At 37.6% G+C, this 204,791-nt stretch overlaps 3 protein-coding genes across 8 annotated transcripts; 2 read left to right on the top strand and 1 right to left on the bottom strand.

The window, feature by feature from the left end:
* The first annotated feature begins 12,047 nt into the window (after nucleotides 1-12,047).
* Nucleotides 12,048-38,212, top strand: SLC16A14 (solute carrier family 16 member 14). Its single transcript, XM_007422862.4, has 5 exons — nucleotides 12,048-13,313; nucleotides 25,914-26,190; nucleotides 30,801-30,944; nucleotides 33,372-34,373; nucleotides 35,679-38,212. Exons 2-5 carry the CDS (start codon nucleotides 25,929-25,931, stop codon nucleotides 35,828-35,830), a joined length of 1,560 nt encoding a protein of 519 aa, XP_007422924.1. The 5' UTR covers nucleotides 12,048-13,313; nucleotides 25,914-25,928; the 3' UTR covers nucleotides 35,831-38,212.
* A 4,266-nt stretch (nucleotides 38,213-42,478) lies between these two features.
* On the bottom strand, nucleotides 42,479-85,224 carry FBXO36 (F-box protein 36). 3 transcript variants are annotated; one of them, XM_088132169.1, is made up of 4 exons: nucleotides 82,305-83,578; nucleotides 56,110-56,218; nucleotides 48,167-48,339; nucleotides 42,479-44,530 (listed from the first exon to the last, which is right to left on the bottom strand). In XM_088132169.1, the coding sequence occupies exons 1-4, from the start codon at nucleotides 82,473-82,475 to the stop codon at nucleotides 44,339-44,341; spliced, it is 645 nt and encodes a 214-aa protein (XP_087988295.1). In that variant the 5' UTR covers nucleotides 82,476-83,578; the 3' UTR covers nucleotides 42,479-44,338. The 3 variants fall into 3 exon arrangements, with proteins under 3 accessions (XP_087988295.1, XP_087988296.1, XP_007422928.2); XM_007422866.3 differs by lacking the exon at nucleotides 82,305-83,578 and adding an exon at nucleotides 84,974-85,224 and having other exon boundaries at nucleotides 42,483-44,530; XM_088132170.1 differs by lacking the exons at nucleotides 56,110-56,218; nucleotides 82,305-83,578 and adding an exon at nucleotides 51,861-52,139 and having other exon boundaries at nucleotides 42,480-44,530.
* Nucleotides 85,225-85,299: 75 nt separating this feature from the next.
* TRIP12 (thyroid hormone receptor interactor 12) lies at nucleotides 85,300-191,702 on the top strand. 4 transcript variants are annotated; one of them, XM_088132165.1, is made up of 42 exons: nucleotides 85,300-85,715; nucleotides 107,826-107,972; nucleotides 117,057-117,182; nucleotides 119,465-120,273; nucleotides 131,954-132,059; nucleotides 134,985-135,121; nucleotides 140,943-141,026; nucleotides 142,044-142,139; nucleotides 143,535-143,683; nucleotides 144,191-144,226; nucleotides 144,506-144,601; nucleotides 145,847-145,939; nucleotides 146,095-146,256; nucleotides 146,580-146,648; nucleotides 146,733-146,898; nucleotides 149,198-149,315; nucleotides 149,442-149,598; nucleotides 150,203-150,356; nucleotides 152,282-152,510; nucleotides 155,741-155,859; nucleotides 157,592-157,799; nucleotides 161,653-161,753; nucleotides 163,543-163,717; nucleotides 164,207-164,348; nucleotides 166,215-166,406; nucleotides 166,958-167,109; nucleotides 170,548-170,720; nucleotides 173,501-173,574; nucleotides 173,679-173,878; nucleotides 175,921-176,048; nucleotides 176,214-176,365; nucleotides 177,122-177,264; nucleotides 177,961-178,117; nucleotides 178,408-178,506; nucleotides 179,300-179,414; nucleotides 181,823-181,977; nucleotides 182,603-182,767; nucleotides 184,104-184,268; nucleotides 184,971-185,084; nucleotides 185,609-185,703; nucleotides 185,842-185,945; nucleotides 186,971-191,702. In XM_088132165.1, the coding sequence occupies exons 2-42, from the start codon at nucleotides 107,875-107,877 to the stop codon at nucleotides 187,165-187,167; spliced, it is 6,210 nt and encodes a 2,069-aa protein (XP_087988291.1). In that variant the 5' UTR covers nucleotides 85,300-85,715; nucleotides 107,826-107,874; the 3' UTR covers nucleotides 187,168-191,702. The 4 variants fall into 4 exon arrangements, with proteins under 4 accessions (XP_087988291.1, XP_087988292.1, XP_087988293.1 ...); XM_088132166.1 differs by having other exon boundaries at nucleotides 170,563-170,720; XM_088132167.1 differs by lacking the exon at nucleotides 117,057-117,182.
* Nucleotides 191,703-204,791: the final 13,089 nt, after the last annotated feature.

Raw genomic sequence — 204,791 nt, forward strand, 5'->3', positions numbered from 1 at the left:
TATTAACAGAGCCTTGCTGTTGATTTTATTGGCTATTGCTTTTTTAATTGATTGTGAATATGGATGTTTTTAGACCTCAGGCATGTGTTGATTGTTTATCTGACTAATGTATTATGTTGTCTTTTGGTTTCTAATCTGTTCACTGCCTCGAGTCACTTTGTGAGATGAACAGTTATATAAATTGTATAAACAAATAAACATCCTATTTCCCAGCAGAATGAATGGGAAGAGTATATAAGGAAAGGAGATGGAGAACTGCTTGGAATAGAGCAAAAAGAATTATATTATCCAGTGCCACAGAAGTATGTGGAGTTATACAAAATGGAAGATATGAAAAAAGACACTTGAGGGAATGACGAGATGAAAGAGGCTGAGGCTGAAGTGTTGGCTGAGAACCAAATTTATTTTCAGCAAATATTAGATAGAATGTATGGTGCAATACCCCTTCATGGATCACTGTCGTGGTGAAGGGGCTTGCGTAACTCAGTGAAGCCATGAGCTATACCGTGCAGGGCCACCCAAGACGGACAGGTCATGACAGAGAGTTCTGACAAAATGTGATCCACTGGAGAAGGAAATGGCAACCCACTCCAGTATCCTTGCCAAGAAAACCCCATGGACAATGGTAAAAGGCTAAAAGATATGACACCAGAAGATGAGCCCCTCAGGTCGGAAGGTGTCCAATATGCTACTGGGGAAGAGCAGAGGGCATTTCCAAGTAGCTCCAGAAAGAGTGAAGCGGCTGGGCCAAAGCCGAAAGGACGTTCAGCTGTGGATGTATCTGGAAGCGAAAAGAAGGTCCGATGCTGTAAAGAACAATATTGTATAGGTACCTGGAATGTAAGATCTATGAACCAAGGCAAGCTGGATGTGGTCAAACATGAGATGACAAGACTGAACATCGACATCTTGGGAATCAGTGAACTGAAATGGACGGGAATGGGTGAATTTAATTTGGGTGACCATTATATCTACTACTGTGGGCAAGAAACCTTTAGAAGAAATGGAGTTGCACTCATAGTCAATAAGAGAGTGGGAAAGACAGTAATGGGGTACAACCTCAAAAACGACAGAATGATCTCAGTGCATATCCAAGGCAAACCATTCAATATCACAGTCATCCAAGTCTATGCCCCAACCACTGATGCTGAAGAAGCTGAGGTTGACCGCTTCTATGAAGACCTACAACATCTTCTAGAACTAGCACCAAAAAAAGATGTCCTTTTCATCATAGGGGATTGGAATGCTAAAGTAGGAAGTCAAGGAGTAATCGGAATAACAGGCAAGTTTGGCCTTGGGGTACAAAATGAAGAAGGGCAAAGGCTAATAGAGTTCTGTCAAGAGAACAAGCTAGTCATAGCAAACACTCTTTTCCAACAACACAAGAGACGACTCTTACACATGAACATCACCAGATGGTCAATACCGAAACCAGATTGATTATATACTTTGCAGCCAAAGATGGAGAAGCTCTATACAGACAGCAAAAACAAGACCAGGAGCTGACTGTGGCTCAGATCATGAGCTTCTTACTGCAAAATTTAGGCTTAAATTGAAGAATGTAGGGAAAACCACTAGACCACTCAGGTATGACTTAGATCATATTCCTTGTGAGTACACAGTGAAGGTGATGAATAGATTTAGAGGATTAGATTTGGTAGACAGAGTGCCTGAAGAACTATGGACGGAGGTGCGTAACATTGTACAGGAGGCAGCAACTAAAACCATCCCAAAGAAAAAGAAATGCAAGAAAGCAAAATGGCTGTCTGATGAGGCTTTACAAATAGCTGTGGAAAGAAGGAAAGCGAAAAGCAAGGGTGAAAGGGAAAGATATAAGCAATTGAATGCAGATTTCCAGAGAATAGCAAGGAGAGATAAGAAGGCCTTCTTAAATGAACAATGCAAAGAAATCGAGGAAAACGATAGAATGGGGAAGACTAGAGATCTCTTCAAGAAAATTGGAGATATGAAAGGAACGTTTAGTGCAAAGATGGGCATGATAAAGGACAAAAAAGGCAGGGACCTAACAGAAGCAGAAGAGATTAAGAAGAGGTGGCAAGAATACACAGAAGAACTATACAAGAAAGATCTTAATGTCCCTGATGTCCACGCTGGTGTGATCGCTGACCTTGAGCCAGACATCCTAGAGAGTGAAGTCAAGTGGGCCTTAGGAAGCATTGCTAACAACAAAGCTAGTGGAGATGACAGTATTCCAGCTGAGTTATTTAAAATACTAAAAGACGATGGTGTTAAAGTGCTGCACTCAATATGCCAGCAAGTTTGGAAAACCCAACAGTGGCCACGGGATTGGAAAAGGTCAGTTTACGTTCCAATTCCAAAGAAGGGCAATGCCAAAGAATGCTCAAACTATCGCACAATTGCACTCATTTCACATGCTAGCAAGGTTATGCTCAAAATCCTACAAGCTAGGCTTCAACAATACATGAACCGAGAACTACCGGATGTACAAGCTGGGTTTCGAAGAGGCAGAGGAACTAGAGATCAAATCGCCAACATTCGCTGGATCATGGAGAAAGCACGAGAGTTCCAGAAAAATATCTACTTCTGCTTCATTGACTATGCAAAAGCCTTTGATTGTGTGGATCACAACAAACTGTGGCAAATTCTTAAAGAGATGGGAGTACCAGACCACCTTACCTGTCTCCTGAGAAATCTGTATGCGGGCCAAGAAGCAACAGTTAGAACCGGTCATGGAACAACCGATTGGTTCAAAATAGGGAAAGGTGTACGACAAGGCTGTATACTGTCACCCTGCTTATTTAACCTATATGCAGAGCACATCATGAGAAATGCCAGGCTGGAAGAATCACAAGCCGGAATTAAGATTGCAGGGAGAATCATCAACAACCTCAGATATGCAGACGATACCACCCTAATGGCAGAAAGTGAAGAAGAACTAAAGAGCCTCTTGATGAGGGTGAAAGAGGAGAGTGCGAAAGCTGGTTTGAAACTCAACATTAAAAAAACTAAGATCATGGCATCTGGACCCATCAATTCCTGGCAAATAGAAGGGGTAGAAATGGAAGCAGTAACAGACTTCATTTATTTGGGCTCCAAGATCACCGCAGACGGAGACTGCAGCCATGAAATTAAAAGACGCTTGCTCCTTGGGAGGAAAGCCATGGCAAGCCTAGATAGCATATTAAAAAGCAGAGACGTCACCTTGCCGACAAAGATCCGCATAGTCAAAGCTATGGTTTTTCCAGTAGTAATGTATGGCTGTGAGAGCTGGACCATAAAGAAGGCGGAGCGCCGAAGAATTGATGCCTTTGAACTGTGGTGCTGGAGAAGACTCTTGAGAGTCCCCTGGACTGCTAGGAGATCAAACCAGTCAATCTTAAAGGAAATCAACCCTGATTGCTCATTGGAAGGATCGATAATGAAGCTCAAGCTCAGATACTTTGGTCACCTAATGCGAGGAGAGATCTCTTTGGAGAAGACCCTGATGCTGGGAAAGATTGAAGGCAAAAGGAGAAGAGGATGGCAGAGGATGAGATGGTTAGATAGCATCACTGAAGCAATGAGCATGAAACTGAGCAAACTCAGGGAGGCAGTGAAGGACCGGAAGGCCTGGCGCAATATGGTTCATGGGGTCACGGAGAGTTGGACACGACTTAACGACTAAACAACAACAACAATGGTGCAATAAGGAGCATGGATCTGAAAAACAGCTGCATCAATGACCAAGATAGTTACATTTGATGGGAAAAAGGACAGAATGACTACAAATTATACACAAATTGTGAAAAAATAGAACAAGTACATGATTTTGGGTACCTTGATAATATGTTTACTAGGGAAGTGATATAGGCAGAGAAATTTTAAGATGTGGAAATGATGTAAATTGACGCAAATGATGAATGAGAATTTTATTTATCATACTTCTACCCCATGGCATTCAAATGACTCTTGGTGGTCTATAGGCTACATGAACAAAAGTTGAAACATCTGCGATGAGGTTAGCGCCAATCAAAACAATGATGGCAATAGCTGTATCAGCCCCCACATAGAACCATAAGGACAAAAATGACAAGAAACAAAGAATAAAACAAGAAATAGACAGCAAGTGATGGCATCAGGCATAAACTCAAGGGAAAGCCCTTTGAAACAACTCAGCTTTTTAAAATTTCCAGAAAATTGACAAAGATCTCTATCAGAAGGCTATTCTAAAGTACCAGCACTACTACAGAAAAGTAGTGCCATCTAGCCTCAGCCCCTGTCAGCACTTCAAGGTATACCAGATTAGGAAACCAGAGTTATGAATGCTAATACTACTTTTATTATAAGGTACAGTGTAAAAATTTTGCAAGTCTAAATGTGCTTCCTTCCTCTTTCCCTTTAACTTCATGAGAACTAGGGAGGGTCATGTCTGAGATGCTTTCTTAAGTTACATTTCTGCCCTGGACTCAGATTTCTTTTATCTGTCTATTTTCTGGGTTGCGGCTCTTCATGTTCCTAAATATGATTCTTACTACTGATTACAGCCCCAAACCTCTTGGAAATGTGGAATTATGAGAAGTTTCTCCCTAGCTGGTCTAACTGGTTGGGCCAATACTGTTTGGGGAAAATGGTCCTGAATAGTTTGGTGAGTATCTTATCAGAAAAAAAGTCTAATTGTTTTGAATATATAATTATTGCATAAACCTATTTGCATGGCAAAAAAGTTTCTAAAAGCATAATTGATTGTTTATGATTGATGCTTGAAATAATTAGTGAAAGATGCAAGGTTATAAGAAATTGTGACTATGGGACAGACCATGTGTTAATAGTATCAGGAGTGGATCTTGGGGAAAAATACAAAGAAAAGGTTATTTTTTGTACAGACAGAAAGGAACATAGTCAAAGAGAACAAGGTTAAAAGATTAAAATACAGACTGACTATAAAATAAGCCTGCAACAGACTGAATGGAATTAATAGTAAAAATATCTAATGACAGTTGCATAGAGAATATGTTGTAATAGTGTTAATGTGATATAACCAAGGCATGATGTAGGCATGACTACAGTTGCTGAACTAAACGTATGTATACAAATGCACTCCTTGTTACTGTCACCACCTGAAAATCTAGGAAGAGTATAGGATTGTAGAAGATTCCCAAGCAACAGCTTTTCCATTTTGTCTGGATTTAATCTCAGACTGCTTTTTTTGCTTTGTGGAAACAAAATTAAACTATTATTTTAGGAACAACCCTGAGCTAACAACATGGCCGGAAGCAAGGAAGAATTTTATTTTTCTCTGATCTTGTTAAGGAACAAGCAAACAATGTAACCCTAAAATTTCTATGTTTTATTGTATGTTAGCAATAAGTGTATATCCTTCAAAATTCTTGCTTTAAGATATTTGAAGCACATTGGGGGGAGGATAATCCACACTCATCTGATCCGCATTGGACCTATCTGATAATTTAGTATTTGTTTATGTTGAGACTGATTGCTCTTTGAAGTTCCGTGACAAAGATATAGGAGCCTTGATAGAAAAACAAAAGCAGATAAACTCTGAATCACACCTTGGCCTATACCCCCATCTTCCTTAAATTTTACCTGCTCTTGGTCTGAAAGAGTTAAATACTAACAACAATAACAGCAATCACTGTTCATGGTTCACTGCAATTCCTTAAAATTCTTCAGCTATCAGCTTTCCCACTGATATGGAATAATGCCTGCAGTTAGCAACTTTCCACTTAGTGTCAAAGGTGGAAGGGCAGAGAGGAGCCTTGTCTCAGTACAGTGTAATTGGTTTCTAAAAACCCTGTCAAGTTTTTGCTTTGTGGAAACAAAATTAAACTATTATTTTAGGAACAACCCTGAGCTAACAACATGGCCTGAAGCAAGGAAGAATTTTATTTTTCTCTGATCTTGTTAAGGAACAAGCAAACAATGTTACCCTAAAATTTCTATGTTTTATTGTATGTTAGCAATAAGTGTATATCCTTCAAAATTCTTGCTTTAAGATATTTGAAGCACATTGGGGGGAGGATAATCCACTAAGAGTCAGACAACATAACTTTAGAACCATGCTACAAATGATGGCATGTTGCAGATAGTAGATATCGTTTTTAAATGCTTGTTTATCTTTAAAAACTCAATTTCCTGCAAAAAAAGGCCAATGCATCTAGGAAAGGGGTTAGAAGTGGGGTTAGAACTTCTCCCCTGATTTTTTCTGTTTACAGGAAGTAGTTATGGATTTAATTCATTTTTTTAGGCAAATATATCACAACTGCATTTCAAAGTGGTAGAATTCATTGTTCATGACAACTTCCTATCGCTGAATTTTTACATGTCACGGTTATGTTGATTTGGCTCAAAGATCCCAAAGACACAAGTCAGGACTCATACTTTCTCAGGACATTGAATAGAAATCAGTGATGAATCACGGAAATATAATAATGCATACATGGCTACAAAAACTCTACAAAAGGAACTATCTTCAAGCAGGGGCTGGACAGCCATTCGTTGGGGATGCTTTAAACTGGATTCCTGTACTAAGCAGAGGGTTCAGCTTGATGACCTAAATTATCCCTTCTGACTCTGTGATTCTCTACTAAAGAAGAATCCCTGCTGTCTAGCTTACGGTTACAAAAACTAAATTGAGCCAAACCTGTGAAGATGTGCAATGCCATATTGTCTACTGACTAGCTGGGGATAGCTCTCTGATGCTTCAGACAACTTCTTGGGATATTTGATTCATTACGTTTTCATACTGCTCAGTTTGAGAAATATCAGTGATGCCATGTAGCAAGCCAAATACATGAATCATCATTCAGTTTTGTGCTTTCCACTTAGCATAGGACGTTCACTATCCACCTTTGCTCAGACAAAACCAAGAGAGAAAACAGATTAAGAAACAGTTCTAAGCGGTGGACAATGTCAGTAGGAGTCCAGTCCATTCTGAGAACCAGTTTTCCAATCAATGCTACTCAAAAGGTCTACAACTGGCTTTTCATCTATTAGCTCATATTAAAGTAATTTCCAGTTTTGCTAGTATGAACACTGCCATGTTTCTCTTTACCTCTCCTCTTTATCTCTTGTGTGTTTTGCTTAAAGATGGAGATGGATTTGAGTGTTGGCTTCTGCACTTTAAAAAAGGTTGAATTGGCCTTTATTAGCTTCTTTATCTCAAAAGCTAATATACATCTCAAAACCTATATGCCATACACAGAGCCCTAATTCAGTTATACCTGCATTTTTATCCTATGCTTTATCAGGATTTAGATTAAATGGAAACTTTTTAGCTTTACCATAATGCCACTTTTTTTCTTTCTCTCTGTCACCTCCTTTTCCTTTTTAAAGATTCATATTCATGAAGAGTTCTGTAAAGTCAAAAAGGCCCTTGGTATTTTGTGATATTTAGGATGATATTGTTCAATGTGATTTTTTTTTAATGAGCTACATGATTCCTTTTATTTTTTTAAATCCATTAAGCACTGCAAATCATTTCAGGGAAATAAGAGTTCAACCACACAGAGATTTACTTTTATGTATTTATTCCTACATCTAAATGTAATAAAATCTTGTTTGATAAGTTCTTATAATGTCAGAACTGAACTTAAAAGAACATCATCATAGCCAAATAGAAATCACTACTAAGAAAGGCTTATGCCTTAACTGATGAAACCATACCCGAAACTGAGATTCCAAGAGTAAAAATTCAGCGCCTCTGGAATATACCAGTGTCACATTTGCAAAGAATCAAAGGATCTGCTGCCATTGTTAACTATCAAACAGCAAAGTTGGTGGAATATGAGGGGTGTCAACTGAATGACTAGTCACTGAAACTGAATTATAGAAAGAAATTATCAATAATAATAGGCATGTTTTTTTCTTAAAGAAAGAAATTTTAGAAGATATTATGATGCTTAAATTGTACTAGAGAGTGGTTGATATATTTAACATATTTATATGATAATCCCATTGATAAATGTTGACGTTTAAAGATTAAACATGGGCAAGATTGGACCTAGATTTTTGCAGAGAAGTACATGAAGCAAAAAGTGTCTTTAGTAGCACTATGATCAAATTTATTAAGACATACGCTTTCTGTATTAGAGTCCATTTTATCAGATGTGTAATATTCATCTGATGAAGTGGATTCTACTCTATAAAATGTATTGCTTATTACTAAAACAAACATATTAATTTTCCCTTTAAAAATAATAATACTTGTAATAATAATGCTATCATTGACCATGGCTCTTTTCCTTTTAAAACCAACACAGTTTAAAAGGCTGTTGATTCCCAGCATTAAATATTAATAGATTCTTCAGTGCCTTCAATATTTAATAACATTTGTTGCTACAATAAAAATCCCAAAATAGGGCAAGTATATGATTAAAAACATAAAATGAAAACAAGGTATTAAAAGTGCAATATTAAAAGAACATATTAAAACCATAAAATACAGCAACGTATTAAAATATTTCTAGGCACAGAAATACTTATCCAGAAGTTAGGACCGGTGTGAGTGGCAGCCAATTTTCTACTTACTTTCTCTGTTTCTTCTGAGTACCTCTGAAGGTAGACAGACCACCAGCTATATACGGAACAGTCAGCTACTATCAGCTTTCCAGCTACATGAGCAGATCTTTCCCACTTGGTTATCGACAGATTAATTATTGGGAAAACAAAGCAGCATAACTACCTCTATTCAGGCCAGTTTGTTTGCTCTGTCTCACTCAAGATGTACTGATATTCTAGACAACCAGGAAATTGAGAAAAAAAGCAACCGCAGTGATCCCAGCTCTTCAGTACTCTGAAGAATAAAGCAATGGCAGAATTTCCTATTCATTTGCTTTTAGTCTACCTAAACAGATAATGCTGGATGTAGGCATACATGTAGCTCTTACCCTGGTCATTCACCTGATATCCCTTTAAACAGTGATGCCAATGTTTGGATCATGCTAAACCAGAGTTTGTTTAACTATTGTTTATTAAACAAATACCAAATGACTGGGTTTGCACAACACAATGAATTATAACATGTGATTTACAAACTACAGTGACTGTGTACTTTGCCTACAACAAGCTGAGCCAGAAAATCAGGCCACAAACATTGTGACCAAGGTAATGTGTAAAACCTTTGTGGTTCGTAGTATGCGTTTTATGGTGGGGAAGGCAATTTACAGGTTCCATGCATTTCAGTACATCAATGAAATTTGGTAGCAAGTATTTACTGCCCTTTCTTGTCTCCCAAACATACAAAACAGAAGACTTTGCATGAGATTTGGGGAATCTATTTTGACACCCAGTCACACCCAAAGAAGCCTGCTGAGTTTACCCAACATGCTGAGCCATATGATTCTGCAAATAAACCATGGTGACCTGGGATCACACAATACAGTAAACCATAGACCATGATTTATGAACCATAACAGCAAAGCACATCACAGAAAACCCTAACAAACGTTGATTTTTTATGGATTAACATTTGTGTGAATCCACCAGCCATTGTGATTTATTAAAACTACCATGGTGAAAGTATGGCTTAGCCATAGAATAAGATCATGTATTGCGTTCACACAGCATGCTAAATTTATTTTTTTTTTTCTGGTCAGATGGAAACTCTTCAAAAAAATCCTTGATCCACCATTTATATTTTCTGAGAATTTCTCTGACACCTCTATGAGGCCTAGAGACATAACTGGAAATATACAGATTAGTGCTTTACAGTACATTGCTGGCTCCTCCTCCTCCTCCTCCTCCTAGATGTTTATTAAAAAGTCAGATGGACAAGGACACCAACAAAGATGTTGCTGAGCTCACCGGCATCCATGGGTGCCATGATGAGGACCCAGTATCTAGTTCACCTTAAAGTGTCATGGTTTCCTACAAGTCACAGGATTCTGAGATGGAGGAGCTGCTCCAATAAACATCAGCCTCAGCAATTGGAAATAACCAAGCACCTGAGGCTGACTCCAATGATCATCAGTGCCACAAGTCAGATGATGGGGGGTCCTGGTCCTGAGCAGCCATCTTTCTGAGAATGTGCCATGTACTGTAGAAACCCAAAGAGAAGTACTCTGCTTGGATCCTCACAAAACTAGGGTGGCAATGCCCTTAATTGGGTCTGACCTGGTGGCTGGCCTACATTAGAACAACTGCCACCTTCTATCTTTTTATTGGGAAGTATTCCAACCTTGATGCCGTGCCCTTGTGCCTTAAATCCCATGTGTATCTTCAACTTTTGGCTTTCTGACCCTGGAGCAGCTGACCACCTTTCTGTGATGCATGAACCTTGGGCTGTGACTGGACTATGCTATCCATGTGCTACTTTGGCCTCTTTCTTAGTTAGTCCCTTATGCTTTTGTATGCATCCCTGCTGTGTGTGTGTTCTTGTACATACCCGTGGTCTGCCTGTCATTCCCTGTAATTGCTTGCAAAGCCAAAAGGAATCACTTCAAACTCGACTCTTGGAGCATGCTCATCCTGCAACAGGACATAAAGGAGGGCACTATTGTAGCCTGGCACTTGAGTACATTTGGAATTCAGACAATCAGCAGATTGATCCCTGTATCTTTAGTTAACGGATCTCAAATTAATGGGTGCTGGGAAACAACTTGAACCATGTACTTTGTGTGCTGCATTTTAAATAGCAGCCACAGTGAGTGAAGGGAGGTGCTACAGGTCTGGAACTGCTAAGCAGGAACAGGAGATGAGGTGCCTCCCTTGTTTTTTTTTTTAAGGTTTTTTTTTTTTACAATTAAAAAGTAATAATTGCAAAACCAGTATGCTGCAAAGGATGTCTCCAGCGTGGGCATCCACTGGGGATGGGGGTATGTGATGATATCACATGCAGAGGCTGCAGCTTATTTAATCAGATGTCAGGATACAAGTACAGAATTGTAGCATTTATGTGATGATGTAACCACATTCATATAATTCTGGCTTCATTATGGTTTGCTGTGCTAGCAATTGGTTTCCAGCATCATGTCCAAGAATCCTAGGCTTCACACAGATCCCAAACCAGTGGCTTGTGCAGGGCGGCAGGAAGGGGGGAGGCTGGTGCAAGAAGGTCAAAATGGCAGCTCTGATTGCATGGGTCCAGGTACAATTTTTTGACCTCCTCCCTCTGGACTCCTCTATCCTAGAGACACTTTTACAAAATAACAGCCATAGATTGCTCCAGTCAGTGCTTTGTTGGGGCTCTAGCCTAGGTAAATACGTATAATATAAATCATGCTGCAGGACTAGTGTGGGTGGGGTGAGATATCTCACCAGTTTGCCTTCCTTATTAATGGATGTTTTATGGCAAGCCCATCATGGCCATCATTTGCTGAAGAAGCAAACAACTCATCCCCACAACTGCCATTTTGATTGTGCACTGTGCCATTGAGGCAGACAAGCTAACTACCTTTCAGCTTAGGTGTTATGCAAACCCACTCCACATGGCTGGTTGGTGTTCTATATGTCATATAAATTGATTAAATCATAGCTCAGGTGAACAGGGGTAAGCCTACTGTACAACCCAACTTTTCTGAACATATATGCCCCTTCTTCTCATATCAGATTGCCCTTGACATTGGGTCAAAATGCCAGATGTGCCTACTGACCCAAAGAGTGCTTTCCCCTTATGTAGAGGACTTATTTTTGAAACCCTTTATCCCTATAATCCAGTTGAGATAAAATCACTCATTTCCCTCCCTTTTCTCAGATACTGTATTAGTAGAAAAATTAAGCATGCAAGACCTATTGTTTGATGTAACTATAGAGTTACTGTATGTCAGCCATTCAAGGTAGATTGGACTAGGAAGTCAAGGTTATGAATGCTAGTGCTACTTTTATTATAAGTTTACAGTAACAGAGTCCTGCAAGTCTGAATACATCTCCCTCCCTCCCTCCCTCTATCCTCAAGAAAACTTGGGAAGGTCCTGTCTGAGATGCTTTCTCAAATTACATTTCTGCCCTGGAATCAGATTTCTTTTATTTGACCATTGTCCTGGCTGCAGCTATTCCTTCTGTTCCCCAGGGTTTATTCCTTCTGCCCATTACAACCTGCTAGATGGTTCAGGGGATGCATTAGCATATGGCAACAGATGTCTTCAACATGGCTAGTTGCTGAGCCATATCAGCCTGTTACAGGAAGGATAATTAAACTCTTTTCAAGCAACAGCTTGAAATTATCTCGTGGGCGGTCTGTTGAGGACTGCCTGTCAGTGGCAGATAGGCCAGAGCCAAAAAGAGGTAAGGGACAGACCCAGATGGGTTGCTTTCACTCTCTTTGTGATTCATCCATCTTTCATTTGTTCTCTCTCCATCCTCTGGGCTGGCGGAGGAGCAGGTGACCCACCTAGAATTGTGAAATGATCACTTGCACAGAGTTTTTGAAATTAGGTGCAGGGTTGTCACACTGTTGCAGCAAAGATATGAAAGAAGAAGGACCTACCCAAACACCTCATAGAGGAGTCTATGGGAAAGGCTCTACAATTAGCTTCTGAGTAAACTATACATGTCCACTAAGGAATATAGTCTGCACTATAGGGTTGCACATCAGCCTTCGAGGTGCGAGGAGATCGTCCATTTTTTTATTGTGAAAAAACTTCGTAGCCTTCCATAATCTCAAGAGTTTCACCGCAGTCATCTCATGGATATTATACAGAAAATTAAGCAACCAGTCCGTCGTGAGAAAGACGCTGCGTGAAAAGGAGGCCAAAGGTGAGAGCCTTTCTGGAATGCAAATTTGCCAGCCGTTCAAGCGTTTTTCTCAAGGCTTCTTCCACTTTCCCAAGCTTCCACCTCTGCTCCATATCGAAAAAGGTGCTTCTCGGTCGCTCCGACGATTTTTTTCCCCGCGCACACTCGTCTCTCACGCCGCTAACTTGACAGGAGAAGCGATTTGCCAGCCCTGACTGGCGGAATGCGGTAGCCGCTGGCCAGGCTGGTTCAACACTCCAAACCTCAGACTTCATTCACGGGCCGGGAGCAGGCCGCGAGAGCATGCGCGGGGCTTCCAAGTCTCCGCCAAACCAGCGCCAGCCGGTGTGCCGCACGCCTGGAAGAGCGCGCAAATGACAAGAGACGGGCTGGTGGTGGTGGGAGGAGAAGGAGGAGGTTCGCGCCGAGGCGAACTACCTTGGGGACAAAAGGGCAACGACCGGGGGAGGACAATGGAGGAAACAAGCCCCAACCGAGCCCCAGCCCGCTTTCTTCTCTCTCCTCCTTTCCTCGAATAGGGAAAGGCTCCGGGCGCTGAGTGAAAGATGCCTCTTGCACCAGTTCCAGGAAGCCGGTGGACGCTCTAGCGGCTGAATCATCCCATTCCTTGGGAAGCATCCAGCAGTAAAACGGTCCCTTTCGGGGTGAGTTAGTGCTTGGGCTCGGCCTATCCGGGTCTCGGCACCTCTCTTTCTAGGCTGGGCTGGCTTAGGCTTGGCTAGGTGGCTTCGGCGAGCAACGATGCGGTCGCCCAGGTAGAAAGCCGAGGTAGGCAGCGGCGGCGCAGCTTTGTCTCCTGGCGGCGGTAAGATTGGCTGCTGCAGCGAGGTAACTGGCGGTCACTCGCCTCTCGTCCCCGCTGGGCACGATTGTGCAGACTCTTCCTCGGCTGGCCTGGGATCCTTTGTGGCCTCGGATTCTCCTCGGAAAGCGCCTTCTGAGCCGCGCTTCCCGGACGCCCCGGCCCGTGGCTGACACTCGCAGCTTCGCCCAGGGCGACTTGGTCTCCGGCGGGGACGCGCCTCGGGGCGCCGATCCATGGTCCCTGGGAGCACAGAGCCAGATCCTGTCCTTGGGGCGGGGATGGGGGGTGGGCACTGTCTCCAATAGGTTCCTATTTAACCTCTGGATCGGAATGGGGAGAGAGAAGCCGCGCTTCTTCGGGATGTCGTCTATATTAATTTAAAAAGCAGAAAGTGGTTTTAGCAGATTTCATTACTCCTCCAGGTGTTCTGGTGGGGAACATTATGGTTTGTGAGATAAGTTGGTGGCCTTAGACTGCAAAGCTCAACTATGGAGCTACTGAATTACTATTTCTCAGCCTGATCTACCTCAAAGTGTTATTGTGAAGATACAAATGAGTGTGTGTGGCAGTGCATACTGTTGTGAGTTCATGTAGGAACAAATGAGGTATAAATGCAACAAAGAAATAAATGTTCATGTACGCGAGTGCAATAACAGTGCAGTTTTGAACAACAGCCCTCCCCAATCTAGTATCCATGAGACCTGCTGGACTACAATTCATGGCCAATGTTGGCTGGATATGAAGGGTGTTGTAGTCCAATATATTTCGAGGACATCAGGCTGGGAAAAGCTGCTAAATAGGTATATATATTTGTATAGCAAGCCTGCCATATTCATAATATTGCTGTTGTTGTTACTATTATTACCTGTTTAAGTAAAAAGTACTACTCAGTGTGCTTTGCAATCTATGTTGCACAGGCAGGGCCAAATTCATTTGTTGGTATTAAACATGATAACCTTTTCCAAGAAGGCTATTTCTAAGTAAATTACTATCCAAAAGTTAAAAGTTGACCGAGAGCCTTTAATGATGTACAACACTGTGTGTGTCCAAATACTTTAAAAAAGTTTGCTATTTGTGCACTATTTGGTTTTAAGATGCATCACTCCACTGATGACTTTGAGCCCACGTACAGGGCAACCCTGTGCATGTTTCCTTAGAAATAAGCCATGAAGTATTCAAGGAGGCTCCTATGGTTAGGCTGCTATACTGTAATTCTTGAAGAGGTTTCTCAAGATAAATGTTTAGGTTTCCTTGGTAAGGCAAATAAACAGAAAGTTGCACAATAGGCTCTTAGTACACAGGATTCTTTGGAATTGTACTTACTTTTTTAGCCCATCCCTAAATGACTTTCTCTGGATATTTCTTCATCATTTATTTATAGCAAAGTTGAAGTGTAAGAGTTAATACCCATCTTTCTCAACCTGTGCTTTTCAGCTATGTTGGACCAAGTGCCATTCCTCCTCAGCCAAAGAAGACTGTGCTGTGTTGTAGGCCTACATACCTAAAGGATGCCAGATTGGAAAAAGCTGGACTCTCATACATGTCATCTTTTATATAATTTAATGGGGAAGAGGTGGGATAGTATAATAATGTATATTGTATATGCTAATATGTTAGCTATATGCACATTGGAAATATGAAAGAAGTGAAGAAAGCTGCATGTTTCTCCCCTGAAACCAGAATAGCAACATAACTCTTAAAGGCTGTTTAATTTCTCTATCAGGGATAGGCAATCTGAAGCCTCTAAAGCCCTTTTTTGTGGTTCCCAGAACTCCCTCTGACTCTATTAATGAAGTTCAGTTGGGTGAATGCCAAACATTGGCAATGCAATTTCCCACAAGATATGAAATGGATGAAAATTGTAGAGAAATACTTGAAACCACCTTCAAAACCAGGGAAATTCCAGTCCCTTCAATGGGTATAATGTGGTTGCCCATTTTCCATCATAGTTGTTCCCACTATGGTCCTCTTCGATACATTTAATGCTAACGCCAGTCTTCAGGTTGCCCACCGGTCCTATACCGAGTGATAGAGTTTGAAGGGGCTATTGATATCACCAAGAATCAAGCTGAGTTTGATTCTTGGTGACATCATGAACACATTCATATAGATTTCTTGGTAGCAGTAGGGAAATGGTTTTCCATTGTCTTTGCATTCCCAGTCTAGCCTATATTCCTGGATTCATGCCATGACCTTGCCCCATGAGCTCTACAGGTGATGAGGAGAATCAGGAAAAGACATTTGTATTTAAAAAGTTTAAACAAAAGTCAAAGTTACAGAGGAACGCTAGCCTACACCACTTCAGCCAGGCCTAGTAGGACTAGTCTATGAAGAGGGAGTTGTGTTCTCTCCCTGTTGCAGGTATTCTCTTCTTATTTTCCTTTCTTCCTTCAAAATTAAAGAATAATTCCATTAATCCCAGGATATCTCTAAAGCAGTGTTTTTCCAGCTTGGCAACTTGAAGATGTGTGGACTTCAACTCCCAGAATTCCCCAGCCAGCATTCTGGAAGTTGAAGTCCACATATCTTCAAGTTTGTTGTTGTTGTTGTTTAGTCGTTAAGTCGTGTCCGACTCTTCATGACCACATGAACCATACTGCGCCAGGCCTTCCTGTCCTTCACTGCCTCCCTGAGTTTGCTCAGTTTCATGCTCAATCTTCAAGTTGCCAAGTTGGAAAAACACTGCTCTAAAGGATGCATTTGTTTTGCTGCTACCACTAAACCCACTCCTGAGCTGAAAATGCTTTTGTTTATCTCTCTATTTCTTTATACATATCTGAGGTAGGTGGGCTGTGGGGATGACATGAAAGAGCAAAATCACTTCCTTAAGATTAAACAAGGACTCTATGAACTTTTATTAAGTAACTTAAAATAGGTTGTAAACAGGTTCCCTTAATAACTTAGCATAACTATCAGCTGTCAATCCTTGTCTTTCCTGGCACTAAATATATATTCATAAACCTGCCACTCCTACAGATTGAGGTTTCTCTGGAGCTACACCTCTAAGCTTCCTTCAGACCCTTTCTTCCACCCATACCACCCCCAAATCCCACTAAGCTCAGTTATGCATTTATAAATTGGAGGAGGTGCTCTATATTACTATGCTTTGATTGACAGTTCTATTACCCAATTGTCATAGAGGGCCAGCAGACAGAAGGCCAAAATCAACTGCACGTGGGGCAGATATTGTTTCTAATTTAAGAAAGCTTAACTTGGGAAGTTTTGCTGGAATAAAGTCATTGCATGTGAAGCCTTGTAGAACTCTTGCTATAATTGCTCCTTGCTGATACCTAAAACTCAGAGCCAAACTGCCACAGAACCATGCTTGCTGCATCTTCCCTTGAATAATGAGAAATGATTCCTTGTTGCCTTCTTTTGACTGATTGGTTTGTACTCTGATTACATGTTGTTATTTTCCTGCTTGCCAGAAGCCTGTAATGTATGTGACCTTGGACTAGATAAGGCTAGCATATGAATTGTCATTAATAACTCATAACAAAGTATGTTTTGCAAAGCCTTGTATAGTGTGGCAGTATGTGAAAGTAGTAAATAAAGCAATACATTCCCTGCAGGTTATGTGCATTAGTGGGAGAGAGTAGTTCAAAATATCGCTTGCTATCTTTTGCTATTGCTGTGTCAGTCAATGCCATCTAAACTTGCTTTGTTGCTTAAGGTTCTAGACTCAGCCAGTGATGCCTAACCATGTTTGTGTACAAAAGATAGAGAAGACATTGTAATCATGGATTTTTTCAGTCTTTGTTCCTGCAATCCTGAGAATTGCTTTGAAAGCCAAAGTTTGAAAGTAGAAATTTTGATGATTTCATGCAAAGGTTGTGATTTCAGGTTTTAAAAAGTAAAGCATGCAAATACATTCCACCTTTTAGCCATTCTGTTATTGGTTTGGGGGGTTTCTTTTATTGGGAAGGGAAAGTATGACCCCCAAATATTGTTTGATTTTAGTTTTCATGAGCATTCACCAGAATAACAATTGTCACAGATGGCTGGAATTATTTTATTTATTGGTTAGATTTATATCCTTATATGATGACAAAGATACTATGCTACCTTTCCACCAGCACCTCATGGCAGTATGTGTAACCCTGTGTAAGAGAATAAATAAAGTAATTTGTGTAGTTACTTACTATAGTGACTTGGAGGTCTGCGACCATCTGATTTCTTGGTCTTCTATTCTCAACCCATTCATTCTTCCTTCAAATATTTGTTTTGCAATTTGATCCTTGTTCATTCTGTCTATATGATCATACCACCTCAATTTATTTATTTTCTACAGGTCACTCACTTTTGTATTCAAACAACACTCATTCACTCTTGACCCCTTTATTGCTTTTTTTGACTTTTTGCTTGACATTTCTTAAGTGCCCATTTCTACTGCATTCAATTAATGTTCTCTAGACATAGCCAAATCTCACTTCCATATAACAAAATAATCAGAAGATGTTCTTATACACTGACATTTTTGCTTCTTTTCACAATTGTTATATTCCTTGTAAACAAATCACATGCTGGCCACTCCCTTTCTAATAGGACTTGCACATCTTAACATTTCTCCATCCAATTTCCTGACTTTAGAAAACATTCTAGCAAGATATACTGTACATATCATTGACTTGCTTTTCTATTTCACCATTTTTGTATAACTCTCAGTTGTTCACTCTGTGTTCTGTGTCAAACAAAGCTGCTTTTGTCTTTAATACATTAATTTTCTGATCCATACTCCTTGTTACAGTATATAGCCTATCTAACATTAATTGCAAATCATTTAGGTTCTCAGCCAATAACATAACATCATCTGCATACAGAAATATATATATATATATATATATATACATATATACATACACATACACATGCATGTATACACACATTCACATCTTCAATCAATATACCACTATTAGACACAGATGCAGCCTTCACATACTTGTTAAACAAATTGCACAGCCTCTTCAAAATGAATCACATACATATTTCCATTTTTTCCCCAGAAATGCCATTTACACCTGTAGCCTTATGATTTTTTTAACATTTTAACACTATCATTTGTAGCATTTGTTTCAGTTCTAGTCTTCAACATATCTCTATCATTCCTATGCACATCTCTAATATACAAATTTCTTTCAGCATTTCACTGCTTCAATTTCATCCCAAATCAGTTAATCACTTCGTTAATTTCACCCACTCTCTTAGAGGCTCCTCATTCGTCCTCTTCACCCACTTCCAAATCAGTTTTTTATTTCCATCAGTGCATTTTCTCTGCCTCTTTTAATTTTAATCATTCCTTCCCCATTTTTACTACGTTATTTCCAACTATATTTTCCCCTACATACATTTTAAACATTATATTTTTATCCTCATTTTTTGCCACAAACATTCTCTCATATGCATTTTCCTTATCTACATCCTCTTTCATTTCCTCATTCTTCCAAGTATTCTTTTTCATATGGCCTGTTAGTTTAACCACACACTTCAGTGGTACTCTCTAACATAATTCTTTTTATCTTTTTCCATTTTGACTGTTTCTTGTATCTTCCTTTTGTATCTGTTGGCTTCAAAGGCTATAAAAAGCTCTGCAGCACGCTCACGCCAAAGGAAGCCATAACATTGGACCCAAACAAAATAGCGATCCACCAAAGAAAAAGCAGAACACAGCACTCTTTGCAACAATCCAGAAACAATTTCAGTTTCCAAAGATTAGCACCAGCACTGAATGTGCTTCATATTTCCTACCAACCGAACAAGCAGAAGAAAGCCCACCCCTACCTGAGCCCAGCTAAAAGCTCTGCGCTGAGCTGAGAAAAGATTAAAATTAAATCATACTACCGGCAGACAAAGGCAGAACAGTGGGAATTCACAATAAATCAGAATACAATACCAAAATTAATAGCCTAATAAAAGACTAATCAACTTTCAGATCAATACTAAAAAACAAGTTACTAAAATAAGAAGGAACTCAAACTGCTGTTAAAGAAAATCAGTCTTGTAAAGCTGGTGAAAAACAAGGACAGCTGTAAACCTCCACTACTTCCCTAGAGCCCTTCTCAGATCCACAAACTAGATTGTCAGTTCCACTGAACCACAGTCTGTCTACCGATGAAGCACCTAGTCAGAACCTACTTCAGGAAAACAGACAGTTGGCCTTAACAGAAAAAAATGTGGAAAAGATTAAAATGGCCACTTTAACAACATGAACATGAACAGCTTTGATGTTAACTTCCTTAATAGTGCCCCAACAAACAAAACATAAAAATGCCTACAAATTGAACTGGAAAAAAGTTGCACAAAATTATGAACAAGATTAATCGGTGAACTATCAATCTATTGTGTAAACGCCATGATTTTCCAATATGGTGACAAACGCTATAAGCAAACAGATGGCATGGTTATGGGTTCATCATCAGTGACTAAACTATACAACAACTTGGAAACAAATGTTTTAATAACACAAGTAAAAATATGTTTTTGAGGTGCCCCCCACTATGGTGGGGTCTAATTACAATTAAAATTAACACACAAACTAAAACACTTATAAAAACGCTATAAAAATCAATATACAGTACATCATGATATATTACCAATCACCATAAAAATAACACTTATACAAGCATAAAATCCTGTACTTAGAATCTAACACCTTGCCATCTGATTTTACTAATAAGATTTAAAAGAGGATAGCCCTGCCCTCTAATTTTACTAAGTGCCATTCTCACTGTCTATTCCCAACTGCTTCTGCCAATAATTTTGGATTATTAAATAGCCACAAAGAAGCTAAGTATGTGGGTGAGATATATTGATGACACATATCAACATATTTTGGGATCCTGGTGAACAAGATTTAGAAAACTTCCTACGTCATTTAAATCAACAAAATCCAGCAATAACATTTGCAGTGGAAAAAAAGCAAAACAAAAATGCCCTGACTCCCTGGATGTCTTCATACAAAAGGCAATAATTAGTTACTAGTGATTGGTCAGCCAAACCACACTGACAAATACCTCAACTACCACTCAAATCATCCAAAGGAAAAAGGACAATAAGAAGCATGAAGTTCAGATACAATATGTACCAGTATGAAAGATAAGGCATGGGAAAATAAAAATATAAAAAGTCTTAAAAAGAATAACTACTCCTCAAGGACAATTCAACAGGGAATGAAAACACCAAAATCCAACAACAGCAAACAAAGATACATTGCAACAGTTAATATACCATATAGTGGAATATACAGTGATTGAAAGCTGCGCTTCTCTGGAGAGCAAACCACTGATTTGCATTTTAAACTTACTGTGGAATGTTTTATTTTCTTTATCTTGTATACCACTGAGATTTGTGAGACTGTGAATGGCTTAGTCCATCTGACTAGTTTCAGTATCTTCAAATAAGTAGAATAGTATCAAAAGATTTGCAAAAACAATGGGGAACACTTAGAGACTTAACAAAATTGGAAAATCTTATAATACATAAGCCAGAGCATCTGCTGGGCCTTATTTATAAATTGTTGGTGAAATATGAGTAAAAAACTGAACAAGTCAGTGGTTGGGCTTCTAAACTGGAATAGGCTTTTAGTAGTGTAGACAGAATTGATTGTACTGTAGTTCATAATTTCATTTTATGATTATATTTTGGTGACCATGTTTCCTAGTATTTATGCTTTGCTTAGAGCTTAATAGTGATTTCAGGTTTTTAAAATATTACAATCAATTAATAATTTACTGGAAATTTATAATCTCTATAACATTTGTAAATCTATTGTTTATTTGTTTGTATCCTACTCTTATTCTTTTTCCTTTCCCAGTTTATATATTTTCTCTAAAATGTTTAATAACACATACACCAAACACACACACGCGCACACACGAGTGACTGTAGTGAGAAATAAATGCAATAAATCAGTAAATACACAGAAAAGATCTGGAGAATTCAAAAGCACAGGACAAAAATGCCTGAACAAAGTAGCTCCCCAAAAACCTGCAGAAAGGTAGCATTTTTTGGATACCTCTGTCACCCCGCAAGAAAGTATACATAGGAGAAATAGGATGGACATTGACGACCAAATTAGAAGAATGTTGGACTGCATCAAAAAACCTAAGTACCAAAAAAGTGGAGTTGAGTTGCCTAATGTGCTATAACAGACCACTCTAGGAAAATATGAAAACCATAGTATTTGAAGCCTACAAATATAAAAAGAAGAACTGAAATGGAAGTAGCCAGCCCAAAAGCCTTTGGAGAAAAAAGCACTGAACTTAGAAGGACATGAAACGCTGGATTTCTTAGACCAGTGTTTCTCAACCTTGGCAACTTTAAGATATGTGGGCTGGCTGGGGAATTCTAGGAATTGAAGTCCACACATCTTAAAGTTGCCAAGGTTGAGAAACACTGCCTTAGGCCATGTGACATCTCGATGAAGGAGCAATCACATGATCTGTCCACATTTAACTGAAATTTCTTTGTACTGTTTGATGGCAATTGGTTTATTGTCAAAATGTTGCATTTTGTACATTATTTACAATTGTGTTGTGCATTGAAATGATTTTTATATAACTGAAAATGGCCAAAAAGCAGATTCAAATAAGATTAACCAATAATCACAAACATTCCATTCATTACTATAATTCTTTTCACTCTGTTTGAAGCAGCTTACATCCTATTCCCTTGTATTCATTTTTTATTCATTCTGTTGAGGGATTAATCTATTTTCTAATACATTTTCATGCAGGACTTGTATTTTCTCTTCCTGTAGTCATTTTACTTTTACTCTAGTATTTTCACTTCTTTCCTTTTCTTCTGTATCTATTTTTTTCCAAAGACTACTCTTGATGTTACAAAAAAAATATTCGGTCTCACATTCAGAATCTCTTATTATCCATGTATCCTCACTATTTCTCTCAATGTTTCATTACAATCAAATTAATAATGCTTTTAGATCTGTAATTCATTTCTTTGCCATAGTTTTATTTATATTTGAATCATGTGTTCAGAAGAGACCCTTTTCTAGGCAGATACACACCAATTATCATTCTGATTCATTTTTGTAACTCACAGTAGCTCAATCATATTTTGTTTGTACGCATCTTGGTCTCATATGTCCATTTATATCACCTAGCATTATAATCCCCCCACCATTCCATTTATTTAGAAAGTTGTGGAACTTTCCCCAGATTTTGACTTTCTTATGCAACCTTGAAACCAATCCTGACATACATTTTGTCTCTTTCATTAATAATTAAATGTATACCTTTAAATCCTTGTAGTTATTTAGCAACTCAAATCTACAAGACCAAACCATCTTCACACAGAAATGTTCCAGTTAGAAACAACATGTCATTTCCTTCCTTCCTTCCTTCCTTCCTTCCTTCCTTCCTTCCTTCCTTCCTTCCTTCCTTCCTTCCTTCCTTCCTTCCTTCCTTCCTTCCTTCCTTCCTTCCTTCCTCTCTCTCTCATTTCATTTCATTTCATTTCATTTCATTTCATTTCATTTCTTAATGTATGCAGTTCACTATTTTCTCCTTTATATTCCAAGTTATAACTATCCATACACATAGTCATCACCAGTTCAGCCGAACATTAATGACCTCTGCCAACTGTCATGGCTGTGAGAAATTGTGGTGCGACTGGGAAAGGAATGGAGGAGATAGTAGACATAAATAATCAAGAAATAACAGATGAGTTTGTTGACAGTTTATCTTACAGATGGCCATGTCGCCCAGATGAAAAATAATTTGGGAAGAAGTATTTCAAATCATTCAAAGAGAATCTGCTTTAATTAACTCGCTGCAAATGAGAGTGGGAAATTCCTCGTACAGTTTCTAAGATTTTGTACTTACCCCAGATCGCTATTAAATATACCTTTCTGAAATCTGAGTAGTTCTTGCTCCTTTGATCTTGTGTGGGGCTTAACAATAGCTTTGATCAATTGAAGATTTTACATAACAATTTTTAGTAGGATAGAGAAGGTGTAGACCAGTATTTTTCAACTTTGGGAACTTTAAGATGTGTGGACTTCAACTCTCAGAATTCTCCAGCCAGCCATGCTGGCTGGGGAATTCTGAGAGTTGAAGTCGACATATCTTAAAGTTCCCAAGGCTGAAGAACACTGGGGTAGACTATACAGCAGCATTTCATGCTATTGGCATGGATAGTAACTATCAGTTTGGCCTATTTTGGAGGCACAGCCAAATCTTAAGTTACTATAGGATCTCTACTATAGAGATTACCTTGCAAGCCAACATACTATTGCCTCCTGCATCCCATCAACTAGAAGTATATGCAGTGCACTGACACTTACCCAGGATGCCTGTTTATTTGTGATTTAAAATGTTTTGTAGTCTTTATCCTGAAATTTCAGAAAGACATACATTTTATCCTCACAACAGAATTGCTGTACATGAATAAAAGTAGCTCTGTAACCTTCACACCTAAACAGGGAAGTGATTGCTAAAATTCCCGCAAGAGTTTCAAAGATTGCAGTCTTTCATACCATCTTTTTAAAAGTTTTTTTAAAATCCCATCTTTATTATTTTTATAAATAACTCAAGGCAATGAACATACCGAACACTCCTTCCTCCTCCTATTTTCCCCACAACCACAACCCTGTGAGGTGAGTTGGGCTGAGAGAGAGTGACTGGCCCAAAGTCACCCAGCTGACTTTCATGCCTAAGCTTTCCCTCCCTATATTAAGTATGGTTCTTGATCACCACAACAGTACAGAAATTCATACATTTAATAAAAAACACAACCCAAATGTCAAGCCTCTAACACAAGGGCTACGGGAGTTTATTAATACTTTCATTGCAGCATTTGGGACCTGCTTATCTTGTTTGATTAAGAACAAATTACAGTGTTTCTCCTTGCTTCTCCAAAGTTTCCTGTTTCATTTTGGTATTTGTTTTTCATGGTATTTAGTTGTGGAACAGTAATCTGGTCACGCCAGGGAATGAATGGAGGTCATGGTGTGAGGTCAGGGCTACTCTGACTCAGTTGTGAGGTGAGGCCTTGTGTCCTATCATAGTGCGGTCCAGCTAATGGGGCGTGTGTAAAATTTATGTACTAAAAAAAACCACACACACAACAGTGACCTTTCCTGTTTCTGAGTATATTTACAGTTTAGATATTGAAAGATATAGTTCAGTCCCTACAAGAATAAACATTTAGATACCCATCCCTGTTGCTGGATGTTGAAATATCAAGACCATGTACCTTAGTTATGTTTCTCTGCAGCTGTAACAAATAGCAGAAGTAGTCACCCCTAGAAATACTTTGCGGGGAGGAGAGAAATGTTTTTTCAGTTCCCCCCCCCAAAAAAGTTGCATCTTTCAATAGAGCTGTGCTGCAATATGAGTGAGTTGGTTGTGCACTACAGGTGTTGTTTTAATAAAATTCAACACAATGTAAATATTTTTAATAAAATTAAGAAATTTACTATGAATGCAGCACCAGAGTTGAACTATAGGTTAAGGCATCAAAGTCCTGTGTTTTCCTGTATATATTTTGGGAGTTGCTCTTTTGCAGTTTTATCCATAGACTTTTAACATGTAAAGCCTGGACACCCCACATGGGTTTTCCATGATTCTATTCTTGCAGGAAATAACTCACAGTACCACATTGCCACTGTTATTTGCTTTATTTTCCCAGTGTTAACAGCATTTTATCCTCTCTCTTCCAAAAGCAGAGATTTTTTTGCAGACGTGAACAAAATTTACTAGTAAATACATTATAGCCAGAATATGATAGTGCAAACACAGTGCATTTTTCTAAAGAGTGTAGTTCAGCAAGGGGCAGAGCTCCTAGAACAGCTTTTAAGATCTAGAGATAAGCAACAGATGGTGTAATTATGCAAAATCAATAGTGCAGATGGGTACGCTATAGAAAGTAGCAGGTGGGTGAATTTTAGGTTGGATTATGGCCACCACTAGTTTTCTTTAGGTCAGCTGCAGAAATGAAAGTACAAATAAAATTCTACCGGCAAAGATACAATATTTATCTGCTGTTGTATCACTGGAATAGCTGTCTGAAAATGAAAATCCATGGATTGCCTTTTTCTCTCATATTGTTCTTTAATCAATTTTAGTTTTAGAGGTGCTTCTGCATGGATGCCTCTTAATCAGTGTACAATTACACTTAAAATATATTGGCTAAGCATATAAGATGTAATATATAACCAAAAAGACTTAAGATATTGACTATATTCCTAGCAATCAGGGAAACACTTTAACCCTAAAGTGTCCTACATTTTTAGCTTGGGGGACAATCCCCAGAAAAGGTTTGGGCCTGATTTATACCGAAAGGTAACCAATTCAACCAAATCTCATGAAATGGCAAATTTAGCTAGTATCATGCTGGGTTTCATTTTATTAAAAATATAACAGCAAGTAAATGAAATACAAGTTTACTCAGGAACTACTAAATATTATTTGATCTTTTTCAGGATACTTGACTGAAAATGTATGACAGTCACGAAGATGTTGCTTATGATTCTGAAAAGAATTCCAAAGAGAAAGAACAGAAGCTGAAGCCAAATCCAGATATTGATAGAGGATGGGCTTGGATGATAGTCTTTTCTTCTTTCCTCGTGCATATACTCATCATGGGATCACAAATGGCCCTTGGAATTCTCAACATGCAGTGGCTTGAAGAGTTCAGCCAAAGTCGAGGGCTGACGGCATGGGTCAGCTCCCTCAATATGGGTATTACTCTGATTGTAGGTAGGATCCCATAGTGTTGCTATTATATAGCAGTTGCCATCTTGATTAAACATTGATGCATCGAAATTGCTCTTGCATGAGTGTGGGCTAACCCATTATCTCAATGGAGGAAGCAGATATACACAGGGTAAGAAATGCTCGTTACATGGAGACTCCCATGTATAACATTGAACGTATTTGCTCAACCTCATTAATAAAAATTATGTTCCTTAGAGATTGGATGTGGCAATCTCCTTGAGGTAGCATATTCAGACTAACATATTTTTTGTTGTGGAAATATTTCTGGGGAACATGTGACTATCAATGACATATGTTCTATCTTTTGTTTCATAGTTAGTGGAGCCAATTGGGCTTGATCGTATAAAACGTTTAAAATACAGTACAGCAGAAAATGTGGTTGTTTACGTACTCATCTGTGATGGAATTCCCTGAGCCTGGGAATGAGAATGGATGTTTGCAAAACATTGCAGAAGAAGTTCTTACAGGCTTCATTGGCAAAGGTTCTATTCTCTTCAGTAGTCAGAAAAGAAACAGGGTGGAACAGAGCCCGTGGCCAAATAGGGGGCAGTCCTACAGCGAACTAATTGGAGCTGTGCAGGTTGTCAACCACCCTTAGATTCCTTTCTCCTGCAATACAGAATGTTTGCCTAGAAGGTATTATTACATTTCTGATGGAAAACAACTTTCCTCCCAGGTCATCTTGACCTGACTTCAGTGTGCCTTAGCAGCAGTCTGGCAATGAGATGGAGACTCCACTGTGAAATAGGGTCCTCAACAAGCAGTGAGCAGGCCATCTTGGATCAGGGATAAGGAGGCTATATTCATGAGCCATTTGTGTCTGGACTATAGAATCTCCTTATTCAGATGGTTTCTATAGAATTTACCAAACTCTGAATGCAATTTGTTTGTTTATTTAAATTATTTATGTGGTCAGCCATCTCAGAACAGTGATTGTGGGCAGTGTACAAGGATTAAAACATGAACCACAGCATACAACTTTTGGTGCTCAAGTATAAAACAATAACTCCAGTCACAGAAAACACATCAACAGCAGCAGAATACATCTAAACCTCAAATGCCTGGGGAAGCAGCCAGGTCTTCAGCACCTTATGAAAGGCTAACTGGGTTGGGGTCATCCAGATCTCCAGAGGGAAGCTATTTCATAGGCTGGAACTGCTACAGAGAAGGCACAATGCTGGGATCCAACAATATTTATTTATTATTTATTTTATTTATTAAATTTATACACCAGCCATCTCCCCCAGAGCGTAACTCTGGGCAGCTCACAATTAAAATCCAAAACAGGAAAAACAGGAAAAACAGGAAAAATATAAATATCCATATTAAATTAGCTAAAAAAAATTCTATATAAAAAGACTATATACAATTCAAGATGACGGGGCGGGGAGCAGAATCAATTATCCCACCAGCCAATTCCAACAGTGTGAGCCCCCATCAGGCCCCCAGGCCATCTGGCAGAGTCAGGATTTCACACCCTTCTGGAAGGCCATGAGAGTGGGGGCGGACCGCATCTCAGGTGATAAGTTGTGGCTCCCATCCACAGCAGAAAAGGCCCTCTTCCTAGACCCCACCAGCTGAAGTTCCTTGACTGGTGGGGTCTGCAACATGCCCCTTCTGCTGGACTGAGACATTGACATTGTTTAATAGAAGAATCCCAGTGCAGGCTCTCTCTGTTGGATCTGGTGGGCTGAGCAGAGACAATGAGAAAGAGGCAGTCCCATGAATAGTTTGGTTGAAATGAACCCCTATCCTGCCCTGCCCTGCCCTGCCCTGCCCTGCCCTGCCCTGCCCATCTTTCTGGTAGGCCTGCAAGTATTTTGCCTCCCCACCTCCATGATTTTGCCACCCACTCTAAATATTGTGCTTGGGGCAACCGATGGATCTGATTGCAGTTCTCAGATCAGGACAGACCTGAGGGTTATGATATATGAGATGGGCAGCTATATAAGTCTTCGAAATAAATAAATCACTGAATCGCCCCCTCTCCCCTTCTCAGTATGGTGATTTATACAACTGGCAGAATTTTTTTCTTCATGGCACAGCTATCACAGTGCTGCCATTTGTAGCATGACAAGTTTCAGAATAGTTTGAAGCCAGTGCCTGGCAGCAAGTTGAGTCTGGAGATGGTTCAGTAGGGGCCTCTGTTCCATTTCAGGTAAATGACAATATATTCTGCATTACTCTGCTCTACCCTGGAATTCAGGCCTCATCTGGATCCAGGCTCAACCCTACTTGAGTTTTACATGAGCACATGTATTCATATATGTGAACATTTTGAAACCTTGGGCAAACTTTAACTTGCTGATAGCAGCATAATCCAGGAATCAAAGCATACATTCTTAAGGTGCTTTTCAGCAGGTCAGCTGAGGATTTCTGAATTAATGTTTAGCAGCTTTTCAGATAATTTGGGACAGAGAATGCAATGTTTTTTTGTATGTGGTTTATGATGAATTATTCTATCACTGATTCAAACTTGAAAAACTTGCAGTTCATCTCATAAAATAATTCCAAAATTATGTAAACATTTCTTGTTCTAGAATGATTTTCAAAAAACTCAAGTTTGGCACTGAAAAATGATTCTGTCTTGCATTAAGTGCTGAAAAATGATTTCACCCTGAATTTTTATATTCTGTACTGGATTACAATAATTCTGAGGAAAACAGATGAATGCTCTGCAGATTGTACCTAAGAGATATGATTATTTTTGCTGTATTAATCATTAACAAGAAAGGTAATTCATAAAGAAGGAATGCAATTTTGGCAAGCACCTTCTCTTTTCCTAAGGCTGTTTGAGGACTTCTTCAAACAGTGGGGTGAGGTTATATATATATCATAATTTTATACACACACACACACACATACATGCATATAAGAATTACAATAGTGTTAGCTCAAATCAGTCCCACTGGTGACTTAAAATAAAGATATCATCTAGACCTAATTTAAAAGGAGAGTAATGTGCATTCATATAAGGAAAAATAAAATAAAATTAGAACATAAAAATAAATTCCAGAATGACTGGAATTTTGTTGTGAGATAGACTTTCTAGTATCTTCTATTGTTTTTTGTTTGTTCGTTCCTAAAGGATTTGTTTCAAAAGGACTTGCATATTTTTGTGCTGTAGCATTCAGCTTCTTTGCCTATTGTTGAAAGTGATGTTTTACCTCAATAAAATATGGACATACTAAATATGGACTCCTGCCTTGGGAGGAGGGGTTGAACTAGAAGACCTCCAAGGTTCCTTCCAATCCTATGATTCTAAGATTCTAAGATAGGCACTGTGACCATAGTTGATGTGGTTACAGTAGGACAGCTTGGAGGTTGAAGGCATCCATCCTTAGCCACTCGTCCCAAAGACCTCATCAGGCCAGTTTTACACTGATTGTATGGACCAACTCTTCCAGTAGGCTGGAACATGGGATGATGGTATACTGTGATTTCCTTCCAGTATCTAATTTATAGATGGTCTGGCTTCTTGACAGGCAGACATTGTTGTAACACATTGTACTAACCTATAATCTGATTTGTTTGGTTTAGGATAAATCCAGTCATCATGGTTTGTAAACTGTAGTTTATTGTTAGTATATAGTACAAATCCAGCAGATTATTTATTCAGGCTAGCCATATTTAAGCAAATCATGGCTTAATACAATGGATAAACCCAATCTAAGACTGAGTTTTCATGACATGCTCAGCTCTGAACTACCGTTGGTAACAGTGCATCTGTGGGGGAGGCAAGGGTGGAGGGTCAGACTGACAAATGCAGCATTGTGGTATCATGATACAAGTCCTGCTCACTTTTTGTGCCTCATATTGCAAACATGGCCAAAAGGGGGCAGCGCTTATGCCGCAACTCTGCTTTCATAATTCTGACAAAAGCAGTGACAGCCTGCAGACACCACTGGTCAGGAAGCATGCATACAGCGCCATTATCATTCCCCTGTGCATACAACTATTTTATGCATTATATATTTACTTTCCGGTATTTGTATTCTGCCTGTTTGTCAAACTCCAAATGGTTATAACTATAGTAACAGTCTCCATCTTGAAATTCTTTAACTCAGATGCCATAACCTTCAATAAATGCTAATTACAGCATCTGGATTAAGAAATCCAGATTCTTTTAATGATGATGGCCATCTGGTGTATGAGTAACACATTAAATATGGATCTCAGGCTTAAATTGGTGTGTGTGTGTATGTATGTATGTATATGGAGTAAAATGCAGTACATGCTTACTAGTTGTTACTGATAGCCGATCTATGGTGCAAACATAGCCTTGGAGTGCCTTTAACGTATATTTAGCAAGTCAGATGCTATACAATTTTGTAACATAGACAATAACATCTAGCCACAGCTTTTTGAGGCACAATGCTTTTGTGTAAGTCTTCTTGCTATGGTCTACTGTCTAAAATTCATATTGATAAGAAATAATTGGACAAATATTTTGGCATAGACCTTTACCAGTTAATGTTTATGGTACAATGTATACTGATCTGGCAAATTGTAGTCAAATGCTTCCAAGTCTCATATTTATACAGAAAATAATTAGAGCATGAAAGCAATCTATTTCCCATGTTCTGTCACAGGTCCGTTTATTGGTTTGTTCATTAACACCTGTGGATGTCGGAAAACAGCAATAACTGGAGGAATCTTGAATGCCCTGGGATGGATATTAAGTTCCTATGCTTCAAATGTACATTACCTCTTTATTACATTTGGAGTTATAGCTGGTAAGCATAAATAATTTTTGAATATATGTACATTAGGAAATTTAACTTTTTTCTGAAGGACGTAAATATGCTAACATGGACAAGCCTAAGTCTGTGGGCAGCAAATCAGCTGATCTTCTTTGTGAACACAAAGACTGTAGCTTAAGTCAAATTTCTTCACGCTTTATGAGCTTGAGTTAGGGTTAGGGTTAGGGTTAAGTTGCATATGCAGCATAGTATGCATGAGAATGACGACAACACTTACTGAAGCAAGCTACATACACAGATGTCATTAGTTATTATGCAGTATTTCAAATAAGCTACAGTTAATCTAAGTATTTCAGGTTCCATACTCTGTTTATGAACAGTCTGGATTCCAAAATTACATACTAAAAGCTTGTATTTTCTCTCTTGCCTAAAAAAAACAACCAACAAAACGTAGGGCAGCTAATAAACAAAACAAACAACATTAAAACTTTCAGAATGTTGCAACTGATCTTATAAACAGAGTTGTTAGACTGAGACAGGGTATAAGTTTAATAAATAAATAAATATAAATAGTGTATTCGATTTATGTGCATTTGTCAACTTATAGGATACTCAAGATGGCTACGGTAAAAAATGTGCAATCGTTTGTCATGGCTGTTGTGAAATGACAAATTTATTTATTTAACCTTCAATATAGCAAGGAAGTCAGTGCCAGGCTTGTTTAACTGTGGTTTGTAACAGAAAACCACAGTTGGCTATCTTTACATAACATAATAAGCCAATCATCTTGAGTTATAAACTGCAGCGTAGGTTCATCCAACATACAATGCCAAAACCAACAACCTTTGTTAATGTTTAGCAGAGTATGTGCATCAATCTAAAGGCAGACAAAAATAGAATAATTTGAGTATAGCTGATTGACTCCTGATGCTGTTCCAATATTACTTTTTATGCTTCCAAACCAGGGGCAGATCACTCTGTTCTACCACAGGGCCTGATGAAAAAGCCAGATTTTTATGGCTTTATGGAAGCTCAACAGCATTGGGGCCATATGATCTCAGGTGACATGCTGTTCCATAAGGCAGGCGCAGCTACTGGTCCCACATGCTTGCAATGCTTTACAGCTAGGGCTCGGTGTGTGCCAACTCTTTCAGATCTTACTAGCTGGACAGAAACAAGAGGAGAAAGATGGTCCTGAAAGTAACCAGGACATGAGCCATGAAGGGCTCTATAGGTGACAACCAACACCTTGAATTGTACCTTAAAACCCACTAGTAGCCAATGCAGACAAGAAGTGCGCATAACTATTCATGCCACTGCATTTTGGCCAGTTGCAGTTTTGGAGAAGTCCAAGAATAGAGTGCATTGCAATAGTCCAAATAGGAGCTGCTAGGACATGAGTGATAGTGAGAAGGGCCATCTGATTCAGGAAAGGATATATTTGGCACGTGATATGGAACTGTGCAAAGGCCTTCCGGGCTTCAGCTCCTGCCTATTCACTGAGGAGGAGGCAAGAGTCCAAAGGACTTCCAAATTAGGTACCAGGTCTATCTGGGGGAGTGATATTCTGTCAAGAACTATAGAAGGTAAATCACTGTGACTGGCAGGTCCTTGAAACCAATGCCATGTAGTTTTGCTAGGATTGAGCCTAAGTTGTTCCTCCTCATCCAGACCCTCACAGCTTCCAGGCACTGGAACAGCTTCCAGAGCATTGTTTGCTCAGCCTGGGATCAAGATGTAATCATCTTCATACTAATGGTATTTGGCCCTGTACAGTAGATGACCTTGCCCAGCAGTGTTGGGTAGATGTTGAATAAAAGTGGGGAGACTATTGAGCCCTCTGGCATCCTGAAAAGCCAGGGTCTTGGATTAGATCTCTCCTGGAACTAGAAGGAAGGAGGAAAACGTTTGCAAAACAATAACAGTAACAGTGCCCAGACCTAAAGTCTGTCTGAAATGTACCATAGATGTGTATTGTACCTGTTCATTATGAAATTAAGCCTAAATTACAAAAGTGTACCCTCTCTTTCAAAATAAATCAAGGGAGATCCTTCTAACAACTCTGCAGGTCTGTTGCAACCCAAATTAATAACTTAGTTGATGTTCAAAAGTTGAACTGTAGATTTACTCCAGGATAGATGGCTTTGGGACGTGACCATTGATGATGAGTTTAGGATGAAATATTATTTTCCAGTCTTCACTCTGCTCATATGAACAGCACATAAAGGTTTGAAAAGATACTGGGAGAATTCATGTCCCATTTCTACTTCCGGAGGGTCAAAACCTAAAACCACATGTTGTCCCATGTTTGTGGAAATCTATTTAGCTATTTAGCTCAGCCTCAGATATTTAGCTCAGCCTCAGGTCCCACCTGTTTTGGGATCTTCTGTCAGTTAGTCTTTGTCTATTACCACAATCATGGAGATTTCCTGGATGAGTTTGAAATGTTTCATGTTTCAGGTATTGGAAGTGGGATGGTGTATCTGCCTGCTGTAGTCATGGTGGGAGAATATTTTCAAAAGAGAAGGGCTCTTGCCCAGGGACTCAGCACAACTGGAACGGGCTTTGGTGCTTTCCTGATGACAGCTTTGTTGAAATATCTTTGTGTGGAGTTTGGCTGGAGGAATGCAGTGTTCATTCATGGGGCAGTCTGTCTGAACCTGTGTGTTTGTGGAGCACTTCTGAGACCAATTCATTTCAAGAAGGAAGCTACTGAGCAAAGCAGAGATAGAAACAACAGTCAAAGCAATCATCCAGCAAAAGTTCTCTCCTGCTCTGCCGAAACATTGACGTCTAATTGTGTCTTAAGGGAAGGGGAAAAAGAGGCAAAGGGAGGACAGGGTACAAAAGAAAAGACTGGCAAAATTTCAGCCTTGGAGAATAAAGACAGAATCAGAGACCAAAAAGAAATCTATACTCTTGGTATTCTGAAGACAGTAGGCCAGCTGACAGTTACAAGCCAGAAGGGCTTCAGGACCTGGTATTCTAGTTACTTTGGAACTGCATCTCTCTTCACCAACAGAACATTTGCAGCTTTTGTATTTTGGGCTTTATTTGCCTATAGCACTTTTGTGATCCCTTTCATCCATCTCCCAGAAATAGTGAAACAGTATAACTTATCAGCACAGAATGACATCTTTCCTTTGACCTCAATTATTGCAATTGTTCACATTTTGGGGAAGGTCATCCTTGGCCTAATCTCTGATTCACCTTGCATCAGTGCTTGGAATGTCTTCATGGCAGCTAACTTTACTCTGGTCTCTTGCATTTTTATTTTGCCATTAATGCATACGTTTGCTAGCCTAGCAGTGGCTTGTGCCCTGATAGGATTTTCCAGTGGCTATTTTTCACTTATGCCTGTTGTAACTGAAGATCTAGTAGGGATTAAGCATCTTGCAAATGCCTATGGGATCATCATTTGCGCCAATGGGATATCAGCACTATTGGGACCACCATTTGCAGGTAAATGTGGTATTTTATTTGACTTTCATAGTGACTTATCTCTGCATATTTGTATATACTCAATTACTTTGCTTCTCTGGGAAGAAAACACATAACAAGTGCTTTGGTTGCATGCCTACCAATTATGAAAACCTCATTTGAATGTTTTGCATAGCCCTGAAAATCAGCACATACAGTATTGTTCATTTCGTACAAAACACCAGCAAAATATGTCAAAGAGAGACAGATTTTAACCTTTTCCTTTATAGAAATGCCTATTTATTATCCTTTAGGAACTATTATATCATTGTTGTTGTTATTTATAATAATTAGTATAATGTAATCAAGACTTGTCATCTCAGAATGCAGGACATGAGAGTAATGGTCTTAAGTTTTGGGAAGGCAGATTCTTATTGAATTTTTTTGGGGGGGAACCCTAACACTAAGAACATTTTGACAGTGGAATCTCCTACCCAGAGGGGCAGTGAGCTTATTGGATGAGTTCATGAAGAGGCTAGACATCTGTTGGGAATACTTTAATTTGGGTTCCTCTATTGAACAGGGGCTTGAATTGCATGGCTGAAATGGTTTCTTCCAACTAGGAATCTGCGATTTTAATAAATATGAAGGAGGAGCAGAGAAAGGTGATGAAACTGAACAGAGAAGTAAACAATACGAATACATATATTTTTATCCCATACACCTATGCTTAGTGAAAGTAGAATCACTAGATCAGCAAACTGTGTGCAACATATGCCTCCTTGACCCAATTGTTGCAGAATTTTTATTGGCAAAACACTAATTTTTGGTGGCATGATATAGGGTGACTTTTGTGCAAATAACAGTAAACCCCATCTGAGCCCCTTTACCCCAATCACCCTCAAAAGGGCATGTACTGGATGAGCCAGTGTTGTGCCTCCTGCAGCCCATGGAGGCAATAAACAAAAGTCCACCCCAGTCACAGCAAAGTTGCCCATCTCCTGATCTAGATGGATATCCAGAAGTTTAATAGAAATGAAGTGTTTAAAATATAAATTTGAATAAACAAATGAGCATCCTGCTAATGTTTCAGGTTTAAAACAATGGAGAAAGAACTCATTTGAGGGAGTAGGGAAATTAATGTAATGTACAATGATGATCTGGTTGCAAGCTCTCCCTTTCTCCCTCCCACTCTGACTTTTCAAAGAGTCCTGCAATAGATGAAAAAAGAAATTAAACGCAGAATTGTGTCAATGAGTAATACTCTATTAGTAGAAAAAATAATGTTCTATGCTTCTTGATGATTGTTAATGATACTCTATTAAGTGCTTTGTTTTTATTTTCTAGGATGGATTTATGATCTCACACAAAAATATGACTTTTCTTTCTACATATGTGGCTTCCTTTATATGGTGGGAATACTTACTTTGCTCATTCAGCCTTACATTGGCAAGGAAAAACCATCATCAGGAAAAAATGCAGAAAATGGAAAAGTTTAAGACAGTTCACTTCATGGTTTTAGGCAGAAATCTTGCATTTCTGAAGGAAGTATCAAATTATATATCTGATGGGATTAACAGTATTAAATAAAACTGAACATCTCAACCCTTATACTGTGGTGAATGTTGACCAGTAATTGAACATTAATTTTTGTGAAGTTGGAGGTAAAAGTCAGGAAACAAGGAACTTGGGAATAGAACAATCCATTTTGTCATCAAAGACCAAGTGGAGGGCCAGTGTGAGAAAAGGTCTGCAAATAATCCTTTGCAAAAAAAAAAAAAAAAAGTAGGAGAAAGAAGCTGAGGATGTGAATCTTGGCACGTGCATATAAATACTATCAGGTTCCTAGCTTGATAGAATGGATCTTCATCTTTCCGTAGTTGCTTGCTGCTGTAATAAAGCATCTCTAAGTCAAGTACAAATTCCTCTGAGACTGCAAAGTTCCAGAAGGAAGGTTATTGCAAGGGACCAAAGGACATGGACCTGATATTTCTCCTTATTCCTGATCCACGGGAAGAAAGACAAGTTCAGATTTTCCAGACCAAAACCATAACTACTGACCCCTTTTGCCATTCCATTTACCACGGATCAAGTTTGAGTGCTGTGCTCCAGTATCAGTATCAAATGGCAACCCAGAAAGATCAGCCCATTCAGACAGTTAATTATTTAGCTCTGCAAATGGACCAGAATTTACCACAGCCCAACACACCACTAATCCCAGTGCAGGATCCAATCGCCGTAACAACTGTTGCTGCAACAGCTGCTACAACTACAGTTCTCCAGCTGATCTATCATTTTTGCCTGGCAAATATGGGAATGTGGGCAAAATTATAACCCTTCACACTCAGTGTGATGTACACGTCTCAGAAACCTGGAGAGTTTACTACAGACCAGTTCTTCATAAGATTCATAATAAGTTTCCTGATGGAGGGCAGTAGAAAAGGAGCTACCTCCTACCCCTTCTGATTTAAAATAGTCTGGATATGGACAATGATGCTAATTTTGTGACATGTTTGAGGAATGCTTTTGATAATTCTGCCAAACTGATGACAGCCAACCATAAAATCAGATGCCTGTGACAAGGTAAATGCTTGATGTGTGCATATTAGGTCAAGATTTGGGTTGGAATATAAAGGGCTTAACTGACCAGTTTAAAGAGGGTCTAGCTGATGAGCAATGGGATGGGTTCACTGGGCAGGGAATCTCAGGGACCCTGTCTGCTTTAATCTAATTCTGAATTTGAAAACAGAAGACTCAAAGAATCATGGCAAATGTACAGTGAGAAAAGAAAACCTCACCATCCTCTTTCCTTTCTTCCTCTCCTTGTTTATCAGAATATTCTAATGGCAAAACTGTGCACTTGGGAGCTAGCAGGAAGATACTTTCTGTAAAAAAAAAGCAGTACTGACATGCAAAAGAGTTGTGCTTGTATTGTTAAGAGTTGGGACATTTTACCCAGGAGTGTCCTGCTTAGTCTCTCCTTTGTGGGGTAGCAAATAAGTTCCATAGTTATGGAGAAGAGAGGTACTTTGCAAGCAGATGCCATACTTACTCCAGATCTGGGCTTGTCAGGAAGCAAGTTTGTCAGAGGTGAGGACTTCTAAAAATTATGAAGGGCCAAGGGTTTTGACAATAGCCATCAACATTTGACCCTTTGTGTTATTCTTAAGACTCAAGCTGGCCATGAAATACAATTATGGTCTCCAATATATTCTGGTACCATGGGCAATTTTATTGTTTCTGTAGTATGCCTTGCCTACTCAGCATAATGAACTACCAGTGTGGATGGAAACTATCTATGGCAGCTCTTATGGTCTGGCTCAGTTTCACCATTCCTACTTACCATCTATCATTATCAAGAACCTCTGTACCTTAATTTGACAACCTGATATATTTTCCTATTATCTTGTCAATGGCTTAGCTTCAGATTCACAATTTGTGCATTCACTGGGACCAAAAAAGCATTATATTTGATTTTCAGTCATGCTGGCCTCACAGATTTCAAGATCTGATTCACTCCATCAGTTATACTCCATCCACCCCATTTTATCTGCCAGGTATGTTGACTGCACTAATATTTTGGGAAAGGAAAAAGCACAGAATTTACTCCCCCAATGGTTTTGTGACTATAACATTAACCTTGTTTCTAAAGCTAAGATTTCAGCAAAACGTTTATATCTGGGACTCAGTTGGTGTGCCTAAATGAACTTATTGATGACAACTTGTAAATGGGATGCATGGATATCATTACTTTTGAAGATTCTATTGTTATTTGTTTTATCCTGTTTTATTTTTCACTGTCTGGAATTGAAACTGATTAGGGTGATTTACAGATATTGTAAAACAAGCAAATAAATGGACTTTGTTGACCATTGATCTATGCCAGCTAGGGCTCTGCCCTTTTTTTTTTTTATTTATGAAAAAAGAAATCTCTCTTCATGTGGTTCATAATTTTAGACTTTGGAACTCTGACCGTTACCTTCTTTCACTTATTGCTGAACTCTTAGAATAGCTGGAGGAAACACACATTTTTTTACCAAACTTGACTTTGGGGATTTTACATCCTGATTTGCATGAAAGAGGGGCATGAACATTTAACAGCATTTGACACCTATTACAGAAAGTTTGAATATATTGTAATGCAATTCAACTTGGCCAATTTTCCTGCAGTCTTCACGCAACTTACAAATCATACTGTTCCTGTTGGACACATTTCTAATACTTATCTGGCTAACCTGTTAATTTGTTCTGATAATCCAGATGACAGTTTTGCACACAGACTTCAAAGTCGCTGCTAACCCAACCTGAATGCTTAGTTGAAAAAAATATTCGTTTCATTGATCTGCTTTGGATACTGTATTTCCTTAGAAGGTATGCAAATAGATCCTCTTGTCTTGGGACCACCACTACCTTCACTTTCATAAACTTGCAGGGCTTCCTGGGCTTGCTAACTTCTACTGTAAGTTTGTTCCATATTTTACTGTTTTAGCTATACCACTCATGCAGTTGATAAACTCCCTTTAAGTGAGATTCTGATACTCAGCAAGGCTTCCTCCCAATCCATTTTCTGCCACCCAAATCCCTCCTTCCCTTTGTTATTAAAAATGATGCCTCAGATTTTACTCTGGAGGCAATGCTTTTACAGTCTGTGCTGGAGTTTGCAGGCAACCTGTTTCCTTACATATTTTTGTCTGGAAAACTTTTGCCGGCTGAGAGGAATTATGAAGTTTTAATAAAGAGCTTTTGCCATAAAGGAGGCCTTTCTGGGAGGAACAAAATAGAGTAAGAGTCCAGACTGATCACAAGAATCTGGGACAATTATAGATTTCCTAAAGATGCACTCAGAGCCAAGTCAGGTGGCTTTTCCTCTCCTCATTGTAACTTTCATATCTCCTTTATTTCTAGCTCATAGAATAAGCAGTCTAATACTTCACGTCACAACCAAGGATACTTTGTACCCTACAGCCTCCCGCTCACCCCCATCTGTGCCCAGAAAACTTTGCATCCTTCCCTACAGCAACTTCCCTGTAGGACACTGAGAGTGGGAAGGGAAACACTCTCCCTGACTGATCAAATCTACCTGCTTTGGATGCAGGTGGTCCTTGACTTATGACAATAGGTACCAGAAAATTTGTTGTTAAGCAGTGCGGTTGTTAAGCAAAGCATCATATGACCGCACCCAATTTTTCAACATTTTTTGTGTTGGTCGTTAAGTGAATCACTGCATTCATTAAGTGAATCACGTGGTTCCCCATTGATTTTGCTTGTCAGAAGCCAGCTGGAAAGGTCACAAATGGCAATCATGTGACCCCAGGATGCTGCAGCCATCATAAATACATGCTGGTTGCCAAACGCCTGAATTTTGATCACATGACTGCAGGGAAGCTGTGATAGTTGTATGTGCAAGGACCGGTCATAAGTCACTTTTTTCAGTGCAGTTGTAACTTTGAATGGTCGCTAAACAAATGGTTGTAAGTCAAGGACTATCTGTAATTTGGGCTACTGTGTTTCCTCAGAACAGGGACTCCCTTCAGCCTCAGATCTATTCTTTCACCATATAGTTGTGATAGAATGGACTTATGAAGGCCATGCTCAGGGAGATAAGCATGTTCTTAGCCCCCAACAGGAGCATGGGAAGTTCAAGATGAGGCTGGCACCTCCCTAAGGAATTCACGGTGTTGTGGCGGGCTGGCTTGGGAACTTGGGTTCAGTCTGGTGAGATTCTGTCTTGAGGTGGAAGCTAATAAACGCAACAGAACTGTATTTGCATTGTCTCATGGAGTTCTTTGGGCTGAACCTGACAATAGTACCAAGACCTGCCAAATCATTTGAATTTAGATTGGGGCTCACAGTTCATGCTCATTTTAAGAGTTTTTTTTTTAAAAAAAAATCTGCACTCAGTCGTTACCGACTCTGCAGTGACTGCTTTTGGACGAGTCCTTTGCAGTTTTCAAGGCAAGGTGTTTTGGAAGTGGTTTGCCATTGCCTCCTTCCTAGAGCAGAGCCCAGCTGGCGAGCGCAGGAGGCGGGGTTTCTGTTGCTTCGTGCCTTTTTCGGGCGAGAGTGGCTTCCGTGCTACCGGCAACTGCTCCCGACTCCTTTTGCAAGGCGCCGCCAGCATTTTTCCTCCCACCGGAGTGAGAGTCCCCATTTATCTACTCACGTGAGTTTTCGAACTGTTGGGTCGACAGGAGCTGGGGGACGAAGCAGGAGCTCACTCTCCTGCAGGAAGGCTGGGCTTGAACCGCTGAAGTGTCGACCATTTCTGGCCGGCAACTTTCAGCGTCATTAAGCCACTGCGCCACCACGTCCCCCTTTAAGAGTGTTTACACTATCCTGAAATATAATGCTCAAAGACTCCCCTCTATCAATATCCAAAGAAACTTCTTTAGACACCTTATTATAGATATTTAATGAACTTATTTGAGAAATATGACTTGGAATAAGAATACCTAAATTGTTAATACGTTCAGTATATGTTTTTGTGTGCGTGTGAGAGAATGACAATAATTATTTAGTGTATTAATAAAAAAACTTTGCCTATTAGCATCAATTCCAACTTAGACCAATTTATAGAGTATTCTGCATTTCACCCAAAAGGTATCCCACAATTTGAGTTTTAGATGGATATTGGATTTTTACTTTTAGACCTCAGCTTTCCTTTATTTTTTGTTTATACCATTAGTCTGTTCCCATCCACTGGCACTATTTATACATACAACATCTACTGATATCTCAATTCAGACCAGCAGCAGTATGGTTTGTTTTTAGTTTAGCATGCTGTTTGAACCTGACTAGTGTGGTTTATGAACTAGGTCTATGAAGCGCTTTGGATTTGAAGAGAAATATGTGCTTTTGAGCACCCAGGAGCACGAATATAGCACTTGCCAGTAATGCCTTAAAGCAGTTGCATCTTTTCTCAGATTTACATGGCTGGCCTCTGCAGCTGCCATGTGATTCCATAAACAAAAAAAGTTGGAACTGCAGTAGGTGGGATCTTCACACTCCTTATGCTCCAAAGGATTATTTTGCCTTCAAATCCAAAGTGCTGCCCAAACCAACTATAAACTACACTTTAAGTGTTAGAATGATATGTGAATGATATATAATTTATTCAACAAACCATGGTTTAACAGTATGCAAACCCAATTAAAAATTGCATCCAGCATCTCTACTACACTTCTAATAGGCCTTCTACAATGAGAGTGTCTTGTCTTCTCTTCCCTCATGAATGCCTTTAAAATCTAATCTGCAGGTCTATGGGACTCTCTGGGACAGATTTTGGAGGAAGTGCCACAGGAGGAAAGATAGAATCACTCTTTCATCAGCAGAAGTTGCTCCTCTTATATTTTAAATGAAGATAACCCATTCTATTTGTATGTCCCATTAGCAAACTTGTTCAATTTTAGACCAGGAATACAAATAAGAACTCCAGCAGTATCTCAATCTAATCTTTTTTTTTTGGAAACCAATGGCTGAGTACCGGAAAGTCCCATGCCTAGTTTGGTATGAAAATCATATTGCTTATTAGCCATGAAACATTCTGTAATACAGCTTCAGGTACAATAATTGCTTCCTAGGCTTATCTCTAGTATTTGGAAGAGGAAATTCATGAAGATTCACCTCAAGTTTCAGAAGTATTGTGATTGCTTCAAGCAATCATAGCAGCATCACAGAAGTCCCAACTCCAGTAATGTTCTGGAGTTTGTCACAGTTGGCTGTTAGTACTAGAGAAGAGGTGCACTTTTGTAGCTTAACTGTAATAGGTGCTTATATTCACGTAACTGAAAGGTTCATAGGTAGACAATAATAAGCAAATTGAGATGTAACATTATCAGTTTTTAATACAAAGTATGGCTTACATTGCGAAGAGAGGACTCTTTGGAAAAGACCCTGATGCTGGGAAAGATTGAAGGCAAAAGGAGAAGGGGACGGCAGAGGATGGGATGGTTAGATAGCATCACTGAAGCAATGAGCATGAAACTGAGCAAACTCAGGGAGGCAGTGAAGGACAGGAAGTCCTGGCGCGATATGGTTCATGGGGTCACGAAGAGTCGGACACGACTTAACGACTGAACAACAACAATGGCTTACATGTTTTAGTAGCTTCAGAATAGTACTAGAAGAAACAAAACCCTTTGTAAATAAATTATTTACAAATCAATCTATAAAAAAGAATTTTATTTTCATTCAAGAAAAATGATTATACACTGCACAAGTTTTTATATAATAAAACTGAAAATTAAACTATATTACACAGTGTCATTCAATTTTGTGCATGAGGATTTTAAGTATAACTAGATATTTATATTGAAAAGGTAAATTATTCTTCTACCAAATATAAAGTCAAATACTTAGAAAAGGCTTAACTTCCAAATGGGATATTTTATTAAAGGACAGATATATCAACAGCAAATATACTGAATAAAAGACTGGCACATGTAATTAATAGGATAAAGAACAAATAAAAGGACACTGAAAGAAACCCCCAAACATTTGTTTCTGTTATAGATTATCCTAGTCTTAAAAGTATAATTAGTTTAAAATTATAACACCAAGCAACCTACATCAACAGGAAAACATTAGGCATAATGTGCTTTGAAGTATATACTGCTAAGTTAAAGTAGAAAATGGTCATACTTGCATTGTTCCAGATCATCTAGCTGTATTTTTATTTTAAAAAAGTAGAATCAATATTTTCCTATTAAAAGGATAGTGGTCCTCTCTTTATAAACATTTTCTAGAAAATTAGGTAACAAAAAGATCCATTATAGTGCAAATAGGCCCCTTATGAAGAATACTACCTTATCATTCAATCTATGGTAGAATAGTACCATAGAGTACCATAGAATAGTAGTATCTGTGATATGGCAGTATTCTCAAGAAGAAAAGATTATTTTGCTGATAATGTTCCTTCTGATAAAATTATATTTTCTCTGGTTGATCTGGTTCTCTTGTCCATTTTATGTGAATATCAAACAAAATCATTATAGAATATTCTTATTTATGAGCCACTCAGGGTGAATCAGCATTTTAACACTACAGAATGGTGTTACACATTTTTTATACATTTATGAACGAACATGAGATTTATAACCCTGGCAATTTGTAACTCATAGTATGACTATGTCATATGTCAGGAAGTTAATACTCTTGCTTGGTGAATACATTTCTTGGTAAATTCACTGCTACTTAGATTTGGTAAAAATACTCATAAGGAGAAATTGTTTCACAGGCATAGGATATAAGACTCCTCCGTCTAATTCTTTTTTTTTAGGGATAGATCTTCTGATGTTAAGGTGGCCTGAGAACTAAAGTATGAGAAAGAAATACTGCTCTGTCAAATTGTGGGACAGAAATGTTAGGAATGTAAAAGAAAGGTACATAATAGATTTATAGCAAATGAAACCAAGAACCAAATGAGTTTTTATTATTCCATTCTTACTATATGACACTAATTTGGAAGGTGGGGGATGCTTGACTTTCCTTGATATTAGCAGCTGATTACAGCTGCCGTTTCCTGGAAGTTCTCATTTTATTTTCTTAGAATGCTATGGATATTGTGTCATTTCAGGCCATTGTAGGAAAAGAACAGCAACAGCTAGTAGGTTTCTCTATGAATGCATACGGTACAGTACATACATATTTGTAGCCACTGCTGATAACCCAGTGACAGAAAATAAAAGGTGGCTGCCACCTGCTGGCCATCGAAATAAGGTCCTAAGAAAGACATCAAAAGACAATAAAATGTGTATAATTTAAACAAATTTACTGAAAACAAATGAAGAATAAAATGAAATTTAAATGAAATGTTATTAAATGAAAATATATGGAATAATATAACAAAGATTTTCTCAGACATCTCTAATAGCTTATTTTAAGGTGGCCTCTATATTTATTCAAATCTTGCAAACAGATTTTTTTCCCTAAAAAACTAAACAAGACATTCAGCTTACAAAAAACCCTATATTTTTCAAAATGTTCTATCAGTTTGGAAAAACACTCATCTAATCAGACAGACTTCCTGATGAACCCGCTGATTTATTTCTCCTTCTTCGGAGTTGTAATTGCAGTTGAAGCTTGTTAGTGAAGAAGAACTGCTTCCACCCAATTTCTTGTGCCAGTGACTTCATTTCTGGAGTAACTGTGCCCAATAAATCTTGCACGATCATTTCCCATAGTTTGTCAGAGTTGCACAACTATTTGTAAAAGAAATAAAAAGCATTCACAATTTAAACACTGAGCAGATAAAAATAAGTCTATTCTATTAGAAGCAAATGGATACTGGGATTGGATTTCACTGGGCTGTTTGAGTTCCAGTATTTGCAACAGTTTTTTCCAAAAAATGAATGAGACAATTGCATAATAATGTTCATAGCCATAATTTATAGTACCTACTATCAAATCTGCATTTTAAAAGCAATTCAAACACGACTTAGGAATCGTCTTTTATTTCCATTTTATTACTGTAGTGAAACTGTGCCTGCTTCAGTTTTTTCATATTTTTATATACTCCTTAATATATTTAATTAATATTTTAAAAAGTGAAATAAATATGCTTTCTCCAATCAAGGCATTACATCTACCTTACTTAACATGGGAGAAGAGGTTTCATTCTGCTTATATTAGATAATGGTCCATAATGAAGCTCTGCTATCACCATTTCCTTTTTTCTCTCAAATAAGACTGACAAGGCTTAGAGAAAGCATGCCATGTCAGCTTATTTTTTAAAAAAATAACATATGACTTTATATCAAACAAATATCCATCTCTTTGCAGCTGGTCATGCAATGAAGACACAAAAAACAGAGGGATGGGTATCTTTTCCCTACTTCTGATGAAATGTTCCAGAATTTCCTTGTGCCTTGTTAATTTCATCAGCTCAGAAGGAAAGAGTTAGAACCAGGAGAAAATCTTCATATGTGCAACGGACAAGGCTATCTCACCCCAATTACTATTTAAGAAGGAAACACCTTAATTTGGGAAAACAGTGACTCCCAAATCTATACAATATTATGCAAGAAATGACAGGAAATGATAAAATATGCTTCAGGGAGAACTTAATACATCTGGTTTTAAAACAGACCAGATTGCATGACATACTAAGCCACTTTGCACACTATTATCTTACCTCCCATTCATGGTGGCCTTTAATCAAAGTCCTGAATTACCTAAGGTTTATATTGTGCAAACCTGGAACTGCCATTTCCACTGAGCAGAAACTAATATCTGAAACCAGAGTTAATAGCTGGTTTCAAACTCAGGTTCCTGGAAATTGGACATGGTAGTTGTTCCAGGTTCACATAACATGCTATGAACTAAAAGACTGAAATATGATTACAGAGACATCTTCCATTGCTATAAATTGATTTTTGATATTTATTTATTGAATTTGTAGGCTGTCTCATTCCAGATGATTCTGGGTGGCTTTACAAAATGAAAACAATAACACAATACAAAACATCCACATCAATAAAAGTAGTGACCATTCAGGGAGCAAAAAAACCCCTCCATTCATATTCTTCATAATTCATGGAGCCTGCACAATCCATCTAACCCTGTGGGAAAAGCCAAGTTTATAAAGAGTACATAAAGACAGGCAAAGTGGGAGCCATGTGGATCTTTAAGGGGATATGGTTCCTGTGACAAAGAAGGTCCACCTTCTGGGTTCCACAAAGTAACATTGCTTAACTAAGGGGACCCAAAGCAAGCCAACTTTGTCAGAACACACAGGATGAGAAGATCTTATGGGAGATAGGTTGTCCTTTAGAAAGTTAAGTCCCATGCCATGCAGGGCTTTATAGGTAATAACCAGCACCTTAAATTGTACCTGGAAGCTAACTGGAATCTGATGAAGTAAGCTGCAGCTCACAAAAGTGTTAATAAAATTTGTTAGCTGGAAAAGGTGTTACCAGACTCCTCCTGATTTTAAGATTTTATGGTAATAATAAAAATAATAAAATCACTAGCAACTAGCTGAGCTGGGCTATTCTCACGGAGAAAAACAGGAATTAGACAAGAGCAGAAATCTGTGGCCCTCCATATATTGCTAGATTCCTATGTCATCTAATATGGGCAATGGTCAGGAATGATGGGGATGTGGTTCAATAACAGTTACAAATTCCTCACACCTGAATTTAAGTTTGGGCCTAAACAGTGACTAAGATGCTATGCCGATAAGAGTTACTAGCTGCCATTAGCAAAAGGATTCAGATTCTAGAGACAAAGCAGGAAAACTAATTTAATGAAGAGAGAGAGAGAGAGAGAGAGAGAGAGGAGACAAATACAAGAAGGTGTAAAGTATAAGACAAGTAGGAATGGATCAGCATAATTATAGGATGAGATGCTGAAGCTTGAAGGTAGAATCTGCATCTGCACAGAGAAGGAAAAGTGGAAAAAAGAATGGGTGATAGGAGACTGAAGTTAAAAAGTTGTTCAACACCAAAGCTCAGAAGTTGGCTAGGATTAAAATAACCATGAAATAAAGAGAGATTCCCAATGTGAAGTAACAGTTTTCCTTAGCCAATGATAGAAGTTACTTAATCTTGGATCTCATATTGGAAACTAGCCTTTCTGACTGATACTTTGTCAGTATCAATCAAAACCATGTTTCAAAATGAGGAAGGTAAAATAAGATGGTATATGCAAGTCAGCATTAATGTTATAATGGAACTGTATTTTGATGAAAATTGTTAATATGGTTATTAAGCAAGAATGAAAATAAATAATCAGAACAAATGTGCAGAACTAGAAATAAAACATTTGTATATATAGTTAAATCAAGTTTCCATCATAAGTGGTTAAAACTTAATTAGCCAAGAGTCAAGAAGTGATCAAATTCTTGAGTGACGTTCAAAAGTATCATGTATAATTAAAATAATATATGCTACAAGAAATAATAATAGAAAACATCCATCAATTTACTATCCCCTTCACCTGGGGATAAACCTTATTAAGATTCAATGGTACTTATTACTTAATAGATTAATATGGGTTTACTTTGTAAAACTAACTTTTTCTCTTGAACCTTTGTCAATATTCTAAAATATTATTTTAGTATGCTTACTAAAAAGAATCAAAATTAAATTCTTTTAAAGAATGCAATGCCATATTTCTACTTTATATTAGGTTTAAGCTCCCTCTACTGGCATTTTGTTTAACAATTTTAAAATTTAGAGACAATAAAAATTGCAATGTACTTTATTATTATAAGAGAATAGTGAGGGATGCGAAACATTCCTGGTTAACTGGCCAGATGAAATGCAGATGTACAATATATTACTAATAGTAGTATCTCATGACAGTGTGATGCAGTTAAATTTGTCAACCCAGATGGAGGTATATAACATAGGGAGGAAGAAGTCACTGAGGTATGCAATCCAAATTTAAAAAGTATAGTCTCCTTTGAATCACAGTTGAATACTAGTGACTTCCTATAGAAGGGGTTTGCCACTTCCTCTTCCTGGATGCTTTTCAACTTCCCAGTCTAGCCTACAGCCCTGGCATTTCTTGCTGGTCTTTCATCAAAGTACTAACCAAACATGAAGTCAGTTTATTGGATGGACTTTGAACAGTACAGCTACCCATATTCTGGTCCATCCATTGCTGAATAATATAAATATTAGATCTTGCCCCCCACCCCAAATAATATTATTGATATTATATACAGACACAGACAGAGGACAGCACTCCACAATTAGCTTGGCAATTTGAAGTGTTAACATAAGACTTCAAAGGTACTTAAGTAGAGAAATCAGGGCATCATAAACCTTTACAAATGTAGTATTTATGCAGAAACAAAACTAAAAGGTAACATATTTCAAGTTCATTTTTACCGTTTCAAATCTGTGTGATACTTGAGAAAGCCTTGCAATGTCTTCAAGATCCAAATAAGACATGATGTACAGAAGCAATGTATCAGGCAGTCGCACCAGGAAGTCAAAATTACCTCGGCACAAATTGAAGATATGCTCCAGAGTACTTCCTCCAAACACAATGGCTATCTGAACTGCAATTTTAGAAAAGACAACTAAGTCAAAGAAATTTAAATAAGACCAACTGATATTAACAGCCAGGTTTATTGTTTGAACTATAATTTAGGCAGCATTATGGAATCCTTCATATTTTCATTGCTTGAGTTGTTGAACTCCTTTGAGAATCAATGCTATAACAGAGTTCCCCAACCTCATCCTCAACTGAGCTGGGATGAAAAATCCCAGAATTCTCAGCAATCTGGGGAAAGCCATCATATAACAATAGTTATTCGTCTTTCCTATTCATTACTAGGGCTGTACAAGGCATTTGAAAAGGCCATCTTGTAATCTGCCATTGCACAAGTGAAGCACCTTTCCTTAAAGCATTACAGCAGCCTTAGTTAGCCCTTGAAAGATTTGGTTCAAAGTCCTTCCCTGGTTATTTTTGTATATGTCTGCATGCAGAGACAATGCTTCCACTGGGCTGCCAGCAAAGCATTTTCCTACCACTTTTATTTCAAAAGTTCATTTTTGTCCATAAACGTATACTAAGAAGATAGTAGCAACTGTGTGTGTCAGAGAAAAGCATTATTTGGCTACTTTCCTTTAGCATAATATATGGGAATACTTTTTTTTTTTTGGCCAGCAGATTCCACATCTGCCAAATCTGCAAAAATTTTAAAGTCTGTTTCTAAAGCTTAGCTTGTGTTATTCAGTTATGTGTTAAAGAGAACATGAAGAAATAACACATATATTTCACATAGATATGAGTGAATCTATGTATGAAAGACATGTTTGGCTAGCATCAATTTATATTTTGCTGTTGCATATAGCCATAATTCTATGTAAAAAGGAGAAAATCTGTAGCCAGTTTAATATGTTAGTCTTGAGGGTGCTATTAATACTCTTAGAAATGAGACAGCAGGAACTGTGAACCAGCATTATAAGAAAAAATAAATGGGAAGAGCACTGAATGTCATATTGTATGTATTAATTAGAATTAATTAAACCTGACCCAGTGCAATTATTTGAAACAAGCTCAAGACTGAAAAAGCTGTATGGGTGATAAGAGATATATAGCTGTAAGAGGCTTATAGCTATGAAAGTTCATTTTCAGAGGTAGCATTACTCTATTATTAATAGATGATGGGGTGAAGGTGGGGGTAGAATCATTGGTTACTTCACTTTTATTCCACTCATTTATTTATTTACTAAAATTGGTAAACTCTCTGAATGGCTTACAATTACATAAATGAGTTAACTATCAATTAAAACAGTGCACAAAAAAGCAATAAAATTAAAACTAAAATCCAAGCATGAGCTGACAGCCCCAATGTATTGCTTCCTATGCCCCCAAAGCTCAGTGGAAGAGCAGTGTCTTAACTGATTTCTGGAAGATTAAAGGGAAGGGGACCAATCTGACTTCGAGGGACAAGCTCCTCCATACAGCTAGGATGGCTATTGAGGAAACATGTTTTCAGACCCCTTCCTTCTAACTTCACACAGGGGGGTGAGATTCTTCAGCTCAGCTTGCACATTTGAGATTCTATGTGGAGGAAATAGTCCTGCAGGTAACAAGGATGTGCAAGTGGCAGAGCTCATCCTGCAGGGAACAATGTCCATTTTCTGGGAGGCTACATACTCAAAAAAAAAAAAAAAAATTTAGATGACCTTGCAAGACATCACCTAGGTCATCTCACCCAATTCTGCCCACAGGGTATCCGAGCAAATGTCAGCAAACTATGTAGGAAAAAGTCACAGTGGCTTGTAGTGATATCTTGATGCTTGCCCACTCTCAACAGGGTGCATATCACATTGAAGAGAGGTGCTAGATGATATTTCACAATGCAAGAAGTGCAGAGAAGTATTGTTTCTTCACTGCCCTTATTGCCGTACTGTATCCAAACCTTAATCTGTATTTGTGTTCAGGCTTAGTCACTACTTGTTTCCCACCATTGAAGCTCCAGGTTTCTCTTCCATTCTTTTATATTACAGAGCTCCTTAGTGAATGAAGGAATTTCCTGGGGCTGACAGGCAGGGAGAAGCTCTGAGTTCCAGAGACTGACCAAGTATGTGGATAAACTACTTGCCAGTTCAATGAGAAAATCCCCAAGAAACCTGAATGATTTCCTGTAGGAAACTATTTAGATCCACGTGGGGTGGCAATCAAATGTGCCTTCCACCTTACAGAGGTTAGTACTGCCAACAAGCCTCATAACTGACTTAAGATTGCTCTGTCTGTAAGCAATCTGGAATCACTGATGAACTCAAACCTGAAGATATACCCTAACTTTTAGATCCTTCTGGATGATTTTCAGGATATACTGCTGTTCATATATGCCCATACAGCTTTCTGGGAGCCTATAGACTGATAGGGATAAAGGGACATTTTTGCCCCACCCTAATTCCCTCATAAAGTTGCCCAAAAGGATTAAGATTACAATGTATGGCACTCCATTTGTTTTCATTATTACACTTTCCAAGATTATCACTATGCAAAAATAACTGATATCGTATTTACACATTTGATAGAAAACAAAGTTGCCACACAGATGAATTCCATTTCAATAAGCTACAATAAGATACAACATAGAGTTGGATTCAGATATTGTCTTTCTACTAATGGAATCCTCCCAACAAAGTACTTCTGACAAAATAGTCTCATTATGTCAGAGGATTACTGTACGGATGCAACCCATATTTAAATATTTTCTTATTGACAATACAGAATGGACTCAACTTTGAAGCACATGCCTACGTGTGCATACACACACAGATATTATGGAAGTACTGCTGTGTACAGAATCATGCATTTTCACAAAATTCAGTCATACCTAGTACAAAATTATTTTAAATAGCATGCCAATACCCTGTAAAATTGGAAACAACATTACTGGTATTATTATTCTCGTGATTGTTTCTCATGGTGTGATGTTCATTTGCCATTACAAACATTAAAAAACCATTATCAGTTCCTCACTATTTAAAAAGTTTATTTCATAAGCATTTTGCACCTCACATAATGTTTTTCTGAGAAAAATAATGACTGGCATTGTCACAGGTTCTTTTTTAACTGTACTCAGTTAGATTGACCCAGACTCTAAAGAGCCACAAAAGCACTAGACCCTGGTTAGGCAGTTTTTATATCTCCCTATAAGGGTTGGGGAGATGTTTTATTTTGAGAAAAGAAAAAAAAATCCAAAATATAAAACTGACATGTGAAACTTACAAATCTAAATGCGAGTGCTTTATATTTCCTCTATCCTATACTCTAGTCTATTGCTATTATTTCTATATTACTCTGCTAATTACTATTACTATAACAATTATTATACTGTATTACTATTCACTTACTACTACAATATTTCCTCTATACTCTACTGTATAACTATTCTCTTATGATTACAATATTTCCTCTTTACTAATATTATACGACACTGTATAGTATTACTATTATATAGCAAATCCTGTTCTGCCTTCCGCCTTAATTCCTCTGTCCTGGAATTCTTCTGCTTTTTGCTTCTCTGTTACTGGCCAGCATGCAGGGTACTTGCACCTTTCCACATTGTGCTTTGCCTTGCTGTGCCTCTGTACTTCTTTTTCCTCTGGACCATCCACTCCCTTTGAAGGAAAAACACCTTCTTTTGTTCAGCTGCTTTAGTCCTTTTTGCTGGTGGCTTCAGAGCTTCCAAAACATGCATCTCCTCCCCTGTTTCAAGGTTGCGGCTTTACTGGCAAGTCTGCCATGCTGACACTGGGGAGAAGGCGCCAATGGGAGGGAAAGAAAGCAGCACAGGTACCTGCAATTTTTCTAAGCAGCCTGCTCTTCCACAGGCATACAATGCTTTGACAAATCTAATTTTATCTTTTCTTGAGGAGATAAAAAATAAAAATATTATGACAGCATGTTTGTGAATGCCCCCCAACATTACAATGGAACTGGGGAAGGGTTGCATAAAAATGACTAATGCTGTATTTGCCTAGCTACCATCTTTTTGGGACTAGCCTTCAGAATATCTGTCCATCTTCTTTTACTTTAGTCCAGTTGTAGTTACTGTAGTGTCTGCTTGTCTTGGAAAAAAATTAATAAAGGCCTTGATACTCTTCACTGAATTCTGTCACTATATCCTTGTCTAAATATAAGGCCTGCAGAATTTCCAATATTGTTGTGTGAGTTTGAAAAGCTTACAGTCGTGTGAAAAAGAAAGTACACCCTCTTTGAGTTCTATGGCTTTACGTATCAGGACATAATAAAAATCATCTGGTCCTTAGTAGTTCTCAAAAGTAGGTAAATACAACCTCAGATGAACAACAACACATGACATATCACACCATGTCATCATTTATTTTACAAAAAGAAAGCCAAAATGGAAAAGCCATGTGTGAAAAACTAAGTACACCCTTACTGCTTCCATAGGTATGAAGAGGCTAAGTAGCAGCCAGGTGCTGCTAATCAAATGCCCTTGATCAGCTGATCATCAGCAAGTGTGACTACCTCTAGAAAAACCGAAGTTTTAGGAGTTTGCTGGTCTTGAGCATTGAGGTGTGTGTTAATGCAAGGCCAAAGAGTAAAGACATCAGCAATGATCTTAGAGAAGCAATTGTTGCTGCCCATCAATCTGGGAAGGGTTACAAGGCCATTTCCAAACAATTTAAAGTCCATCATTCTACAGTGTGGAAGATTATTCACAAGTGGAAAACATTCAAGACAGTTGCCAATCTTCCCAGGAGTGGACGTCCCAGCAAATTCACCCCAAGGTCAGACTGTGCAATGCTCAGAGAAATTGCAAAAAATCCAAGAGTTACATCTCTGACTCTACAAGCCTCAGTTAGCATATTAAATGTTAAAGTTCATGACAGTACAATTAGAAAAAGACTGAACAAGTATGGTTTGTTTGGAAGGATTGCCAGGAGAAAGCTTCTCTCTAAAAAGAACATGGCAGCATGGCTTAGGTTTGCAAAGTTGCATCTGAATAAATCACAACAAGACTTCTGGAACACTGTCCTTTTGACAGATGAGACCAAAGTGGAGATGTCTGGCCATAATGCACAGCGCCACGTTTGGTGAAAACCAAACAAGCATATCAGCACAAACATCTCATACCAACTGTCAAGCATGGTAGTGGAGGGGTGATGATTTGGGTTTGTTTTGCAGCCACAGGACCTGGGCACCTTGCAGTCATTGAGTTGGCCATGAACTCCTCTGTATACCAAAGTATTCTAGAGTCAAATGTGAGGCCATCTGTCTGACAGCTAAAGCTTGGCCGACACTGGGTCATGCAACAGGACAATGATCCCAAGCACACCAGCAAATCTACAACAGAATGGCTGAAAAAGAAAAAAAATCAAGGTGTTGCAATGGTCCAGACCTTAACTCGATTGGAATGCTGTGGTGGGACCTCAAGAGAGCTGTGCATAAACAAATCCCTGCAAACCTCAATGAACTGAAGCAATGTTGTAAAGAAGAGTGAGCCAAAATTCCTCCACAACAATGTGAGAGACTGATAAAGTCATACAGAAAATGATTACTTCAAGTTATTGCTGCTAAAGGTGGTTCTACAAGCTATTGAATCATAAGGTATACTTAGTTTTTCACACATGGCTTCTCCATTTTGGCTTTCTTTTTGTAAAATAAATGATGACATGGTGTAATATGTCATGTGTTGTTGTTCATCTGAGGTTGTATTTACCTACTTTTGAGAACTGCTAAGGACCAGATGATTTTTATTATGTCCTGATACATAAAACCATAGAACTCAAAGAGGGTGTACTTTCTTTTTCACATGACTGTATATTTGCTTCTCATAATCAACTTTTCAATACAACTGATTTGGTGAAACAACATATCCCTTCTTTTTATGCAATCCACATTAATACTATGAATATTGGGGGGCAGGTGCGATATGAGTAACAGAGACCTCACTTTGTTCAAAATCCAGAAAATGGCTATATATTTGTTCATATATTTCTCATATAATATTGCTTAAAACTAGAATACTGAACTCTATGTTGCTGCATGTAATGCAGAATGATTTGAAGTGTATATTTTTTCTCTCTTCTTCGTGTATGGCGCTTTGTGAGGGCATAATCTTGAAATATATATTGTTCGTACTGACGGTATTATATGAATTCATATTATTACATTGTAATTGTTAATGCTTTTGTTTATTTTGTTGCTTGCCTACTGTATGCTACCCAGGGTCACAGTTATTTGAGTTGTCAGCCATATAAAGCTCATAAATGAATAAATAAATAAAATGAGTAAAACCAGTATTTTCCTCATATTAATTAGTTCTTGGTTGGAAAAAAAAACACCACAGCACTTGTCTAGTTTCCTCAGTAATAGGTCTTCTAAACTTTCCAAGACAAATCTGAATACTCTGATTCATCTAAATGTTATGCATGTTTTTATCAACTGTAAGTAAATAAGATCAGCACATATAACACCTTTTCTCCGTGAGCTGCATTGGGTGCCAGTTTGCTTCCAGGTCCAATTCAAGGTGTTGGTTATCATCTTTAAAGCCCTACATGGCATTGGTCCAGGGTACCTGAAGGACTGTCTCATCCCCGTTAAATCAACCCGTCCCACCCGGTCACGCAGAGAGGGCATGCTACAGACCCTGTCTGCAAGAGAATTTCATCTGACCGGGTCCAGGAGGCGAGCCTTCTCTGCAGCAGCCCCTGCTCTTTGGAGAACACTTCCCCCAGAAGTCAGGTTAGTCCCCTCCCTTTTAGACTTCAGAAAAAAACTGAAGATCTGGTTTTGTCATCATGCATGGGGTGGGGATGGGAATAGTCAGTTTTGGGGTTGGCTGGTTCCCTAGTCTTACCTTTGACCAATATTATCTGGTCACAGGCTGAAATAATATCACCATCTCTTGGATGTTATTGTGTTTAATAATTGTATTTTATATTTGTATTATTTATGTTTTTACTGATTTTAAATTGTTTTGTTGTGAACCCCCAAGAGTCCCTCCTTGTGGGGGAGTTGGGTGGTGATATAAATTTGACATATAAATAAATAAATTAATTAATATAACACATTTCAAATGTACTATACATTTGGGGAATGTAATCGGGAATATAAATTCATATTTTGAGGGAAATAAATTATGAGGACTATGCAGCACTTCAGCTTTCAATCCAAAAAAATGGCTTTGGAGTGTATGGAGATATGAGGACTGCAACTCAAACAGCTGAGGTTTTTCTTGGGATTGCAATTCTTGGAAAAGATGTGACTGTTTCAAAGAGCTGCAGATGGGTGCTATGATTGCATCTAGCACACACTAAAGCAACTTTTTAGAATCAAATCCAAAGCACTGTAGAGCACTACAAATTCTACTTCCACTTCAAGAATATATTATTTTTCATTAAGTTTCCTAAAGAGAGTAACATAAGGGAATTTTCGCCATCAGTAAATAAGAATCTTGAAGAACACTGGAACTCTTCAAAACTAGGATTAGTTCCTCCACATGTTGGTGAATATTATTAATGCATTTTCACATAAATTGGAGTTTACATGTTCAAAGTGGCTGAATAGGAATCTATAAGGTTATTCCCCATGCCACAAATAATGGATATTTAGCCTCAATTTTAACACTTTTTTTTGAAGAAGAGGTCAGATTATTAAGCACTATATTATGCCTTCACATTTTGTCATGAAAATAAGATATTGTTCCAGAACTGAAAAGCTTAGTTTTATATATAACTATTAAAGATAGGACTTATCACATTTTTTTCAAACATTCATTTTCTTCAAAGATTAGTACGCTCTTTGAGCTAAGACTACATTCACAGTATTCTACTTTGGAGGGAGGGGTCATCCAAGAAATCTTCATGAGATTCTTTGAGTTCTCCAGGTTTTGCTTCACGGAATTCACTCCGAAGAGAAATTTTCCACCACCTGAAAATTACCTATGAATGGAGAATATTGACAAGTATTTAGAGAAATTATTTAGACAGAACAATTAGACAGCTGGTATAGTGGTTAAGGAGCTGGACTAGGAATGGGGAGACTCAGATTCTAGTCTTCCCTTAGGCACAGAGGTTTTTGGGCCAGTCATTTCTCTCAGCCCTAATCAGCATCAGGCTGTATGACAAGCTGACTGAACATCCCCCCACCCATTTTATCATGTATTGATAAGCTTCACTGCAAGAACAAGGCAAATCTATGCAAAAAGCAGAGCCTGCAATTAAGTAGGACAGACACTTAGAACATTAACATTTAGATAAAATAATTCAGGATGAACATCAATAAATATTTGGGAATGTAAAGCCTCTAACTGGCTTACTTCTGAGAAAACATGCAAGAGAAAACACACAACTTCTTTACAAGTAATCTTAGATGATTTTGCACAAATAGTTTGGCTATGTTTGCACATCACACTTATCCATAGTTTATTAATGATTTACTCAATCCAATTTTGTGGGTTCACATAACACACTAAACCACAAAGTAGCTACATGGGCTGGGTTTCCATTAAGCCAAAATATGATTGGGTAATTTGTGATTCAGTGGTAACAATTGGGTAATATGTGATTTGAGTACTTTGGGATTAATTTGTCATGTGACCATAAACATTATTATTTTCCATATATATATATATATACTGTTTATACACACACACACATATGCACATACACACACACATACATGTTTAACATACAGTTAATTCAACTTTGCAGGTGTTTGCATCAAAAAAAATAACAATTCATATAATTTCAGAGTGAATGCTCTGGAGGCCCAGCTATTTGACACACATTGTAGGACTGGGGCTGTCCAATTCCTTCCTTCCTTCCTTCCTTCCTTCCTTCCTTCCTTCCTTCCTTCCTTCCTTCCTTCCTTCCTCCCTCCCTCCCTCCCTCCCTCCCTCCCTCCCCCTTTTTTTTTTTAACCAACAGACTTCAAATGCTGATAAAATATTTTTGGGAAGTTCAGTTACAACAGTGGCTTTTCATGTGCTGTTTAGGAAATTTGAGCTTAAAAACTCCCTACAAAGAATCAATTGCGTAGACATTACTTGTATTTTGAGAAGCAATGTACTTTGTTACATAGGAAATAATGTGAAGGAGTAATACTAAGAATAATTTCTTGCTTAAGACTTTATCTTTCCAGGCTACCAGGTGGATGGAGAAGGTACATCAAGCACTTTATTACAGAACGTAGTGTAAACAATTATACTGATACAGCATCAGAAATAAGTGTATTTCTGAAAGACAGACAGAGAAGATGTGCCATAGAAATAGATTCAAAATAATGTGTGGATCATGTGCAGGAATGCAAAGTCGTTCTGCTAATCTCATTGGTCTGTGGAATGCTCCATTGAAGCAAGCAATCTGCATATGCATTTTACACTGTTATACAGTTTTACCCATTTCATTCAATGGAGCTTATTGTCAAATCAGGATGCTTTAAACTGCAGCACTGTTTATTATATATACTTGTGAACACTACCTGGCTACATCAATATTTTAATCAATATTAACCAAACATTACATAAAGAACCAGTCAAGATTGCCTGCTATAGTCTGGTAAATAAGATCTTAATAAGTATGGGGAAGACAGAAATACCAAAAGTTCTAATGTGATTCTGCTTTTATGTTCAGTTTATTGACAGGATGCATTCAGAGGAGGAAAAAAAGACATTATTGATGTATAATATTTATTACAACCATATATTTAGTTATATTATTATTAAACGTCATCATAAATGTGTCAGAAACCCATTGAAGATATTTTGATACTTCTACTTTTTAAAACTTTATCCATTTATATACCTTCAAAATACATTTAAATTACAAGTGATAGAAATGCTAGTATTTGGTATGTAACATTACCCAGAATGCAAACAGTTCAAATTGTGTAGGACTGAGAATCTGATCTTACGCGCATTTATAACTGCTGTAATGAAAAATACTGTACAAACATTTGGATGTAACAATAGTTGTACCCTATATTGTCAAATAACAAACTATCTAATCTTAACCAAACTCTCTTGCCAGATACAAGAAACTTACACTTTCCATATCTACTGGCAAGAAGATGGCACTGAAATGAATCAGTTTAAGTTTGTAATGCACTTACTTGTTACCATGTTGCTAATTTGCTTGCAAAAGCTAATACGCATGACAACAGGGATAAAAGGTGCTATGGAAGAGGCGAATGTGAAGTGAATTTTATTAAAGGGTTTCTTTGGCACTTTTCCCTTGAAGCCTCCAAAATGCAGATAAAAATTAAAACATATATTTCCTAGTGCCTGGGCTCAGTAATAAATTGATGAGAGCAATGCATCAACTTATGTTCAGTCCAGATTAGATGGACTAATGATGGATATTTTCTCTTTTCAGGTTCATACTGTTCACTCTTATCTGAATGCAACAGTATTTCTCTAAAAGCAATAATCACAAGTGTTTTTTGTTTCTTTACTCACAGATCCATTAAAAAAAACAACTGGGAATATAAGTGGCAGATTGCCTTTTCCAAGCTTCAATTAGTGGAACAACTATGACCTTTTCTATCAAAGGTATCTGAGCTCCAGTCATCCATGCAAGGGTAACCTCTAAGCTGGACTTTACAATAATTGCTTTGACAATGAATCAGATTCTATAGTTAATACAAAAGACAACTTAAAAGAGTGCCATTGCAATGAATTTTGGAGGCACGTAGCACTGATACTGAAGCATCCTTACTTGGGGCTTCTGACTTATTTCTAGATCATAATTCAAAGTACTTACGTTTATGTCTGCCGTCATCTACCATATCTGATTATGGTGTTTCATATGAACATGCCCATATACTAACATCATCATCCGGAACATAAGTTTCATCCAAAACATAGAAGTTTTTCTGCACGTTTTTTGAACTGTAGCTTAATGGACTTGCTACTTTAGCTGTTATTTTGAAGCATTCATGTCATAAGATTTCAGCAACAATATATTTATTCCACTTGTATTCCTTCATGAAACAATTAAGGATAAGTAAAATTACAGTATTAATACAATTCTTTGAAAAGATGTTTGCATCCTTTCAGCCTTCTATAGCCTGCATATCTTTGTCATTAAATATTAACAGAGATTTATGTGGGTCTTACAAGAATAGATGATAATAAATTAATAATAAAAATTTAAAAAAATTATAAAGAAATTATAAAGAAATAAAGAAATAGCATTTGCCAGCAAGCAAGAACTGGTGGGACCACAAAACAGACAAAGTAATAGAAAATGAAGAAGCTAAAGTGCTCTGGAACTTTAGAATTCAGACAAGCACCTGCCACACAACACCTCAGACTTAACAATTGTTGATAAGAAAGACAAAAAAGTCTGGATAGTGGACATTGCAGTCACTTGGAGACAGAAGAATAGAAGAGAAAGAAGTGGAGAAAATCACAATATACAAAGACCTGCAAATAGAAATAGAATGACTGTGGCAAAAGAAAGGAAAGATAGTACCTTGGGTGCAGTTCCAAAACATCCAGAGCACCACTTGAAGACCATTGGCATTGACAAAGTCACCAACAGGCAATTGCAAAAGGCAGCTTTACATGGAACAGCTTATATCCTGCAACAATGCCTTTAATTTATTAAACAACATCTGCCTATCCCAGGTCCTTGGGAAGGACTCGATAGGTGGACAAAAATGCCAAATCCAGTCTAAACATTTGGTTGACTGTGTGACTAACAACAACAACAATAATAATAGATAAAAGGAGCTTAAGTGAACATATAACATCAAAGTTTGGTGCTTATGTAATTTCTTTCATAAATAAAGTCATCCAACTTATGATGTACTAGTGAAAAAGAGTAACCAGTCCCTTAGATTCAGGAATTTCAGGCACCATCTTTAGCTATAATAAACGTAAGCAACTTTTTGTAACTGCTGATCAATCTCTCATTTCACTATGCAGGATTTCCTCTATGCTGGACTGCTTCAACTCTGTAACATTTTAGTGTTTTCTAGTATTAAATGCTTGTTTCATTTCCTGTCGCATTTCTATGGGATTTTATCTGGACTTTGCCTTGACCATTCCAAATGATTAATTTCTTCATTCGTTCTCTTGTAGACTTGGTTGTATATTTGAGATTTATTTCCTGCCTACATGTGCTTCACTTCAGCTGATGGACTGATATGTACATGTCTTATACAAAGCAAAAATCATATTTTATTCAATGATGGCAAGTTGTCTAGGTTCTGAAGCAGAAAGGCATCCCCAAACCATGTTGCTTAATACTCTAGGTTATTTATTTTTTATTTATATGTTAACTTGTATGCCACCTCAACTGCAGAATAACTCTAGGTAATATTTATATATTAATTAGCTTTATCTATCTTGTCAAGTACACTCCCCAGGCATTACCAACTACCTCTCCTATAGTTGCCTTGTTAACTGGACTAGTTTCCATTATAAGCGCTCTCAGCTAGATTTGACCACTGTGGTCCTGGGACTGGAAGTTGAGATCACCCCCAGGGTCACATCTTCTAATGCTAGCACTTCTGGTTTTGGTTTTGTAGCAAAAGCCCTCTGGTATTGGCTTTTCTGATTTTGATTCTTTCAGATACAGTACTTCATGTGCCTGTCAACTCTGCCTTGACTCTTTCTTTGGACCACTCTGGCTGGGCTCTTTCTGGTCCTCTTCTCTTTCAATTGTCTTGTTATCTGGAAGTTGAAATTGTTTATTTATTTTCTTCCCTCCTCTTGTGCACAGTCACTTGTTTATGGATTTTCAGGCACTGGGTGTTTCTCTGATGGACTGTCTTGCCAATGCCTCCCCTGCAACTTCCTTGTCAATATTGGCCTAAAGGGTGGAAAAGGGGACCAGTTACAATTGCTGCTCCTTCTCCAGTGTTTTCTCTGTGTTTTTTTAACACATGCACAAACTCACATATTCCTTTCTTCCTTCCTTTCCTTCATTCTTTCTTATGCTACTGCTTTACTTCTCTGGTTGGCCACTAGCACAGCCCCCATCCTGGCTTTCTACTTCTTTCTTTTCTCCTTGACATTTGGTTGCCTTGTGTCAGCCATCTTATACTGCAGGATCTGGCCACATGCTGCAGTTTATTTGGGGGAGTGTGAGAAGTCCTCTCCTCTTAATCCTCTTCTTCTCCTAGCTCAAGCTGCCCAGGGCTTTTCTGGCTGCACATAGCCACTGCCCTGTTTGTCTGTCTGTCTGGTCAGTCTATCAATCAGTCAGTTAGGCAGCAGTCTCTGACAGGTTGCTTCTGGTCTAACACTGTCAATTTCTCCTAAGTTCCTTCCTGTTGTCCTGGAATTCTCAGCTTCTTTGAATGATCTGAAACATTTCTTCCCAGGTTTCTTGCCATTTGGACTAAGGTGCCATTTATTTGGCCATGTGCGGGATTGCAAATTTGCTATTCTTATTCTTTCCATTAGAGTAATTTCCTTCTTAGACAAAGAAGGTGAGGCCAGAGATATATCTTTCAGTCCTTCTTCACTCATCCCATAAAACCAGACTCAGGTAATGTGACTAGATAAGGAATAGTACAATGGGTAGATTTAACAGTAGATGACAAGAGTTTCTTTGAAAGGAGAGAGAGGGAAAGAGTGTGTGGTGTGCCATATCCAAAACATTAGCCTGTTCAATCTTAGGACTGGTATGTTTTTAAAAAATTGCCCTGCTGGATTAAGTGAAGGCTCATCTTTTGTTTTGAATAGTGGCCAACCAGATACCTCTGAGATGTTTGAAAGGAGGAGGCAAAGACGTAGTGCTTTCCTGCCATTGTTTCATTGCAACTGGCATTTGCAGGCATTCTGTCATCAATCCTGAGATAATACTGAATTTTCAAGACAAATAGCTTTGACAGATCTGTTCTTCATGAATATATCCAACCCCCTTTAAGCCCCTTCCAAATTAGTGGCTATCACATCTTGTGGTAATGAATTCTAGAGGCTCAAATGTGCTGCTCTGTTTCTAGAGCTATGTTCTACAAAATTCTGAAGTTCCTCAAAAAACAGATATCAGCTATAGCAGAGCTTACAAATGTATGCATAAAACTAAACTATCACTTCTCCTCTATTATCCACTGTGGATGTAGCATGTGTTTTAGGGTGCATTCCCAGTTAAAGCACAGCTTATAAGGTCTTGCTAGTTGTTAAAATCAATGTGTGCTGCCTCTGCATTATGTAGAAATCGCATGGTTGATGTTCAAGAGCTGCTCAGAGAAGATATCAATGTGCAAAAGTTTTTCTGAAGGTAAGATGTTATAAATCTTACATGTGAATTGGTAAGAAATATCTCAAATATATGAGGAAGAAGGGGGATACCAAACTTATATAGGTGTGAGAATAAAATGGAAAATTCACTTGAAATATTGTGTTGGCTATGTTGTAATAGAACAAAAATTAAAGTAACTCAGGTATACCATATTCTGACATGTCAAAACTTAAAATGTTTTGAATATGCTGACCATAGGAAATAATAGGAACTTGGAACAAATCCATTGCTCCCTTGTTTTTCTGACTGCTACTAGCCAGCCAACTTGCATAAAACTTCATCAATAGGAGAATTTTAAAAGGATTGCTGAAGATATTAAAAAACAAATCCATGCAAGAAATAATAGGTACACAACTTTATTATCCACTGAAATATCAGTTATTTTACATTAGAATCTGTTATTAAAATTCTCCTTCCTATTTCATCAGATAGGGGCAAGTCTTTGCAACCACAAGAGCTTTCCTTTTAATTGGTACTTATCTCACAATGAGGAAAAACAAGCTCCTACCAGAAGGTAAACCAGTCACACAGGCAGAAACTGCACTTCTGTTCCTAATTCTTACATACTGTAGATATATGCCCATAAAAAGAGAATAAAAGAGTACATTCTGAGTACTCAGAGTAACAAGTAGTAAACCAAAGAAATTAAAGGCAGGAGATGAGTGAGAGAAAAGTCTAGTTTATACCAACACCATTAATTATACCTCTCCATACCTTACCATTCTTGTGTACCATCCTCCCCACACTTTCAAAAACAGTTCCTTTGACTTTTGTTCTTTAAACTTCTCTCTTTCCCTTCCTTTTGAGCATTGGCTCTTTCTTCCTATATTTGTTTTGGAATTTGATCTGCATACATCATCATCATCATCATAAAAAAAATTAAATTTATATGCTGCCAGTCTGCCAATGACTCTCTTTCTACATGACCAAACCCTTTCATTATATTTCTCTTCTACAAGTTACTTTTTCATTCAATCCACATTCATTCAGTACACATTTATTCTTGACCCTATCTCTTTATGTTTTACCATATAAACTTTTAAATAACCCCTTTCCCACTGTATTCAATTTACTGACATGTTCTCATAGGCTTCTGGATCAGACTTAGGGTGCTGGTGATTACCATTAAAGTCCTACATTTTGTATTTATATATTGTTTATTATTATTGTGTGTTTATGTTGTATGCTGCCCAGAGTCACACTGTCGGAGTTGGGCGGCCTCATAAATCTATAAATAAATAAATAAATGTTCACTTCTTTCAACAAATAATCATTCCTCAAAACATAATACATACCATCCACTACCCTTCTATCAGCCTTTGGCATGTTTTAATTTGTCCATCTGTTTTCTGATTTTTAGTAAATTTCAGCCAAGGTATACAAATTCACATACTTGCTGTAGTATTTTGCCATGTTTGTATAACCTGTAGCCATTCATTCAATTTCCCAGTCAAGCATAGCTATCTTGGTCTTAGATACATTAATATTCAGATCCAGACTTCTTGTACATCATATTATTTACCTAAATTTGCTGTAAATGATCTGGGTTCATAGGTTTCATCTGCATACAGAACAAAAGTACTATACATTCAGGTCCACAATAACATAATCATAAGTATCCCTTGTACTACCCTGATAGCTGAAAATACAAAGTATCTACAAGCTCTAGTAATAAAAGTCAAGGAGTGTGGTAAAAAAATGGGACTAAAATTAAATATAAGGAACTATACTGGTCTTTGATTGAAATAAAGTTTGACTGATTGAAATATAAAGAAGACCAAACTAATGACAACAGGTACAAAAACCAGCCTTAGAATTGATAGCGAAGTTATCAAAGTGGTGGATAGCTTCTGCCTTTTAGGCAGAATCAACAGTAAAGGAACAAGCAGTCAAGAAATATGCCAGAGACAAGCATTTGGTAGAGCAGCCATAAAGGCCTTGGAAAAGATATTCAAATGCCATGATGTGTCTATACCTACAAAGATCAGAATCATGCAAGCCACGGTATTCTCTGTGACACTCTATGGAAATGAAAGTTGACTTTGAAGAAGCAGGATAGGAAGAGTACTGATGCTTTTGAACTTTGATGTTGGATAAGACTCCTGAGAATACCATGGACAAATAAGAAAAGAAACTGGTGGATCATTGAACAAATCAAACCAGAGTTCTCACTCAAGGCACAAATGACCATGCTGAAATTATCCTACTTTGAACACATTATGCGAAGACCTAACTTTCTGGACAAGACTCTAATGCTGGTAAAGGTGGAGGGAAAGTGAAAAAGAGGATGACCAGCAGCATGGATCATCGACTCAATTACAGTGGCAATGAGTGTAAGACCTGAAAGACCAGGTTAGGGACAGATTGTCATGGAGAAAAGTTGCTTTCCAACCTAAGAGTCAAAAACAACTTGATGGCATTCACTCACTCACTCACTCACTCACTCACTCACTCACTCACTCACTCACTCACTCAATACATCAATACATTTATCCATAAATACAACAAAGAGCCAAAGAGACATCACACATCCTTGTCTTATTCCCTGTTCAGTGCTGAAACTTTACTAAGGATTTCATTTATTCTTACACGTCTGTTTTTTTTCTTCATAATTTCTATTTTTATTAAGTAAAAAGTGACAAGAAAAACAAAAGAAACAAAGAAAAAAAGGGAGCAAGGAATAAAATACATACACATGTTTTACTTCCAACACACGCTATTCTTATTGCATTCAGCAACTAAACTTCAACTCCACATTCATGCAAAACGTAATTCAGGCCTATTCACTTTATCATATGCTTTCTCTAAATCAATGTTTCTCAACTTTTCTACAATTATGCATTACAAAATAAATATTCAGAAGATGAAGAAACAACCCAATTAAACAAATACCCCTCCCCAGTTTTTATTTTTAAAAGTGCAAGAGTTCACATTTTTGGTGAATAAGATAATGATTATAAATAGCATTTGTGCATACCTTTCTATCCCCTCCCTCCCTCCCTCCCTCCCTCCTATATGAATTCAACTAATAGCTGAATAACAATGTATAACCTTCATTGGATGATTCTGGTTTCTAGTATTATGAACAGAACATACACTTATGAAATTTCTAATAATTATTTCTGCATATATTCATGTTGAGTATAGGAGTACTGCAAGAAAAAAGTAAGAATTCCACTTTCAGGCTAAACATGACATATCAGGAAATTCATCATTCACCAGTTTAACATACTGCATAGTTATATGTTGATAATTGATATCCATTCTGTAAGACAAAGTAAACTTCTGCAAAATATGATCAAATTGCTGCTTAATCAGGGTCAAAAAGATAGTTCATATTTCAGGTCTACTAAGATAAGGGCTGTCCAACAAATGAAATTATTATTAAATGTGTGGATGGTGTTCAGTCTACTAAAAGCAGCAATCTGTCTTCCCTCAAGGAGTCACAATAGCTATTAGGAACTCACCAAGGAAAATTGTTTGTAGATGCATCTGTTTTGTACCTTTACCTGAGAAGGAAATCTCCTAGGAAGTGGAAAAACCAAACTGAAAATGAATATTTCTCAAAATTATTCTTAATAGTTCTGTGAAATTTTAAGGCAGAAATTCTATAATAGGTCCATGCTTTTATAGCAAATAAAATAAAATGTGTGCCACTTTTTTATTAGTTCCTACTTGGTAGGCCATTATTCTAATTAGTTCCAGAAGGTTCATTGACAGGCAACAGAGCAAATTATTGTTTCCAAGAATGGCTTTCTAGCTACAGATGAGATTGTATCTACAGGTAATCCCCAGTTTAAGAACAAGTTCTATTCCCAAGGTCAGTCCTTAAGTCGAGTTTGTATGTAAGCCAGAACGTATAAGTAGTGTTGTGTAATGAACTCAAACCATTGTGTATTTAACTTGAATCATTGGGTATTTAACTCGAATTTTGCTAGAATAGGCTCTGGTCTTAACTATGGGTTGTCTGTAACCCAGGCATTCTTAACCTAGGAAGTACCTTTATAAAATTTTGTTTTTAGTATTTCCTAAAATACAGAATTGGGCAATTAAGGTTGTCCACCTAAGGATATCAATGAATAAAAATAGATTTTTAATCTAAAGAACTTATCAATACACATCTGGTTTATGGAGTACAGAAATAATTGCTTAGTTTGTTAAAAATAAATATGTTGCATATTTAGTTGCACATCATTAATTACTGCTAGAATTCAGCATTTGGTCTGATGTCTGCATACAATTAGGAACAAAGGATCAATCTAAGAAGCACTTGATACATTAATTATAAACTTCATATGAGTACCTGTGATATTAAAAATCCAATTAATAATCCATTAGCCAAAAATAATAAGTTACTTGGCAATCCAGATACTTAAAGTAAACCACATAATGGTGACTCACAGCAATATTAACACTGAGAGCTAAATAATGGAAAAATAGGGAAATGATATTAAAATTTATTGTGACATAATAATCCAATATATTATGGCTAGGAACAATACTGCTATAAAAAGCAATATTTTGAGGAATTTTGAAATAATTTTCAATTATCTTACAAAGGAATTTCTGTATTGCCTGTTTTTAATTATCAAACTAGAGCACATTTTTATTTAAAATATATTTCAGCTTTTGACCTTAAAGGTCCTCAAGGCAGCTGGCAACTAAATGTGTTTTCTAGGAATGTACAAAACATAATTCTGGGGAACATTAGAATGTTTCAATTTTTCTTCTGGACCTTGCAGTTTCATCTAGTTCAAAAAAACAGAGAGAAATCTGGGAGATGGATCCATGTAGTAGTCAACACTTCCTTGAGGGCGAAAAGGTTTCAACAGCTCTGATAGTGCCTTCTACTTCTCAAGAGCCAGCTCTGGATCACACAAAAATGGACCATTATTGTCTTACCTACAACTTTCTCATTTTGGGGAAGGTTGTTGAGAAAGTGGTAAGGCTCTGGAGGATATAGATTATCTGGATATGTGGCAATCTGGGATTCAAATGGAAATAATCTTAATTGCTCACATGAGTTACATGTGGTGGTCTCGGAATGAGGAGGCATGACTCCTAGACCTCTCAGTTGCTTTCAGAACTGTTATCTACAGTATCCTTCTACAGTTGGGAGTTGGAGGCACCATGTTATAGTGGTTGTGCTCCTTCCTGAATAGCTGTAACAAATTGGTGGTAGTATATTGGGGGGAGATGTCAGCCACAATGATGCTCTTGTTATGGGATGGCTCAGGGCTCAGTCCTTTTCCTTAATTCTGTTTAGCATCTATATAAAGCTGCTGGGAGAGGTCAACCACTGGTTTGGGGTGAGGTATCATCAACATGCTGATGATACCCAGCTATATATCCTCACCCGGACCAAATGGAAGATCCAGCAGACCATGTGACCCGCTACCTGGAGGCTTTCAGGATCTGGATAGGGAGAAACTGTCTCAGACTCATCCCAAGCAAGGTGGAGTAACTGTTAATTCAGAAGCCTTCTAATTTTTTTATACTCTTGATGGGTTGTGCTCCCAATGAGAAAGCAGGTCCACAGCAGGAATCAGTCTGGGACTCATTGCTCCTGTTCAAAGTGAAGGTGAAAGCCATGGCCAGGAGGCCTTTGCCCAGCTTCAACTAGTATACCTGGGTCCAGGTTACCTGAGAGACCGTCTCACCCCCGTCACTTCAACCCGTCCCACCTGGTCAGGCAGAGAGGGCATGTTGCGGGTCCTGTCAGCGAGAGAATGTCGGCTGGCGGGGCCCAGGAGGAGAGCCTTCTCTGCCGTTGCCCCTGCCCTTTGGTACATTCTCCCCCCAGAGGTGCAGCAGGCCCCTATCCTACCAGCCTTCTGGAAAGAATTAAAGACCTGGCTCTGCTGGCTTGCATGGGGTGATAACAACCTTACTCAATCCTGGGGGTGGCTAGCACCTTGATGACGCTCCCTGAGCGACTTGCCAATTATTTTTAGATTTATTTTCTATTTATTATTGTAATTTTGTAATTTTAATTGATTTTAGCTGTTTTGTAAACCACCTAGAGTTGGTCAATGAGATGGGCAGTGAAAAATTTGATATATAAATAAATAAAATAAATAAAAAATAAAGATGTTCTGACAATGGTCATTCATGCCCTTGTCATCTCCTAAGGAGATTTGTGTAATTTGCTCTACCCCCCCCCCCCAGTGCTGGTTGCTCAAACTTGGGGTCTGGGTATCTAACACCCACCCTTTCCCCAATCGATTCTGCCTGTCCAATCCAGATGGCTAGAGAATTCCTGCTGAGGGTCTCCTCCTACCATGAGGTAGACATGAGGTATACCTAATAATGGCCATTTTCTGTGAGGCCTCACCTTTGGAACAGCTTACCCATGGTGAGGATATTTCCAATTCTCATGGCTTTCTAGAAGCTGATAAAAATTAGCTTTTCCAGAAGGCCTTTGGGGATTTATTGAGAAGTTGTTAGCATCAGTGTTGTTTTAACTGTATTGTATCCTTTAATGTAATGTATTATTGTTTTAATCATTATTTTCTATACATCGCATAGAATCTGTCACGATTGAGGCATCAGATAAATGCTTAAATAAGTAAATAAATAAATTCATCCATCTATTCATTCAAAACTGGTTGAGCAGTTTTGGGGAAATAACTTTTCCAGAAAAGAAAACAGATTGTGGTATTTAGACCATTTTGGAAGACTTATTTATTTGCAAAATGTTTGTACTATAATGATCAATCAACAATACAAACATAAAATAATGTAATTAGAACTCAGCACTTTCAGATCAACAGAAAAAGTAGCTAAAACGTTTGCGTGGTCACCTTCAACTCAGATTAAGTGCCCACTTAAAAAGGAGAGTCTTTATGGCTTTCCCAAAAGTGAAAGGGCCAGCCCTACCAATTCAACAATGGTAGGGCAAGCATGGAAAAGGCCTGCCTTCTGGCCCATGTTTCTTTCACCTCTTGCAGTGACAGGATCTTGAGGAAGTCCTGTCTTGATGCTTTTACAGAATCATTTGCGGTAAGGCAGTCTCTAATGTAACCCAGTGCTGCATTGCATAGATCTTTGTAAATGGAAACCAGCATCTTGAATTGGACCCAAAAGCCTACTAGTTAGCACAGCAGTGAATCCACAAAAGGCAATATTGTGCAATAGCAGGTTCCACCCAGTCTGGTTCCCCAGTCTGGTTCTCTAGCCATCTGGATTGGACAGGCAGAATCGATTGGGGAAAGGGTGGGTGTTCCCCAGAATCGATTGGGGAAAGTCTAGTCACTGCATTATGTACCAATTGTAGTTTCCAAGTAATCTTCAAAAACAGTCCTATGTAGAACAGGGCTGCAGTGGTCAAGGCATAAGGTGATAAGGGCATGAGTTACCAAAACTTGTCTGGGTAGGGCCCTAGCTACAGATTCCCCTAGCCACACCTGTCTTCTGCTGTTCCAGCAGGAGATATGAGTCTAGTAAAACTCCCAGATCATGGACTTGCTCTTTCAGGGAGAGTGTGATCCTATCTAAAGCCAACATTGGCACTTATGATTTTAGGAATGCCTAGATGTTTACTAACAAACAATACCTCCATCTTGCTAGGTTTTTAATCTGAGCTTCTTTCTCCCCATCCTGTCCTCCACAGACTCCAGACACAGGATCAAGACTTCTACAACATCTATGGTTCAACCTGGAGCGACAATGTAAAGTTGAGTTTCACCACCATCCCCTATTGATGATACCTCAGCCCAAACTGACAGATGATTTCTCCTAAAAGCTTCATACAGATGTTAAAAAGCAAGGGAGAAAAGATACAGCCCTGTGGTACCCAACATTGGAACAATTATGGACTCAATCACGCTTCTCCATGCCTACAGACTGGAATTGTTCACCCAAGTAGGTGCACCCATGCACCAATAATGCATACCTTCTTTGTGTATATGGCTTCATTTCTGTTTGCCAAGCTATATCTGTGAGCCTACTGCTGAATAAATCAACTTCTGAATAAGGGCTTAAGGATCTGGAGAGCTGAAAGTTATAGCAGTACTTGGCTTGAACCTTGATAATCAAAACACTCACTCACTTTCAGTAAATGTGAATTGGAAAATAGAAACCTGCACTGAAAAATGTAATACTCAGCCCTTGTGGTATTTTGGAAAATCCTGAAGAATTTCCCCTTTAAATGGGCATTTATCTGAGTTTCAGATATGATTCAGCAGTCTGGAAATAAAGCAACCCTGGGCCTTTGTTTGCTTCTAATAGATTGTGAAAATCTAGGAGTAAATCTTCCAAGAAAGAAACTGTTGTGATATAGCACATGTGGAATAGAATTTTTACATTAGCATGATGGTCTTTTGACTTTAATGGCCCTTAAAATAACTGATAAAAAAACCCTGGATTCACAGCCTAGATTCTTAACCAAGATAATTCAGTTTTATTTGATTTGCAGGTTCACACTTAGATCCAGATGTGAAAAACCAGCCATCCTTCCTCATACAAAGTGGGTAGAATCATAATGGTATGAAACATGGAAAAAATTTTTTTCAAAGGCACTTGAATGTTGAGAGGAAGCAAAGATGTTTCTAGACCAAATGCCAAGGAAGTTATGGGATTATGTATGTATCAACATGATGCAAGAGTTTAGGCTTAGTGTAATGTCTCTGACTGCATTCACACTTAATACTGTCATATTTTTAAAAACTTTGCTTGTGGAATAAACCATTTTGGCCACAGTCTCACATAAAAGCTAAGCCTTAATGAATGGCTTCACATATGATAAGCCAAAAACAACCAGGTCCCATTATGGCTTACCGTAACATGTGACTTTTGTTTGTTTCCATTTAGTTATAATAAAAATCTGAATACCATTTTACACAGCTGGAAAAATGTAGCAAGTTGCTTGCTTTTCTATTTCTTTGCCTTTATTAAGAACAGCTAAAGCACAATTAGATCTATAACAGGATAAAACAAGGAAACAAACATTAGCTTAAATTAGCTGTTCGTTTTTAAAAGAAAACTTCCTAATTGAAACTGAATGCAAAGGAGCTAACTGTATAATAGATTGTGACTTGTGAACTTTGGCTCATTCAACTACTAAATGTTCAATTAATGTATACACGCACAAAAAGCAATTCCTTGGATATACAGCTTATTCTATATGAATGTTTATATTTGTAGAAAAACATAAGGAATATTCTTTTAAGCTTTAGAACAGATCAGTTAATATTGTATCCAGACTTACAATGCAATCCGATTCATGTTGCTTCAGAATAAGGCTCACATTAACTCATTCTAGATTAATGTAAATGGAATTGTACCCTCTGTTACAGAAGTTCCATAAAATGAAGCTTTAGCTATAACTAACTTGAGGTTCATTATTCTGATGGGTTTATTTTAAGTATATCTAAATCTGGAACTAATCTCCTGACTCAAGCACTAAGGAATGTATGATCTTTGGCACATACACCTTCTGGAGATGCTGATATCTACAGGTGGATCAATCAGTAAAGAGTGGCAATCTATGTTTTTTATAACCTATGAGTATTATTTCTAACAATCTGACTTTTGTTGATAAAACAATCTCAAAATGGAAGTAAAAAAATTACAATAAATTTTTATTATAAAGACCATGTTAAAATTTTCATTTCTTTAAAATCATCAAACCTCCCAAAACTCTGTAAGCAGAACAATCAGAGCACTATCAGCAAAACAGAGAGTGAAGATACATCTTCATTTGACACTGAAAGCTTATAATATTCAGTATCAACAGAGACTGAATCAAGGAATTCTATAACTGGGGCTTTTAAATAAAAACACTCTCTCTTTCATTTTATGTAGAAAATATATTTGTTCTTCTGACTTCAGTCCCAAGTTATTTGCATGCATCAATTCTAATAATTATAAATAGGAATTAACTTGGAAGTACTTATGTCCATTCATTTTAAACAGACGAGTTAATGTTCTACAATTTCATGTGTATTTCATTACTTGATGGTAAATAGGTACCTTTTCCACTGAATCAAACTATACTCTTTGTGATTTCAGATACATGTGATGAATTTTTTTCACAACAATATAAAAGTTTGAAAATCACAGAATCATAGAGTACATGAGTTAATGGGACCTTGCAGATCTTTAGTCCAACTCCCTGCTCAGTGCAGGAATCCACTAAACTATCCCCAACAGGTGGCCATGCAGTCCCCAATTGAAAATTTCCACCAATGTTCTAGCAGATGGTTTAACAGCTTAATAGCTGTTCCTGAGAAATCCCTCCTCAATCACATTTCTTTTAATTTCAACCCAATGGTACCTGTCCTGCTCTTGTTTCAAAAAAAGAAGATTTACTGATCCCTCATGGATACCAGTGCTTGTTTCTGGATTATTTTAAAAATTATGCTTAAAACTCCTTCTGGATGCTAACATGACTTTTGAATCTGGACAGACTGAAAGAGGTCTCCAATTGTGTAACTGAAAGATTGATATTGGTAGATATTTAAGTTAGTTTCAGATTTTGAACGTTTACTATAAAAATTATTACTTCAAAAGAAAATGCCAATACATGTTAGCCAAATTTTAAAATGCTTTGTAATTTATTTATTTACTCCAAGAGATTGATAAAAATAAGTAAAAACAGAATTAAAATATATTTAAAACCAAGATTAAATAATTGAAGCATATATTTAAAATATCAGTCAATTTGAAGGTGAAAACCAATTTAGAAAATCAGCTATATAAAACTAACAAAATCCAGAGAAAATGCCAGATCTTCAATTTTTCTTCATCTAAGAGAATAGATGAACCACTGGTAGTAAGTAACTCCACAAAATTGGAGCAGCCACCAAAGACACCCATTCTTGGAGACATGTATGCATGTGCTTGGATGCAAAACATTCCTAACTTTAAATATTCTGAAACTGGAAAAGCTATTTTCGATGGTCCAACATTATACTTCTGTTTTACACTCAGGACAAATGAACATCTCATTCTAGTAGTTACAAAGGGCATATGATAGGCTTGATGTTTTTTTTTAATCCTCCAAGTTATGGAAACATTTATGTATTAAGCAAAATTATCTTTTGCTTCTCAAGTTTCATACTGATATCATTAAGTAGATGTATTAACACTGATATAATTAAGCATATATATTAAACAGGAATACAAGAAATAATCTGCACGGTATAGTAGTTACTTATAAATATACCTTTGTGGATTAGATATATCTATGGATTCTGGTCCATAGAAGCTTTTACAATACCATAATAAATGTAGAAAACTTAACTGTGTTACAAATCTATAGTCTTTATAGCAACAGATTAACATAGTTACCCCCTTGGAAAATTTGCATTTGCCATAGACAAAATGTTTCAAACATTTATATTTTAAAGCACTGCAATATATCATCACTTGCTTGGCCAAATCAAATAACTGACAGATGTAATGTTAATTACATATTCAATGGAACATTCTCTAGTTACATTTCTGTTGTTACTACCCCATCTTGCTCACCATGAAAACAGGGCTTAAGAAGCTTAATTGCCAGATTGCTTTGTCTCTTACTTGTCTACTCACAATGGTCACTCACAATGGTCCTACTCACTACCCTTAATTTTTCCTCACCATTATTTAGATTCTTAAAAAACTATTTTTGTCAATCTGTGTTTCCTTACTAGTAGGCATTATTATTGTTTGTCATACAGTCAGTCAAATATTTAGACTGGATTTGGCATTTTTATCCAACTATCAAGTCCTTCCCAAGGACCTGGGATAGGCAGATGTTATTGTTTGATGGTGTTAAAGGTGCTTTTTGCAATTGACTGATGGTGATTTTGGCAATGCCGATGGTCTTCAAATGGTGCTCCAAATGTTTTGGGATTACACCCAAGGCACCTATTACTACCTTTGCTCTCTTTTGCCACAGTCGTACTATTTCTATTTGCAGGTCTTTGTATTTTGTGATTTTCTCCAGTTCTTTCTCTTCTCTTCTGCTGTCTCCAGGTATTGCAATATCCACTATCCAGACTTTTTTGTCTTTCTTATCAACAATTGTTAAGTCTGGGGTGTTATGTAGCAGGTGCTTGTCTGCGGAATTCTAAAGTCCCAGAGCACTTTAGCTTCTTCATTTTCTATTACTTTGTCTGCTTTGTGGTCCCACCAGTTCTTGCTTGCAGGCAAATGGTATTTCTTGCAGATATACCAATGCACCATTGTTGTTACTTTGTCATGCTGTTATTTGTAGTTGTTATTTTTATTATTAAATTTATTTGGCTGCCCACTCACCAGGAAACTCTTCTGACTTCATTTTAATCTGTTATTATTTTTCAAATTTAAAAAAGAATGGCATACATACAAATATACAGTATCTGCAGAAAATAAATCCAGGAAATATTTTAATTAAGGTAAATTTTTGTTTGAGATTCAAACAGTGCAATCCAAGATGTTTATATCGAAATATAAACTTGACAGACCTAAATGGGTAGATAGAACTATAGTTTTATCTCCTGATGTTATTTTTTTTACCAAAAAAAAAAAAAAAAATAGAATAATAGCCTAAACTGGTATTTTTAGAATCTCTAATATAATATCTGAAAGCTGTTATAGGAAAAGAAGTATGTAGAATTGTTAATTTCACAAACTGCCAACATAATCTGGACTAGTTGCCCAACTAAAAGATGAGTAACTTCCTCCCTTGGCTGCCATCCTAATATATAGTACAGTGGTACCTCGGGATACGAACTTAATCCGTTCCGTGACTCTGGGCGTATCCCAAGTTGGTCGTAACCCGAAGGAAATTTCCCCATAGGGTTCAATGTAAATCCGGTTAATCCGTTCCGCCCTCCGAATTTGGTCGCACCCCGAGGCAAATTTCCCCATAGGGTTCAATGTAAATCCGGTTAATCCGTTCCGCCCTCTGCCCGAATTTGGTCGCAACCCGAGGTAATTTCCCATAAGGTTCAATGTAATTACCGTTAATCCGTTCTGGTGTCCACGGACCATGCGTCGGGCGGGAAAGCGGCCGGGCGCGGTGTGGTGTGGCGCGAAAACGGCTGGGTGCGGCGCAGTGCGGCGCGAAAACAGCCCGGCGCGGCACGAAAACGGCCCGGTGCGAAAACGGCCTGGCGCGGCGCGGCGCGAAAACGGCCCAGCGCGGCGCGGTGCGGCGCGAAAACAGCCCGGCGCGGCGCGAAAACGGCCGCGGACCACGCGGCAGGGCCGGAAAAACAGCTGCGGACCACGTGGCACGGGTGGAAAAATGGCCGCGGACCACATGGCATGGGCAGAAAATGGCCGCGGACCACGTGGTATGGGTGGAAAATGGCCACGGACCACGTGTCACGGTGGAAAATGGCCGCCGATCCGGTTCATACCCCGAGGCGGAGTTCGCAAACCGAGGTAAATTTTTGGGGCCGGAGCTGGTCGTAACCCGAAAAATTCGCAAGCAGAGGCGTTCGTATCCCGAGGTATCACTGTATGGTCCTAATACAGATTATTTGTCCATATGCCACAGGAACCATAGAATCTACTGCTCATGTTTTACTGTATAGCTTGTTTTACTGTACAGTGATATTAGAGCCCATTTTATTTATTTTTATTTGACAGAACATCCAGATCATACTGATTTATTTTATGTGCATATTCTTTATCTCATCAGGTAGATTTTATTTTCTTGGATGTTGCCAAATGTTATTATAACACCTGTAAAACTAGGTGTGAGCTGGCCGCTACTTCTATATTGTAATATCATTTGAATTGAGTCATTGACTGTAATAAAAATATTGATTGACCAGTGCCAATGGAATTAATGCTGTGTAGACAAAGCCACAGACCCTTCATGGTTCTCTCTGATCATATGTATTACCTCTGGTTTTATAGTTTTAGCATTTAGTATGACTGAAGACTCCTTTTAACCCAGGTTGTTTTCTTTGGTTTCCACCTGGTTTGTTATTCTGCCATCTCTACCTTTTTTTTTGTTCTTTTTATTGTCTTGATTTTATTTTTCAAATCTTGTGTACGCCGTCCAGAGCTACATATAAATTTAGATGATGATGATGATGATGATGATGATGATGATGATAATGGAGAGCCAGTTTGGTTTAATAGTTAAGGCATCAGGCTAGAAACCGGGAGGCCGTGAGTTTTAGTCCCACCTTAGGCTCAAAGCCACTGGGTGACCTTGGGCCAGTCAGTCTTTGTTAGCCCTAGGAAGGAGACAATGGCAAACTACTTCCGAAATCTTGCCAAGAAAACTGCAGGGTCTTGTCCAGGCAGTCACCAGGAATCAACACTGACTTGAAGGCACCAAAACAAACAAATAATAGGATGAAAGCAGTGGTTTTATGTTGGAGCCAGGATCCTACTTCTACCCACATTTAAGTACCTGGGCATTCTGTGTTCCAGCCTCATCAGTTTGTTTTTCTGCCAAAAGGATAAGATTGGCAGTGTTTGCCATTTTGTGATGTTTGTCTGTCTGCTTATTTATTTTAAAAAGTCTATACTTAATCCAAATGCGCTCAGACTGAGAAAGGTACAACAAAACAACCTCCAGTTCCTACAAATGACTTTCCTTTGCTATTCTTCCTCCAGGAAATGAAGTTGGAAGCTAATTGTACTTCTCATAACTGTACTGCCTTGACTCAGAAAAGTTCTTTCTTAACAGAAAATCTGTCTGTGAATAGTTTGTCAGTGCCAGATTTTGGCCCACCAGGAACTAAGAGACCTAAATCCTTGCATGTTATGAAATACTGATTACATGTACATTGCCTCTGGTACTCAGAGAGGAAATAAGCATTTTTCCATAAACTGTAAATAATGACTATAAGGTGAATTGCAATTTCACTCTTTACTTCCCCTTCTATACTTTCAAAACAGGGGTCATTTTGAGGAACTAGATGAGGAGTTACGTGGCTTGTTGTCATGTTAGACTTTTTCACAGCTGTAATTGTCACTAATTAAAGAAGAGAGTGGCAGAAAAGTTGTTTGTGACAAAAGAGAAAAGTAAGGAAATCTCCATTTACTGTACAGATATTCGCTGCAAAAACAAACAACAAAACTATAGGCAGAGCATTCTGGATATAAAATTTGAGAAACTATCTGGTTATTCAGACATATGAAATTACATGTATGAATATAACATTACAGAATTTGCCATATTTAAGAATACTAATAAGATTCTATTTTTAAAACGTTAGAATGAATAGCTGTAATATACACTGATGTGAAATGATTTTTTCTATTATCGTTATTCCTTATATAAGGAATGTTCCCTCCCTATTCTGATTTACATAAATATTAAAGTAATTGCTGAAAATCTAGAGATTAAATGCTGTGATTTTCCCCACAATATTTCTTGGAAAAGACATGGAAATACTTAAAAAGTTTTAGTTTTGCAAAACTTCTTTGAGGCACGTGAAGTTTAAAGTGAAAATTTAGAATAAGAAGCTGTAGATCTTTCAGAAGCTGTTCCTTGTTAGAAAAAACCCTCTTTTTAAAAAGGATATGTAGTACACTTAACTGGATGAAGTCATAATATGGCATTTTCTAAAACAAAGTATATTGTAAACTCTTAAACAGGCAGATTTCTCTTCTTTATCCTAACACCCATGGATCTTTTGTATTTTATCCCACCTAAGTATATAAAGATTTCTTGAGGTTGGGTTTGCATGTGTAACAGAGCTTCTTCCTTTAGGTAACTACTACGACTGACATTTTAGGGAAGACCTACATTAGTTTTGCTGAATAAATTCAGTGCAACCTCTTCCTAATAAAAATTACAAACATGTAGGATAATTATATCCCTCAGAGATAACGCTTTGAAGCACTGAATTTCAATATTCTAAGGAAGTACTTTTAGATTTGCTTCTGTGCTGCCCAGGCCTATCCATGTTTACTGAGAAGAAAGGCCCGGAGATTCCAATGGGACTTATTTTCAGTTAAATCTGGACAAATGTCATCACTTTGTGCACAGGTTATTTAACAGTTTTTAAATGACCGTTTTCAATTAATGGCATACCACATGAAGTTAGCATTCATATTAGTAGTAGTATATATTCAATACATTATAAAAATGAAAATATTAATAAACATTTAATTTGTAGCTTGGAGAACATATTTGTTAGGACATTATAAACAAATGAATAAATTGTGACAATATAGCTCAATTTCAAAGAATCACACATTTTATAATTAGATTTTACCAAATTATAATTCCTTTCCATGTATTCTGAGTTAAAAATAATTGTAAGTAGATATAAGAATGTTAGCTAAGTATCTGTACTGTTGTTCCTTGAAAAAAAAAAGTTGAAGATAAAAATAGTATCATAGCAAGTCTGGGTTTTGTGTTTACTATCCATAGTAACGGTATATGGATATTTGTAATATTACAGGGATTCCTCATTTAGTGACTGCCTCATTTAGTGACTATTCGCAGTTACGACAGTGGTGAAAAAGTAATTTTATGACCAATCCTTGCATTTATGACCTTCACAGGTCTGTAAAGCAGAGGAAAGCAGAAGTAAGATCATAAGCACAGTCACAGTTTCACTTAGCGACTGCTTTGCTTAATGACCAAGATGCCCATCCCAATTGTGGTCGCTAAACAAGGACTACCTGAATTCTGTTAATAACAACAACATATGGAGAGAAAACTAAAACAGAGGACATGTTGGATTGGTTCATGAAACCTATTTTACCTGGTTACCTGTCTCTTCATCCAAGTCATTAATGAAGTTATTGAAGTATAGGACGTAACAGCTGAGGCTTGTGGTATCTCATTCATAATCTCTCTTACTTTGATGAAGAACCAGTGGTGAGTATGATTTTCAAGCTAACTGTGTATCTACTTAATTGTTGTGCCATCTAACCCTCATTTAATTAGCCTGCTATTCAGACTGTCAAGGGATATTTTGTCAAAGACTTTGCTAAAATAAAGATATATCCATAGCATTCTCACTTTATATTAAAAAAAATACCTGATTAAATAATTAAATTAATTTAGTCTTGACAAATCCATAATGACTTCTGGCAGATAATATTTATGATCTACTCTAGATTCTTCCCATGTATCAATATCAGGCTGGTCTGCAGTTCCCCCAATTTTCTCCATCTCTTCCCCTTTTGAGGACAGGAGTAATATTTGGTCTCCTTTAGTCACTGCATACTTCACCAATTCTCCAAGGTTTCTCCAAGATAATATAAAAAGGTTTGACCACATATAGTAATTCCTTTAGTACAATTTCTTGGTGGAGTACATACCTTATTGTTGAAGAAGCCTGAATCAAAATAGAAGTTAAGTAATATACACTGTACTAAGCCATGATATGGCATGCTGGCTTGGGGTATTGTATGAAATCAACCACCATGATTTAAGATTCAGCATTTAGTGAGAACTCAATAATGGTTAAACAAACCATTGATTAGTGTAATTTGTGAACCTAGCCAGAGAGTGAAATTGTGGAGTAAAAGCACATTTGGTCCAATAAAAATTTGGTCAAACTCTTCTGATGTTCTTGAAAATGATGGGTACATGCTCAAAATTATATCGGGGAAACTGGCTGGCTTTCTTCTTTCATTTTAGCTTGATTTGGAATGTGTACGATAGCTGCTTGTGATATGTTCCCCAGTCAGCCCTAGCCAGTCTTTGCTGTTATAACTAAGCTCTTCCACCTCCTTGTACTAATAGTACAGGTAGTTTCCAGTTTAAGAATGAGTTCCATTCCCAAGGTCTATCTTTAAGTCAAATTTGTATGTACGCCAGAACAGTATTATTGTATTGTGTAATTAACTCAAACATTGTGTATTTAACTCGAATCATTGTGTATTTAACTTAATTTTTGTTACAATAGGCTCCATTTTTAACTATGGGTTGTCCTTAAACTGGGCATTCTTAACCCAGGGACTACCTGTGTAGTCAATTTTATTTCTGTGTACTCCATCTGGTGATGTTCATGTATATAGGTGTTGTTTTTGTTGTTGGAAGATGGTGTTAGCAACGAGGAAATCATTGGATTGGGACTGTCCTGACTTCTGGGGAAGCAGTGGCGGACTGAAGATGGCTCCATGAGAGCAGAGCCAACAGCCAAGGTGAAAAGAGAAGCCAGTGAATGGATCAGCTCCTCAAAACTCCTCTCCAGATCAAGGAGAGAACTAGGATCACCCACAGGTTTGCTCCATACTGAGGCTCGCTGGTGAAGAGACTGTAAAATAGCAATCTCTGGTGGGTTTGAGAGCTCTTGGATCCAGGGGAAAATTATCCTGCCCAAGCTGCAGCTTGGTGCCTTCAAACAGACACTGGGTTTGCCCACTTCCTCTCTTAACTACCTTAGGAAATTGCTTGTTACTGATCTTTTGGATGTTAAGAACCTTCTGAAGGGCAAGTTTCATTACTCCAAGAGAGCTTCCTTCTATCCTGGATGAATTTTATGGATGAATTTTTTTTTTTTTTTTTTAGCTTTTGGAAAACAGTAAAAGAGGGACTAGAATGTTGATTTTGGAAAGTTAAGGGGCCAGATGGACTTGAAAGAATATTTCCTGTGGGTTGTTTAAAATGTTATAAAAGTATATATGAAAACTTTGAAATTAACTGTAAGAAATCCTCCCATGGAAAAATTTTGCTGATTGGAGAATAAACATATGATATGAGGGGACTTTGAAGGTTGACTAGAAGGACTAAGGATTATAATTAAAGGGAAAGAGACCTATTAATACAATGGAGCAATATTACCTGACTATAGAAGAAATTCAGGCTGCCTGGGAACAATGTACTCAGAAATTACTTTCAAAATTGTCTGCCACTATAAAAATGGATCTAATGGAGGCTACAGAAGAGAAACAGATTTTATTGGACAAAACAGAGACTGAGGCTGACGGATTTTTTTTTAAAAAAATGCCAGACTAAAAAGTGATATGGAAAAAGATGATGTAGATTTGAAAATGGATTTAAAAATGACAGATTATAAGAATGATATGGAAAAAGATGCCACAATGGATTTGCAAATGAAACTGGCTGATATTTTAATAACTAAAGGGGACACACAAATAATAAATCAGAAGAGTGACTGAGACTTCTTATCTTGGATTTATAAAAGGGACATGTTAAACTACTGAAGCTGTTCCTGAGAGGAGACAAAGAGAAAATGATAAGAAATCAACTTGTGGGATATTACTTGATGGGATTAAAAATCAAGCTTTTTAAAAGTAAATGGAAGGACTATAAAGTAAATTTATTTGATCTGGGTTAAAATATATATGCTGTGAATGACAAGGCTTTGAAGATTGGTTTATAAATGGGGAGAGATATCTTTTGCTTTATTCTTCAGAAAAAGTAAGTTGGAATATAAATTTTATCCTTATCTGATTAAGGATAAATATATATGTTATTACTTCTGGTAGCTCTTAATGGACTTTTGCTGACTAGGACTCAATGATGAGTTTTTACAGTTTGCTTATTGATAAGAGATGAGATATGGCAGAAGAGATTTTTTAAAATTATTAAATACCAGAGAAGGAGTTAAGTTCCTGAAGTTGTTTATACCTATCTGGGGGGAGGGGGGAGTCATTTTTTGTATTTCTCCTTTTCTTTTCTTTTTCCTTTTCTTTTTTCTCTTTCTTTGTACAGTACTTTTCTTTTGCTTTACTTCACTTTTTATATTTTTCTTAGTTTGTATTAGTCTTTTATCTTTGTATTTGTAAACTTTAACAGAATTATTACAGACAAAGAAACAAAAAAAGAAATACAGTGGTACCTCGGGTTATGAATGCCTCTGTTAACAAACTTTTTGGGTTACGACCAGCTCCGGCCGCAAAAATTTACCTCGGTTTGCGAACTCCGCCTCGGGTTACGAACCGGATCCGTGGCCATTTTCCCTGCTGCCACGCAGTCATGGCTTCCTGTGGGCGAGATCGTGGTAGCAAGGAGACGTTCGGTGAGGCTTGTGGTGTGTTTTGTGGCGTTTTGGAAGGTTTTTGGTGTGCTTGTCAGCATGGCTCCAAAGAAAATGCAGAGCAGGCTTGGCAAGAATAATTTGCTTCGGGTTGCGACCAATTCGGGTTGCGACCAGAGTCATGGAACAGATTAAGTTCGTAACCCGAGGTATCACTGTAGTTGGATTGGCAGAAATTGATAAATTGTCTTCTTACTCCATTTCAGTTTCTTAGGCCACAGTCAAATTACATTTTCCTCTGTAATATTTCCAACTTTGGTATTCCAGTCTCCAACCACAAGCAGCACATCTTGCTTACATGTTCTGTCAATTTCAGATTTGAGCATGAAAGTAGTTAACCCCCTCTTTTTCTGCATCAGTGGTTGGAGCATAAACTTGGATAACCATCATAATAAAGGGATTGCCTGTGAAGTATAATTGATACTATTCAGTCATTGATTGCATTGTTCCCAAGTACTGTCCTTGTTATAGCTTTATTGACTATGAAAGCAGCTATTTTTTTCTTTGCTTTTCATATCAATAATAAAACAGTATGATTTTCTGACTGAAAGTGTTCAATTCCAATCCATTTCAATGTGATGATGCCAGAAAAGTCAATGCGTTTTGTCTTTCACTGTGTTGAGCTCTCCCATGTAGATGATTCTCGTATGTTCCATGTTTTCACTGTAACTTGTCTTTGCAGCTTCAGATTCTCATTTCTTGCTTGGCATCCTCAGCAACTACACATCCCAAAGGCTTTAATCTAGCCATATTGTAAACACCATTAATATTCCAAAAGATCCTCAGCTCTTCCTCAATAGCATGCTGAGTGCCATCTGACCTGAGAGGCCAATCAACCATTACTATATTGTCAATCACTTTATATTGTCTATGATGTAGTTTTCTTGTTAAATACAGGAGTGGTTTACCACTGCTGACTCCTCCACAGTATGAATTTATGCCTTTGCTGTTGTCACTAAAGTAATCATTTGCCTCCAGTGTCTTCCTTGTTGCTGATGCTCAATAAAGGTGCTGTCTGCTTTAGCTGGACAGCTGGAATGAACTTGATGCCATAGATGACCTTGCTGGGATTATATTATCATGATGTACACTCCTAGAATTCTTTGCTCACCCCTCCTAGAAATACTGTCACTTCAGTGAGGCAGGAGAGAAGGACCTGAGGGAGCATGTCTTCTGTTAGGAAATAACTAAGATATGATCCAGTGGTGAAGGAATTACTTTTTATGCATTTAAACAATTAAGCAAACTATCTTATTCTGCTTTTTAAAGTGATAATTTAGTTAGCAGAAAAACACATTTTATATTTACTTAAAAGCACCTGTTAGAAATTCCAATTGTGCCAAGTGTAGTAGCTTAATTGAAACCTGGCAATTTTATCTTAATCACCTGGTTTCTGGATCCTTGCCCTAATTTATTTGCTTAAACAGCCAGCTCAGATTCTTGTATTTACTACATGCAGATCCTTTCTATGTAGTTCATATATTTTAGATTGTAACAGCTATCATCCCTTGCTACTGACTGGGCTGTTTGAATATGGGAATAAAATCCAAAGCAGAAGGAGGGCATAACACTGCCTTGTTTAACACATGGTTTCTAAAGCACCAGTACTGAAATATATTTACTTAGGAATAAGAAATATAAGACACTTCACTCTTTCAAAGAACCTTGCTTTCATATAATTTTGTAGAAGTGTAAAAGGTAAAGCATCTATGATGAAGATATATTTCTCAAAATTATGCACTTCTTGTTGTCTCCCATCTCTCTGTAGCTAGCTTTTCTTGAACAAATTCTGGGGCATCAAACTAATTTTTTCCTGTGCTCACACAATAAATAGGGAATGCAAGTAATGAAACAGGGATTTTATTTATCAGTAAAGATGAGAAAGGGAGATATACATGTCAGTTTCTGCCTCTCTCTTTTATTTGGAGGCATACAGACTATTATGAATCATAAACATGAGAAATAAATCTAATTGCAAAGAGCTTAATTTGAAGAAAGGTTTATTAGGCTACTGAACATTTGTGTATCTGTGTTGTTTATTTGAGATAAAAAAGCATCAGAAATTAGGGCAAATATAAGAAACCTGGTGCTTTCCAGACATTACTTACTATCACTTTCAGGATCTCAGATCATGGTCATGTGGTTTAGAAGTGTTGTAGCCTATACTTATCTCAGTATTAGAAGTTGAGGGCCCCGTCCACGAAAAAAACTTCATGTGGGATTGCACCTGGACAATTTTTGTAGGTGGAGCCACAGCATTGCAATCCATTCTTACTAATCTATTTACATACCAGCCCTGAATCAGGAACTGCCCGTAAAAAGATGAGCTGTCAGCGAATTTCTCCCCCACCCCGCCTTCCCTCTTTTGTTTTGCCCGCAAGGAACGCATCCTCATAAAGGGTAATTAACACGCCTTCTTTCCCTTCGTCGAGGTACCATCCGTTATTCTTTTTTCCTCAATACTCAGTCACCCTCCAACTGCAAAACAAAGAAATCTCTCCAGGTCGATCAAAGGAAGGGAGAGGAAAAATCTACTCACATCCTTCCTAGTAACGATGATTTGGTAGAAGTCTTTGCTAGGCGCCGGGGCTTGTCCGCGCACCTCGAACAAAGTATCAGCCAGGAGAGACGCCATTTTAGGACGCCAACTCCCAGTCGCTGTGGCAACCAGGAAGGGGCGGGCGACTGGAAGGTCACTGGAAGCCCAGCCCCTTCCCTTAAAGGAGACGGCCAGTTCTTAGTGTTAGAAGTCGCGGAGGTTTTATCACCCCAACGAAGGAAAGAGGGGCCTCGGAACCGCCACAGCTGAGGGGGAAACGGCCGACGGGAGCGACTGGAGCGATTTCGTTGACCCTGAGGGGATAACGCTTGCACGTACCCCGGGGGTGACGACCCCAGCGGAGGGATACCTCTTTTTCAGCCAAGGAACGTCTGAGACAAGCGGAGGGGGACAGGAAGGATAGAACTGCTGCCGATCCTTGAGAGAAGGAGGGGGGCTGCCGGCTCCGCGGCAGGGAGCGCTGAAGCAGGGAGGAGGAGAACACCCGCTGCTGGCGAGGGGGGGAGAGGGGGCCCCCGGCCCCCTTTGGGGGTGAAGTAGTCCCCGGCCTCCCCCTACGCCGCTGGAGGGGGTACGGTAGCGGAGGCAGACGGCGCACTGATCGGTGCTGCGGCTTCAGCTGATAATTGAAGGGAAGAGGCGCCGGGCAGGACAGAAAAGGAGCCGGAGCTACTGGGGAGGCACAGAGCGCTTTTGCGGAGGCCGCGTCGGGACAAACTAGGTACTGTGCGAAGGAAGGAGGAGGGGGGAGGAAACAACACGGGCGGCGACTTATTTTTCTAGGTGACGCTTTTTGTGGGAGTAGAAGGTCCCTCCTTTTCTCTCTGCTTTCCAGCCTGTTTTTTACTGAGGGCCGAAGTGGGGGATGGGATGGGAGGAAGGGACTGTTTTGCGGAGCATGACAGAGGAGGCTTGTGGTGAGGGAGTCCTGGGCCGGGGAGGGGAAGAAGGGCAGAGGGGGAGTTGGCTGTCTCATGGGTCGAGGCCTTATGCAGGTATGAGGAAGTAATCGCCGTGAAAGAAGGTGCTTTTTACACTGAGGTGGGGAACGCTCCCAGGGTCAAGGTGTTCCCCAACAGAAAAGAAGTGACGAAAGGGAAGCCAGGGTGGCAGAAATTGAGCTGCTAAAATGGCCAAGCGTCTGGGCGAAGCTTATCGTGATTCAGCCCTTCCCTTCCTTTCTTTTCCTGTCTTTCTTCTGCTAACCCTGATGTATTAAAGGGGTGAATTTGAAGACCTAATTTATAGGCCGCTGTTCCGACGGTACAGAAAACTGTATAGGACTGCCTCGGGCTCTTTTCTGAGGTTTGGGCCTATCTTAACCCCTTTTCCTACTTTGCTCTCCACCATCAGGAAGGATTGTCTTAATGGTTTGTGTGGCTACTAAATACAAAGGACAGCTTTAATGTTGATCCTGAATCCGATTTGTATTCGGCTCTGCCTCGTTTCTCCTCAGGTCCTTAGCTAATCACTATTTTCCCCGCGCCTCTCTTATTTTTTCTTGGATGCTATTATTGAGCCCCCTTGAATACACTTCGGAGAAGCAAGAAAAAAAATCCTTCCCAACCAGACGACACCACTTTTTTTTTTTTTAAAGAAAAGAAAAGCTAAATTATCAGTTGCCTTAATGCTGGGCTGGCTTTTGGGACCGAAAGCAGGGGAAATCATACTGTGTACAGCGGGGGGAGGGGGGCAAGAGTGATCGTTAATAGATTCCCTTAGGTGCTGAATCCTAATACTGGAGCAGATTGTTTTCACCCTGTAATTTTAGAGCTGGTTTGTATTACTGGTATATTCGAGAAGAAACTAGCCTAGCTTGTGGTTTGTTTGCATAACGCGTCGTATTTAGATATTCGCATTCTTCTCCCCTTCCTTCTCGCACGACAGCTTTTGAGCTTCTGCCGACTAGTACCGGGCTAACATTCAAACTGATCTCGAGGCTTTTGCCAGCCTTGCAGGCCGAGCTGCCTGCTGTACAACTTTTATTGTTCCTTTCTCCTAATGGGCAGTCCTGTCGCGGTGGGGGTGTTCTTCCTAGTGGGTTTAAAAGGCATCAGGAATTTGAAAAAGTTTACATTAGGAACAAGAAAACATTAAGGCGGGGAGAGTGGAAAGTTTTGTCAAGAGCTTTAGGAAGAAACATCGGTGTATGGAACAAAGGTTCTGTCTGTATTACAGAGGCCTACATACTAGGCCTGACTATGTCGCATTTACCGAGAAAAGAAATGAGTGCTTGGCATTGGACTACAGTAAATGTGTTCAGTGTCTGGAATGCATTTCAGAAATATTTCTAGAATTTGTTAGACTTAATTTCAGGATTACTTTGTCAGTGTAGCCCTGTTCTAATAATTTCACGGAGAATTCCTTACTTTTAAGCTTTATATTGTTAGCCCAGTTCATTAACCTAAGTGTTGAACTGATGCAGCTTTAAAGCCACATCCCATTCCTCTTTTGACCAAGTCGTTTCCCTATTTCATGGTGGTATTATCACAAGAGTCAGTGTCAGGTCTGTCAAAGGCTTTTTTTAAAAAAAGGGTTAGATTTTGTTCTTTGTTTAATCTGATGCTGTAATCTATAAATAAGGAATCCTTTTCTTTACAAGTTTTAACCAACTGGTGACATGTTTAGAGTCTGCCTCCATGTTAACAGAAATGTTGCTTTTGGAAGGGGGTCAAATTTTAATTTTATTGTCCAGCAAAATCGCATTTCAGAACTTTTGAAATTTTAAGTGTTAAACATTTAGTTTTCATGAATTGTATTCAATATATCAATATAGCTTTCTTTTTTTTTAGATTTTTTTATATTGCCTTTATTGTTTTTATAAATAACTCAAGGCGGCAAACATGCCTAATACTCTTTCCTCCTCCTATTTTCCCCACACCAACAACCCTGTGAGGGGAGTTGGGCTGAGAGAGTGTGACTGGTCCAAAGTCACCCAGCCGGTTTTCATGCCTAAGGCAGGTCTAGAATTCATAGTCTCCTGATTTCTAGCCTGGTGCCTTAACCAGTAGACCACACTGGATCTCTTTTGAGGGAGGATAGCTAGTAAATTAATTCAAGTTTATTAAGAACTTGAATAATGGGGTTCTTAGAATTATTTTGTACAAATTACACATTCAGTCCATTAGTTAATAACCTTTCACTCACTTATATTGTAATTTTAAATTGATGTCATTCTTACTGAACACAGATTAGGGCTGCAATTTTATGCAATTGGGCATATGCTGTATTAAAACTGCTGGGGCTTCTGGTTAGGTTCAGGCTATAACCTTCTGCTGTTTCTTAAATGGTGTTTTAAAATCATAATCACACTTGTATCAAATTGTTTACATTACAGAAAAGCATTAGAAGCTTAAAAGATAAAAAGGAGTGTGTGCTTGAATAGAAGGTGGTCTTTATCCTAGCCACTTGGTACATAGTAGCCTTGTACTAACAGGTGCTGTTCCACTGCTTCTTGTGTTTTGAAAATTTCCTGTGCTTTTTCTTTTGAATGTCCCATGCTGACACTCTTTCTTCTTCTTTTTCTCTGTATTGTCAGATGAACACACTGGGTAGAGGATATACTGAGTAAGAATGGTACCTAGGCAGAAGGCTATACCTCCGTTGGCTGGCTGGCTCTTCCCAAGTGTAGGAACTGCAATCTCTAATCAAATAAGAACTATAAAAATAGCTTCTATAAAGGAAAATGTATGATATGAGCAAAGCACTGGGGATGTGTTAGAAGATGGTGATGAGAAAGGTAAAGCCTAATAAAAACAGTGTAGATACAGGTTAGTTGAAAAGTATAACAAATTAGCAATGTTACTTTGTTATATTTGTAGTAAATTATGTGTGTATTCTTGATTTTAAATGGGTTAGGATAGTAGATTCTAGTGTTGGATATATGGAAATATTTTGGATGCTTTGTTATCTTGCTTTGTGAATGTGATGCTGGCACCTAGGAACTGAAAATACTTTTCAGTTGAGAATATTTTTCTGCCTTATGCTTTGGGCTGTTTAAAAGGCATGTCTGAGAGCACCAGATTGTGTCAGGGGAAAAGAAGACAGTGTAAACAGGTTCAAATGACTTATATTTATTTGCAGTTTTTCTCTTTATACTTGAAATAATACAATACCCTGAAATAAGTAACTTCCACCAAGGGCCTTACATTCAGAAACATAAATGAAAAGGTCATTCTCATAAACAAATCCTGCCATTCCTTCAGTTAGATGAAGCTGTTTAACATAGCATGCAATTGATTTGAAGATGCCTGGGTGAAGGAATTGTTAAAACTGAGATGATGAAAATTTTTAATGAACAATGTAGAGTTATGGGCGCTTGGGCTCTGACAGTAAGAACATCCCTACATAATAGAGAAACTTATTAATAGCATCTAGAGATTGTATCTTGCCTGTACTACAATATTTTAAACTTTATTTAAAGTTTTAGCTATATTGTATACAACCTGTTCTGTTGTTGTACAGGTAAACTTGTTGTTTCTTCTTCCTATGGAATTCTAATAATTCTATGAGGTGGTTGATATTAGTAATCTTAGGCATTTTGGGGTATTCTTTCCAAACTACTGCTCTCAGAAATCTTTCATTTCTTATTCCTGTTGTTGGCAGTAAAAACAAACAAAAAAAAATGGTTTGTAGTATGCATATGTCTAAGCTGGCTTTCCCTGAGCTAGTGGCTTTTATGTGTGTTGGGACTGTAGTTCCTAGACTTTCCACTCACCATAGAAAGCCTTTATCCATGTTGGTTGAAAATTCTGGGGCGTGCAGTCCCAGCACATCTGGAATATGTGAGATTGGAGAAAGTTAGCCTAAGCCAATTTAGACTTAATCAAAACTTCCTCAATATTGTTAATTTATTTAAACAGATGTCTAGCTGCATTATATTATCTAAACCAGTGGTTCTAAATCTCTCATATCATAATATTAAACCCTGCAAATCACTCTGTCAAAGAATCTGGGTCCCACTAAGCTGGAAACAAAAAGCTCACATTTCCCAAGTAGATTTATTTGTGTTTGCATGTGTGCATACACATATACATGTACACACTTACATAAAAGCATTCTGTTATTACAATTGACAGTTATTTTGTGTTTTAACTATATAACAATTGCAATAATGTTGCTAACAATAATTTTTATTGGCACAACTGTAAGCATGAGTGAGAACTAACTGTGGATGAAACAGTGTCTGCCACTTTTAGCATCTTCTCCTAAGCTGAATTCAAGGAATATATTCAAACACTAAGAGTGAAGTACCTTGTTCATTTCGGCTGAACTCAGAAAGTTAAAGTGGATTGGATCTGGTTAATACTTTGTTGGGAGGTCACTAGGAACTAGAGCTGTAGGCTAGCCTGAGAAGTTAAAAAATAACCCAGAAGAGGGCAGTGGCAAACCACTTCCATATTGTTGCCAAGAAAATTACACAGATGTGTCCATGAATTATCAGGAATTCAGTTCCATTCAAATTAGATTTTTTAACTAATACAAAACTTGTTATTTTATTTTAACTTGTAAGACCAACACTTTCAAAGGCTGCTTCAGTCCTGGACTCTAGGAAATACATTTTGATATGCTTGGTTCCTATTCTTTCAGCATCCTTGATCAGCCACTTTGTTTTCTTCTCTTGTTGGCTCCTTTGGGGCCAACATTCCACTTAGATTACTTCTATGGATCACCAGTAGTACATGTATGAGTAGTTGAGAAACTCTGGCAGAAATGATAGCGTTGACTCAAATTAGGCCATGGTATAAGGACTTTCGATTAAATGTGAATGAATCAAGTATGAAAACCTTAAATGTAGCATCTTCAGGTATAGTCTGATATTGAGGTTACTGAATATCAGCAACAGTTATTGTTTCATTATCAAACTGCTCCCTCTTTGTCTATCCCCCTTCAGTGACTTAATATTGGTTGAATGTGGGTACTTTAGTCTCTGTGTTGATGTAGCTATGATAGAACACTAACCACCATTTCTTTTCAAATGTTCAATTTCAATGTAGGGAATACAGACTCATGGCCTATAGGGTACATATGGTCCTCCAAGTTAGTTTCTCTGGCTTACAATAATACTTAGTGGAAGCTGAGGATGCTGCAGCAATGTAAGAGTACTGTGCACTGCATAGATATGCAGGCTGTGCCTACGAAACACTCCCAGAAGAGGATTGGCATGTTGGTGATGACATGGCATCTTGTTTCAGCAACAGTGGGGCTTGCACATTTGGCACTCCAAAGCCTCTTACACTATTAGCATAGCTCTCTGGGAATCCTCACCTGTGCTCTTGGCAGGGGCAGCTTAGAACAAGGCTTGGCCAGAGAAGATGGTCTAGAAGGCCAGGGCTTCCTAAGGGAGGAATGGAGGAGATAGCTGGGGAGGAAGGCTGGATCTGACTGCCTTATCATGAGGGTTTCTCTGTTTTGCGAGGAATGGGAAAGTGGCAAGCAAGCAAACCTTCCTGCTAGGAAAAGGAAGGATGTACTCTGACAGGCAAGGGTAGAAAAGAACACAGAATGTGAATGAGAAAAAGCCTGAAAGAAGGGGGAGCTGTCCGCTTAGAAAAGTTGATTTGAGCAGTTCTTAGATGAGTTCCCTAGATTATAGTTTGAAATTGAAAAAAAATTACATGCTGACTAATCAAACCAAATATTGATGTTAATGAAAAACTGTGACAGCTAAGTGGCCAGAGTGAAATGTCTCTTCTTTGCAGCTCTGTTTTACAGTAAAGTTTTTTTAAATTTAATATATTTATGTTTAATGGCATAATGTGATAATCTTTTTTTCATTGTTAGGTCAACTAGAGACTTTGCATCAATGTTTGAAAAGGGTTCTGTGTTGTGGCCATTAAGCTAATGATGTAGTCCTCATGTATCACTTGTGATTATTTGAGTTTGAGACCTCTGTTTGAAAGCCTTAACATAGTGATAACCAAGAAAATGATCAAGACTGATATAAAATTAAATTGTGGTAAAAATATTTGGACTTGTTTTTAAGCAAAACTTGAGATAGGTTAATTCAGTATTTCCCAGCTTAGAACTTCCTTAACTCATGTGGATGCAGCAGTTTTGCATGCTGCTTGACTTATATTGGTTTCGTATGCCGAGGGGTACTTTATTTGATTTTATCCATTTATCTTTAACAGTGCAATTATATTAGATCCCTAGATTATCTACCGGTGCTGTAATCTTGTAAAAATAACTTTTGTGCAACTCTGAGCTTGCTCCCTGTATTAGTTGCTAGTTTTAATTTGGCAAAGTATGATGTTTTAATGAGTAATACAGAATAAATTGGATTTAATTCTGGTTCGTGAAAAACCTTTAATAGCAAGAATCCACAAATATAAAATAGCAGATTCCTCAAATGGGAAGCTGCTCTGTCTTTTAGGGTACTGCAGTGTTTGGATGAGAAACTTCTACTTACAGTTCAGCCAGATACTTGTTAATATTCTCTGTTATCCTGTGTGATCTCTTAGGAGGGGTCATGCAGGATAGGTTAGAATTAGTTAAATAGCACCTAGAAAGAGAAAGAAGCTTGAGTTCTGATTGATAGAAGAATATGGAGTGTTGTTCTCTTAGTACAATGCTAATCAGTACAACAATTGAGGCAAATGAAGTATTATATCACTCTGGATGAAATCTCAGTTATATTTCCTTCCCTGCTGCAGTTTCCCTGCAATTGATTGGATAAATTGACTGGTCAAATTAAAGCTTAAATATATATGATAAAAATGTTTGTCTTTTGAAGCAGTCCTGCTAAGAGCTTTACAAGGATTGTTGGAGCAGAGCCCTCTCCTTATTACATCAAATGCAGTACATGGTAGCTAGGATTTCTGAGTCTCTATTTAATCTTTCTGAGCAGATTGTTAATAGTGATTATATGTTCCTGAGCATTTGCAGAGTACCTTTTTTAAAAACAATGCTTTCCAGCCAGTCTGGAGATTGGAATTTCTTGTCCATTATTTGAAATCTAACCTGTTAGTATGAAATTGTTCCACAGATACTGCATCTGTTATAAAGTAATACAAAGGTAGTCATTGGACTGAAGGGACTTCGCCTTTACTTCAGATGAGCTTGTTAATATACCATTTAGAAAATCAAGGCACATGAGTATGTTCCTGTAAAAACCTGATAGTGACTTTCATAGTCATTTTAAGGAGGAGAGATGTTTGGAGGAATGCAGAGTTCATACTTTGGTTTTCTTGTTAAAGTATATGTTATGTGCATTATTAATATAGTATAACATTCTGGCTACATGACAAGTTTGATCAGTGATGATATGAAAAATTTATCAATCTCAAACTTCCTTCTGAATGTATGTATCCAGAGATAAAGGTACTGAAAGCTAAGCCATGTGATTTAAATTTGGAATGAAGAGAGTGTTATAAACTAGGAAGAACACATTCCTAAATTAAGTAGATAAAAGTGAATTCTGGTTCTCCAGCCCTCTTGTCAAATACAGAACCTGACTGCTTCTATTGACATTGGAGAATACCACGCTGCAATAGAAGTAAGATACCAATAAGTATTTTAAAATTTCATTGAATTTTATTGTTATGAGCTGCCTGGAGTTGGGTAGCATACAAGTTTAATAAATTATATTGTTGTTGTTGTTGTTATTTGCAGGAGCAGCTAGCCTTAACTGCCAGCTGACCAGCATTGGTAATTCTTTTTTCACCAATGCAGAGCTTTGTAGATATTTGGGTTGTAGCATTTGATAATACTAATGTCAAGCAGTCTACTAAATGGCAAAGGAACTCTTTAAAAAATTTCTGATATTTGCATCTCTCTTTTGAAGCAGCTACAGCCAAAACAAACTGGACTTATAGCTGGAAACAGTATTTATTTATTTTATTTGAATGATTTATATGGCTGCCCTTCTCACAACAGTGAGTCTGGGTGGCATACAAGGATCAAAATGCTAACTGCAACATACTGTTTTAACTTTGGGCACTATAGGATATAACTGGAATTACAGAAAATTACATTGGCAGCAGAACTCACCTAATCTCCTGTCCCAAACACTTGGGGAAACAGTCATATCTTCAGCGCTTTGCAAAAGGCTAACAGGGTCAGGGCCATCCAGATTTCCTGGGGGATGCTGCTATAGAGAAGGCATGACTTTGGGGTAATAGATACTCAATTAAGAATGAGATAAGCATAGATTGTTAATTTGGAAAACAGGTGGGAGATGAGATATAGATATGCAGACTTGACCAATCTACTGTACCAGCCCTCAATATTTTCATGACTTGTATGGGGAGAAGGGAGGAAAATATCCTTTTTAAATTATAGTACTGTTCTTTTAGTCTTGAGTATTGTTACATATTCGAGAATACTCGGTTGTTTACTGAGATCTGTTTTTGTGTTCATAATATTTTAGAAGGCTATTACAAAAGTTTAAACTGATCTTCAGGTGTTTGCCTTAGACTGCCCAGCTTCCCCAAAGGAATCACATTGCTTGGCAAGAAGATTGGACTTGATAAGTTTTCCTTTCTGCTAGAAAACACTCATCCAGGGAATGAAACAGAGATGGATCTTTTAGCAACAGTACTAAAGTAAATCAAGGTAGCAAAATAATTTTATACAAAGGGTTCAGAAGAAGAGGAAGGTGGGGGTATTGTTCAAGTCCATGTAATCAGTCTTACAGGATAAGGCAAAGATTATGGCAGCCCATCATGGAAACTACATAGGGCAAAGCCTTTGTTTCTTTTCTATCAGTGGGTGGTCTTCAACTAGTGAAGCTTTTTATTCTAGATTTCAAACCTAATCCAGATGACTTGCATTAGCTCAATTCAGACTGTGATCAGCTCCAGTATGTTAATTCCAAATGGCATTTGTCTACACTCTAGAGCTTCTAAGACTTTCAGTTCTCTTGCTGTTTTGTTGTCCTTGTAAAATTAGAAGATGCTCGGCGGAGCTCTAATACAAATACTTTATTACGCAGAAGGCACTTCTTCCCACTTTTCTTTATCTGTTTTGGCTTCTTGTCCTCTGAGTTCTTCTTTGAGGTTATGACATAGCCCAATAAAATTATGCTAAATACATCATGGAATCAATCGTTTTTTAAAACTTATGTCTGATCTTTGCTTAGGCGCACTGACAACTGTTTGAGAGACATTAAACTTTATAACTTGAATGAATTGTTCACTAATCATCAACAAAGAGTGCTTGAATGGCAATCTTTATAACTGGCATATGAGTTCATGAAATTTTTAAAATATTGCCATGTTAAAATCCATAACTTGATCATGCACAAATCAAGCTAGCAAATTATTATTCTGTGTTTGATATTGGGATAAAAGGGAAATAGAATTTTATTGTTTAGAGCTTTTGTTTTTGTTCAGTGATTAAAATTCTGTGTCTTATCAGAACAACGCCTATTTCCAATACTGATTTGCTAATTTTAGCTATCAATTTAACAGTGCTGTGGCACTGTTTTTGCTTTTATTTGGGCTGTCTTCCACTAAATTGACTGGAAATGGTGAATCTGTTGGCACCAAACATAGAATTCTTTAAAACAAGGAAAAAAGTGAGTTTTGGCAGATAATCCTAAAACAAAATAGAATAACTCAAACTGCATATAACCAAGCTGTTAAAGAAAGCTGCACCAAAGGTTCAAAACTAAAATATGGCATGATGTGAATAATTTTTCTATAGTTTGTCCATAAACTTTCAGAAGGGCAATAAATTTTCATGGTGAGATAAGAACAGGATATAGTTTGCTTCCAAATGATTGTAGATAAAAGGATGTAGCAGAATTTAGAACAGTGAAGAGACCATAATGCAGACTTCATCCATTACTGAAAGAATAATCTTTTCAGTGACCTGCAACAAAAAGGGGTAAGTTTAAGTTCTTCAAGACTTGTTCGTCCAGAACATTAAGTTCAGTCACCTTGTATGGGCTGAGCTACTCTTATATTCACTCCTGACTTTCAGTGTCTGTGTGAAATTTACAACAAAGTGTGCTTTTCATTAGTGAAGGCCAATGCACCATTTGTGGTACCTTCTTGATAGAGTTGTGCCTTGGTAATACTTGGTTTAGTAGTACTGTGCATTGCTTCATATTTGATCAAAAGTGATGACTCAGAAACATATGGTTGCATGAATGCAGCACCTGTCTCTGGCTTATTAAAGTAGCCCTGCCTGTTTCTAGGATCATACAGCTACTATACTAGACATGAAGCTGTAAATTAGAGCTACTTGCTGCTTCATTGTGTTCTAGAACACCTCTCCAGTTCAGATTCAAAGCATTCCCTAGTTTTACTAAAATGCATTCTTGTTATTTGATGTAAACTGAATATACATTTTTCATTCTATAGGTAGAGACCATTTTCTAACTGTATAGACTATACAAATCAATTTTGAGTCAGGTTTTTATTTTTCACATTAATTTTCATCAAACAGGGTATGAATAGCATGTAGAGCATGGCTTCTGGAATTCTTTCTGGCCTATTTATGAGCAGGAAGCATTTGTGCACTTTAGAGGAGGTCTAATCGGATACATGTATTTGTGTATGTGTTTATCTTTTGTCTGCAGATAAACAGATAAATTGGGGAAATGTTTTCTGAAATGTTTTTCTTCCTAACCACAGGGCATATCTGGCCCATCTTCAAACTCAGTCTTTATTTGGTGGTTTTTCCCACCGTACCAAATTTGGTTCCATACTGTTTTTGGATAGTTATCCTGATGATGGGCAGTCAGATAGGCAAACAGATGGAGCCTTAAGCCTTTTTATATAATTTCTTTCTAAAATTCCATTGAGTAGGAAAGAATAAAAATGATGTTTTTAGCACTAAGCAAGCAGATGTATACTACTTCAGTCATTAGGAGCTGAATCAGTTTCAGTTCAATTAATTATTGTGGATGTTTGGAGGAGGATTTTTTTTTTTTTTTTGCCATTATGTGCTAGCTAGATAGCCATCATCGGTTTCAAATTGTACTAATTTGTTTATCTGGCTCTCTTCAACAAACTATAAATAGATTATAATCTAGCAAAAACCAAACATGCATTTTTTAAATTTTAAGGTAAAGGTAATGCCAAGAATGTATCCTGGTCATGTCCGTAAGTGGTCAATTCAGTCTTCAGATGTCTTTCTCTTTATTTAGAATCTGAAAAATAAAGACAAGCTTTCTTGCTTTTTCAGTTCTAAACTTATTCCCAACTTTGAATTAATTATTTCAGAGGAAGGAGAAGCTACTATTGTTAAAAACTGGGATTACTTCAGTGATTCCTGAAGCCATATGTTAAAATGTCTTCCATTTCTTACTGGTGTGACTTTCTTTAAAACATCATCTGGAAATATATATTTCTTGAGCATCTCGCCTTTGCCCTGAAATGTATTATAGCTAATATTAGGAAACGATGAATGCTGGGTGCCTGTGCTATAGCTAACTGTCTTCTTAAGTTGTGAAGGATTGACTGTTCTGGGCAGAGTTGGGCTTCAGGATTGAGTGACTTTGGCCTAGAGAACAGATTTTTTTTTAGACTTTTTTATCCTGCCTTTCTTATTTTTATAAATAACTCAAGGTGGCGAACATATGTAATACTCCTTCCTCCTCCTATTTTCCCCAAAACAACAACCCTGTGATATGAGTTGGGCTGAGAGAGAATGACTGGCCCAAAGTCAGCCAGCCAGCTTTCCTGATGTTTCACTGGCAACTGTGGCAGGCATCTTCAGAGACAAAGTGGTCTGCTATCATTTTGCCTCTGAAGATGCCAGCCACTGTTGATGGTAAAACATCAGGAAATTTGTTCTCTAGACTAGAGTCATTAAACCCTAAAGCCCAATACTGCCCAACAGACACTGGCTGTGAAAACCTACACCAGTACAGTATATTGACTCTTCTAATGTATATAGAGAGTATTGAAAGAAAATGAACTGGATATAGTATTCGTTCTATTTTTTTTTAAAGTATACTTAGTTTAACTGTCTTTGTCCTTTTCTCAAGACTATATTCAGTTCCTTCCCAGATTCAGCAGCATAAAAAAATAAATGTTATTCCTCTGTACTCTGTATAAAGCCACATAAACATTATTTAAGACAGCTATCAAATGTTCAGTTTCTCTCTTTATCTCCATGCTGAGAACTGAGGTTTTGACAGTGCCATTGGTTTTGTGTTGTTGACACATTTAAATATTTATTTGTTGGATTTATATCTTGCCTTTCCTCCAGAAGCACAAGGTATGTACATAGAACTCTCTTTTTCAATTTTCCCCCCACAATGTTTCTTTCAGGTAAATTACCCCATATTGCCCCAAAGTCACCCTGTGAGTATCCATGGCTGAGAGTGGACTTTAATGTGGGTCTCCCTGGTCCTAGCCCAACATCATAACTCCCACAGCAAATTGACTCTCAAATTACTGTTGGAATAGGCCCATTCTGGAAATAGCTTTCCATATAGTCCGCTGATGTGTTCCAATGGATAGTTTGTGGAATAATTAATTTGCTTCCCCCTTCTTTCTTCAGAGTAACTGCTGTGAAGTGGTTATTGCAAAAATACTTTTTGATATCTGCATTAGCCTTTGTTGCTTGACTTTTGTTTTAAGGTACATTAATTGTTCACAGCAGTCATACACTACTAATTTGGGGAGTCCATTTTTTCTGTTTCCTCGTCTTGGATATATGTGCAGTATTATCTGTGACGATGTGTACTAAGAATTGGAAAGTTTTGAAATTTGGATATGCTTTTACTGCTCTTTCGTGTAAATATGTAGCAGGGTATGCATTTCCTGAACTATCAGTTATTCAGTGAGAAAGTCACTTCTTTTGATAACGCACAAGCCCGTATGATGGAATTGTAGTGAATATCAGTCCACCTCTCAACACTCACAATAACAATTTTCTTTTATGAATATTCATACTTCTCAGCTTCTTCTTTATATATGTTACCCAACAATTTCCTTGTAATACCTGCTTAGTTAGGTGGATTGTATCCTGATTGGGGTGACTAGACAAGGTTAAATGTTCTTTCAACAATTGCTCCTTCTTTCTTGATGTAATCTACTAGATTTTATTACTGAGTTATCCATGCCTATTTTTGTATGATTAAATTTCTTTTTGTCTTTTTGCAGTTATGAGAGATATACTTGGACTTCTGGAAATAATGTGATATGGTTAGTGTAACACTATTGAATGACTCTGCAGTGGTAGACACTGATGTGAAAGAAGTGCAGATGGAGAGCCATTATAGTCTAGAATCAGTTGTTGGGAGTTGGATGGCCTATAAATTATATAAATAAATAAATGCTATTTTGAGGGTGAGTCTATATCAACAAAATAAATCAAGGCAGTTGGTGTATTTACTGCTTGTTTAGTATTACTGAGTGTGCACGCTAATAAAAGTGGAGCAGTAAAAGGATTGTCTGCCTGGTTAATTATAGTAATGATAACTGTGTTTTGGCTCAAACATAAGAATTCCAGTTTTAGTTTGAGAAGACCATCTAAAGGTTGTGACCAGCTGTGGGCTTTTTTTCCATAAGAGCTATGATGAAGTAAGAAAATGTTACATAGGGTCAGGGTAGCCAGTTAAGCATTTTCAGAGTATAAACAATTAATGATGCTTCATTTGGGAAACTAAGACTTGCATTATTTTGCCATACTATTTGTATTTTGTGTGCTTCTCTGTCTTACTTGCAAACATAGGAACTTCATTCAAATATTCCAAAATGGGGTTTGTTTTATGACCTGCTGCATGATTAGATTTTATTCAAAAGAAGGTATACTTTAGGATTTAGGATTTAAGATTCACGAAGAGTTGGATATGACTTAATGACTGAACAACAACAGATACTTTAGGATGGGATATTTATGTCTATATGTCTGTATATGGACCATGTGCCTTTTGCTTATGGAACTGAACATTCAGATTCTGCTTTTCTGAGAATAATTGTTACTGTTCCTAAATCCTAAATGGCTTGATTAAAAACGTTGATGTTGAGATGCAGCGTTCTCAGTAAACATAGTATTTGAGAAAATGGGCTCCAGCTATCATTTAATTGAAGAGTATAGGAGATAAAATTAGATTTTAAGAAGCAGGACTTGTTCTTGCTTACTCAATAGTATCAGTGTTAGGAATGGGCCTAAAGAGGATGGTTGTTCTAGTTTTTATTTCAACATCTATCTATTTTTTCTCCCTTGGATCAAAAATGATAGTTCTCTGTCAGTCTGTACATAAAACCCAGCATTTCAGGTCATCTTCTTTAGAAGTGCAATGTCTATTGCATTCTAGTTTCTTCCCAAAGAGTAAAATCAGAGAAAGTAGAGAATGTAGGAGGATGGTAACTTGGGTCTTAATGACTAGTTTGCGCCATATGGTTACTCCTGGTTAACCATGTTCTTCTGAATTAACTTAATTCTGTGAGTTAAAAGAACTCACTAAACCATAACTAACTATATGGGCTATGTTTGCTCAACAGTCTAGGGTTCATAGGTTCTCTCCTGCTTTTACTGAAAAACTCCCCCCTTCCTGTCAATGATAAGGAAATTTTGTTAGATGTGTGTGTGTGTTTTAGTAAAGCTGACTAATAAGAATTGTATTGTGTGAGTATTTAAAAAGCTCTGGATAAGACTGAATAGATAGGATTGGCACCTGTTGTCAGTAGACTTTCATGACCTACCAATCAGTGTTGTGACTGGGCTTAATATTAAGCTGAACTTTGAGCTTGATAGAGTGTCTTTTCCATAGCTTCATTTTTGTTTCCTTGGTCCAGTTGTAACTTTCCATGAACTAATCCAAGGTGGGATAGAGGAATAGTTGCATAGTATAATTGCTTCTGTAGCAGCATTTCTGCTATTTGAATTTATTTTTTTGGCTTCCGCAGATTAATCCATTCCCTGTCCCATTTTTAAAATGTTTTCCACACTATGTATGGTGCCTGTGATCTTGATTGATTGATAAAGTTTCTGACATTTTTTAAAGGATAAAAAAATTAAATTCTGGCCAGCCATCAGTTTTATAGCAATGATAGGACAGACACAGTTTTTAATAACACTGAGCCATAAATACAGCTTTGTTTTTTGTTAATTTTAGTTTAGCGTACTGTTTGAACTCATGGTGTTTGACAAACTACAGTGATTTGGTTTATATGTCATGCTAAAACTACCAATAATGTTATGACTTAATGTGAACCAGTGTCTTCATTCTCTCCCCTCCTCAAAATGATGATGATGAGGAGGAGGAGGAGGTATTAGGTAAAGCTAGAGTTTCCACATTCCAAGCAGTTCCCTTCCTGTGGGAACTTTCTAAGCATGCAATATTCATACCATTAAGTGGTAATGTATGTTAATAAAGGGAAACAATTGGATGATTTTTATCAATTTCTTTAAATTGACTTCAGAGTGAATTTAAAATATAACTCTGTATACAGCTATGTTATATATGGTGTTCAACCATTATTTCTGTAAAAAATTAAAAGAGACAAAAATAAAGCTGAAAACGTAATTCAGATTAAAATCTGAAATGTTTAGTTGAAATTACAACTTAAAAACATGTACTTTTCTCTACTTTTCTTTTCCCTAAATTTATTTTCTGTTATGTATATTGCCCATATAGTGGATATAGCTGTATCTTAAATATTTTCCTCAAATTTAGTTGAGGGCTGAGAATAAGATAAGCATATATGTATATTTTCTTGAAGATCTTTAACTTTCAGAAATGTCTGAATAAAATACTGATTTAGATTAATCTCACTTTGTGAACTTGATACCAGTTGAAACATCTGAGACATATTGATAGTACCTTCATATTGCATTTTTATACTATTATTTTTACGTATTTGAATTGTTGAGAATGGAAGGAAGGCCCAGAGAGAGAGGAAGAGCTAGTCTTTTCCCCATGAAATAACTTCCCTTTTCCCCAAAGACCTTGTGCTCTCTAAAAGCTTGCTGATTTAAAGTGCATACATTTGATTAAATTCTGAAACATGAGCTACATGCATCTTGGTATAAAATAAGCTATGTTAGAATCTGCCTTAATTTTGGCTAAATGATTATGGTCTAAAATGAAACATTATTGAAATTATTGTATATATGCACGTGCATGTAAATGATATGCATACTGTTGATCTGATACGTACATAAACAAAAGGGGAAAGCATGTACAAAGACGTTCCTTGTTGATAAGTGATGTTTAATTCCTTGCTTATAAAATGTGCTAATTTAGATGAGCCCTTGAATCAGCAAGCAACTTTTGGTGGCCAAGAAAGGAAAAGAAAAAAAAAGTATATGCAGATCTTTTTAAAACCATATTTTATAACTTACTCTTTCACGACTGTACTTAGAGGTGAGTTTAAGATACAATAATATATAAATTATGTGCAAAAACTAACACACGTAAAGGGTACTGAATGAAAAGGAATTATAGATAATTATTTTTATGCTGTTGGACTGAAGACGTTTTAAATACAGTTTAGAAAATATGCTAAGCATTTTTTAAAAAACGGTCTTGTTGCTTTTTGTACACGTTGCCATTATGGTTTATTCAATAAATCATGGCTTAGATAATATGTGAACCTAGTTAGCTTGTTAATATAACATGCTAACCTTGGGAAAAATAGTGAATATGTGCTAGAAGACACAGTAGATACAGTAATTGGCTGTGACTTGCCAGTCCTCCTGTTCAGTTGGTATCTCGGCAATCTTTATGCTGGCTGGCTATAATTTCCTATCTTTATGCTGGCTGGTTGGCTGAGTGTCTATTACTCAATCCTTTCCATTTGAAAACCAAACAAAATACTGGACCACCAGCACTTAGTATTTGTTTTATAAGAATAGTTATGGGGTATACATGGAGTTCAAGGGCATTTTTGTAAATAGAGATGATAATGAAGGCTGGTGCTTTGATTTGCAATTTGCAATTTTTCCCTTTTTAATTTTATTCCAAATTAAAATAATATTTTAAAACCTAAGTGTGGGACAGGGGGATTAGCAAGTGCCAAGGCAGATATTGGAAAGGCATTGTCGCCCATGGGCGTAGTGTTGGGAGACTTAGGTAAAAAGTGTATCTTAAAGGGCAATGCTGCTGATGGAAGTGTGGAGTCCTTGGGGTTCTCTAAGCTTGGTTCTTTTCTTGCAAAAGTTTAATTATCCGGCTAGGTAACATCTTCAGTTATGATGGAAGTGCTAGCAATACAATAGGGAAAGGCTATTGTTGTATACTAAGAAGTGTTTTGAAATCATGTACTATACCAAGCCATTATTGAAGCACTTCTGTAATGTTCAGCTAGACAAGATTTAGACTTCACTTGAAAATTGTAAAGTAGCTTTCTAATTAGAAAACAATCTTTCTTCATCTTAAGGATAGATTTTACATTTTTGTAGTTATGGCACATGTTTTTAAGTACAAAATAAATATTCTGCAATTTGTGAAAAGGGATGTAGCATATAAATGAATGGAATGGGCTATGTATTGTGACTGCAGCAGAGTGGAGCACTGGCTGTTGGGCATCCACAGATGGGAGGCAGGAAGAGCAAATGACAAGATGTGCAATGTAATTTCATCCCACAAATCATGCAGTTTCTGTCCTGATGACTGATGCAATAACATAAGGGCAACATTTGTGTAATGATGACACCAAGTATGTGTTGTCATTTTGTCGTAATTGTGGTTTGCTGCAGATGCTAGCAGCTAGCTATTTCAGGAATTGCAAAGTTGATCACTGTACTTCTGGTGGTTAGGTAACATGCATGTAAAAGTCATCAAGTTACGACCACTCGTTCAGTGATCAAAGTTATGACAGCACTAAATGAGGGGGACTTATAACTTGTTGCGGTCCATGAAAAAGCAGTGCCCCATGGTGACCAGGTCATGATCCAGGCACTTGGTGCCTGGCTCACGATTATGATGTTGCAGTGAGCCGCGGTCACGTGATCGTGATTTCTGACATTCCCTGCTGGCTTCCCACAAGCAAAGCCTATGGGAGGCCAGCAGGAAATTGGAAGTTGCTTCCGCTCCCACCACTTTTTCACCCACCCGTACTCCATAGCACCTGGTTGCGGCACTGCCTGCACACACCCCGCTCATGAGTGCCTGCCTGCGGCATTCCTCTGTCTCCCTGTAACACTTGCACACCTGCCCATGCTCTGGAGTGCCTGCCTGTGACACCTCCCATGGCACTCAGACACCTGTCAACCTGCATGCTTAGAACTGCCTTCTCTTCACTCTTAAAGACCTGGACAGTTCTGGGGTTATGACGGCAACTGGAACTGCGGGGTTGCTAAGCGATGCAGTTACATGATGTGCTTTACAACCGTGTAGCTTAGTGATGGAAATTCTGGTCCCAATTGCCATCGTAAGCTGAGGATTATCTGTGTGCTTTATGATTTTCCAGAGGGTACAGTGACAGTAATACACCAGAAAGGGTGAAATCATTTTTTAAAAAACAATTTGTGCTTAGAATGGTAGATTGCTCCCATCCCCACGCTTAATTCTCCTCCACTCCCAAAATATGGTCCGTATATCTGTTGAAATTCAGTTCTTTTGTTGCCAGCCAAATTTTAGAAATGTGGTCTGGTGATTTGGAGTTTTGTTGTCAGCCAAATTTTAGAAATGTGGTCTAGTGATTTGGAGTGTGCCTCACTCCCTGTCCCTCGGGTGCCTCTGTGCCTCATTTACTTTCATAACTCCACTTCTGGTTCATTAGTTTGTTTTTACTTGATATACTGAAAATGGGATTCTCTATTTAATTATTCTATATAGATCACTCAGGTAATTCACTCTAGAAGCCACAAGTGCAGCACTTCTGACTCATTTTAGATTTTAAAAAAATTACAAAAAAATACTACATTCCAATGTTTGAGAACAGTTTGAGAGCAGAATAGGTTTGCAAGAATCCAAGTTTTATCTGACTATTGTTTTCTTTGCTGCAAGATTCCAGTAAGTTTACTAATTTAAACGTTAAACTTTTTAATATATTCATGGTTTTTGCAGGCATGGAATAAAATACCAATTTCAGGGGCTAATAGCTAATGTCAGTTTCTGTCTTAATGTTTCTAGCTCATATTGTTCTGTGGAAAAAGTTTACAAAAGTACTGTATTTGCAAAGGCTTCTATCCTGCATAAAAGTAATGGAATACTGTATTTAGTTCTTCCTAGCATTTTGTCACTAATGAGATATATATACAAACTTCTGGAAGGCATTACAAATCTACAGATACCAGCATCATTTTCATAATCTTGAATAAGCAAGAGCAGATGTAGTGCTAGAGTGCTAGCAATAACTTATTTTAAAGCTGAAATTAGTACTGTATGCATAATTGAGACAATAGCAGGGAATATAGTGCAGTATATTAAAACAACCTGTGGCCTAGAAAATATGTGTCTAGAATAATTATAAGTTTGTAGGACCCTATATCTATTAAAGTTATGGTGTTAATAAAATGTGTAGGCAAGTGCACATTTTCCTGAATTTGTAGTTAAAATGTCCTTAAACTTGTATTTAGAACTTCTTTTGCTAAGGATTGAAGGAAAATCACCCAGTGTTTTCAGACTTGTTGATCCAAAGATTCCTAATAGCTAAAAAGCAGTTAACAGGCCATTTCTGAAAGTGATTAGAAAAGGAAGTATGCAAACCTAGTGTCCTTAAAGGCATCGACTGTGGTTTGAGCAAGATGGCTATTCCCTTGTCTCCCAGAGCTCTAAACCTGCTGGAGACCGCTGTCTTGCAGTCAACTCAAGAGCAACTGTCTGGAGCACTTGTGGGCAATCTGAAGTCCTCTCCATGTCTACTCGCCACTCTTCATTCCGCCATGGTCGTTGGCTCCATCTTCAGTTCACTATTTCTTCCCCAGAAGCCAAAATGTTATTGGTTTTCAATAAAAGAGAATATATTTGGTTTTATTTCTTCTGAATCATGGTCAATCTGATCCAAAACAGTTTAGCAGAACTTTTTCAATAGATTTGAATGAAAATGTCATTTCAGTTTTATGTATACCCTTAAGATACTATTTTGTAACTTTTGATAGAGATGTTCCCCCCTCCCCCCACAAATTTCCAGTCAAGCCACTATAGCAATAAGGACCAGTCATGCCCTTGTTGCTGTTAGATTATATTGGATGGGATGATGTGGGAATGAGAGGAAATAAACAGTTAAACCCATGGCCAGATGGAAGAGAATTACTGTTTTCAGCTTCATGTCTGCTAAGTAAATTATAGGTGATTTTTAACTGTTCTTTTTAATGGGGCACTTAGAATTTAGATGGGTGAGTACTGGTTTGCAGGTGGGTATTTTGCAAGCAAGTAAAGAAAAAGTATGTTTGTGTGTACTGCTGTGCTTCTCATGCATAGGAAGCAAGTGCTTCTAATCCATAGGGGATAAGAGCATTGTTTGTGCCTGACTCTGGATTCTTTATCATAAGGCCAGGAGTTGCTGTTATGTGTTAATTGAAAAATGAATTTTAATACAATTAATTTTTACCACTGAAGATGTTACCTAGCCGGGTAATGAAACATTTGCAAGAAAAGAACCAAGCTCAGAGAACCCCAAGGACTCCACAATACAATTGATTTTTTCCTCTGTTAATAGGCTAAGTTTATTTAAATTATTTATTTGAAGTATATAATACTTTTTTTTTTGTTAAAGCCAAGAATTCCAGGAAGCATTTTATGTAACAGAGTCTAATCTAAACTAATGTTTCAATTGATGATGGAAGGCCTACATTCTCACTATTTCTTATGGGAATTTGTTTTAACACTTTTATTAAAAGTAATCTCATTAGCCATTTTTTCTGCAGTTTGCTTGATCAGTAGGAGTGAGCCTGGACTGCCACTACATTTACTTTGTGTCTCTGAGATGAAAAAGAAGCAAGAGGCTGGTTTAGTTTTCCCATTGTTTCTTATGCCCAAACTCACCATACGTTGAGCTTTGTGTTGGAACAAGGGACATGCTGGCTACTTCATGTTGCTCTGTCAGAACATTTTGAATGAAGTTGTTTTGTCCTGAGTTTGAAAAAATGTTTTCCGCTTTGTACACACCAAAAGCAGGTGCTATCACTTGGAGTGATGCTATTTTTCTCTGTGTTTCTGTATTCTGTTTAAGAATAATTGATATTTTCATAGGCAAAATGGGCTGGGTGACTGTGCTTCACATGCGACAAATGTCTAAATATAAAATAGCATAGTTAACATAATGTTTTGAATAAATTATTTGCTTTGAAATTCCACAAACATCAGTGCTAAAAAAAAATCTTGAAAAAATTGGCAGGGTAGTGTAACTGGTAGAAAGTGCTGGGAGTTTACAGATCTTTTAGCCAATTTATTATCTTCCTTCTTTGTAAACACAGAAAAATACGAGATTATTATTATGACTGGAAGCCATTTTTTTCTTTAAACACTAGACAGTTTTAGGGAAGCTTGAAATCTCTAGTAATCAGCCTAGTTACCTGATTAAATGTAATCTTTTAATAAAAGATACACTCTGAAATCTGTTTATACTGAGGGGATGCCATTTCCCCATTCTGAAACACTGAATGAAATTTGATAGAATTCTATTCTTGAACTATGGGATTATACTTTACAATGAAATATATGACATAATCAATTTGGAGAAGTAGAAATGATGCTAGTAGGTAATCTAGAATAATTTAAACATTCCATATAATTCAGTCATTTGATATGAAAGTCATAAATGCTTGATTCTATATTTTGTAAAACTGAGGTGTTAAAATATCCTTTAACATAACATTGAAACATAACAAGAGAGTAAGATAATATGTTTTAAGTTTCATAGCTTTACTATTCAAGGCATTTATGCGATACAGTAGAATGTGTTAGCTGACATGCAAACAGTTTTGTTGGTAAATGTCCTATATTTTGATTAAATAAAATGTTTGTTTTATTTTTCAGTGAATGGTAGTGTCTAGAAAGGGTATGTCCCTTCAGGAGAGAGGTGCCAATGTCCAACCGGCCTAATAACAGTCCAGGGGGGTCACTGCGACGTTCACAAAGGAACACTGTCGGGGCCCAATCGCAAGACGACGCAGTAGGAGGAAGGTATGCTAATTTTTCTTCAGTTCTTCAAAACTATCAAACGTCAGCATAATTTATTGTACAAAAAAACCAAAGATTTTTTAAAATATAAACTGGGGCTTGAATTTACTAATACTAAAATGTCACCCATCTCGCTAATTAATTATTAATTAGTGAGATGGGCTGCATACATAAATTTGAAAAATAAATAAAATCTCTGTTATTTCTGATTATATGGTTAACAACTAAAATGATAAATTACATAACTTTCTCCTAAGCATTAACTAGAATAGCTAGTTATTGATATTAATATCTGAATTGAATACAGTAACAGCAAATAGGAATCACATAGAATAATAACTGCAAAGAACAATTTTAAGTAATGTATTATATTTTAGGAGAAAGTGTATGAATATGGTTAGGCATACCAATGTTAAAGTATGATTTCCCCTTAAGCTAGCAGAAACCAGTAGCAATTTAAGAGTCAGGATAGTGCGCTGCGTTTCCCCACTCATGCTGCCAGTAGCATAGTCAGGTTTATCAAGGAGACAAAATAAGTCTGTCATCTGTTAGTCACCTTGGACTGTGCTATGCATTCACTCTCCCCTTTTCCTGTTTCATTTTTATTTTTGCTTTTCTTGAGGGGAAAGAACAGGTCAGAGCTACAAGTCACTTTGCTTCCTAAAGCCACTGAACAGTTGATTGGTGGGTTGAGGGAAGCTACATAGAAAAGAGAGAGGTGACTCTCCTGCTTTGCTGTGCCATTGTACTCTTCTAATCAGCTGTCTGGTGGCTTGTTTTTAATGTGGGTTTAATGTCTTTCAAAAAAGCATTAAGACTGTCGTTAAAAAAAAAAAAAAGTAGAACATCTGGTTTGGGGGCTGGGGGAGTTGCCCAATAAAACTGAAGAACCTATCACAGTTTCCTGGGCAGCCTCCCACCACTATAGCTAAACCCATAGGTCTGACTACCTATCAGAACTATTCACCAGTCACAGCAGTGTTGTGATTGGCAGATAGTTTTCTGCCAGGTAATGACGGGAAGGGGAAATCAGCAGCTTTGCTTGCATGCCCTGTACACCTGATTTCAGGACACCACCATCCTGAAGCTGGAACAGTGGCTATAGAGGCAGGATATGGCTTGGCACTGGGGACAGGACATGCTGTTTTAGTTTTCTGCTATCTCAAGGACTGGTGGAGAGTCTTTAATTTAGGTGTGAGGAAATAGGCTTTACACCTCTTGCCTAGCAGGAATTCATAATGAGCTTGAGAGCTTTTACTTTTTCTCTTCTTTACAATTTAAATACTATTTAATGCTGACATCGATACAACAAATTCTAATTGGTGAGTGTGTTGAGGGGTTTAAATAGTAAGTCAGGAAGTTACGCAAGTTGTATTTCAAATTGGAACCATGTAGCTGAGATCCTTGGAACTGTACAGATAAAATGAATTGGAGCTGTAGATTTGAGATATTGCAAGTGGCCATTCTAGTGGTCAGTTTACCTTGAGGAGTATAAAGAGGCTTAAAACAGTTACTCTCTAGAATAGTTTGTTAAACTTTACAAGATCATGAAACACCAAATATTTTTTGTAAATGAGGAACATGTATGACTATTTTGTTTTAAGAATGGAAAAACTAAAAGGAATATTGAAATGAAATATTTTAATGATACCCTTTTTTCTCTCCATACATTAATTAGAAATATTACTCAGATATGTGTGCTTGTATATAACACTGTATCAGTGTCTGGAGGGAGATTTATTGAAGTCTTAGAACTGGTGTAACGTTCAGTCTAAGACCTTGGTTGTAGCAAGTGTTGAAAATCCATTTTCTCAAAAATATACTTTGAAGAAGAACACGGGATTTTAATACTTTTTCACTGGAAAAACTCATATTTTCTGAGCTTTCATGCAAAATACTTTTATGTTTTCCCAGTTGTTTCAGTATCATACCAACATCTCTTTACTCATGGATAGGACACTTGTTTGCCTAGTGAAACTGAAGGAACAAATAAAATAATCTCTTGGATCATGGTTTGAAGGAAAATACATTTTGAGTTGGAATGATAGTATTATCAAGGGATTAACAGTAAACAGTTCAAATTGCAAAAAAAACCTTGATTCTTTTCTTTTACACTGTTTACGAGATACAGTAAAATTGTGAACATCTTATAATAGCTACTTTCAGCTCATGGAACAGCTTCAAGTTGTTTGGACAATATAGGCACTCTATGGAAACACTTTTGTAGAATCTGAACTATTACATCTGAATCCATTACAGATGGATTTCTCATATTTGATAAATCCTTTGTTTTCAATTAAAAGTAATAATTCTCTACATGAAAACGTATTGTGTTAGCAAGTTACAGTTGTAGGCTAGTTTTCTCTTTAATGCATTATAATGGTGTGTACAGGTAGTCCTCACTTAACAATGGTAATTGGGAGCAGCAACTCCATCGCTAAGTGACATGGTGGTAAAGTGCAATGTCACGTGACAATGCCGACTTACAATGGCAGTTGGAGCAGTCCCAGGTGTTGTTAGGAGAATCCTGCATGTTTGCAGCATCCCACAGTCATGTGATTGCCATTTGCAACCTCCTGCCAGTTTCCCCATTGACTGCTTGTTGGAAACCAGCAGTGAAGATTGCAAATGGTGATTGCGGGATGCTGCAACCATTATAATTATGAGCTGGATCCTAAGCGCCTGAATCACAATCACGTGACCTTGGGGATGCTGTGATGACCCCAGTACGAGGAACAGCCGTAAGTCTCCTTATTCAGTGCCATCGTAACTTTGGTCACTGAACAAGTGGTAGCTGAACAAGGACTACTTGTACAAACACTTTTATGTGGGCATCAATCTCTTACAGATTGATTGACTTACGACCACAATTGGGACTGGAATTTCTGTCGCTAAGTGATGCAGTCATAAAGTGGGATGTCATGTGACCACAATGTCATGCGGTCATTGCTTAGTGACCGCAATCCCGGCAATTCCCCTTGCTGTCATTAAGCGAATTTCACCAGTCGTTAACCAAGGACTCACCCCAATCCAAACCATTCTGGGGTTTGGTCCCTCCCAGCCTTGAGCTTCAGTAAGGTAAGGAGCCTCCTCCAACTCTGAAAGTTCACTTCATAGTCAACCCGCAGCAGTTACCAGCCAAGTGGAGAATGGAATATGGGTGTTTAGTTGTATATAACTCATGCCAAGAAAGACTGAAAACTGAAAGTAAATACTATTTAATGCCTTAATAAAAGGAGGAAAAATCAAAACAGGATTTTCTCACTGTATCTTGTATAAAATCCTGTGAATCCTCAGAAATCCAGGTGATACTCCCCAGAAGCAATGATTTAGGGTATAGTGCTTGAGATTCAGTATATTGCTACTGATATCTGTTTTTTATGAATGTATAAAGTTTCCTTTTTGTAAGCATGGTATGTTGAGAGGGCAAAGGATCAAAAATTAATATAGCTAGAATTTTCTATTGTCTACTATTCTGCCATTCTGGATAGCTTCTATTTTAATGCAAAAGTGGTTTTTTGACTTATAAATGTTTTGCAATTAAAATAGAAATTTGTGATGGAGTTTGCTATGCTGTAGTTGGCTTTGAAGTAAAAGCATGGGGTCTTACAAGGGTAGATCTGGAAGGGCAATACTATATTGGTGTTCTGCATTGATCTGTTGTATTTCCTAGTTGCTGATTTTGAGTTTTATAAAATGCTCTTGCTTTTCTGTTGCTGTTTTAAGCGAATAGAATATTGGTAATTGAAAAATGAAGTCTTATTTTCAGCCTTCGACAATACATCTGATTTATTTATTTACCTGTCATATTTATATGGCCACCCATCTCACAATATGTGACTCTGGGTGATATACAATAAAAAAACAAAAAAAAACAAAATGAGATTGATAGCAGATTGAGGTGGAACTCTGTTAGTTGTTTATAGAACTGCCCAGAGTCATATATACGAGATGGGTGGCTATATAAATTTAAAAAATAAATAGAGTTGGAATGTGAATACCCTTGTGAAAGATTAGAAGATAATGACTTTGGATTTTTAGGCTGAGGTTTACTTGCACAGTGGGTAACTGGGGACGAACTTAATAATACACAACAGAATGATAGCCTATGTTAAGCTTAAATCTGGAACACATTTTAAAATTTCTCCTAGGCATTAGAAAAAACTAAGACTTATACTACTCAAAAGATATAATGAAGACAAGCTAGATGGCTTTCTTAACCGCTTCATATGACTTTGATTCTCTGAAATTCAGTGCCTCTTTTTTAGCATCTTAAAATCCAGAATAAATTGATATCGCTTGTTTTTTTTAGCATTCTAAAATAGCACTTTATGCAATCTTTTAAAATGATCTAAAGGCACCATAATTTTTTAAATTCATATTGAAACAATTCCATTCATGAAGAGCTGAAATAGAATTGGATGAGTAAGAGGACAAGTAAAAATATTTCAAATGGAAAATAATTCTGAAGAACAATTTTAAATGATGTGAGTCAGAGGCATATTTATGCTTTGTCTGACAATGTCCTCTTGAAGGAGAAATAGTCTCCTATATCATAGATTCCAAATAGATTTTTGGGAGTTATTAATTCAGGTTTGGGGAGGCGTTGGTAGTAAGTTCTAGTAGTAGCACACATACACACATAAATAAGCAGCATATTTGAAACATCTTTATGTCATATCTCTGTAAGCACATCTAGCATTTATCATCGTGAGTTAATGGTCTGTCAGATCTTTTCCTTTCAATAGTTATTAAAGTTACTGGTAGTTACTGCCATCTTGACCTCTCCCAAAGCAAACTGTTCAGTGACTTTGGTTATATTTTATCTTTTAAGCAAATGAATACTCAGTAATTTACTGTCTAAGGCCACATCTACACAGCTCTTTTGCCATGCTCCCCTCTCATCCTGGAACTAGCAGGGAATTGTGTCTCTTGCTGCCCCCATAGCATACCCTTAACTGCCCACCTGGAATGGTACCATGCTGTGCTACTGTTAATATAGCTTTAACGTGCAACAGTCTAAGGACTGTGATTGGTGACTCTCTTTGCTGAAATTTCAGCCCTACCCAACGTCATCCCCATGTGAAAAGCCTTCTTCAGCATACACAATCAGCATGCACAATTCTTTGGTTGCTCCATGTGTTACAATTGTTTTTTCTTTTCCTGTTTTACAGTACTACCAACCGATTGAATTTTTATTTACATGTAACTGCCCACTAGGTGGCAGCAACAAATTAAGAGTTTTTAAAAAATCTCTTCAGTGCCATCTTGTGATTACTCAGATTTGTGCACCTGATATGCCGCCTCTGGGCATGTTATTGAAGAGGTGGTGTTTGAGAAAGTTTAGATGCAGGGATTGGTATGGGAGCTGTAAACTATCCTAAGAACAGTGTAAGGAGAGGAAGTGAGGGCTTCTCAGGGAGGAAGGTTTGCAGGGAAGAAAATTTCTTGCCATATAGGTTATGGAAGATGTAAAAATGTATTCTCTAGGGCACCAGTTGACCAATATTTAAAAAAAAAAAAAAGGAAAAAAAGTTGCTATGAAAGTTGGAGTTCCAGTCTATCTTGCAGGCAACCAGCACTGCAGAACAGAAACTCAGCTTGCCAAACTGAAGGGGGCAGTCCCGCAACAGATATACTGGACCTGAACAGTTTGTTGCCCCCAACTGTATCACACTGAGCAGTCTTCTCTGTGTGTCATGGATTTTCTGATGGGAAAGACCTTAGTTAGGGTAAGAGAGAATATACTTCTGGAGTAGAGCAATGGAAGATACCTTCAGGCTCCTGCCCCTGTGAGCTGACCTTGAGCTGCAGGTGGGGGAACATGCTCTGGAAACAACTGGCAGAGTGTGCTTAGGACGGGTTGTGAAAGCTATGTAGATGTAGCCTAAAATGTTAACCAGATTGCTGTAGTAGTAAAACTTAACAATATATGTTTACATGGTTTCCTTATTACTCACCCCTCAAGGTCTTGTCTTGACTCTATATGTGGGTGTATGCCACCTGACTTCCGTATGAAAGGTCTAAGGTATAATTAAAGTGAAACAAATTATATTCATTATTTAAAATGTAACAGTTTTCAAGTCCACGAAAACATAGTTTTCCTTAAACCAAGCTCATTCAAGATCCTTTTCTTGATTTGTCTTTTGTATTCCCATTTTGGTAATCTCAATTTTGTTGTCTTCTATGCTTTCAAACTCTATAATGCCTATGTCTATAATGTCTACGTTTTAAAATTTTTAATTTTTTTCTCATCTTCTGAAATTTTATCCATTGAAGTCTGTATCCATTCTGAGATATTAGTTATTAAGATCTCAGCCCATTTTTCAAAAGACTCTTTAAGACAAGAAAAAGGTATAGCGGGCTTAGCCATTTTAACTCTTTTCTGCCTGGTCCTTTAGTTCCCTCTAGTGTCCATTTGCAACCTTCATCAAGCCTCAATTCCTAATATGTGTTTAATTCTGTTTCATTCATTTCCCACAAGTATATTAATTATATACTTGTTTTTCAAATCTAACAGCAAAAATAACCAATATTCCAAATCTCTCTGGTCTCCCAAATCTGATGTCAGGTAATGTTTCACTTAATGACTGCATCACTTAGTGGTGAAGTTGCAGGTCCCAATTGCAGTCATTAAGTGAGGACTACCTGAAATTGCTTTAGAACTAGATGGATATTATGGTTTGCTTCTTGTCTATTGGGTGTCTATTGTAGCATTCACAATGAATAGTTGCACTATGTCAGTAATTTGCTTCTGTCATTCATAAGTAATAAAGAATGTAGAGGTATAAGTAGAGCTTTCTAGGCCCCAAAGGAAATCTCTTAGAAGACCCCTCTCCCCCCTTCAACACCAATTAAAGAGCTAGTGGCTACATTCAGGCAGAGGACCTGTTCTGGTAGCTGCTTTTAGGGAGGAATGGCAGCAGTGATAGTTCAGGGCAGTCCCTTAGCAGAGCAGTGCCAACAGTTTGTGTCATTGCCCAGTCTGGGCTGCAAAACCGAAATGATCACTAAGCATCAGCTATCCCTGGTATCTCTTTGCTATCTGGTATCCAGTGGTCGCTGTCATTGGTACATATTGAACCTGATTGCTATGCTCCCAGTAGCCTGTTTTCTGCCTCTCTGCTGTTCCTACCCATCATCCTCTGTAGGAATGTAAGTGCTGCAGCTGGCCACAGTCAGGTTTGGGGTTTTTTTTAATGATTGAACAGTTGTCCAGCGTCCCTGTGGTGGCAGCTCAGAAGGCAGCCATTACCATTGCCTTGAATGTAATTTATACCACTGAATTAGTTCAAATTATTATCTTTACCAAAAAGAAGACAGTTCTAAATTTAAGACATTCATCCCACCCCACACCTCTCATGCAAAAATTACCTTAAAAAATAAAAATACATACCAAAAGATACATGAATTTTTTAAAAACAATGACTAATGATTAAGTTTAACTGCCTGTAAAATAAAGTACACCATTTGCACAATTAATTGATCCCCCATCTGTATACATGCACACAAACCATTCTCTTACAGATGTCTTGCTTGTACACACTTATGCAAACCACACAAAACACACTATAATTCAGGGGTCAAGCAGGCATACATCTATGGATACTCAATCTGCAGTTGAGTTCAGTGGCTCTTACTAAGGTAAGTATGCCATCGTTTATAGTCTTGTTCAATCAACATTCTCACCTCATTGTTCTATCTTTACTTTCTGTGCATAGAGCATAGAACTTTGGCTATATCAGTTTTACAGTCCATATGGAGGTCTGCATTCCAAAAGTGAGTGGGACCATGCCCCATTTTGGGAGGTGAGTTCAGAAGTTTTAATGGGTGCCTTAAGGAGATACTACATGAGTACAATAAAAGACTTTTTTATTAGAAGATACTAGTATCAGAAGGAGAGGGCAGACTTGGAGCCTTTTAAGAATGTGGAATTTAGAAAACCTGGGTCAGACCATAGTAAGGACATCTATAGTATGATTAGATGTTATATTCTGGCTGTAAAGGTCATCGTGTGATTTACATTGCTTTTTTATCATCCCTGTGTAACAGTTCTGGAGTATATTAATTCATAAACTTGCTTAGTTTGGGGCTCTTTTGTATTCTTCTGGCCAAGAGCCCAGTGATCACTGTTGTTGTGTGTGCCAATACTTTATTGTACCTATCACCAAACACCTTGGTTCTTAAAGTGGGCATTTTTCCTACAACAGTGTGGCATAGTCGACAGAATTAGAACGTCAAGAGCTGGGGTAGTCTGCTGTGTTTGGCTGGCCCCCACCATTTTTGCAGGTTTGCAGTCCGTGCCTGGGCCATTCTTCCTCTCTGATTCATAACCAGTTTGGGAATACATGACTGGGGTTAAGTTTGGGGACTCTGCAGGTTCCTAAAAGAGAAAGCTGGCAACCAAATGCCAGTACAGTTTAAGAATGAGTTCTGTTCCCAAGGTCTGCCCTTAAGTCAAATTTGTATGTAAGCCAAAACAGTATTATTGTATAATACTGTATAAATAGTATTGTGTAATTAACTCAAACCATTGTGTATTTAACTCAGATTTTGCTACAGTAGGCTCTGTTCATAACTATGGGTTGTCTGTAAACCAGGCGTTCTTAACCTGGGGACTAGCTGTATCCCTTTTTGTGTGCCAGTACTATAGAGGTTAAGTGTCTGCAAACAAGAGCCATTCAAGCCATGAATATTCTATTTGGTGGATGCGGGGGGGGGGGCAGGGGATTCATTTGTATGGAAAGTAACTCAGTATAAGTAATGAAGGAAAATAGGCAAATATTAAGAGTAAAGGGGAGTAGAAGTTTCTGAATAGCTTATTGGTTCTAAAACTTTATTTAATGTAAATTATTGGAACAATGGGAAGAACAGAAAATCGAAAGAAAACTAATGTTTTTAATATATTTTCAGGTACAGGAGTTGATATCTTACCTAAAGGTTAGCTAACATTGTCCCCTAAACATGTTATGCAACTTAATGGGAAACTGTGTTATAAATTCAGTGTGTAAATACTCTTTGTGCTTGTGTTTGTGTTTGTGTGCCAGTGTTCTTTATAGCTTTCTGTTTTTAACTTTCTGCTGACAGGTCACATTTAGGGCAGGCAAAACATAAGGCACGTAGCCCTTCTGAAAGTAGAAAATCTATATCAAAGGCACCCAAAGTGCAGTCCAATACTACTACTGAACAGTCCAAAGGACACTTTTCTAAAAGGTAATAGCTTTATATTTATGAATTCACTGATGTAACTTCAATAGAATATGTTGCAAACGTGCTGATTCATTATTAGGAAACATCTACGTATCTTTTACCTGGTTTGAATAAACCTAAGAACTGTCAATTTCAGACATTCAGGTTTGAAACATAAGTATGTGATGATGAAAGCTTGACAAGCCTGATGTCAGCAGAATGAAAGGTGTCCATTTGAGTGATATAAAGCAGTATACTTGCAAATCTGTTCTAAACTGCAAAAAAGGGAATAGATAAATCTTATTTATGGGGGATTGGTGTTTTAATAAACTTGTTTGTAGATGTTGAAAATTAGAGATGTACTCTGTTCAGAAATAATTTGGAAGAATTGCTTTGGACCTTATGCAAACATAGCACTTCTTTGTTATTTGCTGAAGTATGCAAGTCTTTTTTAAAGCTTCCATGCAAGGAAAAAGATGAAGCAGCTTTAAGAATCATATTAAAGAGACACTGCTTTAATTATTTGTTTCCTTAAAGGAACAGCATATCTTTGTACTCTTGTGAAATCCTAAGTGCTAGCAGTAATTAATAAAGAAAAATGATGTGCTCTTGCAAAGTCAAAAGCACTTTTTCTGAATCATTTTCAAAGCTTATGAAGCCCTATTGAATGCAGGTGGGCTGTCTGAATCATAATCTGTTTATACATTTCATAAGGTAGATGGCTGACCAATGTATTTTGATTTTTTAAAATTTCCTATTTGGGATATTTGAGTCCTCATAATTCAGTGAAACAATAACTCAATTGTCCAAGTAACATGGAATCAGCTTATTTTATTGAAAACTTTAGCATCTTTAATTTTGTGCAATAGTAGCACTTCTTAGTGTGAAACTCAGTGTGATTCCAAATGAGGTATTACAGAGCCTTGATGTAAGAGCTTTCAAATGTGAAGTAAGGAAACTTCACTAAATTGAAAATCAGAATTCATTGGTTGCTACTTCATATAAAGGCAATTCTGGGAACAAACCAGTAATGATATAGAAATTCTTTATTCCAGGAGTGTTCACATAGCTGTAGCAGCTCTGTGGTGGAATTTGACACTGAGTATTGAGCATATTTGTCTCTAGCTGGCAGGAAATCATGTTGAATCCTGCACCTATGATATAAGTAGTTTATTTTTGCACTTAAAGCCTTTTCCCCCCCAAAAGTGAAACTAATGCAAGATGTAGTTTGTGCCTTGGCCTATAGCCCCCATTCAAAGTTGCTGTACTTTCCCCCTCATTACCTACCTAGAGATCCTTAACTTTCTAGGCTAATGAATATATGTGTAAGTTAGGAGTCTTTTGGGGTATTCTTATAAAATGGCTGTGATACTGATAGCTGATTACAAAACATGATTGCATTTATTTCCATTCAACCTTGTTCCTCATTACTTTTGACTTACTTCTAGAGAACAGGTACATATACTCCTCAAATACTGGAACACAGGACACACTAATTTTATTTTCAAAGTATGATTGGAGGGCCATGTATAATCTAAGACATTCTTGAAAATAAATGTGAAGCTGAAGGTAGCCATGTTGTAGTGTACCAGTTTTATTTTTTTTTCTAATCTTTTTTCAAGCCAGGTTGGGCCGAAAAACTAATGAACATCAAAGGAAATATCTATGGGCATATTGAGGACTCCAGAGTTATGTCTGCTGCTGTTCCTTCTCATTCTAATGCATTTACTATTACTAATCTACTACCACCAGCTGAAAATGTTGCACAATTATACTGAATATTAAGTTTTTTAAAAATTAAATTACTTAAATATAATTCATGATTTGGGGGTTTTCAGCATTAATTGTTTAGTATGTCTGAAAGATACAAGTCTACTAACAGTACAAGAATTGGTAAATCTTTGCAACACAATTGCTTAGTTGTAGAGTCCTTGGGGTTCTTTGAGCTTGGTTGTTTTCTTGCAAACGTTTCGTTACCTAGCTAGGTAACATCTTCACTGAAGATGTTACCTAGCCGGGTAATGAAACATTTGCAAGAAAACAACCAAGCTCAGAGAACCCCAAGGACTCCACAGTTCAACCCTGAGCTACACATATCTCTTCTATTGGTACATTGCTTAGTTGCTTATTATAATCTGACTCAAAACTTTGCTCTGAGCCTTTGTTCTTAACAGTAGAAAAGTAGTAACTGTTTACCCACATTTCCTTGAAGAGCACAAATTAAATAGCCAGGTGATTTCTGCGGGTTTTAAAAATATTATCTTCTTTGCTGAGTAGTAATATTGAATTTATGTTTACCTTCTCAGAGGCTGTAGCTCATCTGCTATTATAATTCCACAACAAGAGGCTCCGGACACAGATAGTACTTTAGAGCAACAAAAATCTGGGCAGGTGCCTAAAAGAGACAGTTCTCGAGGAGTGAAACGCAGTGCTAGCCCAGATTATAACCAGACAAATTCTCCTAGCCCTGCCAAAAAAACCAAAGCACTTCAGCACGCTGATTCTTCTTCAGACTTGGAAAGAAATAAATCTCAGACTAAGTCTAAGAAAAGACATTTGCATCAAGAGCAAGAGTCAAAGTCTTCACAATTGCCATCAACCAGTAAAGCTCATACCAGAAAGGGTGGAGCTACCATTAGCTCCAGAAGCCAGAAACGGAAAAGGACAGAAACCTCACCTATTGTAAAGAGTCGTCCAGCAACTGAATCAACTGGCAGTGAAGAGAGACCAGCAAAACCCACCAAGCTGGCTTCAAAATCAGTGAGCTCAGCCAAAGCTGGGTGTAGTACCATCACAGATTCCTCCTCTTCAGCCTCTACATCTTCCTCCTCTTCCGTTGTTGCTTCTGCATCTTCTGCTGTTTCTCAGGGTGCCAGAGTGAAACAGGGAAAAGACCAGAGCAAGGCCAGACGCTCCAGATCTGCATCAAGCCCCAGTCCACGGAGGAGTAGCAGGGATAAAGAACAAAATAAAATAGGTGGCTCTTCAAAGTTTGATTGGGCTGCTCGTTTTAGCCCCAAGGTTAGCTTGCCTAAAACAAAACTTTCTCTACCGGGCTCTTCTAAGCCAGAGGCATCAAAACCTGGGCCTTCAGGATTACAGGCTAAACTAGCAAGTGAGTTGAAAATGTTTTTACTTCTGTGAGGTCATGAAAATGGATTATTATTTTTGTAATATAGTTATTGTAATAATTTAGCAAGATCTGCATTAACTCATATGAAAGGTAATTTACCAGATATAATCACTGCATTAGTAAATTTAAGAAAAGGCGGGGCCCTTTCTTCAATTTGAGGGCCCTAGGCAGGGATTGTGTATTTGAATGTTGCATGGAATATGGAATAATACCATGCTGGAAGATAATTCAGCTTGCTGTGGTAGGTTTTCAGGTGCAAAGAGACATCAGTTGTTACTGTTGGTCTCTATTCCGATGGTATTTCTTTGTACCTTTAAGTGCTCTGCTTATAACGACCAGGGGGGATTTAACTTTCCAATGCCCTCTAATTTTTGTATATTTTACCTAGATTTCATAAGTTTTCTTGGTTACTGATGCATTTTATGCAGAAATATTTTAGGTTGAATGAGTCCATTTTCCTTATTCCTTTGGAAAATAAGTTGTATCTTCCAAACAAGAATAGGAATTATTTGTCTATCATTCTGTGTGGCAGTGAGGGAAGGAAGGCTATCAACTTGGACAAGGGTTGCCAAATGTAGGAAGGGTGATCTTTTTTCAACATTGCTTACTGCAACATAACTTTCTTGATGGTATTCATCAAGACTGAAAGTATTCATTTCAAACAATCTCTTCGATGCTTTAATTATCAGTTATCAACCAACATAGTCTGTTTTTTCTTATCAGGTTTCTAACTTTGCAATTCATATGATTTATGAATATGCATATTTACTGTGTGCTATAAGAAAGCAATATATAGTTTTTGCAGTAAATATTTGGTTTAAGGGGACAATGGTGAAATAAAAAATTCTTCGATTTTTATTGCTGCAGTGCACACTACATACATGTTTGTGTGATGTCTAATGACTAAAAATAATTATTTTTACATAAAAATTGAAAGACTGGTCTAGAATGCTACAGTATAATGATCTATTTTTAAAAGATATATTTGAGTAACTCATTTGCTGGGTCATTTCACATCTAGATATAGTTTGAACAAAACAGTTTTTTTACCTGGAATTAATTAAAATTAAATCTGCATGCAGTTTAATTCACATAAAAAGTTGCAGGTTAGGTTTCTAGCATTTCCAAATGAGTTTAGAAAAGCTATTACAAAATACTGGAATGCTGCTTTTCAGTTAAATATACCAGTGCTCTGATTCTATATGTTACCTGTCCTTAAGAAAAATGTGCTAGTCCATACTGTTTTGAGAGGACCAACCAGATGCCTCTAGAAAACCCACAGAATATGAACTGACTATACTTGTGTTACCCAGCAATTAGTTTTGAGAAGTATGCCACCTTTAATCCTGTTTGTGATAAATAGGCATATTGAGAGTTAAAAGCCTTCCACCTCTATGAAATGGTTCTAATCTCTTTTAATAACAATCCAAGTTATTCATCATCATTCTCTAGCAAATTCTAGAGGAAGGACTATGAAGTAGCAGATATTCAACTCAAGGTAGTTTGTCTTCCTACAGATCTTCCCTGTCAACACAGGGAGGATGGGGTGAAGGGAGCAGGGCAAGACTAGGTCTCCTTTACCTAATCAAAAGAATTTTAATATCTGAAGTAAGGTAATATCAAAGAGCATTTATACTGAGTTTCTAGAAAAGGGTGACTTTTTATTTAAAAACATTTTGTCATTATACCTGAGTATGTTTACATTCTGAATATTAGTGCATGAATTTCAAAAAGATTTGTATGTTTAGAAATTAAACTTTTTCTTTTTGCTGTTCAACCTTATACTATAGTTCAGAATCAAATTTTCCTGTTAAAGTAGAATTCTCTTCTAGGGCACTGCCTGATACTTGCATTCAAGATATTCCTGCAAAATGGTTTCTAATATTTGACTGTTAATTGTCTTCAGAAAAAAACTTAACATAAAAATCAGAGTAGTTGAAATGTGGGCAAACATTTTTCTAACTCTAGCTGAAATTGCGCCTTGAAGTTCTTCCTTCACATCCTTGTGTTTTTTCAGGGAGAATATTTGGACTAGTTCAGATACCATACTGTTGGCTGATTCTTGACCCAAGAATGAGTTTTGTGCTTCCCAATCTTTTTAAAAAATTGTCCCACAATTTTGATTATTAAAATATATTTTCATGTGACTATCTGAAATGCCATGTACTTTAACATACTAGGACATAAATTTGGATGGTAGCCAGGATGAATATGCCAAGCTTAGTACATGAAAGGGAGCAAGGAATATGCAAGTATATAACTTGTTTTCAGATTAATTAATCATGTTTTACTGGTTTAAGAATGTAATTTCTGAAGTACACCTTTGTCTGATATAATTGAAGTCCCCATTATATTTAGAAATAATCACTCAATTTATTTGATCAAATTCTTAGTAACGGGTTAAATATTAAGGACCAGATCATAGTATTAAACTTCCATTTTCCATGTTAACAGAAGTGATCCGAGATCTTACAATCATTTTGAGATTACATGTAAAATAGAGGCAGAGGACATCCTGTCCCCAGGATTGGACAAGAGAATGTTATTGAAGTGGTGGTGTGTCTACAGCTGCAGAAATCCCTGAATGAAGTAGATTATCTGGGCAATTTTCATTTGGGCTTCAGGCCAGGATGTAACACTGAGACTGCATTGATCACTCTTGTTGATGACATGGGGTGGAACTGGCATGGGGGAGTGTGATTCTCCTGGTTTGGCTGGATCTCTCAGATGCCTTTAATAACATCAGGATAGTATCCTTCTGGACTGCTTTCAAGAGTTAGGAATGGAGGGCATTGTTTTATGGTTGGTTCTACTCAACAGTGATGGTGGGGAGAGATTAAATGTGCATTGCCCCAGTGTGTTGACCTTCCCCTCTTTTGTCTGGATCTGCATGAAGCCCCTGGGAAAGGTCATCAGTTGACATTGATATGGATGATATCCAATTATATGTCTCTATCCCTAGCTAAACAGGAGATGCAGCTGAATTTCTGTCCAAGTACTTGGAAGCTTTCGGGGCAAGGATGGGAGGAAACAGATGCACTCCCAGCAAGATTGATTTTTTAATTTATTTTTATATATTTTTATTTTTATATATATATTTTTATTTATATATTTATATATATATATATATATATATATATATATATGGCTGTGCATCTCACAATTATAACTCTGGGCAGGTAACAAGGATTTAAAAATACAGTATATAAAATATATGAATACAATGTATTAAAAAATACATTTTCCAGCTAACTAATACAAAGTGGCTCCCAAAATCCCATTGACTAATACCATGGCTCAATTACTCTCCTGGCCCCAAGCCTGGTAAAACAGCCACGTCTTCATGGCTTTATGAAAGGTGAGCAGAGTAAGGGCCAGCTGAACCTTGGGTGATATGGTGTTCCAGGGGGCAGGCAGGGCTATTGAAAAGGCATGCTTCCTGGGTCTTGTCAAATGACAATCCCTGATTGACAGGACCTGGAGCATGTCCCTCCTACCCAACCTAATAGGATGGGTAGAAATGAGGGGATTAAGGCAGTCCCTTGAAAACCCTGGCCCTTGCTATGTAATGCTTTAAGGTAATGACCAGCACCTTAAATTGAATGCAGAGGCAAAGTGGGAGTCAGTGCAACTTGTGGAGCAAAGGTATAACATGAGCATAATGAGATACACCCATAATTGCCTGAGCTGCTACATTCTGGACCAGTTGAAGCTTCCAGATGGAAGGGTAGCCCCATCTGCAGTGCATTGCAGTAATCCATTTGGAAGGTAAATGAAGCCAAAGCCTGAGTGACCACATCAGGAAATCAGCTCCCCAGGAATACTAAAGCTACTTTTATTGAGATTAACTATAATAACAGAATCTTGCAAGTCTGATTATGCTGTACTGCCTCTTCCTTATAATTCGCAGAATTAGGAAGATGTCTCTCTGAGCAGCTTCCAAATGTTATCTGGCTGTTCCGGACTAAAAAAATGCTTCAGCCCCTTTTGCCTAGACAATAGCACCAGCATATCTCTGTCAAAGCCATCTTCCTTACTTTCCATAGTGAATGTGCACTCCTGATTCAGGAAGGGACACAAGCTGTGTAAAGGCTTCCCAAATAGGAGCCATGAGTCTAGAGCCCCCCTCCCCCCAATGCACACTGGTTCAGTCTGGATTAGTGCAACTCCACCCAGAACTAAAGATGGAAAATCACCAGATCTAGGAGGTCCTAACACCAAGCCACTGTGTCTTGCTAGGGTTGAGTTTAAGCCTGTTCATCCCCATCCAGACCCCACAGCCTCCAGACTCTGAGACAGAATCTCCACAGCATCAATTGGCTGGCCAGGGGTGGAGATATACAGCTGTCAGCCCTTTAAGGTAGTCCAGACAGGAAATCAAAACCATGAGTACTAATACTTCCTTTATTGTAAGGTTACAGTAACAGAATCTTGCAAGTCTGAAAACACTTTCCCCCTCCCCTGGTTTTACTTTCCAGAGAACTAGGGAAAGTCTCTTCTAAGATGCTTATGCCACCCCCATTCCTCTTTTGGACTCACATTTTATCAGACCACTGTCTAGGCTGTGGCAAATTTATTCTTATACCCCATTACAACAGCTGAGTATCCTGAGCATATTGATGATACCTCACCCCATGCTGTCAAATGACCTCACCCAGTGGCTTCATGTGAGGAGTGGGAAGAGAGTTGAGTCTTGAGGCACCCCACATAAGAGGGGCTATGGGGTAGACCTCTCTCCCATCAGCAGTGACTGGAGCTGATCCTGAAGGAAGGAGGAGAGCCAGCATAACACTGTTTCCCCCACTTCTAACCCCTGGAGCTAGTCCAGAAGAATACCATGGTCAAAGATAATGAAGGCCACTGAGAGGTATCAAGGACAGCAAGGATGGACATACTATTCTGCTCCCTCAAGAGGTCATCCAATGCTGTTCCAGTCCCATACGCCAGCCTGAAAACCAACTGGAAGACGTTCAGATAATCTGGCTCATCTAGGGCCCTCTGAAGCTGTAAGGCAACCATTTTTTAATAAGGAAAGGTTGGAGACAGGGTGAAAATTGTCTAAAAGACTTGAGTCTAGGGATGGCTTCTTGAGGAAGGGGCAAATCACTGCCTCCTTAAGGGACGGTGACAACTCCCCTTCTCTAAAATGACTGTAGGTTCAAAAGCTGACAGATTGCTGTAAGATTTGTACCAAAGGCGGTCCATTAACTGGATTTGAACAGAGGTTTTCACTGGCTGGAGGTTATGTTGGAGTCACAACACCTGCTTGAAGAGGAGGAAACAGACTTAATCCCTGGCTATGGCCAGGAGAACCTTTGCATAGCTCCATTTTGCACTTCAGTTCTAGATTGGTAGGCTTTGTTGATGGCCAGTTGTGACTTTGTACCTCACAACTAGACTATTGCTGTTGTACATGGAACTTCCTGTAAAGAACATCAGGAAGCCTCGGCTGATCCAGAATGCAGTTCCACTTGGTTTGCCTATTAACTTTGGGTTAGCAGTAGGTTTCCAGATGTAGTTCAAGCTGCAATTTAAAATTCTTTATGGTTAAGGATTTTGATATTTGTGGGAATGCCTTTTTCCAGTAGAATCAGACCATCCAGTAAGATCTAGTAGGAAGGGCTTGTTTTGCATCCCAAATCCTAGGGAATGTTGACAACAAGGACTTTGAGGGTGAAACTTTAGTTTCCTCCTCCTCTGGAACAGGATACCCCCTGATATAAGGGTATCTCCTTTGTTCCTATTGTTTTAGAAGGCTGTTAATGCCTGGTTCTTCCAAATGGCTTGTGGGGTCAGACGGATAATTGAATGACTCCTGAAGATGATGTGCCAGGGATTGTTGGGGTTTAGGATGGTTAAATGTTACAGGTGAAACTTGAAAAATTAGAATATCGTGCAAATGTTCATTTATGTCAGTAAGGCAACTCAAAAGGTGAAACCAATATATGAGATAGACGCATTACATGCAAAGCGAGATATGTCAAGCCTTACTTGGGTATAATTGTGATGATTATGGCATACAGCTTATGAAAACCCTAAATACACAATCTCAGAAAATTAGAATATTACATGACATCAATAACACAAGGATTGGAAATAGAACAATATTGGACCTCTGCAAAGTATAAGCATGGATATGTACTCAGTACTTGGTTTGGGCCCCTTTTGCAGCAATGACTGCTGCAATGCGGTGTGGCATGGATGCTATCAGCCTGTGGCACTGCTGAGGTGTTATGGAAGACCAGGATGCTTCAATAGCGGCTTCAGCTCGGCTGCATTGTTCGGTCTCATGTCCCTCATCTTTCTCTTGGCAATGCCCCATAGATTCTCTATGGGGTTCAGGTCAGGCGAGTTTGCTGGCCAATCAAGCACAGTAACCCCATGGTCACTGAACCAGGTTTTGGTACTTTTGGCAGTGTGGGCAGGTGCCACGTCCTGCTGGAAAATGAAGTCAGCATCCCCATAAAGCTCGTCTGCGGAAGGAAGCATGAAGTGCTCCAAAATCTCCTGGTAGACAGCTGTGTTGACCCTGGACTTAATGAAGCACAGTGGACCAACCCCAGCAGATGACATGGCTCCCCTAATCAACACAGACTGTGGAAACTTCACACTGGACTTCAAGCATCATGCATTGTGTGCCTCTCCATTCTTCCTCCAGACTCTGGGTCCTTGGTTCCCAAATGAGATGCAAAAGTTGCTCTCATCAGAAAAGAGGACTTTGGACCACTGGGCAACAGACCAGTTCTTTTTTTCTGTAGCCCAGGTAAGACGCTTCTGACGTTGTTTGTTGTTCAGGAGCGGCTTGACAAGAGGAATACGACATTTGAAGCCCATGTCCAGGATCCGTCTATGTGTGGTGGCTCTTGATGCACTAACTCCAGCCTCAGTCCACTCCTTGTGAAAGTCCCCAACACTTTTGAATGGCCTTTTCCTGACAATCCTCTCCAGGCTGCGGTCATCCCTGCTGCTTGTGCACCTTTTTCTACCACACTTTTCCCTTCCACATAACCTTCTATTGATGTGCTTTGATACAGCACTTTGGAAACATCCAACTTCTTTTGCAATTACCTTTTGGGGCTTTCCCTCCTTATGGACGGTGTCAGTGATGGTTTTCTGCACAACTGTCATGTCAGCAGTCTTTCCCATGCTTGTGATTCCTACTGAACCAGCCTGAGAGACCATTTAAAGGCTCAGGAACCCTTTGTAGGTGTTATGGATTCATTAGCTGATTAGAGTGGGACACTTTGAGCCTAGAATATTGAACCTTTTCACACTATTATAATTTTCTGAGATTGTGAATTTGGGGTTTTCATAAGCTGTATGCCATAATCATCACAATTATGCCAAAGTAAGGCTTGACATATCTCACTTTGCATGTAATGCGTCTATCTCATATATTGGTTTCACCTTTTGAGTTGCCTTACTGACATAAATGAACATTTGCACGATATTCTAATTTTTCAAGTTTCACCTGTATGTTGGATTGCTTTATTTTCTTTGTTTTTACTTTGTTACTCCTAACTTTTTAAATCTGATTACTAGATCTTGGAATATACCATTCAGAGTTTCATCCAACTGGAGCAGCATATAGATCTTAAGTAATTAATAAATAGAATAAATTTATTAAAGAGAGAGCATTTACAGTGCATGAGGAAAGTATTCAGACCCCCTTCACTTTTTCAATTTTGTTATGTTGCAGCCTGATACCACAATCGTTCAAATTCATTTTTTTCTCATTAATCTACACTCAGTACCCCATAATGACACAGTGAAAACAGAATTTTAGGAATGTCTGTAAATTTATTAAAAAGGAAAAACTGAAATATCACATGCACTTAAGTATTCAGACCCTTTACTCAGTACTTTGTTGAAGCACCTTTGGCAGCAATTACAGCCTCGAGTCTTTTTTGGTATGACGCAGCAAGCTTTGCACACCTGGATTGTGGGATTTTCTGCCATTCTTTTTTGCAGATCCTCTCAAGCTCAATCAGGTTGGATGGGGACCGTTGGTGGACAGCCATTTTCGGGTCTCTCCAGAGATGTTCAATAGGGTTCAAGTCAGGGCTCTGGCTGGGCCACTCTAGGACATTCACAGAGTTGTCCCTAAGCCATTCCTGTGTTGTCTTGGCTGTGTGCTTAGGATCGTTGTCACGTTGGAAGGTGAACCTTCGGCCCAGTCTGAGGTCCTGAGCGCTGTGGAACAGGTTTTCATTGAGGATATCTCCATACTTTAATCCATTCAGCTTTCCCTCAACCCTGACCAGTCTCCCAGTCCCTGCTGCTGAAGAACACCCCCACAGCATGATGCTGCCCCCACCATGCTTCACTGTTGGAATGGTATTGGGCAGGTGATGAGCGGTGCGTGGTTTCCTCCAGACATAACATTTAGAATTGAGGCCAAACAGTTCAATCTTGGTTTCATCAGACCAGAGAATCTTGTTCCTCACAGTGTGAGAGTCCTTCAGGTGCTTTTTTGCAAACTCCAAGTGGGCTTTCACTTGTTTTGCACTGAGGAGAGGCTTCCGTCTAGCCACTCTGCCATAAATTCCAGATCGGTGGAGGGCTGCAGTGATGGTTGTCCTTCTGGAACTTTGTCTCATCTCCACACAGGATCTCTGGAGCTCAGTCAGAGTGACCATCGGGTTCTTGGTCACCTCTCTTACTAAGGCTCTTCTCCCCCAGTTGCCCAGTTTGGCTGGCGACCAGCTCTTGGAGGAGTCCTGGTTGTACCAAACTACTTCCATTTGAGAATTATGGAGGCCACTGTGCTCTAGGGAACCTTCAGTGCAGTAGAACCTTTTTTTGTAGCCTTCCCCAGATCTGTGCCTTGCAATAATCCTGTCTCTGAGCCCCGCAGGCAGTTCCTTTGACCTCATGGCTTTTGCTCTGATACAGTATGCATTGTCAGCTGTAAGGCCTTCTCCAGAGAGGCGTGTGCCTTTCCAAATCATGTCCAATCAATTTAATTTACCACAGGTGGACTCCAGTCAAGGTGTAGAAACAGCTCAGCAACAATCAAGAGGCATCTGAGCTAAATTTCAAGTGTTGTTGCAAAGGGTCTGAATACTTAGGTCAATGTGATATTTCAGTTTTTTCTTTTTAATAAATTTACAGACATTTCTAAAATTCTGTTTTCACTTTGTCATTATGGGGTACTGAGTGTAGATTAATGAGGAAAAAAATGAATTTGAACAATTGTAGTATCAGGCTGCAACATAACAAAACTGAAAAAAGTGAAGGGGGTCTGAATACTTTCTGAATGCACTGTATATATTTATGTATGTATAGTTATACTTTTCATTCTAAATTTTAAAATTCCTCATCACAGATATATGGCTAATGATCTGTATTTCCAATTAGGAAGTAGTTTTGCCCAATAATTTCATCAGACTGTACTATTGTGCTGAATTTGTGTAAAAAACTAATAAATGCAAACTCAAATGAACCCTTTTCTATAATTAAGATTGGGGAGGAGGAAGCAAGCCTTCAGCTTCACAGTAGTAATAGTTTCACACAATTGCGAATTTTAAAAAGTCACTGCAAAATATATTAGAAAATTCAGTTGCTTCTTTGTATTGGCTCAGATTTCAGCTTGCTAGGTCTGCTCCCTTTTCTCTTGCCTCTGTTCCTGTAAGGGCAACAATATACAATTTCTGCTGCATGCTATGAAGAGCCAGTAGAGGGAGCAACAATAGCCATTTCTGTGTAAGAATGACATTACCACTTCAGTAGATTAATGGACATACTGTATAGGTCAAATATGGTTGTACAGTGCTTTAGGTTCAGTCCAAAAAAAGTGCTTCTGAACACGCAAGGACAGAAATATGATAACGGCATCCTACAATTCATAAAAGAACCATGACTTTCTTGGGATTATGTGACAGCTGCGGGGGAGTAACCATGCATCTGTGGAAGAAAAAAAGTTATAAGTAAATGCTACATTTGTGCTCTGATGCACTCTGAAGTACCCTTTTGAAATTGAATTCAAAGCATTGCACAGCCATAGTTATGAATCATACACCACTACACTGATTTAAATAAACCCAAGTCCTTGGGGGGTTTGTTTTTCTTCTTTGATCAGTGCTCAAAATTTATAATTTGACATGTTTAACTTTAGAAATAATATAAGCTTGTAGTGCAAACATTATTTCTCCTTTTCCAGAGGTTTTGCCTTTTTTTCTTGCAAATCAAAATTAAATGGGATGACATTAGTATAAACTGTTTTAAATTGTATTATGATCAACCTTTGTGCCATGATCTACATATAAAAGAAAAGGTAACTCTCTCTGTACATTCTAAATTGATATTTAACTGACAAAAATGTAAAAGTACTGTTACAAATTCAAACAATACATCGAATTCTCAGTTCTGTAAATGTCTGCTGCACTAGGTTTACTTGATCCTATAAAGCCAGGACAAGGGGAGGGTTTTTTTTTTTTTAAAGGATCATGCATATGAGAGCATCCTAAACTCTGTCTGAATCTTCCCTTATTACTCTCCATAGTTTCAAGGAAGTTTCTTCCAGCTCAATAAAGTTATGGAAAGACATTATGGCTTAAGTAATGCCATTTGCTGAGGTAGAAAGGGTTTAGTTCCCCTCATTTTGTGCAGGTATTTATGACTTTCTAAAAAGAAAATTAAGCCACTCCACCTCACTTCATGTAAGTCTAATTTAGTTTTAAGGAGAATCAACTATGATTGGAAATCAATTCCCATTTGAATTTCTTGTATCCCATCATGTTTTGATGATTCTCCTATCTTCATACATCAATTCCCCACTACAAAATAAGTTAGTTGTTAACATTAGAAGGCAATTTCTTTGGGCTAGGGTGATATATCAGTATGTTCATATGTAGACATTTTTTATGATAAATTCTTTTGAGGTGTTTGCATTTCATATAAGATATTCTGTATAGTATTGTACAAAATGTCTTGATTTTGAACTGGTTTCCACAAGTGTCCTGGGCACAAAACAGCACTGTTTTGAGATAAAATTAGATTGAAGCACCTTGTTTCAAATTTGAAATCCACAATTTTAAACAAGGTATTTCAAATTCAAAATAGTTTGTATATTCCTTGCAATAGACCTAAATAAAATAAGTAATTGGTAATGTTCTTCTTCCTGTCCTGCACATAGGGCATGTTATGGGCTTCCATAGCCCATAGCATGTAGTTTTTCTTCCTCACTATATCAGCATGGGACCTGCAGTTTGTATGAGGTAGAGGTTAAGGAAGGATTGATGAGGTTCAAGTCCATCCTTGGTCATGGAAGCTCACTGGGTAATTGGGTCAGTCACTCACAGAGTTGTATTTGTAGAGAAAAAAAAATAGGCAGAGCAATGTACAGCAACTGAGTACCTAGAGGAAAGGCAGAATATAAATCTAATAAATATCAATTTTTCTACTGGTGAGAGTATTGAAATGCTTCTCTAATAGCATATACATGCATAGAATAATAGTATAATATATAGTATATTTATAAAATACATTTATAACCTCATGTTATTTTTATTTTTCTTAAGTCATCTCTGAGTGGAAGTGTTCTTTCATGGTGGCATGAGTAAAAAGAGGAGTGAAGAGCATATTGAAAGGGAACATTTCATGTTGGGAAACCTGTAAAGAAATATAAGCATTCATTATTACCCATCTTCTATTTGCTTAGGCTTGAGAAAATCTACAAAAAAGCGCAGTGAATCACCACCTGCTGAGCTCCCCAGTTTGAGGCGGAGCACACGGCAAAAGACCACGGGCTCCTGTGCTAGTACCAGGTATAATGTGATTTAAAATTGTTAACACATTAAAATGGTTGAAGAACTTGCATTTGGGAGAAGCCCATAAAAAATTTGAATGAACATAATGGACAGTTTATATTTGTGTCCCTGATGGTATGTTTAATTTGACAAATTTAATGATTTAACAAATAGTATAGCATAGAGAATCACAGTTTGAAGTAAGCAATCTGTTTTTTCAGTACTGAATCAGCTGATCTATACAAAATATTTTGTTGGTTCCAAATATAACTATGTCCAGCCTGAACAACTTCCTTAACATGTACATGTAAACCTCTTGCCCATTCGTGCCATCCTCTTGGTGCTCCCACCATACTCATTTTGGTACACATGAGAAGCAGCACATCTTAAACTATTGCTTCCCTTTACATCTAACCAAGAAACTGTGGTTGTCAGATTTGAAGTAAAATAGGATCTTAGACTGTAGTTTAAAGTTTCATAATTCCAGGTTTAAGGGAAACTGCCTAATTCAAAGCACATCAAGAAGGGAAACAGACTGCAAAAAGGTTAAGTTACATCTCAGTTATATTGCTGATATATAAGCATTTGAACTGAGCCATTCAACAATTAACTTCCATTTCAAAAATGCATTCTGTAAGAACTGTTACTTTAAATCAGATCACTGTTATTTTCTAGGAGAATAATTAATTATATGTTATATAATTGTAGGTTGTACAAGTATATGTGTTAAAAAAGAAACAAAGCTTAAGTAAAAATACTGAAGGTGCTGTTTAGTTGTGCAGAACTTTATATAATATTTAACCATTAATTAGGGAGTTGCTCCACCCTTATGGAATAGCTTGACACTACTAAGACAGGTTAGTTGTGTCTCTCTTTTAATATTTGGAGAGCTGGTTGAGAACATGTTCTTCTGGTGAACTTTCAAGAAGTAAAGGGTGAACTTTGAGTCTGCTATTTCTTTGCCAATTTTTAATGTGACAATTTTATTGTTTGTATTATTTTTATTGTGGTTTGGATTTTTGTAACTGTGAGCTTCCCAGCATCTTTTGATAATTTTATTTTAGTAAATCAACCACTTAACAAAACCCTTGAAGGAGCAATATCATGCTATATATTTAAAACACATACTGAATAGCATGTTTTGGGTGAATACAAAAAATATGCATTTTTTTTGTTCAAAAACTAGTAGAGGTGATTGCAAGAGGACAAGATTTAAATAATATTCAAATGTAGCCTATGAGAAAGAAGAATAAGTATTGTGTGTACTAATTTTGTCAGTATAAAACAATAGATCCCTATAGTCAGGGAAGCAATATGGTTGATGGAATATTTACATATTTTTTTCTTCAACAAGTGGGTGGAAAGACTTTGAAATCAACATAGAAATAAAAATAGTTGAATATTATACATAACTCTATACATTGGTTGAAAAAGTGAGGTTTGGGAAGCTGATTAAATAATATACTTGAAGATTCTTGAATGGTGGAAGATGGTAACACATCAAATAAGTTAAATGATGTGGATTTGGAAAATAGATGAAAATTTTACTATAGGATGTAAGAATAAAAATAAAATATTTTTGAGAAGAAATACTTTGAATGAGTCTTAATAGATTTCCTGTGGTTTAAACTCCATGGTTCTGGGCAATAAGTACAGGTAGTTCTTGAGTTATGACTATTGGTTCAGTGACTGTTCAAAGTTATGACAGCAGTGAACAAGTGGTACTTGCGACCAGTCCTTGATTCAGGTGCTTGGCAACCAGCTCACATGTACGACGGTTGCAGCATCCCACAGTCATGTGATCACCATTTGTGAACTTCCCTGCTGGCTTCCCACAAGCAAAGTCAATGGGGAAGCCAGCAGGGGAGGTTGTAAGTCTCTCCCATAAGTTGCTCCTGCCGCTTTTTCTCCTGAGGAGCCCTGCTACAGATTACAAGATGCCAGGCATACTCCATAGCTCCCACCCACATTCCATATAGCACACACACACCGCTGCCCCTGCTGGCCACCTGTGCTCTGTAGCACCTGCCTGTGACCCCCGCTGGCTTGCCTGCGGCTCCTGCCAACCTGCCCACACTCTGTAGTGCCCATAGCCCCTACCAACCTACCCGCAGGCCCCGCCAGCCCATCCACACTCTGTAGCACATGCCTGTGGAACCTCCCACCCCCCATGGCACCTGTACACCCCTGAGCTCTGTAGTGCCTGCCTGCAGCACCCACGCATACTTTTGCAGCACCCATATAGCTCCCTGCGCTCGTTGCTTCAGATTCCCACCTCTTCCTACTTAACGAGCTGCATGATCCTGGGGTTACAGTGCCAACCAGGACTGTTGGGATTGCTGTCGCTAAGCGATGCCTGTCATATGACATCTTGCTTTACGACTGCATCACTTAGCAACAGAAGTTCCTGTCCCAACTGATGTCATAACCCAAGGACTACCTGTAGTGTTGATTTGGGGGTGAAATGCTCAATTAGATGTAATTTAACAAAATATCAGTTTTGGGGGATGGGCCATTAATTTCTAGCACTTGAAATATTTGCTGACTCTTAGCTCAGCGGGAGGTTGTTTTTTTAAATTGTATATGTGGGTTTCTGCAGGAAGGATAGATCTTTTGCTCAATATAGAGATTTTGAAAATAGATGGACATAACATGGAAGCATTTCTCCATGACTTAGGTTGTTGAAGTTAGCTAAACTAATATGTGGTATTGCTGGTACAATTCTTATATGCAGTTGAAGTTGCTTTTTAAATTATTTTGAGAATACAATGAAAAAAGAAGTACTACTCTTTATTTCCATGCTGGCTGGGGAATTCTGGGAGTTGAAGTCCACAAATCTTAAAGTTGCTAAGGTTGAGAAACACTGCTATAGGATTTAATTTGAATGCATTGTAAACTAAAAACTGTAATCTAGAAGGCTTCTGATTGTACCTGTTTTTTTAGTCGGCGAGGCTCTGGCCTGGGCAAAAGAGGAGCAGCTGAGGCTCGCCGACAGGAGAAAATGGCTGATCCTGATAACAATCAGGATGGTGTTAATTCTTCAGCTGCACGAACTGATGAGGCTCCACAAGGAGCTGCAGGTAAGGAAAATTTAGAATACCTAAAAATTCTAGTTACTTGCACTGTATAGTACTTTCTTCTAATGCAGTTCTGGGTTATATCAGGAAATGCCATGCTGGAACTGATTTTGCCTGTCATGTCTGGTCATTAGAGAAGTCCTGTTGAGAGCTGTTCCTTGTAAGGTGTATGGGATATACACAAGAAGACAGGCATTCTCTGAGGTAGCCCATATTTTATGGAATATTCTCTCTCCAGAAGTACAGAAAACCCTTATTTTGTTTACATTCTATAAACAAGTTATATTTCTGTGGACTCTGTCCCATCTTATCAGTTGAAGGCATCTATCTTTTGTTTTTTACTGTGATTTTATTTTGTGCTTTTTTCCTTTTGTAAACTTCCTAAAGTCCTCCAACATTGGAACAGTTTATAATTATTGTTAATAAGGTAAATAAAGTATACAAGCAAATTTTTGATCTGAAATTCTTAAATAGCTCTTTAATCTTTTACATGTTCTGGGAAATGTAGGACTTTAAAAAACAATTTATGATATGAGTTGAGCTTGTTTAAATGAAGAAAAAAGTAAAAAACTGCATACTCAGCATTCCTAAAATGTTGTATATGCTTAGAATAGTACTTTGAAATCTGGTTTCTGTGCTTTTAAAGGCAAAATTAAATTTAGAAAGCCTTGGCTGCATCTAGAGGCACACTCTGATTGCCATGGAGTTGATAGTACTGCTAACTTCTGCAGGAGGATGGACCTATTGGATTGTCCACCCAGGGTGCCTAATGAATCCTCTTGATTTCCAAAAGATACTTGGTTTTTTCCCCAAGGTTATGGTGGCAGTCTATCTGAGGATTTAATAGCATCCTAGAATGTTGGACAGAATTATCCCTGAGTGGTCTTTCCATGTTTGCCAGTCCAGAGGAATTATCGGGTTTACTGGGGAGCTTTGGGAGATGAAGCAACAGAGGACAGGGCTGGAGCAATGCTTGTAAAAGATGAGCAAATCTGATTGAATACAGATTTGAACTCAGGTTTGAGACTATATTGTGGCAATATGAGTGGCAAAGCAGCAATGTTTCTCTGCTTTTATCATGTCCTTAGTGTTTTGGCTAGTGGCCTTGTTTAAAGTGTCCTGACTCTTTGTGGGAAGGATGGGCTAAAAGAGCATATTTTGAGCCACTGTGAAGAGTTTGTGGGATATTTAGAGAGTAAAGCCACTCAGATTCACTCTGAGTTGGATGTTAACTGGTCAGGTCAGTGTTTCTCAATCTTGGCAACTTTAAGATGTGTGGACTTCAACTCCCAGAATTCCCCAGCCAGAAGTTGAAGTCCACACATCTTCAAGTTGCCATGGTTGAAAAACACTGGGTCAGGTCCTATGAGGATAATCTTGCAAGATTATCTGGGATTATTTTACAGGAGCCTGTTGGTCCTGAAGAAGTGGAAGAGTTCTCTGCAAAATGAGCACAGCCACTTGTATCTTGGATTCCTGTCCTTCCTGGCTGGTGAAAGCCTGCAGAAGTGTGACAGAATGCTGTGTTTGGATGGTGATGAACACTTCTTGAGGGAGGAGGTGATGCTGCCTGATTTGAAAGAGGTGTGGTGTGTCCTGTCATCAAGAAGCCATCACTTGACCCAGCAATTTTAGACAACTATTCACCAGTCTCTGATCTTTCCTTCTGGGAGAATGTTGTTGAAAGATTGGGGTTGGGTGGGTGCTAAAGTTGCATAGAATTCTGGAGAAAACAGATTATCCTTTTCAGTCAAAGTTTAGGCCCAGATATAGAAATGAATCCACATTAATCACTCTCATGAATGACCTGTGGTAGGACTGGAATAGGAGAAATTTAGCCCTCCTGGTTCAGAATAATTAATCATGGTATCCATCTGGACCATCTGTGAGGGTTGAGACTGGGGGCACTGTATTATTGAAGTTCTTCTTTCCTAAGTGAGTGGTCCAAATCAGTGGTAGCAGGGGGTCAGAGGACAACCTGTAGGGCCTTCTCCTGTGGAGAGCCATAAGATACAATACCTTCCCTCTTCTTATTTAACATCTAAATGAAGCTGCTGGGGGTGGTCATCCACTGGCATAGATTCAGGTATCACCAATAAGCAAATGATACTCATTTGTATCATAATTCTGGGCTGAACAGGAGATGTTGTTGAGAATACATGGAAACTATAAAGGTATGGAATCCCTCTGGTTCCAGAGATATTCCATCTTTAGCTCTGGACAGGGCCACACTTCCCATCCAGAGTGAGTTCATAATCTGGAGGTCCTCCTAGACTCATAGCTCCTGCTTGAAGAGCAGGTAGTAGCTGTGGCTAAGAAGGTTTTAAATAGGTATATCTTGTGTGCCAATTAAGGACTTTGCTGGATTGGGAAGTTTGGTCATAGTCACTCATACCTTGATCATTTCCCATGTCGGTTGTTGTTATTATTATTAGTAGTAGTAGTAATTTTATTAAAAATTACAATTATAAAGATAAAAACTAATACAAACTAAAAAAAAAATAAAAAAAGGAAGTGCAGAAAAGAAAAAAAATGGAAAGAAAAATAGAAAAAATAAGAAAATAAGAATATAGTAAAGAAAAAGAAAAGAAATATATAAAGAAATTACTTCCCCTTCATCACAACAAATATAAACAATTTTAGTAACTTATCACCTTCTCTTAAAATACAACAAATGGTCTCTTCTTCCCATATCCCCTCTCTTATCTGTAAACAAATCCTTAAAGCCTTGTTGTTTCAGTCCTGATCAGCAAAAGTCCATTAAGGATTACCAGAGATAACATATCTATTTTAACCTTGATCAGATAAACCAACTTTATATTCCTTCCTTTCGCTTTTAACTACCTTGATCTTTAATCCCTTCAAATAATGCCCTAGACCTTGATTTCTTTTCATTTTTTTCTTTGTCCCTTCTCATGAAATTCTTCAAAGCTTTAACAAGCCTATTTTGTAAATCCAATATAGGAAAATTATCTAGGTCACTATCTTGGTTATTTGTATATCCCTTTTAATTATTAAGACATCAGCCAGTTTCTTTTGTATGTCCAGTGTAGCATCTTTTTCCATGTCATTCTTGTAGCCTGTCATTTTTAAATCCACTTTCAGATCAGCCTCAGTCATGTCAGATAAAACTTGTTCCTCTTCTATAACATCTTTTAAACACAGTCTATCTATGGAGACGGGCACTCTTAAAATTAACTTCTAAGTCCATTGTTAAAAAATATCCTTCAGTATGTCCAAAGTTAAAATATTTTTCTTCATTCTGTATTTGTAAGTCAAATTTAAGTATTCTTCTCCTTTTATTATAATCTTTAGTTCCATCTGGTTCCCTCTTGTGTCCAACCTTCAAAGACTCATCCTATAACGTTTTTTTAAAGAGAATTCAAAACAAAAGTATTTTCTCATGGGAAGAATTCTTATAATTAATCTTATTTCAAACCCAACTGGACCCTTAGTCCATTTGTAACTTTCCAAAAACAAAGTTCTAATCACCCTTTTGCTGTTTATTCCAAAAAAAAATTTTTTTTAAGTCCTTAAACTTGTATTAAAACTTCTTTCGCTAAGGATTGAAGGAAACTCACCCAGTGTTTTCAGGCTTGTCGATCCAAACATTCCTAATAGCTAAAAAGCAGTTAACAAGCAATTTCTGAAACTGATTAGAAAAGAAATTATGTGAACCAGTGTCCTTTATGGTGTTAACCATGGTTTGAGCAAGATGGCTATTCCTTTGTCTCCCAGAGCTCTAAACCCTCCAGAGAAGGCTGTCTTGTGCCCTCACAAGGAGCAACTGTCTGGGGCACTTGTGGGCGATCTCAAATCCTCTTCTTGTCTAGGGTCTTCCAGGGAAGAAATGGCAAACTAAAGACAGCTCGGCTATAAGCGGAGCTGACTACTGTGGCAGAATGCTGGCAAGTAGACCAGCTCTCGTGTATTATTTTAAGTGTACTCTGTATGGGGCTGGTTTTAAAGACTAACTGGATATGTCAGCTGCTCAAGTATGAGTAGCTTCAGCAGTAACGGGCAGCAGGCAGTTTGCAGATATAACACCTCTGCTTTGAGAGCTGTGCTGGTTATCAGTTTGCTTCCAGTCAATTCAAGATGCTGGTTGTTACTTTTAAGGCCCTTCTTGGTTCTGGATTTGGATATGTGTGAGACAGACCTCTCCCAGTTGTCTCTACTTTGAGATGTGGAAGAGAAGGCTACTCTTGACTCTTAGGAAATGCCATATGCAGGGATCCTGGGGTCAGCCTTTGCAGTTACTTCCTCGAAAGAGTGTTCCCCTGATATTGCAAGGTCTATGTCCTTTCTGTAAAATATTAAGGCCTGGTTGTTTCAGTGGGACTCAGTTCCTGAGGAGTTTCTTTTGGAGGGTGAATGTGTGTTCCTTAAGCAATTTATACATATTGCTGTGTTACATATTTTTTAATCTTATTACTATTTGGAGGTCTCTAAGCTGCTTGTAATTAAACATGACTGAAGGGGTATATAAGCCAGTAAAATAAAAATAAAATGAAAATTCATTTTTGCTTCATTTATTTGTTTATTTGAAGAATTTATATGGCCACTCAACTCAGAGAACATGACTCTCAGTGGCATACCATAGTAACATCAAACAACAAATACAAAAGAAAATAGCACATATCATTAAAAACCAAGTATGACAATAAAATGGTGATCACATCTAAAATATACCATAACTCATTGAACTGGGAACTCTGTTCATCCTGACTCAAATGCCTGGGTCAACGGCAAATATGATTTGATTTTTGGATATCCTGTTTACCATTTAAGGCCTAAAGTTGTCAAAAAACATAGGTTCTCTTTCTGAAAACATATAATCATTCAAGGTTTTATGATTGAGGTTAAGCAAAAGCCCTTATCAGTAGTGGTTAATTTTTGATGAGAATTGCTGTTGCTTAAGTGAATATATTTGCAGATGGGAGAAAATCTCTCAAAAGAAGCTTTAACTGGTTTTCGATGCCTTTACTATAGTTTAAAAGGAACCAGCATTCCTGTAGTGGCACCAGTTAAATACATTTTTTATCTGATATACCCAACATACTTTGATAAGAAATATTATTAAAAGCAATTAAATAAATTGTTGTCTGTGTGTGATGTTTAATTGGCTTATTTTCTTGCTGCTCTGAATGACTTTAACTGAATGACTATTAACATTGTAGTTTTCAATTTTTGGTTAAGCTACAGTCTTGTACAAACTTAATAAATGAGACCCCCATTGCAATTGATAGGACTTAATTCTGAGATACACACACACACACACACACACACACACACAGAGCATTATTAATGCTTCCTTTAGAAAAGTTCCTTAAAGATGTGAACATGTTCCTTGAGTCTGTGAGAAATATTTCTATAGCATCTTTCATGCTTTTTTATGGCTGTGAAGATGTTATACCAATACATTTTGGTATACATTTCAGATCTGTACACTATACATTTCAGACCTAGCAGGCGTTCATGATGTACACTTAACTCTCATCATACTTCCTAGATTTGTCAGATTTCTGTTTAACTATTTTTTCCTTCTTTCAAATGAAAATAAAAAAAATGAGTAAAAATTTAGAATGTTTCAATCACATGCACGATTGGAAGTGTAAACTGACCGTGGGTGTTCAAGTGCAGTCTTTCCATACTGTGTGAGTCAAAACTAAAAATAAACCTGCTGTTTTGTATGCCCATTCCAATTCCTACTGGGGTCGGTAAAGGTTTTCTTTGACAACTTGGAAGGAAGATTTCTGAGAGAGTTTGTAAGTACATAAGCTGCATGATTTATTAATGCCACTTATTTTGTGTTCTCTATTAGCTTCTAGTTCTGTTGCTGGGGCTGTGGGCATGACCACCTCTGGTGAAAGTGAATCAGATGATTCTGAGATGGGAAGATTACAAGGTACAAACTAAGCTTACAGTATATAAATGACAACTTTAAAATTACAGCAACCCTCTAGATTTCTTTTAAACAGTTGGAACCTTTCTCAGAACCCTTTTCTGATGTTTCACTTCTATTTTTTTTTCCAGAACTTGAATGTAATACTTGGTCTTGTTTGACCAGGTAATTAAAGGTCTGGACACTAAAACTGGTGGCATATCAGTCATCTTTGGCATAAATGAATACTTTTGAATTATTATTACGATTTAAAGAAGCACATATTTACAGTTGTAAAATCCATCTTTTTTATTAGGAAACTGATTTTTAGAAAATGTTTTACTTATGTAGTTTTGTCTCCTTAATATTCAGTTTCATAAAGACATTTATTACTAGAAGAAATCCTGCAGTCTATATAGATATATAATTTTCTTTAGTATTCAGTCCCCTTTTATTCTTAAAGATATCTTCAGTTCATCTAATGAAAGTACGCATGGGGTAGGGGAGCCTGTGACCTCTAGATTTTGTTTGGACTACTGCTTTTAACATTCTTGACCATTGGTCATGCTTACTAAAGCTGTTGGAGATCAAAAACAAGTATTATCTGGAGGGTCATAAGTTTTCCATTCTTGATTTATAGATAATTGAATTTTGCTGTTTTCACTCTGGAAGAAGAACAGATTTCCTGGATTTTGGCTTAGATACTGCTAGCTGAAGTAGGATGTATCTAACATAATTATTTTAAAAATTTAGTACATTTAAACTTAGTGCAGAAACAGAAATATATATGACCATTAAACCAGCATAGTGATAAATTACAGTGTTAGAGGAATTCAAGTGAAAATTGCTTTATGTCTAGGATTCTGCAAAAGTGAAATATATAACTGTGCTTAATAAGAACTGATCTTGTAAAATAAAACTGCAACAGAAGTTTTAATTATTCATATGCTACAAATTGAAAATTTATATTATGTGAATCATAGCTTGTGATATAATATGAAGAGTTTAATGCAGATTTTAATTTTTTTAAAAAATTTCTAGCCCTGTTAGAAGCTAGAGGGCTCCCTCCACATCTGTTTGGTCCTCTTGGTCCTCGAATGTCTCAGCTATTCCACCGAACAATTGGAAGTGGAGCTAGTAAGTGCACTAATTTGCATATTTTACAATCCCTTCAGGATAGTAAGTCTCTTTTTTATAAGATTATTATCGAGCCCTATATTCTTATCAAATACTGTCATGGCACCTGCCTTCTGGAACAGTCAGAGAGATATGCATGGCCCCTACCCTATTAATCTTCAGAAAAGCGGTGAAGACTGACTTTCCCCCCAGGCACTGGGGCTAGGATGTTGATGGAGCTGGCATGGGGTGGTGATGGATGAATGTGAGTTTTATTGGGGCCTCAGTGTTATTGTTTTAAATGGTCTTTTTAGTATATTGCATTTTTATTTTGTTTGCCCCCCCTTTTTTTTCCCCTGGTAGATAGGCAGCTATATAAATGTGTTTAATAAATAAATAAATATCTGTAACAGTACCTCAAGTTTTTATGTAGTATTTAGTTAAGATTGGCCTTCTGGATGGTAGACTGTAGATGTATTCCTGATCACATGAACTCTTTCAGATAAGTTTATTGTTGAATACACAAATATATTTAAAGTTGGAAATTTCTATTCTAGTTTTGACAGTCTCTGTGTAAAAGAATGTCCTTACAAAGATTGAATTCATTTCACCAGAGTAATTCAGTTTGTTAAGAATGCTGCTTGTAATGTAATAAAGTCTGAGCATTTAGCAAACTTGTTTACATATCTAGCTCAGAATTTTAGTTGATGGCTTTGTATTTTTGGGGAAAAAATCCATACTAACATCAGCAGATTACTTAGCTATAGTTAGATTTACATCCAATTTCTTGATCTTGCAACAAGCTGATTTGTAGAATGTCTATCATGAGTCAATCTGGATCTGTAATCCTTTTCATTGTATAAGTATGGATATTTAGATATATTATAATAGGCACACCATAAGAAGGCATAGGAATTGTGATTAAGACATGATTCTGGTTAATGCTTTTAATATAAAATTCTGATTGAGAATTCTCATGGCATGATAATATAGTACAGTGAACAAATGCCATAAGACAGCAGTACTTTGTTTAGGAGGATCATTTAGGTTCATGTTCTTATGGAGGCATATTTTACTTTGTACATATAAACCATCAGAAAAGTACAGAATATTAGTGTTCAGTAGAAGGGCCAAGAATGAAAAGAAGTTTGAGAAGTTAAAGTGATGCTAAAACCAGCTAGATGCTGTAAGAATTTTCATGCCACCCAATTGTCACCTTTAAATTATACTTCTGCTTCTCAGTCTGGAATGTATGAATAAAATGTATATGAAATATATTTTTGTGACTGAAAGGAGAACTTTAAGCAGCATTGTCATATAACATTCACACACCATTTTGTAATAAGTAATGAAATTATTGTCTATCATAATGAAATATCTGTTGTAAAAATGTGAACAAAAAATGCTGTTTTTTAGGTTCTAAAGCTCAGCAACTTCTACAAGGGCTTCAGGCCACTGATGAAAGCCAGCAGTTACAATCAGTGATAGAAATGTGTCAGTTATTGGTCATGGGTAATGAAGAAACTTTGGGAGGTTTTCCAGTCAAGAGTGTTGTTCCAGCTCTGGTAAGTATAAATATATTCACTCATTTATTTGAAATTTTACCTTTAGTTCATTGTGATTTCATAAAGGACCAAATGGTTCAATCGAAATGTGTAGATAAAAGGAAGCAAGATTTTTTCCATGTTGTCACTTATTTGAAGGGGTCTATGGCATAAAATGTTAAGAACTATTAGAGTAGTTCTTGTCTCAAAATACTACAGTGTACCTAAATTGGAAACATGAATTCTTGAGGGATGGGGAGATGCTTTTTTAGAAACATTTTTTACTAGCCTTGCTTCTGTGGAGGCAACTGCAATTTTCTACGTCACCTGAACATTTTCTGCTCAATATGATACAACACATACTTCATTAATATATTCCGGAGAGTGTTAATAAGGAAGTTCTTATAAACTGTAAAGAAATACACACCCATAAACTTGCTGCCTTAAGCTTCTGAAGGAAAGGAGGGATATACACCGGTAAATAAATAAATGAAGGAGCAAAGGCTAATCTTTTTCTATTATTTACAGATAACTTTGCTACAGATGGAGCACAACTTCGACATTGTGAGTATTTCATCTTAAATATAGTTTGCATGCTCTATATTTTGAGTCTAAATGGGCTACTTACCTTCAGAGTTATATTCAAGATCAGAAACATTTTGTCTCTGAAGAGATGTCTGTGGGAAACAGCAGTAGGAAGTGGGAAGATTGATTTCATGTTCTGTTTGTGAACTTCTTTGGGATATCTAGTTAGCTACACTGCAAAAGAAAATGCTGTGACAAAGTAAGCAAGCCTTTGATGTGATCTGACAGGACTGCTTTTACCTTTGATTGCTTTCACAGATGAACCATGCTTGTCGAGCCTTAACCTACATGATGGAAGCACTTCCCAGATCATCTGCAGTTGTGGTGGATGCAATTCCTGTTTTTTTGGAGAAGGTAAAACTGATCATTCAAGAATTAATTGCAATAAATACATTGTCAATTAATGTTCTCAAACTCTTTAGTGTTCATTGGCTATCCTTAATATCAGCTTGTATGTGATACTGGAATTATGAATTTCCTATAATTTCTTTTGAGAAGTAAATAATTTTGTAATTTATATCTATAACTGAATATTCTTAATTATCCTTGCGCATCTAGTATTATTTAAACCTTAATGTAGTACAGTAGGGATGCAGCAGGAGCACCATAAAATATAGAACTAGTGCATTTGAGAATCTTTATTAAACATTATTCCAATGTGTATATTGATAGAAAATGAGTTTTGAGAAAGTTTAAATACAGAAATGTGAAGCCTATCTGATATTGTTTAGATAAATTGTAAAATTTAGATTTTTTTGCCTAGTAATCATTCTATATGTAGCAGTTATCTGAGCATAGTTTATTTAAGCCTAAGGGAAACTTGAAATATACACTTTCTGTCCCTTCTACAAAATCCTTCCTTTTTTGTTTTTGTTTTAAGCCTCAATGATTAATTGGCATCATTAGCTTATTTAATTGTTTTGCTTACGTTTCTTCCTAATTCGTAGCCAAACATATTAGAATGGTGTTTATGTATATTTAATACACATGAGTGAATATCCTCTCCCTGAATCTATAAATTCTAGTAGATTAACTTTTTAGATCTTGTAGATTATTACAGGATTTTTGAGGTTACCCAAGTGCGAAGGGGTATGTCAGAGGGAGTGGCAGCTAATGATATACACTTGGAATAACTAATAGGGTGCCTCTGATCATAAGCTCAATTCAGGAATTACTTTTAATTTTATTTTAGAATTTCTAGTCCTTCTACTTTAGGCTGCTCTGTATTTTGAATTTCCCTTCAAAAATTGCTAAAGCAAATGAGAGGAAAAAATTATGAATTGAAAATGTAAATGAACTGAGAATTGACTTGTTTTTTTTTTAGTCTTAAAAGCACTGAATCCTTTTTGCCAGGAGATCTGAATAAGGTATATTAATCTGTGCAAGTTACATAGCGTGGACAGTTGATGAGAAATCTCAATGCCAACTTTCCTTCCTTTAGGGAGTGGATATAAAATTAAATATTAGTAAAACAGAGATGTTTAGAAGTAATAAAAGCTGTTACATTATATGAAGATTGAGCATTTGGAAGTGTTTAATAATTTAGATCAGTTTTCTAAATTCATTGCATATGGCTTAAATTACTTTCATTTGTTCTAGCTTCAAGTTATTCAGTGTATTGATGTGGCAGAGCAAGCACTGACTGCCTTGGAGATGTTATCACGCAGACATAGTAAAGCTATTCTGCAGGCAGTAAGTATTGCTTCCAATTAAAAAAGATTATTTTTATATTGATCATTACCATAGTTTTCTCTTCCAGGAAATAAAGACTCCCAGAAATGTATGCATCTCCCTGGATGAGATGAAGTCCCTTTTTGACTTGAACATTTTTTTACTTTTTGTTGTAGGGAGGCTTAGCAGACTGTTTGCTGTATCTGGAATTTTTCAGCATAAATGCTCAGAGGAATGCACTAGCTATTGCTGCCAACTGCTGCCAGAGCATCACTCCTGATGAGTTTCACTTTGTTGCAGATTCTCTTCCACTGCTTACACAAAGGCTAACCCACCAGGTTGGAAATTTTTTTGAACTGTTGTTTGTTTTAAGGCCTTAGAATAGATATTTCATGCAGATTTTCCTTTAATTCTATATGATAGTGAGATCCATTAAAGGAGAAAATACTTGATATCAAGGTAGTTTTATTGTGAAAATGAAGTAGTGATTGTTTCTGTTCTTTGGGGTCTTTTTCTGATCAGATGCTGGATCTGGGTTAGATGCTTTTGCTTATTTCTACTATTAGGTTCTTATTGAAACATTTCAGGATTTCAGTTCTTGATATGCCTGACATTTCATATCTGTATATTAAAACATAATATTTGTATTCAAACCTTATAGGACAAAAAGTCAGTAGAAAGCACTTGCCTTTGTTTTGCACGTTTGGTGGACAACTTCCAACATGAAGAGGTAACATCTCTTTTCTTTCCTTTAGCATAATATTTAAAAGTTTTGATTATGTGGAATATTAATAATTCCTTTCTTTTCTCAAAGAATCTGCTGCAGCAGGTTGCTTCTAAGGATTTGCTTACAAATATTCAGCAGCTCCTAGTAGTGACTCCTCCAATTTTGAGCTCAGGGATGTTCATCATGGTGGTGCGCATGTTTTCCCTAATGTGTTCCAACTGTCCTATGCTAGCAGTTCAGCTTATGAAGCAAAGTAAGTCCTTGTGTCAATTATTTTGGTATTCTGTTTACTAGCTGGTAGTATTTATAGATGAAGTCCAACAAAACTGCAAGTGCCAAGTTGGGGAAAGGCTGGTGCACAGGGCAGCAATAGAAAACATTTTTAAGAAGCTGACAAAAGTACTGCAATATACATCTTCTGTAAAAGTATACTTACATTAGCAGGGAATAGAATCTTATAGGCCACTTCATAGCAAAACCTTTCCAGCAACCCACAATAATAGCAAACAAATAAACAGTACAGAAACATAGTTAACATAACTGTTACAGTTGAAAACAATAGGTTAAAAGCAGCTTAAATGAAAGACAGATAAAATGAGATGAGCAATATTTTTAAAAAGTCTTTGGCACTGGAATGTCATTTTACTGGGTGCTGTGTGAACCCTTCTGGCAGTGTCATTTCACAGCTGAGACACATATATTCTACCACATTTTATTTAGTGGGCAACCTTAGAAAAGGGACTCCAAAGATCTGTGGCAACACATATCAGTGTCATCACAAGTAATGAAGGGTGTCAAAGTACAAATTATTTGTTTGAATTAGGCCACAAAATGAACTATGAATCAGCTGTCAGAGGATTGGGGGACTAAAGGAAGGCAGGAACCCAGTACTAAGTTTCTGCAAAAGAGTACCATGGCAAATCACTGAGGTGTTAAAGAGAACCTTCAGGGTCTTTATTTTATCTCAGTGACATCTGACAGAGCTATGAAAGCAATTTCTTTGCCAAATCCCAGCCTAATATTTGACTGAAATAGATCATGAAAATGAATCTCGATAGAGCTCCCTTTTTAAATATGAACTGGCATTGGATGTCTATGTTCTATTAGCTACAGAAGATGTAACGGGGAAGGCATTGTTCTGGTGCAGGTGCGGCTTTGACATAATTCAAAATCTAACACCTTTTACTGCAATAAACTCTATTTTGCATGATTTCCAATTGTACAGAATTGTTTTTTTAAAAAATCAGTGGATGGGGAGTAGAATGAACTATGGTGTAAAGTAGCTATCGACATAACAGCTTTTATATATTAACTTGTGAAATACCTCCTTCCTCTTCTTCCTTCCCCTTCCATTTTCTTAATGTTGGGATTCCTGAGGAGTGCACATATGTACATTTGTACAGAAGAGCCTTATTCTAAAAATTTTGATGATTGCAAACATCTTGAGAAGGCCACAATATATCTTTCAGTTGTTGTATGTCATGACAGTTGCCCAAACAGACCTATGCTGAAAGCAAATAATGCCTTTTTTTGCAGTGTGTCAATATCTTTCTGCCTTTAAAGGCTTGTGAAGTAATCAGCATTGTGGGTTTGGCTTTCCTTCAATTGTTGTGTCTGTGGGTACCTAATTCATGTAGCTAAGATTGGATTTGCACATTAACCTATTTATTAAATTATTTCATTTTGGGGGGGGGGTTCTGACACTGCATTTGTTTGTTTATTTCACCAAACATGGTTATTTATAGGTCATTGATTCCAGCAAATTCATGGCAGTTTACAAATGAATGTACAGACAGTTCCCTACTTACAAACAGGTTACGTTCCAAGAGGCTGTTCGTAAGTCCATTTTGTTTGTAAGTCCAACCAAGTAAAAAGTAAAAAAAAAAAAAAAAAAGAGGAGGAAGCAGGAGGCAGGGCAGCAGTGTGGGCAGAGGAGCCCTATCTTCTGCTGCCAGTGCACTGCCGGATGAGTGAGGCAGGAGAGGCAGTGGCTCCTTGGACTAGCTGGTGGGGCATGGCACGCTCTGTTGATGGGCAAGGCAGGAGACCTCTGCCCCCTCTCCCCTGTCCTCTGCCCCCTCTCCTGCATCACCTGGTGATGGAGTGCGCCATGTAAACTAACCCTTTCTGGGAACTCCAATTCCAGTGCAAACCTCCAATACAAATGGAAGGCGGGAGAAGGCGAGAAAGGGTTAGTTTGCGGCATGCTGTAAGCTAACCCTTTCCCACCTTCTCCCAACTTCCAACCTGACTTCTGGCCCGACTTCCAGCCTGATTTCTGGGTCCATCTTGTTCGTATCAGTGAAAATTCGCAACTCGAAAGTTCGTAAGTAGGGGACTGTCTGTATGGAATCATGAACAAATAGTCTAGGTTTGCATAAACATTTTAAGCCACAGGAAAAAACCCGAACCCAGATGTAAAACTAGCACACACAGCCATTTTCCCACTGATCTGTTTATGTCAATCTGGCTAATACATCTTTTCAAAGCAACATGTCAATTATACAATATAGCAGAGACTAATATTCTGTGTGTGTGTCTTTTTATTAAAGATATTGCAGAAACTCTTCACTTTCTTCTTTGTGGAGCCTCAAATGGAAGTTGTCAGGAACAAATTGATCTTGTTCCAAGAAGTCCTCAAGAATTGTATGAACTTACTTCACTTATCTGGTAAGTTTCCTCTGAATTTACTAAAACTGAGTTTTTGTCTGGGATCAGATTTCATAATACATAAAATGATGACTGCTGTTACTAAAACACAAATTTACTGTTAAAATGTTGACTTGTTCTTTTTAGTGAATTGATGCCATGCTTACCTAAAGAAGGAATTTTTGCTGTTGACACTATGCTAAAGAAAGGAAATGCGCAAAACACAGATGGTGCAATATGGCAGTGGCGAGATGACAGGGGTCTCTGGCATCCCTATAACAGAATTGATAGCCGGATAATTGAGGTAGTAACATCAGCATATAAACATCTGCATTTTATATAGGGGGTTGGACATCACTTATCAGCCACTGTCATAAATGTAACAACTACTAATCAAATTTCAACTATGAATTGCAAGTAGATCTTTGGGATTAGCACTAGTAGGCAAAATGTGATACTTATGAGTTCAATATTTCATAAATTGCTCAATAATTTGTCTGTTTTATCTGAATCATTAAAATATATTTCTTCCCAATATTGTATGTATTGCTATTGAAAAGATGTCTGTATTGTCCTTCAGCAAGATCACAGGGTGGATTAAACAAAATCAAGATAGTTAAACAATCAGATGAAAACAATAAACTTCTAAAAGTGTTATTCTGACATCAGTCACATATATAATTAGATGAACTCATAGGCCTGGTTTCCATATAATATTAAGCCAAAATGGTGGGTTCACAAAATCCTACTGAAATAGAAACAAATAACCCACACTATGGTTTAGTATTATGTCTGAATCAAGTCATTTAAAGCATTCTGTGAAACTCAGAAATGTATTGCTGGATAAGAAGAGGAAGTTGTCCTAAAGTAGTTTATACTTGTATTTAAATTTATATATTTGTTCTCAGGCAGCTCATCAGGTTGGTGAAGATGAAATAAGTCTGTCTACATTGGGGCGTGTTTATACAATTGACTTTAATTCTATGCAGCAGATCAATGAGGATACTGGAACAGCACGTGCCATTCAGAGAAAACCTAATCCTCTAGCCAATACCAGTACTAGTAAGCACTATTTTATTTTTGTCACTGAAGAGTGCTTCCTGTATAGTCTTACAATTTATTTTTTCATACATTTATTTATTTATGGTATTTCTATATAGCCACAATTCCACATCTATAGGTACTAGGTATAGTAACAATAGTAAAAACCACAAAACAGCAATAAAATTTAAAATAGCCTACTGCAGACCACATAGGAGGTTTAGCATAGATCCTAGATGCTAAGTCTCCAAATTCCTTTTTAAAAAGCCACTTTCTACTTAACTGCTTTCCAAAAACAGACTAAAGTAGGAGCTAACCAGATCTTTTTTGAGGGTGAGGGTGGGGGTAACATATTCTAGAGAATTGGAAAATCAATAGAGAAGCATTGTTTATGGCCCCTGCCATTTTCACTTCCCAAATTGAGGAAATCGAGTGCAGTTCTTCTCAAGTGTGGCAGACAGGCTGGTCAGACAGAGTCACCTTGGAGGAGATGATCTTGTAGGTATCTTGTGCCCTTATAGCATAGGGCAATAATTATACTAAGAACTGTTGGAAGCCAGTGCAGTGCCCACAAAATAAGCACTTATATTGGTGTATATTTAAAGGCAACTCCAGATAGAACACATTGCAACAGCCTAATCTGGAAGAAATGAGAGCATAAATGCCTGTTGCCAGAGTCTTCTGCTCTGAGATGGCAGTTGGCACACCAGCTGTAGTTAGGCAATGGTGTCCCTGGTGGTGGCCCCCAGCTGTTGATCCACCTGGAGTGAATCCACCAGTTTCATATATTCATAATCCAAAAAGCAAATTCATCTTGGGTTAAAAATGTCTTGTGAAATTGTAATATTGTAATAATGAAATTATTAGTAAATTTCTGAGCTCCATTTATCCCAATGGTTTCAATGAGAACTAATCCCATTGAACTAATCACTAATGTTTCCTATATGAATGTTTTGGTCCTAGGAGCTATGAATACAGACTGTAGTTTTGCACATGAAATTTACATAGTCTTTTGGTTAAATCACATGAGCAGCTAGTGAGCAGGTTTGGCCACATATTCTGCTTCTCCTAGAATCACAGAGCTTTAAATGTCTTCTTAAGCCATTAAATCTACCGCTGCTGACTGCAGAACTCCAAATTAAAGCATCCCCAGAGGAGAAGCTCATCACCTTCATCAAGGATTGCATCCACTGTTGAACTGCTCTAAATAGTTACAATTTTTTTTTTAACATTCAACTGGAATCTGCTTTTCTTTAATTTAAGACCATTGATCTATATCCCATTCTCATCCATTCTCTATACCATTATAGAGTGTAGATCATAGCCTGGCTTTTGATAGCTTTTTCTAGAATGATACAGTCTGATAGAGTAGTTTATTAAGATACAGTGAGATTTGTGCTGAATCTCACTCATTTGTGGCAAAGTACTATACTTCAAATCCCAAGAGAGAATATTTCTTTCAGTATGGAATGAGAGAGATTAGAGAAGTTACCAGTGCTTGGTTAGAGACTAGAAAAGTGATATATGTCTTAACTTTGTGAGTAATTAAGTATATATATTGCAAAACTCTTAACTTCCATGACATTTTAGATCCCATGTTTACTTACTTGAATTTTACTATTGTATTTGACTCTTTTATTTATTTTTTAAATATATCCTTCATTTTTCATGGTCCATATTCTTTTCTAAAATGTTTAATAAAATTTTTAAAGAGAGGTTATTTATTTGCTAGTGCTTAGTTAGAAATTTAATCAGATACTGGCAAATTTATGATACTCATATTTCTGGTAAATGTAGAAGTGTCTAACTTTTTCTAACATAGTGCTATAATATATGAATAGAAGAATGGAATGGAATGGAATGGAATGGAATGGAATGGAATGGAATGGAATATGTGTATGTTTAGCTCAATATAAATAGTTAACCATCTGCCTATCCTTCTATAGGCGGACATCCAGAATCAAAGAAGGATGATGCTCGAGCACAGCTAATGAAAGAAGACCCAGAACTAGCTAAATCTTTTATTAAAACCTTATTTGGTGTTCTCTATGAAGTGTATAGTTCTTCAGCCGGACCTGCTGTTAGACACAAGTGCCTTAGAGCAATTCTTAGGATAATTTATTTTGCTGATGCTGAACTTCTGAAGGATGTACTGAAAAATCATGCTGTGTCAAGGTACTTATTAATGCATATCTTTGTTATGAATAATACTATAGAAAATTCCTAATTTTTGCTAACACTAGTGCCTTGAAATGTTAGTTGTTAAAGATATTTAATTGTTTAAGGTTTCTGTATTTGGCAATCATAGTTACAGTAAGAGCTATTGAAAATTTTAATTAATCAACATTAAATGTTTATTATTTAATATTGTTAAGTGCCAGCTGCTTTATTTACTTATATTAATACTTTATTTACTTATATTAATACATCTGTGTAGAATTGAGCCATTATTGTTCCTTTCTATAAGAATAAAGGAAATAGACCAGACCCAGACCTGTTAAGATTGCTTAATACAATAAGAAAGCTATATGCAAAATACATTTATTAAAAACTATTGAATTGAGTCCAAGTGAGAATATTCTTGCTGAGGAGCATGCGGGATTCAGAGCAGACCATTCAACTTTGGACCATTGTTTGGTCCTGCACCATTTAGCTGAAAAATATACTTCACTGCCTCTAAAGGCTCCCTTTTCACAGCCTTCATGGATTTCAAATCAGTTTTTGATTTGATTCCAAGGGAGAGGCTATGAGAAAAACTACAGGGATCCTCAGTGGATAAAATACTATTCCTCCAGTCTCTTTATTTTAACACTATAATGAGAGTCAGATGTTCTCCCTGGAACTATTACTACTCAGAGAAAGGTAAGGCAAGGGTGTATCTTAGCTCCCTTCCTTTTTAACTGATATATTAATCAGTAATTCAGATTCTCACATCTTCTGTTCATTACCCTCCAATGTTAGGAAATTGTGCAATTCCAGCTTTGTAGATGACATAGTAATTTTGTCAGTGGGAATGAGAAAGGCATTGAGGGCACTGACTTCCCTTTTGCCTAAAATATTACTTGTAATAAATTACCAAAAAACTAAAGTGTTAGTTTTTTGCATTGCTTACTATAGGATTCATAAATAGCAAATGAATGAGACTCCAACAGAACAGGTGCACACCTAAAAATACCTTGAAGTGCAGTTTGAGGTCTTCTTATCTTAGAATACACATTTCTCTTATTGGGCCAGTGTTGTTCAACATAACTCCTCAGTTATCTTGATATTTTTCCATTCGAAATTTTATTCCTGCAGCCTACAAGGTCTTTCTTGCTAAGGTTATTTTTCAGCTTATTCAGATTTGTATTTTTACGAAGTTTAATATCCTGGAAGCTGTCCAATCCCAAATTTATAAGAGCTACCCTTGCAGTTCCAAGATGCATCAAGAATGCTGCCTATGATTAGAGACAGGTCTGCTTTCCTTGGGTCTGGTACTATTAATATCTGGTTAAAATTAATTTTCCCCCCTGGTTTTCAGAGACCATTTTAAATCAACTTGGCTAAAAGAGCTAATAGCAAACACCAATCTTTAGGTCTCTCTTTGGAGAGCCTCTGCCTATTAGGTTTTGAAAATACCAGGAGTCAGCTTAAGCAGCATATCTAGGATATTGATTTCCAAACCAGTCAGAGCCTAATATCCAATCGTGTAGTCCATTTTTTGCCCCTAAATAGGCATGTGCCATCATCCTAACCTTCTTCCATTCCATTTCTGAAATTTCACTGGGCCTTCACTTTGGCCAGGCTGCACACACTACACTCTGGAGTCCTGTGGGGGTGTTATAAAAATCTCTCTCTGCATCAGCACTTAGGCCCACGTGGGGATAGTTCTGTGGAGTCGCATGCTTCTCTGTTGCTCTCTGTACAGGGAATCTCGGATGACATTTATCTATCCCATTCTGAAGAAATACCCTGGCAGAGAGTACGAAGCTTATCTGTCGCTTCTTCTGTCTGACCAGGACCCTGATGTGTCTTCCCAGGTTGCTTGATTCTATGCCTCTTATTATTTGTTCTATTTGTCCCACATATGACTGAAGAATAGTACTAATCTTGGTGGGCACCACTATATGCATTATTTTTATTATTATTACTGCTATTTTTATTGCATTTTATGCTTATTTATATCTGTAGATTTTGGGTGTATGTGTTTAGGTGTATGTATTTGGTTTATATTTATATTAAGTTTTCTGGCTGTGAAACAGAAGGAAGGAAGGAAGGACGGAAGGAAGGAGAAAAAAAAGAAAAGTGTTTTATAATTTATTTACTCTTATTTAAACAATGGGGATATTAAGAAATGGCCTGTCATTTCATATTATGTTACTGACAAATTGCCTTTAGGAAGAGTTTAGAGTTGCCTGTTGATACAAAAGGAAGTATAGAGGTCATAAGAAACATTATGCCAAATATATAAAATAGTAAGAAATAGTAAGACATAGAAATTCAAGGTACGAGACAGGAAAAGGAAATGTAGCTAAAAATAGTTCACATCAGTGTTATTTGCCATACCTGTCTATCCTTGCAAACCATCCTTGCTTCTCCTACCATGTCCATACAGTGCTTCATATATTGCCTTTATTCTTTAAGCTTCTTACAACTTCTTTTTGACGTTCATGTCCATCCAACCACTACTTGCTCAGTTGTCTCTTCCTCAGTCATTTTCTCCCATTTCTCTGTCACAATAACTATCTTGGTTTTTGATATGCTAATTTTCATATCTATACACCTTGTTGCATCATAGATTCTATGTAACATATCCATATGGGATCTCTACAATATATCATCTATATATGTACAACCAAAGATATCACATATCCTTGCCTTCTCTCTCACTACTGAACTGTTCTCTATGCTTTCCATTTATTTTTATGACTATGTTACTTCCATCATATACTACTCTACTGCATCCAGCCACCAATCCTCAACTACATATTTTGCAAAACACAATTAAAGTCTATTTACTATAAATTATGCTTTCCCTAAGTAAAGAACAGTAAACTTCCTTTCTCACATTCATATTTTTTCTCAATGAGATCTGACACAAATATTCAACAATAAAGATAACAGAAGTAAATGCAAAATATTTGGGAATGAATAGTTACTTTCAACACTGTTTTGGAAAAATGTAAAATCTGGCCAATAAATAAATAAATTCAGTGTTCCATTGAAGGACTTTATTGCCTGCATATTAGCATATTGGGCATGCAGTAGATGTGTAAATAGTGTTGTTGATGTTATTTCCAGTATACCTTTCCTCCATCTTTCCTCCCCCTCTTCTGCATTGTGCTCAGTAATGAAAATAATCATAATTTATCAAACTTGAATTGCATTTTTCATAATGTATTTTTTTGTTTGTTTGGTTGTTACAGTCATATTGCCTCTATGCTGTCAAGTCAAGATCTTAAGATAGTTGTTGGAGCCCTTCAGATGGCAGAAATTTTAATGCAAAAATTACCTGACATTTTTAGTGTTTACTTCAGGAGAGAAGGTAATGCTAACTTTTGACTGGATTCTGGTGTTTGGTATATTACATACAATTCTGATTATATGCAAAGTATAAGGTAATAATCAAATAGCTATAATTCAATATTTGTAGAACCATGAAAATTAAACTTGATGCTCTATGATTCTTAGGCTGCATAAGGTCTTCCACAAGGACTTTGATGGAGCCCCCTTAATGGTATGTGGGAATGACCTTGGGAGATAAGAGGAAGATCCGCAGCCTAGGCAATGGTCTGATAAGAAGCAGCTCAGTTCATATCCTCCCTAGTTTTCCAGAAATGAAAAAGAGAGGAGGGGAGAAATACTTTCAGTCTTACAAGATTCTGTTAATGTAATCTTACAATAAAGTAGGATTAGTTCAACTGGGTGAGCTTCTTGTCTGGACGACCTTGCAAGGCTGACACCTCTTAATCCTTCTAATGAACTTTAGTGGTACACCAATTCTAGCACTAACAGTTAGTGCAACTCTTCTGGCCACACAAAAGCTTTTGGTGCAGATACAGGATAGCCAACAAGCTGCCTCATTCTCCTGAGTGTATATCCAATATTTGCTGCAGGAGCAATTTCAAGAGGAAGAGGACAGGTGCAACCTGAGGAAAAGTTGCTGCCTTTTTCTTTTGGGTGCTCTTGAATCAATCATGATCCTGACGACTTCTTGGACAGGTCTATGCAATTTTCTTGGCAACTTTGTGGAAGTGGTTTGCCATTACTTTGGGGACATTTTTTTATTTCCTGTCTAAGGCTGAGAGAATGGTCCAAAGTCACCCAGCTGGCTTCCATGCCTAAGGGAGGACTAGAACCTGGGTTTTTCCAGTCCCAATTCTGCACATTGACCACAACATCATGCTGCCTCATGTATTTAAGGTTGTGCAAAATGTTTCAAAATTAAACCATTTCAAAAATGAGCTGCCGTGTTTTGAGTCCATAATTATTTGTTTTGATGCAAAACAATGTTTCAATCATCTTGAAAGTGCTTTGAGCTTGAACCAGAATCAAAATGATCAAGACAATCTGCGCTTACATTCAAAACAGCTGTTTTGGTCCAAACAGGACATTTTAAATTTGAAAATGAAGTTTGAGTCGCTCTGCAGTGAGATGGGCGGTGACAAATTAGAAATATAAATAAATAAATTTTAAAAAATGGTTTGAGTTCCAAGCATTTTGGACACCCTTACCCTCCACCCATTGATATGTCTTTACACTGCACTCCCCTACTATACCTTCACTCTCTTCTGCCTACTTCCTCTGAGTGAAGATGAACTGTAGATTCTTAATAGGGAAAAATAGGGGTTTGGTGAACACTTGCTTGCTTCTGAGCTCTGTAGGCAGCAAGAAACATCTATACTTTTATTTGGAAGAGGAAATAGCTTTCTCCTTTTGGGTAGCAGTTGCCAAAGAATAAAAGAGCTGGAGAGAAGGGAATAAGTACATTTTTCCATTTAGTTGTGGGGGGTGCACATGATTTAAGTATGTTATATTATACGTTATATTTATTTTATCATTTATTTTATTGTACCACTTTTTGAGAGAGTATTTCTTGGAATGCTTTTTAAAGAGCAATGTGATCATTAGCCTGTACAAGGCTGGGCACTATGATCTTCAAGTGTACATGCAATACTGTTTTTTTAAAACATAATCATTAAACAATATTGTATCTATCCACTTCTTAAAATTAAAACATTCATCCAGTGATCTATAATTCTGTCACTTTTTTTCAGGTGTGATGCACCAGGTGAAGAATCTAGCAGAATCAGAGGCTTTGCTGACAAGTCCCCCCAAAGCTTGCACTAATGGCTCAGGAGCACTCAGTGCTACTACAACAGTAAGCACTGGAACAGCCACTACTGCTAGCAATGCTGCTTCAGACTTAGGTTCTCCAAGCTTACAGCACAGTAGGGAAGACTCTTTGGACCTGAGTCCGCAGGGGTGAGTTCACTTGTCTGGGTCTCTGAATCAGATATTCTCCTAGGGTTGCTGATCAACCTGTTCAAGTTTTTCACATTCTTTATTTGCATATAAAGAAAATTGGAGTGAAGAATGTTATGCTTGAATATTTAAAATGTCAATGAGTTTTAAAAAGAAGTCAAGATAATTGGGTGGTAATACTGTGGTAATAATTTTGGATTTTCTCCTATACAGTGGGGCAAAAAAGTATTTAGTCAGCCACCAATTGTGCAAGTTCTCCCACTTAAAAAGATGAGAGAGGCCTGTAATTTTCATCATAGGTATACCTCAACTGTGAGAGACAAAATGGGGAAAAAACTCCAGAAAATCACATTGTCTGATTTTTCATGGTGGAAAATAAGTATTTGGTCACCTACAAACAAGCAAGATGTCTGGCTCTCACAGACCTGTAACTACTTCTTTAAGAGGCTCCTCTGTCCTCCACTCGTTATCTGTAGTAATGGCACCTGTTTGACCTTGTTATCAGTATAAAAGACACCTGTCCACAACCTCAAACAGTCACACTCCAAACTCCACTATGGCCAAGATCAAAGAGCTGTCGAAGGACACCAGAAACAAAATTGTAGACCTGCACCAGGCTGGGAAGACTGAATCTGCAATAGGCAAGCAGCTTGGTGTGAAGAAATCAACTGTGGGAACAATAATTAGAAAATGGAAGACATATAAGACCACTGATAATCTCCCTCGATCTGGGGCTCCATGCAAGATCTCACCCTGTGGGGTCAAAATGATCACAAGAACGGTGAGCAAAAATCCCAGAACCACACGGGGGACCTAGTGAATGACCTGCAGAGAGCTGGGACCAAAGTAACAAAGGCTACCATCAGTAACACACTACACCGCCAGGGACTCAAATCCTGCAGTGCCAGACGTGTCCCCCTGCTTAAGCCAGTACATGTCCGGGCCCATCTGAAGTTTGTTAGAGAGCATTTGGATGATCCAGAAGAGAATTGGGAGAATGTCATATGGTCAGATGAAACCAAAGTAGAACGTTTTGGTCTAAACTCAACTCGTGTTTGGAGGAGAGAGAATGTTGAGTTGCATCCAAAGAACACCATACCTACTGTGAAGCATGGGGGTGGAAACATCATGCTTTGGGGCTGTTTTTCTGCAAAGGGACCAGGACGACTGATCTGTGTAAAGGAAAGAATGAATGGGGCCATGTATCGTGAGATTTTGAGTGAACACCTCCTTCCAACAGCAAGGGCATTGAAGATGAAACGTGGCTGGGTCTTTCAGCATGACAGTGATCCCAAACACACCGCCTGGGCAATGAAGGAGTGGCTTCGTAATAAGCATTTCAAGGTCCTGGAGTGGCCTAGCCAGTCTCCAGATCTCAACCCCATGGAAAACCTTTGGAGGGAGTTGAAAGTCCGTGTTGCCCAGCGACAGCCCCAAAACATCACTACTCTAGAGGAGATCTGCATGGAGGAATGGGCCAAAATACCAGCAACAGTGTGTGAAAACCTTGTGAAGAGTTACAGAAAACGTTTGACCTCTGTCATTGCCAACAAAGGATATATAACAAAGTATTGAGATGAACTTTTGATATTGACCAAATACTTATTTTCCACCATGATTTGCAAATAAATTCTTTAAAAATCAGACAATGTGATTTTCTGGATTTTTTTCCCCATTTTGTCTCTCATAGTTGAGGTATACCTATGATGAAAATTATAGGCCTCTCTCATCTTTTTAAGTGGGAGAACTTGCACAATTGGTGGCTGCCTAAATACTTTTTTGCCCCACTGTATATGTTTGGTTTTTTTAGAAGTCTTTATTTTCTTCTTCTAGCTGTCTTTAATCTGTTAAAATTGGTGTCAGTAGCTGACTATTCAATGAACTATTCGCTAACCTGTCATATATTGTCACAACCTGCTTTTGTAAGCCATGCAATGTGGAAAACTATTACAAACAGCCTAAGTGTCAAGGCAGGATATTTGTCTTCTAAACAGATAATGTACAATGCTTACATTTAAGAATTATTTTTGTAAAATGCTAAGAGAATTAAAATGATATGAGTGTGCATAAAATGGAAAGTGTGTTTTGCTTTGAGCTTGGAACAAAACAGCCACCCTTGAAATGTCCATCACTGGTTGCATTCCAGCCAAACAAAACTTGAAACGTTTTGAGTTTCCCAGCCACAGGAAATGATGGAAACTGAGACAAGCCTCTTGTTCCCATGTTTTTCTCCCCCCTGCCCAGGAGGGAATGAGTGGAGTGGTGGTCTGTGCTGATTGCTATCAGGCGCTCAGGAAAAACCTTTTTTAAAATTTGAAAACATTAAAAATCCTCATAGGATAGAATGGAATTGAAAGAGTGATAATAAGATAAAGCCCTTATTCTGAGTTTTCAACAGACTTTCAGCTCACTAAACCTGAGGTGCTCAGCTACCATATTAGCATAAGGGAAAGAGAGCTTATCTCTCTGTGTTCTTTCAGTTAGCACTCAACTTAGCATTTAGAACTACCTATGAGTAGCAGGAGGACCAAGCCTCTTCCAGAAAAGAACAAGAGGAAGAAGCTCACCCAAATAAAATTGTGCTGTTTTTATATTTTTTTACTATCTTCAGAAAATTGTTAAATCAGCTTGTGGTATATGTGTACTGCTATAACTTTTTGATTAATTCAAAAGCAAAGATGAATGCATAAATAGAAATAAAATGTATGGTATGGTCCTATCCTGGGCTCTATAAGTGGTAAGTAAAACAGCATGTTGAAAAGCTCATAGGACAAAAGAAGTAATATCACACACACCCAGAGTAGAGGCAGCAAAAATAAAAGCACGGAGGTATTAACAGTTTCAAAGGCAGCATAAACTATTCAATCTTTGCATTTTTTACATGCACTCTGGAATTTCAACAGCTTAGCACAAGAACATGTATAAAATGCATACACCCCCAAATCCAACAAATCAGCCCAAGCCAACATAGAGTATTTATATCATAAAACTTAACATAATTCCCATGTAAGAGCATGTACAGAGTACACATGCATCACATAGGCAAATACATCAATATTGTACTAGAAGTCTTTGCATTTCCAAACTCAGTGTTAGCAACACTTGTGGAGCACAATAGTTCAGACACATACCTGCTTGCAAAATAAAGCACACAACATATATGAAATCTATTAATCTACATGAATGCTAACTTCCCAATAGCAAAAAGAAAAAAAAAAACTTTCTGGGCTAGCTAGGAGACATGCAACCCTGAGCAGTTTTCTTCTTCTCTTTAGTCATGTACTTAAGTGCTTTTCTCTTTTCAAAACTCTAGTTCCATGTCACCCCATCCAGTCTAACCTAGTACCAGCAAGGGTTTGACTGATCCCTGTGGCTGAACTGGCTTGGCTAGAGAGGAAAAAATGAAAAGAGCAACCCAGTTACAAGCTACAAAACAACAGACCAACCGCAACATTTGGAAAGGTTAAAATAACACCATTTAAAGCAGCCAAGTTTTATTTCAAGGTTGACCTTGAAACAAAACTCTTGAAATACATGTCAGAATTACTACAGATAAAACATTTTGCACTGTAGTTTCCTATTTCCAGTATTTGAGCTAATGCATGCTCAAAGGCCAAAGTTAAAATACCAACTCTTGGCAACCTTGGAAAGTACATTGCTTGATTCTAGATAAACTTTGCTAAAAGTCACAATTTAAACCATCTTATATCACTGTATTGGCAATAGCTGCTGAAAAATGTTTCCAATAGGATCATTTAAAATCCAGATGTCTTCAAAATCAGTATTTGGAGCTTGTTGAAATGTGAAGCAATGGTTAATAGACCTTATATATAATGTCTTTTTAATTCAATAGCCGATTAAGTGATGTTTTGAAAAGAAAAAGATTGCCAAAACGTGGACCCAGAAGGCCAAAATATTCACCTCCCAGGGATGAGGACAAAGTAGACAATCAAGGTAAGTTTTTGTCAAAACTGTAAAACAGGAATCATTACAATAAATTGGCATCTAGGTTTCTCCAGGACCACATCCTTTTGCCAGGATTGTCCCAGCCAACAAAATTATTTCAAGAGAAAGTGCTGGAATACCCCTCTTGTGAGAAATGTCGAGGCTGTTGCCATGTGGTGCTGCTTTTCTGCTAAGACACCTTCCTTTACAGTGGCCTCCCCACTGACATCAGACTTGCTCACTTCTTGACAATATTGAGGAAATAAAGATAGAACTCTTCCATAGGGCTTCTCTCCAATGTAAGGAGACCATCAGGTTTTTTTTCCCCACATCTAAAATGTTTTAAATATTTTAAACCTGCCATTGATGTTCTAATCCTGTGTTTGAGTCCTGTTACCATGGATGTTTTATTATTTCTCACTACAGATATTTTTTGCTTTTGCTGTAAACTGCTGCGAATCACTTCATTGAAACCAACAGTATACATGTTGAATGAATGAACAAACAGTCAAATATTGGTTACATAACATGGAATAGGAAACTAGGATCTGAAAAAGCCTGGCTTATTTTTTAATTATCTTTATGCTGGTTATTAGGCTATTCATTTGCAGATATTTTGATTTGCTTGGGAGAGAAAAACAATGATTATGGAGTTTGGATGACCCAAGGTACTAACAGGGAGAAGCAAAACAAGAGCAAACTGTCTACAAATTTTTTAAAATCTTTTTTTTAAAATGCAAACATAGAGTTGGAAACACAGACACAATATTTTTTAAAAACCAGGGTGGTGTCCTGTTTCAGGCTGAACAAACACACTAGCTTGATTTAGAAATGGTTTATTGATGAATAGTATTGCAGGGAATTACGAGGGTAGGCAGAGAGTTGGCTGTGCAGATGCATGCTTGCCCTGGAAAATACAGGGAAGCAAAAGTCTTGCTTGATAGCTAGGCATAGCACAATTGGTTTAGAGTTAAGTCCAGAGTCAAGCCATAGGACACAGACAGAAGATAGGTTTGAGAAAACAAGGTGCAGCAGCAGTGACAGAGAGGCAAATGTTTACTGCAGTCCAGGAGTCAAATACTAGAGAGATTAGTCAGCTAGATAGAGTCGAAGAACAGAACAGGAAGCAAGGACACAGGAATGCAGATCCTAGGTGGGTGAGTTGTTTCCAGCAGAGAGGCAGTTGCTGGCAGCTATTCTTAAATAGTCCAGTTACAGGTGTAGCTCAGTTACAGGCATTTGTGTCTTTGTTTCTGGAAGAGCTGAGCTGCACAGTTGCATCCTGGAGGTGGATGCCCTGCCAGAATCTGGCCCCTCATCACCTAACGCCTCCTGCCCCTGCTCCTGGGGATTTTCTTCCTCAAGTCATTGATTGTCTGCTGACTCCTGATGCTGACAGCCTCAAGTATCAGGCCCCTCAGCATCTTGATTCAGAGGAGTCCTTGACAGTTGGTAGGTATACTGGTGAACTGTTACAGTGGTGTATGCCTGTAATGGCAGCTTGTATGTATATGTAAACCATGCAGTGGCAGCAGTATGTATATGTAAACCATGAACAATAAATGTCTTCATTTTGAAGGTTCATTTGATAATGCGTTACTATTTTTAATTCACTTGGCAGCTGTAACTGCTTATAGCTTGCTGAGGATTGAATCAGATACTCATGAAGTATTAACAAGCACAAACGTTGGTAGCTCTTAAGATAGAACAGTCTTAGGATAAATTAGCAAATATATTCATCCTAGGTAAGATTCTTTAAACTTAAATTCTGTTACTGTTTTCCATTCTTTTGCAAAAGCAAAAAGCCCTACTGCTACGCAGTCTCCTAAATCTTCCTTCTTGGCAAGTTTGAATCCTAAAACGTGGGGAAGATTAAGCACACAGTCAAACAGCAACAACATTGAACCAGCACGTACAGCTGGTGTGAGTGGTCTGGCAAGAGCTGCTTCAAAAGATACAATATCCAACAACAGGTACAAAAAATGGGAATAAACGTTATTAAATAAAACACCATTCTGTTCAATGTTCATCATGACTCTTAATTTTTTTTTTAATGTATTGGTTTGTCTATAGCAACTAAGCCTACAACTTCCTTAATGAGAGAAGAGCCTGCAGAGTGTGTTGGGTCAAAAATGTTATCCAAATGTTAGATGATGGAGAGTACTAAGGAATGGAAATACATGTGTGAAAATCAAAGAACAAATCCTTCAAGCTAGAACTAAGAAGAATAAGTAGGACAAGAATATTATGCTTACTGTAAAAAGAAAAGGAATGTTGAAGAAACAAGTCATTCTGAAATAAGTGGGGAGTACTGGTGGAAGAAAAACCTTTGGCTTTTAGTTTTCACGCTCTCTGAAAAGATGTGATTCTTGTTTACATTATAAATATGTAGTCAAGAGTTGTTTAAGGAATCTGTATGTAGTACAAAGGTGGTAATGTATTAAATTGTACATTTCTTGTAGAGAGAAAATTAAGGGTTGGATTAAGGAGCAAGCTCACAAATTTGTGGAACGTTATTTTAGCTCGGAGAATATGGATGGAAGCAACCCTGCACTAAATGTGTTACAGAGACTTTGCACTGCAACTGAACAACTCAACCTTCAGGTTAGGATATCTTTTTCACCCATCTTTGAATAAAAGGATAACTTTTTTGGGAGTACAGAAATTAAGCAGATCGCTGCTTAAATTATATATATCTTCTGGCTTAAGCAAAAATGTTTAATGTAAATAGCTTTGCTTTGGAAAGGAAAGATTTTTAAAACTTGGTAGTGATCAAGGATTTTGCTTTTTTAGTTTGTAGTTCTCTTCTGAAGAAAGATGATGATATATTCTCACTATCAGTTTTTATACAATTAGTTCTTTAGGATATAATTAGAATTATACCACCACCTTCGATTTTTTAAAAATTCTAATGTATAATTTTAGAGTAAAGTTACTGAGTACAATTGAACATAGAGCAAAACTAGAATTTAAGCTCAGTCTCTAGTGTGAATTTAATATTGCAAACAGAAGTAACTTGGGCTGACCAGGGCTGAGTACACAATAGATTGTTATGGAATTCCTATTCCAGGTAATGATCCAGTATGAAATGTGCACATTCATGGAAGGGATGGATAGCCATACCTTATGTTTTAAATATACCAGAATTTTGCATTTGAATAGTTTTTGGATTTAGCCTGCAGCCAACTAAATGTTATTTTCCCTGACAATACATATTTTAAAATAATTGAATATAAAAATGTCAAGCAATTGGGCTTTGATAGTATCCAGACAAAACAACTGTTGCTTCAATTTAAGCGCTTCAAAAATAGTTGCACTCATTTCATGATACAGTTAGTCCTCGTTTAGCGACTGCCTCATACAGCAACCGTTCGTAGTTACAACAGTAATGGGAAAGTAACTTGGCAACCAGTCCTTGTATTTATGACCTTTTGGAGGTCTATAAAGCAAAGAAAAGCTGAAGTAAGCTTCGCTTAACGATCAAGTTGACAATCCCCATTGTTGTCACTAAATAAGGACTACCTATAGAAGAATGTATTTGTACTAATGCAAAGTGTGATGTGTAGACCTTTTCTTTCTGGCTTATGCAAGCCTCATGTGGTTATTTCAGAAATTGTTTTTGGGTGTCTCTGCATGCATAGTTCTGTTGCTTTCCTTTCTATTAAACATGAATCTGCTTTAATGATTGTTAAGTGAAGTGGTTGCTAACTGAAATTGCAATTGTGCTTATGATCTTACTTCAGCTTTCCTTTGCTTTATGGACCTCCAAAGGTCATAAATGCTTTATTCATGATCCTGTGCATTGCAAAACACCTTGTTCAGATGCTTTGCACAGGCTTATTACAGGGTCTGGTAGTCTCTATTTAGTCCGGTACTTGGCTAATAAAAATTATCTCATAATTCTGTAAGAGTGGCCCTTAATATTCTCATTCAGCTGTATTAAGTGTTCCTTCATACTTCTATCACTAATTTGTTTTTAAATATTACTGGTCATATACTAATTAGTGAACGGAGAACGAATGAAAACTTCTGGGTTCAGAAATAATGGAAAATTATGAATTAAATAAGCCATGGTGGAGACATTGAAATTGGCATGAAAGTGAGAGGGGAAAAAAATGCATAGCTTAGTCCTTATTCTTTGTTGCCTCAATCAGTCAGCAGAAAAGTTAATCCATTTTTGTATGTGTGAGAAAATTTCACTTGGGTGGCTCTGAGGAAGTGTCTTGAACAGGAATATTTAAAGCATCCTATCTGTGTGCCCATGAATTGCATGAGTGTATTGTGCTGTATCTCTTACTTACATTGTGTATTCCGATTATGTCAAAACAGGTCAACAAAACTTAAACCTGCGTATATTTTGCAGTATGTCTTTCTCTAGTTTCTGTTTTTAACTACTGTGGTTCTGTTCCATTTGTGGAACAGTTTCTATACTACTAAGCCTTGTTCTTATACAGAGACTCTTTATTTCAGGTGGATGGTGGAGTTGAGTGCCTTGTAGAAATCCGTAGTATAGTCTCTGAGTCTGATGTCTCTTCGTTTGAGATCCAGCATAGTGGGTTTATGAAACAACTGCTGCTTTATTTGACGTCAAAGAGTGAAAAAGATGCTGTAAGCAGGGATGTCAGATTGAAAAGGTTCCTTCATGTGTTTTTCTCTTCTCCTGTAAGTATGTATATATTGTTGAGTATTATAGGGGTCTCTTCATTCCAGTGTATGTTATCTGCTCCGTAAGAAATCTTTTGGAGATGATGCTAAAGGCATTTCTGTCAGACAAATGTATGCTGGTTATTTTACACCAGTAAATGCTTGTCAGCCAAATTATGAAATATGGCTTGATGTTGACATGATACAATGAAAAATGTATGAATTTTCTATTTGATATGTAAATTCTTCAGTTTAATGATGCAGAATTTTGACAAAATTAAATAAAAAACAACTGCAGTGCTCCTAGTGAACTATAGTCTTTCAGAGTTGTATTATCATGAACATTTAGAATATAGCTTCCTCATTACCCAGAGAAGTGAATAATATTGTACTAGGTAGTCATCCAATTTTAGTTCTTTAATTTCAGTTCCTGCACTAAGCAGAGGATGAATTCAGTGGTCCCTTCCAACTATGTAATTTTGTTCCATTTCTATTTGTCAGTTTGGAGTTTCTAAATGATGACTTCCCCAAGCTTTTTACATAATGGGAAAAAACTTTAACTTTTCCAGCTTCCTGGAGAAGAACCCCTTGGAAGATTAGAACCCCTAGAAAATGCACCTTTGTTGGCATTGGTCCATAAAATGAATAACTGTCTTAGTCAGATGGAGCAATTTCCAGTTAAAGTCCATGACTTTCCAAGTGGAAATGGAACAGGGAGCAGGTAAGGATTAATGCTCAGGTAAACTTATTTGTATTCCTTGTAGAGTGTTCCTTGTATCATGAATTCTGCACAGCTAAAATGATGTGCCAGATGGTGTTTATTGTTCCTTTAACAGATAACCATAGTTCTGACACCACAAAAACCAATATCTATTATCAGTGCTATATTTTCTCTAAATAATGAATAGGTATTTCCAAACTATATGAATAGGTGGAACATCTTAAACTGTTTTCTGTAGAGCTTGTAAGGACTTAATATTTATAAAATTCCAGCTTCCTAAATCCAGCATGATGCATGAACTTCAGTTATCAGAATACAACTTGCCCTTTCCTCCACCTGCACTTCACACTTTCACCTCTAAAATAATTTGAAATCTTCCTCAACCTCCTGGAGAAGCATATGAGTCTGTATGTACCCACATAAGAGAGAGAAAGAAAATGACCTCTTTCTGTCATTAGCACCAAAGGTGAATTTGATATAATCTGTAGTGGCGGAGACATTACCAGATAGATCTATAACCAAAGCTGTATTGACCAAATATGGTAGGATAATGAAAGCTAAATCCAGAACGCTTTATGGACCATGCACACCATACAATGATGCCTTATCTGTGTTGGTTTATGAAAGAAGATAATAGATTTTAAACTGGTAGAGGTTCAAGATTTTTCCAGTTTCAAGGTTATCTCAGTCTTCTAAAATATATGCACTTTTGAAAGTAATTATTTTTTTAAACCAGCAATCCTGTCATTTTTGTTAATCTGCCAGTAAATTGTTTTCCAGTAGTGAAAGTTAAAATTTAGTTGTCTTCTAAATTTTACTACATCTTGAGGTTAATACAATATCATTATTGTGGTTGCAAGTTGTATTGTAGCTCTAGTATTTTAATCAAGGCATGTTCTGATGGTTTAATTTTCTTAGGTGCTGATGCTCATTAACTACTAGAGGTTAATCAACATTGATTGTACTTCATATTTAGAGAAAACAACTCTTGGTTTGAATTCAGTGCATATAGATTGGATTTATAATATTACTATATTAGGTTTCCTTTTGATATTGTGAGAACAAACCTCTTTGCTCCTAGTTGTTTCCCAGGTGTTATCCATGGTTTGAGCCATCCCTTTGTGGAATAGTTGCAAAGGTAACATCCCTAAAGGTGTCTCCGGTTCTTCATGCATGGTCTCTGTGCATCACTTATATGGGCTTTGTGAATCTTCTATAGCTGAAGAAAATTTTCCCAGGCAACTATGCCAGTATTGGCATGCATGGAAACAGTCCTCCTCCTTTCCTCTTGGTTCATTTTCAGCCACTTCAGCAGTTAGTTAATTGTTGAAGATGTCCTTTTTTTCTTTAATCACCTCTCTTGTCAAGAAGTGCACTCATTGATTTTGTTTTCAGAGAGAGGGTATAATATAATTGTTGGGCTCCAATTGGTAGCTTTAGTCTGTTGAGAGAGCTCCAGTCTATAGCTTTGTGGGCCAGTACAATCAGGGTTAGTGCTCTGTTAGTACCATGGCTCTTGGAACTCGTAGCATTGGTGACTTATTCTCCAGTGTGGTTGTGCCCCTGAGGGTCTTATACACAGAAATGATTTTTCAGAACAAGTGCCCTTTTCAGTAGGTTATCAGTCCTTCTTCATTCCACAATGTAGCTCTCAGATACAATTGTTCGGTTGCCCTTAGTATTCCCTTGAGTAACTATGAGAAGCCTCATTGCAGGTTCTTGTCCATTTATGTGCAATGGATTCTGAATGAATTTGGAATTGTTGTGTTTTCACTCCACATGGCCCCTGTTAATATCAGCAGTGCTATTTAAGGGTATAATTCTGCCAGATCTCTACAAAGAGACATCTTGTTAAGACCTTGTGTTTTGTCAGATGTTCCCAACTTGATCAGTGGGCCAGGATAGATCCTTAATTTGGTAGGGTAGTACTCTCATTCATTTTGATCTAAGAGGAGCACCTGGCCACCATTGTCAGATAAACTTGCTACTCCCCCAAACATGTGTTGGACTGAGACCGCAATAAAGAAAAACAGATTGTTTACCTGCAGCTGTAGTTCTTTATCACCTGTGCATTCACACAAACCACTCTCCTTCCTCTCTTAGGTGCCTATCTTGCTGGGTGACTCTAATTCAAGTATTTCTTTGCTAGTCCTTAGGAACTGAGAAGGAAACAGGAGAATTTCCTGGGCAATACTGACACATTTTCCACCAAAAATCTCAACTATAGAAAATTCTTGACTACTAAAAAGCTCACCTATAGAAGGTTCTTGATGGGCTTTAACGCAGTTGTAAAACCTGTATTTGTGAACGTGCAGATGCCAACCAAAAGATTTATAATTACAAATAAGCAACCTGTCTGTCTTCAGAGTATTATTTTACATAATTTTTCTATAGAATTATCTTTGAATCAAGATAATCCACTTATTTGATGAATAATTTTATTAACTGATGTATGAAAATCCATATGGATCATGAGGAAAAGACACAGAAAGCACTATATAAATCTCAGGCTAAACTTCTTAAATGAGATTGTCATTGAAATTATAGTCCAAATGGTTTCCTTTGTTTTTCTTTCAAGATAAGCAAATCTATCTTTCAAAAATAAAATTCTACCATTGATATCTAACATGTTTCTGTAGATTGATAAATAAGCATTTTTGGTGTTATTATCTATAATCGTTTTCTTAACTGATGTACAAAATTCCTGAAAGGAACTGCCATTCTTTGAGGAATTCACCAAGTTAAAAAATACACAGGAGTAACTGTTGGGAAGTATTAGCTATTAAATGATGAGGATATCAGCTTCACTGAAATGTTCCTGTTATCTTCCATCATTCCATTGCATCTGTAGGAATTGTGGGATAGTAGAAGTCTATGTTGCTTTCATACTAGATTGATGAAAAACTACAGAACTAGATTTTTTTTCTGTAATTTGAACTAAAAACAATAACCTAAGTTAGGTTAAACAATAACCTAAGTTAGGTTAAACAATAACCTAAGTTAGGTTAAACAATAACCTAACACATTTGTATACTTGAACATTTAGGTTAAAATTAACGAGATCGGACTTCTAATGAAATAATATGTAATTGTTTTCTTCTATTAGTGCTTTGTAGTGCACTACTCTGCATATTTATTCAAAAGGAAGTCACACTTTTTAATGGGTCTTACTCCGAGTAAGATTGTATGAAGATGCTATCTTAGTCAATTTAAACTGTCTTGAACAGCACCTTGCTATAATAAATTGAAAGCAAATGAAAGATATGTGGTGGTATGGAGGCTCTGAATTAGAAAGACAGATTAAAATGCCTGTAGTCTTACTAGTTTAATTTGTGTAGCCAGTGCAAAAGATAAAATATTTTAATTATTGTAATGAATTGATTGTATGAAACTGAAAATAGAATAACTGTAGCAACGTTTTTCATAAATTATCTTGAGTTTTTCTCTTAACAGAGGATCCCAAGCTTTAAAATTTTTCAACACTCATCAGTTAAAATGCCAGCTGCAAAGACATCCAGACTGTGCTAACGTGAAACAGTGGAAGGGTGGACCTGTGAAGATAGATCCTCTAGCGTTGGTACAAGCCATTGAAAGATATCTTGTAGTTAGAGGTATTTTATTCTTGTTAATGAGCCACTATCAATATATGGTCACAATTGTATGTCATTTCTAGTTGTGTTTTAATAGCTCAGTTTTTACATATTATAACCCACTTGGTTAAAAAGAGTTTAAAGAACTTAGCCAAGGCTGCTTTGTGTACCACTGCATATAATTATTCAGTTTGATTGTCATTCTAGTTCCTGTTGCATTCATCCTCAGTTGTTACATACCTAGCTGCTGGAGTGATACTTCTAAGAACAATTTGGTCTGCCCAATCCAAATGGTCTATGTTCATATATAGTCCAGAATCAGGAATATGTTAAGAAGCTAATCTGGACAAATGACACTATTTGAAAGTCATTTCTTATAGAATATTGTTATAACTCTAATTAAAATTTTTTACCAGAGTACAATCATAACAAAGTAGTATGTTTAGGGGCAGATGACAGTGGCTGTCTATGACTGAATGCTTTGCCCACAGTCTCCTGCTGACAAGCACATTGCTATAGATGCTGTTCTTCTATGTTCATGGAGTAGTAGGTAACATATGTGTTGCTTAGAAATGGATATTGGTGATACTACTCTAAGTTTACATCATGGGTGGGCAGTTGTTCACCACTTAGAGCTGTATTTGTTGATGGCTTTTAGGTCAGGAGTCAGCATGTGCACACATAACGTTTTCCCTGGTACATCAGGGAAATGATTGCTGACTGCTGGAGTGTCAGGGATTGCACGTGTTACATAAGGCAAGGAACTTTTCCAGGGTGATATGACAACATTTTCTGCCCAAATTCTTTGATGCTGCTGGGATATATAGCTCATGAAACATCAGATTCTGAATGGCAGTGGCTCCCCATCTTGCATTTCTGATAGATGATAAATAGATAAACATGGCTATGCCAGATGGCCTGGGGGCCTGAAGGGGCTCGCATTGTTTGAATTGGATGGTGGGATGATCGATACTGTCTCCCCCCCCCCCACATCATCTTGAATTGTACATAGTCTTTTTATATAGAATTGTTATTAGTTAATTTTAAAATGGATATTTATATTTTTATTGTTTTTACTATTTTGGATTTTAATTGTGAGCCGCCCAGAGTCACCCTCTGGGGGAGATGGAAGGCATATAAATTTAATAAATAAATCGTCCATCCATCCATCCATCCATCCATCCATCCATCCATCCATCCATAATAGCAGTATGTCCGTTAGTTTGTGTGAGCCCATATCTTAGTATATATATAATATAGTATAAGCAAAAATGATCATAAACAGAGTTTACCAAAAACCATATAGTAGTAGTAGTAGTAGTAGTAGTAGTAGTAGTAGTAGTAATAGAAGCATAGGTGGTGTGGAATGTTACAAGTACACCAAACAGTTGAAGAAGAAAAAAGGGCATTGGAAGAATATCTGAAGGACAGTAAAGAAGTTGCACTGAAGCTAGTACACCATGAAGGCTTACTGAATGTCACAGAGTCCAAATTGGCCTATAAGAAAGACCAAATGAAGAATAGAAAAGACACATGGTGAGGCAAAGTATTACACAGCCAGTACACAAAAAAATTAGCAGGCAAGGCAGATAACAACAAGACCTGGCAATGGCTAAGAGCAGGAAAGTTGAGGAAAAAAACAGAGGGGCTAATTCTGGCTGCACAAGACCAAGCCTTAAGAACAAATGCATATAAAGCCAGAACTGAGAAAACAGCAACAAACAGCAAATGCCGCCTCTGCAAAGAAACTGAAGAAACTGTGGACCATCTAGTTAGCTGCTGCAAGAAGACCGCACAGACTGACTACAAACAACGGCATGACAAAGTAGCAACAATGGTGCATTGGAATATCTGCAAGAAATACCATTTGCCTGCAAGCAAGATCTGGGGGGATCACAAAACAGACAAAGTCATAGAAAATGAAGAAGCTAAAATGCTCTGGGACTTTAGAATTCAAACAGACAAGCATCTGCCTCACAACACCCCAGACTTAACAATTGTTGATAAGAAAGACAAAAAGTCTGGATAGTGGACGTTGCAATACCTGGAAAGAGCAAAATAGAAGAGAAAGAACTGGAGAAAATCACAAAATATAAAGACGTGCAAATAGAAATAGAATGACTATGGCAAAAGAAAGCAAAGATAATACCAATAGTTATATTCACTTTAGGTGCAATCCCAAAACATCTGGAGCACCAGTGGAAGACCATCGGCATTGACAAAATCACCATCAGTCAATTGCAAAAGGCAGCTCTACTTGGAACAGCTTATATCCTGTGACAATACCTTTAACACCATCAAACAACCACATCTGCTTATCCCAGGTCCTTGGGAAAGACTCGATAGGTGGATAAAAATGCCAAATCCAGTCTAAACATCTGGCTGACTGTGCAACCAACCATAATATTGATAATCTAAAAACCATAGCACCCATCACTTATCCTAGAAGAAACTTGCAAGTAACTCTCCCCACACCTCAAGCAGACAGTTCTAATTGTCCTTCCTTAGATCATTCAGTATGATGAAGCTTCTTGGTAAGCTTCTTGGAACTCCCATACCAAATCCCATTCTTTGTGTATTGATTACTTCAGATATAATACAACACAGTGATTTAGCATTTAATAAAAATAGTTTTAAAAAGCCAAGGCAATTTTTCCCTTTCTTTGCTTCCTCCACCAGAGTGGGGAAAAATCTATAAACTTAAAAGTATAAAAGATATTTTTGCAGCTTCTGTAATTACTGTAAAAGCTTTTTTTTTTTTTTGAAGATCCAGTTGCACATTTGTTCTCTTTTTATCTTAGGTTATGGCAGAGTGAGAGAAGATGATGAAGATAGTGATGATGATGGATCAGATGAGGAAATAGATGAATCTCTGGTAAGGCACTGTTCAGTGTATAACTCTACTTTGCATTTTCAAAAGTTGTTTTTAAAGGTTTTTCTCCCCCCACCGCCACTACTACTACTTCTTTTTTAATATAGGCTGCTCAGTTCCTAAATTCAGGGAATGTGAGGCACCGGCTTCAGTTCTACATTGGAGATCATCTCCTGCCATACAACATGACAGTTTATCAAGCAGTTAGACAATTCAGTCTGCAGGCTGAAGAAGAGAGGGAATCTACAGATGATGAAAGTAACCCATTGGGAAGAGCTGGCATATGGACCAAAACTCATACCATTTGGTGAGTCCAAAGAAAGGATCAATGACAGTTATCCTGTAAATGTAATGAAAATACACATTAAGCTATTTGAGCTAAGGTCTTGCATTTTAACAATCAGCATAGATGTTGTTTTTACTTCATCTGTTTTGAGAAATAGTTGAATTAGTATTTCTGAAAGAGATACACACACACACTTTTTATTTATAAATTCAATGCATTTTAACTACTCTTAATTCCTAGCCAACGTGACAACATGGAGGGCAGTAGTTTGGGGAAGATTTATTTTAAAGCTTTCTGAATGGTTTAATCTAGTGTAAAAATCAAGGAAGAAAGCATTCCTGGGAGTTAGTTTATTTCATCAATTTCAAACAGGAAAAAATAATTCTGGCTTCATTGTTTGCCATTTTAGAGCCTGAATGAAATATAGACACTAAAATTAAATGTTTATTTGCTGGTGAAAGAAAATTATGAGACTACTTGTTGCATTTTAGAAAATAACTTGTTTGAATAATAAGACTGAATGTTTCAAGTTAATACTGGAGACTCTACTATGAGGTGAAATATGACATTAAAATGTGCTATCTTTATTTATTTATAATTATTTTGAATTTATATTTGTTTATATATTTGAGTCATATCCCACCTTCCACCAGGAGTTCAAGATGGCATATAGAGCACTCCAATTCCGATTTTTCCTACACACATTACATTTTGAGATCGGTTGAGCTGAGAGATAATGACTGGCTCAAATCCCCCAGTAAGTTTCAATAGCTGAGGGTGGATTTGAACCTGGTCTCCTAAGGCCTAGTCCAACTTTTAACTATTTGTATCTCTTTTCAGTGGCTGATATTTTGGCTCAAGCATTGTATGTAGAAGTCAATATGGAATGGTCACTTCTTCATATGTTGAAGGGAATTGAAAGGGAAACTGTGGGCCTCCTTGGGCTAGACCTTATGGAACAATGGTGGTTGAACTCCTAACCTCTTTAAATTGAATAATTTGAATGGAACTTTTATCCTCCAATAGACTTTTTAATGAAAATATCTTTTGGCACCTTGGAGTCTGGTTAATTTGTTAGGCCATAGCATTTCATGGAGGTCACTCCCTCAACCACATGAATCTTTCATTTGACATGTATATGTCACAGCAAATGGCAGCACCTAACCAGTTTTATCTGGATTCTGAAATGAAGCAGGGCTGGGCCTGGTAGTTACATGGATGAGAGACCACCAGAGAGTTCCAGGGCTGTAGGCTAGACTAGGCAGTTGAAAAAAATCCTAGAAGACAGTGCAAAACCACTTCTGCACTGTTTTCAGGAAAACTGCTTGGATATGTCCATGTAGTAAAACATGGTTCAAGCCATTAGTTAAGTAAACAGGCCATCACCACAAGGAAGACCATTTAAAAACATAAGGCTCAAAAATTTGGATTGGATGGTTTTCATTGGATTTAACATTTTGTAGGTACACACCTGGGAACCATATGGCATCTGGGAAATTGGCCACTAGTGTACAATAGCCTCCTCGTGAATTAAAGAAACCCAGTATAATCTTTGCATCCATGTCGGTCTTCTCAATAACTGACCTATTTCGTTCTTTCCAGGAAGGATGGAACATCAGTCCAAAGTATTTAATGGACCTGATTTGTATACTGAGTTTCCATTTATTTGCGTTTATGGCAGCAGAACCCCTTTAAAAAAAATTAAGTTAGCTTTTCCTCATCATAGTAGGTTGCTACAGCTCAGTGTCTTCTCCTGAGTCCAGTCTGTTTAGTACAAAAGATAGCTGCATCCTCAGCATAATGAAACATGGTGATCTGTCTATACCTCAGGCTGGAAGGTTAAAAGTTCTTTTTAGTTAAAGCTGGAACTGTAGAGTTCAAAGAAATATCAAGTAAAATGCTGTTCTGTTTCACCCCTATTTTAAGTATTTTGATTTTATAGGTATCACTTTATTTTTTGATTGACATGATTTTTTGTGTTTAAATTGTTCCAAGGAGAAAAAGCTATTGCTCATGCTTCCCAGTTGTTTGGTCAATTAATTATTAGAATTTGTTTCTTTTAGGTACAAGCCAGTGCGAGAAGATGAAGATAGTAATAAAGATTGTGTTGGTGGTAAAAGAGGAAGAGCACAAACTGCTCCTACGAAAACATCCCCCAGAAATGCAAAAAAACATGATGAATTGTGGCATGGTAAGCAATTTGTTCATTTGCTAATGTAGGTTGTATAAGTTTTGAAGTATATTGCTTCAACTGCAGTTTAACTGACATTCTGTTTCTGTACTAGTTTTATGTTAAATGAATGCAATGAAAATATCTTATATAATTCCTTCTCTAATAGAATATGTTTTCTTGTAGATGGCATATGTCCTTCTGTCTCAAATCCTTTGGAAGTTTATCTTATATCTTCCCCTCCTGAAAGTATAACTTTTGAAGATCCTTCATTAGATGTTGTTATTCTTTTAAGAGTTTTACATGCCATCAGTCGCTATTGGTATTATCTGTATGATGTAAGTACGCATGGCACAGATGCCTGGGTCTATGATGAATTTCAGTTTTTCTTAAGCATAACTTAAACTACATTTTAATTGTTTACTTGTCCATTTAAGATCAGCAATGGAATGTTAATTAACAATGTATTAAACTATTGATTATTGTTTCAATGGCAATAGCATTGTTTTACTACAAATCTAATTTGTCCATGTGTATCAATAGAAATTTATAGTGGACCTGAATAATGTACTCTTTGGTTATCCATTCATGCAGAAATTACACTTTAAAAACTATATAAAATGTTGATTAGTTGACACTTCTAAGAATGTAAGAAGTGCCTTGGATCACAGCAAAGACAATCTATTCAGTGTCCTCCTAAGTGCACATGTCCCAAGAAATTGTTAAACCATTTACATGGTCATTTACCAAATGATTCCCTGTCAATGTACTTCAAAATGCATTGCAAGGAATTTAAGCTGAGTTGGTTTGGGAAGATGCCATAAATTTTGTCCGTGTTTTGTGGTAACTGTCTACGTTATATGGGCTATGGTTAATGGGAAGAGGAAATTTAATATAGAGAGGAAGTGGGAGAGTTAAGTTGTATGTGCTCATACCTTGTTCTGATTCCATGCTATGGTTTATAGAGAGGCAAAGCAGGTTCAGAAGACATGTCACAATCTCTATTATCATACATGTTTTTGGTAAAAAAAAATTGTAATGGTCTTGATACAGGTAAGTTCCAAATAGAAACAATTTTCTTTTTGTTACTGTAGAATGCAAGCTGTAAAGAAATTATTCCAACATCAGAATTTATCAACAGTAAGCTAACAGCAAAAGCTAACAGACAGCTTCAAGATCCTTTGGTAATAATGACAGGAAACATACCAACATGGTTGACGGAGCTTGGAAAATCATGGTATGGAGTTTGACTTTAGACTTTACTGTTAATCACTAGATATTTTAATATGTCATTCCTTATTGCATAAGATTCCCTTGTTATAAAGGAATAAAAAGATAGGGAAGTAAATGCAAAACACTAAATTTTAATTTGGAGTAGGTAGGTGGATGACCTTATGAAATATATAAGACATCTAGATTTAATAAGCACCTTAAGTTTACATGTGGCTATATATTTCAGGTTACTGAAATACCTAATACAAAGTAGAATAATAAGCAATTACCTGTACAATGGTTTGAATGGGTTTGTTTTTTTTTAATGTTTTTTAATATTTATGCAGTTTGCAGAGATACTTATTGGGAGAACAGAAAAAATAGTGAAAAGACAGGTATTGTTCTTTAGTAACAGTTTTCTAAGACATAACACTAGATTGTATCCCTGCTCCCAAAAGTTGCTTGTTCTGTTAATACCTGACTCTTGAAATGAATGCCTCAAGTATCATTCATGTCTCCAATAGTGTACTTTAAATATTTTACTGTATTTAATATTTTTTTTCGTTAATGTATTTGGTAAGTTATCTTTAAAAATTATATTGGGTAGTGAGAACTAGTTTAATGAAGGTGTTTTCAGCATCATGATTACAGCTTTGTAATGACATTTAATTTTAAGTTCCAAAATAAACTTGTAATGTAAACATGACTTCTCTTTTTATAGTCCTTTTTTCTTTCCATTTGACACACGGCAAATGCTGTTTTATGTAACTGCATTTGACCGCGATCGAGCCATGCAGAGACTGCTGGACACTAATCCAGAAATCAACCAGTCTGATTCTCAGGATAGCAGAGTAGCACCCCGGCTGGATCGGAAGAAGGTAAATTATTGTAAGAAAATCAGTTTTTTAAGCCATTGGAGTTTGAATAAACCAGGAATTGAGCATCAAGATCAATCTGTTCATTTGCAATATTAGGTTATTTCAGTAAACCATAGCTAAAACAATCCAAGACCTAGGTTGATATGTGAATTCAACCTATGTCAGATTTCCATTAAATGTCATTTAGATGAATTGTATCATGAACGTATTTCCACCAATGATGGTTATGTTGAAATTGTAGCTGGACAGTGAATGCTGAAGAAGTAATTTGTCCTTTTCTTTGTCACCAGCGCACAGTGAATAGAGAGGAATTGTTAAAACAAGCAGAATCAGTGATGCAAGATCTGGGCAGTTCAAGAGCTATGTTGGAAATCCAGTATGAAAATGAAGTAAGCAAAGATTATGGGTGCTTATAATACCTATAATGCTAATGTTTATCTTCTATTTTGAGTGAGTGAAAGGATTAAACAGGTTCTGTACTCTGAATATCTGTTTTTCTTTTTGGTCTACTGTCCTGTAAGCATAGAGGTTGGCAATATTACATCTACAAAATCTCAAAATTAAATTTAAAAATACTTTAAAGTATGAAATCTCATGTCATAGTTCTTGACTGAAATCTTGTGATATTTCAGTTAAAATATCAGAATTTTGCAAATTGATTTGTGAAATAATTAGTTCTCATTTTGGGACAAATCTGGAAAATTCTGAAAAGGAATACATTCCCCAGAATTATTATTTATGAGGTAGGATCTCTAACATTATTTGGTCAGAATTATCATAAAATGATTGAAGTAAAAGTATTTGAAGTAAAAGTATTTTGATTATTTTTCCATCCTGATTGGCTTATAATTAAAAGAAGTCTTTCCACTGCAGTGCTTTCAACAGCTTGCTTTTTTTTTTTTATGTTTGTTCCTCCTTTCAAGAACGTAGTCCTCTGTTTGCTATATAGCTTGCTGATTTTTTTTTTGGTTATAATGGTGAACCTTAGAACAATTTATCTATATTTATCTGATAGTTTAATGTAAAGAAAGGACATCTGTTACATTTTTATCAGTTAAATAATTCCTTTACGATTATTTCTGGATTTTAACAGCTAGCATTTCCTGTTGCAGGGTTGTTGTTGTTGTTGTTGTTGTTCCCAAAGATCATAAAATGTTAAATTGTTATTTTTTTCCTCAAAAGGTTGGCACAGGTTTAGGCCCCACACTGGAGTTTTATGCACTTGTATCTCAGGAACTACAAAGAGCAGACTTGGGCCTATGGAGAGGTGAAGAAGTTACTCTTGCCAATCCTAAAGGTAAATAAGAGTCAAATCAAATTGCATTCCATCATTGATTCAATGATATCTGCCAGTGGAACAAATTTCTTGTCCACTGCAGACATAATTGCCTCTCCAAAGTCCAATCAGGAGAATTAAATACTCTTCTGTTTAATAAGAAGCTTCTCTGTTTAATAAGCAAAGCTTCTCTAACACAGTCTTGGATATATCCCTGTGAAAATGTCTTCATATGTGCACGGGGTGGGAATGGCAGATTGTCCATGACTTCCAAAGCTTGGCGGGCTTTTTCCAGCTGGGCAGGAAGAGTGTACTTTTATTTGGGGCTCTAGTATGCAGATATGCTTAAATCTTTAATTCCCCATTTAAACGAATGATGAGGGTAGAGGGGAATACAGTGTAAGAGCTAGTGTGCTGAGGGTCATGCTCCTGGTTCTTTTCAGAGTCTAAGGAATTTAGAATCCAGTAAATTTAGGGTCACTTCTGCCATGTCCCTGGCATACTCCACTTCTAAAACCAGTATTAGTGGAAATACAATTGGTGGTAGACTTAAGCCTGTAGAATGAGCTACAAGTGTAATTGGGACATTGGACGGACAGACAGTCCTCTCCATTCCCACAATAGAGGTAATTTGCCTGCTTATTCTCAACTCTCACTAGTTGGAGGATTTAGGGACCAGGATTGCCCTGCTTGATTCTTTTTTAGAAAGTAGAAATTCAAGACTGATATTGAAATTTTGGAGGATTTTATACTGTAAATGAGACAAAAGCTTTGGAGAAATTCCAAAAACCATAAATAGCACAGAACTGTAAATATTTATTTATTTATTTAATTTGTCCCCGCCCATCTCCCCACAATGGGGGACTCTGGGTGGCTTACAACATACTAAAAAACATGAATACAGTTAAAAGTTATAAAACCAAACATTAAAAAATAAAAAAGCTAAGAAATCCAAGAGGCCGCTGGGGCCACAGCATACCACTAAGGGGCCAGCCAACCCCAATTCTGATTTCTTCCCTCCCTGCCCCAGGCCAGATGGCAGAGCCATGTCTTTAAGTCCCTCCGAAAGGCCTGGAGTGAGGGGGCCTGTCTCACCTCCGGGGGCAAGATGTTCCAAAAGGTGGGGGCCACAGCAGAGAAGGCCCGCCTTCTGGACCCCACTAATCGGAGTTCTTTTACCGCAGGGATCCGAAACATGCCCTCTCTGTGAGATCGGGTGGGACGGGTAGAGATCGTGGGGGCGAGGTGGTCCTTCAGGTAGCCTGGCCCCATGCCATGTAGGGCTTTAAAGGTGATAACCAACACCTTGAATTGGACCCGGAAGCAAACTGGTACCCAGTGCAGCTCACGGAGCAAAGGTGTTATATGGGTCCTTCTTCAGGCCCCAAAAATTGCCCACGCGGCCGCATTCTGGACCAGCTGCAGCTTCCGGATATTCTTCAAGGGTAGCCCCATGTAGAGCACGTTGCAGTAGTCTATCTGGGAGATAACGAGGGCATGGGTGACCATTCGCAATATGTTAATTACAGTTAAGATATATTCCGCTTGACTTTTTGCTCAATTTGGAGCAGCATAACATTATTATATTACTTGATATTGTTAGTTTCTCTTGAAACTGTCCATGTTTTTAAAAACACTCTAGAGTAAGTATTTCTAAACTGTGGTTAGCTCTAAGATATGATTAGCTTTAATGTTGTTTATTTATTTATATCAAATTTATATGGCTGCCCATCTCATGAGAAGTGACTTGGTGGCATACAACAAAAATATAAAACAATAAACATGTCAAAAAACAGTCATTATTAAAAAGTTTAAAAAGCATAAGGCACACAAGAGGTTAGATTAGCAAGGGAGCTACCTCAAGATCTCACCGGTCCCCTTGACATAGCCAGGTCTTGAGGGACTTCTGGAAAATAAGTTGGAATGGAGCTGACCTTACTTTGGGGAGGGGCAGGGGGAAAATGTTCCATAAGGCAGGCGCCACAGCAGAGAAGGCCCACCTCCTTGGACTTGCCAAGTGTAACCCCCTAGCAGATAGGACCTGCAGCATGCCTCTTTTGCTGGATCTGATGGGATGGACAGATATAACCGGGGAGAGGCAGTTCCTCATATAACCCGGCCCCATGCCATGAAGGGTTTTAAAGGTCAAAACCAGCACCTTGAATTGGACCTGGAAGCAGACTGGCAACCAGTGCAGCTCGCAGAGCAGAGGTGTAACATGCTTTTCTAGAAGTGCACATAACTGCCCGCATAACTGCATTTTGCACCAGCTGAAGCTTCCGGATATTCTTCAAAGGCAGCCCCATGTAGAGTGCTTTTCAGTAATTCAGTTGGGAGGTGACTACGGCATGAGTGACTGTAAGCAGAGCCCTCACAGTCTTAATCTTGTAATTTGACTTGTGCATAAGACTACTTTTTGTTTTGAATAGGAAGCCAAGAAGGGACCAAATATATTCATAATCTTCAAGGTCTGTTTGCACTTCCATTTGGCAGAACAGCTAAGCCTGCACATATTGCTAAAGTTAAAATGAAGTTCCGTTTTCTGGGAAAATTGATGGCAAAAGCAATCATGGATTTTAGACTGGTAAGAGCATAACTGATTTAAGTTTGAAGTAACTTCTGTTACATCATACAGTATTTATGTGAAATTGCAAATTAAGCACTACATTTTTTAATTTTGGAAAAAAAAATTCTATCCAGAATTAGCTGTTTCTAATATAGATATGATTTGGTCATTCAGCTAATATTGTTGTAAAAATTTTATCATCTACATTCAACAAAGAGATTGGTCTGTATGATTGTGGTTTCTCTGGATTGTTCTCTTCTTTGTAAATCAGTTAGGTATGCTTCTTTCCATGTTTATGGTATTATCTTTGTGTCTTTAATTTCATTCATTGTGTTTGTCAATGGTTCCAACGATTCCTCCTTAGTGATCCTCCAGTTATCAGCTATTTGTATTTCTTTCTTAACACAGTAATGTAGCCTGCAGCTTGACATGAAAAATATTATATTGTACCTGTTTGATCTGTGTATTGTCAAGTGCTGTACTGCATAAAAATCCTTGAAAAGATCATGTACCATATTGTTTAAATGATATGTAGTAAAATAATTGTAATAGGATAAAAATACAGTTTATTTAGAAGAGACGGTAATTTATATATTTTTAAAGGTTTAGTTTAGATATTGAAATTTTTGCCTTTTGCTTTTAGGTTGACCTTCCACTTGGCCTTCCTTTTTACAAATGGATGCTGCGACAGGAAACATCTCTGACATCTCATGACTTGTTCAATATTGACCCTGTAGTAGCCAGATCAGTGTATCATCTTGAAGAAATTGTGAGGCAGAAGAGGAGACTTGAACAAGATAAATCACAGGTATCTGTGCTTATTGGGTAGAAAAGGCTTTATTTGATTGCCCATGATGCACTAGCCTGAGTTGTGATTAAGGTATACTTTTACACAAAACATATTTTAATCTTAACTATTACACATTTGAAGACAATATTAAAAAAAATGGCAACAGGTGGCTGTCACTTTTCTAGTCAATTGCTATTCTTCAAATTGTATGGAATAAATAAATTGTTCTCATGGCAGAAACGTTTCCACCAGGCCTGTGAAAACTGTTTGATGGGGTGCTTTGCCTAGGAATGAAGCACCTCTTTGGATGTACTCTGCAAAGCTGCTGCTCAAAGGCTTACCATGCTGCTTGGTGGCCCCCCTGAAGTCTTCTGGGCAGGCACATATATGCCCAGTATACAATTCCAGCTGGATAACCATTCACCTGTGGCTGCCTTGCACCTTTAAGGAGCATATCCAGAGAAATGCTTAGCTTGTTGAATGATTTGCACAGCTTTATTTTTGCATTTGAGACTTTACTGGGTGCTGCTTCAACTTGTATAAATTTCTGATAAAATCCAATTTAAATATGACAGGAAAACATAACTGACAGTAAGCTAGAACAGGTTTTGGTCTTGTGTTTCTTTCTTTTCTTTTTTTGGGTGGCCACAAGATGATCAGAAATGCAGGCTATTCAGTAGAGGTGTTCAAAACATTCTGAGTTTGAAATGGTCAAGTTCAATGACACTTCTAAAATATTTCAAGCTTGGGATTAAAATATCTAAAGTCTAAGAGTTTTGTTTTGCCCTGTTCTTGAAACTTGGCCATTTTGAGCAGCTTTGTTTTGAGTGTTCCTAGAATTGTAATTGGGTTGCTTTCTTTCAAACTTCCCAATCTAGCTAATTTAGGAGCAGGGATGGCTTATTTCCCTGCTGCTGTTGACTTAAGCTAGGTGGGGAGACAATGGGGGTGGTGTGCTGAGAGAAAGCTGGCAATTATTTAAAAATGTGGCTCAGGGTGTGAAAAGTAATTTTGTACTTCTGTTGGAGAGAAAGGATCAAAAGCTACTGTAACTGACCACCTGCAATTACTCAGTTTTAGTTATATTTTTCAAATAATGTTAGCACTGGTATTAGATTAGAGAGATGAAAGGTTCCATCCTCATTTCCATCTGCCTTTCAATTAATTCCCCCTTGAAGGAGTATTTTGCTTCCTCCCCCATTTAAATTAATTCTTCTGAGAAGGTGTTGTATATGCACTAGTACTGACTTTGTGTTGAGATTTTGGATAACATTATCTTACTTAAGCAAAATTCTTATTTAAAAAGTCTTTTAAGGTTTTCCAGGTTGTCACTTGTTTATGTTTGTACCTTTAGACCAAAGAAAGTCTACAATATGCACTGGAGACCCTTACAATGAATGGCTGTTCAGTAGAAGATCTAGGGTTGGATTTCACATTGCCAGGGTTTCCAAATATAGAACTGAAAAAAGGAGGGAAAGACATACCTGTCACTATTCACAATTTAGAAGAATATCTCAGAGTAAGTAACATAAGATTTTTTTGAAGGATTTGTTTGGTAGGAAGGCCTTATTACTAATGCTAATTATGAATGATTGCTGATCTGTATACATGTTCCATGATGCTGGTGATGAAATTTCAACCGTAATTTTTTTCTGCGGATTCTTTCTAACAAACTTGCTAACAAGATGTGTGTTATTTAATGACTGGATTATGCTTATTTATATGTGTTTATTATACTGATATTCTACGCTTCCATTGTACTTGGAGAAGCAATGGATTTTAATTATTTTTTAAAACTTAAAGGTTACACTTAAAAAACAAAATATTCAGTAGAAATCTTTACATATATATTTAAAATCATAGACCACTTAAATCTGTGTCAGCACAGGACAACAATACCATTTAGATAGAAATGTGCACTATTGCCAGTTAACCATGCTGCATGAGCAGATATCAAGCTGATACCAAAAACTGAATAGAGAAGAAATTCCATAATTGGAGTATTTCTATCAAAAACGTTGCTGAGTTTTTCTGCTTTATTATTTAATAACTAATAACTAAAAGGAAACTATCAACCTTGGACCTTTTTTATGTTCCATAGCTTAGATTTGGGTGGTAGCTGTAATTAGTTTTCTTGGAAACATTATGTCACCTATTATTATTAATAACACATTCTTGACTAGCATAGTAATGTTACTATTTTGTCAATGTTTTCTTATAGCTAGTTATATTCTGGGCACTAAATGAAGGTGTTTCTAGACAATTTGATTCCTTCAGAGATGGATTTGAATCTGTCTTTCCCCTTAGTCATCTTCAGTACTTCTATCCCGAGGAGGTTAGTACTTTTTATGTCTGAGACTACAGAAATAACTTTGTACTTCTGAGTTGTGTTTTCTTGGTATAAATGTGTGGATTTGTGAGCCTTGCTTGTAAGGGGCTTAATAATCTCTCATGGAAAATATTCAGCTTCATAAAACTATATTATAGTTTTGAAATGGTCATATACTTTTATTTTTCTAGTCTGCAATGGTGAGGGCACTGTATCTCTTGCTCAGTATTGCATAATTCTGTAATTTGTGGCTTGGTTTGAAAAGCTGATAGTCCAGTTATTTCCAGTCTTCCATGATATTTGGTTTTCTTCTTAAGGGATTAAAGCTTCTAAGTGGAAAAGGAAGCAAAAGGTTATCAAAAATATGAAGCTCAGTTTCTGGGAGATTTGGTTAAGTGACGGTGCTTGCAGTTCTGCACAAGGAATTCTATTAATCATGTAATAATTCTGCAGTATTAAGCTGACTTGTTTCTCTGCTCTTCTCCCTCCACATTTCTCGTGTCACGCCCTGGTCTAAAAAACTGTTATAGCTGGATCAGTTGCTGTGTGGTAGCAAAACAGATACTTGGGATGCAAAGACACTAATGGAATGTTGCAGGCCAGATCATGGTTATACACATGACAGGTAACTTGAATTACTTGATAAGTGGCAATAATTCATTTATGAACCAATCAGCTTTTTATATTGTATCTATATAAAGATAATAACAACTGTGTTCTTTAAGGCTATTAACTGAAGTATTCCTTTTTTATTTTATTTTAGTCGTGCTGTGAAATTCCTTTTTGAAATTCTCAGTAGTTTTGATAGTGAACAGCAGAGATTATTTCTTCAGTTTGTGACTGGTAGCCCTAGACTGCCAGTAGGAGGTAGGTGTTTTGTTTAGTATCTTAATAAAAGCAAATCATAATGATCTATTTGTGTTGAAAGACATCTTTAATCCTAACACAGCTTCAGCTCCAAAGTATATAACTCTTTTAATTTTTAATCATCACCATAGTTCTGTTTTAAAATGAAATCATTTATGGTCTGATCCTGCTTGGATGATACCAGTAAGTAAAGTCTGTCAAGTTTAATAAACTTTATTCCTAGACAAGTATATATTAACTGCAACATTACCTCAGTACATAAGAAGTTATAATGAAAGTAGAGCTGGCCTCTGTTTAGCTTAATAGCATGGACATTCTCTCTGTACCTTTGGGGCTAGTCACTGTCTCTCAGCTCAGCTCACTCACTGGCTTGTTGTGAGAAAAGATGCCTCTTGAGTTCCTGAGAGGAAAAACTGGATCTAACAAAAATAATAAAAATTATATAATTTCATCACAGCCTTACTTTTTACTTGTCTCAAGTAAGGAGTCAATATTTATGAATAACAGGATTATCTTGTTCCAGTGGGGAAAAAAATGCACATAGAAAGCTCTAAACAGCTAGGCTTATTGTAGTAGTCACTCCTTTAAGACACTGAGTTCTAGGGAAGGAACAAACAGATTTTTGCAGAAACATCATAGCTTCAAATGCCCTTCCCTTCCTTTCTGTTAAAAAATAAATTACTATTTAAGGCAGCTTCCAGGGAATTACAAAGACTTCCACTTTATATATTAGGATACTTTGTTAGGAAAAGAGCACACCAACCATACAACTGAAGTGACAACATTGTGGAAATCTATGCACATGTATCTTTTGTAATGAGGAATCTCATCATGGAGGAAGCGACAAGAGACTTTGCTTTGAAAAGTGTGAGCTGGAAGATGGGTTATTTTCATATGGATTCACAATATACAAAACATGCATTGTGATACAAAAACAATGTAAAGCATGTTGTATTCTAACCTGATAGCTTTATGTATTAATTTGTAGTGAAGATTGTTTCCCCTCCCCCCCCATTTCTTCTTAGGCTTTCGAAGTTTGAATCCTCCCCTTACAATTGTACGGAAGACATTTGAGTCTACAGAAAATCCAGATGACTTCTTACCCTCAGTAATGACCTGTGTAAACTATCTCAAGTTGCCAGACTATTCAAGTATTGAGATAATGCGTGAAAAACTTTTGATAGCTGCAAAAGAAGGGCAGCAGTCATTCCATCTTTCCTGATCACAATGAATAATGCAATGTCTGCCTGTTACAGCAAAAAGAGAATCATGATTCTTTTCTAAATGTATCATCTGAGTCGAGGAAACGTTACGCCTTGTTGTAGAAAACGGCTTGCAGATTATAAACAAAGACACTAGGTTGATATTCATTAAAGGCCCCATGGACTTAAAAGTGATCAGGCCCTAAAGTTGTTGTGACAAGGTTTCTTTAGCAAGTTCTTGTTTTAAATTATCATTTATCAATGAGTGAAGTTTAACTTGCTTTGCTGTGTGAAATTTAAAAAGGGATGTTTTTTCAGGCTGGAACAATAAATGTTGCTGTGCAGTTTAATACTGGGCTGTGTGTATCCATCTAGCCAAGTCTGCAGTTTTTTCCTCCCAAAGACAACTTTGTACATAAGTACAGAAATTGAAAGAAGTATTGGACCCTCTAGCTAAGTAGACTAGTTCTGTATACCATGATTTGCCCCCATTTCCCTCCCTCATGTATTGTCTGATATGCAATCCACATGGCTCTCTTTGTGTGCATCACTCACAATTGTTACATTTTTGGACATGGACGTTTACTGTTCCATGTTTTGTCAAATTAAAAAAATAATTTAATTTTATTAAATATATTGTCAATAATTCCACCTTTGTAAGTAGGTAGGCTCTTTCTTATAGCTTAGTTTTAATGTAGTAGTGTATATTGGCTACTTACCAGAAGAAACTCTAGAACTGTTCACACAGTGATTTAGGCAAACAGACTCTTACCAGGGGCTAGGAGGAGTTGATGCTTTTTGTGTAGTTGAAAAACTCAACAACCGATTGGTCTGGCCAATATTTATGATGTGGCCAGAACATTTTGAATTGATGTAAAGTTTTTTATAAAGTCAAATTAATATTTTTCCTTCCCTGTTCAGTCCTGTTTATTTTAAGTTCATATTCTTTTCTGTACTACTTGCCCCTGCTGTCAGCTAGCACCCATCCCCTCATCTGCCCCCAGTACCGGTGTGGATCAAGACAATTCATCCATTTTTGACACAGATAAAGCACCTGTAAGAAATGCTGTCCTATTGTTTTATGTGCTGATTTCTCAAATCTGCAATAATTTACTTCATCAGGTTAATGTTTTTACCTGAATATAAATAAAGTTTGCTTCACCTTTTTGTTCATAGTTCTGTACTGTATGCATAAGTTCAAATGTGTAAATTATTCCAATGCAAGTAAATCATCTTAAATCTCATTGGCTAAGTTGCCATCTTGTCATGGATGATTTACCATTAAAACAAGAGTTTGCAAGATCTGGTTTTCTTTTATTTTCATGAGTTCAAAAATAGAATATTCCAAAACATTCCTGAGATGTACATGCTATGTAGTTCATCTCTTAATGAAAAACTGACATATGACTTTATTCAACTTTGAGAAATCAAAATAAACATTTGAGTGCTGTTAAATTTGGTTGGATGATCAGGGTAGAACATCTATAGAGCATCTATTAAACCTCAGCAAGATTGCTTTTCAGATGATGAACTTGTAACTACATAATGTACTCAAGTACATGTAACTGATATTCTCTTAAGATAATGGGACTGGCCATATTGCGCACCACTGAACTGTGATGAGAAGCTGAACATGAAAATCATTATGCAAAGACCTTGAGCAGTCTGTCAGATTAGAACTGAATGGAAGTGCTTCACAGTGGACATAACAGACCATGGCTAGTATTTCTTAAAAACCTAAAGGCAGTGTTAAAAGTATGGACTGGTATTTAAAATTGTTCAGATAATGCTATCAAACTTGGCACAAAGACTCGTGTTTATAGTGTATTGATAGCAATTTGTTCTTTTTTAAGGTTCTATATTTTAAAAAGACTTGACTTATGTAAAAATATTTTGTATTAAAATATCATCTGTATTGATATTTTTTTTACCCATGTTGTCTCCCTACAGAATCTGGGCTTCATTGAATGGCAGTTTTTAAATTTAAATAGTTTATGATAGGCCTCTGCTTTCTGAAAGCCCATGTGGCTTTGGGGTGGGGTGGGGAGAGTATTGTTTGAGAAAAACTGATCTATTGCCCCATTGGGTTCATGCTACAGGCAAACTATATGCATAAGCTGGATGTGGGAAGGGTTTAAAAAGATAGTGTTCATGCAGCAAACACAGGAATCATATAGTATGACATATGAGGAAGCCTTCTGACTATTTACCATAGCAAACTTTAGTTTGCCAATGTGAAATGTAGAAAATTGCAGCATGGTTTCCTGAATAATACGTGTTTTAGCCAATAAAAAAATTGACCAGTAAGACCTGTTGCTTTGAAAAGGTTGGTGATACTGACACAGTTCATTATTGTGTGGTCATACTACTAATTTGGGGTACATTTTTGCTGCTGCTATCAGACACAATGGGGCTCTAATCTAGTTTAACATATGAAGTACAGTGCTTTAAAGCAGCTAACAAAGTGTAGATCAGTTGTTTGTCTTCAGTAGTTTAGTAGACTGTCAGATGCCTCCAGCTGTGTACTTTGCAAGACTGACTTACTGAATTACCGAGCAAATTAAGCAGACACACATTTTGTTAGTTTTTCTATTTGCTTAATGCATGCAGTTTATATGCACTGCTAAATTTTAAGAATTAGGTTGAATATATAATTGTTATTCTGTTCACAGTAAGAAGTGACAACATACGAAACAGCTTCCTGAAGCCTGTATAATAATCTTGTTTTGCTCTTCAAACATGAATCACACTCCTCGGAACAGAACTGGAAACAGTCCTTTAGCCAGCATTGTAAAGGGTTGTGGGAATTGTAGACCAACAATTTGAGAGTGGGCAAAACTACTCTTTTTTAAGCTACCCTTTCACAGTACCCCAACACTCTTTTATGACTGCAGTGCATTATGTTGCCCATAGCTGCCATGACCCAACCTTTCAAATGGAAGATTTCTAGTTAGTGTGCTGCAGTGATGATGATGATGATTAAATATTCATTCCTCAGAAGCCTAGCATATCAGCTTTACAGACACATTTATGAAGATGCAACAAATTTTCATTTGTACTTTCCTGTCTTTGGTCTACTGCTGCTTTCTAATAGTGGGTCTTTGGTTTATCCTAAATACATATTTCTAGATACTAGTTTCTGCTCTTTTGTTAATTTTGTAGTACTTCGTAAGAGCACTGTTCGTTCTTTCCTTTTTTTCTGCTTATTCATGTCTTTTCATAATTACTTAAATTTAAGTAGGCAAAAGTAGAAACTGAAGCCCAGCCATTACTTTCCTACACAGTTGTCACAATAAGCAGCATTTCTTCCTGTGACTCTTCCCAAAGGAACTTCACTTAGTTTTCCTAAATGTGTTTGTGTTTAAGTGTCTTAAAATTGCTTTTAAAAGTCTCTGAATCTTATTCCTAATATATAGGAACAGTTCTTATCCTAGCTGTGTCATGAGAGACAGTTTTCATTTAGACTGTATTAAAGCAACTTACGGAAGTACACAGCTGCTTAATTTTCAGATACTGAAGTGGTGTCTATGCCACTTCCCTGCAATGTTACTACCTTTGATTTATGCTATGGAAAAAATGTTCTATGTTACAAAAAGAAATGCAATATTTCCTTCTAAAATGATTTGAAGGCAAAGTTACATTGATTAGTAGTACCCTTAGAATAACTTAGTATCTTCAGCATATCTTTGGTACTTTAGAATTCTAAATTCTAAAGGCTTATTGGTTGAAGTTGATGAGATGTTGATATGAAAAATACAAAAGCTAGTTGAGCTAGGTAAGTGAATTAGTGCCTTGAGTATTTCTTCCTAAATTTAGTTTCTCTATTATGTCAATGGCAGAGCACTTGGAAAATGGCATTGACTGGATGCATACATTGTATTTAGCTTTACTTAACCATGGTTTATTGAATAAGGCACCATTAGTGGAGACATACAGCATACTAGGCCTACATTATGCCTTAGTTATTGTGTAAACCCAATCATTTTAAATTTTGTTATGGAAAGACCCACTGTCACAAGGGGACAAATACGTCCCAATTGGACTTTAAAATCCAACCCCCCCCCCCCCCCCAAAAGCTAAAACGAACCCTTGAGCATAAGCTAACAAAGGCTGGATCTATAAACACAGGAGATAAAGTGTAATTGGTTTGTTTGAATTCAGTGTGTTTATGTTAATTTATGATTCAGTGTGATAAACTGGGACAAATGGCTTAAGTCAGTAAACCATGGTTAGTCAATCATGGGTATTACGTTGTGCATACACAGTGAAAGTGTGCAAGCAAGTTTGCTTCCTTTAAAATGAGCCTTAATTGAGTGGGCATTTTTTAAATGTCAGAAGAATCATGTTTTGGAGATGAAAATTAGTCTTCATTTCTTGTCATCTGTTTTTTCTAATGCTTTTAAAACCCCACTATGATAATTTTTACGAAGTTGACATGATTTTAAGACAAGAATAAAAACTCCGTTTCTACTATTCTCTTTAGCTACTTTGGAATGGATATAACATATCTATACATATGTTTTATGTGTATACAAATATCACAACTAGTAAAGTGCTTTTCTTTGTTCTTAGTGTAATCTGGTTAATTGAAATATTTTTGGGTAATATGTCTTAGAATCTAAGAATATCTTTTTAGGGTTGTTTGATCTCTTTTGCCAGTTAAATCGCCTAACTAAAGATGAGATGGACCTTCACCGACGACAGACATCTCTAGCACTGCTGTTTCTATGACAGTATTTGTTTGTTTCTTTGTTCATTAAATTTAGAGGCCTGTCGACTCCATAATGACACTTGGTGGCTTACACTTAAAAAACAAAAAGAAAAACCACATTCTATATAGTATGAACCACAACTGACAGGGGCTCCACAAATTCCCTATCCCAAGGCCTGGGATGACAGCTAAGTTTTTAAAGAACTCCCGAACATTATCAGGGTGTGGACCATGTGGATCTTTGGGGGATGTCATTCCAGAGGACAAATGCTACAACAGAGAAGGCACACTTTCGATGCCCTGATAGATGGCATTGTTTGATCGAGGGGACCCAAAGCACACCAATGTTGACAGTGCACCAATATTGGTTTAGATGTACAAATAGATTTCATATAAGGCCTCTTCTGCTGTTCAAAGGTGAGCAAAAATGTGGGCTAATGTGTGATCCCCCAAAAAGTCTGAGACCATGCCATGAAAAGTAGTTGTCCTATTTTTTGAATGAAATTTGTTTTTCCCTCCAACCTGAAAAATAGTGTTTAATTACACAATGCAGCTTTTCTCATACTCTAATAATTTTAAATGTAAGTGATCTAGAGAGACATTTCTCAATACTGTTTGCATTTTTATGGCCATAGGTTTTTCAACAGTTGCTATGTGTTTCTTCAGTGATTGGTCTGCATATTCATAACTTCCCTGAACCCACAACATCAGAATGCATCAACCAGTCCTCACTCTTCTTCGAACATGGAACAAATACATTTATCTTACATGTGTGACACATGTATGAATATCATTTAGCCTCTGAATTAATACTTTCTATGATGAAATGATAGAAGAACCTGAAAGGAAAAGCAAACAATTATTTTGCTTTTTCACAAAACATGCATTAAGTGTGTCCGGCAGCAACATAACTGTTTAAATGTTTTGTTTTATTTATTTATTAAAACAAATGTATATGACTACCCATCTATCAAAAGGAACTCTGGAAGTTCTATACATTCCACTCTCTCTAGCTATCAGCCAAACTCTGAGGAAGATGGGCGCAGGAGCAGAGCATCTGGCGGGACAAATCTCCTCCCCCATGCCTTATTAAGAACGACGCCTGCAATGAAAGATAAATTCAAAAATCAATCTGTAAACAGAATTTACCATGTAACTCTATACACACCCGAGAGAACAATCATATGCCATTTTCTGGGGGAGTAAATTCCATTTGACCAAACTTACTTATTTTTGAGCAGACATGGATCAAATGATGCTGTGTATATCACAGTAAAAATGTAAAAAAACAATGTTTCCTTTACTTGTTCCAATCATTTGCTCTTGTGTGATCTACCTTTTCTAGACTCCATACCCTTTTATTTTTCCCCATGATTCTCAACTATACTCTAGTCCCTGTTACTTTACTTACTTGTAATTAATTAATAAATAAGGGCTTGGAGGGATATTTATTCATTTAAAGTGGCTGGCCCAAAGACAGTCAGTGAACCGCCATGCCCGAGCCTCTGCGGTCCTCACCCCACATCTTATAACTGCTATACCCATACCTCTGCATCCAGTCAGTCTGCAGTTCTTTAGCTTGTTAGGTCTCCCCAAAAGATCCCTCTGTTTTCTTTCTGCTGCTGTCTTGTCTTGTCCTGTCCTGAATGAATCTTTTTAATGAATGAATCTGATATAGTGTGATTGCTGTTACACTGTTGTATATATAATACAGAAATTTCTTGCTATCAATGGATTAGAGACACAGCAATTATTCTGAAAAAATAATAAAATGCATAAATGTTGCCACAAGGTCTTGAATTCCAATTGGATGTTGACTGATACCCCCATTACTTACAACATTATTCAATGTAAATATTTACAGATAAATGTGATATCTGCACATTCCTGTTATCAAAGCAACTTTATTTCTTATATTCAGGGCACCATTCTTTTTGTAATGGATGTGTCAATCTAAGTTTTACTGATAACTGAGCTATAAAGTTTGAAATTATTACTGTATTATTGAAATAGAATGAATGTTATTCCTGCAAAGTGAGATTCACTGAACAAAATACAGGGAATATTTTAATTTCATGCAAACTGTACATGTAATGCTTCTTCCCACCCCTACCTAAAGATAGAATCAGAGCAGAACTGCTTATCCAGTTAGGTCTCCTGACCATGTAGAATTTTTGTTTTTTGTTCTCTGATTTTTATTTAATTTTGGTTGTGATACTGCAATCACATATCCTTGGATGTTGGGTGAGTAGCAGAGATTTAGGGTTTCATCTACCTCATTCTAAGAGTTACTTTGCAGCTTTTGAAATTGGCTTCTGGTGACTGAGAATTAGCCTACTGGTAGAAGATATACTGGTCTTTTTGGTGTTGGCCATGTTGAAGATCAATGTAAGACTGAGTCCTTCCAGTTCTTCAGCCTGTAGCCACTGACTGTCTTAATTTGTCAGACTGGTGATGTTGCAGAATTCCAGTAGCAGCTGATCTGTGGCAGCCGAACCACTCCACTGCCACTCTGAAAGATTTGTGGGGGCTAACATGCTAGAGAACTAAAATTAACTGGACTTTAGAGCCCGAGGATAGCATAATCTCATTTTATTGTGAACCATTCTTTTGTTTCTGACTGTAACTCAGCAGGACCTCTGTTTGAATCCAGATGGTAAAAACATAGAAGTGTGATATCAGTGAATTGTGGGCAGGATTGGGTCAACTACGGCGAAGAACTGCCAAGTCTGGGACAGCTGACTGGACCATTGCTGCTGGAGGGTGAATCAGGCTGAAGACCTCCAATACCAACCTATCCAGCTGCAAGTTGGAGGTTGGTGGAGCCTGAGTATTTGGAGGGTAAGATTTAGACCCCCATCATATTTGGTCTGACCCTCTTCTGTTAATTCTTAGAGACTACCTCAGGTGTAAAATGTGGCAGGGATTAGAAGGCCTTGCTTGAAGTAAGAAGCTGATGGGGGCAAGCCCTGTGGGATTTTGGTATTATGCAGAAAGTGCTTGGGAAGGACCTGAAGGCTTACATGTGATGTTTTAAAGGAGGGTGATTACAATCTGTGTGTGTATGTGTGTAAGAGTGATTGTAAGGGAGCTCAGCTGAGTTGATTAGGTTGATAGACCTGTGAATCATCCTCAGCAGAAGTAGAATAAAAGTAATTCTATCCTTATGGTGTTGGGTTGTGGAAGATATGGTTGGGAGTGTCAGGTATGCTATTTGGGGAAAACAAGACTTCCAATTTGGTGGTGAACTCTATTTACAACCTGGTGCCCCTCTGGGGACCAGGTGGCCAGTTTCCTGGTGTCCTTGTCCTCAAGGTCAGATGGTTAATGCTAGGTCTGTCTGCAACAAGACTACCTTCATCCACAATTTGGTTTTGGATGAGGCAGCAGACTTAATATACACTACCAAAACTTGGCCGGGCAAAGATAACAATGTTATCTTGATCATAAATCTGCCCAGGTGGGTTTTGTGTCCTTCAGCAACTCCAGCACCAAGGTTGGGTAGGTGGGATGCCTTTGATTATAATAGCACCCTACCTGTGTTAGGGACTCTGTTCTTGAGAGAGCTGTATATACCTGTATGTTCAGTTGGACTACAGAAAAAAACTTGGCATCCAGTTAGTGTACCAAGTGCCCTGCTGCCCAGCAGAATCCCTTCCTGAGCTCCTGCAGAGTCTCTGGACTAATAGTGAAAAATCCTCATTTTTTGATGTTGGGAGACTTTAACCTCTCTAGGGGCCAGCTTTGGCAAGGCTCAGGAATTCATATTCTCCATGGCAACTATGAACTTGCTAAATAATATCAGACCTATTATATAGGTGGTTATATACTGGACCTTGTTTTTGTCTTAGAGTAGATACAGGTAGTCCTCACTTAGTGATTGCCTCGTAGAGCAACTGCTCGCAGTTATGACGGTGATGAAAAAGTAACTTTGCGACCAATTTTCACATTTATGACCTTTGCAGGTCTGTAAAGCAAAGGAAAGCTGAAGCAAGATCATAAGCACACTTGCGATTTCACTTAGTGACCACTTCACTTAACAACTGAGTTGCTGTTCCCAGTTGTGGTTGCTAAATGAGGACTATTGGTACTGGATATGGGGATCTGGAAATGGGGATTTCCAACACCCTGACACTATGGATTGATAATTGAGCTTGATAGTCATCTGTGACCTCCATGGGGCTGGGGGACCCATTTGAATGTGCTGCCCAAGATGTCTAATGGATCCAACTGGTTTCCAAAGGACATTTAAGTAATTCCCAGCTCTCTGGCAAGCAGTTCTGCACAATGCCTGTTGAGCAACCACCAATGGGAGGAAATCAGATGCTGATCAGTATTGCCCTGAGTAGCCTCTTTTGGGGGCCAATCCCAGCTGGCGTCTTGATTTAATGAGAGTCTTTGGGACATGAAGCTGAGAAACAATGTCTGGAGGGCCAATGGGAAAAGATGAGAAGCAAATCTGACTGAGCAATTGGGTGGTGCTAAAATTGAATTAAATAAATACATGCTCGTGTTTGGGCCTACTCTGTGGCAATAAGGAAGGCGAAGCATGCCTTCTTCTCCTCCCTTATTGTGTCAGCAGGCAGTCTTGTTTAGGACAACCAACTATCAATTATGGAGGTATTAACATACAGATCTCCCCCTAGAACGCTGTGACCATTTTCTACAGCATTTTGCTGATAAAATTGCTCAGATTTAACATAGTTTTGAGTCCATGTGGGCAGAGTCTTTGGTAGCGACTAGGGCACTGTCTTGCCATATCACTGTATCTGGGATTCCTTTCAGCCTGTGAACTCTGAGGAAAGAGATAGGATACTGTTTAGGTTATTTCCTGCCACCTGTTCTTTGGAACCCTGCCCTTCCTGGCTATTGTGAGGAGCAGGTAGAGAGAGAACCACTTGGCTCTGGGAGATTGTCAATGCTTCCTTGCAGGAAGGGGAGTTACCCACAGCCTTGAAAGAGACTGTGATTTGTCCCTTTTTTTGAAAAGGCCATCCCTGGATTCTGGGGTTTTAGATAACTATTGTCCAGTTTTCAATTTTCCTTTTCAGGAAAGATGTGGAGACGGTGAACAAACTCTGCAACACCCTAGAAGCAGCAGATTATTTGGACCCTTTCCATTCAGGGTGGCTTCAAGCCCGGGTGTAGAACAGAGACTGCATTGGTTGTTCTTTTGGATGATCTATGCCAGGACCTGGATGAAGGCAGTGTGCCCTTCTTGGACCTGTTAGTCCTCTCTGTGGCCCTTGATACCACCGTTATTTAATGGTATTATTTCAGAGGAAATTCTCCTAGCTAAGAACTGCTTCATTAAAAAAATGTTTATTTTTTGTTGTTTTTATTTTCAGGGTTTTATGATGTTATCTTTCAGGCATACCATGGATCTTTAATTTTTCTTCTTATATTATACACTATAGAAGCTGTTTAGTCTTGTCAGATTGTGGTAGGGTATAAGACAATTAAATAAACAATGTGAATCTGTATTTGTTTCATTAAAATGGTAGACAAATTGTGTAGAACAAATCTTACAATGGCAATGCTCCAGATAAAAGACATGCTGGCAGTTCAAATAGTTCTGTTTATCAGAATACTTTTAATAAATTTGGGAATGATGAATAAATTGCCTGAAATACTTTTTGCCTGAAATACCATTAAAGCTGCCGAGCCTCAGAGGAAATTATTTTGTAAGCAAACTGCAAAATAAGGATATAAGAACAGCCTTCCTGGATCAGGCCAAAGCCCATCTTAGACTAACATTTTGTTTGACAAGTGACCAACTCAGTGCTTTTGAGGTACCTGTAAGTGGGAGAAAGAGGCATAGTGTATTTATTTATTGTTAAACTTGTTAAACTTGTATACCGCCCATCTCCCCCAACGGGTGACTCTGGGTGGCTCACAATAACAAAAAAGGAAAAAACCTCAATCCCTCCAACAATGGCTAAAATCCATAAATAATTAAAAATAGAAACATACATTAAAAATCCTACCCCCCCCCCTGTAATTTTTAGCCTTAAGACATAGTGTATGTCACTCCTGTCCTTGTTCTCCTCGAATTAGTATTTGGAGGCATGCTGCCCCAACTTGGAAGCAACAGTTTTCAAGACCAATAAGTCTTTGATATACCTGTCCTCCATGAATTTAACCAATTCCTTTTAAAAAATCCAGTTGCTTTTTAAAACTGTCCATGTTATTGACTATTGTCATGTTTTTAGGTTAATGAATTCCATGGGTTAATTATGGGCTGAGGGAAGAAATGCCTTCTTTCTTTTAAACGTCCTTCCAGTCAGCTTTACTGGATAACCCTGGTACTTTCACAGAGAGAGAAAGGAAAAAAAATACTTCTTCCTATTCACTTTCTGCATGCCATGCATGATTTTATGCATCCCAATCATATCTCCCCTCAGTCTTTTTTCTAATTTAAATAAAAAGTCCCAAACATCATAGCCTTTTTTCATAATGTGTTCATGTCCTATGATCATCTTACTTGCCTCATCTGTACTTTTTGTAGCCCTGTATGCCTTTTTTCAAGTGTAGCAACCAGAATTGTAAACAGTATTCCAAACAATGTTGGTACTTTTATTTTCAATAACTTTCCTAATTATCTCTGGTATGAGATTTGCCCTTTTCAGAGCTGCTGCACACTGAGCCAACATCCTCACTGAGATATCCACCATGACCTCAAGATCTTTTTCCTGGTTTTACAGACAGCTCAGAACCCATCTATGTGTAAGTAAAGTTGTGGTTTTAGAAATTAACATCTTTCTTTAGTAGATCATCTACTTCTTGCTTGATGTCTCCTGTCTGCAAATGTAATACAGGTAGTCCTTGCTTAACAACCACAATTGGGACCAGAATTTAGGTCACTAAGCAATGCGGTCATTAATGGTTAAGGACTCTCAGCATGAGCTATTTCAGCCAGCCTCCAGAGATGAGAGGAAGTCCTCTCGACTCTGGGGGCTGGTTGAAAATGCACTGTGCCAAAATCCAGCCCCCAGAGACAAGAGGGAGTCCTTTTGGCAGGTGGCAGCGGCTTGCAACCTTCCCTACCGGCTTCCCCATTGACTTTCTGGGGAAGCCAGCAGGAAGATTGCAAATGGTGATCACATGATTGCAGGGCACTTGGCAACAGGTTGTAAGAGTGAACTGACTGCCAATGGCCCAGATCACAAACATGTGACTGCGGGGGCGCTGTAACTTCAGGCATGGGTCAGTCCCTTCGTTCAGCACTGTCATAAATTTGAATCGTCGCTGAACAAAGGGCTGCTGAGCGAGGACTACGTGTACATTCAATGTGAGAAAAAAGCCAACACATAATTTATATGACCACTGTAATTACACGATTGCTTTATTTCATTGAAGCTACTTGCTTAGGGCTCAATTGGCTAGGATCCCACCCGCTGACCCTGCCTGGGCTGGGAAGATCAGAGCAGTTGAGAACCTGGGTGGGCAGATATCAGGGAGCACCAGGGCTGTAGGCTAGACTGGTAAATAAGAAATCAGCCTGGAATGCACCGTTGTCAGAAAAGTGGCACAAAAAAGAAGTCAACAGGAGTCAACTTCACAGAGGCGTTACTTTTTTATGAAGTTAGGCACTATCATATTTATTAAGCATGCAGCTGACTCTTTTACCCTTAATTAAGTATACAACAATCTAATTTACACATATTAAAACATGGCTTGCTTAACCATAGTTTAGTGAATTAATTGCACTTGGCTGGGCTCACATAATCAACCATGAATAGAACATAGTCCAAAGCTAATCAAACCTCATTATGATTTAGGCAGGGGTCTGTACCTCATTTCAACTTGAGCGCTATACTGTTTGCACAGCACATCAGGGTCCACAAACCTTTTTATTTATTTTTCCTTAAATATTTTATTGTCAGTGAAAAAAGTAATCTTTTTATTTTATTATTTTAACATACTACTTTATTTTTGTTGCATTTTTGTAATAGGAAATTCCTCCACCCCCAATGCACTGCTTTATATTCTTCCTCACTAGAGGGTGTTATGACACTGAGGTTTTTTTTTTTTTTAAAGTTTTTTGCTCCCTTTACTGATAAAGGAAAAAGTGCTGCAGCCTTCATGTGCTGGCTGGAGAATTCTGGGAGGTGAAGCCTACACATCTTAAAGTTGCCAAATTTGAAAAACACTGTTTTAAAGGCTGCTCCTTTTCTGCACCTAGCTTATGATGATGTAACAGCCAAGCCAGCATTCTTATGTGGACTGGGGCCACCATCAGTAGGGTGGAGAAATTTAATTTTCTCCCAGGTACTTAAAACTGCAAAATAAACTCAAGCCTCCAGTGATATCAATTCCCTTCAAAGACAGATGATGCATTCTTCCAGAGGCAAAGCAAGGTCTTTAGTGGATAAACCCAACTAGACAGGCCTCCTGCTTGCTGGAATCATCTTCTATGAGTCCAGGATGGGAGAGGAATGCTGCCCCCTTGTGGCATTTGCCAGTGGGCAAGGCCACCCCAGCGCACTGCTTTCTACCCCTGAGGTTCTACCCAACTGACAAGGTCACAAGTAACACAACGTGTTCAAGGAGTTGAAGTTCAGGCATCAGATAGTGAAACATTAATACTTAATTTGAAGCAGAAGGCTTATGTTTTTATTATACAGTGCTCTCAATATTTCAACAAAGGACATATAAATTCAATATATGAATATGTGACTCCTCCCCTCAGGGAACAGTTTGAAGGAGTTTTCTGCTGTCGTTTTCATAGACCCACAAACATTTTACATCAGCAGATTCAGCTCAAATAATGAGCTGGATGCAAATGAGTTTTTAAATATTTTAGATGTAATTGACTGAACGGTTAACATACATGGCCTAATAGCGCCCTTGACTGAAACTAAACATTTCCCTCCCAAAGATGATTGTTTTATTTGCACTAGAAATGTCTATATGATATATACCTTTGAACAGACTTAATAATGAAGTGATTTAGAAGCATAAATTAACTGTATTTGCAGATAACAATCCACTCTAGTCACTAACTATCCAATTTTCTGCTGAGCATATTTAAAACCCATATTTAAGCTACAGAAGTCTTGCACGATGGTGTCCTAACATAGATTTATTCAAATAAGCAAAACACAAGCTGTCCATATGAGGAAATTAGAAGAACTTTAAATATATTAATTTGTTATAATTTATTCCAAGCAAAATGATTTTTTCAAATCCTTTTTGCTACTAGGATATGAAAATTCTTTGAAATAAGAATTCAGGCTGCACTATGTCAACAGTCCCGCAACCAAAAATGCCCTTTTTTATATCCTCTCACCAACCATACCTCTGATAATGGGTCTTAGAGCTGGTTTACTGTTGGTTTTAATGAATGGGTGGGTTCCCATGTAAAATGTTTTTACCAGTCAGCCTAAATTTCCACCATGAAGATGGATTTGTACTTCTTTTCCTTCTTTAGAACTTTATAGAACCTAAGTCTATTAGGTTCTAGAGAAGAAGTGAAAGAGCAGATATCCTTCTAGAGCAGCATTTCTCAACCTCAGCAACTTCTAGATATGTGGACTTCAACTCCCAGAATTCCCCAGCCAGCAACAAAAAAAAGTAATAAATTCCTTCATATACTGCTGCCTAGATATGGTCCAATTGGTTTCATATAGTTCATTCTACATTTAAAAGGGGTCAGCGTTAAATACAGAGATTATAAAAATGCTGTGGAGGAACACTTGGGGTCAAAGTAAATACATTACCTAATATAGCTGCCCTCAGTTTAACTGCTCTCCAGGTGTTTATGATTACACCTCCTTGAATATCACACCAATTCGGATATTGCACAGGAGTTGTGATGCAAAGCAGCAGACACAGGAGTATAAGTTCAAGAAACAATGGGCCACCAGAGGGAGTAAGCGTGGTACTTTATGTAATATTAAAATTCAGCAGTTAAAGAAGGTGGAGGGAAAAGGAAAATGAATTGCCTTTCACCTATTGTCAGGACAGTTTCCATTTGCTATCAAACGAACCACAGGAAGTGGTGTGTGCGTGCGCGTGTATGTATGCATATAGGTGGGCATTCACAACAGCCTTATACCAAGTCCATTATCTAATATTCCAAGTGATAAGCATTGATAGGGAACCTTTGATGGCTGGTGCAACAGGTAATATTTTGGGGTGGGCTAATGGCCATAGCAGATTGGACAATGATCAAAGTAGACTCTGCAATATATTTAATTGATTGGGCCAAGATTTTCCATTTCTTTCCTGGATTTGAAGAGAGTTTGAGAAATGCATTGATTTGAAAACTATGCTAAGCTTAATTGAAGACTTATATAAAAATATTTGTATGTTTTCTGGCTCTCAATGGTAAAAAACTAAACTGATGATTTCAATAACATTATTTGATTTCTATATTACCCTTCTTCCCAGAGAACCCAAAGCAATTTTCAGGAAAAGAGGGAGGGGAAAATCTTATGCAAAACCCCCAGTGTTTAAGAATAATTAATATAATAATATTCCTCCTCCTGTTTCTCACATCTCCACCACCAAATGTAAAGTAATCTGATCCTGAAGTACTGTATCCCATAAATGCACAGGCAAACGTGCATGCCTTCTACTGTTCTCTGAAAGAAGACAGCATAGGGGTCAGCTGAATATCTCTTGGAGAGTTCCATAATCAAGGCATTGTCCACAGAAGGTCCTACTTTAAGCTATTATACTATGAGTCAAACTTGCTAATGGGACAACAAACAGCGTTAAGTGGGAGAAATGATACGTACTTGGACTGCAAAGTACAGTGGTACCTTGGGTTATGAACGCCTCTGTTAACGAACTTTTCGGGTTACGACCAGCTCCGGCTGCAAAAATTTACCTCGGTTTGCGAACTCCGCCTTGGGGTACGAGCAGGATATGCGGCCATTTCCCCTCCCGTGACACGGTCCACGGCCATTTTTCCACCCCTGACACGTGGTCCGCGGCCATTTTCCGCCCGACACGCGGTCCACGGCCATTTTTCCGCCTGACACGTGGTCCGCGGCCATTTTCTGCCCCTGACATGTGGTCCGCGGCCATTTTCCACCCCTGACATGTGGTCGTAGGGAGGGGGACTCTCCCTCCAAGCAATAGCCGCCTCCCTGTCCTCCACGCCAGAACGGATTAACGGTAATTACATTGAACCTTATGGGGAAATTTCCTTCGGGTTGCGACCAATTCGGGGTGCGACCAGAGTCACGGAACGAATTAAGTTCATGAACCAAGGTTCCACTGTACTTTGAACTTTACAGGGTAATACTAACATCTTAAGTTAGGCCCAGTAGCGCATAGGCAACCAGTGCAGTGTTTCCAGGATGGGTGTTATGTGGTTCTATTTAGCCACTCGACTTAACTATCAGGGACAATGCAGCTAGAGCATTCTGTACTAATTGCAGCTTCTAGATCATCTTTAGCCACAAGTAAATGCACTGCAGTAATCAAACCAAGCAATGATTACATCATAGATCACTTGGGCTAGGTCATGTAGGATGTTAGTTGGTGCAAGAGCCAATGGAACCTTCTTGCTATTAAGGCTAACTGTGCCACTACTGACAGATGGGAATCAAGGAGAATCGCCTAAGTTACATACTTGTTCTGGAAGACAGCCTCAGCAACTTTTTCTGCTATCAATGGAGTTCTTTGTGGATCTGTGGTCATGGCATAGAACCAGAACACAAAACCAACTATGGTCTCTTATAAGAAGGTAAGGAGTTTCTAAGATTGATATCAAGTTTCATGCAGCTAGGCATGGTCAAGAAAGCAAGAACTACACAAATTTCAGTAAGGTATTTTCAGTGGTAGTCTGGGGTAAATCTTGGAAACTATAAGAGGAATTACCTACCCTCACATATAGTGAATTAATTAAAGCAGGGTCTCTTTTGAATGATTTGAAATACTTCTTCTAAGGCTTCTTGCCAACTGGGCTGAGTGACCATGTATTTTACAAATACCAACTAATTTGTGCTCAATCTCTTTTCTCCTTTCCATTCCTTCCTCAGCCTCTCCACAATTACTTTCCTGATTCATATAGGAATAGAGCTGAATGTTATCAGCATACGGATGACACTGAACTCTAGATTTCTTGATGACTGCCTCCAGTGGCTTCATGCAGACATTGTACAGCAGTGAAGAAAGAATAGAACTTGTGGTATCCCAAAGCTCAAGCACCATGGGTCTAGAGTAGACTAGAAATCTCCAGCTGCCATTTTTTGTTGGTAGGACTGCAGATAGGAAAAGAACTACTGTAACACAGTGCCTTTAATTTGGTGCCTTTAGATCACATGTTCAGTGATGTAAATACTTTACTCCTCTGTCCCTGCCTTTCCCTGTCTCACTGAGAATGTTCCAACCACTCCCTGATCCCACCTTCACTTTGTCAGTTCATACAAGTAACCAAAAGAAGAGAATCTGGATCTCTTCTGCAGAAATATGCCTACCTCTTTCCAGAGCACAGTATCAGTGGTAGATCAGAGGTGGGGAAGTGGACAATTCTTCTGCTGCCTACCCATCCATTACTGAGGCTATTACCTCAAGTGAAACAACATGTGGTTCCATGCTAGTTTAATACACCGTTTCCTACCAATGGCCCTACCATTCATTAAGCAGCATTAGGTAGCTAGTGAAATGAACTGGTTGCATATGCACACTGAGGTGGAAATGGCCAGGAGCAACTTCCGAAGCAACACACAATCCTGAAAAAAGACATGGCTCTTCTAACAAGTTGAAGATGCACTCCTGTATATTCTAAAGTACTTTTTTTTTAAGGATTTGCACATCCCTAGAATGCCATGTCTAGCTTTGCATTCCAAAAGGTGGCTTGCTGAAGCTTCTGAATATGGAATAGGAAAATACCATCTCACCCCTCTCACCTAACAATGCAAAATACCATTGGATTTCTTCACATGCCCCAAATTCCCAAGCTGAGAGTGATCCTGG

Source organism: Python bivittatus, unplaced genomic scaffold (assembly GCF_059951505.1).
Source record: "Python bivittatus isolate LINGU-HERP-01145 unplaced genomic scaffold, Pbiv_v1 ctg000980_np1212, whole genome shotgun sequence".
NCBI lineage: Eukaryota > Metazoa > Chordata > Lepidosauria > Squamata > Pythonidae > Python > Python bivittatus.

Excerpts from the sequence above, each read along its gene's own strand:
- SLC16A14 (XM_007422862.4), top strand. The coding sequence starts at position 25,929 with ATGTATGACAGTCACGAAGATGTTGCTTATGATTCTGAAAAGAATTCC. Across the intron at positions 26,191-30,800 it reads GGGTATTACTCTGATTGTAG|GTCCGTTTATTGGTTTGTTC; the intron begins GTAGGATCCCAT and ends GTTCTGTCACAG. Across the intron at positions 30,945-33,371 it reads TACATTTGGAGTTATAGCTG|GTATTGGAAGTGGGATGGTG; the intron begins GTAAGCATAAAT and ends TTCATGTTTCAG.
- FBXO36 (XM_088132169.1), bottom strand. The coding sequence starts at position 82,475 with ATGCTGACAAGCACACCAAAAACCTTCCAAAACGCCACAAAACACACC. Across the intron at positions 56,219-82,304 it reads GGCGGAGTTCGCAAACCGAG|GTAATTTTCAGGTGGTGGAA; the intron begins GTAAATTTTTGC and ends CTCCATTCATAG. Across the intron at positions 48,340-56,109 it reads GGATGACCCCTCCCTCCAAA|TTCAGATAGCCATTGTGTTT; the intron begins GTAGAATACTGT and ends CTAAAATTGCAG.
- TRIP12 (XM_088132165.1), top strand. The coding sequence starts at position 107,875 with ATGTCCAACCGGCCTAATAACAGTCCAGGGGGGTCACTGCGACGTTCA. Across the intron at positions 146,649-146,732 it reads ACAACTTCCAACATGAAGAG|AATCTGCTGCAGCAGGTTGC; the intron begins GTAACATCTCTT and ends CTTTTCTCAAAG. Across the intron at positions 178,118-178,407 it reads CCCGGCTGGATCGGAAGAAG|CGCACAGTGAATAGAGAGGA; the intron begins GTAAATTATTGT and ends CTTTGTCACCAG.